Raw genomic sequence first — 284,397 nt, 5'->3', positions numbered from 1 at the left:
GAGCAGTTATCCACCCGGAAGCTGTTGTGACGTCACACTGATTTAATCTATACGGACTGTGTCACGACAAATTCTATCCTCCTTACAAAATCTATCCCCTCCGGGGTCACGTTTCGGTTTCCGGTTACGTTCCCCTCGTGCGTAAATTAACGTCATGAGTTAGCGTCAAGTCAACAGCGTGGTTGCCAAGCTTTATCTGTTGGTTGCTATGATGCGATCTATAATATACGTTCCCCTGATGCGTACGGTAGCGTCAACTGGCTAGCGTGTCTTTTTATGAACGGCATAAGCTTAGTCATTACTCTGTCAAAAAGCGTTTATTTAGTCCGGTGTATGTAAATTACATATAAATTGCCAATTTCTCCACAGATTAAGATAGCGATAGAGATAGTTAGTGCTCATCTCTCGGTGGACGATTCAGTACCGCTAACTAATTAGTGAAACGGACAGCAAACCATTCGGCAATAAATATATGTAGAGAAGTAGATTAGCATGACAAAGGTAGATATATTTAAGTTAGCTCCCTAGCTAGCAAAATAAGAAATATCTAGCTAGCGAGACAGCCAGACGGATAGATTGCTCACTAACTAGGAAGATAAGCCATAGCTGTTTTTTATTCCTGGCTAGCTGGGGATCTTTCTATCTAGCTAGCGAGATGTAGCCTATATCGTGGTTCAATGTATATAAATAATCGATAGATTACATATGAAGCACTACATATTCACAAAAGCATCGCTAGCTTGCCGATGCAGAGCCTATTACATACAGCAGTAAACAAATATGATTGACGTCATTGCAGAGACGGAACCGGAAACGTGACCCCGGAGGGGATAAGTTTTGTAAGGGGGATAGAATTTGTTGCGATAACTGCAGGCAGCCGTTGAGATTACTTGACGCATGACGCTAGAAGGGCACGAGGCGTGAATTGTTTTGTAAAAGTGCGTGATTGGTCTGAACATAGAAACGTCACTGTATGTGTTGCTTTACGGTCAACTTTGCTTGCATAAGGGGGGCGACATGGCTCAGGCAGTAAGAGCAGTCGGAGGGCTGCCGGCTCGATCCCCTGCCCGGGCTGCGTCGAAGCGTCCCTGAGCAAGACACCCAACCCCCAAATGCTCCTGACGAGCTGGTCGGCGCCCTGCGTGGCGGCCAGTCGCCGTCGGTGTGTGAGTCTGTGTATGCATGGGTGAATTAATCGCCATCGGTGTGTGTATGAATGGAGAAAAATGAAAAAACCGCATAAGTATCAGTGGAGCAACCGAATAAGCATAGCATAAGTATGAGTTGTGCAACCGAACAAAGACACAACTCTAGTTTGAAACTAACTTGTTACAACGTAACATTTATTGTGGACTTTACACCCTATCTTGCAATCAAACTTACGTTATACTGGTGCAACAGGCTGCTGGTGTATAGGTGTACCTAATAAAGTGCTCACTGAGTGTATAATGTGCATCTCATTCATTAGAATCCAAGTACATAAGATTCCAATGCAGGTCCCCAAGAATTCCATGAAAATTCTGAAGCCTCAATTTACAATTTCCCTCGTTTATTTTTGTTGATATACATATGACACATCATTATAAAACTTATTTTGTGTTCTTTCGACTTACACTACTGTTGGTAGTGTAGCTGTAAACAGTTATTATGCCTTATCTATTGGCATTCCAAAATTGCCTTATTATATCCTAAAGTGTAGGTCCTATTAACTTTGGGGTACAGCACTGTTGGTTAGATGAGATTGTAAGCTTTTCATGCATGTACGACTTCATCATATTCTGCTTAGTTTAACTGTTTTCATTGAAAACTGAGGGGGAAAAAACACGAAAAACTAATAATGATGGTGGGATGAAAAAAGAGTGATAGTACATAGGCAGCTACCATTGCTGCAATTACATCATACTAACTAAAAGCAGGATTATGGAGTTAGCCAGTAAAACCTGCACTGAGTAAAACCTGGACCACACCCATATCTGGAACATGTACTGAAGTAAAAAGAGCTGTTCTGGGTTTTACTTTGTGCGGGTATCCAGTTAACTCAGCAATCCCGCTTTGTGGAACGGGCCCCCTGGTTGTATGCAGCGATGAAGCAAATTTTGTCCATCTGTTATTTCCATCACACTGCTGCCCTCTGGTGGATCATCAGAGTATTACTCTCACTTTGTGATTTTTATTAACAGTGAACATGCTACAGTAAACATGAAAACAATGGAGGGATGAAAAAAACAGTGATAAGCACATAAAAAGCTACCATTGCCGTGATGCTATCAACCCTTTTCTAATACTAGGGACATAGACCATCCAAAAAGTCCCTCCAAGTGGACCTGATGGCCAAAATGTGAGGCTCTGGCTCATGGACTATTTGTGGAACAGGCCCCCTGGAGTTATCAGAGTTCCTAGTTAGTTTATCAATGTTTAGTTTATCAATTATTAGGTATTCCACAGGACAAGGGTTTTTAGCCAGCCATGCCTCTCATTCCACCGGTCTGGTAATAGCTCTGAACATCTATTGACAGCAAGTATATTGCTTGCTCAAAATTTTAAAATACCAAAACTGCTTCAAAGTTATTTGGAGAGTTCCATATATCCTGTTATATACGTAGATGTTAACTTAATCATTTAACAAACAATGTACCGATAAATTAATGTTTCTGGAATGCCTGCAAAGATAATATACACACTGTATCATCGTGATATTTTAGAGTATCTATGGCAAAAAATCAGATGCTTACACAGAAAATCTGAGAATATCAAAAGTCCAAAAAATCCAGCATGAGAGATTATCACTCTCAATGACACACTATACCATTATTCCATAATTACAGCAAACAAATCCATAATAATTTAATTATGTCTTCACGGGCACATGTCAAGCTAACAAATCAATACCTGGTATTGTAAGGGTGGCCTGTAGCGTAGTGGTTAAGGTACATGACTGGGAGGTCGGTGGTTCGATCCTCTGTGTTGCCACAATAACAACCATCGGGCCCTTGAGCAAGGCCCTTAACCCTGCATTACAACCCAGCAGATTGTCTCCTGCTTAGTCTAATCAACTGTAAATCGCTCTGGATAAGATGCCATTAATGTAATAATATGTAATGTATTGTAATGAGGTCCACAGCAGAATTATATCTGTCCCACTGTCCACTATGGAGACCTGTGTAGCAATGTAAAATCAAAGTTGTATATGTTGTAATGAAGCTTAGAACACATATCTTAAACCTGTTTACGAACCATGGGTTCCGATGTTTGTGCACAGAATTGGATATAAAGTCCATGGCAGTGTTGTGTCTTGGGCCAGGAAAAGATGCAGTAACAGAGTCAGTAGCACACTATTGCAGGGCCCGAAATGGGTGGTGTGATGGAATGATGGCATCAGAGGAATCGCTGATACCACTGAACTGTTCAGTGGCTGATACTCATCGGTTCTAGTCAGCAGGAACCAACAGACAGATGTCTCCTCATTCAGTACCACTGAAGTGTCTGTATTCTTCTTCTTTTTTTTGTCCTTTGATTATTACTAATTTTCCAGGTATAAGCACTCTATACACAATGGAATTTAAATAAAAGCAAATCATCCCATTTGCTTGAAGAGGTGCTTCTTCAGTTTGCGCTTGAAGGTGGGGAGAGATTCTACAGTTCTGACATCAATGGGGAGTTCGTTCCACCACCATGGAGCCAGAACAGACAGTAGTCGTGAGTGTGAGGTGAAGGTTCGGAGAGGGGGAGGTGCCAAGCGGCCAGTGGAGGCTGAACGAAGAGGTCTGGCAGGGGTGTAGGGTTTAATGATTTTTTGTAGGTAAGCTAGGGAAGACCCCTTAACTGCTTGGAAGGCTAGCACCAATGTTTTGAATTTGATGGGAGCCATGACAGGCAGCCAGTGGAGGGAAGTAAGCAGGGGGGTGACGTGTGAGTATTTGGGAAGGTTGAAGACCAGACGAGCTGCTGCATTCTGGATCAGTTGGAGGGGTCTGATAGCGGACGCTGGGAGGCCAGCCAAGAGGGAATTGCAGTAGTCCAGGTGGGACAGAACCATCGCTTGGACCAGGAGCTGGGTCGAGTAGGGGGTGAGAAAGGGGCGGATTCTCCGTATGTTGTATAGGAAGAACCTGCATGACTGGGTCACCGCCGCAATGTTCTCGGAGAGGGACAGTCTGCTGTCCATCACCACGCCGAGGTTCCTTGCACTGGGTGATGGTGTAAGTGTGGTATCCCCAAGGGAAATGGAGAGATCCAGATGGGGAGGGGTATTAGCAGGGATGAATATCATGTATTGTGAACTTGAAGAGCCACTGCTTTCAACCAAAAGTTTCTTATTACCTACTGTCTTGTTTACGAGTGTTGTTTTTGTGCTAGATTTCCTGTCACAGGTTGTGGTCTCTCTTGAACTGAATGTTTGAGAGAGACCACAGCTCTTTTTGTCACAGTCAGCTTACATAGGTAAACAGTCAATGACAGCCGATGACAGTCAATGAAGCCACTTTGACGCTGAGAAATAAACAAGCACAAATACGTTGAGACCCACAACACACTGGTTTGAATCAGACAACAGAAAAGCACCAGCTTGTTCATAAGGTGAATTAGGCTACATAGCAAGCGAATTTCAATCGAATAGATTCTGAACCTATTTGAACTGCGATATTCTTGTTGCATTCTGCAATTTTACTTTCACTTCCTGAAACATCATCTCTGTTAATAGAATGAAATATGGCCTGATGTAACTTTCCTGATGATAACGTTTCTTATAGGCATGTTTGTGAAGAATTACACTCCAGTGGGGCGTGTTCTCACTGCTCTTTCTGGATTTTCAGATGTTCGGCTAACTACCAAAAAGTAGCAAAATGTATGCATGGTTTTCAAGAATTGCAATTTTCAAGCTCTCTTTGAGAGTCGCAAGAAAAAATAAAACAAACCTGAAATAAGATATGATATGTCACTGGTTTTCAAGTGGTGCGCAGTCTGGCAAGGTCAAGGACCTAATACACTGAGCACTTTATTAGGTATTTATTTGACTTATTTTTTTAGACTTATTAAGTCTTCTGCTGCTGTTCACTTAGAGGGTTCACGTGTTGTGTTTGAGATGCTCTTCTGCATACCACCAATGCGTGGTTATTTGTGTTACTGTCACCTTTGACCATTCTGGCTCTTCTCCTTTGACCTCTCTCATTAACAATGAGTTTCTGACCACAGAACTTCTTGCCCACTGTATATTTTTAGTTTTTTTGCATCATTCTCTGCAAACTCTGTTGTCCGTGAAAATCCCAGGAGATACTCAAACAACCTAGTCTGACACCAACAATTATTCCATTGTCAAAGTAACTTAGATCACGTTTCTTGCCCATTTTGGTCTGAAAAACAGCTAAACTTCTTGACCACGTCTGCATGCGTTTATGCATTTAGTTGCAGCCACATGATTAGCTGATAAAAAAGTTGCATCTACCTAACAAAGTGGTCACTGAGTGTATAATAATAAACATTGTATATGCACTGGCTATTATGACTTATTTATCTACAAAGGATTCATATTCATTCAGTTTGGCTGTGGAAACAAATGTAGGCCTAGTTCTGGGGGAGAATTTGGAGGGGGTACTTTGCTGTATGTCAACAACGCAATAGCATTGTAGCCAAGAAATATCGTTCACAGCGTTAACATTCAGGATAGTTTTACATAGATTTTAATTTTGTACAATGGAAAAGCTGCATATATGTTAACACGGACGCTGATTCCATTTCTGTAGGGGGAATTCAGATCATTTTGTACATTAGGTAATTTGGGACATCTTAAGTATTTTGAGTTTTCTCCTTAACTATTAACTATTAATCAGCATTTTCCCCTCAAAGATCTTGCATTTAATCTAAGTGATCATGATTAGTCAGTAGACACAGGAAAATGAAACAATTAGGGAAGCGTGAGCAACAGAAAGGTAAATGGCAGGCATTTATATAGCGCGGTACAATTGATGCTTCTCCATTCACCCATTCATACACACACTCCACCTCCACGGTGGACGGCAATTGGCTGCCATGCAAGGCCCTGACCAGGTTGTTACATTATTGGCATTTGGCAGATGCTCTTATCCAGAGCGACGTACAACAAAGTTTGTCAGGAGCATTTGGGGGTTAGGTGTCTTGCTCAGGGACACTTCGACACAGGCCGGGTGGGGGATCAAACCGGCAACCCTCCAACTGCCAGACGGCGACTGCCTGAGCCATGTCGCCCCGGGGAGGGAGAAAGAGAGAGAAAGCATGAACGCAAGGTTTGCGGAAAGACACGAAAAAGTGTATGCTAAACAATAAACGTGAAAACATAACATGAATCAAACTTAAACTATGACGAAACAAGAAAAGAACTGTGACATGAATAAACTATATAACGTGACAAGGCTAGAAAATACATCGTAACAAGAACTAACATAATACGTGACATGACAGTAAAATAACTAAGACAATAACTAAACATGAAACATGACATGACAAGCATGAAACATGACATGCCTGAGTGTATGTGTATGAATGGGCGAATGAGAAGCATCAATTGTACAGCGCTTTGGATACATGGATAAAGGTGCTATATAAATGCCAGCCATTTACCATCTAGTCTTGCTTCTAGGCTTTTCATTGCTTTTGGAAACTGTTATTTAATTTGTAACATTAACATTATGTTAATGGTAGAATATGTTTGTCGGATATGAGCCACAAAAACACAAAACAAAGGGTGGAGTCGAAGCTGTTTTGTTCGTACACTTCGAAAATGGAACAGTGAAGGGAGGAGGCCACAAAGAACGGTTTCCGGGGCACGGAGTGGAGAAGGGTGGTAGTGGAATAAAGGAGTTGTTCACTTTTCGGCTATTGGGACGCACCAATACAATAGCTCATGCTTTTATGCACCGAGTTCCTGTCACATTGTTGGCTAATTATATAGCGCCAACACAGAGACGCCCGAAATACGTTTCAAAGTGCCAGAAACGTGGGAGGATAAACAAAACCATAACTTTGTATTGCTCATGTCCTTCACAAACGTTGTTGGCAGCTAACGTTAGCTAATAAACACCAGGCGCTCATCGGCAGCCATATAGAGAAACACTAGAAACATTAGAAACACGAAATGTTAAATCCGACCTTGCCTGTTGTAAAACTAGTTATATAGCTAACGGTACGGTAATACGGGTTTCAATAACACTAGCTAGTCAGTTTGCACTGATTATTCATGTAAATGATGGTGGCTAGCTAATGTTAGCTAGCTAGACCACATCGTATAAATCATATAAATTAAACTGCCTCCAATTCATAATTTTCAATGGCAGTAGGTAGCAGAGCCAGAGCAGTTATCCACCCGGAAGCTGTTGTGACGTCACACTGATTTAATCTATACGGACTGTGTCACGACAAATTCTATCCTCCTTACAAAATCTATCCCCTCCGGGGTCACGTTTCGGTTTCCGGTTACGTTCCCCTCGTGCGTAAATTAACGTCATGAGTTAGCGTCAAGTCAACAGCGTGGTTGCCAAGCTTTATCTGTTGGTTGCTATGATGCGATCTATAATATACGTTCCCCTGATGCGTACGGTAGCGTCAACTGGCTAGCGTGTCTTTTTATGAACGGCATAAGCTTAGTCATTACTCTGTCAAAAAGCGTTTATTTAGTCCGGTGTATGTAAATTACATATAAATTGCCAATTTCTCCACAGATTAAGATAGCGATAGAGATAGTTAGTGCTCATCTCTCGGTGGACGATTCAGTACCGCTAACTAATTAGTGAAACGGACAGCAAACCATTCGGCAATAAATATATGTAGAGAAGTAGATTAGCATGACAAAGGTAGATATATTTAAGTTAGCTCCCTAGCTAGCAAAATAAGAAATATCTAGCTAGCGAGACAGCCAGACGGATAGATTGCTCACTAACTAGGAAGATAAGCCATAGCTGTTTTTTATTCCTGGCTAGCTGGGGATCTTTCTATCTAGCTAGCGAGATGTAGCCTATATCGTGGTTCAATGTATATAAATAATCGATAGATTACATATGAAGCACTACATATTCACAAAAGCATCGCTAGCTTGCCGATGCAGAGCCTATTACATACAGCAGTAAACAAATATGATTGACGTCATTGCAGAGACGGAACCGGAAACGTGACCCCGGAGGGGATAAGTTTTGTAAGGGGGATAGAATTTGTTGCGATAACTGCAGGCAGCCGTTGAGATTACTTGACGCATGACGCTAGAAGGGCACGAGGCGTGAATTGTTTTGTAAAAGTGCGTGATTGGTCTGAACATAGAAACGTCACTGTATGTGTTGCTTTACGGTCAACTTTGCTTGCATAAGGGGGGCGACATGGCTCAGGCAGTAAGAGCAGTCGGGGGGCTGCCGGCTCGATCCCCTGCCCGGGCTGCGTCGAAGCGTCCCTGAGCAAGACACCCAACCCCCAAATGCTCCTGACGAGCTGGTCGGCGCCCTGCGTGGCGGCCAGTCGCCGTCGGTGTGTGAGTCTGTGTATGCATGGGTGAATTAATCGCCATCGGTGTGTGTATGAATGGAGAAAAATGAAAAAACCGCATAAGTATCAGTGGAGCAACCGAATAAGCATAGCATAAGTATGAGTTGTTCAACCGAACAAAGACACAACTCTAGTTTGAAACTAACTTGTTACAACGTAACATTTATTGTGGACTTTACACCCTATCTTGCAATCAAACTTACGTTATACTGGTGCAACAGGCTGCTGGTGTATAGGTGTACCTAATAAAGTGCTCACTGAGTGTATAATGTGCATCTCATTCATTAGAATCCAAGTACATAAGATTCCAATGCAGGTCCCCAAGAATTCCATGAAAATTCTGAAGCCTCAATTTACAATTTCCCTCGTTTATTTTTGTTGATATACATATGACACATCATTATAAAACTTATTTTGTGTTCTTTCGACTTACACTACTGTTGGTACTGTAGCTGTAAACAGTTATTATGCCTTATCTATTGGCATTCCAAAATTGCCTTATTATATCCTAAAGTGTAGGTCCTATTAACTTTGGGGTACAGCACTGTTGGTTAGATGAGATTGTTAGCTTTTCATGCATGTACGACTTCATCATATTCTGCTTAGTTTAACTGTTTTCATTGAAAACTGAGGGGGAAAAAACACGAAAAACATAATGATGGTGGGATGAAAAAAGAGTGATAGTACATAGGCAGCTACCATTGCTGCAATTACATCATACTAACTAAAAGCAGGATTATGGAGTTAGCCAGTAAAACCTGCACTGAGTAAAACCTGGACCACACCCATATCTGGAACATGTACTGAAGTAAAAAGAGCTGTTCTGGGTTTTACTTTGTGCGGGTATCCAGTTAACTCAGCAATCCCGCTTTGTGGAACGGGCCCCCTGGTTGTATGCAGCGATGAAGCAAATTTTGTCCATCTGTTATTTCCATCACACTGCTGCCCTCTGGTGGATCATCAGAGTATTACTCTCACTTTGTGATTTTTATTAACAGTGAACATGCTACAGTAAACATGAAAACAATGGAGGGATGAAAAAAACAGTGATAAGCACATAAAAAGCTACCATTGCCGTGATGCTATGAACCCTTTTCTAATACTAGGGACATAGACCATCCAAAAAGTCCCTCCAAGTGGACCTGATGGCCAAAATGTGAGGCTCTGGCTCATGGACTATTTGTGGAACAGGCCCCCTGGAGCTATCAGAGTTCCTGCTGTCCATCACCACGCCGACGTTCCTTGCACTGGGTGATGGTGTAAGTGTGGTATCCCCAAGGGAAATGGAGAGATCCAGATGGGGAGGGGTATTAGCAGGGATGAATATCATGTATTGTGAACTTGAAGAGCCACTGCTTTCAACCAAAAGTTTCTTATTACCTACTGTCTTGTTTACGAGTGTTGTTTTTGTGCTAGATTTCCTGTCACAGGTTGTGGTCTCTCTTGAACTGAATGTTTGAGAGAGACCACAGTTCTTTTTGTCACAGTCAGCTTACATAGGTAAATCACAGGGCTCTGAGATGGCACAAAGTGTTATTTCCTGTCATTGAAGAAAGCCAAGGCATACAGTGCCATCCATAAGTATATGGACAGTGGTACAATTTCTGTTCTTTTGGCTCTCTACTGCAACACACTTGATTTGAAATTAAGCCTTTACTTCCAATTTAAGAACTAGAACCACACCCCAGAGACTTGGATGATGGCAGTATTTACATAAACATTAAAAACATTAAAAAACGTTTGCTGGCAACAGGCCAACTTGGATTATCATTTAAAAAAAGTGTGCACCTGACTAATCATAACAGCTAAAAAGTCAACTGTCATATAGCTTTTGTTCCCCTAAAATGAGAATGTCATTCCTGCACACATTATAGATGTAAATATCCACAAATAAAAAGGGATAGTCTGCACTTTAACCTCATATTCATTGTTTAATTTCATATCCAGTGTGCTGGAGTAGAAAGCCAGAGGAACATACATTTTACCACTGTACCACACTGTATATTGAACTGATTAAGGTTAATTATGGATACTAATTTCCCAGACACCATGCACAATATATGTATTTTTTTATTGTTCAATTGTATTCCACCATGTTTGTCATTCTTGGCATTTGTTAAGAGCATTTGTTAAATACTAAAACTAGAGCACTAGTTTTGGTTGTTTCAGGGTTTTCTAGCTCAGTCTTTGTAAGATGAACTTAGTCAATAGGAAAAAGGGGCCTTGCTTCATGTGCTTATATCCACGAGGTTAGCATACATAGATAACCTTTCAGAGGTACAATGAATACCAGCCAATGATCTTCTTAGTTGCAGGTCTATGACAGGTGGCAGTGCTGGGATTCAGTTTCAAAACGGGGATGAAGTTGCTTACCAGAAAATCAGATTTCACACGAGGCATTCAGAAAACCAGCTCCAAACGGACATAGATGAGGCAGCCCCGGGTGGTACTTTTTAGGAAGCCTAGAATGTGGTTTAGTGAAATAATTTTGCCACAAATTCAGCACCCTAAAACAATGAACATGTCAGTCAGTGAATGAGGGGGGTCAATGAGCAATTTCAATCTTAATTTGATGATAATAATTATCATAAGCCATTTCAGGAACAAAATGAGGTGAGGTGGTAAACAGCCATGCCCACACAGCTTGGGCAGTTAGAGATCATGAGTCCGAGCAGATCACAAGAATATTTTGCAAGCATGACAGTCAGGCCATGCCAGTATTTCATTCTGTTACAATGTGCGTCACCCTGAAAAAAAACAAAAAAACAGGCAGCAATATCCTGGACTTCCAAAAGGAGAGTCAGATGCAGGGAATTCAGGAACCTATGATTGATTGATTGCAAGGCAGATCCCAGCACACCCCCTTCCACTCCATGTATGGATTGGCTAGAATGAATGGTGTTAGCTACAGCTCAAACATTACGCAACTTTGTCTGCACTTTCCATTCTGAAAAAATCTAACTCACAAAACAAAACATGGTTTAAAAGACCATTTGACATGGCATGACAAACACTGCAGTACCACCAGTAGGGAAAAGTAAACTGTAGTCAGTACTGAATTTGATTTCTTGTGTTATGGTCTGAGTGGGACTGAATTGTGATAGAAATTAAAAAGAGGTCTCTCCCAACAATACCTCTGTGATCATTGTCTATACGGTATATTTCAATATTTTTACTTTTAACAGGCAGCCGGTAGAGGTTGCTGAGCAGGGCGGTGACATGTGAATGTCTGGGGACATTGAATACCAGATGAGCAGTGGTGTTCTGGATCTGTTATATGAAACACTTATATAACAGTTACACAGTTCATTGCACAAAATTCATTCACAAGAAACCTCCTTGCCTTCACAAGAGAGAATACAAATAATATTTCCATAATTATATCCTTTTCTTGTGCTGAACCATAGAAACTGAAAGTTTAGGGCAAGCCCCGATGCTGGTATGGATGAACATTCTGTCCTGTGGTGGTCATTGGATGCCTCCTGGTACTTCAGACATGATACGGTGTTTATGCAGTGTATCCTGATACTAATTCTGCATTGCGCTGTTATTATTTTTAGCTGTATCGTTCACACATATGCTGCTTAGCTTGCTGCCACAAGTACAAATATAATTACAGTTGTATGTTAACCCTCGCTAAACCCTTCATACAGGACAATGGAATCCACTGTACACACACATGGACTCCGATCAAAATAAATTAGGTTTATAATTTGCCGTTATATCTCAAATGTTTGGCTAATAATCATAATAACAATAATAATCTGTTCAAATGTGTGGCATGGCAGTTGTTTCCTCATTTGGCTTGCATTATGCACATACTATATCAATAAACAGCTATGCATATACAAACACCACCCTTCAGTAAACAAGAGAAAAACATTACACACATCTTGGCATGCCCTCTGCAGCACGTCAGATGTGGTGTCTATAAATTGCAAGGGGGTCAATGTTTTGCACGGAGTAAAACACACCTTGAAACTAACACAGGACAGAACTGGATTCTTTTTCGGCTTTGCTTTTTGAATTAAAAAAAAATGGATTACCAAACATACTTTTATCAGGTAAATTAACAAAGCTGTCAGTTTTATTTAACAACCATTTTAACAGATGTGTTCATATTTATGAAATAACTTTTTTCAAATAATAATACTTTTTTGCATATTCAATAGCATGGCTTCATTCCTAGAAATTGCCTCTGGAAATTAAACATTTGATTGTGAATATGTACGCATGAGAAATGTATAAATTCATAAAAATCTATGCATTACTATATTCACAGTGATAGAGTTTAAAGGGACAATAGGTGATATTTGTGTGATAAAACATTGTTACAAGACCTTTGTAAATCCCTTCCTATCGTTGAAAAGGGCTCACAGTTCATGGCCGTCACTCTGTACCAAAACATTGCACAGCTCTAGAATAATTCAAGCTCATTGGTTATTAGTTGGTAAAATAGTTGCCACAGCTAATGGCGTGGGGGCTTATTCTGATTGTTTGTGTGTAGCTGCCCAAATTGCACTCCAGACAAGCTATCACTGAAACTCTATACTATTGCTTATTATCCAAGAGAAGACTACATATCAGACAACAAGCAAATTAGCCATAGTTAGCTCGACGAATTTACGAATATCCGGCAAAACGAACATAGTAGGGAGTGTTGCCAGCATTGTTGCACACACTGTCTCAGGTGGATATTTGTAAATTCGGCAAGCTAATTAATAGCTAATTTGCTTGTTGCTACCGATAACGAGCTGGTATCGTTTTATAACTAGAGGTGTATTATTTGCTTGGATAATAAGCAATAGTATATAGTTTCAGTGATCTGCAATTTGGGCAGCTACATGTTCCTTTTATCTCTTTACGAGTTGAATCATGTGCATCAGTTGCATCGTTTGTGGTACACCATCATATCTTTATATAGCCAGCTAGTTCCATAGCTAAATAGGTTGCTTGCTCATAATATAGTTGGTTAGCTAAAGTAAAATCTTCAAAAAGACAAAACATATAAATAGTGTAGTGCAGCACACTAAAGTCACCTGTTCGGCGAACATTTTCTAACTAAAACACTGAAAAGACGGCAGGCTCTGTCGCGTTTGTCACTGTAAACCGTGCATGTTGTGGTTTGAGGGTGTTTGTTGCTGAAATTCCTCTCTTGACCGTTAGTCCGAAATTACCTATTGTACCCTTAATGGTGTTCAAGAGCAGGATTTTAGGCAAATACCTTCCACTGAGTCCTACTGGCTAATTATAAATATTATATTGTAATTACATTTTTAATATACATGATTTGTATTATTATTTTTACTTTTAAAGTATTGCTGTGTGAGACATATAATGGTATATTCAATTCCACCTACTACAGTGCAGAAATAGGCCTGAACAAAGCTAATCTTATCCTGGACTAAACTGTATGGAGAAATAGTCATGGACTAGGATTAATCTGTGTCTGCAAAACAGGCCCACTATGTCTTATAATATTGAAGAGACTTATACTTATCCCTGATTTTATCAACAGAAATAAAGTGCTCAGAGAGAAACTGTAGAACTTAAATGCAAATGTACAATAACACATTTGTGGGTATACTGTATGCTCTGATTGAGTGTGATTTACAGTACACGGTCTCTGTCTCTTCTCTTCAGATCTTGACGGAACTACACTGTAGTTGTCTTTTTTAATTTGAGAAGATCAAACCAGGACCACTACAATCAAAGCTCTTCAGATGCTAGCATGGTTGGAATCAAGCCCACAGAACTGGCACCAACTGTCACCATAAAGTTCTTTGGAGCTGGAACTGCAGCATGTATTGCTGACCTTGTAACATTTCCATTAGACACTGCCAAAGTCAGGCTGCAGGTGAGGTTGAATGCCTGCCAATAGCTCCACCTTCTCATTGCCACTCTATCATGCATCTCCACCATAATTACGGACCTCTTCCTCTATGTCTTATTTGTTTCAAATGAATTAATTGACTTTAAGCATTTAAAAACAATATTTTTCTGAAAAGATAGATGACACTGTCTTTTCTTTTGCCGGAGAGACAGTGAATATCAATGGTTTATACTCAAAGCTGATATTTCATCTCTGCCTTTCACAGATACAAGGTGAGTCAAAGGCAGTGGACAGGGCCAAAGGAGTGAGGTACCGTGGTGTCTTTGGCACCATCACCACCATGGTGCGTACCGAGGGGCCCAGGAGTCCGTACAATGGGCTGGTGGCAGGGCTTCAGAGACAGATGAGCTTCGCTTCCGTCCGTATTGGGCTCTACGACTCCATGAAGCAATTCTACACCCGAGGATCAGAGAGTGAGTCTGCCCTTCTGTGCTCTATATACAATATACACTCACTGAGCACTTCATTAGGAACATTTTTACTTTATTACACCTACTTATTCATGTGATTATCTAATCAGCTAATTGTATGGCAGCAGTTTAATGTATACAATCTTGTAGATATGCGTCAGGAGCTTCAGTTCATGTTCACATCAACCATCAGAATAGGGAAGAAAACTTGATCTAAGTGACTTTGACCGTGGAATGATTGTTGGTGGTATGAGTATCTCAGAAACTGCTGATCTACTGGGATTTTCACGCACACCAGTCTCTAGAGTTTGCAAAGAATGGTGCCAAAAAACCAAAAACAATCCAGGGAGCAGCAGTTCTGCAGACAGAAACGCCTTGTTAATGAGAGACGTCAGAGGTGAAAGGCCAGACTGGTCAAAGCTGACAGGAAAATTACAGTAACGCAAATAACCACACATTACCACTGTGGTATGCATCTCTGAACACACAACGCATCATAACTCTAAGTGCATAGGCTTAAAAATAAGTTCAATACATAACTAATAAAGTGCTCACTGAATGTAAATTTCTATAGTGATCCTGACTATGGATAAATGAGTATTAAGGGTTTAAGTGCTGTTGAATTATATCTTTAAATGTTTAGCGGCAGAATGTCTCAGTTTAGTTCTTTCCTTAGTACAGTGGTTAGCAGAATCAAGAGTAGTAAGTGTAACCACTCAAATAAAAGATTTCCCCCCCCAGATGTCAGTATTGTCAGTCGGCTGATGGCGGGCTGCACAACAGGGGCGATGGCTGTGGCATTCGCTCAGCCAACAGATGTGGTCAAAGTACGTTTCCAGGCCCAGGTGCGACTGGCAGATGGGACAAAGAGGTACAATGGCACCATGGATGCCTACAGGACAATCGCCAGGGAGGAGGGCATCAGAGGACTTTGGAAAGGTAGGAAACCCCTCAGAAACAGTAAAGTACTTAATCACATAAATATGCCACATAAATATTTGCATTAATATGCTGGTTTATAGGTCTACCTAATAAAGTGAGTGTATACTTTATATAATTTTCTTTCTGGGTACACAAGACAAATGAGTTACTTTAATGTTTATCTCACTTTATAGGTTGTATGCCTAATATAACACGCAATGCAATTGTGAACTGCGCAGAGTTGGTGACCTACGACATCATCAAGGAACTAATTCTGAAATATGACCTCATGACAGGTGAGACGCATACTGGAAATATATAGGCCGGCCACTGAAATATATCATCATCGGGAACAGGAGTTTGGACGTGCACTTATGCTATTGTATGAATGCATGTTTTACAGACAACCTGCCCTGCCACTTTACTGCCGCTTTTGGTGCTGGTTTCTGCACCACCGTTGTGGCGTCACCAGTTGATGTGGTAAAGACTCGTTTCATGAACTCTGCTCCCGGCCAGTACAGCAATGCTGTGAACTGTACAATCACCATGCTAACCCAGGAGGGACCCACTGCCTTCTACAAAGGGTATGTGTACCAGTGTCCAAAGGTGCCAGAGAAGGGCTTTCAGAATAAACCAACATCAAAGTCCATACCTGTGTGTGTCCTTACTGGAATTTCCCATTTCAATAATTTCTCTCTATCTTGTTTTAATTTTCATTCCCACAATACTTTTCAACATTGTTTGCTATGATTCCATAAAGTTTTCTTTCTCTGCTCCAGGTTCATGCCATCCTTCCTAAGACTAGGCTCCTGGAACATTGTGATGTTTGTCTCCTACGAGCAACTCAAGAGAGCTATGGCTAAGGCACAACAGTCGTGGCAATCCCCCTTCTGAACTGTGATTCCTTGGGAGTTAATTTCCTTAACCATAATGGTGGAGATCTTGGGAACTGTTTCTGGGCCTTCTGTGTTTTTTTTATGCTGCATATCTCCAAAAGAAAAACTCTATAGTATATGAAAGGAAATGTTTACAAATTATGATGTTTATTTAATGACTTTTTCCATTTGTAGCCTACATGGCATCATGTTTAGTTATAAATGTTTGGTGTATCGCTGGATGATATTACCTGGGTATAAAACTATGTGAGTACCTATTGCACAGTTATATGTTTACAGTTGGTTCGATGTAAAATGCTTATGCACTGAGAGTAATGTTTATGTTCATATTTCTACAAATCTCTCTGGGTAAGAGCATCTGCTGAGTTAATGTAATTTATGATAAGTGAAAAATAAAATGGCTGATAAAAAAAAATTAAATAGTAATATTCAATCAGAGAACCTTACAGTCTGGTTTAAGGATCATGTTTTATTATAATAATGTACAATTGTTTATCTTTTTTGTTTAACAAAACAACACAGGAGTGACTTGAACAATTTTAATGTTTCCTTGCTCTTACCCTTACTATATGCTGCTACATATGGCAAAGTGGTGAGACCAGTTATTTCCAGTGGGATGCAGATGTGGGGTGAACATTTATAGTGGGACAATGTTGTACACTTCTGCTGGCCTTGGCATTTTTCAGATGTTTGGTTTTTTTAAGGAAATTATGTTATTATTGCACAATTAAATGTGTTGGAACATATTCACAGCTCGCACTACTTTATTTTAAATTCATGTTTATATTATTTGTAAAATGCATGTAATAGACCATGTAGGCTACACATATTATCAATGTTATACCACAGCACTGAAAACTAACCAACCACCTTGGGCAAATACGGCATTCTGATTGGCCGAGACGTGTCACGTGGAAGTGCATTCTTTTCGTGTCACCTTGCTAATGAGAACAGATCTAACAGGTGTGTAGAATATAGTGTAGCTAAAAATATGCATCATGCAACAACCCCATTATTCTTTCCCTTTGCTATGTGTTCTCTGTATTCTGCCTGGTATTCGTGCCTGTTGTCCCAGTTCTCTGCCATCCATTCCTTTCCCTTGTTAAAGGAGCACTGTCACGCTTTTTTCACACTAGCATAGATCATGCTACTCCGCCTAACAACTCTTGTAACAGAAGACATCCTGCCACAGTCCCAGTGTAGCTTTAGGCGTGATCGCAGCACCACAGGACAGTCTTTGTTGCTAGACAGGTACAGGAAAAATGCAGAGAACACTGCAAAGACCTGTACCTAGCGTTCATTGATCTGTCTAAGGCCTTTGACACAGTAAACTGGGAACAGCTGTGGGAAGTACTCAGGAAGCTGGGGATTCCAGCAAAGTTCAGGGACATCCTGTGATCCTGTGTCAGCTCCATGACCCACGTGATGGGGCGGCCTGTAGCGTAGTGGTTAAGCTAAATGACTGGGACACGCAAGGTCGGTGGTTCGAATCCTGGTGTAGCCACAATAAGATCCGCACAGCCGTTGGGCCCTTGAACAAGGCCCTTAACCCTGCATTGCTCCAGGGGAGGATTGTCTCCTGCTTAGTCTAATCAACTGTACGTCGCTCTGGATAAGAGCGTCTGCCAAATGCCAATAATGTAATGTAATGACGGGATGCAGGCCTGTGTGAGCACCGGTGGCCAACAATCCCCATTTTTCAGTGTGGCTGAGGGGGCTCAAGCAAGGGTGCGTTTTAGCCCCAACTATTTTTATGTTCCTCTTCACTGTCACCCTTCTCTCTCACAAATTCCTGGGTCCCACAGATGGGGTACAGATACAGTACAGACTGGAGGGTCTGTACTTTAATGTTCGGCACCTTCAAGCCACCACCAAAACTACTACCCAACACATCCCGGAGCTCTCCTCGTCCCCCCCTCACCAGAATCCCTACAGCGTGCGCTAATTGTGTGCTAAGTGTGCACTGGAGTCCCTGGATGCTGATCGCCATACGTGGAGTTCCGCCTGCCACCAGGAAATCACTCACCTTCAGGAGTGGGCCACAGGGAGAAACTTTCCACAGAGAAGGGGGTAGGGCTCCCACATTCCCTGTGCTGTATACCCCTGCCCCTTAAGCCGTGTGGATCATGCATTGGCCTGGACAGCCACATGGCCATGGCCAAATTAGTTTGGAGTCATCGTCGACATTGATGGAAATTGAATAATGACAAATTACAGTCGACATTGGGGTGACATTGGCTCAGGTGGTGAGAGCAGTTTTCTGGCAGTCGGAGGGTTGCTGGTTCGATTTTTGCCCTGGGTGTGTCGAAGTATCCTCAAGCAAGACACCTAAACCCTCAATGCTCCTGACATGCTGGTTGGTGCCTTGCATGAATTAATTGGTGAATGAGAAGCATCAATTGTACAGTGGTTTGGATTAAAGGCGCTATATATAAATGCCAGCCATTTACCATTCACAGTCCCCTCCAAAAGTATTTACAGCTAGATGTGTTAAACCACTTCAGACATAGCACTTTTGTTATCAGACCACCCAATTCTTAGGTGAGCAAAAGTATTGGGACAGATAGTATTTAAGTAAATGACACTTAATATTTGGTAGCAATTACTGCATCAAGCCTGTGTCCCATTGACATCACCAAACTGTTGCATTCTTCTGTTGCATTGTGATGCTTTTTCAGGCTTTTGCATCTTGTTGTTTAGCCTCTGTATTGCTGCTCTCGAAGTCTTCTTCGAACGGTTGATAGAGATAATCTCCATAGGGCAGCGGTGAAGGTGTCTGTGATGTCATTGACTGTTTTTTTGGGGGTTCCTTGGTTGACCCATTCGATGTCTGTTGCTCAGTACACCAGTGGTTTCTTTCTTTTTCTTTTTCAAAGTTGTTGTACAAGCTATCTCCCAATGCTTGTGCAATGGCTTAATTTCCCATCTTTTCTAAGCTTCAAAATGGCTTGCTGTTCTCCCAAAGACAGCTCTCTGGTCTTTATGTTGGTTTATCTTTTCTAACACAAATTCAGTATTCACAAGGAAACCCCAAGGCTAAAACCAAGAGTAGACATTCCAAACTATTTATTGTTTAATCAATCAAACTAACAGTCTAAAATAAACACCTGTCAGTCACATGTTCCAATACTTTTGCCTAAAAATTGGGTGGTCTGATACAAAAGGTGATATGTTCTAAGTTGTTAAACAAATCTAGATAAAAATACCAGGAAATAAAAGCTGAAATTCAGATCTGTCATCTCATGTACATCTTTCGATGTCAAACTCAATTGTCTTCAGTGTATAGCACAATTTGTTCCAAGCACAATTGCAATCACAGAACTTTAACAAACTGTAATTTTTTCTTATTTGCCTTCCATGTTATTTGCCTAATCCATGTTCCAGGGATTATTTACCCTCTTAAGCATGGAGAATAAAACTACCATGTTTTTATAGTACTATATGCAATTACATAAAAAGAGGTCACATTCTTTGATCAAATGTTAGATATTAAACAATGTGCTCCTAATTAGTTTGCTGTTTAACCACTGGCCTAATAAATAGACAGCGACGCTAATAGAAAAAAATTTCGTCACACAGGGAAGCGGTTTCGCTCATTCGCGCATGCTCATTTGAGTCCTTGCCCAACAAACAAAAGGATAAATGAGCCTACGTGCGATGAACCAATGAAAAACGCCTGGGGATTTTACGTCAGAGCAAATTTTGGGAAATAAAAATATCTGTATCTTTGTCTGTGTGCTAGAGAGAGAAAAATCGTTTTAAAAAATCAATAAATAAAAATATGGAGTATAGGTTGCACATCAGTATACGAAGGGGAATATTTACATGTAATTTATTTGCTCTCAAAAATCCAATGGGAAAATAGTATTTTTGAGCAAAAATATACATATCGCCAGGGGGCGACCTCATATCAATTGGCGAAACTAATAGCTCGAATGCTGGCCCGTTACATAACCGACGCATCACCCACTGGAACAAAAGCAACCACCCACTGGAACGTGACGTAACATTCTTTTCAAAGGACTATAAATTAGCTTCGGTGAGGTTTTTTTTTTTTCCCCACAGAAAACCTCTCTGACGGTCTTTGGCACGCGAGCGTTTGGTGCTGTTACGGAAGATATTCGTTTTTGTCTTATTCAGCGTTTAAACTTTTTATACGGTGAGTTTATGTTTGTAAACGTTTTAGTTACGTTTTTTTTCATTTAAAAAACATTAGTTGTAGCCTCATTTTTCCATGCTAACGGAAGCAAATTAGCCTGAGGGTTAGAAAATACAAAAGGTTTCCTTGTTATCAGTCTTTCATTGCATGCACTCTAACTTTTTTTTTCTCTCTCTCTCCAGAATTTTTAGAGTATGTGTTTGAAGTGTTTAGTTTTTGAACGCATTTCTATGGAAGAACAAGGCAATCAAATCATAGTTGAAAGTAATTTCAACGAGAGGGACGCCTTCAGAGAATCCTGATCTCTCGCCTTTCAGGTCTCAGTTGCTACTGAAAAAGGTAATGTTCATGCTAATGTTCATCACTTGCCTAAACTCTACTCGTTACTTAATTCAGATCGCAAAGCGTTCTGATAAGAGGAAATGGTAGGCTATTCCCTGTAGCCAGCACCTCATTGAATTTTCTATTTTGTTTTAGAAATTACATTTTCACACGATGCTTAGCATGTATGGCATTTGAAATGTCAGGGGGCTGATATGTTTGTGTAGGTACAAGCTGCTATTGTCTTTTGGAAAACAACACCCTCTGAGTAAACATGGGACATCAGTACTGCAGTACACTGTTGGATGAACAGCCGCAAGCCAATGAATGCTCAGTTCCGCAAAGTAGCTAGCGGCTATGGCCGAACGGAAGACTTTGTTCCGTGTTTACTTTTAACCGTCCCCCACAACCCATCCCCCCACTGACTGAGAACAATTTGTTCTGAGGCCTCGCACGTCACAGCTCTGTGTTTGTCGGATGTTTTACAGCATAAAGGGTTACTGTTGAATGGCCCATTTTGTATAATGGAGTACATTTTACAATGTTATGTTCGATGTTTTTATATTATGCAACTGATTTGTGTTCTAGTAAAATTATTTACTGTTATCACCAACGTTATTTTCAACAAAGCAGTGTTTGTCACTGCTGTCAGACAAAGGACCTGGGTCGATCTGTACACCCAGGGAATATTCTATTCCGAAAGCTTCCCTTTTCTTACTGTAGGAATTTGGTCGCTTAAAATTAAACTTGTAGTTCCAAAATTTAGGTCAATAACAAATTTGTGCCAAAATTGTAATTTACAGTATGGAACGTACCAGGTCAATGAAGCAAGGCAGGGCAATTATAATGTTGTATTATACATTAGGGAGGATTGTCTCCTGCGTAGTCTAATCAACTGTACATCGCTCTGGATAAGAGCGTCTGCCAAATGCCATTAATGTAATATAACCATAGCCTCATTCTATTTTTCTCCACTTTTTTTTTTTTTTTTCTGTTTTAGAATTGGGTAGCCTTCATCTGTCTTGTATTCACCACAAAACACCAGCCATTCGTTTGATCTCTGCACTCCTGTAATTTTTGCTGAAATGGTTGGATTTGGACCAGTCGATATGCCCCCCACCGCCACTGTGAAGTTTCTTGGGGCGGGTACAGCAGCCTGCATCGCCGACCTCTTCACCTTTCCACTGGATACAGCCAAAGTCAGGCTGCAGGTGAGAGTGCCTCCAAACCTATGAGCTGTATGGAATTATTTATTTGTATTTTTTTGTATTATAATAATAATAATTATTATTATTATTATTATTATTATCATTATTACTTTTGAATATTCAAAATATTTACTCAAATTACTATATTTACATGACTTGGCCTCAAACTCTTTCAGTCAGCTGGGTTGCATTCTGATAAAATGGGTTTCCGCAATAGCGTGTGGTCATTGTGACATCGGCATGATTGGAAAATTTAAAATTGAATCGCATTCTTTAATGCATACAGAATTGTTCATTTTTGATCCAATAAGCTTCCAAACAAAACCATTATAACCAAGTGCACTTGTACTGATGAAGTCTTCTGTGTATCTCTCCTTCAACTCTCCACTTTCCTCCCTCGCTAGCAGTGTGTGACTCTGCAGAAGGTGGTTATGCCATAGGAGTCCCAGGACCTTGGGCCATGGATACTGTTGCTGCAGTGGGCTGGGCGGGCCCGTCTTCCAGTCCTACCCATGGCCCTTTTTTGTTCTGTACAGATCCAGGGTGAAGTCAAGGCTGCGGCCGGTGACGTCAAGGTGACCAGGTACCACGGTGTCTTCGGCACCATCACCACCATGGTGCGTACCGAGGGGCCCAGGAGTCTGTACAAAGGGCTGGTGGCAGGGCTCCAGAGACAGATGAGCTTCGCTTCCGTCCGTATTGGGCTCTACGACTCCGTCAAACAGTTCTACACCAAGGGTTCTGAGCGTAAGTTCACACGATTTCAGTTCACAGCTGCTTAGGCGATGGCAAATGCATTGGCGTGTCATTCGTTTGTGCGATCACTTCAACAGGGCTGTTTTTTTTTTTGTTTTTTTATATGACTACAGATCATTAGTGACGTTCCAGTTGCTCGATCGGGTTGGGAATGTGCGTGCAATCTCTTTTCCAGATGTGGGGATTGGCAGTCGCCTTCTGGCCGGCTGCACCACTGGAGCCATGGCAGTTGCCGTGGCTCAGCCCACAGATGTGGTGAAGGTCCGATTCCAGGCCCAGGCCAGCAACACCGGACGGTACCAGAGCACCATGCATGCCTATCGGACTATTGCCAGGGAGGAAGGCATCCGTGGACTGTGGAAAGGTGAGTTTCTGGGAGGCTGCGGTTTATACTGTAAAATCTATGGGCAAGTTTTCTGAAGTACTACTGAGCAGTGGGCAAGAACTATTTGATTTACTTCTCTCCTATCTCCTAGGAACTGGGCCCAACATTGCCCGCAATGCTATTGTGAACTGCACAGAGCTGGTGACTTACGATCTCATCAAAGATGCCCTCCTGAAAGCCACCCCACTGACTGGTATGCCTTTCCCCTCCAACCATGCAGCATTTTTGAAATCCTCAGGGAAAACAAACCTTCATTTTGTTAGATTGTCACATCCTGTGATAAGTGGCTTGTTTTCCTCTATCAACAGATTGGGAACACGATGTATACTTGCTTGCACCCAGATGCAGTTGAAGTGTATTTATAGTGAATCTTTTTTTTTTTTTTTTTTTTGCATTTTTACAGATGACCTCCCCTGCCACTTTACATCTGCATTTGGAGCAGGCTTTTGCACCACCATTATTGCCTCCCCTGTGGATGTGGTGAAGACAAGATACATGAACTCTGCCCATGGCCAGTACCGCAGTGCCTTAAACTGTGCCCTCACAATGCTCACAAAGGAGGGGCCCACTGCCTTCTACAAGGGGTAATGTACAACCGTTTAGTATGACCGTTTACTTGGGACGACCTTGGTGTGAAGTCGCCGTATTGATTGTTCTTTAACTCGGCAGGTTCATGCCCTCTTTCCTGAGGCTGGGCTCCTGGAACGTGGTGATGTTCGTCACCTATGAGCAGCTGAAGCGCGCCATGATGATGGCTCGCCACAACTGGGCCGCTCCTCTGTGAACATTGCTAAGCGTTATCCTCGCTACCCTTTCTCTACCTCTTCTGTAGCTTGTTTTTAATGCTCTCGTTTCCTCCAGCTGCTTCATAAAAGTGTGGGCCAAGGTCAAATACAAGTTTTTATTATTATTTAAAGAAGCCTTTAGCAATAAAACCATTGTGAAAACATTCTTTGTCTTGGGAGTTTCTGCAGTGTTGCAAAGGGGACTGACTACTGAACTCCCAGAGAAGACCTGCTACTGTAAACAAAATCCATAAAGTTAAAAGATAAAATAGTGATTTTTGGCACCCACAAAAATAAGTTTTAAAAGAAAATGGAACTTGGGTAAATATAACAATGGTTTAATAGTTTAAAACATTGTTTGTGAAAGTTCAAATGGCAAGGGCTTGCTTGATCAGCCTCTTCTTTTCCGAAGACAGTTTTTCTGGGAAGTGGATGTCGAACTGGATAATGAGGTCCCCTCTCTGACTGGGGTCATCGGATAAGGGCATTCCTTCACCTGGCACCACCTTGCTGTATTTAGGGCTGATCGAGGGAAAAGATTAGATCTGAAGCCCCAACCAAAGCCACACTTGCAATACATTCCTGCCATCTCTACAAACTGTGTTATGTTTAAAGTCCCATCTTCCCACACAATTTCTTCTGGTAAAGGCATGTGCTTAAGAATATTAATTGGTGGAGATAAGTTTTGCCCTGGGGAAGGCTCCTATGACAAACCACTTGAGTTCAAAAGTTAAAAGCTGGCGCACACAAGAATACATATATTGAATACATTGTTTTGGTGCCTCATCCAGCAAATGCACAAATGCAGTCCTGTAACTTCATTCCACGATCTATATCCATCCTATCCCTGAAAAATTTATTAAATTAGGCTGTTACACCAAAAAAGGAAAAGCCACGGCACGACAAACCCTAAAAGCACAAGAAGGCTTACTGCACAATGTCGTTGATGGGAATGTTGAGAAGTCTGGAGTCCAGGGTCTCCACCTCCACAGAGAACCCGGTCAGAGCCTGTACAGCGAACAAAGATTTTTTACTCGACCACTCAGAAAACCCACAGCATTTACATTTACATTTACATTTTAGTCATTTGGCAGACGCTTTTAATCCAAAGCGATTTACAAGTGCATAGGTTCTACCACAAGTCAAAGCATCACAACCAGAACTAGGAAAATACACCTGGACTGCTGTTCTAAACATATAGTCGTCATCATTTTTTTTTGGGGGGGGGGGGGGTTAGACAGGGATAGGGGTATCAGAAGGGGGGGGCGGGGTAAGTCAGGAGGGAGGACTAAGGTAGAGTTTGAAGAGGTGTGTTTTGAGTCTGCAGAGTCCATAGGTTAGGCGGGCCATTTATCATCACACAAGCGCAGTGCATCATGTCATCCACTTACAACTCCTCTGCTCTCAATAATTCTTCTCCCAGACAGTAATTCAGCCCATTTCTCCACATGAACTCACACGGATGATCTTGTAAGTATATCCACTACACGTTACATAATGAGAGCCCTGAGGACAACTGAGGTAATTTGATGAAAGTGGACATTAGGGAAAGTCACAAAACTGGCAGACCCGTACAGATATACAAGGTAGCAATTAATCCAAAATACCTTACAACAAACAGTGCAGTGTATCTGACTGAACAAGCACTAGTTTAAATGTAGGTAATGAAACGAAAAATGAAACTTTACATTAATTGCTCTATACAATTAATAAATGATAATCTAGAGCATGAGATATACTGTTAGTGTTTAAAACAATGACGTGATCATGTTCATTTGATGAATCACATTCAAACAGCTCTACACAGAACGGGTATTATTGGGTTTGTGAAAGAGGTTGGCTATTGTGTGACATTAATTCCCAGTAACCTGGGATTCATTCCACATTGGTGAATTACTCATTTTCAGGGATGTCCGGACGCCACCATATTTTAAGGATTGGGTATCGGCAAGGACACGCCTGATCTGAATCCATTAATATGCATATTAATTCCGACCTGTAGCAAAGGTCTGTCTGTCTTTCTGTCTGTGAGTAATCCATTTATGCCAATTGTGTGAATGCATGTCACATATCTACTACGATGTCTGTTGTGTGGAATGTTTTAAAAATGGAATCCGAAAGCCCCTATACGGGCACTTGCAATATTTGCAATACCAGTGTTTCAAGGGGGTGCATTAGTACAGCTTCTTACAATACAATGATGGTTTTTTATGATGCTTGGAAACCGAAAATCATATATGAGGTCTTATATCTCCGTTTCACCGAGATTAGGCCTATATTTTTCCTATTAAATTACAAACCTACAAGCTTGGATTTTTTAAAAGTTTTGCTTGAATATTTTGTGTATTAGCCTAAGTTTTTCAGGCAGCAAATATAGGGGTTTTGTTTACTATCTAAAATTTCACACCATTCAGTGTTCAGGCATAAAAAAAAACTGAAATTGATGATTATTTTGATTAATCCTTATTTTTTATACAGTTACATTAGGAGTTCAGTCCACATGTAATTTGCATTAGAGAATCAAATCATACTGTCAAATAATATGAAATATATCATGATATGATATTTTGGCCATATCACCCAGCTCCACTTCAAAGGCTGTACCAACTGATAATGGTGCACTTGGAGACTATTAAAGCCAGCCATATACCTTATTTAGGCCTACGTATGCTCTTATTATCAGAAGACAAAAATAAATGAGATAAAAAATAAAGAAGAATTGTCCCTCCATATATTAATCAGTCACAGGAAACTGACCTTCTCCAGGAAGATGTGGGATGTGTAGATTAGATCATCCTGTTGCCGGGAAAACCGGACGTGCCTCTTCTCCCGTACGATGAAAACGATGTCTGCTGGGATACTGTTGGGTCCCTTACAGCCAGGTAAACAAAGCACCAACAGTAAAAAAAATACTGACCCAAGCTATATTCAATGTTCATTGTTCCTGCACTTCCTATGAGTTTGTCAAAGTGCAATGGGGCAATATCCAGGCACTATGGAACAGCAGTTAAAGAACGATGACAATAATAGGGCAGTGTGATACAATACACACTTTATTAGGAACACTTACTTATTAATCTAATCAGCCAATCTGGCAGTAGTGCAATGCATAAAATCATGCAGATACACACCAGGATGGAGTATGAAGTAAAAAAATGTGATCTCACTGATTTCGACCGTGGCATGATTGTTGGTGCCAGACAGGCTGGTTTGAGTATTTCTGTAACTGCTGATCTCGTGGGATTTTCACACACAACAGTTACTAGAGTTTACTCAAAACAAAACACATCCAATCAGCGGCAGTTCTGTGGACGGAAACACCTTGTTAATGAGAGAGGTCAACGGAGAATGGCCAGACTTGTTTGAGCTGACAGAAAGGCTACGGGAACTTAGATAACCACTCTGTGCAATTGTGGTCAGCAGAAAAGCATCTCAGAATGCAAAACATGTCAAAACATGAGGCAGATGGGATACAATAGCAGAAGACCATGTTGGGTTCTACTTCTGTTAGCCAAGAACAGAAAGCTGAGGCTGCAGTGGGCACAGGCTCAGCAAAACTGCACAGTTGAAGACCGGAAAAACGTAGCCTGGTCTGATGAAATTTCTGCTGAAGCAAACAGATCGTACGATCAGAATTTGGCGCCACCAGCATGAATCCATGGACCCAGCCTGCCTTATGTCAACAGTCCAGGTTGGTGGCAGTGGTGTAATGGTGTGGGGAATATCCTCTTGGCACACTTTGGGCTCGTTAATACCAATAAATCATTGCTTGAATGCCACAGCCTATTTGAGTATTGCTGCTGACCGTGTGTATCCCTTCATGGCCACAATGTGCACATTTAATGGCTACTTCCACATGACAATGCACCATGTCACACAGCAAAAGTCATCAAACTGCTTTTTCAGTGGCCTTCCCAGTCACCGGATCTGAATCCAATAGAACACCTTTGGGATGTGGTGGAATGAGAGATTCGCAGTATGAACGTGCAGCTGACAAATCTGCAGAAATTGCATGATGCAATCAAATCAACACGGAACAGAATCTCAAAGGAATGTTTTCAACATCTTGTGGAATCCATGTCATGAAGAATAGAGGCTGTTTGTGAGCAAAGGGAGGCCCTACCCAGTATTAGTATAGTGTTCCTGATATAGTGCTCAGGGATTGTCGATCAGGTGCAATAGTTGTTGTATAGTGGTTGCAAAACTAGACTGCACTTGACATTGCAACTTTGAGTCCCAAAATAAGGGGGTCTGCTTTGCAATTTTATAATGTCACCTATTTTTCCAGGGTTTCTCAATTTTGATTGTGCAAGATTATTAATAATGGTACCACCTATTAATTGGTCTTATTGTACTGTATTATTATGGATGTACTACATTACTCAGGCTATATAGTTTGTTTATTATGCTTAATATTTCCTTGCAGTTACCTGGTCACCCTCTTTTTCAAAAGTTATTCTTGTCCCTTGCTTCCAGCCTGGTTTTACATGGATGGTTAGAATCTTGTCCTTGATACTGGATGTATGTCCATCTTCATTCATAACCTGGTTCAGAAACAGGGACAAAACTTTAACCAGTCATACCACAACCTGCACTCATGAAGTCCACAAAGCTGCAGATCCAGCCATAAGGTCATGTTGTCAGGCCTCCCACACTAATCCAGTAAAGTTTCTCGTTTAAAGTTTATTGATTAAAGGAGCACACCACCAGAAAGGCAAATAATAAGCCATAGGTCTTTCTCTTACCCGGCGAGATATTTTGATCTTCTTAGTACATCCAAAGAACAGGTCCTCCAGAGCCAGGTGCAGATCTCTCTCAATTGGGGTATCTTGCTTTTTCACCCCCCGACCATGCAGGCCCCCAAACCTTATGTTAACTTCACTTGTGTCCTCAACGTTAAAATCTGGCAAGGGGAGTGGACATACCCCATACACACTGATCAATTAAATCTCAGGGCTACTGTTAATGAGAATGAACAAAAGATAACATTGTGGGGCTTCAATCATGTGGGTCATCCTGCTTGTATGCTTTCATTTGGCATATGCTTTGTTTTGTTATGGATTACTTCTCATATAATTGGGCCATGCACAATCATGGAATCTAGAGAATACATTTTTTATTTAATTTTTTTTCATTATGTATCTTACCTGAAAAGGGGTTGTCCCCACCAAAGAAATCTCTGAAGACCTTTTCTGGATTTTCATGATAGGTATACCCAGTGGTCCAAGCTCCATTCCCTCCACAATCAGGTGGAATGCCACCTTTCAGACCTTCTTCCCCAAACTTATCATATGTAGCTTTCTTCCTCGCTGAAATAGGAAAAAAATAAAAGATCCGAATTTCTCTCAACTGCAGATTGGGATATGCATCTGCCATACAAAATAAGCAAAGACACAGGCTTATACAGGTAAATATTAATAATTAATATTCTGTCATATTATATCCCCTGTGGAGATATAGCACATTGCAATTTAATCTTAGGCCGACAATTTGTTTAATTATATGCAGTTAAAATGAAGAAAAACCTACGGTCACTCAAAACATCGTATGCCTCAGCAATCTGACTGAACTTTTCATAGGCACCCATTTGACAGTTTGTGTGAGGGTGGTATTTCAATGCAAGTCGTCGGTAACTGAAAAGAAATGCCAAAATTAATGCCGTTTCAGAATAAATTTCATTTGAACATATTTATCTAGATGATTTATCTCATGTAACATTGCATAGCATAACTACCGGTGGCTAGCCAAATAACCATGCTTACGCTTTTTTGATGTCTGCGTCACTGGCACTTCTATTTATATCCAAAGCAGCATAATAATCTTGACCCATTCTGAAACCAAAAAAATGTTTGATGTTCTGTGAAACTGTCAAAACACCAAGCACTTCGTATCTACTAGATTTATACGTTCTCTCACTTCTCTGTTGTTAGAAATAACGTTAGCACACTGCGGATACACTATGCTACTAAGTAACAATGAACTTGCAAACAGTTAACCACGTTTGGTTGCTATGGTCAACTAGCCGCAAGGATTGCTGGGAGATCACTCGGAAAGCTCTAGTGATGGGAATTCCGGCTCTTTTTAGAGAGCCGGTTCTTTTGGCTCGGCTACCTAAAAAGAGCCGGCTCTTTCGGCTCCCAAGTGGCTCTTCAGATTTTTTGGTGTTTAAATTAATTCATTACCAAAAATAACGTAAAATTATATGTAAAATGAATTACTAATGTAAAAACCATACATTATATCAAATGTTTATTATTTATATGGCTTATTATACTCAATAAGGAGCAGAGTGCTACAAAAAATAAATTATAAAGTACAAAAACAAAGACCCAACTCAATTAGACAAAAGGTCCAATCTCTGATTGTATTATTTATTAACTTTTAACTATTTACAGTGAAACAACATAGAGAAGCTTAGAGAATCACACTTTACAAAATAATAACAGAATAAGGTTTTTGAAATAAATAATAATAATAATAATAATAATAATAATAATAATAATAATAATGACTCAGTGGGTAAAGGCAAGCACTTAAGATCTTAAGTAGAACAGCCTGGCACATAAATAAATTTACATGCATCCATATTTTACTACGTTTCCTGCTGTCGCTCATTTTCCCACCTTTCCAGCGTGTTGTCTCTGTAGCAGCGCCTGTTCTCGCGGGTATTTTGAACGCGTTCATTTTTTACGTGGTCTATTTTGCACGCGTTCATTTTTTACGTGGTCTATTTTGCCTTGTTAGGGCGTATTTTCTCAGAAAAAATATGGCGTTCCATATTTCTCAGACGGTTTTGGCCCCAATGGCGTTCCATAGTTCTCTCTAGTCTCACTCTGACTGTGTGCTGCGCTGTGTCTGTAACCCCGCCCCTCCCCCTCCTGCTCAGTGCAGAGACACACACACGTCACACATCGTGTAGTTGACCAATCACGTGCGGCTTGAACAGAAACAAAGCGGCTCCCAGGCAGGAGCCGGCTCCCGTCGTTCACTTCAAACAGCCGGCTCTAAGACCCGTTTCGTTCGCGACCGACACATCACTACTTGTTAGGGCGTCTTTTCTCAGACGGTTTTGGCCCCAATGGCGTTCCATATTTCTCAGACGGTTTTTTGCGCCTAAGAGTCGGCGTTCTTCTCTGTTCCAATGTTCCAATATGTTCCAATATCGGAGCCAATCATGGGCCGTCCCTTTTTCCAATTTCCAACTTTGACCAACTTTGACAAAGCTGCTCGGCCAATCGGACGGCCGGATTTGTTCCAAATTCGTCACGTGTTTGTTCCAATTTCATCACCTGTTTAGCCGGCCAATTGTAGCTCTTCCTCCGTTTTGACTCAAATCGGCGCGCCGGCCATTGCTCTCGCATCGGCGAAAGGTAAGCTTTCAATGCGTTTTCTAATGAAATTTATATTAAAATCGGAAGAATCATTTATATTTTCGTGTTCGCGATGGTCAGAGCGGGCTAGCCGGTTGGCTTTCGAGCCGTTTTCGGGCTGTTTAATACGTTTGTATGACTTAAACGGCACCGAACTCGTTAACGTTAATACACAGAATGAATGAACTTTCCGGGCGTATAAACACATTATGTATGTATTTTTACATTAGAAATATATCGCTGGCATGTCGCACGTTTCGTTTTAATTATAAAACGTAATATTAGTTTGCTTGCAAGGTGGATAGCTGCTTTGGCAAGCTAGCTACAGACCGAACCGGAACCATACAGTAGAATCGGTGTGTACAGTAGGAGTAATGTTTTGACTCCCCAATGTAATAATTTCTTTCGAAATGTTTAAGCATAAACGACTGTCAGTCAGTAATGGCATCTCAGTCGCTCATTTAAAATATATCACAATTTAAAGCATACTTTATGTAACTTCCCATATTCTCAAACCTTGTGATTTGTTTGCATCTTTATTTTGACTGTGTTTTATAAAGTATTGTCAGTTTGGTATAATACAATTTGAATTAACTGTTGTTTCATTGTAATATTTATCAGGGAAAGAAGGATCTCCTTGAAATAGGAATGGTAGGTTTGGGTAAGAGATTGAATGTGTTTATGCATGCTTTGTACCTTTGTCCTGTCATCCATCCATCGCTGCCTAGCTGTGGCTTTCACCCTGCGCGTAACTGCAACTTTTGCATTTCCCTGTCTTAGAGGCTCATCTTTCTTTTTGATCACACCCATCTTCTCCTGCACCCCCTGGTATACTGGCACTGGGCAAATTTATGGCATTACTGTAGATGCACTTTCTAATGTACATCACTGACAACCATAATAACTATGGCGCTTATTTGGGCTGAGCTGCTTGTAATCATAGTTAAAAAGCATCTCATTTCAATGCTTGATTGACACAAACACATAGGTTTTTGTTTTAAAATTATTTTTATTTTTTAGGTATGTCTCTGCAAAGGCGATCCTGCTGTCGTAGAGGTCCCACACCCGCTCCCCCCGCCCGCACCTCCCACCACCGCCGCCGGAGGAGAAGAGGAGGGACGGGCCGAAGCCACAGCCTCTTTGAGCTGAACCAGCGCACTCTCTCCCAGTGGTAAGTGGTGGCACGATGCAGAAATTGTATGCCGTAATCCTGTGATGTGTAACTTTCTGCTGACTGACATGCTAACATGTGGTGTTTATTGCTCTCAGGTTCTCCCGGAGGCAGAAGGCGTGGGAGAGAGCTGTGCTTCAGCGGGACGTGGTGGGTACCCGCATCCCTGACAGCGTGAGGAGAAGTACATCTGCCTAAAGTGCGGACAGCCGAAACAGCGGCAATTTGGCCATAGCCATTTGGGCAACATTGCGTTCTGATCCACTGCTGCCGGCAAATCGGTGCAGGAGTGGTTGGCAGAGATGAAGGACACTCATGGACGCTGATCCACTGGCTGGGTGGAGGACGCTTTTATTGTATATAGTTCTGTGATCTGCCCTCTTCTTGGACCGGTACCATGGCGAGGTGTAGAGGCTTGCGTGTGCTGAAGACCCTCAGAGCTACATTGCCTGCAGTCCTTGGACTGAGGTGAAGCACCAGACAAAAGCCGGTCCTGCAATGGGAACATTGAAATGTCAAAAGTGTGCCCTCGGCTGCATTTGTAATGGACACTTTTTTTATATGGACACAGTAAAGCTCCCAGTGGTGTGCATCAATGTTTCCCATTTTATATAGTGCTGTTACTTTATGTCTAAAGTTCAGCATAATTAAGTATGTATGTTTTTTAAACACAATTGTATTACAGTGAAGCAGCTTGTGCGTCAATGTTTGGATCATTGCATATTGCAATCATTTAAGGAAATGCTTGTGAAAGGAAATGCTTGTCTTTTGTTTCTGAATTTAACAATACATGATTTGAGTCTTTGAAAGTGAGAACGATTTCCTTCCTTCTCATGCATACAAGTCAAAGCTTTTAATGTCCTTCCTTCTCCTGCATCACTGACTGTCTAGACTAGCAGGCAGTCAGTCAGTCCCAAGCCAATTATCCCTGCCAAATGTGTTTTGGATTGTGTACTGCAATCGCTGTTTTATCTAACAAAAGTAACTAAAAAAGTCATCAATAGAGTCAGTGAAAAGCAAACTCTTTTCTCTGTCTTTTTTAATTTTGTCTTTTTATTTCAGTTAGTTAATACATTGCATTGATGTTCACAATTACAACATCGCTGTATAATTCATTTCTGCTGCAGAAATCAACGTGTTGTATAAGAATAAAACATGCACAGAAAGCCAATAGTCTCTCTGCATTATTCTGACAAGTTACATTTTCTGACATTCTGCATTTGAAGTGACCGTTCATTTAAAATTCTACACATTACAATTCCTGACATTCAAATTATGTGCATTTACAATTAAAATTTCTGACAATCTGCATATTCATAGTTCCAATGCAGTTAATGCCAATACGTGTACATATGGAAATTGGAACAAGGGACGGCCTGTGATTGGCTCCGATATTGGAACATATTGGAACATTGGAACAGAGAAGAACGCCGAGCCTTGGCCCCAATGGCGTTCCATAGTTCTCTCTAGTCTCACTCTGACTGTGTGCTGCGCTGTGTCTGTAACCCCGCCCCTCCCCCTCCTGCTCAGTGCAGAGACACACACACGTCACACATCGTGTAGTTGACCAATCACGTGCGGCTTGAACAAAAAAAAAAAAACAAAGCGGCTCCCAGGCAGGAGCCTGCTCCCGTCGTTCACTTCAAAGAGCCGGCTCTAAAGCCCAATTTATACCTCCTCGGCTCACGGCTCACAGCCATGAGCTCCGGGCATTTATACTCAATACACCAGCTCACTGACGCATGTTGTATATCAGAAGCAAACAAAAGTGTTACATTTTAGTTCATTTAGTTAATTCATCAAATTTTCATTTGTTAATTTAAAAAGGCATTGCTGCATGTTATTCAGAAGAGTTTCTTAGATGTGTTAGACGTGTTTTCTGAAAATAAAACCGTTATTTTACTTGTCAAGAGAATGTTATCAAAAAAACATGCAATTTTAATGCATATTTTAAATATATTGTATATTTTATACGTTTTATAAATGCCTGTGCTTGATCGAAATACCCCGATCAATCCACAAGATTTCTGTTCAAATTAATGTACATTGTACAGGGTTAAAAATAAAGAGGTCAATAGATTGGATGGGTCACGTGACTGTAATTGTAACATTGTTATGTATGCTTGGAGTCCTGCTGGCCAATCTACCTACCAGATTTTCTGCCAAAATGTCCCGGTAATTTGTTGAAATAATTCTGGCAAAGGTCTGGCAAACTCAAGATGCTCTTGTCTTATGTTCATCTTTTTATCTCCAAACTCCAAATGTGTTCAGCGTATTGCAAAAACAAAGGAATTGGCCTTGCTGATCCAATACTTTTGGAGGGGACTGTAGTTCCTTAAGACTGAGATTAACTAAATAAAACCTGTGGTTTTCAGAAAAAAATGAGATTACAAAATAAAAAAACATTGAAACATGAGAGTAAATGTATTCAAATAAAATTATATAGTTTCACTGTATGTTTGAACCTAAAATATTGATCGTGTTATTATATGCAGTTTTTTTTCTGCATTTATATAAACATTTTGGAGCATTGTACATCTTAAGACAAGGAAAGCAAACACCAAACCAAAATAATATGATAATGTCAAACAGAAGTTATTCATTCACAGTGAATGTCCTCATTTCAGTATACGGCGCCTTTTTAGTTTTAGCTAAAGTTTTTTATTTTTATTATTCAGCTCTAAAAGTAAACAAAAATGTGTGAATCCCTTGAACATCACTATTCAATAATTTGGAAATGAGCAGGTATATCATGGCACCCAGAACACTAACAAGATTATGGGTGTAAGAACTCAGTCCCAATCATTTCACTTAATTTCAGCAGCAGCGATTCAATCAAGTTGTTGATTGTCCAAATCTACAAACGTCTCAATGCCATAATTAGCTGCAGACTGAATGGAAAAAAAACACAAAAACCTGCAGATACTGCCCCTACAGACTGTTCCTGTCCAAGAGAGGCCTGTAGCGTAGTGGCTAAGGTAAATGACCGGGACACGCAAGGTCGGTGGCTTGATCCCTGGCCTAGCCACAATAAGATCCGCACAGCCGTTGGGCCCTTGAGCAAGGCCCTCAACCCTGCATTACTCCAGGGGAGGATTGCCTCCTGCTTAGTCTAATGAACTGTACGTCGCTCTGGATAAGAGCGTCTGAAACTGGGAAGGTGAACCACTACCATATTTCCATAACCATAGCAGGTTTAAAAGGGCTATAAAATTCAGTGGCTTACACTGGGAAAAACAATTAACCCCCTTTCCCGCTGGATGTCAATGAATAAACGCACATGTGGTAGAACATCTGTAATATCATGCCAATATACTAAAGAACCTTCAAACGTCCCCCTGGGGACTGTACTGGCAGCTGCACAAGGAAACAAATGAGAAGAATTGGAGCTGTGACCTGGAACTAAGGATATTAGCTGTGATACATTTACCACCACTCTCACACCATGGACAACAAGACCTTTAATATGATTAATATCACCGATGCATTTTTACTTGCAACCTAATGGATATATAATGGTTAATAATATTCTGCCCAGCCATTACTGTGGAAAAGATTAACTTTTAATTAAGTCTTTATCATCATTCGCATTAACCAATTTTAATTTAACCATGGATCAGAAGATGCACACTGATGTATGATTACAACAGGAAAGAAAAAAAAAAACATAACAGCCAATTACATATTAATAAAACATTAACATCTCTCAGTTCACAGGAAGGAACTAGGAATTCATTTTTGCCATCAGCTCTTCTAGTTCCGGTCGTGTTTTCATTCGGCTTGAGAAATCTTCCTCCGTGTGCTTGGAGAAAAAAAAAGAATAAAGTCCATTAACTAGTTCAAGAAAGAAACCACAAAAAATAAAGGTACTCCCACTTAGTCTGAAGAGCTGAGCAAATTCATTCTAAAGCAAGAATGTATTATACCAGGATAAAAACATTTTAATGGGATTTTTATTTTGTATTTTTTAATCTTGCACTTCATTATATATAGTTATATATAGTTAAAGTAAATGGTGTCTTCTATGCCACTTCACCATGGGATTTACAGTTTCTGCAAAGCAGCCCAGGTCATTATTCAGTTCCTGTAAAATTGCTTTGGATTTCTACCCACTAAGAATAGGAATACACCGCTAACCAATGGACCTACCCAAAAACAATATATCCTTTGTAATTCTGGTATGGAACATGACGCAACAAATAGGACAATCCTACATCAACATGTAAAAGGCACACTTTGTCTTGGTATGAAGATAAAAAGTAATCTCTTCTATAAATACTTAAGACTCCTCATCTTGACCAAATGTAAACACAAAAGACCTTTCAGCCAGGCCTCACCTCTGATATAGTGAGATCGACCCCCTCTGGCAGGTTTTTGAGCAAGACTTCAATGAACACAGGGCAAACTGTGGCATTCAAACCGGACAGCTGAAACAGAAGGCATGCGAGACTATATAAACCAATATATTTGGGGTGGTGTGTTGGTCTACTTAATTGGATTTAACAAATTCACTCTTCACCTTTGCTATTTTGAGATCAGAATAATATAAAGGATACAAGCACTTTTTCCCCAATCTTGTTTCACTCCCAGACAAGATGTTCAGAATTGAGCCTGTGTCCCGATATGCCCCCATAGATCCCAAACAAACGAAATACAGACATGCTTCCTGCATCGTCAAGTTATGTTTTACCAGAGCCAATGGGAATGATGGAAAATACTATGAAAATAAACAGAATTATCCTGTAATTAACTATTTTTTAAATCACCTGGACGACACGCCGATGAGTCTTCAGCACAGCATCCACACTCATTTTGGCACCTATATCCTGCATGGAAAATATTTCTGTGCTCTTTGTCGGTAGAGCATAGCTGAAAATGATCAGGATACTTGTTAATAATCTTGACAATTACAACTCATATGGTATACAGCAACACCTGGTGATCTAAAATTGACACCATAATAAATTGGACAGTGGCACATTTTTTGTTACTTTGATTCTGTACACTAGCACTTCGAGCTTGATGTCAATGATGATATGAGGTTAAAGTGCAGACTGACAGCTTTAATTTAAGTGTACATTCATCCATATTAGATGAACGGTTTAGAAATGACAGCACCTTTAGTACATGGACCCCCAAATTTTATTTGTTGAATTGGTTTCACAGATGTGTTTCATGAGGCAGGTGTATTTATTTGTGTCGTAAGTGAATGCAAAAGAGAGCTGTTAATGTCTCGTCTTGATTCTAGACTTTGCAAATGCCTTTGGAGATTGTTGTTGGGGTGAGAACATGAGGAAGACAGCAGCGTCAATGCAAATTAAGCTGGCCTTCATAATGCTCATTTATGAAAATCAACCAATCATGAACATTGCAAAAACCCTGGGCACACCCAAATCAACAGTTCGGTCCATTATTAACAAGAAAGAAATTCAATTATGTCAAGACCCGGCAGACAGAGGAAGACCCCTGTAGTGGATAACCGGAGAATACTTTCTAGCAGTTTGTACAACATGGATGAAAAATACCCTCAAATTAAAGCTGACAGAACAGAACCAAAATGACAAAAAATGTGTCGCTGTCCAATGAATTATGGTGCTCACCTGGCGATCTAAAAACTCACTGCGTAAAAATTCCAGTTAGGAATGATGAGCCTGAGTCAGGGCAAGGTCATCTTTGACATGCTACAGAAACAACCATTTAAAATTTTAACAAATCCATAACGGCTTGAATGAAACGCCACGTCACCTTTCGCCCACTTTGATCTTTAGCCGGTTGCAAAGGTTGTGGATATATTGAGAGTAGTGCTCCACGAGAGTCATGTCATAGCCAAAAACTGCCACGTTCAAATCTCCGTACTCAAACTCTGTCGCGGCTTTGATCGGTTTCATTTGTATCCTCTCCTTTCTCTTTTTCGCCTGAAGGCAGACAGACCAGAGATGCATCACCGTGACCTCACAGGACACAATGTTACAATTACAGTCACGTGACCCATCCAATCTATTGACCTGTTTATTTTTAACCCTGTACAATGTACATTAATTTGAACAGAAATCTTGTGGATTGATCGGGGTATTTCGATCAAGCACAGGCATTTATAAAACGTATAAAATATACAATATATTTAAAATATGCATTAAAATTGCATGTTTTTTTTGATAACATTCTCTTGACAAGTAAAATAACGGTTTTATTTTCAGAAAACACGTCAAACACATCTAAGAAACTCTTCTGAATAACATGCAGCAATGCCTTTTTAAATTAACAAATGAAAATTTGATGAATTAACTAAATGAACTAAAATGTAACACTTTTGTTTGCTTCTGATATACAACATTCTTTCAATAAAAATGTTGGTAAACAGAGTGATATGCTATGAAAAACGTTGATCACTGCAATAAAGGTTCCTCTGGTTGAAAGAAATTGAGTCTTACCACTTCTGGAGGTAAAAGGTTCTTATATCGACCAATTCCATGGGTTGGCATAGACCGGTATGGTCTTGCATTGGCTGATAATGTCCCTGTTAAAGACAAGTTAACTTTCATAACCATATTCAAATACATGAGTCCAAAATTAACACAACAACTGACAGTCATAAATAGAGGTACAGTACAATGTTCTAGAACGTATGAGTTTAAGATTACAGCTCAGCTGTTTAGTATCCATGGCCAAAATGAAATGCTTGACTAATACAAATGCCACAAAGGTCTTACCAAGAAGTGAGTCTTGTTTCAAAACTGATGGCCTACAGAATAGAAGGAAAAATTAAGACCACACACCATGTAATTGACTTTAGTGCAATTGTCATCACTATAAATGAAGTCAGTTTCAATGAAAACTCATCAGTAAAAATCTGTATTAAGAATGTCTGAATATAAATGTAAACGCAGCTGCTGTAGGACAATAAAAGCATTGGATTATAGAAAATGCGAACTGGAACAGGAACTCGCCTCAGGCACAGTGAGCTCCAGAATGATTAATTAATAAATATGTGCAAAAATACTGTAAACTAAAAAAAGTATTTGACATAATTATTGACATAAGCTTTATTTTAAAGCACATGTAGTGTGCTTTATTAATGATGCAATAGAATCAACCAAAGTCCATTTTTCAAATCAAAAAAAATATTTCCCCTGGCATGGATGACAGCCACGAGTCTTTTCCTATAATTCCTGAAAAGGTTAGAGAAAAACATTTGGAGGGATTTTTGACCACTACACGAGATTGCAAAGGTTTTTTTTTGCATATTTATAGTGCCAAAATTGGGGGGTTAAGTATTTTAGGAATTGCATAGAGTGTTTTGAACAATTGTAAACACGAAGATGTACAAATAACAGGGTTTATAGACTTGAAGGTACATTTGTGAAATGCTGAAGTCAGTACCAGCCACAAACAGACACAACTTCAGCTGCCTGGATGGCCCTGTGGGATAAGTAGCAGCAAGCTGCAAGTTATACATTTTATAAAGATATATTTGGACTGTCTCTGGTTGTAAAACGCATTTTGCTGCTAAAATGTTTTCTGTCTTAAAGGACAGCTTGAAAATCTTCAAACTCAGAAACTAAAATACACAGAAAAAAATAAATAACTTCACAGAAACAGTCTTTCATAATTAATTCGAAGCAACACAATTAGACAATTACAATAAAATCTGAGACTGAAGTGGGAGTTTTTTTAAAGGACATTGTTCAATAACATTTCTAATACACAAGCTTACCGAAATATAGACGCTGCCAGATCCAGCACAAGTGCACGCTGAGCGAAAGCAAACTGGAACAATTAAAAGGTGCATAACGACGTTAGACATACAGTCACAGATTTGTCTGGGAAACACAATAAGATAGGTTACTTACAACCTGTTTTTAGTTTTGGAAGCGTATATTCTTAACACCGGCAGAACACACTTTGCATAAACCAGATAACCTTAAATGAACACTTATGTGCATAACATTAACGTTAGATAGTTGTATGTTGTTAGCTAGCTATACCTAAGTTGGTGTATGAACTAGCTAAGAATTGGTGTTAATAGCGGAATCGTATGACCTTTAATAGGATAGAATCGAACAAGATATTATAAATTTAATACGCGACGTTAGGCGTGATCTGACTTTACCTTTGTCGGTAGACTCATTGTCCCGTGGATCCCCTTAGATCTAATTCGCAGTCAAATTGCACAAATTAAATACATTAGTTATATTTATTGCAGCAACAGTCCAACATCAGCCTCGCGTGCTATGGAATTACTCTGGTCCGTCGGCATAGAACGTTCGACCACTTGATCACTCTGGCATTGGTTCCGCCTACTTCTCGTAGTAGAGTGCTTTCTTTATTTAACGTTATTCATCCATCCATCCATTATCTTAACCCGCTTATCCTGAACAGGGTCGCAGGGGGGCTGGAGCCTATCCCAGCATACATTTGGCGAAAGGCAGGAATATACCCTGGACAGGTCGCCAGTCCATCGCAGGACACACACACACACACACACACACACACCTATGTCTCGTCTTGATTCTAGACTTTGCAAATGCCTTTGGAGATTGTTGTTGGGGTGAGAACATGAGGAAGACAGCAGCGTCGATGCAAATTAAGCTGGCCTTCATAATGCTCATTTATGAAAATCAACCAATCATGAACATTGCAAAAACCCTGGGCACACCCAAATCAACAGTTCGGTCCATTATTAACAAGAAAGAAATTCAATTATGTCAAGACCCGGCAGACAGAGGAAGACCACTGTAGTGGATAACCGGAGAATACTTTCTAGCAGTTTGTACAACATGGATGAAAAATACGCTCAAATTAAAGCTGACAGAACAGAACCAAAATGACAAAAAATGTGTCGCTGTCCAATGAATTATGGTGCTCACCTGGTGATCTAAAAACTGACTGCGTAAAAATTCCAGTTAGGAATGATGAGCCTGAGTCAGGGCAAGGTCATCTTTGACATGCTACAGAAACAACCATTTAAAATTTTAACAAATCCATAACGGCTTGAATGAAACGCCACGTCACCTTTCGCCCACTTTGATCTTTAGGCGGTTGCAAAGGTTGTGGATATATTGAGAGTAGTGCTCCACGAGAGTCATGTCATAGCCAATAACTGCCACGTTCAAATCTCCGTACTCAAACTCTGTCGCGGCTTTGATCGGTTTCATTTGTATCCTCTCCTTTCTCTTTTTCGCCTGAAGGCAGACAGACCAGAGATGCATCACCGTGACCTCAAACGTATAAAATATACAATATATTTAAAATATGCATTAAAATTGCATGTTTTGTTTGATAACATTCTCTTGACAAGTAAAATAACTAAGTTTTATTTTCAGAAAACACGTCAAACACATCTAAGAAACTCTTCTGAATAACATGCAGCAATGCCTTTTTAAATTAACAAATGAAAATTTGATGAATTAACTATCCATCCATCCATCCATTATCTGAACCCACTTATCCTGAACAGGGTCGCAGGGGGGCTGGAGCCTATCCCAGCATACATTGGGCGAAAGGCAGGAATACACCCTGGATGGGTCGCCAGTCCATCACAGGGCACACACACCATTCACTCACACACTCATACCTATGGGCAATTTAGACTCTCCAATCAGCCTAACATGCATGTCTTTGGACTGTGGGAGGAAACCGGAGTACCCGGAGGAAACCCACGCAGACACGGGGAGAACATGCAAACTCCGCACAGAGAGGCCCCGGCCGACGGGGATTCGAACCCAGGACCTCCTTGCTGTGAGGCGATGAATTAACTAAATGAACTAAAATGTAACACTTTTGTTTGCTTCTGATATACAATATTCTTGAACACACACACACACACACACACACACACACACACACACACACACACACACACACACACACACACACACACACACACACACACACACACACACACACACACACACACACACACACACACACACACACACACACACACACACACACCTATGGGCAATTTAGACTCTCCAATCAGCCTAACCTGCATGTCTTTGGACTGTGGGAGGAAACCGGAGGAAACCCACGCAGATGGGGAGAACATGCAAATTCCGCACAGAGGACCTCCAAATACACCGAAGGTCAGTACGCTTCTGTATAAGTATTATACAGAAGCTAACACTGTATAAGTGTTAGTATTATAACGAAGTGAGGTTATGGGGTTAGCGAGGTAATTTAAACGTAATACGGCGTTTCCCGTACTCCTCTTGTCTAACCAAAATAATAAAATAATACTAATAATAATAATAATTGAATTGCATGAATGTATGTTTAGAACAGCACTTCATGTATATTTTACTAGTTATGGATGTGTTGCTTTAACTCAGTGCTTCTCAATTATTTTGTTACGCCCCCCCTAGCAAGAACAAAACAATTCGCGCCCCCCACTCTCCGCCGCGACTATAAATAATATCATTTGTCTAGAAAATTGTTATAAGTACACCTCTGCATAACATTGTATCCTTATTAACATTAATGAAAAGAAAAAAGAAAGAAATATAGTTCAACTTACAACAAAGAATAACTTTATTAACATTGTTCTTTAGTCTGTAACAGAAAAGATTTTAAGTGCATCAATTTGCCTGAAATAAAAAAATAAAAAAATAAATCCTAGTTTAAACTGTAAACATTTTTGACCGACTTATTGCACCATTTGATACTGCTGATCGCTACATACGCTTCGTCATATTTCGTCGTCTTAGCTTTCGGGTGACTTTCTTTTGTCTCATTATCTTCGTCTCTCTCCGCCTTTCTTTTCATCCCTGTTAAAAATTTTTTCATGTTGTCTCTTGAGGGTTTTGTTATGTTGAATAACGGAGACTGTAGACGGAACGCAGTTGGAGCTTACTCCGTTTATTCAACACAGTTAAGCAAGTAACGTAAACCATAAAAACCTGTATTCTTGTAAGTCGTAAAACGTTGCACTGTTGCGAACATGACAGACGTAACAGGTTTGTTTACTGCACTTCATATCGCCTGCTCGGTGCAAAAAAAAACCCTACACCATAGAGCTAATACTCCCTACGCACACTCTGACAATGAGAGCGCCACTGTTAACGACTGTAGTGGACGTGCAATTACACTTTATTCTAGTACGGCAAAAAAAAAGCATGTTCCCCACGGTCACACGCGCGCCCCCTAGCAAGAAGAAAATAATTCGCGCCCCCCACTCTCCGCCGCGACTATAAATAATATAATTTGTCTATAAAATTGTTGTAAGTACACCTCTGCATAACATTGTATCCTTATTAACATTAAAGAAAAGAAAAAAGAAAGAAATATAGTTCAACTTACAACAAAGAATAACTTTATTAACATTGTTCTTTAGTCTGTAACAGAAAAGATTTTAAGTGCATCAATTTGCCTGAAATAAAAAAAATAAAAAAATAAATCCTTGTTTAAACTGTAAACATTTTTGACCCACTTATTGCATCATTTGATACTGAAAAATGAAATTAAATAAAATCAATAAATAATAACAAATTTAAATTCAGTTCAGCAACATTAACTCAGGAGCACAATATATAAAACACTTTAACCTCCATCCATCCATCCATCCATTATCTGAACCCGCTTATCCCGATCAGGGTCGCAGGGGGGCTGGAGCCTATCCCAGCATACATTGGGCGAAAGGCAGGAATACACCCTGGACAGGTCGCCAGTCCATCACAGGGCACACACACCATTCACTCACACACTCATACCTATGGGCAATTTAGACTCTCCAATCAGCCTAACATGCATGTCTTTGGACTGTGGGAGGAAACCGGAGTACCCGGAGGAAACCCACGCAGACACGGGGAGAACATGCAAACTCCGCACAGAGAGGCCCCGGCCGACGGGGATTCGAACCCAGGACCTCCTTGCTGTGAGGCGATGAATTAACTAAATGAACTAAAATGTAACACTTTTGTTTGCTTCTGATATACAATATTCTTGAACACACACACACACACACACACACACACACACACACACACACACACACACACACACACACACACACACACACACACACACACACACACACACACACACACACACACCTATGGGCAATTTAGACTCTCCAATCAGCCTAACCTGCATGTCTTTGGACTGTGGGAGGAAACCGGAGGAAACCCACGCAGATGGGGAGAACATGCAAATTCCGCACAGAGGACCTCCAAATACACCGAAGGTCAGTACGCTTCTGTATAAGTATTATACAGAAGCTAACACTGTATAAGTGTTAGTATTATAACGAAGTGAGGTTATGGGGTTAGCGAGGTAATTTAAACGTAATACGGCGTTTCCCGTACTCCTCTTGTCTAACCAAAATAATAAAATAATACTAATAATAATAATAATTGAATTGCATGAATGTATGTTTAGAACAGCACTTCATGTATATTTTACTAGTTATGGATGTGTTGCTTTAACTCAGTGCTTCTCAATTATTTTGTTACGCCCCCCCTAGCAAGAACAAAACAATTCGCGCCCCCCACTCTCCGCCGCGACTATAAATAATATCATTTGTCTAGAAAATTGTTATAAGTACACCTCTGCATAACATTGTATCCTTATTAACATTAATGAAAAGAAAAAAGAAAGAAATATAGTTCAACTTACAACAAAGAATAACTTTATTAACATTGTTCTTTAGTCTGTAACAGAAAAGATTTTAAGTGCATCAATTTGCCTGAAATAAAAAAATAAAAAAATAAATCCTAGTTTAAACTGTAAACATTTTTGACCGACTTATTGCACCATTTGATACTGCTGATCGCTACATACGCTTCGTCATATTTCGTCGTCTTAGCTTTCGGGTGACTTTCTTTTGTCTCATTATCTTCGTCTCTCTCCGCCTTTCTTTTCATCCCTGTTAAAAATTTTTTCATGTTGTCTCTTGAGGGTTTTGTTATGTTGAATAACGGAGACTGTAGACGGAACGCAGTTGGAGCTTACTCCGTTTATTCAACACAGTTAAGCAAGTAACGTAAACCATAAAAACCTGTATTCTTGTAAGTCGTAAAACGTTGCACTGTTGCGAACATGACAGACGTAACAGGTTTGTTTACTGCACTTCATATCGCCTGCTCGGTGCAAAAAAAAACCCTACACCATAGAGCTAATACTCCCTACGCACACTCTGACAATGAGAGCGCCACTGTTAACGACTGTAGTGGACGTGCAATTACACTTTATTCTAGTACGGCAAAAAAAAAGCATGTTCCCCACGGTCACACGCGCGCCCCCTAGCAAGAAGAAAATAATTCGCGCCCCCCACTCTCCGCCGCGACTATAAATAATATAATTTGTCTATAAAATTGTTGTAAGTACACCTCTGCATAACATTGTATCCTTATTAACATTAAAGAAAAGAAAAAAGAAAGAAATATAGTTCAACTTACAACAAAGAATAACTTTATTAACATTGTTCTTTAGTCTGTAACAGAAAAGATTTTAAGTGCATCAATTTGCCTGAAATAAAAAAAATAAAAAAATAAATCCTTGTTTAAACTGTAAACATTTTTGACCCACTTATTGCATCATTTGATACTGAAAAATGAAATTAAATAAAATCAATAAATAATAACAAATTTAAATTCAGTTCAGCAACATTAACTCAGGAGCACAATATATAAAACACTTTAACCTACAAAACAAAATTTTTTTGCACTGAGCAATTCGGCACGCCACCTTATATGATGCTCGATGGTTTACTGAAGTAGCATTCACAAAGCGGGATGATTGTTGGCAATATTCGGCACGTTTTCTCTGAAAAAACTCCAGCGGCTTATCAGCGTGATTGGGGTGTAATGTCTTTAAGTGGCGCCTCAATTTATTTGGCTTCATGCTGTCCACTGCCAGCATTTTTAGACACAGTAAACACACCGGTCTTTCCCCTTCTCCCACTGTAGCCACAGTGAAACCAAGTCTTAAAAAGTTATTTATAAGCATGTTCCCCACGGTCACACGCGCCCCCCCTGGCATCGCACCACGCCCCCCCAGGGGGGCGCGCCCCACTATTTGAGAAGGACTGCTTTAACTTGTGGAAGAACCTATGCACTTTGGCGCTTGGATTTGGATTAAAAAGCGTCTGCCAAATGACTAAAATGTAAAATGTAAATGTAAGGAGAGGGGTGGGAATTCTGAGTCGGCTGACCAACGTGGGGCACATAAAGTTGGCACCAGCCCCTGAATTGATCAGGACCCTTTACCGACGGGCGTTTTCTTTTACAGGGCAGTAGGAAACCGTATGTCCAGTACCGGCGCAGTACAAACACAGCTGTTTGGTGAATCAGCTTTGTCTTTGCCTCATAGAGAGCCCAGTACAATTCACTAGCATGGGTTCGGGTGCGGGTGAGGTCCCCGGCATAGGCAAATCAGTGGGTCAAGGAGAGGGAGGTTGCCAGATGTGGCTTGGCCGGTGTGACGCCTGTCTTTCAGTCCGTCTCCCGAAGTCGAGAGTCTACCCTGATGGTAAGGTCAATAACTCCGTCCAGGTCCACGGGCAGATCACAAGTGGTGAGTTTGTCCTTTATTGCATCTGAAAATCTGTTCAGGAACACATCATATTGATACAAGGCGATTCCGGAGGCTGCCAGGGTATGAAACATCGTATAGTCTGACTCCGAGCCATGAAGCGTCCCAAACAGCTGCGATGCGCCCCTCAGCACCACTCCGCGCTATCGAAAGACCCTCCTTATCTTCACGGAGAACTGTTCAAGGTCATTGCGCTCCCGGGCAATCACATATGCGACCTTGGAGCGTTTTCGGTGGGGAAGGTGGAGGGCTGGAGATCAGAGAGCATGTCTACAGGAAGGACTGACAGGAGCCAGGTTCACCAGCATTCAGCGTTCAGGGAGACGGGGGCTGGGCTCCAGAGAGGCCGGACAGCTGGGCCTGTAGGGTCAGATTTCTGACTCATGCTGCCCTGCTGTCGGATAGCCTGTACTGCCTCTGGGGTGCCGGGTGGGGTTGCTGGTTCCATCACTGGCCACATTGTTCTGTCAGGGACCAGGACCGAAGAACCAATGGCAACCAGAGGATAAACCAAACAGATTTTTATTCAGCTGCACGGGTAAACAGGCAAGAGTCAATCAACAGTGGTTTCAGAGATTCAGAGTCTGGTTAAGAGGCAAGGTTTGGTAACAGAGGGGCAGTCCAATCAAGGCAAAGGTACAGAGGGATATCCAGGAATGGCAAGAACAAAGTTCGGTCCGAAGTCAAAAACAGCAAAAATTCAAGCAGGGAGAAAACAAAGAATCAAGAAACAAAAACCAGGGTACAGAGAGCGGGTCTAAACACGAGTCAGGTTCTATGATACTGCTGGAGAATTAGAGGTGATTACACGTAACAATCTGGCAACAAACTGAACAAAAGGGCAGACATATATACGCAGACAATGAAGTGACAATGATTAGCTGGTGTGCAAATGGGGAATCAGGAAACAAGTGTCAGGTGAAATGAATGACTCATGAATGAGTGAGAAAACAACTACGGAAAGCAATAGGGGACAAAACATGTGGAACGTTAAGAAAACAGAGACAGGGAAAACACGGATCCTGACCACAATTAAATGGATAAAAGCGTGCAGACGTGGTCAAGAAATCTAAGTTACCGTGGAATGATTGTTGGTGCCAGACAGCATGGTTTGAGTATCTCAGAAACTGCTGATCTCCTGTGGTTTTCATGCACAAGAGTCTCCAGTGCTTGTAGAGAATGGTGCGAAATACAAAAAACATCCAGTGAGCAGCAGTTCTGTGGGCAGAAACATTGTTAATGATAATGAGAGAGGTCAGGGAGAAGGGCCAGACTGGTCGAAGCTGGCAGGAAGGTGACAGTAATGCAAATAACCACACATTACAGTGGTTTGCAGAAGAGCATTTCTGAACGTACAACATGCCAAAACAAGTGGATAAGCTACAGCTGCAGAAGATTGAATAGGTCTAAAAAATAAGTCTAATAAATACTTAATAAAGTGCTCACTGAGTGTAAATTGATGTGCGTATGTTCAGAGATGCTCTTCTGCATATCACTGTTGTAATGTGTGGTTACGGTGCATTACTGTCACCTTCCTGTCATCTGCATTTATTTGCTGCCACGTGATTGGCTGATTAAATATTTGCATTAATAAGATGGTGTACAGGTCTACCTAATAAAGTGGTCACTGAGTGTAGGGCTTGCTCATATATAGGGTTACAGTCATAAAATTAAAACTGAATAACATTTAAATGAACTAGTTATCTTAGTTATAATTCATCAGAGGATGAATTCTTGTATGTTACAGTAGGGTGAAAAAGTGTTTGCCCCCTTCCTGATTTCTTATTTTTTTGCATGTTTGTCACACTTAAATGTTTCAGATCATCAAACAAATTTAAATATTAGTCAAAGACAACACAAGTAAACACAAAATGCAGTTTTTAAATGAAGGTTTTTATTATTAAGGGAGAAATAAAATCCAAACCTACATGGCCCTGTGTGAAAAAGTGATTGCCCCCTAAACCTAATAACTGGTTGGGCCACCCTTAGCAGCAACAACTGCAATCAAGCGTTTGCAATAACTTGCAATGAGTCTCTTACAGCGCTGTGGAGGAATTTTGGCCCACTCTTCTTTGCAGAATTGTTGTAATTCAGCCACATTGGAGGGTTTTCGAGCATGAACCGCCTTTTTAAGGTGGTCAGATACACCACTGTATCTGCTTTGGACTTTTATGGTCCTTTAGTATTTTAATTAACATAAGTTGCTTATCTAATTCAATCAAGAAAAGTTGCAAGGCATGGCGAAAGTTGGAGAATTTCTGTTTATGAATGAAACATTTTGCAAAAAAAGGACAAAAATAACTTTATTCTAATGTTTTATTTGTGTTACTATAACAGATGATATATTTCAGCTTGAAGAAATATGTATTGTTAATCGACCCAAGAACTTCCCAAAAGGTATTAGTTTCACAACTGTAAAACAAGTGAACAGAAGGTACAAGAGCTATCAATATCTCTCCATTTAGCAATAAATGCCTTGGTTGGATAGGCTGGTGCGTACAGTTTCGCACAACAATGACGTCTCGGTGCGGTGACGTTGTGTCACAAGGAAACGTGGCGTCTGTAACGATCAACCGAACATATTACTGACGCGCATCCCCGCCTCTGAAGAAACTGTGTGAATGTTTTAAAAAGTAAAAAAAAAGAAAAAAAAGAAAGATGTTACGTTCAAATAAAAACGATTTTGTTGTAATGTTCACATTACACATTAAAGCTGACACTAAGGAAGGAAGGAAAAAAAAATATTGCGTATGGATAGTAGTATTTCAGAACAGTTTTTGAGCTCTTTCAAACTCCCTAGTGTGCATAAATATTCTGGCCTGAAATGAACCACACAGTGTGAGCGCGAGTTTCTGTAGGCCTGATATAATATTTCAGACTGAATGCTGGCTTGTTTAAGGATTTTCATGTTTGCAACATAAATTGCTTTATACATTTATTTATTTATAAGGAGGGGCGATCCTATTCTTTATAGCCACCTTGACAAATCTGGAAGAGGTCGGGAATTCAGAAATTGCAAAAACATAATCTGTGCTTCCACACTCCGTATGGCAGACTGAACTGCAGTTCTCGGTTTGGATTGGTCAGTGCAACACATCAGTCATGTTAGCACGAATGAGCAAGCTAGATTGTAACCAGCTCTTTTCAGAAATAGCACAGTCAGTGAAGTGTTTCAGGGTGATAGCTTGCTATAGATAAATCTAGGCACTCAAAGTGATATTATCGAAGAGGTTTTTAGTCAAACAACGGGATTTGGTTTTCTAAGTGGCTTTCGAATTGATCAGTTACAACCTAAGAACTAGATAGTTAGCTAGCAAGCTAACCTAATATTGCAGAAGTCTGTTTTTGGTAGGGGGCTAGCTCGCTAGCTACTTTCATCCCAACTTCAGATAAAGTGACGTTAGCTTTCATCCCAGTTCCTGGGTCTTCAATTACTGGAGTCATGTCCACGGCAGGAGACTTTGGAAACCCGCTGAGGAAATTTAAATTGGTGTTTTTGGGCGAACAGAGTGGTAAGTAAACAGATACACTCAACCATGTTTTAGCTACCTATGTTTAGATTTCTGTTAGCTAAGGTTAGCTTGCTTGCTAGTAGTATTGTTTTGGGGCGAGTCCCTTTAATCGGTATTCACCGACGTAGCTAGAGCTAAGACCAGTGCCGTGGTTCAATTTTGTCGCAGTATAATGAACCTAAATGCTACTGCATGGCTATGCTACCATACCCCAGACTACCCAGCTAACCTGTCAAAAAGCATCTGTTGTTTTCCATCCGACTGCTAACCCTAATTGTACGACTGAAAACTAACGTAAGTGATGCATTGCCTTGATGCGAAGAAATTTAACATTAGCTATATGATTATCTAGCGCTAGCTAGCTATGGTGAGAGATATGGCTAGCTACGCACTCCATAGTCTAACAAATGAGCAAATGTTGGGCTTTTACTCAGATAGCTAACCACCTGACTTTAGCTAACGTAGCTAGGTAGCCAGCCAACTAGAATTTTTTTAGCTAGGCAGTTTGTAGTTGGGCGAGCTTGTAGGTGGCCAGTTTACAGAAATGCATCCTCTACCAAGTGTGACCTGTCATTTAAATAGTCAAAGTATCATTTCCTTGCCTACTAGATACTGCTACTGCCTTTAGTAACTAAAACTCACATCTAGATAGTTCAGATGGCTAACAAATATTTGTGCGAATTTGTAAGCATGATTCTAGTTAACTAGTTAATTAGCTAGTTACTGTCATCGGTATGAGCCAAGCAGCTAACTTAGTTATAATGCTAAATTATATCTAACGTTAGACTAGTGTCATAGGCAATCGGGCGAAATGGTCCAACCGGTGCTGCCACGAGTGTTCTAATTCGTGCGGTTGTAATCCCTGACTACCCTATGCTGATCAATGTGTGTTGTGAATATTTGTATGTCCCTCAGGTCACCATCTCCATGTATTTAGGATTGTTAGGTCTGTCAGTCTAATACCAAATTCCTCGACTCTGTCCTGTTCCTTCTTGTTGTTGCTGATGTGTTTTGGCCATGGGTTTCTGTTCTACCCACACTCTGTACTTAACAATATTCATGCACAGACAAGCATGAACTGTATAATTCATGGTTGCCATAAATCTGCACACCAATATAATTTATAATCAAAACTAAACAATGAGCTTTTTAAATTGAATAGTGTAGGACAGAACTTCACTGTATTGTCTTGAGCCATTCCTCTTCTGACTTGATAAAATATTGCTTGTTGACATTCATTATTGCACTTTTCTGTTAGTCTTGGCCTTTACATGGAATGGTTTACTGGGGGTGAATGTGAAAGTCACAGGCTACAGGGGCACATTTTCAGCCAATGTGCCCCTGAAGAAAGCAAACATAAAACCCGGTCCTCGTATGCGTGATTCACGTTCATGTGGTCACTATTGAAACTGGAAATATTTTGCCTTTTGCTCTGTAGTCTTTCTCGCTACTTGTCGGAACCCGTTTGCCTGAAGTTTAAGGTTTAAGTTTGCATGATGTGTCTGCAAAAATACCTAGCCCTAGACCACACCGCTCAACACCTGTTTGAAAATGTCATGCTGTGATGTTGGAATAAATTCTTCAGTCAGATGCCTACCCTCCCCCCTGAGCATCAAACATAATTGTGTTCAGAGACGGGGGCACATTTATCTGCAACAGCTGTGCAGTTCTAGACATTTTCCCAAAGTGATCACCACTATGAATTTATAAACCATCACTTCATCACCCATGTCAAAATGTGAATTTATTTTTGTCATTGATTAGTTGTATAAATTGTTGCACCTTATTGTGGCCTCGGTGTAGCCACAATAAGATCCGTACAGCCGTTGGGCCCTTGAGCAAGGCCCTTAACCCTGCATTGCTCCAGGGGAGGATTGTCTCCTGCTTAGTCTAATCAGTTGTAAGTCGCTTTGGATAAGAGCGTCAGCCAAATGACATGTAATGTAATGCATCAATGGAAAGATGGGGGGAGGGGGGTAGGCAGGCCCCTCCCAGCCCACACGCCAGCTTGACCACTCCGCTCTGCTGCCACAGGCCGACCGGCTCATCCTGCCCGCCGTGTGAACGGCTCTCACTTGTCCTAACTGCAGAGCTTCTTGGCCCTAGCTCCCCAGTGGTGGAGCAACCTCCCCATCCCCATAACAACTGCTTACTTGCAGGAGTCCCCTGATCTATTGTCACTTGTTTTTTCACCTGTCTATCTTTAACCCCTCGTATTTAATCAAGGTTTAATCAAGGACTTTGTGGGAATTCGTATTTGTCTCTGTACTGTAGTTCCTGAAGTTGTAGATGTCTTGGTATGGTAGTTAGATGTTGCCTATCTGCCTTGTGTACTGGACTTATGTTCATGGCCTTACAATCAATCTTGTATGATTTGTGCCTTATCTGACATTTATTTGTTTGTGATATCCACTGTTTTGTTGCTTTGGATAAAACCGTCTGCTAAATGTATTATAATGTGTGTGTGTGTGTGTGTGTGTGTGTGTGTGAACGTACACTGCAGGTGTGGGTCAGCTCTTTGTTTGCCTCCCTCAGTCTAAAGGAACTAGAGTTTCACTAGAGTATAAAAGTGTATAAATGAGGTAACAAGCATGCAAAATCCATTTGTCAACCACCAGCAAGGGAAAAGCCAAAGAACTGTCAATTCAGAAGACAAAGATGTTAAGTGACGGTACATACCACTTTGTACTGTAACAAAAAGTGTAAAAATATGTAAAACATATGGTTGCAAACTTGCCAGGAAGAGGATGGAAGTGCATATTATCCCCATGGATCGTAAGGGGCGGCCTGTAGGCATTTTGGCCATACACACCAACAACTGGTGTGAAACTGGAATGCACACAATGAGAAGCACCTCATACCTACTGTCAAATATGGCAGTGGGTCTTTGATGTTTTGGAGATGTTTTGCTGCCAGTGGCCCAGGGGCACCATTTAAGATTACTGGCACAATGAATTCAACAAAGTACCAGGACATTTCGGCTGAGAATCTGGTTGCCTCTGCTAGGAAGCTGAGTCTTGGTCATATGTAGATTGTCCTGCAGTTCAATGACTCCAAGCATACATCAAAATGCACACCGAAATGGTTAAGTTAAAAACAAAAACCACGTTCTGCAATGACCATCTCAGTCCCCAGACGTAAATGCCATGAAAAACATGTGGTCTGAACTGAAGAGGGGGGTATCCCAAGGTTATCAATGATTCTGAAATGTTCTGCATGGAGGAATGGTCAAAAATCCATCCAAATGTGTACCTTCCCACTGTTAGCCGTTTGCCCTCATCTTTGAAATTGCAAAATGGGATGCATGGGTGCACTGATGCAATCTTCCTGTTTTAACTTAACCGTTTTGAAAGACCATTTAAGCGGCCATTTCTGTTTCCTCACCTCAGTATCCCATTCATTGCAGAGTCTTTTTCCACGAGGATTAGCTATACGATGTGAAATGTTTATACGAAATGCTGATACAATGTTGAATTGTATAAGCATTTACAATCCAACCTGATTAATTGTAAGTATTAATTTAGCAAAATTAGATGAGTTTGGAAAAGTGGAATCGATGGAGACAGCAGCCTGGTCGCCCAGCAACCATAATATGCTTTATTGATAAATTTCTGCAGTCTTGTGGTATTACAATTCAAGTCATAATCAAACCCCTATGGTGCAGACAGACCAATGATGTTCTGAAATTCAGAACAGGTGTTCCGGGAATAAATGCCTTTTTAAGCATAGCAGTGCACATAAAAAGATGATTGATTTCAATCTGTTCGGCAGCAGGCTGCTGAGATTAAATATGCAATTATGAAATTGCTGTTAAAGATGTCACTTGTTAAATTTGAATGGCAAAAGTTGGATTTGGGGCAAAGTGTGGGCTGATTCCGTCTCTGTGCTTAATCGGTTACGGTTTAGTTGAAGTATGCTGGCCTGTACAGTTTGATCATTCATAAAGATACTGAAATACAGGCCAATGGGTGTGGTTCCTGGTCAGGCACTTTTTTTTTTTAATCCTCCTCTCACTGTCACGTTATCTTATCACACTGATCTAAAATAAGGATGGACAGTATCCTGTACATAAGTTGGCCTTTTTCAAACGGCGTTGTTGTTTTTGGAACCTGACAGGATAGCAGAATGCAGGTTTTATTATTTTAAAATTATTATTTTTATTTTATTTATTTATTTCCTTTCTTTCTTCCCCCTGCAAGATTTGGAATAGCAAAGGCCAGAGATCTATGCCAGATTCTTTATTGTGTGATTGTGTGAATATCAGTAATCATGTTCAGGGGGACCTGCCTTAAAGGCAAGTTCCATCACAAAACATGCCTTGATCTGTTACATTAGGTTAATATCTGATTAAATCTCTCGTATTGGCTGGCTAAAGCAATCTCTGCGCAGAAATTGTGAATTTGAGGTATGCAGTACATAATAATCATGTGCAACTCTACCCTTGTTTATTCTTGAAGAACTGCCGTGGGCAGGTGATTAGAATTTCCCCGACCTCCCATACTAGGCGAAGGAGGCGCTGACCAAACTAACAGACGGTCGCTCTATTTTCTGTTTTCTCGCCCAAATATTCAGTGAGACCGTATTCAGTTTGGCCTTTGGCTCATAACTGGCGATAGGGTTAGGATATGAACAAGGGACGCCCAATCCTAGACCAGCTCTCGTGCTGAGATGCCTTATGAATACAGTTTTAATGCACCTGTGTGTCAAAAGGAGGGTGTGATGAATGTGATGAATGAGTTAACCAATTCTTTAGCAAACCCATTCTAAACCATATTCATATTCCTCAGCAGCCATAGTATAAATCTTCTGAAGACTGACCTATAGCACCATTTCCTGACCGGCATTTATGTCATCGCCTTTGTATCTTAATCTTGCTTTTATTTCCGTTTTAAAAGAATGCTGCCTAATTTAAACTTTAACACTGAGCAGGCTTTTTATTGGTTGAGTGATATGCAAGTGCCTGCTGGTCTGGCAGGACTCAGGGTGCTATTTTGGTGCTGCTGTTATCTCTGCTTGTGTGACTCTGGCCCACATCCTCACTGACAGGAAGACCTGAGCAACCTGCCTCTACAGCCACAGGGGCTGCAGAATAGAACGGGGCTGTAGGAGCGGTTAGGTCTGCTTTAGCACTGGACCCGACCTGCGGCCATGTCATGTCTCAGGCCTGCTTAATAAGACCCATTCTGCTGCTCTGAGCGGAAATGACATTACATTACATTAATGGCAGACAGTGTTATCCAGAGCGACATACAGTTGATTAGACTAAGCAGGAGACACTCCTCCCCAACGGCTGTGTGGTAATAAGATTATTGTGGCTACACCCGGGATTGAACCACCAATCTTGCGGGTCCCAGTCATGTACCCAAACCACTACGCTACAGGCCGCCCAAGATTAGCCCTGCACTGTACTACCTCAGTGGGTGAATGTGATGGATCCAGCACTGCAACATAATGACATTCTCACAATGCAAAATCTGTAGCAAACTTAGTTTGCGTGTTGTTCTTTTTTTTGTAGCAGCTACATACGCGTAGCGTGTAGCGATATTAACCACAGTGATGGAAAAACAAAGCTAGAGCGTATTGGCATCTTGTGGAGGGGAGGGACCTGGTACTACATTAGCAATGTAGATACGAATAGTGGTGTGAGACACGGGTGAAGTTGCTGTCAGCAGACACTTTAGTTGATAATGGGCCAGTCTGAGGAGAGTGGGCTGAGTGCAAATACGCACCCTCCAACTCTTATCGCAGTTAAGAGTTTTATTTTGGGGCTCGAAAAGGCCCAGGAATCAAAATGCATTTCAACGGTCATGAGTCTTGATAAAAACGGTCATGTGATCAAATACAACGCTGGTGTCACATCCGTCGGTTAAGGGAGATGTAACGTGCAGGCGGTAAATCAAATTGGCTTGCTTGAGTGCTTGCTGACCACCAGTAAAATGTGGTAACCAGTTACATAATTAGGATGTCCTGTATGCGAAATGCATTTTGAGCGCGTTTACTGCATTTGGATTTATCAGGAAGTATATCTTTTTTTTTTGGTTAGTTAATGTTAGTTGTTCCGAGGTGATACAAGCCTCTGCTCATAGCTGTGTGCACACACAGGGGTCCTCACATAACCCAGCTGAGGGAATCGCCCTGTCTCTTGCTCACATTAAGTCTTGGCATCGTTGGGGCCATAAAAAAAGTGATGCGCCAACTACTCACGTGTAGCTGGCCGGCTACTGTATGCTACAAGGCCTACTATCCTATATCGTGATCCATTTCATAGCCTAATGGCTTTACAATTGGCTACTCTGACACTTTCTTGAACAGTCTTGAACTGACTTCGGGTAATGTGATCTTAATCCACATTCATATCAATAAGAATATAGCCTACCATTTGCAACAAAACGTTGATTTCGCAATTTCCCTCGCAGGCTTTCAGTGGACAGCTGTACTGTTGGAATGGTTTTTGGTTTTGTAGAGGGGGATCAGTCGTCCAGCCTCCATGCAATGCAGAGATAGAGGAGGAAGAAGCCCGTGCCCTAATTAACAAATCGTTGCTGGTATCTACGCCTCTGCCGGTCTCTTAACGCTTCAGAATAAATGCATTTATTAGGGATTAATTTACCATATAAAAATACACCAGAAGCTTGCAAATTGCATCAGAAAAAAAGGCATCATCTGAACCCCCCTGGCCAGCTAGTCTACTTTTTACATTTTTGGGGAACACTCCCATCATTGAATTTGACAAACCGTTTAACCCTTTTTCTCCTGTTTCATGCTGTCTGGTTTAACCGTGAACCCCGCAGAGTCAGAGATGGTCAAACGTTTCATTTTCTTGGTAATTATTAATACATAATTAATATATAAACATGTTGCAGCCTGGGACAGAAGCAGGTTGTGAACCGGTCCGTGTAAGAGGATCTTCGGTGGCTCTCCTGTGTGTGAGAGAAGGCAGCGCCAGGCTGCCAGCGAAGCCCAGCAATGAGGTGGACAGGGAGCACTCTGTGTGTGTGTTGGTGTGTTTGAGGGGGTGGAACGTGCGCCGCTTGGACACACCATTCTCCTTTCCCTCTGTGAGGTGGGGCCTCTGTGCTTTGGCATGCTCCGCTGGGGTGGGTTTGTCTTGTGTTCCCTGCTTCTGTGGGAGGAGGCTTGCAGATGACATTCCCAGCATTCTTTCGGCAGCTGGGTGCGTGGCTCACACGGACACTTTGAGACCTGGAGTTGTGTCATTTCGCTTCGCTTACTCCGCCAAGCCCTGCCTACAGCAGTAGGAGGGGAAAATGTGCTTGACTCGCCCAACCGCTTGGTATGAAAAATGTTTTAATCTGTCTGGCCATTTTTTTAATTTATTCTCCACTTCAGGTTTTTGTGAAATATTACAACAGAACTTTACATCGGAACGTCGCCTCCAGAATGTATTTGATTGAGATTCAATTGTTTTTTATACATATATTATTTCACACATATTAATTATTGTCTGTACGCCTTGGTAGTCATGGTATTGCAATATGCTGATGTTCTGACTTTCCCAGAACTAGATTAATCATACTGGTCAACAGACTTCTATAGGAGCATGCTGCTTGGCAATTTATCCGTTAATATAGGAATCTCATGAGCCTGGAGTTGGGAAATGCAGTGCATTCATTCATGGGCCTCCGTCCAGTTCCTTGTGTACGCTGTGTGTTTCTGCACTCGCAGGCTTCTCAGTGGCTATCACATGAGCACATCTGCACTGTTTCTCTTCCTGCAAATGGGAAATCATTAAACATGCATTGACTGCAATATGAGGAGGGCAGTTTCTTCTTGACATTGTCTGGTTTTGATGCTGGCTAGAGTGGCAGGGTTTGTTCATCAGTTGATGATGAAACCCTGCCACTCCAGCCAGCATGTTCATCAATACTGCGTTTTTTGTCGTTGTTTGTCGTATCCTCAAACTCTTCTGAGCTATGAGCTCTGGTGCAGACAAAATTATCCCGACGTGATTACGGGACTTGAGACTTCCTCTTGGTTCTGTGTTTCCAGCATTGTTGTTCTCTTGTTTAGGACAGCTGGGTCAATCTCCTCACAAGGGTGTTCCTTGATCAAAGCCTAGTTGCCATTGTTATAATGTTCTATGACTGTCTGGGCAATTTAGGCGAGGTGAATCTGCTAAATAAAGTTAAGTGCTGCAGTGCTGCAGTGGATCGATCTCTTCTGGGTGCCCACGTGCCTCTCATCTTCAATAACAGGGCTTTAAAGTTTCATTGAGGTCAAAGGTAAACCTTATCCACATAACAGATTTATTGGTGGAGGTATAGTTTTTCATCAGCGTTATGTTATTATTGGTTGAACTTAAAACATGGGCTTGAATGACAGTAGGCCTACTGTAAATATTTGATAAACCATTTCTCTTCATTTCCAGTTGGGAAGACATCGTTGATCACCAGGTTCATGTATGACAGCTTCGACAACACCTATCAGGTTCGTAAGGCTTTCTCGTAAGTGTTTTTGCTGGGTTTAAAGTGATTGTGCGTGTACATTCCTTTCCGGTTTGTGGTGTTTTCCCACACCTCCTGACTATTGCTTCACTCATTTGTCCTGATATATGATCCTTACACATGGTTTGGAGATCATGTATCAGGCAGTGAGGCCTGGAACCTTCTGTCCTACAAGGAGAGAAACCAATCTGCGGTTATGGACCTGCTCCAGATTCTCTTGTGTTTCTGCGTTAAGCCTTGGATGCAGAAAAACAACATTACTGTTGTAAAGAGTGTTTGCAAACTTTGGCTGTAGAACAGTGTGAGGTATGGCCCGTCCAATGGCCTGTTCCTGGGGGCCCATGCATTTATGTCAGGAGAATGAATAACTGAGCTCGGCCAGAGGACCCCTCTCCTCTGGAGAACATTGTTTCTTTGTAATGTACTCTTTTTAGCCTTAACATGGTCTTAAGAGAGAGCCGGTTATGCCCTAGTTGTCAGGCGGTGGAGACCGAGAAAGTCCTCTGGGGTTGAGCATGCCTTATGTTTTCTTCTGTTCCGTTGGGTTTGCACTAAGTGTAGCACTCATTGTTGCTCTCAACTAACTTAAAACATCTAAAGTCATTTAAAAAAGATTAATTCCAGTTTGTATCCCAGCCTCCTTGCTTCTTACTTTAAAAACTATTGTCCTTGCTTCAGGACTAAAAATGAAACCTCTAAAGCAATTTACAGTGCCCTCCATAATGTTTGGAACAAAGACCCATTATGTCTTGTTTTACCACAGTTTTAGATTTGGAATCACAATTAACATGTGGTTAAAGTGCACATTCTCAGATTTTATTAAAGGATATTTTTATACATGTAGAAATTGTCCTTTAAAGTAGGCTTGAAAATTAACAAAGTTATTTTTTGTTTAGTGTCTTCACTCAGAGATGTTTCTCTACTCCATCTAATTGTGCTGATGTCCTGTACGATGAGAGTGGTGTGATGTTTTTTATTTTCTGTTTTATTTCTATTTTCTGACTTCCTCCCCCCATCTCTCCATTTGTCTTTCTCCTCAGGCTACAATAGGAATAGACTTCTTGTCAAAAACAATGTATCTTGAAGACAGAACAGTAAGTGCCCCCCCCCCCCTTGTCTGTCTGGTTTTCTTTGTTCATATGCATTACATCCTCTTAATGTACAGTGCAGTCCATAAGTATTTGGACAGTGGTACAATTTCTGTTCTTCTGGCGATGTACTGCAGTTCATTGGATTGGATTTGAAATTAAATTACATTAAACTAAAATGCTTACAGACTGCACTGTATATGATTGTTCTGGAAAGGTAGTGTGCAGGGAGCAGGATGGGGTATAAGCTTCAAAATCTTTCAAATTTTTATTTTCTAGATTAACTTGGAAACCACAAACAAAATTAAGAGAATTAAATTATACAATCACTTTTACTGTTAGCCTTACATTGACCAGTTTAACACTGTGCTCTATGAACACTCATGGCCAAATTACTTATGTCAGCAACCTTTAGGCTCAGGCTTCAGTAGTTGGGATTTAACCAATCAATTTGTGATCAACACCAGTATCTTTCAACTCATTTTCTATTATTATGTAACACTTTCCAATCCATTGTAAGTCTTCACTTTAAAGTGATAGTTTACTTTCTGTGGCTTTGTGGTAGTACAGGTATTTCTGTTTTGGTTTGGGTGAATATTTTGCACCCTGAAGGCCCCCATCCCAGACATTGCATTCATAAGAAACATCTGGCAATATCTGAAATATCCTTCATAGTGCACAAAAACTGTCTGGGCCAATCACAAATATACATGATAAATGGAAATAATGTTTTTTGGGGGGTTTTTTGTGTGGTTTTTTTTACCCAGAAAGAAAACTATTACTAGCACAAATGTGTATTGCTTTCAGGAAATTAAGTTTCACAAATTCAGGCCATTTGATTGACAGTCCCTGTACTGGGTTTTGCTGTCAAATGAGCTGTAATGAATGTGCTTCTCCTTTTAAAAATAACTCAGTCTGTGCTTTCCTCTGTACTCACCTTCCTAGTGCTGTGCTGGAATACACGCCTTCTCAATTTCTGATTGTCAACTGCCTTTAATATGACATGACCATGCTGAAAATGTGTCTCCCAGAGCCACAGTAAACATTAATGATTTACTTCTGTTGTGTGTGTGTGTGTGTTTGTAAATGTGTGGGGATGTCATGACACCTGAATACGGTGCATGTGTTGTATTGAATGAAATTTTATTTGTGTTAGGATTTTTACAGAAGACCCAAATAGATCCCTTTATAGACTAACAGAATGGGGGGGGGGGGAGAGAGGAAATGCCAGCCCTAAGCCCCCAAATAGTGCCTGAGGTAAACAGCTCTCCATTGGAGGGACTCTGCTATAGGGGGATTGTCCGCTGGCCTGTAGGTTGAGATGGTAGCAGTTGAGGTATTAAACTAGCCGGTAAACTCGAAAGTCCACATTGAGAGAAGAGATGTAAAGTATGCAGTTCAGCAGGCTGGAGGGATGAACCTGTAGCACCAGGATGTGTGGAAGCTTGGGCATGAACCAGGGGCGGAGCAGGGCTGCAGCCATCCACAGCCTCAGAGTGGGGGAGATGGGGTCCGGATGGGGTCCGGATGGGGTCCGGATGGGGTCCGTGTAAATGGACAGGGGTGACAGAATGATCAGGAAGCAGCATTCCCATGATGGTGGAAAAAGTTTTTTTTAAGCTATATGTAAATTTGATTAATTTAGCCGACACTCTTATCCAGAGTAGCTAATGTTGGAGAATGTAAGTTTGTTCACTAATTAATGTGAGCCGTGGTGGCAGACCTGGTTTACAACATTCCCCAGTACCACATCACCAAAGTGCTAATGCAGATGAACTGAATTTTAGCTGTTCATAGTTTGTTTGTACATTTCTTAAATTTCTTCTTGCTACTTTTTCTGTAGCACTTTGTAAACTTAAAATATATATATTTTTTAATCTTATTTTTTTAAACAAAAGTATTTTATTAGTTGGTTTTTAAAAATATATATATTTTTCATTAAAGAATAATTGAACGTAATGCAGTGTGTAGGTTCAATTTTCGCATCTGTAGATGAGAATAAAATGCTTTGATTCCCCTGTGTTAAGTGGCATCAAAATGATTTTGTCTCAACAAAAAAAAAAAAAAGGAGGAAAACTGAAACCAATTGTGTTATTGTGGCATTCCCTGAAGGGATTGTGTGTGGTTTTCTGTGTACGAAATCAAAGTTCAAAGGCTCTGTTCCACCATCTTTCTCTTTCATTGTAAAAACATTGATCTCTGTGTGCGCTGGCTCTCTGGGGCTCACTTCTGAGTGATGGGGGTGTGGGGGACTCTGTTTTGGGGGACTCTGTTTTGGGGCAGCTGCTCATGTCTCATTGTCACTAACTTCTTCTAACTTTTCTTGTCCTGAGACAAAAGCTCTCCCCCCTACAGACTGTTGGTCATCCTTTCTTCTTATTTTGTCTACCTGTTCCTTTTGTTCTCTCTCTCTCTCTCTCTCTCTCTCGCGCTCTCTCTGTCTCTCTCTCTCTCTCTCTCTCGCTCTCTCTCTCTGTCTCTCTCTCTCTCTCTCTCTCTCTCTCTCTCTCTGACACGCACGCACGCACGCGAAAATTCACTTTGCATGCGTTTTCACGTTTCTGTTAATTTTTTCCCCCCATTATCAGTTTTCATTTCAGCATTTCCTTATGCTGTTTTGACTTTTCATTGTATTGTTTTGTTTCTGTGTTCACTTCCTTTTTTTTCCTTTCTTTTTTTTTTCCTTCTCCTTTTTTTTTTTGTTTTTTTTTTTTGTTTTGTTTTGTTTTGTTTTGTCTGTCCACCCCCCCATCCCGCACAGATCAGGCTGCAGCTGTGGGACACAGCGGGCCAGGAACGCTTCCGCAGCCTCATCCCCAGCTACATCCGCGACTCCGCGGCCGCCGTCGTAGTTTACGACATCACAAGTAGGTATCTTCCTCTTCCTCGCTCTCTGCCCTGGGGTCTCACCACTGCCTCTTCCTCTCCCACCCTCCCCCCCCCCCTCCCCCCCCTCTTCCTGCTCTGTTCCTCTGGTGTTACCTGATGGGCCAGGTGCGACTGCAACTGTGGGACACAGCAGGACAGGAGCGCTTCAGGAGTCTGATTCCTAGCTACATACGTGACTCCACTGTGGCAGTGGTAGTCTTTGACATCACAAGTGAGTGGGGCTCCCATTGATGTTAGCGTCCATTCCTGCTGAGAAAAAATACATCTGTCTTCTTGCCCCTGGCTTTGAATTCTACTTTTCTTTCTCTTGGTTTTTTGTAGCCGTTTTGTTTTTATTGTGTTTTTTTTTGTATCTGTTGCTTATTTTGCCACCCGCACTCACGTGGTTTGATTTTCAGGGGGGCTGAAATGCAGGCATTGCACGTTTCTTTCTTTATTTCAGCAAACATTTTCTGGCAAATGGCTTGTTAACCCTCTCGATTTTTCTGAATTTCCTGGATCCAAAAGGAACAAATTTCATTTTGTATTCTTTTATGTATTTTTGTGCACGTCTCATTCTATCACACAGGATTTCTTCTTTTAAATTTTTATACATACGCATTATTTTGTCTCATTCTACCACAAAGGAATTCTTCATATAAATTTTTATACACGCATTATTTTGTATGCACTGTACAAATACTATTCTATATAGTATTTGCATTCTATCGTATGTATTCTAGTCAATGAGGAAATCCTGATTTGTATGTTGTAAATTTTGCTTTGTCACAGAGTAATGCCGAAACTCTGATACAAAAGTGTCATTTAGATTAAGAGTTTAAGATGCTTCAGAACCTTGTTTGTTTATGAAAACTAAATCAACAAGGGTGTGTGGGAAGTGCCAAAAAAAAAGGCATTTTAAAATGATGAGAAAGTCCAATTAACTTATAGAGAGAACGTTTGTTCTTTGAGACTGTGCCAGGTAAGCACTGTACAGTGTGATATTCACGGCTTCTTCAGGGAAGGAGCTTTTTCTCGATGTGCATGTTTGCAGTTTATGGGCCATTCTCCACAGTGATACTTCCCAGAAGCCTTGTAAATGGAGCAGTTATTTACTGGGTTATCTTAATATGGAGTCTGAAGAGAATACAATCATGAGGCTTCAGTGCATCTGCGTTTGAAATAAAACTATGGATTCACTTCAAATGGGCACATTCCTCAACATCCACATTGCTGTGGACTGGTGGGTTTAGAAGTGTAACCTTTCCCCAACGTGTGTGACTCAGTTTGGGTAACAAAACCCAATGCCACTACAGCACCTCTTCCCATACGACCAGTAGACATACCTACCAGACCGATTCTCCGTACAGATTTTGGTGCCGCACGCATTCTCTAACAACCGATACACTCGCGACATCGACTCAGACCGTTGGTTCTGTGAGCAAGCTAGCTAAAGTTAAACTCGGTCAGAATGCCAAAAGGGAAATGGTATAAATTGTACCGTAATGTATACGATAAAATTGTTAAGTTATTGAAATTATTATTTGAAATTATTTGCCTTTGTAATAAGAAAGATGTTCTTACAGTCATTCTTAATTTTCTTTCTGAAGCGAAAAGAGCAATGAAGAGCAATTTGTTTCAGGCTCCAGTTTGGACTCCATTTAAAAATTACCCATGCAGGACGGTTGCCTCATATTTTAAATGTAACATGTTGGGATCGTAGGTTTATATCACGAGGGTTAAATCATTCCTTCTCTTGTTAATTTCCAGGTGGTCTTTTATAACGTCTGACCGTCCTGTGCTGCTTCGGAGCAGCCATTTGTGGGAAAGTGCTCCTTTCCTAGTTCCTTTCCAGCTCCTGGCAATCTGTCACTATGGCTCTACAGTCTACAGGCCAGAGCCTGTTCTCCCACTGCAGTCTCCCATGTTATCTGCTCTCCACCTTTTTCACAATTTCCTCCAGTGCAACAGCAGCTCTGCGTATTGTTTTATGTTTATTTTTATTTTATGTCTCGTTGACATCATTGACTGCATCATCGTTGGGGTCCGGAGGTGTTTCGGTAAATTAAGTCACTGTATGGACCTGCAGTCCTTCATTGTCACAGCCGTGTGTTTTTATCAGGATGACCTGTCCTTTACTCTGCTGCTCATTTCTCTCCCCCCCCCCCCATTTTATTTTGTTATCAGATGTAAACTCTTTCCAGCAAACCACAAAGTGGATTGATGATGTCAGAACAGAGAGAGGAAGTGATGTCATCATCATGCTGGTGGGAAACAAGACTGATCTTGCGGACAAAAGGTGGGTCAAGCCAAAAAATGTCAAGCCATGTAGTGAAGTAGGCAATTTGTGCCTGTCAGACCTTTGCCTTGTGTCCAGCACAGCCTATGCTTTATTCCTCCTGAGTGTATTTATTGTCCTTATTTGCATTTTAACAAAGTATTCTCCTGGCTTGGTACAGCATAATGCTGGCCAGAGAGTCTGCTGGTGCTCTCCAAGCCTGTGACTTTGCTGTGAAGTGCAGCAGCATTGACATGTCTGTAACACCCACTTCTCTGTCAAAGCCTTTATTTGACAGCAGTGTGTCTGCCTTTCAAATTGTTCTCATTAAGAGCCTGATTCAGTCCGCCCACTAAACAGTTGTCAATTCAGTAAAACATTTTTTTTTTTTTTGCAAATGTTACTTTAATTTTAGAATGAAATGAAACTGAAATGAAATGGAAAAAGTCCAGGAAATAATAGTGCTAAAGGATGTTTCCTTAATGTTTTTTTCTTTTTACAGCAATAACAGGAATTATTCATATTCTGTGGATAATAATAATAATAATAATAATAATAATAATGATAATAATAATAAGAATGAATAACAATGGTAGTTGGTGGTAGCAGTAGTACAAGTAAAACATCAACTAGAATTTTGTTAATCAGTTTTGGAAATAAAATTATTTTTGAGGTTTTGTGCAGACCAGTTAACAGGCTGATTTACTTGCTTCAGAAAAGGAATATGAAAAGGTTATGGTCAGTGTGGGTAATCCTAAAACTTAGTATCATGTTTAGTACACACATTGATATGCCCTGTTAGAGACAGGGACTGCACTGTTCCACTGTGGTCTTACTTTAGGGAAATATTTTCCAGGAAAATGAATTGTTCTTCAAGCATGCATTGTTTTATTACACCACTGACCTTTTCACACACACAAATACCTGATGTATACTATATACGAACTAGATTTTGTTGTAGGATACCGTTGGAGTAGAATATTACTAATCAACAAAGTGCTTTTCCCCATTCGCAGAAGTAGTGTGTATCTGTTAAATGCATAGGCATGTGCCTACGGCAGATGCCATGTGTGTCGCCCCCCCTTAACGCTCTTCTGTGCTACAGGCAAGTATCAATCGAGGAGGGAGAGAGGAAAGCCAAAGAGCTGAATGTAATGTTTATTGAGACTAGTGCTAAAGCAGGATACAATGTGAAACAGGTGAGTGTGCGTTGACAGAGCACGCCCCCGGATTCTGTTCCCTGCTGCTGCCGCTCTCTTCTAAAGGGCAACTTTTTAGAGTCAGTCCAGCGAAGGAGAGAGTGCTGCCGTACCGCCCACGATTCCCTCGTCCCGGAGGCACCGCGTGCGATCGCTCGCATTTCACTACCTTTGTGCTGTGGTAGTTTACATTCATTGGAATATCTGGATAGGGACCATCTAAATTTTCTGTTAAATGACAGACTTTATATCATAGGTGCAGTGCCTGACAGCCGCAATAGGCAAATGAGCAGCTCAAAATACATTAAAATATACCCATTTGCTCCTGAACTCAAATGCGCTCGCGTTGGTCTCTGCTAGCCATCATTAACTACATTTTTCTAAAATCATTTGGCATGTTCGATATAATAAATCCCGCAGTAATGCTCTTTAACTCTTGAGAACTCCCAAGAATCTTAATTTCTGCTAATTTGTGCAGAGAATAAATTCTCTCAGCTCTGCAATTGTGCTTTAGATAATGGCAGAGGCAGCAGCGGGCAGATGACATGGTGCGCGTGTATTTTCAGTGTTTTATGTTTACCGGTTCTTTTTCTTTTTGCTTTCTTTCCGTGTTTTTGCTGCGTGTCGTCGTTGTACGTGTGGGTGTGTGTGGGTGTGTGTGCGTGTGTGTGCGCGTGTGTGTGTGGGTGTGCGTACGTGCGTGTGCGTGTGTCTGCGTGTGGTCTGTCCTGCCTCCCATCACAGGCAGATTACCACTGAGGAAGGAGAGCAGAGAGCGAAAGAGCTGAGTGTTCTGTTTATCGAAACGAGCGCAAAGACAGGCTACAATGTGAAACAGGTAGAGCGCATGGCTGCTGCAGGTCCGTGTGGACGGCAGGAGGCGGGCTTTCGCTCTGTCGCCCCTCACACCCGCGTCGGCTTGTCTGATGGCTTCTCGGGCACGCGCGCGCGCGCGTGTGTGCGTCTGTGAATGGCCAGTGTGTTCACGAGGGGTCGCTTTTGTAGCAGAACTTTGGCCCACCTTCAATTAATCCTACGTGAACCCTTTAATGCACAACACAACATGGGTCAAAAGTGATCCGACTGATTTATTTTCTATATCTCTGCATCTATGCATCAAAGGGCTAAAGGTTTCTTAAAGGTTGGAGATTCTCGTTTCTAACTGATGCTGAAACTGCCATTTCACAGGTTTGCTTCATGATTTAAAAAAAGAAAGGGAAAAAAAGAAGTGTGGGTCAAAGTTTTGATTTAATACAACTCTTGGTCTTACTTTTAATTGATTTTATTGCAGTGTTTTCTTTCTAATGATTATAATTTGCATGCTTTTGCATTTTTAGACTAAGATTCAATGTAGCTGCAAAGCATATCTTCCTTATTTGCAATTACCAATATTTCCACATACTTATGAATCTATTTTTAACAGCTTGCACACATTTATGAAATTGGAATATTTAAGTAAGAATAATAAGTAATGTTGCTTAGATCTCAATGCTTTACAGTTAAATTGCATCTAACATTGTTTTCTGATAACTACGTTTATGATATTGGTTTGTCTTTGTGAAATTGCAGGACCTATTGTTTTGTGTGTGTGTGTGTGTGTGTGTGTGTGTGTGTGTGTGTGTGTGTGTGTGTGTGTGTGTGTGTGTGTGTGTGTGTGTGTGTGTGCGCGTGCTGTACCAAGTGCAGTTTGATGTACCATGAACTGCTTTTTAAATACCCGTCCCTTCTAATAACTTAATATTTGTGGAATCTTTGAAATATTACTTATTTTTAAATGATCAGTGTTGCGCTGAATTCATTAGACCAGGGCTGCACAGCGAGGGCCGATCAGTTTCAGTATTCTGTGTCAACTTCTCCTTATTAGATTAGCCTAGTCATATCTTCATCCGACACCAGCCACAGCCGCAGACTGCAAGTGTATCCCAAACATTTCACTGTGCCGAAGTGCAGGAGTGAACCAACATGTTTTATAGACACGTAAATCTCAGGTACTTGTTTGGAACAAAAGGCAGCACAGCAGGACCGGAGATGTGCACCCCTGCACGTTTTGCCCCTGCCCTGTGTGCGGCCATCGGTGTGATTAACACTGCGTTTCTGTGGGCTCGGTGCTTGGTGCTGTGGTGGTGTCACAGAAGGGAGGCTCGTCGGCCTGAAATGCTCGTAGAGCTGAATGTCCCCCCCCCCCCCCAGCCCATCCCGATTAAGAGTAGGAGTGGCTGTGTTGATGGACAGGTCTGACCGCCCCCCCCCCCCCCCCCTCCCCCGCAGCTGTTCCGACGTGTCGCAGCTGCTCTGCCTGGGATGGAGAGCACACAGGACAAGACCAGGGAAGACAGTATCCTTTAACAGCATCAGCTCTGCCTCTGACCCTTCTCTGCCTGCGGCGGAGGGTGGCTGAATACAAGGCTGGGCCAGTCTTTGCTTGGACAAAACCATGCCACGGAAAACCTTGGGTGCTGTATGGGGTGGCCCCGTAGTGTAGTGGTTAAGGTGCATGACTGGGACCCACGAGGTCGGTGGTTCGATCCTCGGTGTAGCCACTATAAGTTCCGTTGGGCCCTTGAGCAAGGCTCTTAACCCTGCATTGCTCCAGGGGGGATTGTCTCCTGCTTAGTCTAATCAACTGTATGTCGCTCTGGATAAGAATGATTAGAAAAAATACCATTAATAATGATAACGATGAATTATTTGTTTGGTTGTCGAACCCTGCCGATCCAATTGTGTTTTATTTATTTATTTATGAACCTTTATTTATACTGCGTAAGTTGCAACGCCCTGTTAATGCCCCAAGTAGCGTAAGGTGCAACGTCTTTGTACTCATTTGTGGAAGTGCACTTCTGATTTTCGGTTCTTCTAGCTCGCCTTTCCGTGTTCAGGACTCATTTTACGTGCCTTTCCGTTTTTTGTCTCTTGTTGGCCCTTAACCCAGCGCCCCGCAGTGATCGACATAAAGCTGGAGAAGCCTCCGGAACAGCCAGTCAGCGAGGGAGGCTGCTCCTGTTAATGCCGGAGCCATCGCTCCATCTTTCGCTCCCCCTCCCCCCCCACTCCCGCTCTCTCTCTCTTTCATCCAGCGCCTCTGCTTCTCTTCCGCCCCGTCAGCTGCCGGGGAAAAGAAGAACACTAGCATTACACGTGTCCGTTGTCTTCGAGTCATCCATTCACTAAGAAGACCTTAAAAAGATTTACAAGCACAATGTGGATGTGAAATTTGTTTGTTTGTTTTGTTTTGTTTGTTTGTTTGTTTTTCTTATTGTTTTTTGAGAAACGTCAGCCTTTTAGATTGGTTACACTGATTCAGCAGATTTCAAACTGGAAAGATTGTTTTCTAAACGCACTGTAATTCCTTGTTTTGTTAACCATTTGTAAAATTGCTCTAAATAAGCAATTAATCGAACAAGCTATCCCAAAGTTGCATTGGAAAACTTATCGATATGATAATTTTTTTTATTTTTATTATTGATATTGTTAGATTTGAACAAACATCATTGGTTGAGGGGGTCAATGAAGGTGTGCTGGTATCAGGCAGTGATTTGTGGTGATGGTGAACTAACTTAAGCAGAGGATTCCAGTTTTGTTTTTGGATTTCTTCTATCCCAATATGTATGAGATCAATAATCAAATTAAAACCTGTAGTAGCAGCACCTGTCAACCTCCACTCAAAAAATTGTAGAAATGTGTTTATGCAGTGTGGGAATAATTTAAAAGGCTGTGTTTATATATAAATACATTAATCAGACCACCACCTTTTCCCCTTCAGGGTGTAGTCAAAGAATCCCTTGCCTTGGCTGCCATGTTCGATTGTATCTTATGTAAACTATTTAGTCTTTTTTAAAGAAATGCACATGAGTAGATACAATATATGGGTATTAGTACTCTAGTTAACATGAGAAAATTGTAAATCTAGGAAAGTGTAATTAAATAAGTAACTAGACCTACATAAAATATATGCAGACATAGCCTACTTTTTTTAATGCATTAATTACTATAGGGCTTCCACTGTTTTTTTGTTAGCTTTGTAAAATTTGATTTAACATTGTCATACTAGCAGTAGCAAGGTCTTTTGTTATCAAGAAATATTTAACATATTCATTTGATCAAGCATTTTCTGTTATTTATTTCTACAGGATCTTTTTTTTTTATTGTTCTTCTAAAACCGTGAATAAACACTCAGTGAGAACTTTATTAGGTATTTATTAGACTTATTTGTTTAACTTATTGGTATTTTTCTGCTGTAGCCTATCCACTTAGAGGTTTGACGGGTTGTGTGTTGAGATGCTCTTCTGCATACCACCGGTCTGGCCCTTCTCTACTGACTTCTCTCATTAACAAGGTATTTTTGCCTTTCGCACCATTCTCTGCACACTCTAGAGGCTGCTGTGCATGAAAATCCCAGGAGATCAGCAGTTTCTGAGATGCTCAATCCACGCTGTCTGGTGCCCACAATCATCCCACCATCAAAGTCGCTTGGATCACATTCCTTCCCCATTATGACATTTGGTGTGAAAAACAGCTGTACCTCTCGACCATGTCTGCATGTTTTCATGCTTTTAGTTGCTGCCGGATGATGTGGATGTGGCTGATTTAAATATTTGCATTAACAAGCTGGTGTATGTGTCTGCGTAATAAAGTGCTCACTGAGTGTATGTTTCCTAATAATGAGCGTTTTGCACCGATTCTATTAGCATATCTTTGCGCACAGAGAAAGGCTAAAAAATCCGTTTATCATTGCCCCTCTCCCAGTGACAGATGTATCAATAATTGATTTATTACGGTGTTTTCCATGAAAAGTCTAGTTGTTTTAATTACTGTACCTTTAGGTTATTTTATTTTAATTTTAAATGAAAAGTAAAATGTCACTGCTATATGTGCTGTAAAGCACACAGGCTCTGCACTGCTAAACTCCATTGTGGCACAACTGTGTGTCTTGTCAGCTACTATAAAGATCTGTATTTAGTAACTATGGAAAATGGCTTTTTTTTTGTTAAATAAAAATAAATTAAAATCCTATTTTGAGTGGTTGCCAGGGTAACCAGTTTCCTGGCATTTCTGATGTTCTTCTGTTGACGTAGGCTAGAGTACACTGCTACTGAATCGGGGATCGCCAAATCCAGTCCTGGAGGGCCGGTATAGATGCAGGATTCTTCTGCCACCAGTTACCCTGGCTCAATCTGTTAATTAGTCATATGAACCATGACTGATTCACTTGTAAATTAGACAACCATAAAATGCTACAAGACAAGAACACTTATCAGCGGTTGTTTATATCACAGAATGTGGCTATAAATGGCAGATCATGATTGTGCTAATTAAATCATTATGAGCAGAAATTGGTCTGAAATCCAGAGACCCATACGGCCCGCCTCGCCCATCCCCGTTCGAAACAGTTTCGCGATTGAACAAGGAAGATGGGAGTCCGCGCCTTGTGCATCGGCTGCAGGGGACTCACTCTGTCGTCGTGTCTGAAGTTCTTAGTTTCGATTCAGAACTTGAAGTTCCACCCACAGGCTGTTAGTTTCGTGCGCCATCTGTTAGGAATTCCTGCAATCCTGCTATTTTGGGTCCATGAGTTGCACGGTGATTGAACAGTGCGTCTCATCTTCCCCCTATATGCTCAACATTTTTATGAAGGAATGCTATTCTTAACATTACCTTTTCTTAGCATCTGTTTTTTAGCTACTTAGTTTTTTTTATTAGCATTACTTTTGGCGAATCCAAACGAAAACTCATGTGTAGACCAAAATTTAGTGCTGATGGTATTTTGGGAGAATTAAGGTAGAATTAAAGGTAAAATTACCTTAATCGTTCCTGAAATAATGTGGGAAATGAACACTTTGCACATAAGTACATCTTCATATCGTATTTCAGTACAGAGTTAATTACAGAGTGTACACTTTTTCAACAAATAAGATCATCATTGTCATTTTTTTGACATTTAAAAAATTAAAAACCAAATATATCCAAAGGATTGGCGGGGAAGATGTGCTTCATTTTGAGCAAGTTTTATGTGTCAATGTATAGTGGGGAAAAGTTGTCGTGAAAACTTGCTGTTTCTCAAGGTTAACATAGGACTGCAGCTAAAGTATCAAAAGACACTTTATTCCTCTACTAAGTACAGAAATATCATTTTGAACATTCCATACCCAAAAACGTTTTCAATTTGAAGTGACCCATAAAGACAAGATTGGCTACTTATGTGACAACTGCGTTGTGTCACTAAGATGAAAGAGCATGTACTGTGCTTAATTCACCTGACGTGAACAGACAGAATATACTGTCCTATAATAATGCATGTATTCTGCCCAATTAAGAACTTCATCATCTACACCTATAACCATTTATCATTCTTCAAATAGATAAGACCACATATACATTAAGTAAATTACATTACTTGTTGCATGGGTGGTGTGTGCTGACTGAGGGAGAGTGGGAATGGTGTTTGACTGCCTTTCAGTTCTATTGAAATCGCTTTATATTCATACAAAAGCTACGTTCAACTTTCCCACTTTGATTATAAAAACTTTAAGATTGTTCTGAATCGCAATGGTGTTTGTGACGCGTGTTCAGTTACCCCTTGAATTGATAACATTTGTAATAATGAAAGGGCAACAGTGATACTGAACCAATGCGATAGGTTGTATCTACCACACTGCCACCACCCACTGGTTCCTGTGTTTGCGCACCAAATATGAACTGAATGATTTAAGTCAGGGGCTCACGGAAATATCAGTCCTCTGTCTCCCTCTGGTGTTGAGCTCATCTCTGGTTGATGATCCATCAGGAATAATCACATGAACTAATTCAAGGACATTAACGAAGTGTTTTACAGGTCCTGGCTTTTGATTGTATGTTTTTAACATAGCTGTGTTTGTGTAAGAATATAACTGCTCTTACCAGTAACTTTTATCATAAGAATATACTGCTCTTACATGTAGAGCTTTTGTGTCTGTACTATTACTTGCACTGCTGTGGATGTTCACTTGAAGACTTGTACCAACATACATATCGAATAAATATTCAAGGATGTATGTATGCAAACTAGTCCAGGGGATTTAAAACCCAGTCCTGAGGACCATTGTGTATGCTGATTTTTGTTACAACCAATCTCTTAATCAACTACTGTCTTTAAAATCAACATGCAAACAAAACTTTCACTACAGCTTACACAAGAATCCCCCAGGACTGTGAATGAGAATCCCTGTTCTATTATAAATAATCTAATAGGTTCATATAAACGTTCCTTAATCCCCCAAACAAGGCTTCTTTTTTTTTTTCTTTTTTTTTGAAACAATTGTAGGATAGCAACATAATATTTAATTCAACACATTCACTAAAATTAAGAAAATAAATGCAAAATTGCTAAATTATTTCTCACTCATTTCTGAAGAGCCTCATTATATTGTACAGTACAGAATGACACTGAAAAGAAAATGGAAATAAAGATGTAAAGATACTTAATAGGGTGTTCAGTCACCATCATTTCTGATCACTACTGGCTGCTCCTACCACAGGTTCAGATTTTGCAATCAATTGATCTGTGGATGGGGTGGCACGGATGGTGCAGTGGGTAGCACTGCTGCCTCACAGCAAGGAGGTCCTGGGTTTGAATACCCGTCGGCCGGGGGCCTCTCTGTGTGGAGTTTGCATGTTCTCCCCGTGTCTGCGTGGGTTTCCTCCGGGTACTCCGGTTTCCTCCCATAGTCCAAAGACATGCAGGTTAGGCTGATTGGAGAGTCTAAATTGCCCGTAGGTATGAGTGTGTGAGTGAATGGTGTGTGTGCCCTGCGATGAACTGGCGACCTGTCCAGGGTGTATTCCTGCCTTTCGCCCAATGTATGCTGGGATAGGTTCCAGCCCCCCCGGGACCCTGTTCAGGATAAGCGGGTTAGGATAATGAATGAATGAATGAATGAATGAATGATCTGTGGATGCTTGTCTGTTGTGCTGTGCAATTGCCTGGATATGACAATCCTGGAATCTGTGGTTTCATCCGCTGTAATTATGACTTTACTTTCTCCTTAGTTCCATGCCTAACGCTGACTGAATCATCAACAAAAATGTCCATCTTGTTGACTGAATCTCCAGCCAAACACACCCAAAAAATCAAGCCCCATACAGGGGTCCAGAGTCAGTGAGGTCTTCCTTTGCTGTGCTGGGCATAATTCCAGGCAGCTCGGCCTGGCCATGGTTTCTTTCATTAAAAGATGAGCCACACCTGTGTGGTAGCCTTTGCTCTGCATGGACTTATTGTTTCTCATTCATCCAGTAGAAATAATATAATAGTATAAGATGTTCCATTTACATTACTCACATTATGGTTGCGATCAAAATAGTTTTTTTGCAATCAAACAATTTTGCAAAGATTTTTCTTGTTATACACACTTTTCTATTTGTTTATATTATCCCCATTCATCAAATCAAAAGCTTCAGACATCTTCCAACATTCTTTGTATATTAATTGGTGACCACCAACGTTTGGAAATTCTTGAAAAAATCCAGACAAAATCATCAGCTTTTTCTTTTTTCTTTTATAATTTTATATCCATTAGCTGTGGCACTGTGTAACAATTTACCGAGAATGACAAAATGCTACAAATTCTGACAGGAAGCACTTTCTGATGGACATTGTAGTTACTACTTTTTCTATTTTCTATTTTCTACTTTTACTAATTGTTGAATGAGTAGTCATTGTTATGCACAGGGAGAAACTGCTATGCACAGGTAGTGAATGTCAGGTCTCCTGAAGTACCTGTTGTTAACAATGATTTACATTCTTCTGCTTTATAGTAGTTACATATTTGGCCTTTCTTGTACAAAAGAGATACCCTTCCAGAATAAAAAAACTATAAATTATCAAATTAGTCAGGCATTTTACCCCATGCAGACTAATGACATGTTCAGTGCCTATAGTATGCTGAGCTTTTGGTAAGGAGCTACACTCAGTGAGCACTTTATTATGTATTTATTGGACTTATTTCTTAGACTTATTGGTCTTCTGCTGCTGTAGCCTATCCACTTAAGTGGTTTGACATGCTGTGTTTTCCAGAGATGCTCTTCTGCATACTTTGTAATGTGTGGTTATTTGCGTTACTGTCAGCTTTGACCAGTCTGGCCATTCTCCACTGACCTCTTTTATTAACAAGGAAATTTTGCCTGCAGCTCATTGGATGTTTTTTGTTTTTCGTACCATTCTCTGCAAACACTATAGACTGTGTGTGAAAATCCCAGGAGATCAGCAGTTTCTGAGATATTCAAACCACCAACAATTATTCCACGGTCAAAGTCACTAAAATCACATTTGTTCCTCATTCTGACATTTGGCGTGAAAAACCTTTTGACCATGTCTGCCTTTATGCATTTAGTTGCTGCCACATGATTGGCTGATTAAATATTTGCACTAACAAGCTGGTGTACATGTCTACCTAATAAAGTGCTTAGTGAGTGTATATAGCCTTTAATCCAAGAGCAAACATCTGCACCATAGTAACCCTGAGCAACCAATCTGGGTAATCTCTTTGCAGTGGGTAAGCTTGCTTTCTGTTTTCACCATATTTCCCTCAACAATAAAATCAAGCATAATACAAAAGAGATGAAGATGGCTATGATTTGGCCAGTGCCTTCAGTAGCAGTCAAAGGAAGGGCTGGATGTTTCTGAGATGTGTGTTCCAGACTGTAGTTGTATCTGGCCGGATGACAGTTGGTGAAACTGCAGCTTGTTCTGGTGGGGCATTGTCAGCAGAACCAGAAGGGCATCCACAGAAGGGACCGCAGCGCCGCCCCTGTGGCCATGCCTGCCAGCATTCCCAGGGCCACCTGCTGCCCTATCCCGTCACACGGGTCTCGATGGATTAAAATATGGTGGGTACCTGCATGAGGGAGGGAGAAAAGAGACTCCTTTTCTTATTTTCTTAAACACAGAATATTGAACTTGAAAAAAAAAAAATGGAATTTCTGGTGCGGACAGGTCCGATTGCCCACTAAGTTCCACTAAGACTGTGCTATTTATTTGTTACAAGTCTGTTATTTGTGACAGCTTATGCCATCTAGCACTTTTTGTCTCTTGTCTTGTGTTTGCACTTCTATTTTATATATATATATATATAGTATTTTTGCATTATTTATTAAGTACATTTTGGAATTAGCTGGGAGCATTTCACTGGACATTGTATCTGTATGATGGAGTATATGACACATAAACTTTGTGAAAGAGTTGAATATGTGAATATATTATGTAAAAATGGTAGGTGTAGTAAGCTAAAGCTTCAGCCTACACCTTTTCAGTCAACATGGTTATTCATTATTTGTATGTGCATTCATTCTGTAAGAATGGTTGATAAGGACCGAAATAAATAACTACTATTACTACTACTACTACTACTACTACTATTTGATTTGATTTGATTTACTAATAGTTGATTGAAATGGTCTATGAATGTATTCAAATTTCAAATCTATATGAAGGACTGGATAGTGTGCAGGTAATGGGTGTTTGTCACCCATTTAGTATCAGAGGTGTCAGGTTCAGGTGTTACCTCCTCCACTGCCATGGGAGCCCGGGCTGATGTATATGGTATTGTGGCTGTTCAGGGGAACATGCTGATAACTGTCATCATATGGATCATAAGTGTACACCTGAGTGATAGAGAAAAGACAGAAAACATTGGTGCAAATTTTTAAACAATATTATTACAATACAAATTCATGGTCTTATAATATAGTCAATACAGTTGTAATGTGGTTTGTTGGATTTCTGTGTCCTTTGTGGTGTTGATAAATATGTGAATATTTCTGTTAATATACACCATCGTACTATTTCTAGATGTTTTTCTCCATATGTATACAGAATATTGTTAGTATCATGAGTATTACCCGTCTGAAAAATAATAGCCCTCTTAAACTGTTTACACCACTTTTAGCAGCAATAATTGCAACCAAACACTTTCACACCTCCGCCCTCTCTTCTTTTGAAGAACTTTTGAGCATGTTTGGGCTCATTTCTGGTTTTTCCACAGTATTTATATTGGGTTCAAGTCAGGACTTCTCCAAAACTTCAATTTTGTTTCTTTTGAGCCATTCAAAGGTGTGGACTTGATTTTGTGTTTTTGGATCGTTGTTTTGCTGCATAACTCAATTACACTTTGGCCACAGCTCACAGTCGGATGACTGGATATTGTCCTTTAGAACTTTCTGGTGCTGAGCAGAGTTCATGGTTCCTTTAATAATGGCATGTTGTCCAGGTCGCAAAGCATCCCGACTGTTGGTATCAGGTTCTTACTGTGAAATCGTGTATTTCCTTTATGCCAGAATGAAACCTGTGTCATCAAAAAGTTCCACTTTTGACTGATCTGTCGATAGGATATTATCCAAGAAGGCTTGAGGATCATCTAGGGTTCCATCTCGTTACTCTCCCATGAATCCAGTTTTTGGCCCATTTCTTTCTTAGTGTGGAGTCATGGACACTGGCCTTAGTTGAGTCTAGAGAGGCCTGCAGTTTTTTTTTGTGTTCTTCTGGGGTCTTTTGATACCTCTTGGATGAGTTTTTGCTGAACCCTTCAAGAAGAATCCAGGAGGGGGGGCAAATACCTTTTCACAGCACTGTATATAACCAGAGAAAACTTACTGGGTTTCTTTTTGCTTCCAATATTGTCAGTTCCCATGCCCTGTAGATAAGATAAAGCAAATTAGGCTATGCCAGTATAATCCAGCCAGATAGTTAAAAAGCCTTAGAGTAAGACTTTACTCACAATGCCTCATCATCACTGTTGGCGCACATGACAACGGTGGATCCATCTCTCAAATACAACACCAAAAGATTTTCCCGAGGACGGCCCTCTGGAGGATTTGCACCTACACAAAGGACATACATCACACTGCATTACATCTCCACCTACACAAAGCATATAAATATTACAATACATCTACACCTACACAAAGCATATACATCATATTACATTACATCTCCACCTACACAAAGCATATACATCATATTACATTACATCTCCACCTACACAAAGCATATACATCACACTGCATTACATCTCCGCCTGCACATAGCACATAAATTACAAGGCATTACACATCAGAGAATCTACCTTCTACATTTTCTACTTCTTACAACTGACAGGAACAAGTTTGACAAGTTTGATGTTGCTCTAAGAAAATACTTACCTTTTTTGTGCATTCTGTGCCTACTGTATTACAGTACATTATTGAAATATAGTTTGACTGGTATATAAGGCCATCTTACCTGTGCACGCCAACCCAGACTTAACAGCAACACATTTGCTCTTGAGGCTCACCCTGGTTTCATACTCCCGACGGTTTTCGTTTTTGTAGCAGACGAGGTTTCCATCAATCCAGAGGTCACACCAGTTCAGCTTCCAGCGTTTGAAGACGGAGCCTGGGGAGAAGATGAAATAATGTATCAAGCAAAAGTTATGCATTTAGCTTTTTACAATTGCTAACAAGCATTTTTCAATACTCAGTTGACGTTTTCAAAGCTCTTCATACAACTATCAGCACCAACACACAGCTTGGCGCAACAGTTCATTTCATGTTCAAAATGCATCAATACTACCAAAACATTTCTCAAAATAAATTAATTCACCAGAACTCCATACACACACCTGTGTATATAAGGTCCCATATTTCACACTGCATGTCAGGATAAAACCCAAGCCATGAAGTCCAAGAAACTCTCTGTAGACCTCCGGGGTAAGGCCTCAATAATCGCAAAATGGAAGAAGTTTGGAAGCGTGCGGCCAAACTGAGTAACTTGGCAAGACGGAAGCCACTCTTGAGTAAAAGGCATATGACAGCCCACTCTCTGAGGAGAGCATGAAGAAAAAGATTCTCTGGTGTCTGGGACTCCAGCCACTACATTACATTACATTACATTAATGGCATTTGGCAGACACTTTTATCCAGAGCGATGTACAGTTGATTAGACTAAGCAGGCGACAATCCTCCCCTGGAGCAATGCAGGGTTAAGGGCCTTGCTCAAGGGCCCAGTGGCTATGGAGATCTTATCGTGGCTACACCGGGGATTGAACCACCGACCTTGCGGGTCCCAGTCATGTTACATTACATTACATTATTGGCATTTGGCAGACGCTCTTATCCAGAGCGACGTACAACAAAGTGCATACCCATAACCAGGGATAAGTTCGCTGAAAGACCCTAGAGGGAAGTACAATTTCAACTGCTACCTGTACAACAAAGATAAATTTGTTGCAATTTCTTTTTTTTCTTCTTTTTTTTTTTGAACAAAGAAACAAAGAAACAGAGCAAAAGTGACCAAAGTTAACTATCCAAACACTGCTTACCTTGCCAACTAAAAATACCGATACACAAAGCAAGTCACAGAGACAACAATTAAGGTTCACAGGGAGGTAGGGAGGGATGGGGAGAGGTGCTGCTTGAAGAGGTGTGTCTTCAGCTTGCGCTTGAAGGTGGGGAGAGATTCTACAGTACCTTACCCACTACACTACAGGCCGCCCTGGCAAAAACCAGTCACTGTTCATCACCTGGTGACAACAACATGGTGTAGGGCTGCTTCTCAATGGCAGGGACGAGGAGACTGGTCAGAATTGAGGCTGAATGCAGCCAAATACAGAGAGGTCCTTGAAGAAAACCTGCTCCAGAATGCACACAACCTTCCAGCACAACAAGGACCTGAAGCATACAGCCAGGACAACGCTGGAGTGGCTTCGGGGCTGTCCTTGAGTGACCCAGCCAAAGCCTAGACCTGAAGATGGCAGTTCACAGATGCTTCCCATCCAACCTGACGGAGCTTATGAGGATCTGCCAGGAATAATTAGAAAAACTGCCCAAATCCAGGCGTGCAAAGCTTATAGAGACTTACCTAAAATGATTCGAAGATGTAATTGCTGCCACAGGGGCTTCTACAAAGTACTGAATTAAGGGTCTGAATACTTGTGTAAACAAGAGATTTCAATTTTTGATTAGTACAGGTATAGGAGAGCTTTCTGTATGTAGTCTTGATTCTAGGCTTTTTCATTGCCGTTGGAGTCTGTTATTTGCATTTGTTAACATGAGGACTATACTGTATTTGTGCCAATGAAAGTCAAGGAAGCCATTATGAAGCGGAGAAATAATTTTTACAAAAAGAATAGTATGAGTCAAAGGCCAAATAATTGGCTCACCAAAATAAACTGTTTGAACATCAATCAGAAGGGGGCACTGGTCAGCTCAATAATTACAGTTGATGAACCCCCGAAAAACCTGTTTGACCAATCAGAAGCACTCATTAGGAGGCTCGTCAGGAGGTCAGTTACTACAGTCCTCAGGAAATTTCACCAACAGATTTCTGCAATAAGCAAACCACTAGTTAGCTGCAAAAACAGGATTGCCATGTTACACCTGGCTAAGAAGTACTTTAAGGAGCCTGCAGAGTTCTGGGAAAAAGGTCTTGTGGACAAATGAGAGCGAGATTGACTTCAGAGTGCTGGAAAGAGCAAAGTGTGGAGGCTAGAACATTCTGCCCATGATCCAAAGTAGCCCCCGCTCATCTGTGAACCATGGTGGTGGTGTGGGTGTTATAGCTTAGGTATGTACGGCTTCCACAAGCGCTGGCTCACTTGTCATCATTGATAATGTAACTGCAGATAGCAGCAGGAGAATCAATTCTTAAGTGTACAGAAGCTACTTATCTGCCCCAAGTTCCACCAAATGCTTCTAAATTCATTGGATGGTGCTTCATCCCCCAGCAGGGCAATGATCTCAAACATACACCAGTGCACTCTTTCGTCTTAATGATGTTCCAGACCACATATTTGCTGTTATTGTTTGCCTTTGTCTCCGACTGTTTTTTTTATTTTTATTTCTCAGCCTCTAATTGGCTTCCTTGACTTTCATTGGCACAACTCTGGTCCTCATGATGACAAACACCAATAACAGACACCAAAGGCAATCAAAAGTCTAGAAACAAAGCTACATACTGAAAGCTATCTTATACCTGCACTAAGGTAGTCTTCGTTGTACGTCGCTTTGGATAAGAGCGTCTGCTAAATGCCATGTAATGTAATGTAACACCCAACTAATTAGAAATATTATGTCAAATATTATGGTGGCCTGAATTTAGGGGGGTTATGTACAATCCCCTCCAAAAGTATTGGATCAGCAAGGCCAATTCCTTTGTTTTTGCAATACACTTTAATACATTTTGGGTTGGGTTGATGAAAAGATGAACACAAAATAAAACCAAGAGTAGACAGAACTATTTATTGTTCAACCAATCAATCTAATAGGACACATCTTTGGAAACAAGAAACACCCGTCAGTCACATGTTGCAATTCTTTTGCACATTTTCCACAAAATGTTATGTTTGACTGATTCACACGTCCTTGTTTCTGATTGCTTAGCAGTGGCCATGTCGTGAGTCATGTCTCATTCAGTGCAGAAATAATGTGAATGGCTCTCTCTTTCCCACGACTGCGCTGAGCTTCTCCACCCTAGTTCCCTAGAACTGCTCAGTCACTGCCAATTTTCCACTGCAGAATAAAGATTCATCTCTTCACGCCTTACCGTAACTGGCTACACCTTTACTCCTCTGTGGGAGTGCCCCAATCCGCTGTCACCTGTGTGCCACCTGTGTATCACCTGCCTCAGCCTTTTTAGCCATCTTGTTGAACTTTCTACTTATTTTTTTCTTTCTTACTCACTGTATTTTATATGTGCACTCACTGAGCACTTTATTAGGAACACCTGGACACCTACTTATTCATGCGATTATCTAATCAACCAATCATGTGGCAGCAGTGCAATGCATAAAACCATGCAGATATGGGCTAGGAGCTTCTTCTTTTTTACTTTGTATTATAATCTAGGACTGTTGCATTTGTATTGAGCTTGATACTGTAGTTGTTTACCTTATTGTTTACTGACTTGCCCTATTTACTATGTGTACTCGACTTGATAGTGATGGCTGTAGGCAACTGATTCTTTGTGAATTGTTCCTTATCCAACCTGTTCTGTAGTTTGCTATTCACTTGCATGTCGTTCTGGATAAAAGCACCTGCTAAATAAAATGTTATAACATAAAAGCAGCCATTGACACCTTTGTTGGGCTAATTATTATCCATATTTAGTACACATATTATATTTTAAATGTCTTGATTTTTTTGCCTTGTGCTATAAGACTGTATCAGTTAAGCCTGATGTCATATTAAACTGGGCATAATGAAAATAAAATTATGAAATCTCACTTTTTTTTTTTTTTTAGCCTGACAATCAGTAACAAATGTTCAAATACATCATCTCTCGTTAAAACACACTGAATCACCTTCAGAGGGAAATTCACATGCTTGTTGTAGTAGTCTACACTGTTACTTACTTTGCAAAACCTTTGCAAACATCTAGACATTTAAAATTTGTGATTCGCTGTTCAGTGTGTTCTAGTTCAATCTAATCTGGGTGTGTGTCGTATGTAGGAAGCCGTAATCTTTAAATCCTGTACGACATTTACCGGAGAACGTGGTGAGACTAACACTTACTTTGTCTCCAGAGCCAGCCCGATTTCATCAGAGCCATGGTGTTGTTCAGGACCGTCAGGACCTCACTGTGCTCCCACTTCAGAGGAAATAGGCAATGAGCTCCCAGGAAGTATATGGGGAATTTGTTAGTTTGTATGCCACTAGTGACAGTCTTCCACTGGGCTCAGTGGGGTGGGACTTGGCGTCTTTGTTGTGGACTGGCCTACCCTGAGGCAAAGTCCTTTTAATCTGGGAGAGAGAGAGAGCATTGACTCGTCAGTTAATTTTGGATTAGCGATTAGCCACACCCCCACTCATCAATCCCTCCACCTCCGTTGAGGAAGGAGAAGTCCTAATTGCAACCCTGCTGACTCCGGTCCCACTCTGTTCTCCCCAGACAGAATAAAACCCACAGCCCTGCTGTGCATGATCATGACTCCTGGTTCTCCTGCGATGTTTTAAATTATATAAAAGCAAACTATCTTTCATTTGAGAGTGGTCAGATCGGCAGTGTGGTCTATATCTAGGTAACAATGTCCAGTTCTGTTCTCTCACGTTTTTGAGATATCTGAGATAGATTTTCTAGAATCAATACATCTCATATTCCAGCAAAATGCTTTTGAGAGTGAATCAGCTCTGCACAATAGCAATTGAATTCTAAGATCATTAATCGTATTGATTTTTTTAAAAATTACCTCACATATTTGTATTGGGACCTGTTTTAGGTTAATCAAAAATAGCAATTTCATGATATTAATCAATGAACATCACTCCTAGTTCTCCTGGTATATTATAAATTATATAAAAGCAACCTATCTTTCTTTCTGGATAACAACTGAGAATGTAAACAGAACCGCTAGCCTTACATTAGCAGTGTATTGTTACTGCTTTATTGTATCCTACAATGAAGAAACAATATGGACTGGCAAGGGTTAATGCCCAGCGAAGCTGATTGTCAACAAATGGTAGACAATCACATGACCAGGAAGCTAAATCCTGGATTACCTCATCTTTATTTTACTACTTATCCCACGACAGTTTAAATTGTCTTTGGAATATCTGATAGATGTTCTAGAATACAGCTCATATTCCAGCAAAATGTTTTAGTGCTCTGCACAATAGCAATCGAATGCTAGGTAATCATTCATTGTATAGATTTTTTATTTTTTTATATATGACCTCCAATATTTGGGACATATTTTTAGATGAATCGAGAATTGCACTTTTGTTATATTAATCACCTTCATGAGGCAATGGGGCACTTTATTGATAAGAAATAAATTGCTGAATAAATAGAATTTGGAACGTGGCTTGATGTGTCGCTTATGACCTTCATTCTAAGGACTTCTTTAATTTCATCAGTATGCTTTCCAACCACGAGGGGGCGACCTAATGCCTTTGCATACAGTTTATGGCGCCTGTTCGCTTTTTGAGGAACAAGCTATATTAACACAGTTGTAATACATATTTTTAAGTTCAGATATGACATAAACTACACTAAACTATGCTTCAACACATCCTGAAGCTACAGATGCACGAACCCGCCCATCTGGACTGCATGTTCTGCATCCCTTCCTGTGGACTCTACTTTACCTGCTAGTTTTATACCGCAACACCCACTCAACCTACTGGATTTGAGACGCCTAGTGAAAACACTTTACAAATAAAACTGAATTGAATACTCAGGAGCAACACTATTTTTTTTATTTGATTTTACAAAGATGCATTTTGACATTTTTGTTATTCTCAATATATGTGTAGGAATAAAACCTAGGTGTTAAGCAAAGGTACTAGGAGGGGATGAACAGGTAGTGTGATAGCTCCCACACACCAAGTATTTTATGTATCAAAGTTGAATTCCCTAAATTGAAAAAATGTTAACATTACCTTTGCAAAGCACTGTCCGGTGTTGTCCATACATAGGGATCTCGGGTTTTGGTATCTCTTATTTTAATAGAATAAAATCACATCATGTGGCAGTCTTTTGCCAGTCTTATAATAATGTATTTTGAGTCCACTTATGACATTGTCACAGGAACATTAACAACAATCTGCAAGGACAGCACAGAACATGTAAACAAGAAAAAATAAAAAAAGTTTTATTTTGGTAAATTAACAGTAGGGTTGTTCAGACAATACAAAAAAAAAAAACGATGGTCATGAGGGTGATTACTGAAGAGAACACTGTCTAAGGGAGGAAATAAAATGTCCATAAAATTTAGAGACGCAAAAGAATGGGATGCATCGCATCGTTCATTTTTCCAATTAGTAGTTAAAGAGGCCTACGGTCTTCAAGGCTTACGGTGCAGCCAGTCAATCGTGCTAGTAACATAGTTATTAAGTCTTGAAAAACTAGATATACCCCTGCGTTTATATACCCTAAGGAAATAAGTGAGAGGCATGGAATTTATTTTTGTCAAGTGGAATAGTCCAAGAGCATCAAAATATAGAAACGCTCCAAAATAGGCTACGCAAGACTCATTATGAATTCATGCGCTGTGTGTTCAATGAGAAAGTGAACTTAACGACTTAACCAGTGCAAAACGATAGGATTTGTGGGCGGTCTATTCCGTTCCCCAGCGCATCACAAACTGAATGCCCCCCTCCCTCTCTGCCCGTATCACCATCCCCCACTCTGTGTGTATGTCGATGTTACCAACGCCGTTGCAAGCTTGAGATCGCAGGAACGAAGCAAACCACAGCAGGAACCCACCAGCGTTAAGGGAAAACTGAGAATATTAAACGCAGAAGAAATTAAAGAAAGGTTTAGAGTACAAATACTACTGGATTAACTACGTTGGTAAGGTCAAATTCCTTATGTCTTCGTGTGTGCTAGAATTCCTGTTACATTCCTTTTTCAACTGTCCAGTCCCAAAATGGAATGGGCATAGTGAAAGCAGGAAAATATTACAAATGGTGAAGCTTGCGGTGCGTTGATCAGTAAAGTGAGGAGAAAGGGTAGAAATGCAAGAAAAGGATTAACATGGTCACAATGCCCACATAATATTTTAAAAGCAAGATACGTGGTGAACAGACAACACAGGATACAAAATGGAAAACGTGGCCGGGCAGTGAACACGATTGTGGTGGGTTGTATTGCCTACTTTTGCCCGGCTATACATTTTTTTTTTTTTTTCATTCTGCAGCCCTTTAAGGAGATGGCTTCTCAAAATGGTGTCTGTAGTTTGTTCTGTGACCATTTTAAAAGCAATTTTGAGTGCAGTGGCTAGCTAGCCAGCATATTAAGAAGGTAGGGTATTTAGACGCGAGTTGCATGGAGAGCCAAAATAAAAAAAATAAATAAATATGCAAACAATTGTGAAGAACGTACCATTGTGAAGGCAAGCTGTAGAACAAGGGAACTGGCTTGCGATGTGGTGTCGATTAGCTAACTTAGCTAGCTAGCTGTTTATGACTGTTCTTTGGTGTTAGTACCTTGTTTATACGGCCTGTTAGCCACATATTTATTTATTAAATGACTTTTGAAGATTTTGTCATTTCAAGAAGGGGACGGTCGGGATATAAGTAGCTAGATTAAGTTAGCTGATTGATCATAACGACTCGTTATCAAACTAAGGTAAAATGGATAGTCTGGCTAGATAGTTTGATTTGGATGCAGGTTAGCTAGATATGTAGCTCACCGAATTATTTTATTGTGTGATTGTTAGCAGGCGCGTTATATGAAACTTAAACCCATTTATGAACACGATCCATCGGTATGATTAAAATAATATTCAAATGGAAAGTATGGGACCTCATTTTACTAAGTTAGTTGGCTAGATGGAATACATAGAATAACTAATGTAACCGTTGAAGCGGTTGACAAATTAAAAATAACATTTTTACATAATTTGAACATAATCAAGAAACAATGTAGCCAGTTAGCTAATGGACTGCTAATGTGCATTAACATTGCATTTTAAGCTTGTTTAGCGTCAGGGAACGTTAGATCATGCGACGCAGAAAAATCCGTTGCCTGGCTTTGTCATTTGTAAAGACTAACTTAATGTTATTGGGTGCAGCATTCATTAAAAAAATAAAATAAATACCCTACTCGCACGACTACAGATCTTTCGAACAGTTTTAGGACACTGTAAAGCAACAATGAATGAACGTGTCTGCTCCCAGCCACGTGCCCCTTTATTGCAGTTTATTTTGTCTTCCGCAGCGGAATGACTGGATAAACAATGCATCTATAAAACTGTCAGCAAGGAGCCGATGCTAAAGAACGTAGTCTACCTGCCCTATGGACGCAGCGGAACGATTTCTGATTAATTTGAAGAATGAGTGCAGACGCCAGCATTAATGTGATTTTTAAAAATAGTTTGGAGCTTACTAGTCCGTTCAGAAATCAAGTGAGCGAAGCCTAAATATAGCAGATCCGGCGACTGTCTGAAAATTAAGTGGCCTAAATTCGTGCGGACAATTGTTTTGTTGAAAGCGAATCTCGTTTGTCATCTCATTTTCTCATACATTAATGGTAAAAGGTAAATATTTATGTGACCTGGAAATAGTACTTAATTTGCATAGTAGCATATGTGTAATGTGCAAATTATAATTATTTTATGCAGGGGCCCCTCCAGGGATTTTGATCCCTACGAACAGATCTCACATTGGGGCCCACCATCCCAGGCCCCATCCCAGGCCCCGCACATTACATTACATTACATTATTGGCATTTGGCAGATGCTCTTATCCAGAGCGACGTACAGTTGCTTAGACTAAGCAGGAGACAATCCTCCCCTGGAGCAATGCAGGGTTAAGGGCCTTGCTTAAGGGCCCAATGGCTGTGCGGATCTTATTGTGGCTACACCGGGATTAGAACCACCAACCTTGGGTGTCCCAGTCCTTTACCTTAACCACTATGCTACAGGCCGCACAATTACTGTGACCGCACCATATTTTTTGTGGGCCCCTGTGAGTCAGGGCCCTGTGTTGGAATCACTCTTAGCTGCCCCCATACTTTGCCGCTGCTGGATAGTAGAAGAATAACCATTTCTTTAAATTAAGTTACCAACAACTACGTTCGTCCAACAATGTTACAGCGCGTTGGTGATTTCACAGGACCTAGAAAAGCCTCGGATGAATTAAACGCCTGAAATAAAGACACTTATCATTGGATTTGAATACATTAGGCTATTAGTTTTCATAATGATTAATGTAATGCATTTAGCACTGTTTAACTGTTATTTTTTATTATCCTCACGTTTATTATCAGAAATGTGCTAATGCTTTATGCTTTAAACATTTTTCTACTTTCATTTACTGAGGGGCATCCTATTTCAGTTCAGTCTGCCATCGTAAAAGGTGCGCACACACCGACTTGTAGCCCGAGTGTCATTATTTTTGCTTGTTGATTTTGTTCGGAATGGTTGAATTGTCTAGTTTACATGTTGGACCGATGTTCATGTGAATGTTAGACTGCACGTATGTTGTCACAAGGTCAAGGGGACAGAAAGAAGCACTGAAATGTACTGATGCAAATCCCAGAGCATGGATATTCAGCTGTGTAGAGTATAGTGACCTAATACGACTGTGACAAGGCAGTGTGCGTGAAGAATGGATGTGATTACGGTGACAGGCCAATGGTTTTACGCACTGGGGGGAAAAAATATCCTCAGTGGAGATTTTCTAGTGACCGGGGTGGAAGGCTGATGTGAGCCTTTGATAAGGGAACATATTAACTTGGATGGATTACACAATTTAATAGTTAATGAATTGGGGAATTTTTTTATACATAAAACTCTTAATCTTGAAAATGTCATGAGATGAGAATTATTGCACATTTCAGCCTGTGTGATGCACTGAGAAATATGTATTTTGGAAGATGGATCTGCCAGCTCCTATTCTTGCATACAACACCAAGGGTTTCTTGAACAACCACTTCTGCTCAGTTGCACAAGTAAACATGTTTCATTACCTTTTTTCAAAAATGTATTTCAATTGTGCATTGTTGTGGGCTGTAATGGGTCCCTGCCCTTTTGAGTTTTGTTATGTGTCAATACACCTGCCTAATTTCTCTCTAATTGGGCTGGTGGGCTTATTTTTGTGGACCTTCTGAATATACCTGTAGAAATGTATATTTCGCCCTTGGCAATTTGTAATGTACAAGTATATAGGTCCCCAGTCCTGGGCGTGTAGACTAAGTGGCAAGCCTGTAAAGTCCCTACAAACCTTCAATCTACAGGAAAGCTTGTTCGCTAGATATCAAAGAGCCGTTCTGAATATACAAGAGCCACGCAGGGGCCTAATGTCAGCTGTGCCTCGGGGTCAGTGTGCTACTACGCCAGTTTCGTCGATCACGGGATTGGGGGTGCTGCTTTTGCAGGCATCTTTTCAAACACGAGGTTCTCAGTTTGCCGTTTACAGCTCTCTTGCTTCCCAATCGCCTAAGTTCTAGCCTGTCAAGTGAGCAGTACAGAGAAGTACGCCCTCTGCTTCCTCAGGGGTAGGGATGCGCTGTCGCAGCAGAGAGTTCGGCTTTCAGGTCTTAAAATAGCACGTTTGGAGGGGGGAAAAAAAGCAAATTTCAAATACTTAACAAGATTGTACATTGCTGCAATTTTCTAAATGTAATTGAATGTTCCAAAACGAATGAAAGTAGAAAAATATTTAGTATTTGGTTCAAATCATATATACAGATCAATGTAATTTTACGAATTACACCTATATGCAAATGTTTTTTTTTTTTTTTTTTTTTTTTTTTTAATGACCACAAACCGAAAAAAGATGTTTCTTACCCATTAACTCCTCTCCATATCCCTGAGATTGATGTGACTGAGTGATATATTGTGCGGCTCAGGTTGGTCGGGCGATCATTTCAAATGTTTTATTGTCACAACTGCCGACACGAGGGCTCTCGGCAGCTGCAGTTTTTCCAGCACATCTGCTCTCCATAATGCATATCATGCGAGTTTCTATGATCCTTGCATGTGCATCTTTGCATGCAAATATTTGGGATTTCCATAACCGATCACGGTGTGTGAAGAGTATCATTGTATGATATACTGATGATAGTTGATAGACTCCAGCAAAGGCATTAAGCTTGTTTTAGGGGATGTTCACTTGGTCGCGCCACTGTTTTTTCTCTAAATTAACAAGTTGCAATACTGTATATTCACCTGCAAGTGGTCATTTTCTGGCATGCCAGAATTATGTTCAATATCAGGTTTCACGAGGCCTGCTGGCTCATAGTACCGCCAGAACTAACGGAAAATTACCACTCAACATATACTTGTTAAATGTTTCCTTGGACTGGTGTTGGACGTTATTAGTGGATATTAGTGGGTTTTGGTAGCATTTCGGTTGGCTGATATCACAGGCTCAGTGGATGGAATGAGCGGAGTCATGATTAAAATACTCCGTATTGTGTGCAACAAGCCCTGGCCTGCGCCCACTTCAACAAGACGTGAATGCCAAGAAGGCCAAACATGTTGGCGGAAGCCAGCAAGGGCTTTTTTCCTATTGGGGAGAAAATGACTAACGTTGGGAGCTAAACCAAAATGGAAACAACTGTAGTCCCTGAGTTCTGTACTTTAAAATCACTCAAATCACTCAAGGCCTGCAAACAATAGCAAACCTGCACAACTAGCTACATAGTAGCAGCATCCTGAGCTGGTGAAACAAGCCATTTAAAATTTGGTGCCTTGCCTCATCTTCAATTCTCAATGTTCCACTACAGCCAGTTTGTAGGCTATAGTGCTGTGGTCCCCAGTCCTGGTCCTGGAGAGCTACTGGGTCTGCTGGTTTTTGTTGTTACCTCAAAATGATGACTGTTGAGACCCAGGTAACCAGGTGTGAGCAGTTGACTGTGTAATCAACTGCTCTAGGTGATTAATTAAGTCCAGAGTAATAATGAAAACCAGCAGACCATTTAGCCAGGGCCAGGGTTGGATACCACTGCTATAGTGTGTCAGGTTCTTGTACCTTCGCCTGCTGCTTTTTAGAATTGCAATGTGTGCATCCGTCTTATGAGGATGTGCTTGTAACCTTTTAGCGATGTTGTCCTTGCTGAGAAGACCTAGGGCGCGGTTGTAGATAAAAGCTCTGGCAGGTGTTTTGGGCTAGTGAAGCGGCTCCTGTTGTGATGACCTGCTGGGTTTGCGGTGTCATGTGCCCCTGAATGCGGCAGATCCTATCGAAAGGCCCCTTTGATTTGGGGGCTCCCGCTGTGCTTGTTTCTCACACACCACAGCCTTGCAGGACCTGAGGTCCCCCCCCCCGCCTTTATTTCTTTTCTTTTTTTCTTTTTTGCTTGAATTATTGAACTTGTATAGTTTGGAAGGGAGTCGTGCAGTTGACCTATTTGAATCTCTTCTCTGTTTTTCCTTTTGTTTGTTACCCTATCCTTGTGCGGATACGCATTCCTCCTTCCTCATCTACGAGGGTCATAGTCCATTTCGTGTTATATTTGACAATTGTCATATTTCTGTTTGAGCCGTGTTAGTTTTTCTTTAATAACTCAGGCTCTGCTCTACTCTACTCGATGCCATGCAGATTGAGCTTGATGCCTCTATCGATCAAACGAAAAGATACCAAAAAGCAAAAACATAAACCTCAGAAGCAATGCGTGTCATGTGCTTCTCAACCTGGAGCTGCCTGTGGGCACGCTAACGTGTTAGCAGCAGCACGAACGTCACTCATTCTGTCTCCATGGACACCGTACTGACCTGCAACTGCGGTGCAGGCCACGTGGCCATTAGTTCTATTATTCCTGATGGACAATGTGCGGGGGTGGCGGTTTGCTGGAATCTCTGGATCCAGAGATCCCTCGGGCCTCGTCCGGGACAGGGGCCCCCGTTCCTTCCTGGGGCATCACCCACCCGGGACCCCGTTCCCAGACCGCACCTCTCCATCCCTGTCCAGGGATCGAGGACAAAATGTACAGGTTTTCTGTATTGTTCGATGACGTGGTACCTTGTTTGCGAGCAAAACGGAGCAAACTATGACTGTGGCTTCTCCTCCCTGACTGCTTGGTCAAGGACATATTCCCCCCCCACTGAGGACTTGGTTTAGACCCTTTCTCCAGAGCCCTTTCAGGTAATTGGGTGGTCATGATGGTTACAGAAATGTCGCCATTCCGTGTGATTGATAGCGGTCGTCTGTGACGCAGTGAAGGGCTGAGCTTGCTGGAGGTTATCCACACTCGCATACTCTCCCGTTCTGCCGCGGCAGGAATTTTCATATCGGCGTGCACGCCAGTTGATTAAAAGAGGAGACAAAAATCACCTGGCAACTGCGCAACAGATCGCCCCTGCGTTGCCGTTCCTCTTCCTTAACGAGAGCCGTCGTAGCCCTGTGTGGCAGGACACGCTCAGGTAGCCGCGTGGGAGGGAAGGCGCTGCCACTTCCTTTTCGGAGGTTAGGAGAGACGTGCTGGAGCGATCTACTGAGCGAGAGACGTAGCCGCCGCTTCTGCTCACTCCTGATTTAATTTACCCGAGACCGATCGGCTCGTCGGTTTACATCGGGGAAGGTGAGCGCGGGAGGGAAGTGATTGATGGGTTGGGTGCAGCAGGAGACATTTATCGTGTCCAAACCCGATAGTCTGCCGTGTAGCAGCAGTAGTGGCATGCGTCCGAAATTGGGACTGGGGTTAGCGGCGCTGAAATGGAGCCCCGCTAGAATGAATTTACTGTGCTGGTGGAAGAGCTCTTTTCCAAGTGTTGTATTTTCTAGGCAATCTGCATCTTTAAACTGTGATCGTTGTTCTTTTTTTTTAATGCCACGGGCTTCTGTGAAACTTGACTACAAGATCAGGCTTAATCGATTGAAATGTACATTTAAATCTCCGCTTTGACATTGCAGCTGTTCTGTTCCGCTGCCGAGCATGGATTAGCGTGGCAGTTGCTTAATATCGGCAAGCATGCTTGTCGTGGTGTAAAAACATGAGTTTATTTTTCAGGGGATAATTATACGATTGCGATAGTGGTCTTGTGTTTTAGTTCCAGGCAGCACTAGGAGGTGTTATTGTGTGAATCTGCCTTCATGGTTCACGGAGAGGGCAAGGCTGTGCAGACATTCACGCTGTGTGCAATGTACATTGGACCGCTGTGCTCTTCTGTGCAGTGTTCTGGCGCACGGTGGGCCCCTATTGATATCTTGGCTTGACACCAGCCCTCTGACTCACAAACTTGAACCAGACCCAACCTGGCAGGGATTAGTTTGGTGCTTACATTAGAGGGGTACCTGCCGTCAAGCCCCTGGGTATGAGCTGGGAGTCCTCTTTGATTTGCGCTCGTGTGGGGGAGGGAGGTTGGTGCGTCGGGCTCAGAGTGATGGAATGTTGGCTTGGATTCACTGCTTTTTTCCGTGGTCTTTCTGCATTCTGAATTCTGTTGCCGTTCCGATCAAGATTCTGGGACGGACATTCCTGTGGGGGACTGTTCAACCGCAGAAGAAACCATTCATATGGGCAGGGTGACTTGAACGGCATTTGAAAGTGGCACTCACTGTATTTGCATGAATTGTTAGCCATGTTGATGATATTTTTATTTTATTTTTTTGTTTGCAATCTGTTGCCTTTTGTGCCTGAATGCAGCCACATTTAAAAAGGGGATTGTTGTGAACTTGATATTTTATGTTGGTAATCCTGCCGTTCTAACTAAATAGGTGCTAAGGGAGTTGCTGGGAGCGAAGGAGTGCATGTTCATGCGTGTGTGGGTAGGAAAGCCTACCGCCTGCACAGTGAGCATGGACGTGCACGCACACACTCATTATCCTTCAGAAAAACCACTGGGGTATCACTCTCGTACCTCAGAATTAAATAAGCATGTCCCTGCATATTGATGGGTACATTGTGGCCATGAAGGGATGCACACGATCAGCAACAATATGTAAATATGCTGTGGCATTCAAGCAATGATTTATTGGTATTAACAAGCCCAGAGTGTGCCAAGAGGACATTCCCCACACCATTACACCACTGCCACCAGCCTGCCTGGACTGTTGACACAAGGCAGGTTGGGTCCATGGATTCATGCTGTTGGCACCAAATTCTGACCCTACCATCTGTTTGCCTCAGCAGAAATGTTCTTGGCTGACAGAAGTGACACCCGACGTGGTCTTCTGCTGTTGTAGCCCATCCGCCTCAAGTTATGATGTGTTGTGCATTCTGAGATGCTTTTCTGCTCACAACAATTGTACAGAGTGGTTATCTGAGTTACCGTAGCCTTTCTGTCAGCGCCAATCAGTCTGGCCATTCTCTGTTGACCTCTCTCATCAACAAGGTGTTTCCATCCGCAGAACTGCCGCGCACTGGATTTTATTTTTGTTTTTCGCACCATTCTGAGTAAACTGTAGAGACTTTGTGTGAAAATACCAGGAGATCAGCAGTTACAGAAATACTCAAACTCAACTTATAATTGTCTGGCACCAACAATCATGCCATGGTCAAAATCACTGAGATCACATTTTTTCCCCATTCTAATAGCTGATGTGAACATTAACTGAAGCGCCTGACCCATATCTGCATAATTCTATGCATTGCATTTCTGCCACAGTGCATTCTGCCTTTCTGTTCTGTCATTACACATTTTCAGGGTTTTCCCTGCTTTAATACCAAAGATATGATGCTCAAATCGAATCAAATTTTGGGTAACATCCCCCCTTTTTTAATGCAGATCCAATGAGGCTAATGCTTTGGATGTTCTTTATTGAATATATAATGAACATTCACGCAAAGTTTGAGCAAAATTGGAGTGGTCCCATATCTCTGGTTGATTTTTCCCTGGCTGGACCCAAATTAGGCACCCATAATTTTAAAATAAATTATCTATTTGACTTTTTATTGTCCTTGTGGCAGTTTTTAGCCGAAATATCTACTAGTGTGAGAAGTTTGCAACGTGCACACACAGATCATAGCAGTTACACAGGCTGCGTAACCGCTATGATCTACTCGCATGGGAACAGAAAAGAAGCTAGCCCTGCGCCACAAACACTGCACTTCTGGTGTACAGTGCTGTGCAAAAGTCTTAGGCACCTGTATGACATTCTGTACAGATAAGACTCCTTCAAAAATAATTAAATCCGAGGTCCTAAATAAACGTACTATACAATTTACATTGTAATTTGGCAGAATAGTTAAAAACTGAATCAAATCAATATTTTTTTCTGACCACCTTTCTGGCAATCACTTCTCTGAGAGAGCCAACGCTGTCCTGCAGTTCTATAAGACAATCAGCGGGGAAGTTGTTCCAAGCATGTTGGAGAACTTGCCGCAGTTCTTCTGCAGACTTTGGTTGGCTCCTTGCTTCTGATCTCAGAAAGCCTTGATCAAGTTTTTATGTAAAAAGTAGTCAGTAGCTTACAGTAATATGTTACTTTTCTTAAATTAAATTAAAAAATTAAATCATTTGGAAAATGAATATTTGGAAATCTGAAATGTGTTTTATACTGACACACACAAACAAATAAGCGTATATATAATAAAGTATAGGGTGCCAAGACTTCTACACAGTACTGTAACTCTAGCCCATGAGTGCACATTCCAGGTCTTATGGTCAAAGACAGACGTGCTGCATGCCTTTGATGGTTGACATTTTTGTTCATGTGCAAATGTATTTGTATTTTAAGTATGTGTCTACTGGGAAAGATGGCTTATCTTTTTCCATGCAATGCATTTGGCCTGGTTTACAGAAGGCCTAATTATGGGGCTCAATTTCTTTAGTTATTGTTTACATAAAATAAATGTAATTTATTATCGCTTTGGAAAGAGGATGATGAAAATTTCTATAGTTTTTCATATGCTAGAACAATATTCTGCATTTTGTTGAAACCCGGGGGTAAGCATTGATGTATTAGAATGATGTTAAAATCAGCTGATTATGCAGGGTGAGGTGAGTGGGTGAGTCAGAGCATCTGAATGTGAATTATTAAAGTCTTATGCAGTAGTTTCCTACACAGCATGTAATCTGGAATTATTTAACAAACCACAAAGGTAACTTCAGAGTTTATTTTGGAATTGTATTGTATTGTTGGGATCTGTGTCCAGTCTGTCTGCCTTGAAAAAAGAAAATGACACCTCAGAAACGCTGTGTTGCACTGTAAGATCTATTTTGGGTGCTTACTCTCTCCACCAGCTTGGCCTATAGTGGGAGGCCCAGTCAATCAATCATCAGCCTTTCCTCTCAGTTCTGCCCCTCAATGGGTGGAGCCTATCTGTTTTGCCCCTCAATGGGAGGTGATTTCCTGTGTTCTTCCCCTCTGTTATGTGGTCTGACCCAGTGGATGTGTGGACACAGACTTTTTATTACAAATCCGTCAATGACCTTTGGCCACACATTTAAAAGCATCAGCCCCATTCCTCATCTAAGAACTATGCATTATTTATACAGTTGTGAAAAAGGACGAGACAATGTAATGGAAAAAACCGAATTTGTTTATTTTCAAAAATTATTGTAAAATGTGCTATTATTAAACATTAAGTCATACTCATAGTATTAAAATACATTGATGCAGTCTTTCAAACTCAGCTGTGTTTTTTGCTTTTGTTAATTTTTTTTGTTTGCTTTGTTTTTTTGTCTGCTGTTTATTTGCTTCCTGCTTTGTCCCATTTTAATTGTGACCTCTTGCTGTATTATTTTTCAGATTGCATTTCCATTCCCTACATTAGCTTTTCCAAGAATGGCCACCGGGCACCCCACTGACAAATTCAGTTTCTTGTACCAACCTGAAAGCTGTCAAAACTTGAAGAGGTCAGTGTAGAACCACTTGAATATTTTTGATGTGCGACCGTGTGTCTGCAGTGGCTCGGTCCACAGCCCCAGTGTTTACAGAGTGACTGTTAACATTCAAAATTAAACGAGACAGATTTGTTTTGTGTCTTCAACTGAATCCTGTTAATACAATGTTTTAATGTATGAGCTAATATTTAAAAAAACTATGTTTTGATTAGCTCATGAATTTGTATCGTATTTTATTTTTTATTAATTTGTGATGCGTTAACTTGCTCAGTATTCACAAATAATTTGTTGGTACTGCATAAAGTACCAACAAAGTGAAATACATTTGGAGTCATTTGCCAGGTAATGTACGATTGGGTTTTTTTGGAATCAGATTAAATGTAGATCCTGAGAATGTGGGGAAAAATAACAAACTGCTTTCCTTTAATTGCCTGTGAACGTAATTTCATTGCCTTCTCTTGTTTTTGTCTTTTTCTAAGTGTGCGCGCGCATTTGTTTTGTGTGCACCTGTTGTTTTTTTTGGCTATTGTCCCATCCATCCATCTATCCATCCATCCATCTATCCATCTAACCTGCTTATTTCTGATCCGGCGGGCAGGGGGCAGGGGGTAGTGGGGCTGGAGTCTATCCCAGCATGCATTGGACAAGAAGCAGAAATACTCCCCGGTCAGGTTGCCAGTCCACTGCAGAGTGCTTATTACGTTCTCATTTCAGTCCCGTGCATATCCGTTTACAGTATGTTCAGTCTGTTCCTGTGGTCTCTGTCGATCTATCATTCTTTTGCTCTGTAACTGGCCTTTAAGTAGTTTGTTGGTAGTAATTGTAAGTCGGCTACTGAGGATAGTGTTTTAACCTATAGTTAATTTGTAAGTTATTTGTTTTTCTTGTTGTAGGTGAGCTAGCTAGCATGCGTTATCACTTCAGTGCCAGTTACCTACAGAATATTAAGATTGTGTCTGTACCCAATTTTTATGTTCCAAGCGAAAAAAAAAAGTGAAGAGTTCATTTATAGTCACTATACAAAATGCTAAGAACACAGCGTGCCAGTTTTGTATTAAGATTGTATTAAGATTTTTGTGAAACTAATTTTAAGAATAAAAAGTCATATGTGGGTATAATCGTACACATGACATTCACAAAGGAAGCAGTCAAATAATGTTGATATGTTCACCATATGAATAATATGAATAATCCGTATGGAATTCCTTCAGGCAAATCCATCAAAAGATGGACATGGACCAAAATAAAAAGTATTTTAGAAAATATTTAACTGGTGTACTAACATTTTTAGACTTAAAAGTTACTGGAAATTATAGATACGATCCAAGAAACCTAGATGAAATGGAAATAGTTTTTCAATAGTCACATGCCAAAATTTGTTTTGATAACTTGAATACATTTCCGTAAGATGTTTAAATGTTCTGTCATGTTAATACTGCTTATTGCTATTGATAATCATGTGTTCTACTCCCAACATACATGTACTGGAAGTATTTTGTCATTAAAGGCACTTCTCCACTGCAGCCATCAACGTCAGGTAGTTTGTCAATGTACAGACAATCGGTCGGGTCATACAGAAAATAATTTTTCTACTTCAATAATAAGGCGGTCGTCATCCATTTGTGCTTGAAGTTTTGGAAGGGAGCAAATGTGTTCGATAACTGCAAGTTCACGACGCCTGTAGTACATGAATGATCATGCTAGCTGACGTGAATAGCCACCCACTTTATAATTTGTATGGAGTTAAATGAGAAAAAAAACAAGCGGAACAACAACAACATTTCTCATTGAAATGAATTCGGTATATGGGAATGAACCTCAGCGATTCTCTAACGTTGACGCTGCCGTCGAACGTGACGCGATGGCTACGGTGGAGCCGCTGTCATGAATTGCAATGAGTTCGTTCCATCAGATGTCTGATGGCGATTGCTGCAGTGGAGCCATGCCGTAAGATGAAAATTAGTGTTTGGAAAAATAGAATTGTTTGCAATTTAAGCAATATTAGTGGTTCCATGCCATTTGGAACTCTTATACTTAACTCTGCCAGCCCAAGCTGCAAACAAGAGATATGCAAAGTGTTGGCTTGTGGACTGCTTATTTCAAGTGAGTTTTAAGTGAGTTGTAACGTCAGTCATGGTAACGCCAGTCATGGTATATTTATGTGATTACTGGGGGAAAAACTAAAACATTTTATTTGATTATTATTCTGTGTTTATAACCGATATATAGTCTTTACATTGTGTTAAATGCAATTTTCTACTTCCAGTAGTTTGAAGACAATTTTGAATCACAGCTGACTAGATTTTTTCCATTTGCATTTTTTTTTAAAGTCAGTCACACGGCAAACTTTCACTGCAGCACGAAGATGCGCATAGCTAAAGATTAATTGACAACACGGGCCTAGTATAGTTAGCCGAAAACCTTGAAACTTAACAAATACAATGGCAGCGGTAAAATAGTACTTGTCACACTCTAATTTGTAATGTCAGTCACGACGGATTTGCCCCTTCAATTTAACACCTGAGTTTGTGGATGGTGCAGTGGTTAGCACTGCCGCCTCGCAGCAAGGAGGTCCTGGGTTCGGCCAGGCCCGGTGCCTCTGTGTGGAGTTTGCATGTTCTCCCCGTGTTTGCGTGGGTTTCCTTCGGGTACTCAGGTTTCCTCTCACAGTCCAAAGACATGCAGGTTAGGCTGATTGGAGAGTCTAAATTGCCCTTAGGTATGAGTGTGTGCGTGAATGGTGTGTGTGCCCTGCGATGGATTGGCGACCTGTCCGGGGTGTATTCCTACCTTTCGCCCAATGTATGCTGGCATAGGCTCCAGCAACCCTGTTCAGGATCAGCGGGTTAGGATAATGAATGAATGAATGAATGAATTAATTAATTAATTAATTAATTAATTAATTAATTAAATCATAATCCTGATTATGGACAGTATATTGACGCAATACATTCTTTGGGCACAGGCAAGGGGCAACTGCTCTAAGCTATAGGGAATATAAAATAGAATGTAATCTTGCACACTGAGGTTCTGTTCTGTCCCTAAACAATGATGTATTTTAAAAAGCTTTGTTTTTATTTTTTATTACTGGGTTTACTACAGGGCAGTAGTTTGCAGTACAGTGGTTGTTCTGAACCAGAACAGTACATTTTGGCCAAGGACTATTACCTTCATGTAGGCATTATAATTTATAAATGTATCGTTTTAGCATGGAGTTATGCAAGGGTGATAATTTCCACAAATTTGCTGTGTTCATACATTATACAGTATGCACAGTGATGAAAAACTGAAAAATATGCCCCCATGTGATTTTATTCTGTTGAAGATGTATCACCATGGTACATTTATCACAAATATTTTGTGTAGATGACATTTTGAGATATGAATAACTTATTTCGGTTGCCCTTGTAATCTGAATGAGGTTCTTATCCGTTTCCCAGATTGCAGATGTCTGAAAATGATGCCTCTGTAAATGGCAGTCATTTTGGATGATTGTGGCATTGATAATTTATTTCTCGAAACATTCGGTCTCTGGAGCTCGTGCTTCAGTTTTAGCCTTTGCAGCTTGGTAAGATTAAATGTATGTTAGAAATGAAGGGATTCAGAGGAACAGGCCTGACCGTCTCGTCCATTTCCCCTGGGATGACTTTGCCGTACCGTGTTGAATCACATGCAGCACTTGCTCCACTGCTGAAATGTTATATAAAGACAACAAAGCCTGTCTGTAGAGGAGCTGTTTGTTTCCTCTCATAACGTCCAAGCTGTTAGCCCCGAGAGCAGGCCTGGCACAAATAGGTCCGGCTACTATATATGCAGCAGTAGCCATGGCTGACTGTGGCATGGGAGGCGATTGCAGCCACACTCCCAATCGCTACGATAATCGTCCTGCAACGTTACATTACATGTCATTTGGCTGACGCTTTTATCCAGAGCGACTTACAGTTAATTTAGACTAAGCGGGAGACGATCCTTCCCTGGAATGCAGGGTTGAGGGCCTTGCTCGAGGGGCCAACGGCTGTGCGGATCTTATTGCGGCTGCACCGGGGATCGAACCGCCGACCTTTGCGGCTCCCGGTCATGTCCCTTAACCACTACGCCGCGACAGGCAAACCCGGTGCATGCCGCCCGCACTCAGGTAGCCGGGCTGGAGTGTGATGCAGCGGGGCGGCCTGTAGCGTAGTGGTTAAAGTAAATGACTGGGACACGCAAGGTCGGTGGTTCTAATCCCGGTGTAGCCACAATGAGATCAAGATCCGTTCAGCCGTTGGGCCCTTGAGCAAGGCCTGCACTGCTCCAGGGCAGGATTGTCTCCTGCTTAGTCTAATCAACTGTACGTCGCTCTGGATAAGAGCGTCTGCCAAATGCCAACAATGTAATGTAATGTAATGGTGTGGTTTGCCGCTGCAGACTGCCGCCGTCCTTCCTGAAATCAGGTGCAGTTTGTTTCTATTCAGCCGATCGCCTTGAACATCTAGACTCGTCTTCTTAGGCGAACTATCCATCTCTCAGTATCCTTTCATCTCGGGAGATTTATCTGTCCTCTGCTTTCATATGCCAGTAAAATAAGCATGAGCCATCCACCCAGCCTATGCATCTGCCTCTGCCTGCCCTCTCCGTGCCTGTCTCGTTACATAAGCTAAGATATATCTGTCCCATGTGTTTTCACATTTTTATATATTTCTCTGCGTCTCCTTGGTCCCATGCGGCACTTGCGCCTCTCGAGTGTTGATGCCTCGACAAGTAAATCTTTTGTTGCATTGCTGCCTTCACTGTAGAGTGCTTCCAGCGAGTTTAAATGTAACTGTTTGAAGTGCACATGGGAAGCACTATCTGTAATTCTGTTTTCACTGTGGTCTCGATGCATTCCCTGCACATATTCCCGGGGCAGTGGGACCTATGTAACAGTGTTTGGTTGTTTCCCAAAATTTGATGTGCCTGGGTCTACAAAGTCTTAAGCTGCTTAGCATTGTTAACGATATACTATTTGTTTTTGTGTGTTTTTATTGATTTATTTGAATGACAGAACTACATTGAAATCAGGCAAACAAGCCATGTTGCTGACAACTACTGCCCTACGGGATTGAGCCTGACATTCAGCAGCCGGGCCTGAAGGCATTGCATTTAGAGAGTACTTCTCCCAGGATTCCCCAATTTTTTCTCCCTTAGCTGTATCCCTCCTCCCACATTCATGTTTTTAATACTTTTTTTAGCTCAGGGAAGTGGAGAGGTGGTGGGAAGTAACTCCCAGTGTTGTCACTGTTTTTAATGTCATACTACAAAATCCTTGAAGTATTTACTAGTATACTTTTATGTACATACGTTCATATTTTACATATGTATGTTTATGTAAAAGGTTGGTTAAGAAGCACAAGGTTCTCAACTGGTGTGTGTGTGTTGCAGTTGATATTCTTTGTGTTTGTGAGAAATGTATTTAACTAACATTTTGTCAGTCTTTCAAAAACCATGTCTCCATTTTTTTATTTGTTTTTGCGTTATTCTGTTTATTGCATTGAAAATGCTCTTGTCACTATTGTCATAATTTTGTTTCATAACTCAAACAATATAAAGTTGGTTCAAAACCACAAATGATAAAACCTTTGTTATTACAGTGCCCTCCATGTTTGGGACAAAGACCCATTATGTCTTGATTTGCCTCTGATTTGCCACTATTTTAGATTTGGAATCACACAGTGAACATGTGGTTAAAGTGCACATTCTTAGATTTTATTAAAGGGTATTTTTATACATTTGGTTTTCTCCATGTAGAAATTACAGTAGTTGTGCCAATGAAAGTCCAAGAAGCCATTATGAGATTGAGAAACAATAATAAAACTGTCGGAGACATCGGCCAAACTTTAGACTTACCAAAATCAACTGTTTGGACCATAAGAAGAGAGCACTGGTGAGCTTACTAATCGTGAAGGCACTGGCAGGCCAAGGAAGACCACCCCACAGCTGATGATCAAAGAATTCTCTCCATAATAAAGAAAAATTCCCAAACACCTGTCTGACAGATCAGAGAAACCGGTGTCAGGTGTGTATTTCTCAATGACCACTGTCCGCAGAGGACTTCATGAATAGAAGTACAGAGGCTACACTCCAAGAAGCAAATCACTGGATGGCCAGGTTATAGGCCTGGCAGAGCACCACCAAAGAAGACACCCAGCCATTGGTGATGACCATGAATCGCAGACTAATAGCAGTCATTGCATGCAAAGGATATGCAAGAAAATACTAAACCTGACTACTTTCATTTAGATAACTTTGCTGTGTCGCAAACATTATGGTGCCTTCAAATGGGGGGGGGGGGGGGGGAGACTATGTATAAACACTGCTGTTATTTCTACATGGTGAAACCAAAATGTATGAAAAGGCCCGTTATTAACATCTGACAGTGTGCAATTTAACCATGTGAAATAGACATATAATAGGTCCCCAACATCATGGAGGGCACTAATTTATTTATTGTTTGGTCTTGAACTCGATTTTTTGTAGATGCACAAAATATTGCACATTTTGCTTTCTTTGTTGTTCTTTTGGTAGAAAGGGGTGTTATCTGGGAACATAAAGTTTTTATGTTCCCCATGACTGGTGATTCATTAATTATTAGTCCTGTTCCCGGAAGGCTCCATTGTTTTAAAGGTGATTTCTCTTTTTTTTTTAAATGTCTTCTTTCTGTCTCTCTCAGCAAGGGGCGACTGTCTTCCACCATGAACCCTGTTTACAGTCCCGTTCAGCCAGGGACCCCATACGGCAACCCCAAGAACATGGCCTTCACGGGTGAGTGGACCTTGGGTGCCAAACCATTGGCTTCTGTATTAAATAAATAAATAAATAAATAAATAATAAATAGAATCTTGGACCCAATCGAAATGCTGTGGCAGGAGCTAAAATGAGCAGTTCATGTTCAAAAACCTACCGATTTGTCTGGATTAAATCATTTCTGTGAAGAGTGGGCTAAAATGACATCGCAGCGATGTGAAAGGCTGATATAAATTTATTGGAAGGGTTTGATTGCAATCATTGAGGCTAAAGGTGGTGCAACATGTTAAGTTAAAATTACTTTTTTCAGGTGGGTGATTTTGGTGTTTGATAACTTACTTAATTAAATGAATGAAATAGTCATTTTAAAAAAATGTTTCTGTTTACTCCGGTTTCATTTGTCTAATATTACATTTTGTCTAAAGATCTGAAACCATTCAGTGTGCAATAGTATGTGCAATAATAACATGCAATAATAGAGCATTGTCTTGTCCTGCTGCTATAATAGTTTTAACGCTTAAACTGCAAGCGTCTTGCCTTGTAGTTCAAAATCCCCAGGCAACAATTTCACATCTGATTGGTCTGAACTGCGGTTGAAGATTGGCGATAATTGGTGGTGGCTTATTTGCCAAGAAAATTATAAGCAACAAAATAATGCACCGCTTTTACCAGATGATTACATAAAACAAAAAAAGAAAATGAAGAAATATTTAGTTTGAGGAGGAAAATTTGTACATTTATGAAGTCATGAATTATTCAGTCTCACCTTTCTTTTGATATCACGGATACTGGTTTGTGGAGACGCTCGTAATGGTGCCTCTCATAATGCCCTTCTTGCCCACGATGAACTGGCAGTTGCCTATGTTGCAAACACACCATTTTAAAATGGAAAGAAAATGGGGCAACAATGAAACCTTAACCCTACCATAGCCACCTCTTTTACCACTGCATCACAATTGCACCAAGTCGAGAAATGACAGAGATTGGGACCGGCCCCAATTCGCCCGTTACAATTGGCGCTGCTTAACTGTGTAAATGGGGCCTTTATTGTGCATTTATTTGTTTGCTGCTCTCAGTTTGAAGATTGTTCTCCTTTACTGGGGCTGTAATCATGATTAATTCACTGGTCCTGTGGAACGGTGTGGCAGTGGGGTTTTCCCAGCACAAGACGGTATTTAAAGTGCTCCCCCACTGACAGACCCATTCCACTCCCTGCACTTCATGTTCTCCAGTAGGGATGGGATGCTTTATTGTGTGTGGCGGTTCTGTGTCTCTGTGGACCAGTGCTTCATCTGGAGCACAGCATCTGTAATTCAGAACGGTAGAAAGACCAACAGTTTAGCACAAGAATGGTTCTCATTATACCATTTATAGACAGTGCTGCATTGATATCTTGTATAGCAGTTAATAAAATTAATCCAGTCCGAGTAATTTTGCAATGGTAGCTTTGGATGTCTATATATATGTATTCAGGACACCCTATCAAATAAAATAAGTAAAGTAATGTATTACTCTTACTAGGCTAAACAACAATGTATAGTGTATGCTTTTATTTCAAGGCAGCAGTCCCAACTTTTCTGTGATCTTTATGTTGCTGGGTGAAGTGATGATGGGGGAATAGTAGTCACCATTTTTTTTTACTTTTTGGGAAGCCCATTTGCCTGTGTTTTTGGGCTCTTTAATGGCCACAGTGAATCAGGGTCTACTTTAATGTCTCATCCGAAGCATGCTTGTGTTGACTTCAGCAGGTGATGTGTAGTGCGCACACACTGAGGCAAGACGGACAATGAAATGAGAAGCACTTGACTGACTTGCATTACATTAATGGCATTTCTCAGATTCTCTTATCCAGAGCGACATACAGTTGATTCGACTAAGCAGGAGACAATCCTCCCCTGGAGCAATGCAGGGTTAAGGGCCTTGCTCAAGGGCCCAACGGCTATGCGGATATTATTGTGGCTACACCGGGGATCGGACCACCGACCTTGCGAGCCCCAGTCATGTACCTTAACCACTACTGTACAGATTTACTTACCTGTAAAATCTCAATGCAAGAAGTCACTGCAGCTTTTACTTGCATGTCTTAAAGACTTAAAAAACTGGATGGATGCTAACTTCCTGCATATAAATGAAAATAAGACAGAGGTCATTATGTTTGGACATCCAGCTCAATTGAAGGACATTGTTGGTGCTTTGGGCCCCCTGGCCCCCAAAAATGTTCCTGCTGCAAAAAGCCTTGGTTTCACCTTTGACAGTGCCTTTAAACTTGAGAAGCAAATTAGTGCTGTTGTCAAAGCTGCCTTTTTTCAGTTAAGACAAATAGCCAAGGTCAAGGCCTATCTTACTCAAAAAGATTTGGAAAGAGTGGTCCATGCTTTTATAACATCTCGGCTGGACAACTGCAATTCTCTATATATAGGCTTAGACCAGTCCTCTCTGCCGTCTGCAGCTAGTGCAGAATGCTGCTGCCCGCCTTCTGACTGGCAAAAAGAAACGGGAGCATATTACACCAGTACTGTCATCCCTACATTGGCTTCCTGTCCGTTACAGAATACATTTTAAAATTTTATTATTTGTTTTTAAGGCAATGAATGGTCTAGCACCTACGTACTTGTCTGAACTCCTCAATATGTATACCCCAGCTAGATCACTTAGATCATGCAATCAGCAACTTTTGGATGTCCCTATGTCGAGGAGAGCTAGGAGGGGTGACCGGGCCTTTGTGGTAGCTGGCTCCAAGTTGTGGAACAGCCTACCGCCACATATTAAATCTGCCCAAAACATAGATGTTTTTAAATCCTTGTTAAAAACCCACCTTTTTAGTGAGGCCTTTATGTCAGATATAAATGGGAAATCCAGATAATGTACATGCATTTCATTTCATTTCATTTAATTTCATTTCTTTTTATTTCTTTTTATCTCATTTTATTTCATTTTATCTTTAATTTTATTGCCTGGTTTTGTACAGCACTTTGGTCAACCATGGTTGTTTTAAATGTGCTTTATAAATAAAATGTATTATTATTATTATTACGCTACAGGCCGCCCAGACTTCAGACTACTGGAGTGGTTTATTCTCCGATAGAACCTGCAGCCTCAGGGTGTCCTACCCTGCTGTGCTTTAAGCATGTTTTATTAAAATATGTCTGTTTTTGTCCAATTTCCTTGTTCCCCGTATGGTAGGACTAATACAGCATGTGTTTGATAACCCCCCGTGAACCATGCATGTGCTGGGACTGCAGTTCCTGTGGGACTGAAGTGATCGGAATTGTATCTGAAGCCCGTCATATTTGCTTTGAAAAATGCATTTTGCAAAATGCATCTTGGACGGTTATAGAAAGAAGGATTTGCATGTTTTTTTAATGTGCCTGCAGGGTTTTGGGAGGGAACATTTGGCCTATTAACAATACCATTATGTTCCTAAACTGCTTCCCCCTTTTTTTTCACAATATATATGGACCAATTTTCCATAACATTTACCTGTACCCAAGTCAACTTAAAGAGCTTATATTTAGCATATTATGGCTATATGTTAGTCTAATTGAAGCAATTAAGAGTATGTTCCGTGCTCAAGGGTGTAACACTAGTCCTCCGACACAAGCCCACACCTGCTGCCTGCTATATCAGGACTGCTTTTATAGCCACTGATCCCACAGCTGGCTCAACGATGATTGTAAACTACTGATGCATAGTACAGCCCCCGTGTCCTTTATGGCTCTTGCCTTGATTTCCAGCTTTGACCTTCACCGTGCTGGCCGCGTTCCAGAGGGATGAGAGAATGCAAACGGCAAACGTGCGTGTGCAGCCGACACAGAGCTATCGCTCCGCATTTTAAAAAATGTATATATATTTTGCGATATTGTGGGAGGCTCTGATCAAAGACTACTACCGAGGTTGAGCGGGACACCATTTTGTTAGCGGATTGAGCGCTTCCACCACCCCACCTTTTGTACCAGGAAACACGAAAAAGAGAACATGGGACCCCGGGCGTTTGTTCGGCGTCTGCCCTCTGGTCGTGTGGAGTTCGGTCTGTGGGAGGGAAGCGCGCTGATACTGCCTCGGAAACGCTGCCGAACAGGAAAGGCAGACATTGAGTAGAAGGGGGCCGGGCCTCTGTCGATCTTCCCGTCTTGTTGCCTGGTAATTAGCATTCCGGCAGGGAGCTGGAGGAGAGGCCGTTGCCATGGCGCTGGATATTGATGAGGGGCAGTGGATGCAAGCAAATTCATTTAAAGATGCCTCAGGCAATATGTTTTTCCTCAATTTCCCCCCCCCCCCCCCCCCTGCCTAGGCATTTTGTGGGCCGAAAAAAAACCAAAGCAGGCAAACTGAGTGGGTAGAATGCCAGTGGTGGCAAAACTATGCTCGTTAAATTCAGAATCTTGTTTATCTTTGAACCGTCCTCCTACAAAAAGGACATTTGGATGCACTGGAGCACAGATTAGTGGATGCAGAGATTTTCAGGGGAATAGTGTCATATGTGTGTTTTTTTTTTTTTATGTGATTCTTTTTCAAGAAATGTAGAATTTTACTTTCGTCCTGGTGTGTGAGTGCAACCTAGGACTGCTGTGGGGAGGGGGGGAAAAAAAAGAAGAAAAAAAAAAGACACAATATGAAAACTATCCATTGGTCTGGCTGTCTTAAGTGATTCATGAAGTGATTCATGGGCGGCTCTCCTCGTGGATTTGCGTTCATGCGCGGAGCATTTTGGAGTATTTGGGAGTGTGTAGACGTCCGCCGCTCTGCTCTGAAACGCGGGTGGCACCGGCCGGCTTCACGCCGCAGACTTCAGCTGGGCTTACAGAGAGTGCCACCAGCGGACCGCCTTTCATATGCAGATTTTACATAACATCACATAATGGCGAGGACAGGCCATTCAACCCGGTTATGCTTGCGTTTTCCTCCCTCTAAGGCAGGGACGGGCAACTCCAGTCCTGGAGGGCCGGTGTGTATGCAGGATTTTGCTGCCACCAGTTACCCTGGCTCAATCGGCTAATTAGCCTGATGCTCCGTGACCGATTCACTCACAGATTGGACCACAATAGAATGCTAGAAGACAAGAACATTTGTCCGCTGCTGTTCATATCATAGAATGTGGCTCAAAATGACAGGTAATGTAAATGATTGGCCTAATTAAATAATTAGGAGCGAAAGATGGTTTGAAATCCAGAAACGGGTTCGGTCCCGCCTCGGCCATCCCTGCTCTGAAGTGTACCTTCTGCTCAGTTTGCCGTATCAAGCCTGGTCTTAAAAGAACCTCCAGTGTTTCTGCCTCCACTACATGTCCTGGCAAGCTATTCCGCACAGTGACCACTTTCTGTGTGGAAAAAATAGTTCCTCGTGCCTGTGCGGAATTTATCCTTTTCCATTTATGCCCCCTCGTTTTGCTAACCAAACTCACCCTGAAGAATCGCCTGCCCTGTGAGGCTTTTAAATTAATTAAAGTAACCCCTAAATCTCCTTTAATTAAACTTAAAGAGATTAAGCAGCATAAGTCTTTCCTCATAACTTTTATGTTTTATACATGGAATCAATCTGGTTGTCCTTCTTTGAACCTTTTCTAGTATCTTTCTTTTACTGCGGCCCCCAGAACTGCACACAGTACTCTAAGTATGGTCTGACAAGGGTATTGTCTAGGTATAGTAGAAGGTAAAAGGTGTAAATTGCTTAGATTTATACTCAATACACTTGGCTATTTATCCGAGCATCCTGTTGGACTTCTTTCTTTTTTACTGCTTCAGCACATTGACTAGAACCTGAAAGGCTTTGATCAACGATTATCCCCAAGTCTTTTTCAACTTCAGCACTTTCCAATTTTGTACCACCCATAAAGTAATCCTGCCTTTTGTTATTTCCCACATGTTGAACTTTAATCCACTTCTGGATTCTGTTAAAATTTTCCTGGATTACTTTAATAGATTCCAAACTGTTGGCTAAACCTCCCAGTTTTGTATCCTCTGAATATTTGCAATACATAAAGTACTTTCAGTGTCTCTGTCAAGGTTATTTTGGTAAACGAGGAAGATCAGTGATCCCAGCACCTATCTCTGTGGGACTCCACTTCCCACAATACCCTTCTCAGATAAAGTCCCTTCTACTACTACTACTACGCTTGTTTTGGGGTCAATACGACTGATTTTGATAGAGCAGGTCACATATGTGGTGGATTTTTTCATTTATGAGATTTGCCATGGGTGATTCATTGTAATTCCAAATGTTTGGTAAGATGTTTGTGTATGAGTGATAAGAGACTATAGAAGACCAAAAGTGGTATGTGTTAACACTACTGTTTGTGTGGCAACCGGTTTGTTTCTTGACTACAGTTTGAAGATCACTTCTCTCTTCTCCACGGTATGAATTTCCTTTGAGTGCTACTGGTTTTACAGATTGTATTGTGGATTCAGGAGAACAGGATGGCAGTGTTGAGCTGAATTCATTTTCCAGAGGTCACGTCATATGGTATCTGGGACTCTTGCACAGGGTGCCGTACAGTTGAGTGGGAAATCGGAATTAATAGCACTTGCTCTCATTTGTATAATTGTCTCTCTTTTTTTTTTTTTTTTGTACACACTCAGCTGCAGATCGTAGTCACAAACTGTTCCATAAATATAGAGGCTAATTAGCACAGTGTGGGAGGCCGGTTTTCACTTGTGTGGGCGTCGTGGTCCATGTTACCGGAGAAATTGGCGAATGCCTCAGACTCGGGTATAGAATGTTCTTTCAGACGGCCGTGAATTCACCTCGGTGTCGTTTCAGCATTTATTTTGTGAGGAAGGTGCCTGTGCATGCGTTGAACACAACGTGATGGAGAGGCAGCTGTGCAGTAGCAGCCTAGACTGTAGGCAGTTTGTAGTCTGTGGCCCAGAACGTCTATGCATAGCGAGTGTGCTACAAGGCCTTGAAGTGATTCTACTCGTTATTGTAAATTTTGTATAAATTGGATGCGTACATATGAATATAGATATTTAGAATCCACCCAAGTATTGCCTAACTCTCAAGATGTTGGATAGTGTCACTGAAACATAACTTTTTCTCTTGAGTCTGTACATTTATTTTGATGGAAGAACTGGTAATCGCACATGTTTTTCGTTAACATAAAGAAATGATTTCAAGCTTCAGTTGTCTGACGCTGTGATTTTGGCATACCTCCCTCTCTGTCTGGGGCCGCCTCAGGTGAACCGTGCCTGAGCCGGGTCAGGTTTCCTCCCAGGTAGGGTGGAGTCACGGCGGAGGTGACCCAGTTTTAATTCCTGCATGGCTTCCTGTGCAGTCACCCTCCAGCCAGTGCTGCTGTACCTGCCGTTCCCTGAAGGGCCGGCTGACTGTCCGCAGCAGAAAGGAAGGTAAAGCAAGGCTGGGGCCCCCGGTGTTGCCACAATAAGATTCGCACAGTCGTTGGGCCCTTCAGCAAGGCCCTTAACCCTGCGTTGCTCCAGGGGGGGGATTGTCTCCTGCTTAGTCTAATCAACGGAGCTGTACGTCGCTCTGGATAAGAGTGTGTGCCAAATGCCATCAATGTAATGGTGGATTGCAGTTGACATTTGAATCGACCACAAACTAGATTTGTTTGGATTTTAAAAAATAAAATAAAATAAGGTGGAAAAAAAAACTTGAGCGTGAGGGATCGTTCATTCCTTATGTGGTTTACAAAATTCGTTTTGGAAAGAATGCCAGTGGCTGAGTTTGTGTTTAGCTTTTTTGGCAGGGGTGTTTGTGATGAAAGTTGGCTTTTAGCAGTGGATTTTTATTCATATTGGGGTAACAAAAGGCTTGCTTCAGCACATTTTTTCCCTCATTCTTTGCATTTGGCTTTCTTTTACCCCTCGGTCTATTGCTGTAGGTTAAACTGTGGAATTCATTCTGCCATTACTGACCTGAATTGCTCCCAATATTTTAAGGCTATGTACCCTAGCTGTAGACATCAGTATCGGCAAGTATTCTTTCTGATTACATCACATTACATGTGATTTGGTTGACGCTTTTTTCCAAAGCGACTTACAGTTGATTAGACTAATCAATGTAGGGTTAAGGGCCTTGCTCAAGGGCCCAACAGCTGTCTGATAATTTAGCCAGATAATGGACTGATCCTTTTAGCATGCTCTGTATATTGTCACCCCAATTTGAATGCCCGTGTGTGATATTTAGCCTGTGGTATGCCCTCACCCCATTGGAGGTGCTGCAGCTGGCCGGCGCTTCTGTTCACTCGGCACTTTCACGAGCTGACCTGTTTCTGCGCTGGGGGAATGTGAAACCGGCACGCAGTGGATCAGATGCGCTCCTTTAGCACGGTGAGGCGGCCCAAAGTCCTCCCTTCCAGGGTCATGTGACGGGCGCCTGCGCCTCATTCCGCACGACTCCTGGCCGCCGCCAGCGCTGGTGCGTTCCGGACCCAGGTGTGCACCGCTGCACCGCTGCAATAAGAACAGGATATAGTTATGCCACCAGAGAGAGAGAGAGAGAGAGAGAGAGACACACACACACACAAACAGGCCATTTTGTAAGCCAGTCTAAGCTCCAGTCCTGGTTGCTGCCTGGGGAGAAAGAGCTGGAACAACCTTTGTGTTTGTGCCCCTCTCTCGCCCCCGGAATGAAGAGCCGTCCTGTGGATTCCTGCCGGAGCTCTGACAGTGGCAGTTTGAGAGCACCGTTCCTCTAAGTGGAAGCGATTAACGCTTGCGACAGTGACAGGTTTCCAGTGCTTTTAATTTACACAGTAATTTGCTTTTCTTTGGTGTTGGGCACTAATATGATTCCGCGGTAATTGCTGTGTTAAAAGCGAGGGAAGCAATTTGGAAGGTAATTTGTGGTAAATGTTTTTAAGTTAAAATTTTTCTCTTTAATTAAGCATTTTGGAAGATGTATTGTACCCTTAAGTGGAAAGGTAGAGTTGTGCGATGTGGCACTCAAATCTTTTCTTAAGACTTCCAGAACGGCAGACATAAAAAAATAAAAATAAAAAAATAAAGAAATTTAAATTTATTTTTTATCAGAGATTTAGACATCACTGACCAGGTTCGCATAACATGTATAATCCCTACTTTTGGTCATATGTTCAGTTACATTTTTTTCGCCAGGAAGGAGAGCCGAGCAACTTAGTTCCTCGGTGAACCCGTTTTGCTGCTGAGCCTCACTGCTGTTCTGTTTGACCGGGATGAAGGATCATCTTTTCCTTTCCCTAAAGAGGAGCACCCGTCCCGAAAGCCCTGCCCCGATTCCGTCACCCGCTCGTCGCATTTACACTTTCCTCGCTCTGCCCCGCAGGGTGCCAACAATCACACTTCTCAGGGAGCATCTAAAATCACAAGTTGATAATAATTGTGCCTATCCACCGTCTGCAGTAGCGATTAATACGTTAGCGATTAAAATGTATGACCGTAAACTCAATTCAGTTTCGCTGTTGGGTGACTTGGGTCTATTAAAAGCCTAACTTCACGGACAAACAAGAATCCTAAGAAGCACCTCTAGGATGGGCCCAGTGTACGTGTGAAATATTTTTCCTTTGAAATGTTTCTCCCTGGAGAAACCAGTGGCACACATATTTTACCTGATGTCTGTCTGCCCGTCCCAGTGTTTTGTCCCATCTTTTTGGTTGTGGTGGTGGATGGGGGAAGAGACAGAGACTGAAAATGATAATTGGCTGTTTTGATTTTATTCACATTGAATGCTGCTAAATTACCTTAGTTACATTATTGGCATTTGGCAGACTCTCTTATGCAGAGCGTCATACAGTTGATTAGACTAAGCAGGAGACAATCCTCCCCTGGAGCAATGCAGGGTTAAGGGCCTTGCTCAAGGGCCCAACGGCTGTGCGGATCTTATTGTGGCTACACTGGGATTAGAACCACCGACCTTGCGGGTCCCAGTCATTCACCTTAACCACCTTCATTTACCTTCATTCTCCCAGTCATTTACCTTAACCACTACGCTGCAGGCCGCCCATGTCATGAGTTCTGTCCCTGATGTCATGAGGCTGATGAAAATTGTAGCTGGTATGACATCATGAACACGCATGTTGTACCTTACCTCAGAAAGTTTTGGGAATTGTGGAATTGTCGCTCTCTGGGTCTGTTGCGCAGACGCATGTAGTGGGCATACTTTTGTAGGGTAAGCAGTTTTCGATGAAAACGCAAAATTAAAGTCTATGAATGTTCATGAGTAACCATGGCATTGTATTTGGAAAGAGACGTCGCTGTTCAGCTTTTAGAATGTTATATTTTGCCACTTTGAGGCCACAAAAGCTTGGACCTGTTGAGGTATCAGGGTGTGCTGCAGCAGGTGTCTCGAAAAATCGTCAAATCTCAGCAGAACTATCTGTATTGAAAGGCAGTACTGAGGGTTAGTGGAAACTAATATGTTAATTTAATGTTTGGGGTATACAGCCCGATTATTTATACAGTATTTGAGGATGGCCCTACTGTTCAGTTTATGGCTTGATCAGAACTTGTTATTCAACTATGTAGGCATTAAGTGCATACAGACCAAATCAATGTAGATGACCTTGTGTTCGAAAGATTGAGTGTGGCTATTGAGTGGAATGGCTATTCTGTGTTCACTGCTTGATTTATGCTGAAGCTTAGGGTTAATCAAGTTCATTGTTAATTAAACTATGGGACTGCCATTTAGTCTAGTACTCTAACCGTGTAATCACACACTGTCCTGGAACATTGGAGTCCGTTCTTTTGAATATGCGATCATGAGCTGATGTTTCGGAACCGCTCTTCACAGAGGTGCTCCTGTTACTACTCTGAATACAGGCAGCGGTATAAACATAGCGGCATATTCGATTTTGTTTCCGTGTAACTAGGCAGAGATGTTTTACCCCCTTCTCTCCGTTCTGCTCTTAGCCCATCACTGAAAATCTATAGTTCTATTTTCTGCATGGGTGGTTTCCGTGGTGGGGGTCTCTGGTCCCACTCGCTGGCTGCATTTCAGCGTGGTTCACATGTTCAGTGTGTCCTCCCTTGCTGCATGCCTTCTCCCAGCCCTGGTCAGACATCGGCGGCGACTACAGATGAAAATGTGTCTCTGAAGTAGTGAGCTCTGGCATAAGATATTTGAGGCATTAACATCCCACGTTGACAATGATGCACTGTCTCTGGCAAATGCACATGTGAGAGAATAAGTCAATCAGAGAAAACCATCCATTTATCCCCAAATTTCTCCATCCTCTACATCGGTTAGAATTATGAGGAATTAGCAAAATGTATCTCATTGAGCAGATGGTTTGCAAACTGTGCCATCTGTCTAAATATTTTGATGCTGTTTGTTTATTTTTTACTTTTTTTTTTTTTTTTTAAGGAAACATTGTTTCCATCCTCCCCCACCCTTTTCTGTCCATAAAATGTACTGATGGCTGTCAGACTAGCCATCTGTGGATGACCAGATAAAGCAAGGGACTACACTGAGAGAAAGTCAACCACCACTGCTCTGCATTGGTGAAGCCGTGAAATACTGCAGGATGACTGGCAGCTTTGGGAATATTGTGGCTTCCTGAAACACTTAGCCAGTAAGCGTTCATGGGTTTCAGCATTTTCACCAATAGGTTAGGAGTAAGGCTGAACTGATCCGGAAAGATCCGGAAATTGCCGATTTGGAAATGGAACTACTGAGACCAAGATCACATCTATTCCAATTTAGTGCCTTCTTAAACACAAAATTAAAATGACAAAATTGATTTATTCACAACATTAAGAAATGCGTAGTGTGGCATTTATTTATATACAGACAACAGTTCTGTATCCTTTGCTGCAGTTATCTGCTGCTGGTTCTAGTTGTTTAAAATGACACATTCAGAATCTTGATTTTTATATTTTTATTGTATCTATGCATGCAATCTGCACAGTTGTATTTATTTTATGTGAGAATTTGGTGTGTGCGTCACTTGCAGCCAGAAATGCCGCAGTATTGTAGCTTCCTGAATCTCCCTTGGATATTGACAATCAAGTATTATTTTTGTTTTCCAGGCAAATATAAGGATTTAGACGTCAGCACTCATCAACGTACAGTGGCAGTAAATTAATCACCTATGCAAAACCTCAAAATAACTTTAAATGACTTAAACTGTTCCCCTGTTAGGCCATAACTTTGGGGGGGAAGGGCTTTTCTTCACAAAGGAAGTTGTTTCTGTAACCAGACCTGGAGTCAACATAGATACCGTACTTCTGATATGTTATATAATCTCCTCTTTACACATTCTCTGCATTCTCTCTCTCTCTCTCTCTCTCTCTCTCTTTCTCTCTCTCTCAGAAACTTGTTTCTTGTTCTTCAGTCTCACAGACCCTTTCTCACCTCCCAAGGTCTCCCTGCATTGGATTTGATTTCTGACTGCCTAAAAATCCAAGGTCTTGACGCTAGCTTTCTGAGAAAGTTAGGGTCAGGGCACCTGCATTCTGCCATCACTCTAGACCACCCATTTCATTAGTCACTCAGCAGATGCTCTTATCCAGAGCGACGTACAATAAAGTGCAAATCCAGCCATGGGGCAGGTGCGTTGAGGACCCAAGAGGAATGTACAGTTCCAAGTCCTAGAGTGACTATCCTGCCCCAGATCACCCCCCCTCCCTCCCCCCCCAACCCCCCTGCCACTTAGTAGCCTCTGACCGTCTGGCAGTTCCTCCTCTCTCCACGGCTGCCCTGCACCCCTCCCCGGCCCCCCAGCAGTGGAATGTGCTCCAATAGCATTTTGTGTTTTCTATAGGACAATAATCTACTGTTATTCCTCCGCGCTCACTCCGGTGAGAGCGCCGTTCTGCGGCCCTGTGGTAAAGAAAGCGGGTGAGCGTGTGCCGCAGACCGGCTGGGGTTCGGTGCGTTACATCAGGGTGCTCGTGGCGGCCATTACTGCCCTCTCCCCCCCCCCCCCCCCGCTAAGACCACGCACCGCCTCCGCAGGGGCTTCCGGCAGGAGACGAGGAGTTGGCTCTGATTGCTTTGGGAGTTGGAGAATTGGTTGCCGTCTCGTGTCAAAATGGAGGAGGCGGGAAGTGGGAGAGCGAAACGGGCCAGAGCCCCGCTCTCCGCAGAAATCTGAAATGAAATGAGAAATCAATCATTTTCGCACATCTGTCTTTTACCCAGGGGGCACGGTGCGCGCGCTCCTTCATCCAGTGAAGCCGTGGTTACTGGCAGGACAGAACTGTGATTATGTCACTGACGGTTGCAGGCAGCTGTCCTGCAGTTTCCGCCATCGTTCACTTTTAAGATGGAATCGGTGTTCTTTTAAACCTTCCTTTAAACGGTTCTGGAAAATGGTCGAGGTCAAGAGTGTAGAGAGAAGCTGGACATCATGGCAGACCAGGCCCTTGAACATAGTTGCAGGCAGGTGCCTTCAGTGAGTACTTTATTAGGTATTTATTAGACTTCTTGGTCTTGGTCTGCTGCTGTGTACCCTATCCTCTTGGAGGTTTGACATGTTATGTGTTCAGAGACGCTATTCTGCATACCACCGTTATAATGTGTGGTTATTTGCGTTACGGTCACCTTCCTGTCAGCTTTGACCGGTCTGGCCCTGCTCCTCTGACGTCTCATTAACAAGGCCCTTTTGCCCACAGAACAGCGGCTGGTGTATATCTGCATTGTATTATATATATATGTGTGTGTGTGTGTGTGTGTGTGTGTGTGTGTGTGTGTGTGTGTGTGTGTGTATATATGTGTATATATATATATATCTCATGCTATTGTGAATCTGTGCAGCTAATTGTTTTTTACTTTCTCTAAGGCAATTTGTATATAATATGAAGAACAGAACAGAGTCTGATTCTACTGGTTTAATGCTCTAAATTGACACACGCGCAGGCAACCCTGTTGCTGCCCTGAGGTTATGTTCTAAAAGCCTTTCTCCTCTCTTCTCTCCTCAGGCTACCCTGGAGGTTATCCCACCACTGCTCCTACCTACACTCCCAACCTTTACCAGACCGGCAGCCATGGATACCCTCCAGGTGAGTCCCCCTCTGTCACGGCGAGGCCTCAGGCCCAAGCCTGTGAACCTTCCCCTGGGACACGACTCCCCCTGGGGTAACCTGCGGGGCCCACCCCCGGTACCAAGACCAGAGAGTAGCGGAGAGGATCTCACAAAGTGTGAGCAGAGAATGGCATTGTTGTGTGGGGTTGCCTCATTTCTGTCTATATCCACATCACCGTGTCGTAAATGCCAGAGTAGAAAAGAGAATCAAAAGGTTTGGTAACCCATTCTCAAATGAGTTTTGTATTTTAATGCAAAGCTTTCAGGGGATTTGTTGCAAAAGGTGGGACAAACAAAGAGGCTTCCATTTAATATGCTTGTGTTCAGTGAACAAGACCTGCACTAGTGCCTGTGAGTCATGGGTGATAGCTCACCATTTCATATCATTTCAGGATTTCACTGTTCCACAGAATCCAAGTAAAAGGAATTGCTGTTTGCTCCACTAAATAACGAGACTTGCCGCCCACAGGGAACAGAGGGAAACGCACTTGAAATCATGCGTTAGTTTTTCCATTTTGTCCATGATCGAGGAACCTGTGAAATTAGTCTGTTCATCTTGCATCAGTTGAACGTTGTTTAAAGAAGGCTTGCTTCAGTCCCTGAGAAGAGTGTTGCTGCCCCCCTATGGTTACAGATATGAGAGGTACTGATGTGGGGCTCGACATACTCTTGGGGAAAATAAGTCCTAGAAGTTCATAGTCATGCACTTTCCATAGACATTTACGTTTGCGTTATTGTCACCTTCCTGTCAGCTTCGACCAGTCTGGCCCTTCTCCTCTGACCTCGCATTTCTGCCCACAGACCTGCTGCTCACTGGATGTTCTTTGTTTTTTCACACCATTCTCTGCAAACTCTACAGCAGCCCTGCTCTAGAGACTGTTGTGTGTGAAAATCACAGGAGATCAGCAAGTATAGTGAGATACTTAAACCTCTCGGTCTGGCCCCAACAATCATTCCACGGTCAAAGTCACTTCTTCCCCATTCTGACATTTGGTCTGAACAGCAGTTGAACCTCTTGACCATGCCTGGATGCTTTTATGCATTTAGTTGCTGCCACATGATTGGTTGATTTAAATATTTGCATTAACAAGCTGGTGTACAGGTATGTCTAATAAATCGCTCACTGAGTATATGTAGTATGTGTGTTGTATAATGAAAGCTATTTGAACAGTCATATTTAATAACAAATTCCTTTTTTTTAATGCTCCTTTAAGGGAAGGAGCGTGGTAGTTTTCATGGTACAATCTTTTAATCGTATCACAGGGAAACCTGTTGGCCAATTACTTATTTTCTTTGTTGTTAAAATGGTGTTGAAAATGAATGTTTCTGGCTAGTTTTAAAAGGAATTAGACTGCAGGCAGTGTTTTTTTTGTAAGTCTGCAGAGCATCTTATCCTTGGCTGGTTGTATTTCTTGGTATTGCATCATTATTGTGTTTGAGCCCCTTTTTAAAGTAAAGTCTGGCCAAACAAGCTGTTACATATTTAGGAGTGGTGGTTGCGATTTGAATAATTCACGATTAAGACCTCTTGATGAACGCTGTTCCTTGCCCGGTTGATGGCTTTATTCAGCTACCCTTCAAACAAGATTTGATGAATTGTGTCACCAGTGGAATTCTAACTGTACTGGGCTGTAGTTTAAGAAACTGTGGTGATGAAATAATGATATTTGAAGCTTGATTATTTGTTGTGAGATGGCTCCTAAACTAGAATTTGTCTCCCCATATTTTTTGCATTGTATGTGTAGATGAGCATGTTACTTTGGGGCAGGTCTGTGGTCTATGAATGTGTTCATTAGGCTGGCGGGTGTGTGTGTTTCCACTTCAGATCTTACAGGTCTTCATTTGTTGTTCCCCCATTTATTGAAACACTGTGTGCTACGGCTCACAACAGCTGCGTATTTTTAGTACCAATTGTTACGCAAACGCTGATATCTGAATGAACGAGGTTTGAGAACTGCATTATGCACCCATATGTGTCAACCTTTTTCCTATTGCCTCCCACTCAAATTCCATTTTGCTTTCTTGTTGGCATTTTGCTCTGGGACCAGTCAGCGTTATTGTCCTTTTGTTAACATCACACAATACTGCAGTTCTGTCTTTTCGGCGAAATAGTTTGGGTTTAGACTCCTGGAAGTCAAATATCACCTTCAGATGCAAGCTTCCCAATGTCTTTTGACCTTCCTGTGGAATAAGGTTTTCCCAGTCTTTTCACATCTCTTAAATGTTGTTTTTAGGGAACCTCGGCTGGGTTGAATAAGATCTTTTTAGCTACTTGTCAAAACTATTGTTGTTGCATTGTCAGAGCTTGTGTTGTGACTGTTGGCATACTGGCTTTGCTCTCCCTTTTCCTTTGGTAAAATGAGGTGCAGGCCCCCTTGTGAATGGGGCAGGAGGTGTAATGTGATGGCTTGTGTTGTGCAGTGTTGTGGATGCTGCAGAGAGTGAACTAGCAGTCAGCTAAGGACACTGGAAGAGTAATCAAGGCGAGCTGCAGTTGTATGAGCTTTACTGCTCTGTATGGAGGAGAGAGGTTGTGGGGCACTGTGTAGGAATGATTCATGGTTTTTGGATGGGGCGGGGCAGGGGAGGGGGTGCTGCTGCTGCTGCTGCTGCTGCTGCTTGGCATGTTGTACTGTCCCCAAAATCATTTGTGCTGTGTGCTGTGTGCTGTGTGCTGTGTGCTGTGTGCTGTGTGCTGTGTGCTGTGTGCTGTGTGCTGTGTGCTGTGTGCTGTGTGCTGTGTGGTTAACACCCCTCCACCCCCCCCCTTCTTCTGTTGTATGTGCTGGGACAGTGCTGCTGATGAAGCAGGGCTGGGCACAGACCTCTACAGCAGGGCCCACTGAGGGTTCCTATGACCTGGCCGTGGACACGGGCTCAGAGAGCAGATCTTACCAGGCCTCGTCTGCAGCATTCAGTAAATATCCCTCCTTTTCTCCCCATCGCTGATGGAGCTGCACTGCAGGGGCTTGGTGGGGTGGGGGGGGGTGCTCGAGGGGGCGCAGGACAGGACGACGGAGAAGGGCAAAGGACGCAGGGGGGCTAGGATAGCGCGGCGCGGTGTCGTTGGGCAGCACTGGGAGGACGAGGAGGCTTGGGGGGCCAGCTTGGCTTGCGCTTTTCGAGCATCAGATGTTACACATAGATGTACGATGCCGTTAATATTGTCCGAAATATTGTCACCGAATAAGGGTCGTTGGAATCAATCGTGCTGTTGGCATGGTCATTTTTTTGTCGCGTTGTGTAAGAAATCACCTGGACTTTGGAATGATGCATTGATTAAAAAAAATATATATATATTTTACCATTGAGAATTTGTGTCAAGTAGCATAGCTTTACTTTTTCAGATTTTTTCATGTGGCGATAGAGCAGATGAGACGCACACTGATTGTAAAAGTCACTACCTCACTGGGTGGAATGCCCTCTTGAGGACTGTGTTCGTTGACCTCTGTATCTGTGAGCAGCTGATGGTTCCGGAAGCTTACGAGTGAGCTTGTTCGCCATCCGCCCTCCGATCTTTGCCAACGTTTTGTTGTTGAAGATTAACATAATGCGTAGCTTAATGTAATGCACATTGATTTTCCAGTTTTTTCCAGTGTGAACCTGTCCTTTTATTTAAATATGTTTACCGCTTTAGTATATCTGCTGTGTTTATTTATTCCACAGCCTCCGGGTATACACTCCGGGTACTGGTAGTAAACATGGTGAAGGTCACGCTTGTTGACTAAAATATCTATTCATACTTGCAAATTGAAAATATTCAAAAAGCTCTGTTCAAATAGATCTCTTATGGAGCCATTTTATATATATATCTAGTGAACCAAAAATGTGCAATATGTATATTTTACACAAAGGTTTAGTTGTAGCTTATATTCTTGCGCTACTTACAGGTCTTGGGTTTCCAAGGCTATTGACAAACGGTATGCTTGGGCAGTAATGTGCAGTTAATTTATTAGAGCAGCAGCAGCAGCTAGGCAGGCCTCTTGAAATGGAGTTTGACACCCTTGCCTTAGACACTAATAGCATTTTCACACTTGAGCGCACAGTGTAGATGGGCTTGCGGTGTTGACAGGCCAGTGTCTGAACATCAAGAGGCCTTCTTTTTCAGGTATTATTATGGCACTGCAGTTAAAAATCATACTTTGCACAATCAATTATTTACCGTCTGATTGTGGTTTGTATTATATAAGCTCGCTCTGTGATCTCGTTGCGAATGTCAGTTGCATTTATGAATGCGTTTTGATGTGAAATCATTTTCATCCTCTGAATGTTTCAACTGCGCAATATGTCCCTGTTGTAGAACTAATCTGATGTCTGGTGTTGTAGAATTCAGTGCAGTTAGCATGATACCACCTCTGCCCTGCTGCCCTGCATCGACCGACTAGCTTGGAGATACTTTAAATATTCTCCGTGCTACCTCTAGAAGTGGTTTTGACACCAGTTGTGGAATCGGGCTGTTGATGTTCCGTTTTCACTGCAAACTAGTGTGAAGCAAGCTGTAATGGGAGTAAACCTCAAACCTGCATTTCAAGTGATTGTGTGTCCTCTAGTGGTGAGAGAAGGACCTTTATGGGGTAGCCGTCTTAATATTTATGACCGAGAAGTCCTGGACTCGCAGTAACTCACGCACCGCAACAACACAATAAATGTGAAAATCAATAAGATGATAACTCGCGCGGCAAACCCCACCGCGGTGATAATGCCCATGTTGTAGTATGATTCACAACGGTAGCGGAGCAGTATAAAAAGCCTAAATCAGTGCTGGAAAACATCAGGTGCCTTGTGGGACTGAAAGTGCTCGTGATGGCAGATCAGTGCTTGCGTGAACGTACCTTGCAGCCACTAGCTTCACCTCAGTTTCACCTCCCGCGTGCACTTTCACAAAAACTTGTGTCTGATGTATCGCCGGGGGAGCAAACGTCTGAGCAGACTTGAGTTGCTGAGGAAGCCCCCTGTATGGCTGTTCAGACGTTGATGTACATTTCTTCAGAGCTGAATATTATTTGCTTATTGAAAAGGTGATCCATCGGCACTTGTCAAGCCTTGCATGCCTTTGTTTGTTGTGGGCCCTGTCCTTGCTAATGGCATTCTGTCTTAACAAGATGGAAGGCTACGAGCAATACAGAACCTTGCCAGGCATGTGGCATCTTAATTTTCCTTTGTTCCTGAGCTTGAGGAGAAGAACTTTTGGTCGTGTAACACTGTTTTTATTTTTATTTTTTTATTTTTTTTTATTTTTTTTGGGACCTTACAGTTTGCAAGACTGAAAACCCACTTAGGTTGACTGTGTCCAGCTTGAGGACATACAGCCAAGTGTTTGATGTTCGTGCAACTAATGTTACACTGGTGCACACACCGAGAGCTACTGTATCACTGCGATAGTCTACTGTTTCTCAAATGCGTGATAATGTTACAAAACTTCAAAATGCTCAGCAAGATGCGATTATTTTTTCAGTAATACAAACATAGCTATTTATACAAGATATATTTTAACACCTGTAATAATGCAGCAATTATATTTTTGCTGCATGAATTAACTCCTGCCGTTCAATGCAATTTGTGCTGTGACAATCTTCTAACTGCTGATTTTGCCGATGAAGGATTATAGAAAGAGAGGAGCCACTGAAATAGTGTCTTCCAACCCCCTTGCAGCCTTCAACACTGTGCACCAAGCATGCCTGTGAAAGATATTTCCCATCTGAAACTGTAACCTCTCTTTTCTCTCTTCCCATCTTCTTCCTCCCCCACTCTCTCTCTCCGTTATCCCTTTCTCTTCGCCCCCGTCTCTCCTGCAGGATACACTACGGGGACCCCGTACAAGGTGCCCCCCACTCAAACCACTGGAGCTCCCCCGCCCTACTCTCCGTCCCCTAACCCCTACCAGACGGCCATGTACCCAATCAGAAGTGCCTACCCCCAGCAGAACCTCTATGCCCAGGTAAGTGTATGATTGTTGAAGTGTTTTGGAAGCCTTTTTTTGGGGGGGGCCTGTAGCGTAGCGGTTAGGGTAAATGACTGGGACACACAAGGTCGGTGGTTCTAACCCCGGTGTAGCCACAATAAGATCCTCACAGCCGTTGGGCCCTTGAGCAAGGCCCTTAACCCTGCATTGCTCCAGGGGAGGATTGTCTCCTGCTTAGTCTAATCAACGGTACGTCGCTCTGGATAAGAGCGTCTGCCAAATGCCAATAATGTAATGTAATGTTTTTGATCTCAGGTTGGTTCTGTTCAGGTGGTGGCACAGGAACATAACCAATGGCAGCCTTGGGGTGGTCATGTGACAATCTCTCTCCCTCTCATAGGGTGCTTACTACACACAGCCTGTGTATGCTGCCCAGCCTCATGTCATCCACCACACCACGGTGGTGCAACCCAACAGCATTCCCTCCGCCATCTACCCGGCCCCCGTGCCCGCACCCCGCTCCAACGGCGTGGCCATGGGCATGGTGGCTGGAACCACCATGGCCATGTCAGCAGGTGAGCGCCCCAAAACGGCAAACCTTTCCGCTCTGGTCTTCTGTTTCTACCTACCTTTCTGCAACTTGTGTTGCCACCGTGATCTACAGAGGTGTCAAACTGAATTCCCTGGGGAGCCACGGTGTCTGCAGGTTTTTTGGGGTTTACTTCCAGTCAGCTGTCCGTGAAGGCCTTGAGAACAAGGTGTGTGGGTTCTTTAGCCAATCGATGACTTGAATGAACCGCAGTTGCTGACAACATCCGAAAAAACCAGCAGACACTGTGGCCCTCCAGGACTGGAGTTTGACACCTTTGTTCTAAGACAAGCTGAGACAGAAGATAGAGCAACACGCATCACTAGCTGCCACGATATGGCGTAAACATGAGTGTTCGGGGGTTACATTTTAAAGGGCGGGGAGTCGATTTAACTGGTGTCAAATGAGGAGTGGGACGTCAAATTAGGAATACACGCTGCTGTCTGAAAATGTTATTGATTGGAGGGGAACAGAAAATTGACAGATATTTGATCGACGCTGACTGGCTAGTTTTCCAGGAAGTCGATGGAAAAGGACTTTGGCGTGAAAGTACACAAGCATTTCAATTTTATTTCAAAAAAATTTCAAAGACGTCTTCGTATGGTTATGAAGAATTCACTAAATTGGGGGAAAGTGAATTTTGAGTTCAGCTTGTCTTTAAGTGATAATGTACCATCCTTATTTATTTTTTCCATTCTATTCAGATGGAGAAAGCATACACTGTAGGGTGGTAGGTAGAGGTGATCACAATCCAGAAATTGACATGGAGCGGAATCAAACTCTAGGCAGCAGGGAGGTTTACGTTGAGAGTTGAGGCGTTGAGAGTTGGCTGTTGGTCAGCCTATGGACTACACCACGCCATCTTCCTATAAATGATCCGTTGAATCAGTTTGAGAAGCAACATCGCTTCTGTAGCTGTGCCTCTGGGATATAAGCGTCTCTGATGCTGCCCTGTGGTCTGTTATGGTACTGCATGCCATTCTGAATCTGCTCCGTTTTTGTTTTGTTTGTTTGTTTTGAATGTAAGTTTATGAATTTGTATATATGGCAAGAAAGGGGTGGGGGGGGGGGGAGGAGTGCTAAGCTAAAAATGAAAATTTGCGGGGTTTTCCGTTTTTCTGCGACCCGTTTGGTCCGGTGTTGTGGCTGTGTCCTGACGTGATCCTGTCTCACTCTGTGTACAGGGACTCTGCTGACCACACCTCAGCACACACAGCACATTGGCACGCATCCCGTCACCGTGCCGACGTACCGGCCCCAAGGAACGCCTGGGTACAGCTATGTGCCTCCTCACTGGTAAACCCACCTGCCAATTCATGTAAGTGTTACGCTTCCACCCCACACGCAGCTGCGTTCTTCAGGCCTCACCAATGCCTCATGAATTTTACTGTTATTGTTGGTAACGCTGGTAGCATACTGGATGATCCAAACCAACTCAAGTCTCAAACTACTTAAAAGGCTAAAACAGGTCTCTTTTTGTTTCTATGCCATGTTACCTAGGTAGCAAAAATGTAATGAGTGTGCACTTACTATTATGGACGTGCGTGTGCTCCTTGCCTCATGGAAAATAAGAAATATACATTGCACAAATAATACCAATTATCACAGCTATTTTCCATTCAGTTAACCCCCCCCCCCCCCCCCTCCCATCTCGTTGTTTTTCAGATCTGGAGTCAAACATTGTATGCAACTTCTCAAGTCTTACATTGGTGCTGGGTCGTCAACTTTGGGGCACCAAGCCTGTTTGCAAGAACAAAAAAAAAAAAAACAAAAACAAAAAAAAAAAAATACTGCAAGAGTCACTTTTGCATTCTGTAGTGTTTCTGTAAATGCTGCTTTTTATTTGATTCGTTTGCCTCTGTTTGTTGGGTTGCTTTTGTTTTGACTCTCAGATTCTCCATACTGACTCTGACCTGCAGCTGCAGTATGGATCCCTTACATTAACACTGGTGTATTCACAAGGCCAGTCTCAGCGCTGGATGTCACACTTCATCTTCTTATGCTGCCAAATTTTCTAACAATTAGATTTTAGTACAGGTTTTTTTTTTTTTTTATCATCTTTTAAGATTATTATTGTTATTATTTCCCAGTTGGCTCCCGGGAAAGGGCTTTTGGATTACATTGTATATTTTTTCCTTTCTTATTTTATTTGCCTTCCAATTTGGTTTAAAACGATTATCTTCTAATACTGATAAAAGGGTTGTCTTCCAGCTTGTAGCAGTTCGTTGAGTAGACATGTTATTAATATATCCACTGTATGAGAGTATAAATGTGGTAATCCCTTCTCTAGGAAAAGAGTAATGCAGTAATCTTAGTTATACACTCTGTAGAGGATATTTAAGTCGGTGGACATAATTAGCTTGTACATCAAAAATATGGTAAGCAATGTTAAAACATTCAATATTCTGAAGTGTGTGCATGTGTATATGCATTCATATACACACGCATCCGCATGCACACATAGACAACATGGGGTTTCTTGTTTTGGATGTTAACAAGACTTTAGATGCACTTAGCTGGAACAGCAGGCACTATTGTGAGCCCAGTGTTAGCCATGTGCCAACAGAGCAGGGGTGGATGGGGGTGACCATGGCATCATTGGAATTGTTCAGGATCTATCATGTCAAGGATTCAAAGGGACTGCGTGTAACTGGGGAAGTGGAGACAAAATGAATAGTTAGATCCTCAGTATGGGTTTGGGAGTTAGTGGAAGGGACTGAGAGAGCAGTGATGTCACCCCGTTCTGAGACCCTGTCTCACCAACCGCCTGCCCCTCCTTCTCTGTGCAGGTGTCACAGACACAGGGGGTGCAGTCCAAAACCCCTCCTCCCCTACGCTGCCAACTCCCATGACCCCTACTGATCCCTGATCAGCGCCCAGCACGTCACACAAAGTGCTTTCTACCTGGTCAGCAGGGAACATGGGTTAGGATTTGAACGCAGCCAAGATTACCACACTAATTTTAAGTGAATGGATATTTTTAATGGATGACATTCATGACAACAGGTGTGCACAGTGCTACAGTTAATAATGACAATAATAATATGTGTGTTGTACAGAATATTTCCATGTGTATAGTTAAATATACAATGTGAAAGACAGAGTTGTCATTTGCAATAAGGATTGAACTTAATGTTTACTTGCAGGCCCTTTGTTGTCGTTTGTGATGTGGTTGAAATTATACACATTTTTTTTTTAACTGAATAAATAGTTACAGCTACTCCATGGAGGGCCTGGTGGGGGCGGTAATGAGCCATAATCCGCTCATGGGAGAGGGGCAGGGTGGAAGTGGTGAAGGGGTAATTGAAAGTACCAGGACCGGGGACACACGGACAGGCGGTTCCTTTAAGCGCTGCTGTCAGACATATCCAGTTTCATTCTCCTGGGGGAGGGTCTCTCGTCTGGACTCCTGTGGTTGAGTTAGTGGTAGTAGGTTGGGGTTTCGGATTAATTTTTTGTGAGGAGCCGTTCTAGTAATATTTCTCTGCATGGAGTTAGCGTTTACTGCCCCGTGAGTACCGGGTAAGTGGGGGGGCCCGTGTCTCCTCAGCCACTGTAATCCCTGCTCCATTCTCTCTTCCTCTTCAGACCAGTCTTTTTTCTTTTCCTTCTTTTTTTTCTGGCCAGAGAAACCGCTGCGTTTGCACATTGGGGAGAGAGAGGAGGGGCCAGAGGAGGCCTGAGGAGTAATGTATGGGAAAGGAAAAATGTAATAGAAAAACTTAAGACTTCATCTGGTGTGCAAAAATACAAGATTTCAGCAGGAGGAGGGTTTGGTTCATGCATTTTAGTCATTTCAGTTTGAAACCAAAATGACTGATTCGAGGTGCAGGATGACCTGGAGTCAGCCATGATGGATATTTGCACAGCCTTTCTAATATTAATTACATGTATAGTTAGAGATAATGTGATCACATATCAGAATTATTATATTAAACAAGACATTGAGGAGCAGTGCACAAATGTGTATAAATAATACTCTAATTCACAGGTACTGAAATGATTAAGAAATTAGGAAAAGAGCTCAGAATCCCAAAATGGTACCCTTTGGTCTTGAGATGAGGAAAAAGAACAAAAAAACATGAATCCATATGAACACCCATCCTTTTATTCTATAAGAATATTTAACCACTAATTTAAACCGTAAATGGAATTTTATTTAGCACAATATTACAGTAATTATAGCACATAAAACACACGTTCCCATATGCAATACAGTAGCACGTGTAATCCAACTGTGTTATAGATGCACCCGGTGGGATAATGTCCTTGCAAAGCGTGGAAGGTGCAATGGTTATTGCTGCACTGGTTGGTGCATTTCTAAACTGTGACTAGACCATCGTACTCCTCGTTTTTTCAGTTTTTGTGAAAACAGTCATTCTTGGGTAGAAGTTTGATGTAGTTCCAAAATGCAGTCTCTTGCACGTTGCAAAAATTAGAGCGGACCCTCTAGCAAACAAGGGTCATATTACGAATGATTTAAAATTCTAAGCAGCAATTGTGAACAGATCTATACAACAATGCGTCAGGCCTTCCCTTTAATTTTGAACGGAGTATGACCGTGACCCTAACCCCCCCCCCCCCCCCCCGGCACGTTGCAACCATGGACCAAAAATCAGCAGTATCTTCACTTGTTTTTGTTCATCTGAGTTGAATCCATGTCTCTGACTCATAGATATAGATCTTGAACAGCTCTACAGTGCTCTGGCGGTATACACACAGTGATACTCAGTAGTTGGGGCTTATTTTCAACTTATTTTTGTTCCATCTTTTCACATTCCTGACTCCTGTGTCGTACACCCACAAACATTCTGTTTTCAGATGTCCAGGATTCTGGACTTTTTAAGCAGTGAGGGTGTCATTTTTTTTTTTGTTCCTCTTTTGTTTGCTAAGGATGCAAGTAGTCTTATTCAGAAAATGCCAATCTATTCAGTCAGAGATTACCAAAAAAACTAAACATGGTTTAGCTGGTGTGATCTACCCAGGAACTTTTACTCGGGGGTTTGACTGTTGACCGATTGGGGAAAAATTAAAGGAGTGAAACAAATTGTTCACAATTTCACCCTGATGGAATTAAACCTCCAAAACACACCTATATTTTCATTTTAAACAAATATATCATTTCTATATAATTGCTTAAAAATGTCATGCAATACTTGGAATAATTCATAATAAATGTTGTATTAGTTTTAGTTTGGAATTTAGTCTGGAACCATATTTAGGGTGCTTTGAAGCTGGGAACAGGAGGGGAATTTTTTTTTCAAGAAATTACAAGAAATTCAAGTGTGTGACCGTTGCCTCTGGTATTCTGAATTTAAATAAGGTTTAAAACTTAAAAATAAAATCTAGGTTTAAGAACTTCAGTTCTGATATGTAATTTAAGCGCTTTTACCATTAAGTGTTATTTAAGTTTTATTTGATGATTGATGTTTATTATTCTGAAACAGAGAAACTATAGGGTTGAACTGAAGTGGGGTGCTTCTGAGAACTTCAGGGAGCATTTCAGAACACAAGTCTGGGGCGGGTTTCTTTTTATAACAGAAGAGAATATTTTTAAGTTGTTCTGTGTGAGAGGGGAAAAGAAAAAGGCTTTCTTCATGCTGGGATGTTATTACAAGACCAGTATACTACAATCTGTAAACCTTGATTAGTACATTTCAAACTCTTGTGCCAATCACATTTTGATAAGAATTCTGAAGGTGTATTCAAGCCAAGGTTGGGAAATTTCTGCAGTTTCCATCATGTGAATTCCTGCGCAACATCAGACTGAAATGATTTAGCATAAATCTGGACCAAAAATAAGAGGTAAACCATTAAAAACAAGAACTGTTGTGGCTTCTGCTTGCTACAATTTTCCTAGACCCTAACCCATTGAAATTCCAACTTGTTTTGTTGTTCATTGTAGGAAGAATTGACTCAGAATCAAGGGATGGCAATACCATCAAATTAAGTGCAAGTCAAACTTGTCCGTAAAGTTGATAATGAAAGAATCTTGAGCTGAAATAACATCTGTTGGACTGCATAAACTAAGTGGTAAAACAAAGATTTGAACTTATTATAAATGTGGTATCAAGGCACTGTTTAAATAGCCATAGGTTATCCTTAGTGGAAGACATAAAAACAAACTGAAATGTGATAATGTTGACAAATAAGATGTTTACACTTTGTCCATTGTCCTCTGTACAGGTACAGAGATCAATATTGATGCATATGGTTATGGTTGCTTGTGTTTTACAATCTCCAGGATTGAAAGCATATCTGCAAAAGTTAAACTGCTACATTAGGAATTCCTAACTCTTGTTTTTGTTTTCATTATTAATCGCAGCGTGGCATTTCATACATTTATACTGTTTTGAACACTAATTGTGAAGAAAAAAGTGTAAATTGTGTCTTCCAAATGCATTTTCCAGAGCACATTTAAAAACAGCACCTGGGGATTTGGTGTGCTCAGCTAAGGTGAAACATTTAGAAAACGTTTCTGTAACATCCTGATTGTTTCCGATTCCCTCTTATGTTACAGCAATGTTGTGAGGAAGTTGTCACAGCGTTAGCCGGCAGTCTTGTGAAGTGGAAAGACCCACGTCAGGCTTGTGGATATGAAGTGTGAATCTGCTTTATTATTTTAGTAATTGTTGGTTTTTTTTATTTTTATTTTTTTATTTTTTGGAAGATCAGTTAGTGACCTCTGTGACAGAATTAAGGCGAGTTTGTAATTGTATAATATTTACTGTAAGATGTAGAACATTCAATAACTATTAAAATCTTTCCCAAAAAAACCCCTACTTTTTTTCTGAAGCCTTATTTCATGCAGAAACCCATCATATTCGTCAATGGCCTTGACACAAAGGGTGGTGCTTAAATATTGGTTTCTTTGAAGCATTAAATGAGTAATGTCTACATTGCAATAGATGACACAACCCAACCCTTTTCTTACTAATTTCTGCTGTATAAGCTTTCCTTGAAGAGTCTCATGTTTAAATACAAAATAGTTTACGCACGTCTATAAATCCTGTTTGACTCATATTGACGACTCCAGACGGTGTACAGCAAACCTATACACTAAAGTGACAGTGAAGATACATTTTTGTTCTTCAGGGATCAAATTTCACAAATGTACCCTAAAAGTGCAGTAATGTTCTCTCTGGGTAAAATTCAGTATGTTTCCCAAGCAAAAAAAAGTAGAAATTCATTCTATATTGTTGGCTAGAGGTACAATGTTATACACATATAGGGTACTGCCCCAGCAACATTTTTTAGGTGCTTTGTTTATTTAATTTCTGAGGTAATTAATTTGATTTTCACTGTGTGCCTCATCTGAGAATTCAATTGCTTTGCAATTTTTAAAACTGAAGAATTTGTGTGGCCATTCATAGGGAAGTTATTTTCTTATTTACTTATTTTCATTTTTATTTTAGTTTTACATTTCTATGAAAACGAATTACTAAGAGCCATGTTAATTTCTTCAGGTAAGGACAACATAGACAATCAAATGTATAAGTCAATAACAAAATAAGCGTGTCCCTTGGTATGTCGTGAGAATGCATCCCTGCATCAGTGCTGACATGACAACATATGCCTATATGCATTTATTGAAATAAGCATTTATAAGTAGGCTATTTATGTTGTCCTTATGGAGAAATGTAGGCAGGACAAAGGAAAAGTTACCCTTTTTGTCCATATTACAATATGGTGGTGCGCAGTTGCGCAATATAGTTTGCCATTTTATTGCTCTCCGCAGTGCGTCCTCCATTCGCACTTAGTTTGTGGGGATTTACTTTTACTGAAAACCAAAAAAGATGAAACCCTGCACAATATCTTCCAGTACATGAGCGTAAACTATAGTTGTCGGGAGACACACCCATTGAAATGGCATCAATAATTGTATTGTAAATGTAATTATAAATGTTTTGAACACCAGTGAAAGTACTTTATGGGTTTGATACTATTACTTTTGTCTCGGTAATCTGTTAATACTATGCCGCGACATGATCCTGAAGAGAGACTCGCAGCGGAGTTACAAAATAAGTCAGGCGTAAAAATAAAATGATAATGAATTGCATGCGGGCTGTTTCCGTTACGGTAGGATGTATGCCACTGTATTGCTTTGGGGTCTTAATGTGTCATTTTACCCTGGATTCGAAAATAGGAAGTTACATTCGTGGATTGTGGAATGTTGGTTGGGCAAGCCTGTTCAAACAAAAAGAAACCGAAATACCCCAGGCTCCCTTCAAAAATAATTGCAGAATAATCTCCCTGGGATAACCTCAAAGTGTCGCTATTGAGCTTTGTTGTTTTGCTATCTCCGTCCTCCGTTGAATTTCCCGTTCCAATTCACGTTGTAGCGTTTTCCCCTAACGTTAGCTAGCTTCTGGTGTCAGCTCTGCAGAGTTTTGTCGGAGGATAGACTGGAGTGGAGTGCGGTGTATCATGGCCGCCTGACTGAGATACATTTACCCACACTTTTTTCCTCAAATTTTGGGGGAAACGCATTTGTATAATAAAAACTTGCACGTTTTCTTTGGGTTTAAAGCTAAATTATCAGAAACGGGATTTATCATTCATGTCAAAGCTTAAATATGCAGCCACCACCGAGGAAGGTAAGTTTTTCTTCTCTTTTCTAAGAAATTGTCAAAACTTTTACACATTTTCTTAGCTAACAAGTTAGCTCGAGCTAGCTAGCTAGCTAACTAGTGCATGTCCAGATTTTTCCGTATCTCGACTCAAAATGTTATTTTAAAATTGTACACAACAGTTAGCCTAGTAGCAATTCTGCAGAAAAGGCTAGGACAGTGCAGTAATTGCAAATATGCCACGGTGTTTTCAAATTGTTTGCACGATTAATAAACTAAGTGAACATTATTTGTAACGTTAGGTGTTTAAGAGGTAACAAACATTAGCAGTGGGTGATTTGTTGGCTAGTGCAAGCTAACTGGGTTGCTGTTGCAAAACTTAACGGTGAAGTTTAAAATGTCCATCGCGTGAAGTGTTATTCGACTTACAGCTAAGCTAACCCTGGCTACCGTTATATGCGACTGTAACTTCAGCACTTTTCAGGTGAAGTTTTAAGAGTTATTCATTTGGGTTGCGTAAGATTAAGTCATTTTATAGCTCTGCATTTGCTAGTTGTTAATGTTACCAGACGATGGCCATTGATATTTGGCGATTTAGCGTTTGCTAGCTAATTAATAAAAAAAATAAAATACGACATCAGCATGTTAGCCAGCTGAATAGTGCATATAAGTTAAACGGACAAGCCATCGTCGAAATAAAGAGATTAACGCGAGTTATTGGCTCATGTCGATTGCTAGTTCAAATCTCGTAACGGTCGAAAGGCTGCGAACGACTACCTTAGCTAGAGACGCTGGGAGTTCAAGACTCAAGATAGCAACTAACGTTACACTAAACCTGATTAGCTACCAAGCTAGCTGACGTTAGCTTGTTTATAATTTCTTCCAGAGGGAAAATGTCTGTGTTGTGTAGTTTACCGCAACTTATCTAGCTGGCTAACCTGAGTGTAACACAAACCACGTTTTGTGTTTTACGTCAAGTTACTTGAATGATTGTGGGTTTTCGTCTAACTTCAGTTGTATTGCACTCTTGAAATAAATTCTTAATCCCTTAATTCCTTATGGTTTGGATAAACGTTATTTATGTTATGATATTGTTGGAATCTAATTTACTAAATTAGCTATAATACAAAACAGTATTTCCCGACGTGATAACTTGATTTTGCTATAGTTTATTTATATCATGTTATTTGTCTTAAATATATGTAGCTAACGTTAAGTTACTTGCTTGCCAGCAAACCCTAGGTAGCTAGTAGTGCAAAATGTACGTTAGACCGTTTTGTACGTCGGTTTAACTTTAAATTAGGTACTCTCTTTGCTTGCCCTGACTAAAACCCGGGGCACTAATCTGTAGGGTAGTCATTTTAACGTTAGAAAAAAATGTAATTACCTGATACTGAGACTAAAAATTGCCAAATGCAGTGCATGAAAGTTAAGTGCTGACGTAACTCTACCAAATCTCTTTTTGGGTGTGAGAAGTTAGAGGCCTATGCATGTGATACAATGTTAAAACGAATCCAGAGTCGAGATTTTGAGAAGGAATCAATTTTCATGACGTGGAATTGAATCACACGGAATTTGCATGCATTTGCAAGCAGTCTGAAACGTAGGAGTGAATTGGTGAACTGAGATTCAAATGGGAATTAAAATAGAAGGTCAAAACAACCTTTTTTGGGTAGAGTGTGAGAAAGGCATGGTGTGGAACTTACTGTACAAGACATGCTCATGATTTCCTGTTGATACGCTTGTAGGTCAAAGTCACTCAAGAACTGAAGAACACTCATGCTGAGCAGATGGCCAAACTCAGTATGAAACATCAGACTGAGTGTGACCTACTGGAAGACCTGAGGTGAACATGATGGATTCTGAAATCATAAAAAATAATAGCGCAACTGCAGGCATGGAAGGGGGGAGATGGGGGTGTCATCACTTATTGAAAAAGAGGCCAGTTTATGCAACTAAGGCATTTTGTCTTTACCTCCTCTTATCCTGCCCTGAAAGTTGTGACTGGAAGGAACACAGTATAAATGTTGATCCTACCTCCCTTTCTCCCCCAGTCTCATGGTTTCTCTTTTGTATTCCTTCTTTTTCTTAATTTATTCCTCTGTCCTGAAAGTGCAAGGCTTGTTTGCTTTGAAGGGGTTGTCTTGGAAAAATGTTATGTCAGTATAATAATAATAATAATAATTATTATTATTATTGTGGGTGCGAAAATATTGACTTAATTGAATCATATGAAGAGTAACGATTTGTAAAGACCAGGTTGCACAGAGAGGCATTGGATCTCTCCATTATGTTTGACAAAAAGTATTTTTTTTTTTTTTTTGGTTGAGGGGAAGATGGGTCTTGAACTTCTTTCCAGAGATCATTGGACCCAGAGGCTGTCTCTGCAGGAGTTTGTTGTTTGATTCCGTTGCGAGGTGATCTCAGTGTCACTAATGAACATTTGGACTGTAGTGGGGACTAGTGCACCCGACACCAGCAACTGCTGGATGGAGGATGTGTTGTCCCTTGTGTGTCTACACGGAGCCAAATATTAGCATGTATGCTGTTTGGAATGTGCGTTTGGTTTTTGATTTTTTTTTTTTTTTTTTTTCTGTTCTGTGGTTAAAAATGTTTAACGTTTATTGAAACGATTTGCGCTCAGCGGCTATGTCCTTTGAAAAGTCAAACCCAATGAATGTTGGTTCATGTTGGGGAATTACACTGTGGTCTGATTTTAGATTTGATTTCATGATCTACAGCTGGTCAAAAAAAAAAATTCCCCTTTCTGCTGTCACAGTTGTATAGCTGTTAACTAATGAGGGCAGCCTTCGCTAGTTTGCCTGAATGGACCAAACCTTCGAAGGGAGGCTATCCTTTCAATGCTTGGATATTTCACACCAACGCATGTTAATCCTCAATGCAGAAATGTGTTTATAAGCGCTCATTAATCTTATTCTCTACCTTTGCTAAGATTTGGAGATGCCTGGGGTGAGCCAAGCATGAACCAGGATTTTGGCAGCAAGTGTCCCCTTCAGCCAACAGCTGTGCCATATCTATCAAAAATCAATCAATCAAAACTTTATTTATATAGTACTGTTCATACAATCGAATGCAGCGCAAAGGGCTTCACTTAATAGAACTTATAATCAAACAAATCATGAACAGTGAGATCAGGAACAAAAAGGAAATGCCAGAGACAGCTGAGAGACCAACGCCCAGCACAATCTATACAGCAAGAAACAGCACAGGCTCAAAGATGAAAGTCAAATAAAATAATATTGAATGTTTGAATAAAAAGATTTCAATTAAGAACAAAGAGATATAAAAAGGAATAAAATAGATAATAAATACAAGACCAAGAAAAATATTAACATCTAGGCCTAAAAGAGACTCTTGAATCACCCTAGTTAAAAGCCAGGCTAAAAAGGTGTTTAAAACTATCAACATATCAAAAATATCTAGCCTGCAGGAGTTTAGCTGCACAGGTTACTAACTATTGAGCTGCTGGAAGTGTTTATAAATAAAATACTTGCTGGGCCTTGGCTTTCTTTCAGTCAGTATTACTTTTTAATCATGTCCTTCCCTTGGCGCTGAGCTTTATACACAGCTACATCTTAAGCACAGGTGTGTTAGCCTTCCCCTGCAGCCCTGTCTGGTGCTGGGCTGGCCAGTCTGGGTGCTACGCTGCAGCTGGAGCCGGCTCTGGCTCTGCTTTCCTGCGTCCACAGCAGAGATCTGGGGAAAAGACCGAACAAAAGACAGGATGAAGGAAAAAACAACACAGTAGAGAGAAGGGGTGTTTCTGAATGCTGGGTATTTTCACTTTACCAGTGCAGACATGGCCCAGGCAATGTCCTGGTGTTTACGTGTACAAGAGAACATGCTGTTCTGTCTGGGCTCACCCCTGGGACCCAGAAAAATATTTCTCAGAAAGGGGGGGTGGGGGGGGGGGGGGATCGCTTTGACCAGAGAGATCCAAATGACCCGAAGCAGGGGCGAGGTTAGGAAACGTACGTCACTTAACAGGCCAGTGTAATACTCCAGTTCTGTGTGCTTTTACACTCTGAAAAAGGGGGGGACAGGGGCTCTATCCCTTGGCTGTTTTGAAAGTGGGACATTGACTCTCCTGTAGTTTTGGTGGAATAGTGCCAGTGGCTTGTGATACACGTACAGCAATGACTCTCTTGTGACGTTCCTGAAACATTGAGGTTACTCTTTGATTCTCTTGGATCCGGCATTCTGTCCTGCGATGACACATTCCATAGACTCACCAGATATTGCCCTCTCCATTCAACAACTGCTGAAACCAAAACAATCCAATGGATGCAGCACACCTTATAAATATTCTGTCCTTGGGCATGCCTTTTCATAAATATTCATGTGTTGCAATATAGCCCTCGGAGCTCCTGCACTAGGGAAGTAGACCGGATGGAATGAATAGCAATAGCTGAGTGCCAGGTTAGACTGGAGAGTCTGGGGTCATACTGTTCTGCGATTGCCGGAACACTGCTGCCCTTGTAATGTACAAGACGGCGTCATTAGGACTTGTGATGATGTTGGAACAGTGATGTTTTTTTGATCTTCCCGTCCCCAATGAGACCAAAGGGTAGGTGGGGAAATGGCTGCTTTTTCAAAAGAAAAAACTATGTTGCGGTATTAAGGCACTGGAATAGATTCCCGTTCAACATTTGTTTTCAACACCAGCTGACAGGGAAGGAATGCTGATGAAACGTACTTCCTCAGGGCTGACCAGATCCATCCAGATGGCAAAAGCATGGCCTTTAAACCTCTAAACTTTTTCAATATTTTTAATCTTGAAAAACCCTTGTTGCTCGGATGGCCCCTGAAGCCTGCTCAGAGCCTGCTGAGGTACTGCTGTGATGTAATTTGAGAGGGTGGAGGGAGGTTCAGATCCTCTCACAAGGTCAGTTATGAGTTGTCATGCCTCAGACATGCCACCCCAAACTCTCTGTCTGCTCTGTCACATAAAACCTCTCTTATTCGTGCAGTCCATTTAAAGGTACAGTAGCTAATTTCAGACTTCTAACGGTCAAGAGAGGAAGAGCAGCAACAAAAACACCTTCAGACCACAACACTGTTTATCCCTCCCCCTTCTCTGTAAACATGCTGACATTGAAACGCCATTGGCTGTGGCAGTTGAAGCCAATTTTCAACAAATGAGCTTGAATTATTGTACAGTTATACAATGTTGTGGTACAGAGTGTCGGGCCAACAACTGTATATTTTGACACCCAAATGTAAGGACTATAAACACAGGCAGAGGGTGGGTCAACATGTCAGTGAGTCTTTTTCAATGATAGGAAGGGATTTACAATGGTCTTGTAACATATTGTACCTTTAACTGACACCATGCCTCCTGTCAGTATTAGAATTAAGTCACCATTATTGATTTGTCTAGTTCCTGAGGAAACGCAATTTACAGGCGTAAACATGGTTCTATGAATTTTGGATGACTGCTACAGGCAGTCTAAACTACTGGATATTCCACCTCTTGCCCACATGCAGGTCGAGTGATGTATATAAGCGGTTCCCAAACTCAGTCCTGGAGTACTCCTGTATATGTTGATTTTTGTTCCAACCACAATTGCTTTCCAATAATTTTAACAAGCTGTACATTTTTCTTAATTGGGTGCTATTTGTGTTTCGAGGGATTACTTACCCTCTTAAATCACATTTTGCCAGATAGCTTTGTGTACCATAAAGAATAAAATTCCCATGGTCATATTGTTTATTGTGCCATATTTCATGTGGAGCAGCAGTGTTGACCTTTTATCATCTAGGGAACATGCATGGTGATGGCCAGATAGCTGCAGCCCATGCATTACCCAGTGGGGCCTCTTTGGAGATGATATATGAAATACTCCTATGGAGTGATCCTTCACACCCAAGGTAAGGGGAAACCCTTGCTCTTACACATTTGAGAGGTCACATCCACTATTCAGTCTGAGCATCTCTGTTTGGAGAGTGCCAGGCCCTCTCCGTATACACCAAGGAGGGTCAAGGAGGGGGTACCTTGCTGGGCACCTTTTAGAAATTGGCTTGTGGGGTCGAGCAGCCCAACTGCCTGGTTATCAACCTCAATGTGAATTCTATATGACTTGTAGGCCTGCCTTATCTGGCGTGTTCGATTGTTTGTTGTAATGACCTTGATGCGCACTCTTTTGTACGTAGCTTTGGATAAAAGCGTCTGCTAAATAAATGTCGAAATGGCAGTTGCGTGCCTTCGTGGAAGAAGATGGCAGACATGCCCCTTCCTGCAAGGTCTGGAGGAAGTTCAGCTACGCCAGGACTGAGCAGTGGAATGGGGTCTCGTTCCGATATAGAAACAATCTCCGTCAGCCATCTAGTTGAGGGAGCTCTAGTGTGAATATGGTTTGGGCAGCAGACCTGTCACAGACACTGAGGAGGGTGTCTGGCTCTGCAGCTGTAAAGAAATAAAGAAGGATAGAAGTTGGTTTAAAAATGTGCTCAGCTGGATTTCACCACCGTTGGTCCTCTTAACCTTCCTTTGTGGTCACACTGGAAAAAGCATCGCCTTGGCCTTGGACTTGGACCTAATTCCCCGAAGATGGATTCTGTGAAAAGAGAAGGGGATTGTTCCCGTCTTTTAGCAGCTTAGCGTCCTTTAGGGGAGAAGAGAGAGTTCTCCGGATGGAGGGATGAAAGCGAATTTTTGTTTTCTGCCCCTCGCCACAAGGAAAAAGCGGGAAATTAACAAACAAAGAAAAACAAACCGGAATGAGCGGACATCTGTGTTCCGTTTATTCCTGAATTGATTTTCTGAATTGTTATTCTAGTCAGACAAGCATCCTTTGGCTTCCTCTACTGCGAGTTTGACTGCAGCTGGGCAGGAGAGGAGCGCCAGCTGAAGACTAAACACTGGTCTCGTGTGTGTGCATGCAAACACACGTATGTATGCAGACTGGCCATTGCTGTTGATCCGTAATGTGTGGACACATTGCCTCCCTTACATTTGTATTATCCCCTCGATGAGTAATTGCTCTCGCTGTTTCAGCCTGGCTCCACCTTCTACACAGTTTTGAAAAAATGCGTTCTGGGGTGGGTGGAGTAGGTGTGTCCATCTCTTTTGAAGGAAGTATTTCTGTTTTGAAGAGTTCTGTTTTGTATTGATCCATAACAGCTGGCTTGTAAATTTTGAAAACGAGTCGTTAAATTAAACCGACGAATTTGTTGGTGCCAACCATTTTCCGACTGAAAATTTGATTGACATCTGATTGATGTCTGCATATGACATCACTGTACCCTGAAAAGGATGTTGACGCAAGATCACAGCCTCGATGAGAGGCACACGGCTGAAAACACCACAGCTGATCTTAGATTTGATTAGAATCAGAAACAGCATGAGATCGGGTTTTAAAGGGAAAAATGGCTATGAGAAATGACAAGGGTTCAAGTGTTTGACAAGCTCTGTTTGTGTTTCACGAGTTCAACAAGTGGTACTGGCAGCTTTTTTGAGAAAAAAAACTGTTTACCTCACTGGCAAAACAAGCCCAAACAACCGGATAGGATTTTGGCTTAAGTATATAAGTTTGGATCCTTAATTCCGTTCTTCGCCCTTTTGGCAGCAATTACAGCTTCGAGTCTTCTTGGGTTAGTCTCTGCAAGCGTTCCACACCTGGATTTGGGCAGCATATCCCATTTGTCCTGCCAGGTCATCTTAAGCTCTGTCAGACTGGATGGGAAGCTTCTGTGAACTGCCATCTTCAGGTCTCTCCGCCGGTGTTCTATGGGGTTTAAGTCTGAGCTTTGGTTGGGCCCCCGAGAGATTTTTTTAAATTTAAATACATTTGCTTAACTTTCTCCACATGTTTTCACTTTGTCATTATGGGGTTTTGAGGGTAGATTGATTGTCCATTTAAAATGAAATCTACAACACAATAAAGTGTGCTGAAAGTGAAGGGGGTTAAATACTTTCTGAAGCCACTGTATATCCTGTGACTGTATTGATTGGAAATTTAACCGCTGGAAAAAAAGCAATGAACGCAAATAAACCTTGGGGTCGGTGTGATTTATGAGGTTAAAACTTTTATTTATTTATTTATTTATTTATTTATTTTTGAGGTTTTCATTAACACTGCTTGACCCCATAGGGCTAGTGACCCCACTTGACCTTTGACCTGGGATGGTCACAGGGGACAAGGCATGGAAGCCTTGTATCCTTGGAAATCTCACTGGCTGTTTCCTTTAGTTACATTGCTGCAACCTGAGCATGGCTCTACATCTCAGATTATGTGTCTTCATGTTATTCCATCTGTCATATAGATTTCAAGACTTTTTGCAGATTTCGAGTTCTGCGGATTTGTGGCCATATCTGTAGTATTATTTTTTCTGTCCATTTGTCTCACGTGTTCTTTCTCTTCAACAGGACATACAGTCAGAAGAAGTCGGCCATAGAGAGAGACTATGCACAGGTACACAGTTTGCTTCATTTTTTGTTGCACAGGTGCATGGGCAGGTAGATGCTGTGGTGTGTTGGTGCACATTTGCGTACTGTGGTTTGTTGCCCATGTGCAGGTATGTAGAAACACATTTAAAAATCTGAATTTTTCATTAATTGACTTGTTTTCTGATAATAAAAACCCCCCCCAAAAACAATTGCCATAATTTGCAAAGTCACAATAGCAATTAATGTATGTCATCCATAATTTTCGTATTACTCTTGTAATGGAACTGGGATGAAATAACCTCCAAGTAATGTTTTGGCTTTTTGATTAAAACTAATTTCTGCACACAGGCTAATAATTTTAAAAACTCTGGAAGCGATTATGCTTGTACTCAGTTTAATTTCCTCATGTTGACTTCTCATTCAAATTATGCGCTTTATCTTTGAATCTTGCAGAGATGTAAATATTATGGTCAATAAACAACACAAACAGACACCAAAAGACTATTGGGTCAAAGAAACGTCAATAATTATTTTGTTGTGGTCTAGATCATCGCCCATTGTCATCTTAAAAAAAAAAAAAAGAAAATAGTCTCGTGTTGATAGAAAGTAGTGTTTTTGGCCTGTATTTAGCCTTTTTTTCTGCATAAAACCCCAGAATCCTGCATGTGGTGTGATCCTTGCATGTGGCTGCAGTCCCACATGTGCTGCGGGTTGTTTTCCTGTGGCAGGTTGCAATGTAGCTGTGCTGTACCGTTGTTATCTTTGCTATGAAGGGATTCAGCATTTCACTTTGGCCTTGCTATTAGGATTGACAGTATAGGAGAGTGCATTGGTCAGCTTTGCTACTGCAGGAGGACAGCCAGTTTCAAACTGGTGGGTCAAATGTTCTGGCAAAATCGGGTGCCAACAATCAGGTTGCTATCAGCAGGAATTTGGATGAAGTCATTCCTGTCTGAATAATGATGCAACTGCATGATTTCACAAAAATAATTTGTCAGTAGGTGTGGATTTTAGCTTTGGGCCAGTATTTCTTTAATATATTAATATATTATATATCAATGTATTACATTACATTATTGGTGTGAATTATCTGCATCACATCCTGCAGTTTATATAATGTAAACTTGCTGGGATTACCCTCTGCAGTAAAGGGTGTGAACATGCTGGTATTGCAGTGGTTTAAAGGGTGTAAACATGCTGGTATTTCAGTGGTTTAAAGGGTGTAAACGTGCTGGGATTGCAGTGGTTTAAAGGGTGTAAACATGCTGGTATTGCAGTGGTTTAAAAGGTGTAAACGTGCTGGTATTGCAGTGGTTTAAATGGTGTAAACGTGCTGGGATTGCTGCGGTTTTAAGGGTGTAAACGTGTTGGGATTACTACAGTTTAAAGGGTAACATGCTGGTATTGCTGCAGTTTAAAGGGTGTAACTTTGCTGGGATTACCCCTGCAGTTTATATGGTTTCACCATGTCATTTTTTTATTGAATGGAGATTATTCTTTGGGGAGGGGGAGGCAATGAAGTTTTTGTGGCCGTAGCCCCCCTACCCCCCATTACCACTGAAACGTGTTGCCTTGACAACTTTGAAGATGGGAGTAAGTAGCAGGAAGTAATGGGTGAGAAGATCAGTGGGGGGGGAAGCAAAAGGTTATGTTTATGACTTGTAGTATAAAATGGAAATTTAAATTAAATCCGTCTCTTTGAGCCGCTCCAGTTATTGTCTTAAGTTTTTTTGTCATCTTGCTTCAGTTTTCTTTTCTTTTTTTCCTCTGTGGAAAAGGGGCTAATTTGTCTGTCACTGGAGGAGTTCAGAAATAAATACCGTTGCGGACATTACTCAGGCGGCTTATTCTCTCTCACCTAAAAGCTGAGGGACTGTTGTCTCTTCTACACAGAACCGTTTTGGGAAGCTTTTCTGAGATTGCTGCCTGGCTACCACTTGAACGGAGCAAGCTTGGTGAAATGTACCATTGCTCTGTGCTCTCCTTTAGCTCCAGGACTGTACAGTATAATATGCATTAGCCTCCATTGCTCCAGTAGTGAGGGCGAACTCGGCATAATAGGATGCGCATGTAGCCACTGCCTGGGCGGGAGTCGTGCCGAGTGCCAGGGAGTCATGCCGCCATGCCACAGCAAACTGCACCAGCCTGGCGGCCTGTAGCGTAGTGGTACATGACCGGGACACGCAAGGTCGATGGTTCGATCCCTGGTGAAGCCACAATAAGATCCGCACAGCCGTCGGGCCCTTGAGCAAGGCCCTTAACCCTGCATTGCTTCAGGGGAGGATTGTCTCCTGCTTAGTCTAATCAACTGTATGTCGCTCTGGATAAGAGCGTCAGCCAAATGGCAATAATGTAATGTAATGTGATGTAATGTGATGGGGAGCGCTTACTGCCGCTTACTGTCCAGTGATTTAAGTGCGGGGAAGTCACTCCTCACTCTGGAATTAATCCCTTCTGAACAGCCAGAGCAGGAAAGACTGAGATCCTGTTGTTTTAATCTTCAGGGGCGGAATGCTGAGGCAGCAGGGGGAACGGGCCGCTTTTTGTTTTTTCCCCCCCTCGTCTCCTCGGATCGCTGACTAGGCACAGGAACGATGGCCCTCGTTCATCCCGACTGTCGTCACCCTGATTTAGAAGCCGCGCTTACCGTCATATTCAAAAGGTCAAAGAGCCTTTTACAATTACAACATCTTGGTGGACGGAAGTGAACCTGACCTCTAAATGGTGACACAGTTCTTCACATTTTAAAGCAAGATTACCTTTTATTTATCACAGTTTCAAAATTTTCTAAGAATTAAAAAAGGCCAGTTGCAAAAGTTTGGGAACCCTGTCAGTTAATGAGTTGTCAACCTCGGGCAACTATAAGAGGTTGAAAACGCTTCCTGTAGCTAGCTAAGGCTCTTTCAGTTCTTGCTTTTGGAATTGTTCCCCATTCTTCCTGGTAGAACACCTCTAGCTCAGAAATTGCATGTACGGCATGATTGAGATCTCTCCTTGGATTTCACAGCGCCATTCTATCAGAACGTTTTCTTGGTCTTCCAGACCTGGCCTTGACTTCCTGTTCCATTTATCTTCCAATTTCTAATAATCTTTCCTGACAGGGGAAATAGGTGGTTTGAAACATTGAGATTTTTGTAGCTTTCTCCTTCTTGGTGGACATCCTTGGACGAGTGTATAGTGCAACCCATGGCTGTTAACACCAGACAGAACAGCCACTGCACTTGGATACTTTAGAAGCCCTTGGGTTACTTCAGAATTAAAAGTTCAGACCTGGTATTATATTCACCTGACTCATTGAAGCCATAACCTGGTAAAATCACCTGGGTCTGGGCCTTATTAATCTTATTTTTAAAACGTAACAAAGAATAATCCAAAAGGGTTCCCAAACTTTTGCTCAGGGCCCTTTTCCTTTTTAGTCATTTATAAACAGTAAAAAATGAAAATGGAAAGCAATCTTGCTTTAAAATTACAGAAAGGTCTCATGTTTAACTGTAACATTTGCTGTTCAGGTTTGCTTTCCCTCACGTACAGATTCATTGTAACAGACATTTAAACCACTTTTTTTTGCACCTCACCATATTTAACACTTAATCATAATACATTATCTTGCATTACTATTTTAAGTCCTTTGTTGTAAGGAAGCACATTGCATTCTTACGTGCATGTGCACAGTTCTCTTTTCCAGCCATTGCTCTTGGGGTGAGCGGGATACCAGCTCTTGGTTTTTTTTGGGATGGGACCCATGAGTGAATGAGATTTCAGGCGGAGTGGGGACATGGTCTCATTCAGTGTGTTGTGGGGGAGTTTGTTTTTCTGGAGGATGTGGAAGCAGCTTGGTACCTCGAGGTTGTCGCCGTGGCTGATGTTGACAGGAATCGGCAGCTGGCTGGACCCAGCGCTGTCCTCACGCGCTGTCCCTTCCCTTTTCCAGACTTCCCCAGTCCATGAGCAGAACAACCGGACAGATGTTCTGCGCAGGAAACAAGAGGGGGGCTGTGCAGATAGTGAAGAGCGGCCTCTGTCCATTCACTGATGCTTTCAGAGATTTGTGAAAGTGTTTTTGCCCCCCCCCCCCCCCCCCCCCCCAAAAAAAAATTGTGCATGTTGCAGAGCTAAGAGCCCAAAAGGGAAGAGACTATATCGACACTTCTGCCACTTACCCATGATGTCTTGTGACGAAACAAGGCAAGATTCAGTTTGTGACTTCTTTGTGGCAATAGGGACTTGCCGACTTGGCACTGTCGTTGCACGCCGTGTGAAATTAGACGTGTCGGCTACCTTGCGGTCATCGGTAATTGCGGTTTCGGTTAAAGGGTACTGAAACGCCAGCTTATTGCTGGGTCTCTGCCCACTTCATAATTATAAAAGAGGAGACTGTGGTTTCAGTTGTGGGCAGCGTGGGTAGAGCCTTTCGGTGGCTCATCGAAGTCAGAATGCAATCAGGAATATGGCTCTGGGAAATACTATAACGGACATCACCAGTGGGTTTCGGTCTGCTCCTTTCTGCACGGCAAAATTAATGTATGCAGCACGTATGTTCACCTTTCATCTTCTGCAGATCAGGAATGTTTGAATTGCCCTGCCAGTCAACAGGAGGGGCAGAGTTGAGGCATTAGTCGCTTACATCAAAGTTGTTGTTTTTACTTGCTGCCAGGGTGAGTCACAGTGATGTCACATGGCTCTTTTTTTTTTTTTTTAGCACAAATTGGAGTTATATGGCTTAATTATTATTATTTTTCATTTTAATTAGTAATTTTAAAATACTCTGAAGTAATTTAGGGTGTATTACCCCTTGCAAACTGTGTGTAATTCAGTGAGGCGGTGTTTTTGCTTATTCAGCTGGCTAGCTAGCAAACACAGGGATGTAGCAAATAAGTCAATTAATGAATAACTAATTAGCTACTTAAGTTACAGACGGCATTTAACAGAGTTTGCTAAAATAATCGCACTAATGCTAAAGACAGTAACATAAGTGCAATATGCCTAGTCTCTCAAAGATGTGGATCTGCTGCAGGTACCATCAACTGTACAATTAGAATAAGAATAAAAGACCCAAGTCTTTTCTTTGAAATGTGACTTACGCTATTTGAGAAGTGATGTGAGGTCACTGGGATGAGTCGTTATGGTTCAAACTGTGTTGCTCACAGTTTGCAAGACAAGCCTTCTGCATTTACCTGATGGCCAGTACAGTTTTCTGACATGTACTTTATCCTCTTCACTTACTTACATCTTACATGTCATTTGGCTGACGCTCTGATCCAAAGCAACTTACAGTTGATTTAGACAAAGCAGGAGACAATCCTCCCCTGGAGCAATGCAGGGTTAAGGGCCTTGCTCAAGGGCCCGACGGCTGTGCGGATCTTATTGTGGCTACACCGGGGATCGAACCAGCGGCCTTGCGGGGTCAGGTACCTTAACCACTACGCTACAGGCCGCCCTAGTTCAGCTGCAGTAATGAGGGGCAGTGAGAGCTGGAGCTGAACTCCTCCACCGGCCCATTGGTATTGATAACACAAACTCGAAAGCCGCACAACACGCCAAGCTGAGGTGGCATCCTGGAGTCCTGTGGGCTTGTTTGCGGAGTCAGGTGACCCCGTCTGGGCTCTGCCCCAAGCCCCCCTCGAGTGCCACCCAGGTGCCCTGGCACCCGCCCCCAGAAAGGCACTCAAAGGCGCCACCTGGCCAATAAAAAGGGGTCTTCGTCTGAATGAACACAGGACCCTTTTCACCATCCGATTGGACCGTTCCCACAGAGGAAGGCTGCCACCCCCGGTGAAAGCCCCCCCATTGTGAGAGTGAGATATCCTCGGAGGCCTGTGGCCTGGAGGAGCGGCGCTTCCTGGCCAAGTCTCTGATCTTCATCTGCTGTCCCCTGCTGCTCTGGAGCCTCGGTCAGCGGAGTGCTTTTCTTCTCGCTCGCTTTTCTTTTTTTTTTGTGCTCCCATCACGTCTCGTCTTATCCTTCCTCTGGTTGGTCAGAGCGTTCCTCTGTTCCTCTGTGATTGGCGACGGGGGTTTCAGTTCTGCCAAAACCCACACACCCTGCTTTTTGCCCCCGGGAGAGTAGTCGTTTTGTGGGGTGGAGTTTATCCCCATATTCCCTTCTCCGTGTTTATCTCCCCTAAGGTCCGGCCGCAATGCTCGACAGTCCTTTGCTGCCAAACTATAAGGTTTTCAGTTTCCTTGACTGAATAAAACATATTTTTGTAATTGGATCAGGTCAGAATATCATAATGTGTACATTGGCACTTCTGACAAGTCTCTGAACTTGAAAACATAAGCTGTTGGAAAGTTAGGTTGCATGAGTTTTGGAAAAATAAGAAAACACGACTGCTACTTTGGTTCTGCTTTTTGACCATGTAACTGGTCTTGTTTCATTGGTGTGGGTGAAGCTATGTTCTGGTCAGTCTCTCAACCAATCGTGATCATCTCTGTCAGAGTGGACCAGTCGCAAAGCAGTATCAGTTCCCACTGTCTGTTTTGTTTCCTTTCTCCCACAGGGCTCCCTGAAGCTGCCCTTCAGGCCTGTGTGAAGTGTGCTCTTTGGTCTAGGCAAATGTAAATGATTGGCATGCAGTAGAAGTCCTGAGACTATTTTTCCACACTGACTTATTGTGCTGATCTGCTATAATCCGGATAATTAATTTATCTCTTGTTTTTCCTGTTTGATCTCAGGCTCTGCAGAAGTTGGCCAGCCATTACTTAAAGAGGGAATGGCCGGGCATGGCAGTGGAGGAACAAGGCCACTCTCAGTAAGACGGGGATGTGTTTCTGCAGATCTGGCACAGAATTCTCCCATTGTCTCATTTGGCGTGTACCGTGTTAATGGGGCCATGTTAAATGAGAAGCATGAAGTATTTCCTTTTTAGGATAAACCTTCATTTATTTTTTGTTATTCTTTGATAAGATAATATTGAATAAATGAAACTACGAAGCAGGGGGTTTATTCCTGTGCGTGCGTCATTCATTGTCCGCTCAGGACCACCCGCGCTGCGTGGAAATCCCCTTACAGAGTTGTTTTGCAGCAGTGGTTCTTCAGCTGTTTTTTATAGACCTCGGTGGACAGATAAATTTCAACTTTGCTGAGTGAAGTGATTCATCCTTTGTATACGTTGATATGTAGGCCGCGCAGTCTTCTCACAGCGTCATCTTTACAGTGGACCACCGTCTTTCCCCCGGTGGCTGTCTGTGTCCTCAGGAATGTCTATGCCGTGTGGAGGTCTTACCTGGAGAGCACCGTGCAGCTGGCCCAGGTGCGCATGAACAACTGCGAGAACTACAAGAACAAGATCTCGGACCCGGCCAAGTCTTCCCGGCTGTGCAAGGAGCAGCAGCTGAAGAAGGTAGAGCCCCGGGGGTTCCTCCGCTCCCTCGGTCCAGACACGCTCCTGCCGCGGGACGTCAGGGCGGAGCCGTAGTGTTGCGTAACTCGCACTTTCACGGCTGGCTTATGTAAGCTCAGCGGATAAATAACGCGGCTTCACTGCAGACGCCCTTTTCGCGTATCGGTTTCAGTTTAGGAATTTGTTTTTTTTTTTCTTGCTTTTTTTTTTTCCCTTTTTTTTTGTGATGTTTTCTCTCTCTCCCCCTCCCTCCTCAAATGACCCCGTGCTCTCTCTCTCTCTCTGCTGCAGTACATTGACCAGCTGAGCTGCGTCCAGGTGGAGCTGCAGGACACCGTCAAAGAGCTGACCAAGTCCCGGAAGAAGTACAGCGAGGCGGAGCAGGTGGCCCAGGCCGTCAGGGAGAAGGTCGAGCTGGAGGCCAAGTAGGTCCGCCATCGCGGCACGAGCCACGCCACGCCCACAGCCTGCAGGGGCGAGCACAGTGTCAGCGCCCTGTCCGGGGGCCCCTCTGCAGGCTGTTCATTTCATTCACCCGCACACACTGGGCTTGTGCCGACTGACTGAGCCCTGTCCCCATCCTTCACACAAGAACCTCCAGCTATTTACATGCCTAAGAAACCTGCCGCGTTTTAGATATTAAAGGTCAGCCAGAGTTGCGTTACCCCCTCCGTGACATCATTCTGACACTCCAGTACTTTTCCACTGTAAGCAGAGGTAAGGTACCTTGCTCGGGAGTATGGTAACCAGCCCTGTGCAACAGCTCATAGACAGATGAAATGGTTTTATAAAGACGCGTCTTTAGTTTTGAAGTACCAGCAATCCCCTGCCATTCTGTGCATACCCAATGCACATCTCCATCATGGAGTCCAAATAATAACAGTATATGCATTTATGCATAAATACATGCATACCTGCATAAGTAAAACTATCAGCCTTGCAATGGCATAGGCCTCCTCCCCAAGAACTATTATTCTACTATTCTATAACTAGTATTATCCAGCAAGAAATAAAGACAAAGTTAAGAACCTTATTGAACTGATCCTCTCTCTCTGGAGTTAAACAGCAGTGTTCAGAAGGTGTTAGGTGAAGCGTGCATACGAGCTCCTGACTTCAGTGTCTATCATCGGAAAAACAAAACCCGCAATCTGAGCGTTGGATTAATACCTGTCCCCTCCCCCGCCCTCTTTCAGGTCTAAGCTGAGTCTGTTTCAGTCCAGGATAAGCTTACAGAAAGCCAGTGTGAAGGTAAGCCCTGCCATGTTGTCACAAGGCGCCCTCGCTAGGAGAAAAGGCTTCTTGTGAACCACTGCGGTGTGGGGGAAAGAAAAAAAAAAAAAAGGGAAAAAGGATTTGAGAGGCATGTCAATTTCCACATCTTGAATAATGTATTTGTTCCCTTAAAAATGTTTCCACTGACGGAGGGAGTGATGTTTGCTTGTCTTGTGCGCCCGCTTGTCGTTTGCAGTTAAAAGCAAAGCGGAGCGACTGCAATGCGAAGGCCACACACGCCAGGAATGAATACCTTCTCACCCTGGCGGCCGCCAACGCTCACCACGACCGCTACTACGACACGGACCTGATCAGCTGCATCAAGGTAATGCTGATATGGCTGAATACCATACTAATACATCCTGTGCCTTAACCACTACGCTACAGGCCACCCCATCATATATCATATACATCATATTTACAGATCCTCTCATTTCACTGAAAGGGTGATGTGTGTGTGTGTGTGTGTGTGTGTGTGTGTGTGTGTGTGTGTGTGTATGTATGTGTGTGTGTGTGTGTTTGTGTGTGTGTTTGTGTGTGTGTTTGTGTGTGTGTGCGTGCGTGCGTGCGTGTGTTTCTGGCTGGCCACTTTGTCCCGCCCGTGTTTTAACGGTGTTGCGTTTGCAGGTCCTGGATGGCAGCGTTTATGATCACTTTAAAGATTATCTGACGACGTTCTGCCGGGCCGAGCTGGAAATGTTCCAGGCCATCCGAAGCACGTTCCAGGCTGTCCTGGAAAAGTCCAGCAGGGTGAGGCACGGGGCAGCGCCTCTCAGCTTCCTCTCCTCCTCCTCCTCCTCCTCTCTTCTCCTGCCCTCCACACAACCACACTGAGGCCAAGCTGTCCTGTGCCTGAACATATTCAATCTTAGTTTACCCCTTTTTAGCAGTGACCTCACTGTGACCTTTTATATTCTATTACAGCCTTAGGTCAAAATTCAGTGCCCTGGAACTTATCGTATTCAGTTGAAAATGTATCAAGTTTTTCCACAAGGTCATTTTTTTACATTACATTACATGGCATTTAGCAGACACTCTTATCCAGAGCGACATACAACGAAGTGCAGATCAAACACAAGTACAAGTGCGAAGAGGACCTGAGAGGACAGTACAGTTCCGAGTCCTAGTGGAAACCTACAGATAATCAGAACCCTTAAAGAATACAATCAACTTCCAAACTAGCATACCACAGTTGGCAGCTAGAAGACCCTGAGTACAACAATACAATAGCTAATACAAAAAAAGGTTGCTATTGCTGTCCATGTGGTCTTATCCTCTGCCTTTGAAAACCAGTTACGGTGCAGTTTGTTTGGTGTGTTTCCACTCAGAAAGGGCTGCTGTATTATCAGATGTCCTGTGCTGCTTTAACCAGTATCACGTTCGTTTGCATCCTCGAGTTTCACCTAGAGCCTGAACCTGCCATGCCATTAAAAAATAATGCGCTGTGGGCGAGCTAAGAGCCATGTGCTCTGTTCTATCAGCACGTCAGCCATGCAGGACTGCGCTATTAAAGATCCGTCACAGACACTGTTGGCTTTCTGTTTTTGTCCCTTGGAGAATAACAAAGAATAAAAAATAAAAAATTATAATAATAATTTTTTTTTTTTTTCTCTCCTTGTTCACCTTTTTTATCCCACAAATTTATTTTGACTCAGACTTTCGAATTGATTCAGAGACTCTACATATGCATGATTTGTTTTCACTTCATGCCGAAGTTCATGGCAAACTCGTTAACGTGCAGCATTTTTGGCCTTTCGTGCTTAATCTGCTCACCTTTTTAATGTATGAATGCAAGGGTGTCTTTCATTCCTGTCGGAGTGCATTCATGACTCTGTAAGTGTGTTGCATATTTATATAATTTCAGTACATAAATCACAGCAGTTAAATCACCGGGACCTGCGTGACTGTACGGTGCAGCATTTAGCGTGCGAGTACATTTGTGTCCAAGCATTCCGTGTCTCTCTCTCTCTCCTCTCAGGTGACACAAGAATTCAACCAGCAGGTGTTCCTGCAGGAGAATCCGGTGTTCTGCAATCCCCCAGCCTTCCAGTTCCAGCCCTGTGAAAGTGACACTGTGAGCGTCTGCACTAGCAACCTTACCTTCTCTGTGCGTTTTAGCCGACCGTAGCAGCAGCACATATCTATCGTCAGCGTGTGAGGAATGGGTCATAAATCAGATCAAATCATACTTTTTAACTGGGTCACAGTTCAGTAGCATGCATTCAAAGGTATGTATCCACGTTCCTTAATGCTAATGAATTATATTCTGAAGTTTATAGAATGTACATATTTTTGCATTCCATTCTCGGAAGGCGTTCCCTCTCGGTGTTCTTGAAGTCCTGTAGTGAAAAAGATCAGAGATACTCTGAAGTAAGCTGAGAAAACAATTATGTGCATTTACCAGCTGAAATGTCAACAGACACACAGTATTGCTCACCTGAGAGTAAATTGCATTATCCACAGTATAACTGAGTGCCCTGGGGGGCATGCAAGTACATCTTCAGTTTCGGTCAGGTTGGCGGGTGGGCGTGCCTTTTTCTCTTTTCCTTGTCATGTTCGCAGCTGCAGACATTGAGGCGCATGGTATCTGAAGACAGGTATGTTTTATGTAACGTTTCCCCTGACTGGCCCGAACAGGCTGGGCAGGGGAGCGCGACGGTGCCAGAACCCCGCCCTCCCGCCCTCCGCCCGCCCATCCCACGGACAGCCCTGCGCACAGCACTGTAGACAATTTGTCAACCCCAGGCCCCTGTTTTCATTGGAAACCAAACAAGCGGACGCCTGTTCCTAATGAAACATTAGCGATTTTGTTTTCTGCCCAGTACATTCAGTGTGTGGGGTGGGGTGGGGGGGGTGGGGGGGGGGGGGGGGGGGGGAGAAGGGCCAGAGAAGGGCCGCATTGACGGGCGAGGGAGAGCGCAGGGCTGGCGGAAGGCTGGGCGGCCCATGAAAAGGGGGCATTGTGAGGAGGCCTGGTCTGAGCGCGCTCGGTCCACTTCCTCTGCCGCCGCCACACAGCGCCTTCTACATATAGCCAGCAACCCCCCCCCCCCTATCTCCCACAGACACGGACATATATACACATAAACATACGCATATGCACACTAGCATACATATACACCAAACAAACAAAACACACCGACACACACTCTTGGCTTGTGCTTAGTAAAGTGAAAACAGGCTCCCATCTCCACCTGTGGTTTTTTTTTTTTTTTTATACCTGTGATCTGCTTAGGGGTTATTTTTAAATGTATTTACTTTTTCACTTATTTTTATACTTAACCCCTTTTTTTTACTTTTATATTTATATTTATAGCAGCAGTCTCAACGCCTAATTCCAAAGGCAATTTCCTATAGGCTGTCTTCTACGGTTATGCTTTGTACCTGTTAAGCCTGAACAAGTGATGGACACAGTTGGAGTCATTCAAAATGAGTGCTGCGGGAAGTTCCCAGTAACTGGTTGGACAGTTTTACTCCTATACTGTAGGTGGCGCTAGTCTACCACAATTGGTCACTGAATAGCTCAAAGGACTGTGGCACCTGGAAGGCAGTAGCTTTTTGAACTACTAGCTCGAACGGGAACATAGTTACAGATAGATTTGATAAAAAATACATTAAAGAAAAACTGCCTACCGAGAAGTGTACACACAATCTGTAGTTGTCCAACCTGCTATTCGCAGTCTTGGGCTCACTGAGTATAGGATACCATGGGCTCACTTGGAAGTGCACACATTCCTGCTGTTTTGGATGGTAAACTGTCAACATTAAACATAGCCTGCAGTGGGATTTGTCTAGCCTACTGTTAGGCGCATATTGTAAACTTTCTATGCACTTACGTTGTAATGTGTCTGTCCAGTGATCATTGTTTCCAGGAACTTTCGCTAAAAACCTGAGGGGTCTGTCTGTCTATTATTTCAGCATAGAGGGTTTCTGTGTTAGTCGGAGCTGAACGTATATGCATATGTGTCGGCAGACTGGCAGTATGTACAGCAACAAACTCTCACTGTGGTTTCCACAGCTGGGCTTCTTCTTAAAGGGTGTGGGATCAAAGTGGGGGAATGACGACTTTACACTGTAGCGGTCACATGGGAGGCATTATAGCAGTGACATCATCTCAGGGGCATGTGGAGCCCCAGTTTTAGTTCTGAACATAGACCCGACTAGGCGCTCTCTCTGGTAGACTGTGCCTGCAGAAATGACTCCATAACACAATTAGGCGCTATGGAATGAGAACCCCGTGGTATATCGTGCCTAACCACCCCGCTAGCTGTGCTAATATCCATGATATGCCAAAGGTAACAGGTTCCATAACGCTTTTATACGTTTATCGGGACACTGCCAGATAACGTGCAGGGATTTAAACTCTAGTGTTGCTTCGTCAGGGTTTGGTGTGGTATTTAGATCCGTGGACGTTGCCTAAAAGTTGTATTTTGTTCGTTCCTACTGCTTTCCAAATCAAAGGACACTTTAAACTCACTCATTTCATTCTACTTTACTTTGGTAGGCTACTAAAGGCGAGACGATGATAATGTAAACTTATGTTCATTTCGATAACAAAGTAGATAACGCTGATCTACAAACGCAGATTAATTTTAAAAGATGTGTGAAGATTCCAATTAGCCCTGAGTATGTCGTGGATATTGGCACGGCTGGAACGCAAACTGACCAATAGAGACAATGGACCGGACCTATCCGTTGTATAATAAGTATTGTCACCCTCTTAAGTATCATCGAGGGGTTTTTCAATCAGCTAAACTAATCGATTCTTTTAAATACTACAGCTGTCAAAGATTACAAATTATTTTGTATTCTTTTCCTCATATTTCCAATCAAACCGACACGGCCAATCGTATGTAGTAACATGCGTGTAGTTGATGCACGAACGTTTAGACGAGTATGCGGTCTCCTCCTTAGCGTGTGATGTTTCCAGCTGCTTCTTTTTACACCACAGCCCACAAACCAAGCTCGCACAGACGTGAGTTGAAGGAAGACACTTCCTGTGCAGCTTTAATAAGCAGACCAAGGGAGCCTGTTTGGCGAGCAGGTGACAGTAGAGAAAGATGAGATGAATCCCAGCCGAATGAAAATATATTTCTACCCACCAAACTATTTGTACATTTTAAATCAAATATTGATGATATTTCTCAATTCACTAAATTATTTGTAAACCTCATTCTTTGAACATGTTATATTTTATTCATGCTTTTTGTTGAATTATCTTTAATTAGGGCTTCATTTGAGCTAAAATAAATAACTAATTAACTAGTTAATTTTTCATGGTTTGATTGCCCAAAAAATACATTCAGTTTTGATCAATGACCTGTCCTCCAATAGACTTTGATTTCAATATTGCGATAAGAATGCTATAATATGCTGTTAAAATCCTTGCTTGTTAGTTGGAAAAAGAGGCTTCTGGGAGTGCATTTAATTTAATTAATGTAATTTAATCTGCAAGCAGCAGTTAAAATGACCATAGGAAATGGCAGGACAAAAATGACCCTTTTCCAAATATTTGCATTCCACGGTCATCTGTCCCCGGTCTCCTGAGGCTGTGGTGCACATTGTTCCTCCAGTGGTCAGCGCGATTGGCAGGAGAGCCACGACGGGTAGGGGGGGTCATGGGAAGCTCCTGCTCTGCGGGGAAGGGGGCCCGTCCCACGGCCCCTCGGTCCCTGGCTGAGGCCCCCGCTCCTCTGTGTGTTCCAGGGCCGGCAGCTGCAGACGGAGACGGGGAGCGCGGCGGAGCACAGCCTGAACAAGGAGGCTCGCAAGTGGGCCACGCGTGCGGCCCGGGAGCACAAGAGCATCATCCACGGCCGGAGGGTGAGAGAGCCGCCCTCACCGGAGTCACCCTCAGGCCCGTCTGTGCCCCCGTTAACCCCTTAGGCACGCCGCTGGGTGTCAAAACGCGAATGAACTCCTGCGTATGCTGCAGCCGAGAGTTTTACATGGGCTGGGCAAATTGGAATGTGGATGTGACAGGTTTTGTTTTGTGAAATGTAAGTGAAACCTCTCATCTCCCGGGTACTCGGAGCCACTCTGTGTCTGTGTCTGTGTCTGTGTCTGCGTGAGGTTCCAGTTCCCCAAACACATGCTCCACGCCGCCGCCTTGAACATCTCGAACAAGGGCCTCCTTGACTTTGAAATGCCTGAACCCCCCCCCCGTCGCAAGAGGTTATGCTTATCGTTAAAGTTTATTTTCCAGGCCAGTCTGTCTCCTGAGAGTTCTGCAGGTTTTATTGGGCTTTTTTTTTACTGCTCTGCTTGCTGTTTGCTAAACAGAATCATACGTCTCTAACATCACGCAGAACCGGAGTCAGTCCGAGGGCTAGTCTGAGACCTGTCCTCCGGGTGCTTTGATCGGCCCCGTGCTCCAGGTGACCGGCCAATGCGGCGGAGTTTGATGATTTATCCGCGCCTCCGAGAGCTGAGATAGTCTGAGCGCACGGTCATGTGCGCATTCCAAAGGAAACATCTGTAATCCCAGCAGGGCATGTGTCAGCCGCTGGCAGCTGAGTGTGCTTTAGCGCCGCTGGACGATTACTGCGGTATGTGCGTGCTTAAGCACTGTGCACGATTAGATGAAAGGGGTCAAGGAGGGCACCTGTGTAAAAAAATGTCAGACAAGATTTTCAGGAAAGCTGTAACATCACCTCCCCCCCCCCCCCCCCCCCGCCCCCTGCCGGTTTCAGTCCGTTCTCCGGCGCATATTTCTGAGTACACCGCAAACTTCTTCCCTGGCCGATTTGTGCCGAAATGAATGTTTTTAGTGTGGGGATGTGAATCTTGCTCACGTCCGTTGCTTGGTCTTTCCCGTTTTTGACGTCAGGCTCTGGAGGAGTGTGAGACGCAGGGGCTGCGCCCGTCCGAACGTGACCCGGGCGACATGGAGCAGAGGGTGGAGGAGGCCAGGAGAACCATCCGACGGGCTGAGGTCACCGCTCCGCCGCGCGCGCGTTTGTTTACTCCCGCGTTTTCCGTGTCTCTCCGGCCGAACGCGCTGCTGATCTCTTCCCAGCGGTGTCCGTAGGTTTTTGGCTCCCGCTCGGTAACCAGCTGCGCTCTTCATATTGAAACAATTTTTCAGTGGTCTGTAGCACCCCCTGCCAGACATCTGACCGGGAAGCCAAATACAACATCTGTGGTTTCATTAGTGCCGTGTCAATATTGGTGTTCTGTAGTCCATATGAATCATTCAAGCCAGTGTTGGTGGGACACACAGGGTGTGTATTGACTTAGGAAAAGACACAGAGGTACATGTGTTAAATAAGCGCACAGGTACGTGTGGTCAGAAATGTTTGATGAGCGCAGAGCTACATGTGTTTGATAAGCGCACAGGTTTGTGTGCCTGTAAGGTCAGACGGGTTTGCAGGTGTGTGTGCCTGTAAGGTCGGACAGGTGTGCAGGTGTGTGTGTCTGTAAGGTCAGACGGGTGTGCAGGTTTGTGTGCCTGTAAGGTGGGACAGGTGTGTGTATCTGTAAGGTCAGACGGGTGTGCAGGTGTGTGTGCCTGTAAGGTCGGACAGGTGTGCAGGTTTGTGTGTCTGTAAGGTCGGACAGGTGTGCAGGTTTGTGTGTCTGTAAGGTCAGACAGGTGTGCAGGTTTGTGTGTCTGTAAGGTCAGACAGGTACGCAGGTGTGTGTGTGTCTGTAAGGTCAGACAGGTGTGCAGGTTTGTGTGTCTGTAAGGTCAGACAGGTGTGCAGGTGTGTGTGCCTGTAAGGTGGGACAGGTGTGCAGGTTTGTGTGCCTGTAAGGTGGGACAGGTGTGCAGGTTTGTGTGCCTGCAAGGTGGGACAGGTGTGCAGGTTTGTGTGCCTGTAAGGTCAGACAGGTGTGCAGGTTTGTGTGCCTGTAAGGGGGGACAGGTGTGCAGGTGTGTGTGTCTGTAAGGTCAGACGGGTGTGCAGGTGTGTGTGTCTGTAAGGTGGGACAGGTGTGCAGGTGTGTGTGTCTGTAAGGTCAGACGGGTGTGCAGGTGTGTGTGTCTGTAAGGTGGGACAGGTGTGCAGGTGTGTGTGTCTGTAAGGTCAGACAGGTGTGCAGGTGTGTGTGTCTGTAAGGTCAGACAGGTGTGCAGGTTTGTGTGCCTGTAAGGGGGGACAGGTGTGCAGGTGTGTGTATCTGTAAGGTCAGACGGGTGTGCAGGTGTGTGTGTCTGTAAGGTCAGACAGGTGTGCAGGTGTGTGTGTCTGACGCCCTGGCCGCTGGTGTCACCTGCAGACGGTGAAGGTGAAGGCGGAGGCGCGGCTCAACCTGCTGCGGGACGCGGGCGTGTCGGTGGACACCTGGCTCAAGAGCGCCATGAACCAGGTGATGGAGGAGCTGGAGAACGAGCGCTGGGCCTCCCTGCCCACCCTGACCACACACGACCCCTCGCAGCCTGTGAGTACCACCGCATCGCGCGTCTGGGTTCATCTCTCTGTGTCGTGTTGGCGTGTCACACGGCCAACCAGTATCCGTTCTTCGCTTACAGTGAGAATAGACTTCTGTTGTACTGCTGTGCACTTCACTGACTCTATGACACTTAGTGCATGATGGGTTAGTGCACCGCAGCTGGTTATGACTTTGAGTTTGGGTGTGGCTCATTTTGTCGCCTCAGACCGTCTGTGACGACGAGAGGGAGGATGGCGAGGACCTGGAGGAGAGCATGGAGACCTGTGACGACAGCAGCTCCAGTCCTTCTGGCACTTTAGGGCGCAACTACCCCCTCACCTGCAGAGTGGTGTACTCATACAAGGTACCAATAACAGTCTCACCTGCAGTGTTGTACTCACACAAGGTACCAATAATACAGTCTCACATGGAAAGTGTTGTACTCATACAAGGTACCAATAACAGTCTCACCTGCAGTGCTGTACTCATACAAGGTACCAATAACAGTCTCACCTGCAGTGCTGTACTCACACAAGGTACCAATAATACAGTCTCACATGGAAAGTGTTGTACTCACACAAGGTACCAATAATACAGTCTCACATGGAAAGTGTTGTACTCACACAAGGTACCAATAATACAGTCTCACATGGAAAGTGTTGTACTCACACAAGGTACCAATAATACAGTCTCACATGGAAAGTGTTGTACTCACACAAGGTACCAATAATACAGTCTCACATGGAAAGTGTTGTACTCACACAAGGTACCAATAATACAGTCTCACATGGAAAGTGCTGTACTCAGACAAGGTACCAGCAGCACAGTCTCACTTGCAGAGTGCCCTCAAATGATATGAAACTTTTCTATTTTCCCTGAACTCTGCCTCCGTTCCCCTGCCTTCAGGCCTGCCAGGCAGACGAGCTGACCATAGAGGAGCAGGAGGTGCTGGATGTCATTGAGGATGGTGATATGGAGGACTGGGTGAAGGTATGGAGGGAGATGGGGGGTGGGAGGGGGGTGCATAGTGACATTCCTGCAGGGCTCACTGAAAGGTCTGTTTCCCATGGAGTCTGGGGCTGTAATGACCTTTACTAAGCTGCTCCGTCGTTTGATCGGATGAGACTCAATCCTTGATCTTTGACAAACGAGGAAGTTCATTGGGACTTATTTATGAAGCAGCGGGGAAAATGAAAAGGAAAAAAAAACAAAAAAAACTATAAAGTATACTGCCTTCTGTGTGCACCTTATCATCGGGATCTAAAGGGCTGAACATATCCAGGGTAACTGAGTGCAGGCTTTGAGAGCGTACTGTTCCTGCTCATTATCTGTGCAGAAAATAACATGCCGTCACTCTCCTGTTAGGGAATGTGCATACGCAAGATCAGGAGCGAGCGCAAGTATTTGATGTTCGGCTTGCTCAAATTGATCCTTTGTATGAAGGTGTGTGGGCGCTCTCACACTGTACTGTAGGAGTGGGTATGATCAGTCGATAGGCACCGTAGCTCTGGAGGACAAGCTGTGGCCCTCAGGCGGTGATGTCGTCCTCCGGGCAGGGACGCCCTCCGCTGGCTCCCTGCGGCTGAGATTACATCAGTCAGTCAGTTACAGTGGGGCACGCAGAACAATCTGAACGCAGGCCTTTTGATGTTCCCAATTAGCGACGTCCCGTGTGGGGAATGCGCGGGGATGAATAGGTCTGTCAGCCCTGCTGCTGCTCCGTCTGAGAACAGTCTCTGGCAGCCAAGTGGCACATCAAGAGAGCGAGCCTGCATCTGTGTGGGATTATAGGAATTAGACCTCCACCCATAGAGCTGTTCACTGGTTTTCCCATTTGGCAGAAACAAGAGCCGACCAATAAGTATTCCCCTGGCAATATAACACTGGGAACGTTGTGCGAGGGTTCTGAATCTGCACTCACTGGGTGTGTTGCAGAGGGTCAGAGTTGTGTGTTCGCACTCTCAGTTTGCGTGGGGTGGGCTCGTTTCAGGCGAGGAACCAGGCCGGCCAGGTGGGCTACGTCCCAGAGAAGTACCTGCAGTTCCCCACCTCCAGCAGCCTGCTGAACATGCTGCAGACCCTGGCCGCCCTGGACGCGCGATCGCACTCCTCCAGCAACTCCACCGAGCCTGAGCTGGCCTCAGGCAGCATGAACGGGGATGCCAACTGTGAGTCACGCCTGTGTCCGCACACAGCACACGCACGCACATTCCCACTCTCTCACACACGCAAACACACTCACACACGCACGCACACACTCTCTCTCTCTCTCTCTCTCTCTCTCACACACACACACACACACACACACACACACACACACACACACACACACACAAACACACACACACACACACACACTCACACAGAGCAGCTTACACACAGACCAACTTGCATACCTGCATCCTGTCGCATTCTAAGCCTAGCTCTTGGGGTTTGAGTGAAAGTGTGCTTAACAATGAGCATCACTGCCCCCTAGTGGATTTTTAAGAAATGCAGGCCACAAAGTTATGGATTGTTCATCTGAATATGGATGTTAATCATGAATGTTTTCACTGTGCGATTTCACTGTGTGATTGTGAATCAACTCTGCCGTGTAGAATCGTGCCGTTCGTGGTGCACTCCACCCGCCTCTCGTGCCTAATCCCGGCCCTGTTCTCCGAACCCTGGCAGTGAGCTTTGTGAAGGCCCTGTACGACTACGAGGGCCAGACGAACGACGAGCTGTCCTTTCCCGAGGGCGCCATCATCCACGTGCTCAACAAGGACAACCACGAGGACGACGGCTTCTGGGAGGGCGAGTTCAACGGGCGCGTGGGCGTCTTCCCCTCCGTGCTGGTGGAGGACCTGGCCGAGTCCGAGAACGGGGAGGAGAAGAGCGGCTCTGAAGCAGAGGTACGCAGAGGCACACCTGTACCTCCGCACACCTGTACCTCTGCACACCTGTACCTCCGCACACCTGTACCTGCACACCTGTACCTCGCACACCTGTACCTCCGCACACCTGTACCCCCGCACACCTGTACCTCCGCACACCTGTACCTCCGCACACCTGTACCTGCACACCTGTACCTCCGCACACCTGTACCTCCGCACACCTGTACCTCCGCACACCTGTACCTCCGCACACCTGTACCTCTGCACACCTGTACCTCTGCACACCTGTACCTCTGCACACCTGTACCTCCGCACACCTGTACCTGCACACCTGTACCTCTGCACACCTGTACCTCTGCACACCTGTACCTCCGCACACCTGTAGCTGCACACCTGTACCTCCGCACACCTGTAGCTGCACACCTGTACCTCCGCACACCTGTACCTGCACACCTGTACCTCCACACACCTGTACCTCCGCACAGCTGTACCTCCGCACACCTGTACCTGCACACCTGTACCTGCACACCTGTACCTCCGCACCTGCACCTCCGCACACCTGCACCTCCGCACAGCTGTACCTCCGCACACCTGTACCTCCGCACACCTGTACCTCCGCACATCTGTACCTCCGCACACCTGTACCTCCGCACACCTGTACCCCCGCACACCTGTACCTCCGCACACTTGTACCTCCGCACATCTGTACCTCCGCACACCTGTACCTCCGCACACCTGTACCTCCGCACATCTGTACCTCCGCACACCTGTACCTCCGCACATCTGTACCTCCGCACACCTGTACCTCCGCACAGCTGTACCTCCGCACACCTGTACCTCCGCACACCTGTACCTCCGCACACTTGTACCACCGCACACCTGTACCTCCGCACACCTGTACCACCGCACACCTGTACCTCTGCACACCTCCTCTGTGCTCCCATGTCCATCCATTCACACCTGATCGCTTCTCACAAAGACCCATTCATGATTCATTCATATCGTTCATTTTCTGTATGGTGAACATAATTATTTCATTATTCTAGTCTCATGGAAAATATGAATTTTAATGAATGTGTAATCATACTGAAATGTTTAATAAGTGGTCCTGCCTCTGAACTATTGTATCATTAATAGGCTATAAATCATCATGTGCCTAAGAAATTTCATTACAAAAACAAAAGAAACACGGAAATATGTGGTCAGCTTTTGTTGAAATTATGACTCCAAAAATAATATAAATAATAATTTAATGAAAAGCGATTCATTAAACTGGCTTGTTCTGAAAGATGACCCACAGTGCTGTAATCTATTACACCCTCCCTGTGGACCCTTGCACTCCCTCTGGATGACCTTCGCATATGTATGTGTTGGTGTTATTAATCAGGGTTGCCTTTCTCCTGCAGGTTTCCCCCTCCCAGTGCCCTCCCTGCCTCCTGCCCCCTCCGCCCCTGAGTGCCCAGTCTCCCTGCAGCCCAGACCGGAGCCCCCACCCCCCCCTCCAGCGGAGTGCCACCGTGTCTCTACCCGCCTCGCCCGTCAACGGGGAGAACCGCACCCCTCCCACGGCGGGGAAAGGCCCTGCCCTCCGTAAGAGCCTTCCCTCCTTCCCTCCTTCTCCCCATCCAAATTCAAATGCACAGCTAGGCTGTGTTTATTCGTATAGGTGAAATGCGTGTCTTAATGGGGGCGCAGTGGGTAGCACCGTTGGCTCATCCGGGTCCTGGGGCTTCCTGTGTGGAGTCTGCATTTTCTCCCAGTGTCTGTGCAGGTTTTTTTCTGGATACTCTGGTTTCCTACCACAGTCCAAAGACATGCAGGTTAGGTCAATTGGAGAGTCTAAAATTGCCCCTCGGAGTTTTTCATTGTGGCTGCCCACTATTGATGGATTAAATGCAGTGGATACTGAGGACGCATTGTTGCTTTAGAAAGCAATGACAATTATGGATGAATAAATAAATAAATATATAATATAATCATATTACGGACTATTATGGACGGGTATAAACGGGTTAAACCTCAAAGGAACGTTTGCAGCCCGTGTAAATCCCAGTGAAGGTATTCAACACTCCTTGAATATTGAGTGTGGGGAGGGGCTTTGGCGGGCCGGCTGATGTTTGCTTCTCTTGGCGTCTCACGCTGGACTCTCTGTTCTTCACCCAGGCCACAGCAGCAGCTTCTCCCGGCCCCCGCGGTCCATTTCAGATGGAAGTCTGGGGAAACTACGCCCTGTAAGTGCGCCTGTAAGGGCTCCCCCCCCCACTCCCACTCTTCCACCCCCCCAAATCTGTTCTCCATAAGCTTGTCTTGCCTTTGTTGCCTGCAGACACACATTCGTGCAATGTTTAACCTAGCTTCACCCTGAAACCACTTCCCCCCCAGGATATAACAGCGGTGTCTCTGTGAGCTTCACTGCATTCTCCATATGTTTAACTAACCAATTACAGAGTTAATGGATCCCAAAATATGAATATTCCCTGGATGGGGAACGTAAGCTGTGTTCTGTGTAGTCTGTGTTCTTCCTTTCTCATTTATTTATTCATTCATCTGTTCACCCTGAGTTAACGTGAGTTAACCCGTCTGTTCACCCTGAGTTAACGTGAGTTAACCCGTCTGTTCACCCTGAGTTAACGTCAGTTAACCCGTCTGTTCACCCTGAGTTAACCCGTCTGTTCACCCTGAGTTAACGTCAGTTAACCCGTCTGTTCACCCTGAGTTAACCCGTCTGTTCACCCTGAGTTAACGTGAGTTAACCCGTCTCTTCACCCTGAGTTAACGTGAGTTAACCCCGTCTGTTCACCCTGAGTTAACCCGTCTGTTCACCCTGAGTTAACGTCAGTTAACCCGTCTGTTCACCCTGAGTTAACGTCAGTTAACCCGTCTGTTCACCCTGAGTTAACGTCAGTTAACCCGTCTGTTCACCCTGAGTTAACCCGTCTGTTCACCCTGAGTTAACGTGAGTTAACCCGTCTGTTCACCCTGAGTTAACCCGTCTGTTCACCCTGAGTTAACCCGTCTGTTCACCCTGAGTTAACGTGAGTTAGCCTGTCTGTTCACCCTGAGTTAACCCGTCTGTTCACCCTGAGTTAACCCGTCTGTTCACCCTGAGTTAACGTCAGTTAACCCGTCTGTTCACCCTGAGTTAACCCGTCTGTTCACCCTGAGTTAACGTGAGTTAACCCGTCTGTTCACCCTGAGTTAACCCGTCTGTTCACCCTGAGTTAACCCGTCTGTTCACCCTGAGTTAACGTGAGTTAGCCTGTCTGTTCACCCTGAGTTAACCCGTCTGTTCACCCTGAGTTAACGTGAGTTGACCCGTCTGTTCACCCTGAGTTAACCCGTCTGTTCACCCTGAGTTAACGTGAGTTAGCCTGTCTGTTCACCCTGAGTTAACGTGAGTTAGCCTGCCTGTTCACCTCTCTCCTGTCTCCCTCCCCAGGTGCGTGCGGCCCCCCCTCCCCCAAAGCAGCAGGCGCGCAGGCGGGTGGAGAAGACTGAGGAGGTGGAGATCACGCTGGTGTGAAGCTGCAGCCCTGGTGACTCGCTGACTTAACTGGACCTGTCTCTTCATTCTCATGAGAATCAGCTGGAGAGCCTCCAGCCTTTCTTCCCTCGGAGTCAGAAGAAGGCAGGCAGAATCCGGAGTCACAAGTGTGTTTAGTGCCATTCCTGCACAGCTCTACCCTTGGGCATTTGTAGGTGGGCATTTGAATTGTAAAATTCAATCCCGAGAAAGAGGAACGAGTGTCATTGAAATGGAGCTGTATGGAGGGTGAAGGAGGGTGAGGGGGGGGGGGGGGGCGGGTTTACAAGCACCGCTGCTTGTAGTCTGTCATGTCGGTTGTATTTAACGTGCATAGTACAGTATATTACTGTTGTAGGAATGTTCAAAACTGGTGCAAGGAATTTCATGTCCACGATCATACAAAATACGTTCTTCAGGTGGTCCATGGTAGAAGGTAAAAGGGGATTAGGGGATTGTACCAGGCTGCTGTGGGAGGAGAGGAGGCTGGATCCTCATTACTGGATTTGATTTTTGTGCCCTTTTTATCACCCCCCCCCCCCCTCACATCCAGAATAAAAGGTTATATTGTCTCATCAAGGGAAAGTGGCAATCTGAAAATTATACCTATTATGCTTTTTTTGAACAAGGATCTGCATACTACTACTAATATTTAAACCTGCAGAAGAAAGGGAAAACTGCTTTTCAGATGGAGATACGCCGTTTTCTTGTCAATTCAAACCAGTCGATGATCATTTGAGCTTACATTGGAAGTGTATTTTATTGATCTCCTGTGTTTTCTGTGTACAACTTGCTGAGGATAAGCTCTTTAAGGTTTGTTGGATATGTTGAATATGATTTCATATTTAGTGTTATACAAAGTTTTAACAGCTTGTAGTAGTTTCAGGTATGACATCCGTGGAGTTCCTGTTAACACCAGCATTCTCGTCTTCACCATCGACAGAATGTCCTCCGTTACAGTGTTATCCCAACGATAGAAACCGGTCCGTACGCTTACACGAAACAGTCCATGTCACAAGATCCAGTCAGGAACTGGTCGAACATTGGTCTGGCAACTCGCAATAAGACAGTTGTGCTTCTAGGATGTTCACATGGAAGCATATCCTGCTTGAATCGACTCATTTAACTCAATGCACCCACCTGTACGATGATATTCTTTGTCAGCACTTTTTTGTTGTTGTACTGTTTGATGACCTCTGCAGTATTGTCTTGTGTGACTGATCCCCGGATGCGTCATCACATGATTTATGTGGACTTGTATGTATGTAAGTAAGTTTTAGTCGTTAAGAATGCAGAATGCATGTCTGATGCCTTTCTGTGATTGACCTGGCCAACTGCGCCAGTCTCTGTTTTTGATTTTTACACCCTTGAATAATAGGTTTCTTTGAGAGGGCCAATATTGTTTTGCATCATCTTTTCAGTAACGTTAATGGTTGTCCAGTTTTTTAAAAAGGAATTAAATGGGTAATGAGTGCACACCTAGTTACTTGGATAAAGGGATGAGTCTTGAATAAACCTGACTCCCGCACTTTGTATCTTGCAGTAATGAAGTGTTTAGTTTTGACATTTCAGTCAAAAGACCTTCATTAAGACATGCTTCGAAGATCGAAGCATCAGCACAAATGAACTCTGGAATACAGCAAGATTTGGTGTAGAGTCATTTGCATTTATTGAAAAAGAAAAGGGAATTTTAAAAAGCTATGTGGTTTTGAAAGAAATTATTCATTTGGATTAAAGTTAAATCTTCACTGTGGAAGAAACATTAATATCTCAGTGACCTTGCACGTCTTATCAAACTTGTTTTTAAAGTTTAAGGTTTACAGTGTGTCCGTCATTTCAAATAATGTCACCAGAAGTTTAAAGATAATTCTCCTTAAAGAAAAGTTGCATGCTTGTATTTTAATAGTTTTTTATTATTTGAATATGATTCAGAGCTGCTAGAAAGACCCATTATAACAGCCAGCCTCTTTTCAGACTTTCACGTCACTGTTTTGCCATGTCAGAGAACAGTGGTTCAGAATGTTTCCTGTATTTTCTTGGCTGTTAAGTTTGTACTTAGTGTGTACAAATGTTAAATAAACATCTCAGTTGTGGTTTCTCCCATTTGTGTCATGTTATTTTATTAAAAACTGACTGCTTTGTATTATACACAAACCCTTTGTCACTTTTCTGAAATGCAACCATTTTATTTGATTTAAAGAGAAAAATGCTTTGCATCTACATTTGGTATGTGTGACTGGCCACAGTGGGATCTATAAGTACATTTTCAATTTGGGGACATGCTGATTATTAGATGATTATGGTTTGATGTGTTCCAGCTTACTGAAGTTTAAAGTCTCAACTGAAGACAAAGAAATATTGAATATCAAATGCTTATAAAGTTTAGGTACTTAATTCACATGGAGACATAATTGTGCTCAGTTTTCAGCAGCATACGTGGAAAAAAATGTTTTTGTTTCAAAAATAAGTGTTAGCCCTCGAAGACAAGATGAGGTGAATATATATGATAAGCACAACTATTTAAAAATTAAAAAGCTATGCAGACGTTCATTAGCCCAGCCGATTTGCCTTTGTTTCAACTGCAGGTTGAACTCCTATGGTTCAGAGAAGTATCTCGAAACAAAATGTGTGTTTGTGTACTCGCGTTAACTCGAGGTGAACAGACCGGTTAACTCACGCTAATTCATTATGCTGCTAACTGTGGAAACGAGTGAGGGGCTTAGCATTTTGATATTTCAGCTTCAGCTTCAGCTTCGTCTACAATTTCTGCTACAGTGTGTTGACAGTTTGTAAAATTTAAAACTTAACCAGGAGGTACACTCCACTGGGACTCTTGGTGAAGTTGCACTGATTTGTCTGTAGGGGTCACTTGGACCATTCTGAAGAGTAAACAAGAAACATATTTCAACTTCCGGCGGATCCAGTCAATGGCCCTTTCCTTTCGGCTGCACGAATCTAATAATGGCGGCGCAGATATCTAAGAAGAGGAAGGTATAGCGTAATTATTTACTTGTAACTAATAAGATGAGGGTCATTAAAGTTCAATTTGCATCGGACGTTAAAAGAGACAGTCTGCAGAGTCTGTTAAAGAGTTTGTGCGTTTCTTCGCACATAGACGGTGAGAGGATTGCTGTAGATTTGTCAGCCCTAACCGGCGTCTAGTAGATATGCACAGGGTATTTTCATTGAACTAGCAGGGAAGACGTCAGAATTGACCCCAGCAGTACGTTCTTACATTTAGGGTGGTGGCGCGTGTTTTTTTTATGCTTAGCTTTTAAAGGGGTAGATTGTCAGTGCTCATTGCTAGCAATCTAGCTGTGTTGCAAACGTTACCTAGGCAAAAATTGGAATAACTAGGATCGATCACCGGGTAGCAATATTTCCTCGCTATCGTTGGTTAATTTAAAGTGTGAAATGGGCTTCGGTGTTTGGTTGTTTCACACTGAAGTTGCATGGGATGCTGTGTCGTACAATGGTCTAGCTTTTGATGAGTGTGTCGATTTGAGACGTAGGTCGCCACAGGGCAGGCTAAATGATTCTAACGTTATGTGTATTGGACATAAAGTGGCGGTGGTTCGTTTTTCCAAGTTTGTCTTTCTCTCTCTCTCTCTCTCTCTCTCTCTCGCAGTTCGTCTCAGACGGCATCTTCAAAGCAGAATTAAACGAGTTTCTCACTCGTGAGCTTGCCGAGGATGGCTACTCTGGTGTGGAGGTTAGAGTCACCCCGACTCGGACAGAAATCATCATCCTTGCCACAAGGTGAGATGGCAACGGTGCATAAACTTTCTCCTCTTCTATGCAAACTCCCGGTGACTGACAGTAAGTCTTGAGTTTATAGACCATGTATTTATGAGCATTGAAAAACAAGAAAGCTAGACCAAAGGTCTTTGTTTTGTACTCCATCAGCTGTCAGGCATGTTTGGAAAGCATCGTATTGCATGCAAGTAATTCCAGGTGAAAACAGCCAATGTAAAACCTCCCACCTCATAGTCTCAGATTTTCTTGTAGTTGTCTATATTTGTTGTGTTTTATGAATTACGAAAGACTGCAGAGTTATTTCTGTGAATTCTACTCAGAACAGCATATTTTTTTTTCATTTTGGGGCACTTTTTCTAGGTTTACAGCCAACAGAAATCAAGACATTTTCTGAATCTGGGTGGGGATGTACACCCGCACTAATTTTGGTGATGATGCCTATTAGAACAGGATTTACATGCTGCTGTAATGAAATGCTAATTTGCAAATGTAAATTTTGCTATTTATGTTTTTTAAAGAGGCATAACTCAATTAAAATTCAAGGGGAAAAACTTTGCAATCTTTCGTGACTCATGTAATACAATGTGTTCAGAGTTAAGTCTGAGATCATAAGTTGGAAGATATTGGTTCACTTGGTGTGGAATGACTCATGTCTTGGTGAATACTGGATGTATAAAGAACTGAATATTTTATTAAGGACTCTGCAGCTAGTTATTAGCCTAGTTAAAAGCTTCAATAATTTTTTGTATTATCAGCTGTATTATTTTTCCTCAACAGTAGAGCTTGTAGACCTCTTGTTACGATGTAGTTGATGCGTGTTGTGTGAAGAATGAGTTAACCCCTGCTGATTGAAATATCGATGGTGCTGAACCAGTCGTGATTGTTCATCTTCAGGACACAGAACGTCCTGGGTGAGAAGGGGCGTCGCATTCGTGAACTGACCGCTGTTGTCCAGAAGAGATTTGGGTTCCTTGAGGGCAGTGTTGAGGTGAGTGCAAAGGAAAAAGGTGGTTTGGGGGCAGATCTTGTAATGTAAGTGCTGCTTATCTGGTGTGCCAGAGCTTTGCCCCTTCGTGGCTGTGGTGAGAAACTATTGTCTGAGACATATCTGGGAGACACAAGGCAAGTATTGGACGTGTGGGTCTTTAATAGAATAGAATATTAACAATTTATATTTTCTATTATTTTATAAGTGCTGCTTTTTAAAACCACTTAACATTACACTGTTGTAACTACTTGCACTCAGAGTGGTATCCTGCTGTGCTTTTCACCCTGATTTGGGTGAATGTCAGACAGCAGTCAGAATAAATGGGGACATTTCTGTAATAGTATACTGGTATAATTAGAAGAGCTACATTTCTCTTAATTGTCGTGGCCGGGAACAGAGAGAGCAGTTGCAGTAAGGCAGTTGTTCAGACTTTGGAGGTGGACTGTCCTGAAATTAATTACTATTTTGGGGAGGGGGGGTGTGGTACTGAATGAATCCGTCACCTTTCCTTTCTCTTCTTCCACCTCCATGTCCAGCTGTATGCTGAAAAGGTGGCCACCAGGGGGCTATGTGCCATTGCTCAGGCTGAGTCTCTCCGCTACAAACTGCTGGGAGGCCTGGCTGTGCGGAGGTGAGTCTGTCTCCCGTTCGCCATAAAGCTCTAGACATTACCTGCCTCATGCCCTGATGTGCTGAACTAAACATCTGAATGTAGTCAGCTGATGCCGGTGTTTTGGGGTATGAGGAGCTCTAAAAATAAATGGTATTTTTAAAAGATCATTTTGTGCTTGAAAAACTGCTTTATTTATTTATTTATTTATTTATTTACCAGTTTCTATGAACCTTATAATCCTTGTCTAAAAGCAATTTTGAAATGGAAATGCTGTGCAATTGTGAATGGTCCCAAGTTTTCAAATATGCCTGAACACACAATTTAGAATACCCTGACTGAAGTTAATGCTACTATCTCATTGAACAGGATGCAGGAGAGGCAATTGAACTAAAAGTACAGAACGTCCGAAAATCTCGTTCAGTGAACCTTTTTTTAAATGAGTATAGGAAAAGTACCGAGATTTTGGTGTAATACTAGAGGGGACTTTGTAGACCTTAATAAGAAGAACATGAAAGGATGAGAACAGGCTCTTCAGCCCATCTGAGTTCATCCTCGCATTTAAAGGTGAAATGCTCATGTTGAGAGTGTGTAGTTGAGCTCCTCTCGTCTGGCTGTCGTTTCAGGGCGTGTTATGGAGTCCTCCGCTTCATCATGGAGAGCGGGGCCAAAGGCTGTGAGGTGGTGGTTTCTGGGAAGCTCAGGGGGCAGAGGGCCAAGTCCATGAAGTTTGTTGACGGCCTGATGATCCACAGCGGAGACCCTGTCAACTATTATGTGGACACCGCCGTCCGACACGTCCTGCTCAGACAGGGTGAGGTCATTTCCCGCCGTGAAACATCACGATCGTAACTTACCAGTATCAACCGCCACTTCCTGAATTCCACAGTTTCAGTTTTAACTGTATTCTTTCTACATCTGTTAATTATACTTCTTAACGTTACATTATGCCTACGTTACAACTACAGCATAGTTGTCATTAAAGTTTCAAAATTACAGGGTGCTTTTTAATGTTTACATACCTTTTTAAAAGCGAAGACGTACAGTGTTTTTGTACTGATGCTTCTAAAAGGTTACGCATGTTGTTGCACTATGGTATGTTCCCTGGAGGTACAGGGTCAGCCCAGCATTGGTCTAAGCTGCCTTTGTGTTTTTTCGAAACGTGAAGCTTGGGTCCAGGTCAGAGTTCAGGGCTCCAGCCAACATTGCACGTTTGTTCTGCTTTTTTTTTTTGGGGCCCCATACAGTGGTTTTTCATGCCGCTTCAGGTCGCTGTATTAATATACTCATTACTGATGAAGAGACTGTAGTGAATTTTCAGATTGGGGCCACTACGGGTATGGCACAGTTAACCCATTATGGACTAAGTCACCCAATAGAAAACCCATAGAAAGGCGTTAGAATCACAATGCATTTCAGTGGTCATGTGTCTTAAAATACATGCGTCATGTATTTTAATGTAAAGGAGATGTAAAGTGCAGGTCACATCGGTCTGTTAAGGGAGATGTAATGTGCAGGTTGCATCTGCCCATAAGGAGTCAAAGGTCCCATATTGTGTAAAATTACTTTTCCCTTGCTATGTGGATTATGAAGGAGTTGATGTATAGGAGAAGCTATAAAAACACAGCGCATCAAAATGCACAGTCCCCAAGTAAATCCACACGATCTGGATGAAAATCTTGCTTTTAAACAAGCTGTTTGGACTTCCATAAAGTTGACGTCACAACGATACGCTCTTTTGCTTCAGCACGGCCCAACTTGTAGCCGGAAACAAATCCAAGTGCTCGGCACAGACAGCGTTCAGTTCGTTCCGTTCTGATCGCCAGCCAATCAGAACAGAGGTTCATCGATCTCAATGGGCCTTAAAGACACAGTCACTAAAACCGCCTGTTCTTGGTAAAGCTCATGACGGGCACTGGGGACTGGAAATGAAAAAACTGGATATAGATGGTTTTTGAAACCACACAAACATTGTCTTACGGTGAACCTGTACATTTTTTCTTCCCCTGCCCGCAGGTGTGCTTGGGATCAAGGTGAAAATCATGCTCCCCTGGGACCCCAGCGGTAAGATCGGCCCCAAGAAGCCCCTCCCTGACCATGTGAGCATTGTGGAGCCCAAGGAGGAGGTCCTCCCTACGACCCCCGTGTCTGAGCAGAAAGGGGCCAAGCCTGAGGCCCCCGTCATGCCCCAGGGACCCCCCGTTGCCACTGCATAAGGGAGAGGAGGATTCAGAAGCCCTGGACCTCACACTTTTGGGCCACGTATGGAGGACTGAGAACCATCTTTTCTCCCGCACTTGTTTGAAATGTTAAATTCCCTTCACAGAATTGACATTTTATGCATCTCCTATGTATTTATTAACTCGAATAAATTGATACCTGATATTTTGTGTGGATTTGATCGCATTTGGGGGGGGGGGAAGTTCTCCCGTCAGGGATTATTCATCGACTAATCAGGACAATGTATTTCAAAGTCAAAGATCTGCTTTTTTTTTGGGCTGTGTGCCATTGAAGAACAATAAAATGGCAAAAGGAATCGGGTCACACGGACAAAAGGTTAGCAGGGCTGCCTCTGAGCTCACCATCACATGTTAGAAATCATGCTCGTCTTTTAAAGAGCTCATTTCCTGCCCCCTGCGGTCCACCGCTGCACGTCGGGAATGGTTGAGCAATGAAATGATTTCCAAAGATCTGTAAAGCTTGCCCAATGAGGATACTTAGTTTAACAGTGGGTGTGCTGTCAAAGGCACAGTTTCACTTTGAACCTTATCGTGCTCCATTTATATATGCAAGGAGCTTTTTTGCCTACAAAAGTATAGGCCTGCCACAGCATTATTAGTCATTTGTTTTTGGGCCTGCTTCAATTTTAGTTGCTCCTACCTCAGCTGCTATCCATCCCATGCATTGCACTAATGCTCTCTCAATTTATATCACATTAAAATTCATGTCAGAATGCACTTGTAATGTGCAGTTTTTCATTCACATTTTAGTCATTTTCCAGACACTTTTAATCCAAAGCGATTTACAAGTGCATAAACTTTCTTTAGAGATGGATCTGGAAATCCCTGGAGGTTTTCTGTAAAAATAAATGCATACAAGCTTGTCTATTAATGGTTTTTTGGAAGTATACCTTTATTTTCTCCAGATTTGAAATGCTTATATTTTGTTGCTTTTGTATTTGATCACAAAGCTTTTAGTTTGTTAACGCACATGTTAGCTATTGACACTGCACTGTTGCTGAGAGATCTCATTCTGCCTTTCAATCAATAGCGGATTGACACTTGAAAAAAGACTAGAATGTAGCCATGAAATTGAGTAATTATGAAACTGGAGGTTGAATGTAGGCCATAAATGTGTGGTTATAGCATGCCTCACTGTTTTTTTGTAAATAATACATTGCCATTAATCCCATGCAGGCCCAGGATTAGTACCCATCCCACACATGGTCATTGTGGGCTTCTTTTCCCATGCCCCTCAGTGTAAATGTATTTGTTTCTGCATCAACAGTTGATATTCATACAGTAGCACAGAACTGTTGATTACTTGGCTAGGTTTCTTCGCTGCAGTGAGTCCACTATAATGTGCAAAACATGAAAACCGCATGACAGCTCAGTGAAGTGTCACTTTGTCTTTGGAAATAAGCAAATAACATCAACAAGTTAATAGAAAACTGAAACCATGAAATGTACTGGGAGTGGTCTGAACTAATGATGCTATAAACTCGTACATGTCCAATCTTAATCATTCTGAGATTTATTTTTCATGTTTCCTATTAGGTTTTCACTACTTAGACTCTAAGAATGGCACCAATTGTGAAAAACGAGTTAAACACATAGGTATTCCAGCTTGGCCTTCGTTTGCCCTTGGTATCTATACTTTCAGTTTTTACTGTCTTGTAAAACAAACATAACTACATTAGTTGTGTTGACAGGATATGTTTATGTGATGGCCTCTGGTATATTCTGGTATAGTTGTGGTAGTTTTTAAAACTAAAAATCAGTGGGGAGAAAGGTTTTTAAATGTAGCATTGGGCCAAGGTTATCTGAAGAAAAGAGCAACCCTCACACTGAATGGATTTTTGTAGGATGGCCGGCCTGTCCTTGTGTATTTTTTTTCCTCACTTTCTTCAGATTTCAGTTTATGTGACTGAATTTGTATATATGCCAAACGGTATCCCCTGGATTGCACTCCCCTGGACATCACTCAGTGATATGTGTCTTCCCTGTTTTCTTTTAATGAAGTACAGTGGGGCCATACTGCTCATAATTACAGCAGTATACCTACTGTGTTGTATGGTGAGATCACAAGTGACAATTAATTTTTAAAAGCTAGATATGGAGAGTTAATGGTTGGCATTTATATCGTGCCTTTATCCAAAGCACTGTACAATTGATGCTTCTCATTCACCCATTCATACACACACTCACACGTCGACGGCAATTGGCTGCCATGCAAGGCACCGACCAGCTCGTCAGGAGCCTTTGGGGGTTAGGTGTCTTGCTCAGGGACACTTCGACACAGCCCTAGTGGGGGATCAAACCGGCAACCCTCCGACTGCCAGACGACTGCTCTTACTGCCTGAGCCATGCTGCCCAGAGTTACCAGAGTTACCAAAATTGAGAATATCATGTATTTTTAATTATTCAAATCCGTGATCAACTATAGTTGACAATGTTTATTCAACATCGACAATATGTAGCAAAATGCTCAAATCAAGTGGGCGTTTATGGTATACAGTATGAAATCATATTTACCATTTTTTATATATTTATTTATATATTATATATTTACAAAAATTAAAGTACTGTACGTTTTGGAATATACTTGAAATAATCTCAGGTACATTTCTGCTGAATTCATTCAGTCCCTTAGATTAGCAGTTCTGTCTTCAGCTGTACATAATGTGGGTAAGCAAGTTTTTTGTTTCCTTGTGAAAATACACAGTAAAAATGAATACGCCTGTCATTGAAGCTACTTCGCTTTATTTCTAAATACAAACGAATGCCATAGCGAATCGTGAATAAGACAACCACTGGGGAATTAAAGAATAATGTACCGTTGACAAGCCCAACTTGTGTGAAAAGACAACATCACAAGTAGGAGTAAATATGTCAAGTGTTATTTCTTCTGTTACTATACAAAATCTTCAAAACTAAACCGACTGTTCTGATGGGAGTAAATTGTGGAATTTATAAAACTACCATATAGGCTACGGACATGTTAAACTGTAGCTCAGAACGATTAATCTTATTTTCAACCGCGCTGTTGTGAATGAAATGACGCCGATCATTAAGCTACTACAAACACCACGTAAATATACTCGTTTGTTTACAGTGATTTCACATTCATCGCAAAGACTTCTGGGCCACGGGCTTCGTTGACGCGTTGAATTGTGGGCAGCCATTGGTCCTCCGAGCTCACAGACCCTGGTCCTGCTTGGAAAAAATGGCTGCTTCGGCGGCGGAGACGGGCTCCTGCCCCAGTTTGTTTCCGAGCTTCTCCGTAGTTTGCTCGTTCCTAGAACGTTATGGAGCTGCACTGAACTTACCGGAGCTTACGTTTCCACAGTTGGAAGGATACCTAACGGAGACCTCGACAGGTAGCTAAGAGTTGAATACAAGGGGCTACGATCTTGGGGGGGAGGGTCTTCAGCACAGTATGCGTGAGTGTATCACTCGACGTGCTATGGGTTTTGTGTTATTGTGTGGGGAGTGTATGTCTAACTTTGTTTTTGTGCGCGTTGCCTCTTCTGCATGAATTTCAATGCATTGGCTAGGGCAGCAGAATTGTTTGTGTTCCATTTGCACTTTAAATACTTTACACTTTTACATGTTTGTGACGCTTGTAGGGAAGATATTTTCCAGCCAGCCAAGATTGCCTTCAAGGGCTAAATTACTCATCGATCGCGTGCAGAAAGGATGGCCAGCTAGGTAGTTAAGTAAATAAAACTGAAGTGTCAATCACAGTTATGCTATTTTCCCGTATATATTAAGTAGATATATTAAGGGGTTATTGCATTCGCGGTTTATTGTATATTTGATGTGTTTCATTGCTCTTAAACTACGTCGGCCAGCAGGGGCTATATTTACAGTTGGATTTTTTTGGCACATTGTGGTTCTCTGGAAACAGCGCGCATGCGCACAACGCACTCTTCCTACTAAATTGAATGGTAGTACAGTAGTTCGCAGCCAGGTGTGCTGCTAACTGCAAACTGTCTACTGTTTCTTTCATTCATAGTATTTTTTGCTTTCGGATGATTTTAATCCCAAGAGTAATCTTTGCGAGAGAAGTAACTGTAATATAGACACATTTATTTTCAATTCCACTGTAGGTGGATCGCCAACATGTAATATTTAAAGCTAGACTAAAATCTTGAAGAATATACTAGACATAGGATTGAACGGTTAACAATTTAAATATGTTGAATTATATAATAATATAATAATATACGTACATGCATTTGGGAAATATCTCAGCTAATGTTATTATTAATGTGGTTATCTTTATATGCTACAATAAGAAGGTGCTCATTGATCACTCATTCAAATTACACTAAAAATATGATTACTTTTGGAGATATGACCCCCCCAAAAGTGCATTTTTTTGGGCCAAATATCTTGGAAACGAAAGTAGATTTTTTGTTTGTTTGTTTTTTGTTTGTTTACTGAAATGTACAAATTTACAAATAAGTTTTATACCTTTGGCAAACTTTGAATAGCTCTACCGGGAAAAGAACTATGAAGTTTTAAGGAATTTCAAATCTCATAATTGAGAAAAAGAGAAAAATGGTGTAAGGTTCTGTGGTGTAACATTCTGGTGTTGGCATGGAATGGCCCTTATTTAATGTATGGACTGTCATTAGGGGGAGAACATTATGTAATCCCTTCATGTCTGTGCTATTTCTGCTGGATAATAATGTTAAATTAGATTATTAAATTATTAGAATTTGCATATGTGTGTCTTGTTTGTTGTGTTATTGTGTGTAGCCTATGTCTTTTTTTTAGGGTGTGTTATATGGGTGGATTGTGGGAGGGGAAGGAGTTCACATGTAGCAGAGGGTTGCGTAATAGCTGCAAAAGAGACGGTGTATTACTATATTTGTAGACTTCCTTTTTTGTTTTCACAATGGCTCTACACTGATCGTTATTTGATGTTTTGTTTGAGAGCCACTTTGATGAATCAAATGTAAACACTGCAATAAAGATGAGTAATGCAAAATAGAAAGGCATCCTTGTTAATTATGTATGTGACTTTTTATTTCTTTTCATTTTAGTTCCAAATGTCCTGGTGGATCTTCATGTAAAGTTGTTGAGGAAAATAGGCAAGTTTGTGCCCGTGGACAAATGGGAGAAGTACCTCATCAAGGTGAGCAAAGGATTTGGGTTGATTTTGATTTCATAAGCAGTGAAAGTGTTTGTTCTCCGGTGGAAACTAGTCTTGTTCTGAATTGTATCGTACAGTTCTGTATTAGTGTGCTAATTTCAGTCAACCTAATTAGGAAGCAGGTCATTGCCTGCAATCTGTTCGTCTAGATAATTTACATATCGACCTTAAACTGAATCTGAATCTGAATCTGAAATTGACTGCTCGTGTTTCCATCTGTACAGTTATGTCAGGAGTTCAACAGTACGTGGGCCTGGGAACTCGAGCAGAAGGGCTACCTGGAGATGACGGCCGAATGCAAGATCGAAATCCTCAAAGTATGGCCTGCTGCTTTTCTTACAGTACATTCTCTTATGACATTTAGCCTCTACTGACTGCACACATCTGCTTCAAGATGCTAGTGTTGGCATTTCAGGCTGCTAAGGGGACTGCGCTGCTTTACAAACAATCTTTAATTGCTCCCTGCTCCCCAGCAAGACCACTCTGGTCTGCCAGCTCTGGTCACCTTGTTGGTTCCCTCACTACAAGCACCTGGCGGTCGAGCTGTACGTTCACGTCTGTTTTCCATTCTGGTTCCTCAGTGGTGGAGTGACTTGCCTCCCCATATTTCGACGTAGACTAACGACACACCTTTTCAAACTATACCTTAGTCCTCCCTCCTGATTTCCTCCCCCCCCCTTCCGATATCCCTGTTATCTAACCCTAACCCTTAGAAATAAAAAGAAATGTGCCCTTCATGCGTATTTTACTAGTTATGGATTTGATGCTTTAACCTGTGGAAGAACCTCTGCACTTGTACGTCACTTTGGATTTAGGACAATAAGCCATAAATGGGGGGGGACGTTGTCGTAAATATGTCCTTTGTTTTTACTTTTCTAGTACTTGTGCGAGTGCCAGTTTGACGACAACCTCAAGTTCAAGGCCGTGATCAATGAGGAGGACCCTGACAAAATGCGGCTGCAGCCGATTGGCCGAGACAAGGACGGGCTCATGTACTGGTTTCAGCTGGACGGGGACCATAACGTCCGCGTCTATGTGGAGGAGCAGGATGACCTGGATGGGTCCTCATGGAAATGCATCATCAGGTATGATTGGGCAAGACATGCAGGGACACAGAAATCATGTTTGTCAGCTTATGTGTTTTTAGGTTTGTTTTCTTCTGATTTGCACACTTTGAGTTTTTTTTATTTATTCAGGTAATGTACACAATTTGAAAAGGAATAGGTTTAGTAAAACGAATGATTATGGGCACTAAGCATTGCTGTGTTCCTCCCCAGAAAATATGGGGAGTTTTCCTCTGCTGGGCACGGTATTTTGGTGGTAATATTTTGGTACTTTGTTACTTCTTCGGGATGGTATTTTGATTGTAATATTTTGGTGGTACTTCAGGAAGGTTGTCATCTTTCACTTGATTCATTGGTTTCTCCATTTTTTTAGTATTAGATTTTACATAACAAGGTGCGCCTAACACCAGACTCATGAATGACGGGGTGTATAAATTCTGTGATACAAAATGTATTTTGTACAAGTGAATTGTAATGAATGTCCAGAACATCCTGTTTGTGTATCTGTAAATATAATTTACAGATTATGAGTTGCCTGTGACAACATTCCTACTGCACAGGGGTCCAAGTGCAACTGCTGTGTTAGCTTAGCTGGAAGCTTGCAGTGTTCAAATGAGCACTCAGCTGCTTGTGCTTCCGCTCGGTTTATCAAATTGAAGGGGAATGGTTCAGGCCCTCGCTCCATATTAGGATAAACATAGGAGAAATTTGTTAAAAATATAAATAATACAGCTGTGCTATGTCAGTTTGTGACTGGATGGGTAATGCTTTGTGCGGTGACGAATGCACCTTCAAAAAACAATGTAGGTAACACTGGTAACGTATTGTACATAATCTTGCATAATAATTGCTTGAGAAGGATAAAGATAATTTAAGGTATTTTCTTTTTTTCTATTTCTGCAGAACGCGAGATGATTTGGCAGGAACTTTGGCTCTACTGAAGACGCAGATTGACCCAGCACTGCTGACCAAGACGGACCAGGAGCAGGAGTCCACCAGCACTAGTCCAAGCCCCGAGGATGGGGAGAATAAGAAAGAGGAGCTTGAAGGTGGGGTACGATATTTGTGACTGATTCAGGTCACTTGTTTCTGTACAATTTTTCTATTGAAACCTACCCAAAAGTTAGTTACTGTTACATCCTGTTCACACCATCGGCTTATGACAACTGTTTGTTGTACTTGGTTACATGTAGCGACAAAGGGGCGCGTTTTGTGTTCATAGCCCAACACCAACAAAAAACTATTAGAACATAATTTTAATGACTTTAATGAATTTATAATTTAACTATGTATTGTCGATTTAAAGATAGCAAGAAGGCTGATGTGCAAGTTAAGCAGCTATGGTAACCAAGAACCAAAGTACAAATTCTAAATGCACGTATCCATTCTATTGATAACTAGCTAGTTTGCTTCGAAGGATCGGTACAGATGTAATTGTATGTGTTCCAAATCAATCAGGGAATGAAAAACCGGAGGAAATTAAACAAGAGCCGAAATGTGACAGCCTCGCCGAGGATGCATCAGGCTCAGCTTCCACAGAGTGTGAGAAGGACGAAAAGGACTTGAAGCACGAGATCACAGACAGTGAGATGACTGCAACCAGTGAAATCAAAGAGAACGGGGTGAAAACCGAGTCCCCAATCAAGAGCAAGAGCACGGATAAAACACCTGAGATCGATAACGGGGTCAAAACGGCCGCCGTTATCAAAGAGGAACCCAAAGCACAGCTAAGTCGTGACAGTGCCGTTGATCCTGCCCCGGCGACATCTGTGGTAAAAACAGAGGGTTCTGTGAAAGTGGAACCTCTCCAGGAGGTGAAGAGTAAGATGGTGGAGGACGTCCAGAGGGCAATGAAGAGTGACCAGCAGGCAAAAATCCCTCTGAAGAAGAGAGAGATGAAACTGAGTGATGACTTTAATGGCAGCAACGGGGGCAGCATCATTGTACGGAATCCATCCCTTACTTCCTCCAAAGAGCTGCTGAAGGACGAAGCAGTGAAGGGGGATGAGTTGGCGTCTCTGAAGGAAGCCAAAGGTAGCCATACAAACATGGAAGTCCAATCATCCACAGAAATCGGTGACCACAGTGGGAGTAATAAGAAGGTACTAGACAAGGGAAGGTTGTGCAGTCCACCTGACAGCGGGCAACTGAATAAGGAAACTGAGAAGGCTGAAGAGAGCACAGTGGCAGGAGGTAGTATACCATCAGCAGTAATGCATAAAGAGGAGCTAGGGAAAGAGGTGGAGAAAGATGAGACAAACAAAGAAGATCATAAAAATTCAGTAGTGGACAAGGAAGTGAAGAAAAAAGATCTGGATGAGGAACAAGAAAAGGAAAAACCCGCAGAGGACAAGAAAGAGAAGAAAAAGGTAGAAGAGGAAGAAGAGAAGCAAAAACCAGAGACAGACAGGTGTGAAAAGGAGAAAGCGGTGGAGGAAGATAAAGAGAAGAAAAAACCTGTTGAGAAGAAAGAGGACAAACAAGAGGATGGCAAGGAGAAGGAAGTTGACCCTGTTGAGCCCACAGTCCCTAATCAGACAGTGAAGACCACAATAACCGAGGACAAGGGATCCGATACTGTTGAGGATGATTCTGGTGCAGCTTTAGATGGGATGGACACAAAATCATCACCTAATGAGGCAGAGAAACGATCTGCACCTGAGGCATCACCCTCAGAAGGAGAATGCCAAGGCAAATCAGAGAAGGTACATGCTCAGACCAAAGAGGTAGTCAAAGAGGCTCAAAGGATAATGGGAGCTGTTTCCCCAGAGCAGGAAGAGAAGGATGGAGAGAAGGATGGAAAGAAAGGGCAGAAAGACCCAGAAACCCCTGCTGAAGTTTCTCCAATGGAATGCGATAGGCCTGCAAACACGGAAGATGCAGCTAATTCAACAACCAGTGTGCAGGACGCTCAACATCACAAGGAGGCGGAGGCCAGGGGGGACGTTACAGAAGATGGAGATGGCAAAACCACGGGGGAAGAATCCACAGCATCAAAGGAGAACGAGGAAGGGGCGAAAGGAAGAAGTAGCACCCGAAAGAAAGCGGCTAAACCTGAAGCAGAGATGGAGGATGACAGGGCGAGTAACAAGGCGATGGAGGATGTAAGTCCCAAGGAGAAGAAAGCTGAAAAAGAAACCGCAAGCAATGCGGTATTGGAAGATGAAGGCAAGCAGGAAGACGGAGACGCCATGTTGGATGAAAACAAGGATGCGGCAGCTGTGAAGGAAGGCCTGGAGACCGGCGAGGTGATGTCAAAGGCCCGGCAAGAAGGCTCCCAGACGAAGCCCAGAGTCCCCGCCAATCGAAGGAAGGCTGCTATCCTTAGGGAGGGCGTCCAGCGGAAGCGCCAGACCTCTGTCCGTCCCAAGGCAGTTGAGAACCAAAAGGAGAACAGCGTCTCTGACACCTCTGAGGGGATGTCTCTGAGGAGGTCCCCCAGGATCTGCCGTCCAAGCGCCAAGATGGCCGAAATCCAGGACATGAAACAGGAGAAGATGCAAATCACGTCCATAGCTGAAGAAGAAGAAGAAGAAGAAGAGGAGGAGGAAGAAAGCAACGACAAAGAGGAAGCCAAGCCTGTCCAAAAGAAACCGCAAGAGACGACTGCTGAACCGGACAGCAAGCCCAAGTCAACAAAGGTGTGTTGCCTTCATTTGTTTCCATTAATGAGAACAGTGTTTACATTAAAGAAACTGGGGGTAGTAAAGGAACGTTATATCTATATTATTTAGACCCCATTGTGATTTTTGTTGGGCTTAGGGTTCTTGTTATGCCTTCACATGACCTGAAGGTTGAGTTTTTTTTTTGTTTTTTTTTCCAGGGAAGGCGGCGGCGAAGGGCAAGGTGGTCAAACATCTCTCGGCGTAAAACGAAGGGTTCCAGTGAGGAGGAGGAGGAGGATGAGGATGAGGATTATGAAGATGAAGAAGAAGAGTTTGAGGATGACAATAGTGATGAAGATTACAAGGTGGAGAATGACAGGAAGAGGAAGAGGAACAGAAACAGGATAAGGAATGATTCTGACAGCTCCTCGTCCTCAGATGGGATTCCCAATGAGGACCCTTGCAAACACTGTGGCCTACCCAACCACCCTGAACTGGTGAGTCATGTTATGTCATGTCATGTCATTTGGCTGAAGCTTTTATCCAAAGCGATTTACAGTTAGACTAAACAGGACACGATCCTATTCTCGGTCCTGCCAAAAGCCAAGTTTGGCCGGCTCACGTGGGGCAGCAATAATTGGCTCGCTGCTCCAGAGGGAGGGACTTGGCAGGGTTATTAGATCGCCGCACAATAAGCACCTCGGGCGCCTCGGAATCACGGCAACGGGCAGGAGACGAGACGGCTTGAAGAAGGCGTGTCACTCTCATTCGGGCCGCCGAGGGACGGGGTACGGGCGGTACATCTAATACGACTACCTCCAATTGAATCAGACGAGGTACAATTGGCTACCAAATTGGGAGAAAAAGGGAAAAATCTGAAAAAAAAAGAAACAGGACACGATCCTCCCCTGGAGCAATGCAGGGTTAAGGGCCTTGCTCAAGGGCCCAACGGCTGTATGGATCTTATTGTGGCTACACCACCGACCTTGCGGGTCCCAGTCCACCTTAACCACGCTACAGGCTGCCCCTGTCACAAGGGTCATATCCCTGCGTAGTGTGGTTAACTGACTGATTTTTGGTACAACTAGCTGACTAGTTATTTGCTGTAATGCATGGTCATAGAGTGCTGCAGAGGAAACGAGTGGAAGAGAAAGGTTAAGGAATATATATAGACTCTCCCGCAATTATCCCTCCCCACAGATCCTGCTGTGTGACTCCTGTGACAGTGGCTACCACACCGCCTGTCTCCGCCCACCTCTCATGATCATCCCAGACGGGGAATGGTATTGCCCACCCTGTCAGCACGTGAGTATCAATCAGAGAATGAGACTTGACTGCTCACACAAAAAAATAAGAGGATCTCTTAAGAGTGTAAACTCTTGACTGTACATAGAATATGAGGTTGTTTCTGTGCCAAAGCTCCATCTTAGTTTCAGTTTATGTAGCCCTGAAGAGGCCAACTTTGGTGTCCTCCCGTTGTTTCGTCTGAACCGTTCATAGTCAACTTTTCTCATAACCCCTGCCACGTTTGCTCCTGTGCTTCAACAGTTATATTAGTCAGCCTTCCGTATTATAACCCCATCTCCCCAATCCTGCAGAAACTGCTTTGTGAGAAGCTGGAGGAAGAGCTGACAAAACTAGACGCAGCCCTGAAGAAAAAGGAACGTGCAGATCGCAGGTCAGGATTTTAATACATTTTAATTTATTAAAATGAATGAATAAAAATGGAAAACCTTTGATGAAGCCCTTCTTAAAATGTATCCCTTTCTTCTCCTTTGGTTTGCATCTATTTCTTCTGAACCTGAGAAAGCATGAACATACAGCACTGTATCTGTTGTGCACCAGATAAGTTCGGTATGTTTTGGAGATGTCTGTTTTTTATGTGCACAGTGGCTTAACTCTATTCACTTGTGTCTATAGGAAAGAACGCTTGGTGTATGTGGGGATCAGTGTGGAAAACATCATCCCTCACCCTGTGAGTATAACCACCTTCAAGTCTTTTGCCCATGAAGTTATTTGACTACACCACATAAATGGTAAATGGTCTGCTTTTATATAGCGCCCTTTATCCAAAGCGCTGTACAATTGATACTTCTCATTCACCAAGTCACACACCAACGGCGCCTGGCTGCTATGCAAGGCCACCAACCGGCTGAACAGGAGCAATTGGGAGTTAGGGGTCTTGCTCAGGGACATTTTGACTCTTACCTCCTGACCTCATCTTTCTCTTAGGAGGTGAAAGCTGAAGAGGAGAAGGTGGTGGAGGAGGAGGAGGACGAGGAGGAGCAGGAGGAAGAAGAAACATATGAGCACAGAAGTTGGAAATTTGGAAGGAGGTCAACAAGGAGAAGAAAAAATATCAGCTACAGGTTTGTGTTGCTGCACAACATGAAAATAGGCATTTGGTAGGTTAAGTCCAGGAGACCTTAAGTGCAAAAACTGCAGACTCAGTTGACAACTTGTGGATTGTAAAGATAAGCCTCTGTGTGTGTTTTTGTGCCACCAGGTTTGATGAGTTTGATGAAGCCATTGAAGAGGCCATTGAAGAAGACATCAAAGAGGCAGAAGGAGGTGGTAAGTAGCAGTGGAATCATGTGCCAGCCTAAAGGGGAAACACCAGTTCAAGACAGAAGATCAGAAAAGAGAATGTTCAGGAACCCTTCAAGAGGCTGACCACTGATTTGTATTGTGTGATTTTTAATGCTGTGACTGGATAACCAACGTTTCAGCATCGACACTCGTAGCTTCATCAGTGTAGGATTAACACCAGGGTATCAGTGTTGTACAGATAGCCTGAGCCCTCCTCAAATGTGGTCAGGCTTGGGGAGAGCCTAAGTATTGCGTAGCAGCACAGATGTTTACATTGTCCAGCCTTGTGATGCAAGCGTGCTCTACCATACCTCATAGGTGCAGGTAGAGGGAAGGACATGGCCAACATCACAGGACACAGGGGGAAGGACATCTCCACAATCTTGCAGGAGGAGGGCAAGGAGAACGGGCGGCCGGCCCGCGGCAAGCCCGCCACACGCAAACGGAAACGGAGGCGGCTGAACGACCTGGACAGCGACAGTGCACAGGACGAGGAGGAGAGTGAGGAAGAGTTTCGCCTAAGCGGCAGGTACCTGATCACAATCCAGCGTTCGTTTCTGTGTCCCCTTTTCTTCTCTTCGGTTTTCTTCAGTTTTGTCTCACTTCTTTTTTCATGTCTCTCTTGTATGTCTCTGTTTCTCCCCCCCCCCCCCCCCCCCACCCCCCATCTGTTAAATTTTGTCTGTTATCTGCAGTTCGGAAGAGGAGGAATTTGTAATGTCTGACAACAACGCAGAAAGCGATGTGGTGAACTCCTTCGACGACAGTGATTTCGGCAGCTCGGGTGAAGGTCCTATGACTACATCCAGGTTCAGAAAACGAGCAAAGAGGGTCAGACGCGCTCCACGTCGACGGAGAGGCTACTCCGATGATGAAATGGAGGAGGAAATTGAGGAGGAGGAGGAGGAAGAGGAAGAGGAGGAGATAGGTATGATGGAGTGCTAGTAAGCATATATGTTAACAGAGAGGTGCACATTAACAGTCTGTGTGTGTGTGTGTGTGCGCCTATGTCTGTGTGTTCAGGCAGAAATTTTGACTCTTGACACTTTTAAAGATCTGTAGGATAGCATAAACTTTCCATTAAGCGCCGTGTGCACGTGTGTTTGTGTAACTGTGGTCTACAGTGACGGAGCGCTCCAGTGAATTCAGTGATGATGACCTGGACATGAGGAGACGCAGGTCGTCACGGAGCCTGAAGAAGCAGGTGAATTACTGCGAGACCTCCGACACCGAGGGCTCGCAAGCAGCCTCCAACCGGGACAAGCACAAGCCATCGCACCACCGCCGCCTGTCCAGCTCGGACAGCGAAGGTGAGCTCACTCCACCGTTCACGTCTTCCCTTTCGCCTTATTCACAGCGTTTGTCCATTTCATGTAAACGGATGATGATGGCGACTGCTCAAAATACAGTTTAAGATTTTCAGGCGTACAATTCGATGCAGCTGCTAGTCTGCACAATCACAAACCTTTCTCGTTTCGTTTCTCGGGACGTTTCATGTACGGTAATGTGTTACGTAAGCAGAATTGTTCCTCGCTGGGCCTCTCAATCTCACTAATCACCTCGATGCCTCCTCAGGGAGTTTCCGCTCAGACCAAGAGGAGGAAGGGAAGATGGCGAAGAGGGGGCCGAGGAGGGGCGCGTTCCCCCTCAGGGACTACAGGCACGGACGCCGGCAGCTGACGCTGAAGCGGCGGAGGGCTTCGGAGGAGGACGACGACGACGACGACGATTCCGACGAGTCCGAGGAAGAGGAGCGGCCCGTCCGCAAGAGGCTGAACCGCATCGATTCAGACGACGAGGAGGAGGAAGAGGAGAAGACCCTTGTGGGCAGGGAGGACGAGGGCGTGAAGAAGACGCACAGGATGGCCAGCGAAGAGGAGGAGAGTCCGCTGGATTATAACCTGGTGGAGCTACCCTCTGCCAATGGACAGAGCCCCATGAAGGGCCTGGATGGCTTCATCACCAGCCGGCCTGGAGCTCTTCAGGGAGGGCCAAAGATTAGCGGGGCACCCGCCGCTGGTCTGGCCCCCAATGGCCTGGCCACGCAGGAGATTGTCCCTCAGGACGAGGATGAAGACGACCTCTTGGGGGTGACTGACCTCGTAGACTACGTCTGCAACAGCGAACAGTTGTAAATCCGTAGTTACAATTACTAGCCAACACCTCCACCACCACTTCCTCGTGCCAGCATGAACCTGTGTTTTGGACAAGGGCTGGCCTTGACTGTGGCCAAAGTCAAATTTTCAAGTGCACAGTGTCTGTGCAATCTTCCGCTTCTCGCAAAACACGCAGAAACACCCGGGTGAAGGACTTCCAGTGTCCAACTCTGAACTAACTCTCTTTACAGTACCAGTGGTCTTGAGAAAGGTACATTACTGGCCTTGTTTTTACAAAAATGGATATTGTATTGTAGACACTATGTTGTATATTCCCTGTTTGTTTTTCTTTGTATTTTTTTCTGTTCCTGTTGTAAGATTTTTATATTTTGTATGAAAACTTTGTCCGTAACAAATCATTTTGGGGTCTGGGTAGCAATGCATTCCATTCTCAACTTGGAGTTGAAGGGATCTCCAGGAGAAAAATCTTTATTTTTTCTTATATGACGTGTTGTGCTTTTTGTAATCCATTTTTCTGCCAATGAGTAGGAAATTATGTCATAGTATAATATCATTGGTATATTTGTCCAGTGAGGTCAAATTTTTATGGACCGTTGATACTGAACACTTCTTTTGCCTCCGTTATGACTAACTGCTAGGAAACAAATGTAATGTCACTTAGCTTACATTTCAAAGAAAAATGTGTTCCTTTAGTCTGATTCCTACACTAGCTTTGTACTTTTATAATATTTTAACGATTATTATTTCATTTATCATATAGATATACATTCAGAATTAAACCTTTGCCTGACTGACTTTGTTGTCAGGGTTGATATTTCTTCCATCGTTTATGCTGATCAAGTTATTGGTATTTAATAAGTTGCTGTTGGATTCCAAACCAAATCAGAAATCAGTGAGACATAAGCTAGTACCCGAAAAGCAGTAATGCTCTTTTTATCTATTCTATGAAAATGTGATAAATGTGGTATTTCAGTAATGGCAGTTTCAGAATTACAGTTCACTCATTAACCAGTGTTTTTACAACTTTTTTAAAAGGTACTTTTTAGAGTTTCTCTCTATCTTTAAAAATGTTTTTATCCCTTTGCTGGAAAGTCCATTGATCGGTTTTAGAACAAGTTTCTGGAGTCTGAAATAAACCGGTCTTTGCTAATCAAGGTAGCTTATTTGTACTCAAAAGTCAAAAAGTATGACATTATTCAAACCTTCTTGACAGTTGAGTGCCATTTGCGCCTGTTAAAGTGTGTCTATGTGTGTCTGTGTGTGTTAAGTTGACTGTCAATACACCAATACAAGTTCTCCCTGCTTGATTTCTTTACTTTCTCACACTACCAGATCAGCTTTATTAGTGTTTAAGAATATAATTACAGTATATAAACATTCTTTTTTTTATTAATGGAATAATTAATTTCTCTTCATTCTTCCCAGTTTCTGACTGTTATATTGTTATATCGGTGTAATGTTTAACTATTACATTTGTCTGGATTTGTGGTTGAACAGTGTCCAGTGTCTGCCAAAACCTTTTTAACACCAGTAAACCATCACACAGTGGCTGTCTTGCATGTTTGTGTGTCTTTTGTTTTGTTAAGTTACAGTGTAGATTAGAAAACTATAACTATACTGTATAAAGTCTCAACCAGGGATGCGGGACCCGCGATTTCTTATGCACCTGCTTTCATCCAAGCAATAATAACCCCCTCGATGTATCTGCCCCGCTGTGATTGAGCCAAAGCTAAAAACTGGTTGAGTACCCCTTCCCCCAGTAGAACAAAAATATATATTTTTTTCTTTTCTCAATATTATTGTTTGAGAGGTAGAATAATGATGGTTGTGGTTTATTTTGGTGGTGAGAAATGTGGCTTTGACCGTGGAATGATTGTTGGTGCCAGACCGGGTGGTTTGAGTATCTCAGAAACTGCTGATCTCCTCGGATTTTCATGCATAACAGTCTCTAGAGTTGGCAGGGAATGGTACGAAAAACATCCAGTGAGCAGCATTTCTGTGGGCAGAAACATGTTAATAAGGGAGGTCAGAACAGAAGGGGCAGACTGGTCGAAGCTGACATGAAGGTGACAGTAACGCAAATAACCACACATTACAACAGTGGTATGCAGAAGAGCATCTCTGAACACAATGTATCAAACCTCTTAAGTGGATAGGCTACAGCAGCAGAAGACTTAAGTCTAAAACAATAAGTGTAATAAATGCCTTGCATTTATTTTAAACACTCAGGGACCATTACATTACATTATTGGCATTTGGCAGATGCTCTTGTCCAGAGCGACGTACAGTTGATTAGACTAAGCAGGAGACAATCCTCCCCTGGAGCAATGCAGGGTTAAGGGCCTTGCTCAAGGGCCCAACGGCTGTGCGGATCTTATTGTGGCTACACCGGGATTGGAACCACCGACCGTGGGTGTCCCAGTCATTTACCTTAACCACTACACTACAGGCCGCCCCTGTACCTCCATGGACCACTTTATTAGGTACTTATTATAGACTTATTTATTTCACATTGTTCTTCTGCTGCTGTAGCCCACCCACTTTAAGTGTTGCCACGATTTTACTTTTCGTACCATTCTCTATAAACACTAGAGAATAAGTAGTTTCTGCGATACTCAAACCACCCCCCTCTAGCACCAATGATCATTCAATGATCAAAGTTGAATTTCTTCCCCATTCATGCTTTTATGCGTTGAGTTGCTGCCACATGATTGGCTGATGAGACATTTGCGTCAACAAACTGTTGTACAGGTGTATTGTATAGCGTAGCACGGATACGCTTCAACTTTAAAGGCTTATCTTTTCAAAATGCTAATACGTTGCACTTAACTAAACTATGCAACTGCCGACTCGCACTAATATCAGACCAATCGTAGCGAGGTAGATTCAGTGGTTGGTGCTTTTTGGACAAAAGCAGGTGCAAAAAAAACAGGCATCCAACAGCTAATCCATTTCAGGATTTTGTGCTGCGTTTTGCTCAATCATATCTTTATCTCGTGTTTATTTAATGTTTTTGAACATTCTGAAAAGCATCAATTCGGCATTTCTCGCATGAATGTCTCTGCTATGCTAGTTTGCAGTGAGTTGGAACAGTAAACATTGGCTGAAGCGAGCAAGTTTCTGCTAGTGCGTTGCGTGAAGCAGCCTTCAGAGTGCTGAGAACGACCCATTTCACGGTTCTGCACACGTGGAAAAGTGGATCCTGCTTGACGTAACCGCTTGTTCAACCATGCAGTTTCTTTGTTACCTAAATCTTGCTGGAACCGTTTTTGTGCGGCTAACTTAACCCTGAAAATACTGGTAGCAATTTGCCATTTGTGCATTCTTAGGTCTGTTTCCCCCACCTGAAGCTTAATTTTGCGAGTCTTTTGAAATGCGCATTCTGTTCTTACCTTCTGTGCTTTCACCTCTCCTATCTTGTTATCGCTGTTCACTATTAGCTTAATATTTCTAACACTCATGACTGTGTGTACATTTCTCACAAACTGCATGATCGTAGCCCATCTTTAACTGTTGTCACAATTCGTAGCTGAACGCAATATATTAATGCTTCATCTGTGACAGTTTTCCTTTACAGTCCCAAAAATGCTTTTAAATATTCCATTGCAATGGTGAAATGTTGTTTCGGGCATAGCAGCTTTTTTTTTCTTTGAAGACAATGGTTCTAAGTTTGTGTATGTGTAAAATTTATTTGTGTATGTATATTTGACAAATCCCACATACAGATCTTAGGGCAAGTCCCATTTTATGTCTTCTACGCGGAATAAAATGTAAAATATAACAGTCAGAATTGCTTTAGGCAAAAGATACGTTCATCAATTTAATCTGTTGCAGGTTTGAAATTCCAATACAGATGTATTGTATCCAAATTGTCCACAAAGTAGCCAGCATCAGTGGTTCCCAAACTTTGTCCTTTGGTCCCCCTGTGTATTCTGGTTTTCGTTCCAATCCCAGAACTCTCTTAAACCCTGTTTTGTCAGATATAGCTATGCATGCCATGAAGAATACAACTCTCATCTCGTTTGTATTATGCTTATTATTGAAAACAATTACATAAAGAGGTAAATTGATTTAATCATATGATAGACTGAGGTCAATCAGTAGGCTCCTAATCAATAGGTTGTTGAACTCATCTGTTTAATATTTTTTCCTTAGATTTATCAACACAATTCAGGTTTGGCTTGTTGTCATTTGCTTTGCTTTTGAATTCTGTCTTTTCTTCCAGGTGGTTCATTTTAGTGGCCAGGTGTCCACAATTTCACTAATTGAGAGCCGATTGATTCAACATACTCTTTAATTTGATCAGTTAAAAATAAGTTGCCTTTTTATACAATTGCTTGCTTTTATACATGGCATGCATAGCTTCTGTATGTCTGACAATGTGGTTTAAGAAGGCAAATACTTCCTCTTAACATGAAAAGCAAATAATTGAGAAAAATAGCAGCTTGTTAAAGTTCTGCGATTGCAATTGCGGTTGGAACAAAAACCAGCATACACAGAGGGCTCCCAGGACCAAGTTTGGGAACCACTGGCCTAAACAATTGCAAGTGACTCTGTTTGTTCTTTACCGAATAATAAGGAGCTATTTCAGATTCATGGATGATCAGTTTTTTGTGTTTTGAGATTGGGTGCGTTTCCACCATTAAGACGCCATCTCCAGTCCAGTAGATGGCGTTTGAAGCAGAGAAATATACGTTTAACAAGCCACCCAATCACGACTCTGCATGTAATTTCGTGTTTAGGAGGATGGACAGCTCGTATCTTAAACCAACGCTTAGTATCAGTTCTATGTGCAGTTCATACTTCCATGATGCTGACAAGAACAGATTCTCGTGAAATATTGGACGTGTTATAGCTTTCAAACTTTCACCTTTGTTTTATCACTGAAGGAAGACAGAATATTATTGGTTCATTTAAACTGATTAGTTTTCTTTACGACTTTGACAAACAGGCTGTTGCATAGCTCCGTTTCCCACCTGGATTAAACCGAAAGAGTTAAAATGGTGTTGCTGAACAACGTCTCTCCTCCAAGCGAAGGCGTTAGGTACGAGCAGTCTGAAACTACTGTGGTCTTGGACGGTAAAGGTCTTGGATCAGGGACCTTGTACGTAGCGGAGACGTAAGTGTTCGTGCGTATCTTGGTTAGCAAATTTATTTGGCTACAATAATCTTTTCTCGTATAGCCAATTACTGCAGTGACCTACACAGTATTTTTCTCTTATTAACTTAAGAGTGTCCAGATCCAACCGTCAACCGCAACAAAAACATGCAAACGCGGCAAGGTTAGAAAGTGTACAAGTAACATAACGTTTGCTTAACTTAGTCAGGATACTGATACCTGATATCGAGCCGTTTCTACTGTGTTCAGTAAAATATGGCTTTCTCGCCTGGACTGGCTGAAATCTAAAATGTCATTCGCTAAATCGGTGGTTCGCGTACATATCGTACATAAGTTATATACTGCATCCCACGCCTTACTTTTAAGTTTGTATTGTATTTGTATTCCTTTGGTTAAGGTTAACAAATTTGGTATCCTACTACATAAGTCTGAAACATGAAATTTTTGAATTGTATGCCATTATCAACTTAGCCTTTGCTACATTAGCCAATCTTTCATGCTAATAACGTAACATGCAATAAGTTTTGAACCTCTGTTTTTACACATTCATGTCCTTCACTCTATGATTTGACCTTCGTGCAGCCGCTTGTCGTGGTTTGATGAGTCTGGAAAGGGCTTCTTTGTGGAATACCCGTCAATCAGTCTCCATGCCATCTCACGTGACAAGAAGGCATACCCACAGGAGCACCTGTATGTGATGGTCAACGCCAAACTGAACGGTGAGGACACGAGTTCTCCATATCCACGGCACGGATATAAAACATAATATTTGTGGGAAGGTGGAATTGGAAATGTCAGTCTTGCGTGGGAGGGAGTGCTTCTTAGCCGAGGAGTTGCTCACAATCTCAGACTTTTAATCATTCCGAGCTCGTCAGTGAACCCCAGCTCACTGTTACCAGATAATTAATTCCTGGCTCTGGCTGGTTTTCCCAGCATGAAGAGAGCCAAAGAAACCATTGTTTGTGTTGAAGTGCCCGCTGCCTGTCCCAGGCTGGCTCCAAACTGCTCAATGCACTTTCGCAGGGTGTAAGAGAGGCACATTGTCACCCTTGAGCCTCTGCCAATACTCCTCCCTCAGATAAAGACATCTAAAGCAGGCAAGTAGAAATGCCAGCCCCTGGGTGAATTGTGCACACACTGAGTTCTTTTTCCCATCAATAAAGAACTCAGTGTGAATAAACAATGGACAGTTATGGGCATATATGTCAGGCTAAAGTTATACTGTTAAACAGTATATTAAATATGTTTGAATAGCCTATGGTCTAGAATGATTATTTTAATATTTTACTGCCCTTCATCATTCCCCTCTTTAAACCAACTTAATGATTTTCATTAAGTTGGTTTTGCTGCAGTTTGTATTAACTTGCTTGTGTGAGCTCAAGACACACGCACTATATCAGCCAGATTTGGTCATCTAACATCATTTTTTGTGTCCATATGGCCAGCTTAGTTGCACTCAGACTGACAAAATGATGTAAAGAATTCTGTCTGCTTTTTAAACCGTGAATGTTTGAAATGTACTGTGAAAGTTGTGTGGGGGTGATCCTGGGGAGAAAAAACCCCAAAACAGGGAGGAATTGAGTGCAACTTTTATTACCATTGGGTTTACGGAAAATGTAAGTATGGGAAGTTTTGTTATTATTAATTGGCTGTATAACACGGTATTTTCTTGTATTTAACGAACTACTAATGCAAACGAGCTGTTTTTCCAGAGGACTGCGACATGCCGGAGAAAGCTGAGGAAGCCCATAAGAAAGAAAATGCAGACGACAGCGAGGATGATGACGATGACGAAGATGACTCCTCGGCCCCAGTCACAGAGATCCGCTTTGTGCCCAGTAATAAAGCTGCCTGTGAGTGCTGAGGCAGTGCTGATATCGCATGTGGCTCTTCATTCAGTGTTCATTCAGTAGTGTTCGCTTGCTGCAATGACATTGAAAATATTGCCTGTGTGGTGGTCTCACAGTGTGCTATCAATCCAACTCCATTATTATCTAACATGCCGCTAAGATTAAAAAATGATAAATAATAAAAAATCAGTTGAAACGGTGCGATTGGTTTTGCCGTTGCGCCGTAGCGTAGCGTAGCATGCTTTAGCTTTACTCTGTGCCGTTTCTGTTGCTGTTTATTGGAGCTCACGCCTTGTTTTTATGTGTGCGATTCCTCAGTGGAGCCCATGTTTTCTGCCATGTGCGACTGCCAGGCCTTGCACCCCGACGCCGAGGACTCGGACTCAGACTTTGAGGGGGACGAATATGACGTGGAGGAGGCCGGTTAGTGTTCAGCGAGTTCCGTCTTGTCTCTTGGGAAGCCGAATGTTTACAGCTAAAGCCAGGCCAAGGGGTTGGGGATTGCGGTGGGTGTGTGTTTGATCGGTCAGGTCTGACAGGAAGTGACATCTCACAGACTTCCTGTCCCCCAACATTATTTGCAGAGCAAGGCCAGGGGGAACTGCCCACCTTCTGTACCTATGAGGAGGGCCTCTCCCATCTCACTCTGGAGGGCCAGGCCACACTGGAGAGGCTGGAGGGCATGCTAGCCGAATCGGTCGCCAGTCAGTCCCGCATGGCCGGCGTCAAAACTGAGGACAGCTCCGCAGCATGCGATGGTAAAAAAGATGATGGTTTTTATTCAGGGTGTTTCAAGTGGTTATAAACTTTGCCTCAGTATTTCGCCCATCTGTTTGTTTTAAACTAAACTATTACTTAACCAACTGCTGATCTCAGTTTATACTTTTTTTTTTCTTTGTCATTTGTAGTGCATTTAATCTTCATATTCCAGCTAACTGTGGTATGCTTTTAGTAGTGTAGTTTATTGGTCAAAACATAAGTGTGCAGTTATGTTGTCAGTTATAGCAATTAGCGTCTTTCTTTTTTTTTTTCTTAAAAGCATAACATTTTCAATGCAATTTTAGAGGTGTACATTTCACATGCAATGCAATAATGCTCTTTGCTATAGAACCGAATATAATGCCGTTATATAAAGTTATTTGATTGGCATATTTGTCGGTAACAGGAAGTGACCTCTTGATTTCAGAGGAGGGTGGGTTGTGGTGCCAGCTTTATGCCACAGTTTCCTGTTGTCAGACTGGTAGCATGCGCTCTGCCTCATTTGCATTTTCTTGTGGAAGTGACAAGCTTTGGGAGACATTGTTATTCTGTCTGTTCCTCCTTTCATCCATCAGCACAGTGCCCCACAGGCTGAACCTCACAGAAAGCTGGCGATGACCGTGATGTGAACAGACTCCGACAGCTTAACCCAGGGGTGTCAAACTGAATTCCCATGGGGCCACAGTGTCTGCAGGATTTTGTGGTTTTGTTTCGATAAGCTGTCAATTAAGGCCTTGAGAACAAGGTGTGTGGATTCTTTAGCCAATCGATGAACCGCTGGTTCCGAAACAACCTGAAAACCAGTAGACACTGCAGCCCTCCAGGACTGGAGTTTGACACCTGTGGCTTAAGGAGAACTGATAAACTGCCTCTCACTTTCAGGTTTCACAGGGGCGTCAGAATTTGAGTGTGACTGCGGTCAACTTCCATGAGAGATGACCTTCTGTCTCTGAACTGATCCTGGATCAGTATCCACCTGCCAGAATTTGGCATTCTGGGACAGTCTTGAACTTTGCAATCGCCCCCTCTCCTTCTGCAGCTCCCTCAGTGTAATGAAAGCCAAGTGAAATGTCTATACAATTATTAATTTTTTTTTTATTTTTTATTTTATTTTTTTAAAAGACGGAATAGCGGTGGACTCAGGCCTAGTGATGGATTCTGGGATCGCGGCTGAGGTTGGCCAGTTTGAGGACGCAGATGTGGATCACTGGTAAGAGCTTTGTTTGTTTCCCCCTTATTTTGTTCACCCCTGGACCTTGACAGCGCAGGTTTCTGCCCCACCCAGGCAGCTACCATCCAGATTCAACTGATCACTATTTTTGACTGGACTGAGATTTCACCACCCGTTTAATGAATTTCTCACAGAGCACCGAATGTCTTATCACAGGGCTGTGCAGACATCGTAGGGCTGTTGGGATTTTTATGTGGTAGCTAGGCCTTGTTTCAGCCATCTTCATTAATGGGATTTCAGGCCACATTGACACTGAGGTCATACTTGCAGCATTGAGCCAGGCTCCTTGCTTGTCAATGTGGTGATTATGGTACACATAAATTCTCAGATGTAATAAGGTTATGAGTAGTTCTATACTATCCTCATGAATACATTAATATGTAATCTATAAATGGTCCACATAATGTGCCTCTGGGGTTGTTTAGTCTGTGTGCTTGGAACAACGAAAACATAACTAGAATAACAATGAGAATGTATGCCTTGTTAAAATTGTGAAAAGGAGCAGATGCAAGCGTTTATATTCCTGTTGTTTCTGGCTGTGATGTTACAGATTGCAGAGTCTTCCTATTTGAAGCACTTGATGAGGGGAAGCTGAAGAATAGCTTTTTTTGGCCGTAAACCCTATCAAGACACTGAATCTGTTTGTGTAGCCAGTATCTGACATTGACCAGCTAATTATTTGTCTTTGGGCTAATGTGATCCATCGGCTCAGTTGCATTGTACTTTATATGTGTGTTTAATTTTGTTCACGAGCAGAGAATAATTCCATTAGTCTTCAAATCTGTTTTGTAATAAAAAAAATTATTGTAACAGCAGGATTGTTTGAAATAATGAGTTGTCCATATCAGCAACAGATGGTCTGGGTATAGCTAAATGCCATGTTCCGTTCCATAATGTGTTCAGTCATATTTCAGTCTTCCTCCTTATTACACGGGCATATCCTCTTCCACTGCCAGCCCCTGTATATCTATGATATTTTTATAGTCCTAAGGAAGTAAACTGCAGTCCAGAAGGAAGGGTGTTGGTCCAAGCTTCATTTTTACAGCTCAATTTAACAGATTACATCTCCATGACTGTCGGCTTTTGGAAGTGGCATCAGCAATTTTGAGAACTGATTGGGCTTTTCCCCTTTAAAAGTAATTACAGATTATGTAAAAAGCATCGGTTTGCTCAAAACATATACTGCTGGTTAACCAGTCCAAACTGTGTGTCTCAAAAGGACCTCCATGTTTTAAACAAATCTAAATTGTAACACTAATGGAAATGTGTGAAATCACAAAAATAAATGCATTAGAAGCAAGAACATGAACTACAGAGTAAGAAGGTATGCGAGTATTTCATTATTGCTTTGGTTGTGTGGATCTGAATGCAATGCACCATTTTGAATGTGGAATAAAATGGATATTTGAAGAGGTGATCGCAGTAAAATTTTAATATGGCATGAATGCATCTGGGCTCATTGTTAAAGTTGGCTGTATACAAAATATTTCATCTAATTGTCACGTTTTTGTAAGTTCTCCACATCTTTCAAAAAATGAAATTTAATTCCAATGACCTAGTTCTCCCCTTTGGAACAGGCCACATTAGCTACTTGGCACTCATTTCAGTGTTACTGTATGTGGTTTAACAGAATTTACATCTTACTACAGCACATGAGAACACTCCCCCTGTTAAGGCTGGTCACTAACAGGCCATTTAAAATTTGTTCAGTAGGACTGGACATAATGATAAAAATGCACCTGGGCTGGCCTGACATGTAGACCTACTGCTCATGTGATCTTGCCCTTCACCACACAACATTATTCTCAGGTGACAACATTTCAGCAATTTAATCGGCATACAGGGACAGTGTCATTGACGTGAAGCACCATTAGGGCTACGGGCTCCCCCTTGTGGAGAATCTTCAGCGTGCTAAATGTGAGTTAGATTACAAGCCTGCAGGTCATGAATGCCCCGGTTTCTTTCCTCTCCCGCACAAATCGTCTTGTCTCTTATGTATGATGTTGTCCTTTTTAAGTTCTTTTATGCTTTTTTAAATTTTTGGTGCAAATCAAATCAATGCACCAGCACCAAAGTCCTGCTTGAGTGCTGGATCTGGGAATGTACTGTAATGCAGCTTTCAAGCGGTCTTCTCCTTGATCTTCTCCGTGATGCCAGCGAAGTCTGCGCCCCTCTCGTACATAAACCGTGGGATGATTTTGTCAAAGAGCAGCACGGAGATGGCAACACCTGAGGGCAGAGGACAAAGTGGGACAACATACAGTACACTCACATTTCGGCGTTACGGGCATGGCCTATCGGGGAAAATCAGATGACCCCATATGCCGTACATTACATTACATGTCATTTAGCTGACACTTTTATCCAAAGCGACTTACAGTTGATTAGACTAAGCAGGAGACAATCCTCTCATCGAGCAATGCAGGGTTAAGGGCCTTGCTCAAGGGCCCAATGACTGCTGATCTTGCAGCCTTGAGAAATGGCACTGACCTTGTGGTTCCCTGTCATGAACCTTGATTATCAGTTTTTATTTAAGGATATTTTTTATACATTTTGGTTTTACCATGTACTGTAATTATCACAGCACTTGTTATGCATACAGAACCTAGAATATTTTTTCCATTGTGCTCAACAGAAAAATTAGGAGGAAATCCTTGTATTTTGTACATATCTGGCAGCAGCACAATGGTTTGAGGCAAATTTGATACCTTGGACCCTTGATGATTTAACCCCTTAAGTATTGCCCCCTTTCTTGACAAGCTTGAAAATGACATGCCTAAAATAAAATGGTTACTATTCTTGAAACCTTTAGACTACAGACATAATCCTGGTCTCTTCTGAACGGTAACCCTTTGGGGTTTGTTGTCAAAGAGTCAGAATTACTCCAAATATTACTAAAAGTTACAGATGCTCAAACACAGTGAAAGAGGAAGGTTGTTTTCTCTTAAACGATTTTCTGTTTTTGACCGGATACAGATTATCATAGCTGTGGCTGGTGCAGTTGGAAGCAATGGACTCACAGCCACAACGCTGGACAAACACCCTTTCAAATATGATGACAATACCATCAAAAATAAGCATTTTGCATTGTTTTTTCGAAGCTATGTCTAGGCAGTTTTCCAAAAAGGACATTTGGAGACTCCAAAAGGAAACATGGAAACTAAATTATATGGTGTAAAATATTTACTTAACCAAACAACACTTTTTATCCTGTGCTCTATTTAGGCTTAGGCATTGCAAAATATTTCTTGGTGTAAAATGCCAGTCATTTTTGGCAGAAAATCTCAAGAACTGTTTTTCCCAAAGCGCAACAGTCTATGCTTATTTCCAATATGCACACTTTTAGGCTTATGCAAGCCTAAAACTATACACAGTTGGAAACCTGATGTCATTAGCTAAAATGGTTTTTAGTCATCACATCAATAACATGCCCGAAGACGGGTCTCTGATGAGCTGAATTATACAGAATTTCCTTGCACAAGGATGGGGTAACGCATTTTCTCTGCAACTACATTACTGATCAGAGATGTTCGTGCATGGGATAATTGTGTTCCAGAGAGCCTATACAAAACGTAGATAATAACATTCCTATGTACAAGTACTTTTGTAGAAGTATACAATGGCAAAACGGACATCAATGAAAATTCCTCCAGAGAAATTCTAAGTAAACAATTGAAATTCTATCAATGTTTCCCAGAGTTAGCATGTTTTTAGAATGATGATCTATTATGCATTTGGTTCGCTCGACCCTTGTTGTGAAAAGGATACTGACATCACCTTATTTTCTTATAGTATGTGGATTTCCAAAATGCAGAGAAGATGAGGTCCCCCCACACTTGTTTTACCACCCACATGTTACAAAGGAACTGTTGTCGCCGAAGTATCTTACAATAGCTTATACAGATATAACTGCGAGTTTGAATGCTTTCAAATGGTTAATCCTGTTACCATAGTGATTGCACTGTGGAAAAAAAGGAATACAGATATGTAAGAAAAAGCATAAAAGGGCAAGGTGTGTCCAAACTTTCCATGGGTATTGTTCATACATTGCATTTACACCACAAGAAAAACTTGAAAATAAATGTATTCACAGATTTATCACGGATAACATACCCAAAATGGGTCCCACGAAGTATACAAGGGAATACTCCAGAAATGTGTTTCCGCTACAGGGGAACTGGGTGGAGAACGCCAGTACTGGGTTAAACACGGCTCCAGTAGCGTTGCCTCCTACAAGACAAGAAACACAACACATGCGCGTCAAGACAAGGTGTTATTCCAATAATGATTGACTGCTTCTTTCTGACTTTGCTCGTAATGCTTTCCAAAAGTCTTTGTAGGGCTTATTATGGAGCGCCGGGTACAAAAAGTTGTTAATGTTGATACAAGTCATATGGACTACCAGGCAAACGTACCCTCCCAAAAGATAGAACAAAATTGATATCTAGTTAATTTAGGCACATTGATCTAGAACCATGAAATATCGAAAGTTATGAAAAAACGTCGCACACAGACAGATTTTAGTAATTTATGCCAAACTGTTCTTGCTGACCTGTTGAGTTTTAAAGTAATAATTCACAAACCTGCGTAAACCAAGACTGTGATCACAGCGGCAATGAAATGAACTCTGTATTTTTCGTCCAGTCTGTTCACGTGAGTGACAGCTGTTTGCATGGCAAACGCGCACGCCAATTCCACAACAACTGCTTTAGGCAGGACGGTGTGAATTGGATTATTGCATTTGAATCCCAGTGATTTGTGCTTGAGGTGCAAGTCTGAGAGTTCCAGAGCCCAGACTTCTAGTGCCACCAAACGTGCAACTACTGCTACGATAAATTGCAATGCGATCCGTGCCAAAGCACCCTTGCCGGTGAGGTTTCCACGGTAAACGCGTTCAAGTGCACCGGATGGATTACAAATAGCTCCACGAAATGTTAGTCCGTGGACCACGCCAATTATGTACGTTAGGGTCAGTCCTATCTGCGGGTCTATTTGGCCCACCTCGCCGAGGAGTTTGAGTTCATGGGTGCAGGCACATAGCTGAAATGTTGAAATTATTTCAAACAGATATGCGGCAGAATCTTTTCTGGTGACGAATGTCGAGGTTATCGTCCTTGCCGCTTCGCTTAAGATCACAATGATCAGCAACAATAATACAGAAATGGCTAGATATTCCATTCCAGTGCAGTGGTTAAAACTCTTCTGCTCGAGCTCGTCGTCCCTCTATGCTGGCGCTCTTAAAACTCTGCGTCCGCAAACCCACTTTCAGGCGTTCTAAAGTCCAAGCGTTGCCGGTGAACAGTGACCAGAGGTCAAGGATCATTTCTGGTGCCAGAAGACTTCGCTGCGGGTGCACGAGTTGTTTCACACCTAACTCGTGAAGAGAGGGGAAAAAAAAGGTATCAGAGGAAGCAGTGACGGAAGCACCAAACAAACTCAAGATGATGCAGGCCATGCATTTCTGATTTTTACATACATAATTGATACGTCCCAACTGATGTTTCAAAATATAATTCTGTTTCAATTACAGAAACAACAAACAAAATAGCCTACAGTAGGCTAGTAATTTAACTTAATTCAACATAAAGGAAAAGTAGGCTATAGACTCGCAACTGTGCAACCTTTTATTTTTCCCACTAACTGTAAAAACAAAAGTGCGCTATTACGGTGAGCTTAGTCACACGAATGAGCTTGTTCACACGAATGAGCTTGTAATTAAATGATGGTAGCCTTCTTGATTAAATTCAAATTTTACAATTAATGTACAATTAATACATGTAGGCGTAGGCCTACTACAATTAAAATGGTAGCCTACATGTTTAAGTGAAACATGTAAACCCGAATCAAGCCTAGCCTACATGGCAGCATATTATGCGAATAGGCCAGCAGATGTCAGTGTAGCCTCAGCCCTAAACCCGAGAAAACTGGATTTACACACAAAGACGACGGAGGGAAATGTCAGTTTATTTCCAATAAACATGGGCGCGTTACCCGCTATTTGATATTCCATGCTGTACTAATGTTTCGAAATACATCAGTGTCTGCAATTAAGGACGCGCAGTCTTTGTGACATTTAAACCGCTGTAGCAGTGATGTAAGCTGGGATAACGTCACCATCGGTCTGTCATATGTCCACAACACACAGAGTGCACTTTCCAATGATTTATACGTAGCCTATTGGGTCTATCCTCCTCGTTAAGCAAACGGCAAGTAATTACTGATAGGTGTCTAGATAATTCGATTATTGAAGTGACTAATCCCAGAATGCGTATGTAGCCCATGAAGCTTTCAGATTTGTAGCCTGTGCTACTGTATTTCCCTCACAATAGCTCCTGGGAGTAGAGTCAAGTCTTGTGACGAGAGCAAATGAACAGAACGTGAGAGGGAAGAACAAGCAGGTCGAAGGAGCCGCTCTGCGCTTTGTCGGAATCTAGACGCTGGGAGGTGAGTGTTAGTACACGAGATTTCACAGGCTATTCATTTATTTTAAATCGACCGCGGTGTGTAAGCTAGCATTTTTGGGAGCTTTTCTGTGGTTGCGGCTATGCGACATGCACCTGAGACAATTTCATCATGATGCTACCTAGCAATATACGTGTGCCTGCAGACGATACTTGGTAGGGCTTATTTATAGTCATGTTTCGGTTATGTCGATTTACACATTCCCCCCGTGTTTATACAAGGAATTATTCATTGTTAATATTCTAGAAACGCCATTATAGCCGAAACATTAATTTAGCTAGTTCAGGTGTTTGTTATGATTGGATGATGGTCAGACTTTGCATTTTTAATAGAGGACGGGAGACCGATTTTGCCATGTGCAAAATTGCATCAATTAAAATTTCTCTCCCTTTCTCATACCCGCCCCTGACATTATTGGTCCCAAAAGTTTGGAATTACTGATATGAAGAAATTAATCTGAATTTGGTGATTGCCAGACTTTGCATTTTTTTTAAAATAGGGGAGTCAGATTTTTGCAGCTTCAAAATTGCGCCTACCAAAATTTGCCTCCCCTAACCCCACATAGCCTATCCTCCCCTGTCAATATTGGTAATAAACGTTAGTAAATCCTGACATCGTGTTAAGAGACGAATTTCAGGAAATCGCACCTTCCTTAATTTGATGATTCGACGTGTTTTAACACTGCAGAGTAATTTTGGCGAGTGTCAGAGCTTGTATTTGCTGTTTGACACTTGAGGGTCATGCTTATGACAACTTCACGCTGCTGCTTACTATCTCTATACAATGGAAAAGGCAGTGTTAAACATCTTGACTTTTTGCGATTATTTCATGGCTCACCACTCAATTCATGATTCATAGCGATGCTCCTACCAAAATTCACAGTATTATAATTCGTATTTTAATTCGAAATAATCAAAAGAATGTTGCCTGTAAAGGCCTAAAGGATCGGAAGCATCTAGGGAATTTTTGCAATATTCAAGAAATACGACACGTTCTGTGGAAATTAGAAGAATTTTTCTGATTTAACATTGAAAAACAATGGATGTCAACGGGAAACTATAAATATTAAAGTCACCGTGGTGCTTATTGAGAACAATAACCATAGGGTAAATAAATGCAAGTGTTGTGACAATTGGATGAATGGTCAGTTACTTGTAACCATTAATGTGACCGGCCACGCCCAAACTGAAATTAATTGGCTAATCACTCCCATAGTTACGGTCCACTATAGCTGGTTTATATAGTTACCAAGTATGGTTGCATACGCTAAAGCTATGTACAGTTTATCACACATATTATGCAAATTGCTTTGTCGCCCTTTCCATTTCAACAACCTTTTCTCATCTCTTCTGGAATTTCCTTTGATCGTGGCATATTGCAAATATGTAATAGTCGAGAAAATCAGAAAGGGGGCAAATACTTTCATGGCAATGTACTGTATGTCATGTTTTGTGAAAATTTGTCTATGAATTATGGCTATTTATGAGGCGATGCCAAATCTCAAATTCATTGGCTCGCAGTTTCCAAGGTAATTGTCCAATATGGTCGGTTTATGGTTAGCAAGTATTAGGTACACTAATTTTAGCATGTTTGGTTAAGAAACGAAAAAAACTTGTCTTTTTATATCACCTTGGTAACGTAGAAGGTAAAGACATAATACGTTTCACATATTATGCAAATTAGCATAAAATCCAATATGGAGGACTTTCATGATCTTGGCAAGCATGTGCAGGTGCTTCCAAGGAATTTTCACACCAAATGTGGTGTTAATTGGACAACGTGTGTGGGAGTTAAGACTTTTTTAAAAGGGGTATAATGTTGAGCTTTAATTTTGGGCTTAATCCCCTCAAGAACAGAGATTGTTCATAGCGTAGCGTGTAGCTTGACGTGTGTGTTCACGTGTAGGGGAGTTGAAACTTGCAGGGGTGTGGCAAAAGTGGCGCAACACCTAAACTATTTCAAGCTAATTCCTCAGGGTCAATCAGATAGAAAACATAAGTCGGAAAACCTGTGCGTATTTCTGGCTTCAGGCATCCGCAACCTCCTTCATAATTAATCCCCAAAGTAATTAAGCTTCCTCAGCATGGACATGTATGTGGGGTGTTTGGCCAAACCTGACAGTGATGCATTCACATGAGTTCTTGTACCCAGGTGTGTTATCATCATTGAGGCATGAGGCTTCAGATTGTACCATCTTCCTTGATTGAGTTGTTGTACGTCGCTCTGGATAAGAGCGTCTGCTAAATTCCACGTAATGTAATGATTCTGTTGCACACACTACACACAGTACCATACGTTTATTGACACCAGAAAGTGAGCAATGTTTTGAGCCGTATGGCTCTTCATCAGACTTGTATCTGATAATTTTACCATATTTTTGAAACCAGTAATATTAGAGGGAAATATCTGAATAGCCTGAAACAGTCTCTGAGGGAACTTTGAATTGAGGTGGACTGCAATAATAGGAAACATATAATGGGATCTGTGTCTAAAATATGCTAAAATATACATTTGAAGTTCTCATCCCTTCCCCAGGGAGATTTTCATTGAAGTACAAATACTGTTTTGTCTGGTTGTAATGTATTGTATGTTATTTCTGTTGAACACACTACGTACACTAAAAAGATAATTAAAAGAATGAATAGTGCTCTCAGGTATATAGTTTCCCTTACATCTACTTTTATTATGCTGTGCCCGGGTAGGTTATTTTCAATGCCTCCTAATCCAGTTGTCTGGGACCAAAAGTGCTACAGTAGGATATGATTTTAGTTTAAAATCTAAATCGGATCAAAACGTGGCCCAATTACGTATGTACCACTGCTGCTGTAGTTTTTTCCATCGATTCGTTTTCGATGGATAGTTCCTTTCATGCCATGGCTGCCGGGTTAGAATACAGTACACTACAAATTGGCAGTTTGTCCTGCTCTGTTGCTGGTTTACAAAACCCATCCTCACTCCCAGCAAAGAGTGCAGTGTGGGCCCTGAAGGGTTGCTTTTAGCCCTCTCCCAACAGAAGCCCTTCAAGCACTGCTTTGCAGAAATGGCTTTCACAAGGCAGGCATCCCTGGAGGAAGCACTGTTGACTGCAAACCGAGACCAGGAGAAGCGCTCGTCTCCCGCGGCAACAGCTGAATGAATGAGCAAATCGGCACAGCAAAACAATGCTCGACAACACTGACTTATATTTTTTGCACTGATGTTCCAGCAGGCACAGACCCCATGAGTATGGTGCATTGCATGAAAAAGAATACGCTTTTGGTTTGATTTCAACTGAGATATTTCAGTGTACAAATTGTATTGGGATTTAGTACGCATCAAAGCTTTGTGCCTGAAGTCCAGCTGCCTGAATTCTGCCCCAGATGGGTCCTGCTGACTGCTTTTCTGTGATTGTAAGGTCCCACAGCTTCCACTGCTGGCAGAGAGCTTCCTAAACCTTCAGTAAATTCAGTAGAGGCCAAAAATATTTTGCATGGGTGTGATTGCTGACTGTGACAGTCACGCATTTGTCCGATGTACCAGGCTTTATACACTTGACCCCTGGTGCCTGGACAGATGTGTGGGAATGTCTTTCATTGTGCCTCATCGCGGATAACCTAGATTGACCTTCTAATCTCTGCACTGAGTGTGATCAAAACTCACCTTCTAACTAAATTTCCTTCCCTTGCGAGATCAGACGGTGTTGCTGTAATTGGAAACAGGCCGGTCTCGTTAGCCGGTGTGGAGGCTGAAACGCTGTCTCCACAGCTGCAGACACTGACCCCGCGACTCTGCGATGCCGCGCCTGTTCTCTTAAAGCTGGAGGTGATCGGTAACGTGCGTTTTTTTTTCCCCCCGTGGGGCAGGGAGCTGACCCTGCGGTCTGTTATCTGTCCCCCCCCGCGCAGTCGTTCGGCTGAGGATGTCTGATAATGGGGAGGTGGAGGACAAGCCTCCCGCGCCACCCATGAGGAACACCAGCACCATGATCGGAGCCTGCAGCAAGGACCAGTCCAAGCCTCTGCCTCCCAACCCCGAGGACAAGAAGAGGAAGGACCGCTCCATCCGCTCCATCCTCACGGGCGGAGGGGACAAGAGTGAGTGGAGCTGATGGGCAATTTCCAGTGAAATATAGCAAAAAAAAACCTTTTAAAAACGCAACATGTCTCAGCTGTACCCGTGATGGGTGATGTGCCGGTAGCAAACGTGACGTCTGTGGCAGGCGACGTCCCCGCAGGTGGTGTAATTAAAAGCACTTCCCTTGGGAGTCCCACTGACACACACACTCGTCTGCTCACAGATAACAGGAAGAAGGAGCGGCCCGAGATTTCTCTGCCCTCAGACTTCGAGCACACCATTCACGTGGGTTTCGATGCCTTTACCGGGGAGTTCACCGTGAGTAACTGTGTGTGCTTTGAATGGCGCGTCTCTCTGAGTCTGTGTGTCTGTGTGTGAGTGGGTGAATGTGTGTGTGTGTGTGTGTCCTCATGTCTCTGTTGCTGTCTGTGAATGAGTTGGAGGGGGATTGTACCGTCTGTTTGTGTATGTCTGTGTGTGAGCGAGAGTGTGTGAATGGGTTAATATGTGCGTGTGTGTGTGTGTGTGTGTGTCCTCATGTCTCTGTTGCTGTCTGTGAATGAGGAGGTGTAATTGAAAGCACTTCCGGACGGCCTGTAGTGTAATGGTTAAGGTAAATGACTGGGACACGCAAGGTCAGTGGTTCTAATCCCGGTGTAGCCACAATAGGATATGCACAGCCGTTGGGCCCTTGAGCAAGGCCCTTAACCCTGCATTGCTCCAGGGGAGGATTGTCTCCTGCTTAGTCTAATCAACTGTACGTCACTCTGGATAAGAGCGTCTGCCAAATGCCAATAATGTCATGTAATGAATGAGTTGGAGGGGGACTGTACCGTCTGTTTGTATGCATGTGTGTGTGTGTCCTCATGTCTCTGTTGCTGTCTGTGAATGAGGAGGTGTAATTGAAAGCACTTCCGGACGGCCTGTAGTGTAATGGTTAAGGTAAATGACTGGGACACGCAAGGTCAGTGGTTCTAATCCCGGTGTAGCCACAATAGGATATGCACAGCCGTTGGGCCCTTGAGCAAGGCCCTTAACCCTGCATTGCTCCAGGGGAGGATTGTCTCCTGCTTAGTCTAATCAACTGTACGTCACTCTGGATAAGAGCGTCTGCCAAATGCCAATAATGTCATGTAATGAATGAGTTGGAGGGGGACTGTACCGTCTGTTTGTATGCATGTGTGTGTGTGTCCTCATGTCTCTGTTGCTGTCTGTGAATGAGTTAGAGGGGGATTGTACCGTCTGTTTGTGTGTGTCTGTGTGTGAGCGAGAGTGTGTGAATGGGTGAATGTGTGCGTGTGTGTGTCCTCATGTCTCTGTTGCTGTCTATGAATGAGTTAGAGGGGGATTGTACCGTCTGTTTGTGTGTGTCTTATGTGCAGGGCATGCCCCAGCAATGGGCCCGGCTTCTCCAGACCTCGAACATCACCAAGCTGGAGCAGAAGAAGAACCCGCAGGCCGTGCTGGACATTCTCAAGTTCTTTGACTCCACAGAGACATCCAACAGCCAGAAGTACATGAGCTTCACTGGTGAGAGTCCGGGGCAGCGGTGTACCATTACAGTGAGGTGACTCTGAGGTTCTAGGTTTCATTCCCAGGTGGGCACTGCTGTTTCACCCGTGAGCAAGGCACTTAACCTGAACTGCTTCAGTAAATATTCAACTGTATGAATGGATTGAATGTCTTTAAAAAATCTATCTTAAAAAAAATTAATAAAATTAACATTCGCTCTGAGTAAGGCTGTCTTAAGAATGCCTTAAATAAAGAAAATATTGCCCCTGAGTGGGTCTAAGCTTCACAGCAAACAGTGAGGGCTTTGATCATGTGAGCACAAGCCAGAGTCTAGATTGATATAACCAGATGAGGTTAACTCCGGCTTAACTCAGGCTTTACCTGCATATAGCCCTTTTCAACTAAATGTTGCCAGGTTTTCACCTTAACGCCAAGGCTTTTACATTATTGGCATTTGCTTTTAAGACACAAATGTTCACTGGGGAACTAATGACTTTGTTGAAGATGCTATTGTATTGCTTTTTGTACGTTTCTTTTGTCATTATTACAGCCAACATTAGTGATAAACCATTTCCGCCAATCCTAACCACTGAAGTCTGTGTGAATTGTAAATTAAGAGAAAAGTAACCATTTTGTTTTCATCCACAGAGAAGAGCTCGGACAACCATAGGTCTTCAAATGTTCTGGTGAGTGGCTGAGCCCCACGGCTGCGACATGCAGTTCTCCAGGGCTGCAGGGAAACGTACAGTACACGTGCCAGCGCCACATTGTGCGCATACCTGCATCGAGGTGTTCTCTAAACTCTACCCAACCCGCCCCTCCCTTCCACTGTAGAGAAAAAAGACCCTTTCTGAGATCCCTGCCATTGCCACCCTCTCTGAGGATGAAGATGACGATGAGGACGATGATGAAAGTGAGGCCACCACTCCGCCGGTGGTCGCCCCTCGACCAGAGCACACCAAATCTGTGAGTTCTGTTTACTTCAGGGACTGATTTTCCCTCTACCTGTAATCACTGTCTTTTTTCACATTCACTAATTCGGTTAATATTGCGGGCGATTGCTGTGGATATTTTTAGCCATGGTATCACAATGTAGGAGACCATGAATCATTCTTCTGTCACCTAACTCCATGTTGTAGGTTCTCTTGGCGGTTGTGATGGTGGCAGGTGATTAAGAGTTAAGAAATGAATTATTTGTGCGTTCAGACACGCCGCCTAAGAAAGGTGTCGGAGAAAGGGCCTGAGCGGAGGTTTGTGGTTTGCTGCCATGGCAACGTGACTGTGCTTTGACACTGGCAGGTGTGGTGATGACTGGGGCGAGTCGCAAGCCTCCTGGGATACCGCAGAACCGCTGCTAATCTCGTCAGAGCCTTCTGAACAACGCATGCAAGAGTCAGGCTCCTAAAGCATGCACATCCCCACCTCTTAGCAATTTAGTGCAGGGCTTATGCTTTCCCATCATCCCCATCTGCCGCTGGGTCTCCCTCAGGCAATGGCATGGAAATCTTTCCCACAGGAGACCGCCTACCTCAGCCAACCAGCATGTATGTGCGCACGTTCTTCTGTAGGATTACTAGCGAGCTTGTGTGCTTGTGGTATTGTGTCCGCAATTGCTTGTGTGTGTGCATGTGTGCGTATGAGTGCTATTGATCAGCACTTTCACTTGTAATGAAATGAGGTAAAGGGTATCTGCATCTCTTGTTTAATACAGGCTGACATGTTAGCATCATATTTTATACAATGGTAAGTTTACCAGTCTCTACTGGAAGTGATTTAAAAACTCCTTTCTGAAGTGTATATATATATATATATATATATATATATATATATATATATATATGTATATATATATCCCCTGCACTTAATTTAGACTCCTTGGACTGGGCGCCTTCTACTGTGGGTGTTGAAATACTTGCTTTCTGTCAGCACATAGGAGTTATATTTATTAGAATGTGTTCTGAGGGCAGTATTAGATGTGATTGGTTCAGGTACCCATTCAGAGATTACTTCAGTGATGTCTTTTTGTCCAACTCATTGCTTCAAACACTGCAAAACGTCTTAGTGTTGAAATAATAATCTCTTTTTTCAAGTTAATGTGTGCTTGTGAAATTGTCTTACTCCATTGGCAAATCTTGGTATGAGTCACTGTCTTACTTCACTGGCAGTACTTTTTGCAAAAAGGTAAAATAAATATGATTTTCTTTCTCAATATTAGACTAAGATACTTGTTATGTTTTGGTGTTTGCAGTGAATCACATCCAATGCTGCCCTCAGAACACATTACAATCAGTAAATGTGCATTTTGTAGCAGCAGTAACTTTGCCTGTCTGAAGTACTCCTCGTGACTCTGTTCTATGAAACCGATGGTCAGAGAAGATAAGATTTGCACGGTGCAACTGACAGACATAGAAACGCAGGACCCGTGTTACTGTGTGACTGTGTTCTTCCTGTCATTCTGAGTGGATGCATGCATCAGTGATTTCCAGAGACCTTTATCTGCAGTAACAGATTTGGCTGTTAGAGCTTTATATCGGAAGTTGGGATGATTGGCAGGGTAGGCGGTTATAGAGGCTTTCAGAAACCTGTGTCTGTAGTAACAGGATCTTTGAGTGTTTGTGCTTTGCCTTGACAGTTCAGTTCTCTACGTGCAGTCTGTTTTGTGTAAAGTGAGTCTCACACAGCTGTGCCCGGTGACCCTCAGAAGCTGAGCAAGCGGTTATTGAAATAACCTTCAGCTGTACTGGAGCTGAAATTCAAAAAAGCTTTTCCAGGTGCTGCTCAACTCAAGTTGTATCCCCCGTCGGGACATCTGATGCTGGGCATGGGGGTAGTCTAGTGCTGGTGAAACTGCTCTTGGTGAGATTGGTGGCATTCTGATCTAAGAGAATGGAGAATATGAATGGTAAATAAGCAGGTGTGGTACCACCAGTGGCATAATGCACAACCACATACTGCATGACTGTCTTAAGTAATTTCTGCTATGTATGAATACAGTGACATCACATTGTGAGGCTTGCCTGGTGTTCCTCCCCTGAGGAGGGGGGCGACATGGCTCAGGCAGTAAGAGCAGTTGTCTGGCAGTTGGAGGGTTGCTGGTTCGATCCCCCGCCCGGGCTGTGTCCCTGCGTCCCTGCGCAAGACACCTAACCCCTAAAATGCTCCTGACAAGCTGGTTGGTGCCTTGCATGGCAGCCAAACACTGTTGGTGTGTGAGTGTGTGTATGAATGGGTGAATGAGAAGCATAAATTGTACAGCGCTTTGGATAAAGGCGCTATATAAATGCCAACCATTTATATTTAAACTCCTCTCGCAGATATACACTCGCTCTGTGGTTGAGCCCCTCCCCGCACCTCCCTCTAAAGACGCCACCACCTCACCCCCGACTAAGGACGCCTCCACCTCACCCCACACCAGAGATGCGGCCACGTCACCCATCTTTCCCACTGCGGAGAGAGTCAGCCCCAGTCTGCCCTCTTGCTCCTCCCCGTCCTCCGCCCCCGCCCTCCCCAGCAACACAGACAAGACCAAGAAGAAGAAGATGTCAGATGAGGAGATTCTGGATAAACTGCGTGAGTGCCTTCAGATAGGACCACTAATGAAATTAGACTGTCTGCCGTGACGATAGTGTCTCTCTCCCTATCTGCTGTGCTACACTTTGAACTCATTCCGTAGTGTTACAAAATATTTCTGCAAGATTGTGCTTCTGTCTGTCATATGGCATTATATAACATTCAGTTTTCAAGTCTGTAAGGCACAGTGCTACTAGCCACTACTAATTCTGATGGAAGAACAACATTATCTTCACAGTAGCATTCTCGTGCAGAAATAGGAAGAGGTTTGTTGAACTGACTTGCCAACTAGCTCCAACATTTGCTTTCCATTGTGTTATCCAGCTGCTTGCTTAGCTAACCAGCAAGATATTGATGCAGCAGCTGTAGGGTACAGTGTCATAAACTCTGTAGCCAGCAAGCTGACCTACCCTGACATCCACAGGGAAGCCTGCATCACAGCATCACCTAACATACTCACAATCCTGGGCCACAGAGTCCAGTTGATCAGGGTTATGGGGGCCTATGGGTGACCCGAACATTCACAGTCCTGGTCAGTCTGGGGGGGTGTTTGGATAAAAAGAAGAGGACCGAGGTTGGGTGGGTGTTATGAACATAACGCTTGGCAATTTAATAATATATATTTATTGAACCCCGTAGGGTAATTTGTCCTCTGCATTTGACCCGTCCTAGTCATTTGGCCGTTTGCAGCCACGGTGCAGCACCCGGGGAGCAATGTGGGGTGAAGGGCCCTGCTCAAGGGCCCAATAGCTTTATGGATTATTTTTGATCTTGCTCGGGATTCGAACCACCGACCTTGCGGCTCCCAGTCATGTACCTTAACCACTACGCTACAGGCCGCCCCCTGCTTGTTTCTGTATGATCGATGGAAGTTGCAAAACCTAACCAGGCAATTTAGGAATTGAATCTCCTGGACGGCACAGTAGCTTACGAAGCTCAGGGCAGCTAAACAGAATAAACATTGCAGTATGAAACGCTTCAAGCTGTGTTGCTTGTGTGTCGCAAATCAAGTAACCCGAAAACGGCAAACTGTCCAAGGATGCATACCGAGCTAGCTGTGCTTCCAGTTGTTTGAACTGGGACAGCCACGTCAGGTTTTTGCGGTCTGTGTGTAGAAGGAAACTGTGGCCAAGGAGATGGCTGCCCATATTAGGTGCTAAACTTACTGTTTTAGACTTCCGCTGCTGTAGCCTATCGACTTAGAGTTATGATGTGTTGTGTGTTCAGAGATGCTCTTTTGCATACCACTGTTGTAATGTGTGGTTATTTGCATTACTGTCACCTTCCTGTCAGCTTCAACCAGTCTGGCCCTTCTCCTCTGACCTCTCTCATTAACAGCACATTTCTGCCTGCAGGAGTTCACATTGGATTTGAATGTAAGGTAAAAAAAACTGCACACTGTGCTTTAATTTGAGGGTTATTACATCCATATAGGAATTACAGACCTTCAATTCTTTATACTAGGAATGGTTTCATGGCATAAAATGTGTTGGTGTACATTTGAAAAGTTATTTTTTTCATGAACTGCTATCCCTACACTGCGTCTGTCTAAACTACATGGCTTGTTTCAATTTTAGATACACTGTACAATATGTCCAAAAGTGTGCTGATTTTGCCCTTTGTCAGCATGCACTGATGGTGTTGATGGATACAGTCCTTCCAGTTCTTTTTCTTTCTTTTCATCACCTCCTGATTGCTTGTCTTCTCTTCTCTGCTGCTGACTGCTCATAGTTCATCATAACAGCCACTAATAATATGCGAGTTCAGAGTCTCTCTCCAACTGTGTGAGATTACATGGGGGGGTTTGAGCAATAGTTCCTTATCCGTAATCTTACTCTGCAGGTCTGTCCTGCTCCTGGTCTATACTGAATGTAGTGCACATTCCACTGTACACCCAGTGACATTGACTGCAGAATTGCCTTTTAGTTTAGCTGGTCTCTGACCTCGTTTTTTGCTATAAATGAAATTAGTGAACCTGTCCAATCGCAGCGGCTAACTAATTTCTTTTCACTTTTTTTTCCCTCACCTGTGCCTTATTTAAACCAATTCCAAGGAATTACGGTTCACTCAACAGTTCCTTCAGTGATTTTTGAGTTTTAATGACCCACAACGATAATATAAGTTGTCATGCTCGATATTCTGTGGGACGCCTCAGCGTCATTAGTCACTGTGTTCCTGAGAGGCAGCTCCGATAATAGTGATGTGCATCCTTTTTCTTCCTCCCCAGGGAATGTTCTGTTTTCCTGTGTGACTCTGAACCTGGTTCCCTTCTCTAACTGTGTGTCTTACCTGTGTGCCCCCCCCCCCACCTGTCTCTCACACAGGAAGTATTGTGAGTGTGGGTGACCCCAAAAAGAAGTACACCCACTTCGAGAAGATTGGCCAGGGGTACGTGAGTGAATACTGCCCGCACACCTCACTGATTAACCCTGCGTCATAGTAAACTCTTTATCGTTAATGTCTTGGACAGGTTTAATCAAGGTCTTTTTAGATGTTTTTATCCAACTCAGGTAAATGGGGTGTCAAATATTAATAATTTTATGTAGCAGATTTGAGCTAATAAAAGCAAGTAATTGCTTGATATCAGCATTGTTTTTGAAAATATTTTCCCCATTGTTCTCCCAGTTTGGAATGTTCAGTACTGTATGTTGTTGGAGTAGTAGCAGTAGTAGTAGTAGTAATAGTTAATTTATTTTGGTCCTTATCAACAATTCTTACAGAATGAATGCACATAGAAATAATGAATAACAATGTTAACCGAAAAGGTGTAGGCTGAAGCTTTTGCTTATTGCACCTACCCTTTTTACACAATATATTTACATATTCAACCCTTTCACTGCTATGTTCACCAGATGTGCTCAGTGCTGCAACCTTCCTCAGTTCGGGAGAGAGAGTGCAGACAAGCACGTGCTGCCTTAACAGGATGAGCAGCAGCAGCACCAGCATAGTTTTATTTCTCTTTCGTTATGGCATGTGACTGGTGCACTTCATCTATGGTAGATGCCGAGGTTAAACTCTTCTTTTTCCAACAGGGCCTCAGGAACGGTGTATACAGCTATAGATGTTGCTACTGGGCAAGAGGTAAAGAGTTCACGTTCTCACTCAGCCTGTACTATTCAGTAATGTTCCTGACAGGACTGCAATCTACAAAACTCAACCGCTCAGCTCTAGAAGAGTTACACAACCGCTAAATCAATTTGAACTGAGGTTTCGTGAATTTTGGAAGAATCTTTTAGTTTCTACTTTTCGAGCCCAATTAATCCGATCCAAACTGCTCACCACAGGCGAAACGATGTGTAATTTGCTCATTGAATGCTCTGCATGTAGTTTCACTGAAGTGAGTCAACTTTTGAGAATCAATGAATTGGTTAAGAAGTCGGCTCTGTTTATGACTGGACACCTGAGGCGGTACATAGTACATAATCACGACAGACAGAGACTGGCAGAGACTGGGTACCTTCTGTCATTCTCGGAATAAAAATGTAGAAATTAGATTGAATGTGAAGCTAGTACACAATTGTGGAGAGAGGACTCTAGAATGTCTAAATATCTATTCTGTACTATGGCACTGTATAACTTTAATACATTATACTACCAAAATAGATGTAACACTCCACAATCAAGTGGATGTTACTGCACTGTACTAATAAAATCCCTACTAGTTTAGTTACGTAAACTACCACCATATGCCTTTCTACAACATCCACTGTTATTGCATTATAAAATATACCCAAAATTACTGTAATGCAGCTAAAACCAGAATGAATGCTATTGTACTACCAGTTCAAACATTACTGTACAGAACTGGGTATACTGTACTACTAGGATAAGTACGTGTATAACATGTAACGGTGTATAATCACTGTATAATCAAAATAAATAATATCTGTTTCTGTGTCTGCAGGTGGCCATCAAACAGATGAACCTGCAGCAGCAACCCAAGAAAGAACTCATCATTAATGAGATCCTTGTCATGAGGGAAAACAAGAACCCCAACATTGTCAATTACTTAGACAGGTGCATTCTCCAGACCGATGTGCATATCTCTGCTTGTCTCTCGGATGAGAGGCTTCTTATCACCAAAGTTTATTTTCATTGTTTGTATATCCCCCTGTGCTTATAGCTAGGAATAAACAGCTCCCTGTGGTCCTCCTGCAATCCCCGATCTGCCTCTCAATCTGTTTAACTAAAGGAGTAAATCTCTCCTCACTGTATCAGCTAATATATGATGAGAGCTCAGGTTCTGATTGGTTAAGCTGCATCACCCAGGTAATGATGCCCAATCCCACAGAAGTACCCAAAGATATATTTTTGTATATGGTACTACACATAAACATAAAACAACATCCATGTTCTGCAATGGCCATCTCAGTCCCCAGACTTCAGTCCCATCAAGAACCTGTGTTCTGAACTGAAGAGGGAGGTACATAAGTGCAAAACCAAGGATATGAATGATTCTGAATTGTTATGCATGGAGGAATGGTAAAAATATGTTCACAAATGATAGGAAAAGACTCATGAATGTCTTGTTTGCCTGGGGTGTTTGCATAAAGTATATATTTTAAATAAATATATATATATTTTTTTTTATTTATAAAAATGTAAGACTTACTCATGTTGGAAAATAAAGCTTGTATTTATTTGTACAGCACTTTTTGTGCATATTTATTAAGGGCGCCAATAATTCTGGAGCCCACTGTATATACCAAAGCAGGTGTTTGGGGGTCTTTCTTCATTATGGCGAGAATTATTTGGTTATCAAACATCTTCCTTGGCCTAGCAGCCATCTTCATGTTCCAAATGGATTATTTTGATGAACCCACTGTTTGGCCTATGTCAACAGCAGAGTACAGATGCATTTGCTCAAATATGCGCCAGAAATCCTCCACCTTGGATATGAGCTTATAACCATCTGATACTCCAGCACACAGATATGTTTACAGGCAGCCTGTAGTGTAGTGGTTAAGGTACATGATTGGCAACTGCTCCAGTCTCCTGCTTAGTCTAATCAACTGCACATTGCTCTGGATACGAGTGTCTTCCAAATGCCATTCATCTAACATAATGATACTCTAGCACGCAGATATTTTTACCAAGCTGTGACTTAATTCTTGTTTCGGTGTAACCGTATACCTTATTTGCTCCCTGTCTGCAGCTACTTGGTTGGAGATGAGCTGTGGGTGGTCATGGAGTACCTGGCTGGAGGCTCTCTGACAGACGTGGTGACAGAAACGTGTATGGATGAGGCACAGATTGCCGCAGTGTGTCGGGAAGTGAGTCTCGTTCTGCTGTTACCGTCGGCTGGTTACTGACCATCAGTGCCCACTGAAGAGCTCTTTGTCTGGCCCCATGGTGGAGCTCCTTATCAGGACCCGTGATGGAGCTCCATGTCAGGGCCCATGGCGGAGCTCTTTATCTGGGCCCATAGTGGAGCTCCATGTCAGGACATTTGATGGAGCTCTTTATCTGGGCCCATGGTGGAGCTCCATATCAGGACACATGATGGAGTTCCATGTCAGGGCCCATGGTGGAGCTCCATATCAGGACACATGATGGAGCTCCATGTCAGGACATTTGATGGAGCTATTCATCTGGGCCCATGGTGGAGCTCCATATCAGGACACATGATGGAGCTCCATGTCATGGCCCATGGTGGAGCTCTTTATCTGGGCCCATGGTGGAGCTCCATATCAGGACATGTGATGGAGCTCTTTATCTGGGCCCATGGTGGAGCTCCATATCAGGAGCCATAGTAGTACCCGCATGAGAGCTTTGTTTTCTTAACACAGTTCTCTTTCGCTCAGTGTTTACAAGCCCTGGAGTTCCTGCATTCAAGCCAGGTGATTCATCGAGACATCAAAAGTGACAATATCTTGCTTGGGATGGATGGCTCTGTGAAGCTCAGTAAGTGCACTCCTGTTCAGCAGAGAGGACAGCTGGTCGTCAGTACTAATAAAGTCTTCTAATTGCTCTGTGGTTAAAAGTTGTGTTGTTATTTAATTGGTTTCAATTTCTTATGTTTGACACAAGAGGGTGATATTGAGACATCAAGCTGTTCATTTGGAAGCTTTGCCATGTTTACCCAAGTAATGTTCTTGGGAAATTAATTTGACATCTCCCATTTTATTTCAGCTGATTTTGGCTTCTGCGCACAGATAACCCCGGAACAGAGCAAGCGCAGCACGATGGTCGGGACCCCTTATTGGATGGCCCCTGAGGTTGTCACCCGCAAGGCTTATGGCCCCAAAGTGGACATTTGGTCCCTGGGCATCATGGCCATCGAGATGATTGAAGGGGAGCCACCATACCTCAACGAGAACCCACTGAGGGTGAGAGGGTCCAGGGAACTGCTCTGACAACTTCACTATTATTGGTTAACTTTGCCGATTATAGCATGGGAACACAATTCATGGCCTCTGCATATTTGGCCAAATCGAACTTTTCATGCTGTACCAATAGAAATGTGAAACTATCAAGGGTACAGTGATGCACATTAGCAGAACATGATGAGGACAAATTAAATACACACAAATTAAATTGCACATATAGCAGGCTCCAGAATTATTGGCACCCTTTATATCTATATACATATATATGCACAAAAATAAAATAAATACATTTCAGTATAAAAAATAATACTGAAATAAACTGTATTTTCCAACACGTGTAAAGTAGTGTGCTTTATTAATGATTCAATGGATTAGTGCTCTTTGGCTGTGAATATTTTCCTATTGCACCATAGTACTTCCAGTTATCTTCCAGTCATAATTCCAGTGATGTTTGGCAAACTCGAGACGCTTCATTTTGTTTCTTGTGTTCAGAATGGACATTCTTTGTGCAACCCTTCCAAAGTGTTTGTCGATATGGAGGTGACCCAAAGATGTCTGAAATTCTTAAACTGCGATCCTTGGGTTCGTTATTGCCTCCCTCACCATCTTCCTCACCATCCTTGGGGAGCACTTGTGTCCTCTTCCTGACAAATGTTTTACAAATTTTTTATTATTGCCCTTACAGTGCCAAGTTGCTTGTTTTAACCATTTTGTACCCAATACCAGACGGTGGCAGTCAATTGCTAGTTCTTCGGGTTTTTCCATGATGATGGATGGCCAATCAAGTATTTTTATTTTTATTTGCAATAATTGTTTGGGTTGCCAATCATTTTGGTACCTATGGTTTTCAGAACAAAATGAGATTACTAAATGAAAAACATTGAAACATGAACAATGTATTGTAATAAAAGTGTATACTTTTCCCTCTATGTTTAAATATAACATACAGATTATTATGAATTGTTTACTAAATATGGCCTTTTTTCTTCATTTTTATCAAGGGTGCCAATAATTCTGGAGCACACTGTATATATGGGGAACCATGGAGCTAAAAAAACAGCTTTCTTGACAGATTGCTATATCATTCGTCGTTAGACATATTGAAAAATGTCACTCAACCAACTAATGTAAAATGTCCTACGGCCTATTAATTTAACACGCCTGTTTGTTCGCCTGTTCGGCATCAGGCTCTGTATCTCATAGCGACCAATGGAACTCCGGAACTACAAAACCCAGAGAGACTGTCCGTGATATTTCGAGACTTCCTGAAGTGCTGTCTGGAGATGGACGTGGAGAGAAGGGGGTCAGCCAAGGAGCTGCTTCAGGTGACTGCACCGATGTCCAGAGCTCTGGGGAGAGGGCTGTTCATGTTTGCTCTTGTTGACATGCACCTTCTTGAGCTGTAGTATGGTGCCGATCGCCAGAAATGAAGGCTAGTGTTTTGGAATGATTTCTTCCAGGTGCGAGTGTTATGGGTTATGTGAGTAGTTCAAGCAGACCTAACAATGCATATGGAGACAAAATCCTGTAACTTAAAATTTCAGAAAACAATTTTGAGAGAGGGAGATGTACAGCTGATGTCCGGAGCACAGTAGGCCTTTGTTTTTCTGTTAAGCCCCTCTCTGTCAATAGGCCTAAGTTTATGGCAGGACAAGGCTATTTGTTTCCATTATGAGCAGCTGTCTGGCCTGCACCCCTGGTGTGTTCATTGCCCCCCCCCCCAGCTCTTCAGGGTGTTCCTCCAGTAAGATCATAAGATTACTAAACTCATGGACCCACATGTGCAGGTGCACACACACACACATACACACACACACACACACACACACACACACACACACACGGCCTTGGATTATAAGCATGAAGCATGTGAGACATTCGCTACATTCTCAAACTCTGGCCCCATAGAATAACTGCCCCCTGATTTAAAGTCCCACAAGCAACACTACTTCTTCTGGCATGGAGTTGGCCCAGTTGTCCCAGTCTGTGGCCACTGTTCAAATGCAAAAACCCAACCGTGTTGCACAAGCTCTGCAGTGCAATGCCCAGTGCTCTCCAGCCATTAGGACCATAATTCTCTCTTTAAGGAGATTATATTTTGGTTACAAGAAAATTAGCTGTTTGCTGTAAACACGGCGAAGGCTTAGTATTGTTGTTGCAAAGTGCTATTGGAACAGAAACCTATTCCAGTGACCTTTGCAACATACAGTCCTGGGACATTAATATTTGTGGCAAAAACGTGCATTTGTACTGTAGGGAGTCTGTCGGACCTGTTCTGCCCCAGCGATTTTTGGAGCCATTGTTTTTGGTGATACGCTGTAAAGTCGGCAGGACTCTGACCTTTTAAGGAATACCATAACATTTTAATACAATTGAGTCATTCAGATTTTATCTCAAAGTTATGTTTATCTTAGAAGACTGTTTATCTTTGATATTGCATATTTATTTCATATTCCAGATTAATATGCCTCATGCAAAGTCAGATCAGAGATTTGGGCTTAATAACATCTGATTTAATGAAAACACTTGTGAATTATGATCAGCTTTTTGTGTCCAACTCTGGCTGAGTGCGTCTGCAACGTGCTCACTGTCCTGTGTTTCCTCCTCAGCACCAGTTCCTGAAGGCAGCCAAGCCCCTGTCTAGCCTCATCCCCCTTATTATAGCCACCAAAGAGGCAACCAAGAACAGCCACTAGCTGCAGGAGCCTGGTTCTCTCCCACCATCGCCCCACACCCACCTATGGAAGCCATGCCGCCAGCCACTAGACCCACCCCTAACTCATGTGTCTATTATCTCTGGACTTCTGGTGCCTGTGTCAGTGTCAACCGTGGCGGGGGCAGCTAAAGACGATAGGAAATGAGACTAAGCAAGTCGTTCCCTGTCTAGAACACTTCATCATGGATTTCAAGTGACTGTCATTTATCTCCTGAGCCCTACACTGTCCATGTCTGTTTATTTTCTCTTTGTTTATCAGAATGTAATATATTATCTTATTCTTATTCAAGTTTTTTTTTTTTGGTCTGAAAGAGAATAGTTTTGATAAATGCAATATTTTTCAGTCCAGGTTGTTGGGCTTAAATCAGGAAAATCTCGCTCTGTCTCTCCCTCTCATTCTCTCTCTTGTCCCCATTCCTCCCTCTCTCTTAGACATACACACACACACGCAAAACACTTTCTGCTTACAGTGGTCAAAATGCCCACCTCAGAAGAGTCTCACTCTCTTTCTCACTCTATTGAATGACAGTGGCCTGTATTCAATCAACAGAAACAAAAGCAGTGCACTTGTTCTTCACAGTCTCAGTTTGGCAAGTTACTTTTAGATTGCTAAACTGAGTTGGCAAAGAACACAAATACAGATTTGCATTTATTTATTAGGCAAAGGACTCATATCAATTGAATGCAGGTCTGTGTAATTGTAATCAGTGGGATTGATGAAGCATAACAAAACTGATTTGACTGTCCCGATTTTTTTAAAGTGCTTCTGTTATGTAGTGTAAACATACCTGCATAAACTTTATCACTAGACATCCAGTGGCAGTCAATGTTTAAAGTGTGTATGGATTGCCACACTGGACGGAAATAGTCTTCCACGTATATCATAAAAAACTTTGTTGTAATTATTTACAACAACATGGTTTGTGGCAACCCAATTTCTAAATGTACCACACAATAGAATACAATACAGTAATTTTGTATATATAGTCAAGCAGTGCTTCTGTGTGTTTCCCCAAGAAAAGTCTAAAGGAAACCAACATGAGCGCTTGGAATATGCCAGTCATTGTAATGAGCCCATTGAAGAGAAACACACTACAGTCCCAAGACCTAGATGAAAGAATTTGAGTTTTCTGTGGAAAATTGCAAAATTGCTCAAATGCTTATAATCGTAAAACAGAATCTGAAACACGATTGAACCTCACAGTATGGTGTAGCTCATGTAGATTAGATTGTTTGTTGAACATCACAGTATGTTGTAGCTCATGTAGAGTAGATTATTTGTTGAACATCACAGTGTGTTGTACTTCATGTAGAGTAGATTATTTGTCTTATTCATAATTTGTTTTAGCATGTGCTCCATCACTGTGGAATTTGAATCGTATTGTTTAATTTTTAATGAAAAAGTAGACAACTGTTTATAGCTTATGGCAAACTGTGCCATTCATTGAATGTGTGTGTGTGTCTGAATGCATGTGTGCATGCACGTACGTGTTTTCATGTCTGCGTGTGTGTATGAGAGAGGGAGAGAGAGAGAGAGATGTTTATGAATGTGCTGAAGAATATTAGCTGAACTTTGATTTTGGACTTGATGGGAAAACATTCACATAAAATTAGCTTTCCATTGCAACTGCTGTAGTGGAAAACAAAATAATTGTGATTTGTCAAAAACTGCTGTCATACTGCCATGGACATACAAATCAAATACAAATACACAGAAGAACAAGATTTATAGCATGCAGCTTTACGTTGCGGGTTGTGACTGTATCCCAACTTCTAGCACCCAGCAACTGTGCTCCAGTGCAGACAAAATGTCTCCTCTAAATTCTGCGGACTTTTCCAGTTTTCCTTCATTATAGACGTCCTGAAAGGATGAGGTCACTAGTGGTGGCCTTGGCAGATTGACTGTGAGCTGCGTGAATTAGTTCTTTACTTTGAAAGGTGATAGCATTACAGTACATCCCTGTGTGTTGCCAATGGCCTCTGGAATGCCACCGTCATTGGGGAGTGCCACCGTTGCTTCCGGGTTTTCTCATTTTTGTCCCAAGATCGATCGTCAGTTAGATTGATTGTTCATCTCAAATAAAGACACGCCCATGCTCAAGAGGTTCAGCAACGGATGCCCTGAGGTGGCGGTTGCACAGCGCTAGGACTGGTCAGGTGATAAAAATGAATTGTATTGAAAGGCTGCAAGGCCAACTGAGTCTGCATTAACTACTGTAATGCCATGTTACCGCTTGAATCCGATTTTTCTCGACTGGCTGTGTGGTTTACTGTGGCTGAACTAGCTGATTCACTGTCAGCCTGCTTTCAGTGTTCATTATTTATGGAGTCATTTAAAATAAAATAAAGAATCAACTGTTTACCTGCATTTAGTTTATTGATGAAGGAGTTACCACAAAATAAATAGTCATGCATACAATCTATCCCTCATTGAAAAAAAAGGGAAATTGGCTTATGTATTTGCATTTGTGATCCAGAAAGGATGTTTCTTTAACTAGCACTGCTACAGTCATTGCGAGCCTGTTGTCCAAGGGAGACAATTCCTGAAATGAGACTTTATTTGTGCTTAGTTCCAGCTATTCACTCAACATGTCATAATACTGGGATGTCTTATTTAGTAAAGCCTAATATGCTGTATCTCAAGATGTTTGGGTCAAATTGGCCTGATAGACTCAATTTTCCTCTATTAGCTACTCTGGAAAAGGCCTCCAGCAGGAAAAATGCCTAGATTCTGGGTCATTGTTTGAATGTGTCTCCAGTGCTTTTCCTCTATGACACTTGCCAGCTGCTTAACTATCCAAATACTGCTTACCTAGCCAACTAAAAATACCAAAACACAACGTAAATCACAAAGACAACAATTAAGGTTCACAGGGAGGTAGGGAGGGATGGGGAGAGGTGCTGCTTGAAGAGGTGCGTCTTCAGTATGCGCTTGAAGGTGGGGAGAGATTCTACAGTTTCTGAGATACTCAAACCACCAACAATCATCCCACGTCAAACTCACTTAGATCACATTTTTTTCACATTCCGATGGTTGATGTGATCATTAACTGAAGCTCCTGACCCTTATCCGCATGACTGTATGCATTGCACTGCTGCCATACAATTGACCGATTAGATAATCACATGAATAAGGTGTTCCTAATAAAGTGCTCAGTGAGTATTTCTGTTGCGTGTGCTGTATATGATGCCAGCCTCCACTTCTTTGCGCCCTAAAGCCTATCAACTGAGCTGTGCAGTTATTGTGTCAGAGGAGTACACTTCATGTGTAGCTAGCGTGGGCAGACCACTGGAGACCACTGGGGCAGCATGCAGGTAATCCCCACTGACTGAACCCCTCCCTGCCTGCTCTGTGCCCTATTATGATGCTGCCAAAGTTATAGCGCCCGGCAGAGTTACTGGGCACAGTACCCAGTGGAATGACCAGGATTCAATACCATTAGATCTATTAAATGGTAAATGGTCTGCATTTATATAGCGCCTTTATCCAAAGCATTGTACAATTGATGCTTCTCAATCACCCATCCACACCCATCCACAAGCACACAGTGATTGGCTGCCATTAAACAATTACATTATACATTTAGCCATTTATACAGTAGCCCTTACCCAGAATGAACTTTTCATTATAGGCAGACAGAAAGACTTGCTTTGCCAAACACACACACACACACTGTACTTTGCTTGCCCACTCACTCATGTAGATCTGCATGCCTCTGAGGAGTTTCCTTTAGATAAATCCAGACTCCCACATTCAAACACACATCCTCATGTACTCAAATGTTTCTGGGAGATGCTTTCACTGGTCTTCGCTGGTTCTTAAAACAAGATGTGGTTTCAATTACAGCTCATTTTACAGAGTTTTTATTTATATTTTTAGCATGAGGCCCCTTACTTGATTTGAAAACAATCCAAGTAAACAACAGCTGGGGTTCTTATAATCATTCTCACATTTTAATCAAACCACAGAGAACATATGACAGACAAGAATATCTGCCGTAACTGGGCAAGTGGGAAAAACTGAACTCATGTATGATATTAGAATGTGTTTCTTTGTAAAATTGTGAGCTGTGCTTGGGGTGAAACACTGGTTTTGTGGTGAAAGCTTTATGTGCGATTTTGGTTTGAGGGCATTGATTTATATGGAAAAACGACAATGGACAGAATACAGAATGGGTACACTAGAATTACATGTGCCAGGTTTCTTCAGTGTTCAAGTACCCAATATAACTGTATAATGTTTATGAAATAACTATCGTCATATTGGAAAGTACACCTTATGTAATTCTATTACAGTGTGTATTGGAATATAATTCAGTTTAATTCCTCAGGGGATAACGTATCATTATATCTGGTGCAAGGGTCGCGAATGTGAATTAAACCATACAAGCCTGGTTATGAAACCCGTAACTTAAGGGTTTTGGCGAACAGTAGCATATTACACGGGATATAAGCCTACGTGACGTGGAAGGACGTTTCTCAACACTAGTATAATCGCCGCCCCAACGCCATACAACAGTAACGGGTGTCTCGTTTGTTTTAAAACGGAACAGAATGTCACTAGCACAGCGACAGCGTTAGACTGAAGCGTGATAATTTACCAGATTCCATCGGCTTCGCGCAGATTGTTCGGGTAGAGCGAAACAGACAGGAGCACTGTGTTCATTGGCCATTCAGAAAATAAATTGGGAACGACATTGAAAAAGAACAGTTCTGTTTTCAACAGGTAGAAAGGTTGGCTTCCTTTTCAGCGCTTTACCTGCACAGCATTCATTATTCATCCTTCATCTAGATCAGTTCCTCGGCGACGAAGCTACAATTAGGCACTGCGCAACACTGCGGAGACACATTGACTATCGGTGGAACACCGCCAGGCTTCGGAGGAAACACCGTCAAGATCCATAAACGTAAGTGGTCTAACACAAATTTTGCGTATTGACAGACACAGATGCAAATTCACATATCACTGTCAATTGTATCCATCGTTTTGGCAGTGGTGCGAACGGTTAGGAATAGCGTCGTGGGCATAGCAGATGCAAGACATGCATAAATATGATTAGCTATTGGTTGAAGGTTCAGCTTGTTGTGACAGCTTTATAATGAATTGTGTTGGCTACTTGGTCGTGCCGTGCAATTGACTGGAATTTAAATTTATAGCATGCGTCGTATTTCACCCCAATTCTGGAAGTGTGGCGAAAACTGCAATAAGTGCAGTAGGTACGCAAGCAGACCTACAATACGTACAATAGTCTGATAACAGCAGAGTGGAAATATAGGGAACCTCGTTACTCTGCACTGGTAGGCTAGATTGTTTAGGTGTCTTTTCTGCAGGGTCCTTCCAGGAAAGATAATCAAGTAAAATACCAGATATAACACTACACACGACTGCATACTATAGCCTACTGCTATCTACTTGCTCTTCAGGTTATGCTGAAGGAATGTGGACGGTAAACGGTAAGAAAGGCTGGATTCACCAACCGTTGACTTTTCCAGTCCGTTCTCCGACATTTCGGACGCTATTTAATCTTGCCCCAGAGCTGTTTAAACTTGCCCTATAGACGGGGCATGTTGGAACAGTTTCACTCCCGCTACTTTCGGGTGAACTGTCGTGTTTGGTTGGTTGTTCCCCGGTGTCCCCTATATAAAATAGCAATACAATTAAATAAAAAAAATCTAATTAAAAGTTAAAATTAATAAAAAAGGAAAAGAAAGAAAAAGGACAGTTCTTGCAATTCTGCTGAAATTTGTTATTTTCTTCTTTTTATTAGATTTTGTATTTGTTCACTTGAAACATAGGAGCAAGTAAATGCTTTATTCCTGATGTTAGCCATGCAAAGAGCTCTGTTGTCCTCATCTCATACTTCATACCTGCCAAATTACACTGCCCACAGCTACAACATTATTCATTTTAAGGTGACTGATTTATACTGTAGGAGTTTTTAAATGGGTCAGATCTCAATTAAATTCTACAGTGATGACGAAAGTGGACTCCCACATGAGGTGATTGTTCATAATTACCATAGAAAGAGAAAGAGAAGAGAAATACACATTTGAGACATGCAGAAAATGTTCCTTTGAGGAAGGAACCGAGGCGTTGAAATGTTGAGTTCCCCTTTCCTTTCGCAACTTTTTGATTATTGGAGCAATGATATACATCATCCAAATATTAAAGGCAGGTGATAAAGTATGCGTTATTAGTTCAAAACTAACAAAAGCATTTTTACAATGCCTTTACAATGTAATGGGATATATAATTTTCTTGGTTCTGGTTAGGGCACCAAGACCAGATATTTACCGAAAGCAAAACAGATCCATCTCCTTATTTCAGTTTGACTTCACTTTGACTGAAACCAATTGTGGAACCACAACATGGTGTGCTTGGATGTGCATGCGTGTGTGTGTGTGTGTGTGTGTGTGTGTGTGTGTGCACACGTGCACATGTGTTGATTTGAATGAAACAATTAATATCAGATTAAAGTACAGACTGTCAGCTTTAATTTGAGGGTATTACCAGTATATCCATATCAGGTGACTGTAGAGCACCACAGAGGCATGTAATATATGAAGTATATGTGAATATACATGTCATACAATCTGCACTATGTGTGAAATTGTTCTGCCTGGTGTTTTTCAAGGGTTCAGATGAAAAGTTCATGTTTTTTTTTTCTGTTCACCACGAACGTTAGCGAACAATTTGATAAGGTAGTGTGCAGCGAAAAGAAATATACACACAATTTGGGTTACCTACCCAATGTGATGGTTCGAAACTAGATTAGTTCTCCTCCTTTTAGAAGGTATCAGTGTTGCTTTCAAAAAGCATGTATTAGTTATATGCAATCATAGATTTGAATCTTTTAAGTTTATGGTGCACTTTTCTGTTTAAGGTGAACTTCCTATACACATTTTCCTACATACATACTGAGAGTGCATGAGGCAAAATGGTAGCTTTCTTCTCACATGAATGATATTGAGATGCTGTGACTGTTGATCAGACTCAGTGGTTCTGCTGGTGGCGCAGAGTGACTCACCTCTGGAAGTGGGGAGCGTCTGAATGGGCAGTGAGCTCTGAATAGCAATGATTGCTGTGCGTCATCTGAACACGGGCCACAGATATAAGTCGCCATGACAACATATGACAAGTGGGCAATGATTTTTATACTCAAACATTGTGTTCATCCAGCCGGCTAATGCGAGAACATTCTGGAAACATTTCTAGCGATGGCGCAGCAGTGTAACCGCGAAAAGTGCAAAAGAGTAGTGCGGGTTAGCAGGAAGTTGAAAAAGTGAAAGAGCAGGGTTGGATACAAAGCAAAAATAACACTGTAGACTCAGTGAGGAATGGCCTGGGCTTGAAGTTATGTAAGAAATGTATTTGTGTGTTTTTCTTTTGATACAATAGATGGGCACTCCAGAGAGGGGTGGGTGTTTGGGGAGGCTTATGTAAGAGGAGCGGATGATTGAATTTTTGTTTATCCGGAGGCTGCGGGGACTGTCAGACATGTGCGAGAACTTTCCGGAGATTTATAACTTGGTCCTCTGTCAGGGTGCTGAAGCTTGTTGCTGCCCATTTACCCTGGAAGAGGTGAGTGCATACTGTAATGATAGCTGGAGACGTGGAGCTAATGACAGCAATGCGGCAACGTCCCCTCATACTAACGGTTTCCGTTCCTCTCTCGGCAGCTCTCCGTCGAGGCCCGACTGAAGCCGGAAACCTCCGCTCTCCCTCCTCCTCCTCCTCCTCCTCCTCCTCCTCTTCCTCCTCCCTGGCCTCCGGCGTCGCGATGGCGCGGCGCGTGTGACCCATGGGCTCGTCCCCCGCCGCGCTGTCCAAGCTGAAGCTGGGGAAGCTGAAGGTGGTGCGCAGGCAGCTCCTGCAGCGCTATGAGCACCAGCCCTTCGTGTCCTGCCTGGCGGGGCTCTACGGGTGCCAGTGGAGGCGCTACCAGAGGGCCCGCACCCCGCCAGGGGCGTGCTGCTGCACCAAGGTCCGAGGGCCGCGCCACACCTTAAAGCCCCGGACACACCAAACCGACGGTCGGCGTCGGAGCCCCCGGAGCCGTCGATGAGAGAGCTCTCGCCGACGTCCGATGGCTCCGATGCCGATTCAACATGTTGAGCATAGAGCCCTCCAAAACACGCCGACGGAGTGTCGGTGTGCGGGACACACCGGAAAGACTCGGCCGACAGGGCGCCACCGACGTCCGACGGCCGACTGTCGGTTTGGTGTGTCCGGGGCTTTAGACCACGGGTGTCAAACTCCGGTCCTGGAGGGCCGCAGTGTCTGCAGGTTTTTTTTTGGTGTGCATCAGCACGAGAGATGCATTTCAAAGTCTTTCATTGGCTATAAAGAGTCCACACACACCTTGTTCTCAAGGCCTTAATTGGCTGCCGATTGAAAGGAAACCGCAAATACCCGCAGACGCTGCTGCGGCCCTCCGGGACTGGAGTTTGACACCCCTGCCTGAGACACTTCTCTGAGGCAGACGTGTAGTGCCTCGCTCTCCCTGATGCGCCCACTCTGACCGCCCTCCCACTGTCCCCTACCCTCACGTCAGACCTGGGTCATCATCGACGCAATTGTTTTGGATCCAAATACTTTTCTGAGCTTGATTGATCTTGCCTGGGGCAATTTTGAGCCGACCAAAAGGACCAGAAGGCTCAGGTTCCAGTGCAGTCCATACACGCTCAGTAAAGCGAAGAAAAGTATTTAAATCCAAAACTATTCCGAATTTTGGTGGCAAATTGTACCGTTTATCATCAGTTCCCATGTGCAGCTGAGGATACCGCCTGAATGAGACAGCAACGCTTCTTCAAGGCGTCCCTGGACTGTGAATCCATGACGATCAGGGACGCCTGCATGTGGTGATCCTCAGTCAAGCTCCTCCCCCCACCCCCCAAACCAAAGTCTGATGCCATTACAAATTTGACCCAGGTCTGCTTCACAGCACCCGTTGATCCTTCACACCCGCCATCCTGTCTCTCACATGTAGCAGCCTGCCTCCACACAGTGCTTTAGTTCACCCTGTTAAGATCTGATACACAGAATCTCCTTTCTGTGGAATTACTGTGTAATTCATTCCTGGAACTGGATTTTCTGTTTTTGAAAAGTACTTTGTTCTTTTGTGGGTTTTTTCATAGGTGGAATGTGGAAGTTTTGGGCTCCTGATAGCAACATTTTGGCTCTCCCTGGTGTTCCTGTATTTCTGGAGTGAGGCACAGAATGACTACAATGACTTTGACTGGTAGGTCTCACGTGTGCCAAAGCGAGAAATTCAGTTCAAATTACAGGGTCGTACACAGCCTACAGTATGTCAGTGTCCTGCTGAGAACATTTTGCTGTTTTTGCAAAGCAATGTTGGTGGTCTACATGATGGCAAACATAGTTCCTTAGTACAAATATGTTATGTGGTCTCCACAGCCTTGTAAAGATGTTATGTGGTCTCCATTTCAGGTTCAACTTTGGAAACCTGGGCTTCTGGTTCCCATGGTCAGTGGTGCTGCTGGTTGTTGCTGCCACATTCTTCAGCTATGTGACTCTGCTGCTGGTGAGAACACCTCATGCTGAGACCAGTTCAGTGTTAACTCAGACAGAGGACTTCTTCTTCCTCTGGGGCTCATGCAAACTGGGCACTGGCTGCTGTTTGCTGTGAGAAGAACTAAGCATACTTCAGCAGTGTAAAATAAGTTTGTCCTTGCTCCCTGTGTATCATTACATTACATTACATTAAAGGCATTTGGCAGACACTACAGCGACGTACAGCTGATTAGATTACTAAGCAGGAGACAGCTCAAGGGCCCAACGGCTTTGCGGATCTTATTGTGGCTACACCAGGGATCAAACCATGACCTTGCGGGTCCCAGTCATTTACCTTAACCACTACGCTACAGGCCGCCCACTTCAGAGTATCAGAGGTAATCCACTGCTCCTTGTGTTCGCCATGTTTTTCTGCAGGTTCTTGCAGTGTGTTTGCTGTCTGAGGGGCAGCAACTGTATCTGCATTGGGGACACAAGGTACACACTTTCTATGCTTCCCAACCTGTCTATTGTCTTTCTCCACTAGCTTCCTGCCTTCTCTATGGCCACACCCTCAGTTTCCCATTTTTCCGTTCGACAGCCCTACTTCAAATGTTCTATGGTCCCGTCTCCTCCTCCCAATGTACGATTTTATAACTACTGAACAGTGAGAGTCCTTGTTCTCATTCTGGCCAGACCTGGGTCAGATGATTAGAAGGTGCTTTTTACAAGCATTTCATACGCATGACAAGCACAGTAAAGTATTCCGTTATTTACCCAGGTCTGACTATCTTATAATCAGCTCAGTCTTGCAGGCCAGTCTCTGTGGGCCTGTTTGCATTCTGATGTGCAGATATCTGCACATTCACACAGTTTGTAAACAATGTTCATACTGCATATTTTCTCCTGTTTCATGAACGTGTTGACTTCTAATCTGTGCACTATAAAGATACTAATGCTGAACATTGTGGTTTAAAATGTTGTGTATCCATGACTCAGCCTTGGTTGTACTGATGTTTGTGTCTGTGGTCAGTTGCTTCTGAAAAAAAAGTAATGAAATTAAACCGTTCCATTCAGTACTTTTCATTCATGTGTCTATAAACAGGATATTGTGGATATAAACAGTTAATGGCGTCTTGAACTGTCTCCTCGTGTCTGCGTTGGTCGTGTGGCTTGATAATTCGTTTTTAATGTGCTGTTGTATTTTATTTTTCTTCCGCGTAGATTGGGATCCTTGTGACTCTGGCTTTCTCCATTGTGGCCACAGCGGTGCTTTCTGACCTGTGGAGTAAAGAATGGTCTACTCTTCTCCTGTCCTTCCAGGTGTGTGAATATCATGTTTCAGTGAAGCCATTTTACTCCAAGGGGCTGGAGATGACAAGTACTCTATTTAATGACACACTCAGTCACTCATTTTCGGAAATCTAGTTTTTTTTTTACGATTGACAGATACAAGTTAACCATAGCCATAGTTTCTACTTGCGTACCACTCAACATTCAAGGGAACCTTACTATGTGTTTTCATAATCGTGTCATGGACAATTCTGTTTTCATATGTTGTCTATTACTATGTCTGACTAATTTATGAATGAGAAATAAATTATGTCATATGTAATCATATTTATTGCATGGAACACTTAAAGTGAATGAAGTTATTTTCCTGCCCAGCAAATAAAGTAATAATATGCCATGCCCTCCCATGCAGTCTGGTAAAGAGACGTACACAAGAGAAATGTATGTTCTCTTGATTATGCAAAGCAAAGTACATGGTTATTGTGATGACTAAACATCTGATTGTCTTTGCCCTCAGACATGATAACAGTCGTCATTTGTTGATTGGATAGGTTACAGCACCATATCTGCATGTGGGCGGAGTCTTGATGATGACAATCTTGTCCTGGCCAATAGCCTTGCATTACTTCCGCATGCGCAAGAAAGGTATGTATAAAAGAGGTGAACTGAAATTGTAAAAAAAAATTGAGGGTCACTTCAAATATTAGCCCAGTTTATATAACAATGGTAATTTATATCAATCATACTTAAAGGTCAAGGGAAAAAAAAAAATGTTTCTGGAAGGTTTCTAGAATTGCAGATATTATTTCATTAGCCCTCTTTCTCCCTAATCCCACCCCTAACATTACCCCCGATGTAACAATACAGCAAGACAGCACCGAGTGCTTGCCACAGTGCACTGTAATCATATTCAAATTGAGAAAAAAACACATTATAGACTACATCATAGATTTAAATATATTCATGGGGATTCTGGGCCCAGTACAGGGTGACCCATGTTTCTTAAGCGTAATGTCAGACACTTGTCAACCTGTGTTGATACATGCTGCGGTAGCTCTTTTCGTGTCGCGTCTCCATGGTCACCATGATTATAATGCAGAGAAGGATGTAAGTTCTTCATTTATAATGCAGTTCTCTGGCCCCTGTGTGAATTGATTAGGAGATGGGGTTTCATGTGATGTTGTAATGGGGTGTTTCGGCCTGCTTGTGTTTATCTGCTGTCTGACCTGTAGTAATTATTTAGGTAGAGTAGAGTAGTGTATGTGGTCATTGCTGCAGTAATAATGCTCTATTTATTTCCGAATAATGTGTTTTGTAACTGATTTATAATCCACATTCATGCTTATGTACAGTACTGTAGTGTAGTGTTGTAGCTTATATGGCTGAATATTGCTGTAGATACCTGTTTGCTGCTCACAGCTCAGTTATACTGAATGATCATATCGGGGGTTGTCTTATGAACTTTCAACTGCTCTGAGGGAAGGGGAGAAGGAAGTCTGAGAGAATAGCGCGCTGGTTTACCTTGCTCTGTGACTCTGTAGTGATCCTGTGGTGTGTCTTTGTTGCAGTCAAACGGGCGGTTACCATGGGACTGTACTTGGCAGTCCTCTTCTCCCTTTACCTGGTTCCCCTGGGTTTGTATTCGCCCTGCATCAAAGAAGAGGGCACCCTGGGACCTGCTCCTGTTCTCATTGGGCACAGAGGTGCCCCCATGGTGGGTGTCAACTCTGTAAAGCAATAATAATCCATAGCAGCCCCCCATAACAGGGTGACTCCGAGCCCCTGGTCAAAATGGCTGAATACCCATGCCGCATTTCCAAATGTAGGTGGTATAAATTAAACAGAAAACACAGAATCAGCAACTACTTTTGTTTTCCATTTAAGATTTTTGTGTTAAAATTGTAGCGTTGGAAGCTAAGCGGAGAGCCAGGGGCGACCAAAGGTAGAACCTTTTTTAACCGACACGCGAACGTGTCAGTCACTAAATCCCAGGGAGAACCGAAATAGGGATACCCAGCTAGGAACAGGACTTCTCCCGGAACAATGGGAGGAAAGGAAATTAAACAAACCAAACTTAGAAATCGTAAACAGAGAAGTAGCTCAAAAACGGCTAGAGAACGTAAAACAACCCTTGAATAACTAGGGCGATCCAATACTTTGGTACCGTGCCAAATAGCTGGGCACTGAGTGAAAACCAAAAGAAAATACAACCTAGCGAGAAAAGCTAGGCACGAAAATAAAAACCTCGAGGCGCAGCTCGGGACAAAAATGCAAACCAAAATACAACACCGGGGACAACGTCCCTCTACCATCGACTCACACGAGTCCAAAAGAAAAACAAAACCCTTGAGGAAGGCGCCAGCACACACAACACTTCCAGCTGTACGCCTTCCTTACCTTTTAGATATTTCTCCTTTTTAGCAATGAGAGAATTATCCACCAGCACCGTACCTGACTCGTATAGGGTTAGAGTCTACCGGGCGCTTTACCGGCTTTGTGCCAAGGGCGAACGGTTGAACACAAAAGCACAGAAACTAGTCCCTGCTGGTCTTAAATACTCTCCCGGGAGGTAATTCCCCTGGCGTAAACGAGGAACAGGTGGAAACAATAATCCTCGGCCAACTAGTGGCACCAGTGAGAATTACCTCCCACCATGACAAAAATATGGTTACAAGACCATTGTAAATCCCTTCCTATCATTAAAAAGGCTCACTAACACATTGACTCACCATCTGCCATCTGTGTTTATAGTCCTTAAATTCGGGTTTCAAAATATACAGTTGACGGCCCGACACTCTGTAATTGTCCCAGCCAATGGCGTTTCATCCTCAGCGCGTTTACAGAGAAGGGGGAGGGATAAACAGTGTTGTGGTTTGAATGTGTTTGTTGCTGCTATTCCTTTCTTGACTGTTAGAAGTCTGAAATGTCCTATTGTACCTTTAATTCACAAGTAAATAATAAATAATGGTTCCACATTCTGACCTATGTGCCAAGCTCTAAAGGTTATATCCTATGAAATTTAAAACCATGTACCCCTTTAAACATGACATGATGTTTCACCTCACCAGGTAGTAGCCTTTGATTCTTAGTTTCCATTGTTTCACACACAAATACCTCGCCGTAATGTGCATGTTACAGTACACCTTAAGGGAATTATGAGGCCTGTTCTTCAGTTCAGTTAGCACTCCTGTCAGTTTGAACACATCCTTTACTGATAACGAGGCCAAGACTGTGTGAACAGATGCTTCTCTCCGTGTGAAAGCTCGCACCTGAGAACACCCAGATGTCCTTCGAGAAGGTGGTGGAGGCAGGAGGAGACGGCCTAGAAACAGATGTCGCCATCAGGTCAGTCACAACTACACTTTCCATCTGCTGAAAGCTTGCCCACCTACGGAGAGACCTTTTTATTTTTCGTTATTATACCCTATACCAATAACGCTGAATAACAGTAACTTCAGAGAAACCTCTTCCAGGCATCAAATACACAAATAGTTTGAGGGAATAAGTCTTTGGCTCCTGAAAGAGGCAGATTCACACAAGGCAGATTGGAAAGCTACAGTATTTGCAGCAGTAATGTGCCAGCTTGCTTTGCTTGGTGCAGATCATACAGCATCAGGGCCAGTAGGCCAGGTAAATCACATGGCAGTATTTGCACATGCAAAACATTCTGTTTTTTCCGGCTTAGCAGAAAAAAAAGCAGAATAACAACACGTGCCTGTACAGAGAGATTAACGATGGAATGAAATTATACAGCTACTGTAGAAGCATTTACTGTAAATCCAGGGTCGGATAACGATGTTCAAAGGCCCTGGGGCCTCAAAAAAATAATTCTAAACAGCCAACATAATCCCTGTGGTTTGATGAAAACAGCTATTTGTTTCTCAGCAAAAAGGAATAAAGAGCCTAAAAACTGGGCAATGCTGACAACGCTCTGAAGAATATTAATCCAATACTCTCTGATTCTGCTCTGCTAATAAGACGACAATCAGTTCTAGCATTTCAATCTGTCCATGCAACCACACAAAGCATTGCTTTGAGATGATCAGGGGAAATGTCATGTTCACAAGACAAGTAGCATTTTTCCAGTTGTTGTATCCCAATGTGAAACTACTAGTTCTACTACCAGTGAAACTAGCTTGCAAAGGAATAGAAGCGGGTCTGTTTCTCTATGATGTTCTGTTGTCACTTTCATGATGTTCTGACTACCAACTGTTTTTTTTTTGTCACAGCTATGACGGGGTTCCATTTCTGATGCACGACAGAACTTTGCGAAGGACCACGAATGTGCAGGAGGTGTTCCCGGACCGCACAGACTCCCTGGCCGCCATGTTCAATTGGACTGAGCTTCAGAGACTAAACGCCGGCACCTGGTTCCTCTCTGTGAGCACCCACCTCTGTGTGCTCTCATGCTGACCTTATGTGAACTTCTGCCCACTGGATAAGAACTTCCTGTAGTTTAGCTACTTTGTGTGTGGTCTATACAGGATACAAGTGTCTAGCATTGCACAAAACCCGCTCAGCGTTATAGTTGACCTCGAATCCTCAACCAGACCAAAAAGCTGCATTTTGTCTTGGCACTTTGTTATGATTTAGTGTTTAGTGTAGTCAATGCTGCAATAATAATGCTATCAATTTATTTCTTAATAATGTGTTTTGTAACTGATTTATAATCCATGAAGTAGTTAATGACTGGGACCCGCAAGGTCGGCGGTTCGATCTCCGGCGTAGCCACAATAAGATCCGCACAGCTGTTGGGCCCTTGAGCAAGGCCCTTAACCCTGCATTGCTCCAGGGATGGCTTGTCTCCGGCTTAGTCTTATCAACTGTACATCGCTCTGGATAAGAGCGTCTGCCAAACGACATGTAATAATGTAATAATAATGGTCTGAGGGAAGGGGAGAAGGACGTCTGAGAGAATAGCGCACTGGATTACCTCGCTCTATGACTGTTATCTTTCTTATTCCTCTTGTTGTTCTTGTCCTGCAGCGTGACCCCTTCGGAACCGCCTCCTCTCTGGTCCCAGCAGATCGGGCCCGAGCACAGAACCAGTCTGTCTTCACGCTGCGCAACTTCCTGGACCTGGCCGCCCTGCACGGGAAAATGGTGATCTTTGACCTTTACCGCCCACCTAGGGGACACCCCTACAGAGACACCTGGATCACCCGCACTCTGGAGGTCATCCACAATGAGTCCTCCATCCGATCCAGCCAGGTGAGCCTCCGTAGTTCCCCAATGTCCTCCACTTCTTCTCTCTTTCACTTTCCTTGCTCCAGCATTATATGAAGGAAAATATATCCTATGCAGGTATACACTGTAACACATGTTAGAGTATAACAGAGATAGACAAGGCGGACATTTACTAGACATTTACTAACTTTGGCCATTAAGTTGAATCACTGGTTAACTAGAAACTCAACACTCCTTCTTTCTGTTGGTCTTTCTTATTCCTTAGATAAGGGCTACTGTGGAATAAGTATGACCTACTGTCTGTATAGTTATAAATGGCCTTTCATATAGCGCCTTTATCCAAAGCGCTTCTCAACAAACCACACTCACAAACCAGCGGTGATTAGCTGCCATGCAAGGCACCAACCAGCTCGTCAGGAGCAATTGGGGGTTAGATGTCTTGCTCAGGGACACTTCAACACACCCAAGGTGGGATCGAGCCGGCAACCCCTCCGACTGCCAGACTACTACTCTTGCCAATGTCACCCATATGAGTGAAAAGTGGTGGGATATTCTGTTATATCTGTGCAGAGAATATGCTCTTGTTAAGGTACTTTGCTGTGTGGCTGTTCCGCGCAGGTGCTCTGGCTGCCCTGGGAACTGAGGAACCTGGTCCAGGAGCTAGACCCAGCCCTGCAGCAGACCTCTGGGAGGAAGGCCGCCATTGAGGAGCTGCAGGAGAACAAGATCGTCAAGCTTAACCTCCATTACAGCTCCATGTCCGAGGAGCAGATCAGGTAGCACCGACCATACAGCGACTTTACATCCCATTTTTTTATATTACATTTTGTCATTTGCCTGACGCTTTTATCCAAATGATATGATTAGACTAAGCAGGAGACAATCCACCCCTGGAGCAATGCAGGGTTAATTAAGGGCCTTGCTCAAGGGCCCAATGGCTGTGTGGATCTTATTGTGGCTACACCGGCGATCGAACCAGCGACCTTGCGGGTCCCAGTCATTTACCTTAACCACTAGTGCACTGCTACACCAGTGCATCTCCACTACAGATGCTGTCCTCACCGAGAAGCCCAGTCTCCACAAAATAGCTGAGACGAGACAAGACAAGAGAAATCTTGGAAACGTCCGTGTTTGAATCTCAAAATGTCCGCGACTATGGACTAGGCAGTCCACACCAAAGCTGCGAGTGAACAAATAAACGGCTGTTTCCATGACAATCCAAGTTAACTGTAACGTTGAATTGCTAATTGTACTAAAACCCCAGGCTTAAACTCAACACGCTCAGTTTTCAAAATGCTAACCGCTGAGAGCCGATGGTCTAAAACTGGCCAGTTCACACCAATAAAACTTTCATCTAAAGACGTTCCAAAACCGTCTCTTCTTGCCTTGGCATTTTGGTGGAGACTGGCCTGAAGGGTACTAGAATCTGTTCATCCCAATTCTGCTTCTACTGTAGGTATACATTTATTTTACCACCACCAGTCTATGGCTAGAGAGTAGCCAGAATCATACCCTCTTCTTGATTTTCATTTTATACTTCTCTGCCTTATTCCTACATCCAACAAAACACCTCCACATATTTATTTTTATCTTCTGTGTTCTGTGTGTGTGTGTGTGTGTGTGTGTTTTTGCAGCAAGTATGCATCAGTGAACATCAGCACTAACCTGTATGTGATCAGCCAGCCCTGGCTGTACTCTTTGGCCTGGTGTGCCGGGGCCCAGTCTGTCACTACCAACGCCCTGCAAGTCCTCAAGAATCTGCGTAGGCCGCTCTTCCTCATGGTGAGAGACTGACTGGGATCAGGGACTGACTGATGCGCTCCTGGACACACTTAGCAGTGTGGACCTGACCTGTTCTCCATCCTGTCTTTTCCCCGTTGTCCTCTCCGTCACACAGACTCCGCAGGAGTACAAACGGATGTGGATCCCCACGGATGTCGTGTCTGCCGTCCTCATCCTCATCATCTTCGTCTTTCACTGGTGAGTGCGTCAGTGCTGGACCTGTGCGCCCACAAGTTCACATTCTGTATTTAAGTGCTGTCTTTCGTGGCATAACAACCAAGTATGCTCATCAACTCAGAAACATTTTGCTTAGTGCATGAAAGATGCAACAATGTATTAATTCATCTTTAAATATGCTGTATTTGTACTGTGCTACAACCTCTGTCGGAAAGCTTTTGCGGTTACATTTCTGTTTCTTTGCTGTTCATGTGATTGTCTTTGATTTCCTTCACTAGCTCTTTGAACCTTTGCTTGTGGATTGTGGATTTCTGATTACTTTGCTGACTTTGCATGTTTGACTGTATTTTGTGTGACTTTTGATTCCCGCTTGGCCCCTTTTGATTTGGTTGCTGATTGGATTTTGTGTTTGATAATTGCCTCATTCCATTCGACTCATTCCATTAAATTATTGTCTTATCCCTTTTTGTCTGACTGCCCCAGTGTAATTCTCGTGTTTGACCCTGATTCGCTCACCACAACTTCAAACCTTTCATTTTCGTTTCGTCTCTACTGCTTTCCGTATAGTTACTCCGGTTAGTTTCCAGCTGGATTACACATTCATCCATAGTGACACTATTTTGTTATTTTGCTTTATTACTTTTCCTTTATTATCTTTTCCTTTATAATCTCCATTGGGGGCCCAGTATTTCAAAACCTTTTTGGATAGGATTTCAGTAATCGCATAGGATTAAATCTCAAAATTGGGTATTTCAAAACTGGAAGCATGATCCTGATCCTAAAAATTGGGAAAAGGATTTTGTCGTCCAATCCTGTGTAGAATCTTGATAAGGTGGAGATTAGGATAGTTTTTAATACTGAAAATCAGGATAACCTTGATCCCACTGAAAGGGTGGATTCAGGATGGCTTCATGGTTGATGTCGGCACATATTTTATGAATTGTTTTATCCAGTGATTGCACATTAATAGGTACACAAACCCTTCCAAAATAATATCAATTCTAAATAAAATATTTTCAAGAAAAACCCCACAAACTAAAAGTGGTCTACCTAAAGAAAAGTGCAAGCCTTAAAATGTGTAGACACTTTAGGATATTATTTTTTTAATATTCTGTCACCTATTCTAAAATAATTGGCTAATGGGAAGCTGCAAAAACAAGAACTTCACAGTTCTTCCTCAGAAAATGCTGGGCCAGCATCCAGAGGGACCGGTTGGACGGTCACGGCAGTGAACCATTATTTTAATTAGGGTCTTTTGATCACCAACACCATTATGCTGACAAAACAGTTGTGTCTGGAATTATTTTTATTATCCAGTGAGACATTCCCTGACAGCACAGCCACATAGGGCCAGCGTAGGCGATGTCTGCAGGAGGTAGTCGTGACATAACATGGAGGAAGTCTGCCCATTACTCAGATTTAGCAGAAATCATACTTTTGATGCAGATTTGGTGAATAATGATCAAGCAAGGGCAGCGGTAAGCTAAGTACAGGCTACATGTTAGTAAGGGATTAACTAGCTGCACTCTACGTCGCTACTGCCTGCCTCCCTATGGAAAGCGACCAAGCGCCTACCTACGTTGCTTTTCTCAGTGTGCAGTCTGGGTTGAATTCTGAAGTTAGACTGACTTTGGCCTATGTATTGTGCACTAAGACAGAGGAATATGGCTAATATGCAAACTGATTTACACTGTTTACAACATGTTCACTCACGTCTGTTTGTCTTAATGACATCTTGCATTGTTTTGACAAGCAGAGCGAAATACGCAGAGACTGCAAATCTAGATTCTGTGATCTTATCTTGAAAAACCAGGACAAAACCTAGACAAGATCAAATTGAGCTGGGATTGTGGCATCAGGAAGGATGTCTTTTTTTGTCTCTTAAGAGCTAATAACAAAGCGTCTTTTAGAAGGGTCACTTTGTCCGTGTGTGTTCCAGGTGGAGGGAACGGGGTTTGGCTTTCTACTCGGGCGGTCGAGAAACAAATGACGATGGAAGCTACAGCAAGTTCAGAACAGGTGAGCAACACGTCTGCTGGGAACACTAATGTAGGTGAAGCCCTGCACTACATTCAGGATATACATTTTTGGAGCTACAGGGCCAATAATAGGGTACATATTCCTGATTGGAATTTTACCTTTCGTAAAACTTTATTGGCATTTGGCATTTTATTGGCATCCAGAGCGACATACAGTTGATTAGACTAAGCAGGAGACAATCCTCCCCTGGAGCGATGCAGGGTTAAGGGCCTTGCTCAAGGGCCCAACGGCTGTGCGGATCTTATTGTGGCTACACCAGGGATCGAACCACCAACCGTGCGGGTCCCAGTCACGTACCTTAACCACTACGCTACAGGCCGCCCCGTCTCCATACCATGTCTCCTGTGTGCTAATATACTTACTTATATACAATGTGCAGTTTTGTGCCCAAACAAACTGCCTTAACCACAAAATGTTGAATCTATCTACAGTGGAATACTTGTACACCTAAGCCCGCTCTACCTCTTGACCCTCGACCTCATGACGCTATGCTTTTTGTTTTTCCGACAGAGCTAAGTGACGTGTGGTCGGTCTCTGGCGTCGGTACATTCGGACAGGCCGTGAATGCAGCCGTCGCCCCAAAGCTGAGCTCCGTTTCCGAAATGCAGGAGGCCTCTGGGACTGCCCATCTGCCTTGATGTTATCGCAGCCCTCCACATTTCACTGCCCTCCATGATCGGTGTTCACTGGATGTACTGCAAATCCACGGAGAAATTAATCTGCCTTTTCTTAAAATAATGTCACAGAATGCTTAGATAGCCTCCAGAAAAAGATGTTTAACAATATTGGCAGGCTCATCCAGGTGCTTACCATCCATTGAATTATCTACCTCGCCCCAGCCCTTGTCTCAGTGAAGGTTCATGCCTTGTGGGGGAATAGAGTCCTTGTTGTACTGTTTGTTATACAGTATATGACCTGTGATATTCCTGTATCGACTGTCAAATACCATTATATGTGAAAAATGGATTTCTGGATCAATACCATTAATTTCGGTTCACATGTATAAATACAAAAGGCAGCAGTATGAATCATTGAGGAAAAAAGTGTGAATTCACATGTGGTGTGAAACTGTTTCAACAATGTTTTACAATGAATTTTCAGTGATTATATTTAATCATATTCAATGTAATATGAAGCACAGGTGGTGCTGATAAACTTGGCCTAGCCCATTCATTTCTTTAATCAAATGCCCCTGTCAAACAGGATTCTAGTTAAGTGTTTTTGTAAATGGCTTCCTGTGTAATATTAATAAGTAGTCTTCATTTAAATTACAAGCAGCATTTTGGACATTCCTGACTGCTTGTATCATTCGTGTTAAAGCTTTAAGCTTTTACTATATGGACCCATTCAGAACTGATACTAAATTACAAGCACTTTCTGGACATATGGTTGCAATTTGAATGGTTTTTTACATTTATAGCCATGTATGGACAGTCTTGGAAATGGAAAAGGGCACATAAAACAGTAGTAAAAAATAAGTCCTTCTGGCAAGGAATAAAAATGTGAGTTAGAAAGTTTCTACACAGTCTCTGGCTGGTCCAATAAAAACTCCAGCTCAGACAGCTGGTGTTTGTTTCTGTTTGATCATAGATAAAACTTATGAAACAAACATTCTTGTTTCCCCTCTGCAGGACCGGTGAGTTCTTGTGAATGTGCTGATATAGTTTGCGGAGGTGGCCCATGGTACGGTATCAGCCCAGCACTGGCTGTAGCTGTTAGCCCCCACGATGGCTGTAGCGTCATCCAGGGAGTAAGGGATATCACTCAATCTCAACATATCAGCTATCCCCTCTGGTCAACTGGGTGACCACACCACTGGGCTCCAGTGACTCAGTGTTTGTGCCATCATGTGAGGAATATAAGCAGTGGCTTGACATTGGACAAGAGTGCCTGTTCATCAGTGCTCTGCAGTGTTTACAGAGAAATAACAAATTCCAAATTGGGTAAAAGAAATAGGGGAAAATAAACGTATTTACCACAAAAGAGTGAATATTTGATGTTCAAAATTAGTGCAAAGGTATGAGTGAAAGCCACTTTCATTCTGAAGCACTTCTTATGTGTGGCCAAAGCAGTGACTATTCATCACTTTGAATATGGATACATCACAACAATTACGAAAGGTTACGATATAGGTGTGTCATACACTGCAGGACAGCTTACTTTCCTCTGTCTTTGTTAATTAAGAGTTGTTGTGACATTTTAAATTGACCTCTGTGTCTCTTTGCTATATGCTATGACTGTATGTTACATAAAATACATATTTTGAAATACGTCGTTTCTATTTTTTCTTCATGGGTTGTTGCCTTGTTCGAGTGTCTGCGCTGACACCAGAAACTACAGATTTAAAATACAGGGACACTAATCACAATTATAATGATGCAGATGGCACCACTGCTTCGCCATCAAAACTGATGAAAAATGATGGTTTTGGTTAATGCTCCGGATTTGGGGTGGGAAAGGATATTCTGTATGCGGATGTTCTTTTGCTTTGTGCCACAGAAAATGGGGTGAGCTCTGATCCCACAAATACATCAGCATTAGTGCCTCCATGTAGCATTATATCTGCACAGCAAAACAATAAATAGTGCTTCTGATATTAATATGTACTGTAGGCAGTGAACTGTGTAGCAGTTTTGTAGTTTCAAAATGTGCTGCAAAACATAAATAGAATGGTTCTATTTGTCAATATTTATGAGAGCAAAAATGAGTATGGCCCAGAGGATAAGGGAAGTACATGATACAGTATGAAATATGTGCCAACGTGAACATTATGTTCAAATGTTTATTAACATTTGTCATCTGAAAGCAAAATGCACAGCCCACAGTGTTGCTATGAAGTGGTAGTTTATCACATTCCTCACAGTTTGAATAGGATTGTATATGCACCAATAGGTGTATATTAATGTACTGTTATTTTCATTGACATATCAGTGACTTCAGGAACACTTTATTTTGTACCTCTTGACTGGTTTCCAATACGACTGTTATCCAGTGTTTAATATGATAGTCTCTAACACTGATTTTTTTTTTTTTAAGTCAAATATTCTCCAAATAAAATACTGAAGATTAAAATTAATTGTATCAATCAATTGACAGAGTTATTATTATCACATTCAACATCTTTCTCCATCAGACCTCCATCAGACCTGACCAGACAATGCTTACAATTTTACATTCAGTTTGCACATTCAGTAACCCATTTACACATTATTTTACCTCAACACTTGAAGTGTAGGCCACCAGTGGACTGAAGTTCTTAGTCTCAGTGCTCTATGCTCTACATCAAGGACAGCCCTGGTTAGAATGCCATGTCATGTCCAGTGAAACATAGACTAAAGTTTTTTAATGTGCTGCTGTTCAGTAAAATCTATCACTGAATAGATGGCAGGAGCAATAACCAACTTTCCTCACAAAATACTCTGCGTGTGACTCAAGAATACCTGATTATTTCAACTACTTTCATGATTATGATAACATTTGTTATAATAATTTACAGGGCATAACTTCCCTTAATATTTCACAGGACTACACTACCAATAAACTACCAATTCTTTAGCTTCCATAAAAAGGCCAAAAGTCAATTTAAGACCAGACCAAAGCAGACTGTATTAGCCTGTTGGTCCTTAAGTGCTTTGTATGGCCTACTATGGTATCTACTTGTGGTCTTGTAGCGCATCATTCATTTTGAGCCAGCAGCTGAATTACATCCCAAACAAAAGGTGATGAGCAAATTAAGGGCAATGAAGTTATTTTAGACTAAAACCCAGATTTACATGTGCAAGTTCAGAAAGCCACCAGGTGCAGTGGTTTGAGAAATCGGGATCTCTGTTTTAAGCCTAATTTATTCTTCGCTCTTGAAAAGCAGTCTAATGTAGCACCCCAACAAAAGTCATATTTAGATTCTGAAAGGATGTGAAAATGTTTTTTCATACATTTATCATCACACATTTTACTGAGGAATGGGGTGATCTGGATGTATTGGCAGAATCGGTGGGAAATTGTGACTTGGGGGTTGTAAAAACTAAAAAACTTGGGGGTTGTAAAAAAATAAATTTGTGACATTGTCATTCATCATAACTTTACTGCAACACTGTAAAAAGTTACAATAATGTTTTGTGCTTGTTTGCATGCTCTCAATGGCATCTGAATTATGAACAATACATTTGTAAATGCATCACTACTTTGTGATTATCTTTGACACGCTGTAGACATTAAATCGGTTAATAAAGAATACACAGACTATAATGTTAGCATATTTAGGTAATCAATGTTATGTTTTTTTTTTCAACTTCCAAGAAAAGCGTTACCTTAAGGCGTTAAAAATAAAGGAATTAAAATGGCTAAATCACATTATGAAACTCAATTGAATGATTGCTTTTAAAGTGAGTAAGTTGTCGTTTCCAAGGGTAATAAATCACATATAAAAATAGAAGGGCGTTATTTATACAGGGTATACAATCTAATTCCTGGCCTTACCAAGAACATGCATGTCCTTCCTGGAACAAGGATTCTGACCATTGTTGATGACATCATTCCTTGTGTTATCCATTCATAGGTCCAGAAAAGAGCAAAGATATACTCAAGCTATCACATGCCATTATCCAAATGTCAACACAAACAATGTTAATTATTGCTTTAGCCTGGAGAGTGGCTTTGGAACAGTCTGAGCCACTGTTTAGTCCAACCGATGAAGGTTCAAATACTTCAGAACTAGACCAATGACTCCTGTGTGGGTGAATGCAAGGTCAACAACCTTTTCTCAAAATACTTCCCCAACAGGATGTTGATCTGAACACTGCTGCAACAGCACTAAGTGTGCTTTGACACGTGCCCATGGCATTAACACGGAAATACTGAATATGACCTCAGTTCTAACGCTCATTGGCAGAGTGAGTGAGGAGGGGCAGATCCTACAGGTCTAGGCTGAGCGGGTGTGGTCCCAGCGGCCGGGCGTGGCAGGGACAGGTTCGCTGGCAGGTACAGGTTCCCCACCCTTCCACAGTGTGCTCAGTCGCTGTTGCCACGCGCACTGCGCTGCTTGCTCATGGTACTCAGCATCTGGCTGATGTAGGACGTCAGGAGGTCATCCATTTTGTAGCCCTGCCGGTGGTAAAGCCACATTGGTCTGCATTAATATCACCGGGCATGACAATATTTGCATATCTAACTGACATTTGTTTCATTTACCGATTTCGTTGCTCTAATTAATTTCATATTCAGCATATGTTCTTGTATTCTGCCGCATCTACCTTATTGCTGTTTCAGTTGTGTGCTCTAGCATGTTCTTCAGCACAATAGCTGTATCCTACACTGGATTTTAACACACAGCCGCCTAACCCTTACACATAGGAACAATGAGCGATTTACTGCTGACTAAGAAATATTTAGCAAATATTTTGTTTATAGATAAAAGTGCTCTCACTTTAAATCACACTGTCACTTTTGCTTTGTTTCATGAACTGTGGTTGTTGCTGCCCTCTCTGCTACTGGCTGAGGGATATCAGCCGGGCAGTGTTACAGAAAGAGCTGGTCTCTCTTACCAGTGCGGTCTCGCATAGAAGCTTGCTGCCTCGCACCAGGTTGCCGATGGTGATGTGGAAGTATGTGTTGCCGCTGCTCCAGTTGGAGATCTTCGAGAAGGGATGCGTAATTAAGATGTCCTGCAAGGAATCAGATTATGAGCACACCCGGCATGTGGATACACACACACAAAGTACATACACGCACACACAAGCACACACACACACACACACACACACACACACACACACAAATGCCCACACACAAACGCACACACATAAAATTTCACCCACCTTGGTTTTCGGGTCTATTAGGCTGACACCATGCTTGCTTATTGCTATCAACAGGATCTCAGGGAAATTCGGCTCAGTGGTTTGCTGTGGAATAGATTTTTGAAAGCAAAAAAAAAGATAGATTCAATAGAATTTTTATTTTTTAAAATTCAGTATATTAGTTTTAGGTTTATTCATTAACAGAAGGAGATGTAAATTATGCACTCAGTGAGCACTTTATCAGGTAGACCTGTGCACCAGCGTGTTAATGCAAGTACTTAAGCAGCCAATCATGTGGCAGCAACTAAATGCTGAAAAGCATGTAGACATGGTCAAGAGGTTCAGCTGTTTTTCAGACCAAATGAGAAAGAATGAGAAAGAAGTGACTTTGACTGTGTATGGTTGTTGGTGCCAGACAGGGTGGTTTGAGTATCTCAGAAACTGCTGATCTCCTGCTGATTTTCATGCACAACAGACTCTAGAGTTTGCTCTGAATGGTGCGAAAAACAAAAAACATTTAGTGAGCTGAAGTTCTGCAGGCAAAAATGCGTTGTTAATGATGAGAAGGGCCAGACTGGTCAATGCTGACAGGAAGGTGACAGTAACATAAATAACCACACACTACAACAGTGGTATGCAGAAGAGCATCTCTGAACACACAATGCGTCAAACCTCTAAATAGATAGGCTACAGCAGCAGAAGTAAAATAAATATGTCTAATAAATACCTGATAAAGCGCTCAGTGAGTGTAGAATCTATGCTAAAATATATTAATATAGATTACCTTTACTTCAAAGAAGGCAGATCCAAATGTGGGCCACTTAAAAATGATTTTTAGGAACAAGAGCTTGGCTTCCTGTCTGGATTTTCCAGCCTGTTTGTTGAAGCATCCCACAATACACTGTGCAGAGACACAAGAGCCAATCAATACACAGTAGAAGAGACTTCACAGAGACATAACAACAGGTCACGCCACTGAAAGCAGACTTAATTCGGCACCAGGTTCAGGATGAACTGGCCCATTGGAAGTTGAAGTGACCAAACCTTCCCAAACCTTGTATGCACATGGTAAAATAATATTGCATGGCACTGACATTTCAATTGTTCTCTACTTATAAAACTTTAGTTTACAATGATACTGCATTTACAAATGTTATTTTCCACACAGTGTTGGGTTTATGCAGTGCTGTTATGGTAATTAGGCTGCATCAGATGATACATTACATTACATTAATGGCATTTGGCAGACGCTCTTATCCAGAGCGACGTACAGTTCATTAGACTAAGCAGGAGACAATCCTCCCCTGGAGCAATGCAGGGTTAAGGGCCTTGCTCAAGGGCCCAACGGCTGTGCGGATCATATTGTGGCTACACCGGGGATCGAACCACCGACCTTGCGGGTCACAGTCATGTACCTTAACCACTACGCTACAGGCCGCCTCTACAGGCCGATACTGAACTCAAAGGAGAGGGCCCGTTTCATGTTCGCAAGGTAAGCTTTCACAGAAGCCCGGCTGGTGTGGCTTTCCCTCACCCGCTTCCAGTCATCAGGAGAGAGCTGCCGGATCAGGTCCTGGGGCACCAGGTCTTTCAGCATCTTGGGAATGTTGGGAAAATGGGACTTGTCTTCCTCGAATTTCACACGGTAGATGAGGGCGCCCAGCTGGGCCACCTCCTCACGGGAGCACTTGTGGTAACCTCTCAGGTATTTCGGGAGCTCCTGGAGAACAACCACGAGTGTAAGTTTGTCTTGTACGGAGAAACGCACATGCGTGCATTAACACTCGTGGATATTGGGCCATTAATCTGCTGCTCACCTGGAAGTAATGGAATGTACAGTCAGCCATGGAGTCTTTCCCCGGGACAGTGTTGGTCCATAGTTTCTTCATGAAGAATACCTGGTAGGTCAGTGAAGGCACTGCGCCTAGATGAAGAAGAGTAGGAAGACAGGATTGACGTCAGATTAACCAGAATGAGCCCTTGGGATGTCCTGTGGTTTCACACTCAGAGCCTCCATTGACACTGACACTGAGCCTCCACTGACATTGATTCATCATCAACACTCAGATAGCCGATAGCATAATGTAGATTAAGAAACAGAAAGATACAGTAGATATACTCTACCATCCTTTGCGGGTCTGGCTTTTTTGATCCAATCCGTGAGGTGTCTAACAAAGTCAAAGAAGAAATCACCGTCTGGTACACTGATGACCTGAAACACCAAAAGAATGACACAATAAACAGTCTACGTCTACAGGAACACATGGACCACGTATCCATACATTTTAATACTGTACATGTGATGATCACGCATAAGTCTCACAGCAAAAATGACAATGATTGATAGATTAATTAATTAGCTACACCATGGAATGGTGAGATGTAAGGACAAGATAGAGTTGTCGACAGTCATAATATTTACATTCATCACAATTTCATATGATTGGATCACATTGGCAGGCGGAAGTGTTGCCTGTGGCCTGAGCAGTACCTTATCGGCAATCTTCACAAACAGACTGAAGCCCTCTGAGGACTGGAGAATTAATCTGCTAGAGATGCGAAAACAGAAATCCTTGGCCTTTGTGCTGGACTCCACTTCAAAAACCTGAAATGAAATTTTTTTCCAATTTATAATACTCCTCATTACTCCTCAGAAGTTGGCCTGTACAGTCCAACTTCTGACTTCTACTGTTGCCGCAGTGTGTATGTGCAGCGCTGTACATGTTGTGCAATAGGTTACTGGGTTCACCATCACCTCCTGTTAGCGACAAAGCAGCAGTCATGTGACATCCTCACCTCATCCGTGTCATCGGGGAAGAAGACTTTGTGGAAGATCTGAGTAGTCTTGTGCTGGATGGCCTCCACCTCTACTAGGTGTGGGGGATACTTCCTGGACCCATTCCTGGTTCAAGGTAAATTAAGAAAAACAGACAGGGGATGACTAGTTAGAATATCATTTCTTGTGCGACAACAAAGAATCAGAATAAGAAAACTCTACCAGTATTTATCACCAAACGCTGAGAGGAAAAAAAGATGCACAAGTACATTTTCTGTGTGTAAGAATGTGATGCCCTTACCGCAGGGCTTTCTGCAACCGCTGCATACAGTCGGGGGCGAGGGGGTGGTGCTTCTTGGACTGCAGGAACCTCTGGACGTGGGGCAGAAGCACGTTGCTGGGGGGGAAGAGCCCTGTACACAACCACAGCAACTCCCAGCCCTTCTCCTCACTGTACCTGTGATGACAGCACACAGATGCTCCACAGTGATCGACGCACACACACACCTGCACCTCACAGAGACACCACTGTTTCCAACACAAAGCATAACTCACAGAAAGAACATAAAGTACACCGAAATACACCAAGGCTCCCCACTGGGGTCACACACATACAGACACACACACATCGACATATGCAGCACTCTGATTAGCACACAGAGACAATGAAGATTGAGGTAATCACTGCTGTGAACATCCACAGAACATGTGAATAAATGTGGACACACACTGAGTGTCCCACTCAATTGCATTTCTGGTATACTGCTAAATGCTATGCTAGCGCATTTCATGATAGACGTTTGCTTCATATAACTTGCAAGCGAAGCATTACATCGTTCTGCAACCACAAGGCTCTGTATCACCAGCAAATGATCTGCATGCTGCTTTTCATTACTTTACTAAACATTTTATAGGGAGCAGTATACCGGTAGTATTGTTCCCAAAACATCCGCTTTACCTCCCTTAAGAAGTGTCCTTGAACAAAAGTGAAGTCCCTAGTTTCACTTCAGGTGTACACATCTTACGCTTGCTCTCATAATTAAATGTCCCATTCAACAAACTATGAGATTCAGTAAATTTTTCATAAACAAAGCTTTAAGTTTTTACAAATCTATCTTTTTTCTGGATAGTCATTTTTCAGGACATGAAAATGCAATATAGTATATACCCTTGGGGAACACAAGCGAGATAAGACATCTGTGTGAACCGTGTTGTTTTTTCATGAGCTAAGTCACAGCTTACTTACTTGATGTGGTTTTCAGTGAGCTGTTTCATGATCTGGCAGAAGACCTCATCTTTCAGGGGCTCCGCCTTCAACGCACCTTCAAATATCAGGTCAGTGAGCTCATTCACAGAGCGCACTCTCTTGGATGGGTAATCACCCATGTACTTCAGGATGGGTGCAGCCACAGCCATCAAGGAAGATCACACTGGAGCGGGAACCATGTTTACTGAATATCAAATACCTGTACTAACACTTAAAATATAATCAAAATAAGAGTATAAATGAGTGTGAAACTACAGTGAGATCCCAGTGTAAATGAGTGTGAGATTACAGAGATCCCAGTGTAAATGAGTGTATGATTACAGAGAGATCCCAGTGTAAATTAGTGAGATTACAGAGAGATCCCAGTGTAAATGAGTGTGAGATTACAGAGAGATCCCAGTCTAAATTAGTGAGATTACAGAGAGATCCCAGTGTAAAGGAGTGTGAGACTGCAGGGAGATCCCAGTGTAAAGGATATAGATGAACACCATGCAGGCCTCCTGGGAGAGATCCTCATGGCTGAGGACCTTCTTGAGCAGTGGTTGCTTGATGGGCTCCCTGCTGCAGCTCCACAGCCGATCCTTGCCCCGACCCTTAGCGATCATCACCCGGCCCAGAGTGCTTTTGGGAGGGGGCCTATGGGAGAGCGAAGGGGTTAGAGTGCAGCATGGGTTTAGAGCAACACCTTGTGACTTTAGAGCAACACCTTTTGTGCATGAGCACGACCGGGTACCTGAAATAGTTGTACGAATACTCCTCCAGGGTATAGGGTTTCACCTTCTCCACCCCCTCAGCCAGCACGAGCTGTGACAGGCTGATAGAGGGTCTCCGCTGGTCTGGGGTCATCGTGACCAAAGCCTGTCTCACATAGATAGAAAAGGATCTCAGAGGCCTGTCACACAAATTGATATCTGGGTGGGGTTAAGTCAATGTGCCACAGATGGATATCTGGGTGGGGTTAAGTCAATGTGCCACAGATGGATATCTGGGTGGGGTTAAGTTAATGTGCCACAGACGGATATCTGGGTGGGGTTAAGTTAATGTGCCACAGTTGGATATCTGGGTGGGGTTAAGTTAATGCGCTCAAATTGTTTTACTTCTATACATTTTATTACTGCATGGACCATTGTGCTTCTTAGAGGTTTCTTGCTTTGAGGGGGTCAGGTGTGCCAAGGTATGAGACCCACTGCACTAAGGGTGGAAAATATTGACAAAATATCACAGACAGACAGACAGACAGATGGATATGCAAGATGTTACTGACCACAAGATCGTACGGGGGTCTGGTGACGCAGGGCAGCACATAAACGAGGTCGCTTGGGAAGTCCCCGCTCTCCTTGGACCTGTCGTTGACACCGTGCGCCCATCCCAAATTCATCACCTGCTCGCCGGTGAAGTCTTGGTCCAGCAGAATGAGGTCACCCTTAGTGAAGCTGAGGAACGTGGAATCATCCCCGGCTAAAACACAGAGTTCTGCGTTACCACTGCAGGCATTCCTCGCAGCATCACACATTTCTACAGAAGGCTATATTACTATGGGCGGCCTGTAGCGTAGTGGTTAAGGTGAATGACTGGGTCGGTGGTTCTAATCCCGGTGTAGCCACAATAAGATCCGCACAGCCGTTGGGCCCTTGAGCAAGGCCCTTAAACCCTGCATTGCTCCAGGGGAGGATTGTCTCCTGCTTAGTCCAATCAACTGTACATCACAAGAGTGTCTGCCAAATGCCAATAATGTAATGTAATGTAATGTAAATGTAATAACACATATGCAGGGACAATTACAGCTTTAAGCATGGTGTATATTGCTGATATGGGGTGAAGTTACAATATGTGGCACATGTGAACCAAACAACTTTCTTAATAATGGAGACGCTCACGTGCATACGGGCTATCCAGCAGAGTGACAACAAACTTTGACTTCCTCCTCAGGCCGTCCAGGAAAGTGACCGCGAGATCCCGTATGTCCTCGGCGTTGTTGGAGGTGAAGGTGTATTCGTCCCCTTTGATGGTGGCCAGCGTGAAGCTCTGTCCCTGGAGTTTCCCTCCTCTTTCATTAAAATATAAGTACGTTATGGTTCGGCTAGGTTTTTCCGAGCACCAATGACATCACTCTGACTAGCACAGATATCACTCTGTGCAGCAAGGCCGTCAATAAAGCACAATGATACCATTGTAAAAGTAGGACAATGATGAGAATGCTGTGCACTGTAGCGAGACGAGGTGTTCCTCAGCACCTCTCCCCATCCCTCCCTACCTCCCTGTGAACCTTAATTGTTGTCTCTGTGACTTGCTTTGTGTATCGGTATTCTTAGTTGGCTAGGTAAGCAGTGTTTGGATAGTTAACTTTGGTCACTTTTGCTCTGTTTGTTTGTTTCTTTGTTCTCAAAAAAAAAAAATAATAATAATAATAATAATAAAAAAAAAAAAAGGGCCCTCGTCCTTATCTTTGTTGTACAGGTAGCAATTAAAATTGTACTTCCCTCTAGGGTCTTTCAGCGAACTTATCCCTGGTTGTGGGTATGCACTTTGTTGTACGTCGCTCTGGATAAGAGCGTCTGCCAAATGCCAATAATGTAATGTAATGTAATGTTCCACACCTGCTGCTGGAGACTGCAGTGATCTCTGGGAAGGACAGCTCCAGCAGGACATGCTCTTGTTCGTCCACAAAGTAAACACCGGTCCAGTTCACAGCCACAATGACATCATTCTTTGGCAGGCTGGGACCTCGTGGAGAGGAAACAACGGAAAACTATTTCAATTGGTCCTGAAAACTGTCAAGGAACTTATGTGAAAATAACCGGAAAGCGAAGAAAATATTATCCCGACATTCCACTCTTTCTGCCCTAAAAAGCACTGAGGAATTAAATACTGTATATGTATAGCGTGCTGTCAAGTATGTTATGTACATATACATATGACTCGATGATCACTATTCACAAAGGCTTAATATTTACTTACCAGAAAATTTAAAGGCCTCATAGAATCGGGAAAAGAGCAAAGGCCACTTGAAACGAGTGAAATCCACAACTTCCTCCTTGACCCGCTGACGGTCCATCCTCTTCTGCGTGTAGATCGCCTGTGGTCATAAGGACATTACAGTGATTGTTTTAATGAAAGGAGTAACATTAAAATTCATGACCATGTAAATTGCGTCTATAAGGGAAGAAATGACTTAGTCCTTGATTACTTGAGGAAAATATTAAAATATATTAATAGTAATAGTAATGGGACTTATCTCTGAGATAAGGAATAAAATCAGATGCATGAACACACGCACACACACACACACACACACCATGACAAGGGCACCTTTGCTGCAGTTAGTTACTAGCCAGTTGACATCCATATGATTAATAACACTAAGGTGAAATGATAGGAGTTGCCCTTGGATTGATATTGATTGGATAAGGTCATTCGATGCTCTCCCATGTTTAAGGTGGGACAGAGCCATAGAGGTGTGCTGTGTGTCTGTTCCCCATGGTCATGATGTGCTTTTAGAGATGGGTTTCCTCTGCTGCATGGGCCTGCACAGATCACATGGTGACTGACACCACGACGACAATGAAAAGTGACGAAAAAAGAGATGAAAGAGATTGAAAAGTGGCGTGCAGTTATGGGAGAAGTTACTGGTCATGTCTGTTACTGGCGTTTGGTGTCGGTGGCACCTTTTTGTGAGCGGTCACGATGAGCTGAGCCCATTTCTCCAGGGTCTTGGCGGAGCTGATCTCACGGTCGGGGATGTAGGAGGGGACGAGGCTGAGCAGCCTCTCCTGGAGGATCTCGGGCCCGTAGCTCACGTAGTACTGCTGAGAGGCCAAGGCCACCAGGTCCTCCTCCTGAGAGCGATCACACAGAGAGACAGAGCAGCACACACAGAGACAGAGAGCACAGAGAAACAGCACACACACAGACAAGAGAACACAGAGAAACAGAGACAGAGCAACAACAGAGAGAATAGACACAGAGAGACAGAGCAACAACAAGAGAATAGACACAGAGAGACAGAGAAACAACAGAGAGAATAGACACAGACAGAGAAACAACAGAGAGAATAGACACAGAGAGACAGATAAACAACAGAGAGAATAGACACAGAGAGACAGAGAAACACACACAGAGACAGAGAGCACAGAGATACAGCACACAGAGACAGAGAGAACACAGAGAAACAGCACACACACAGACAGAGAGTAGAAGTGCAGAGACAACACACAAAGAGAGGGAACACATAGGCACACAGTGCACAGAGATAGAACATAGAGAGAGAAAATAACACATTATCAAATAACCATTACAATAACCCAGGTTCATGCCCAAATGATACATAATCAGCAGTGTTCTCTCAATATTACTGACACGACTACTTTCTGAATTTTCACCCAGGTAACATTTAACAAAATATAATGTCAACATATCAAACTGATTTAACTCAAACATTGCATTATACGGTACAGAGTACAGCCAACAGGTTCTCACAGCTTTATACCCGGTTAATGAAAAGCATTCTCTCAACGTGATTATCACAGATATAACTGCAGGTCTAGAAAGGAGCTGTGGAATGGTGCTGTTTCAGGACAGGGCTACTACCCCTCTCCCCCAGCGGGGCTGCCTAGCCGTCGCCTCCTCACCCGGTCACAGCGGTACTCCCCAAATTTCACCCCGCGGATGGTCTGCTGGTAGATCAGGTTGGTGGCCACACTGTCCTCAGCTGGGTTGTGCCACGGGGTGAAGATCTCCTTGCGGAAAAACAGTCTCCACGGGGCGTTGCGCTCCTGCGCGCCCTGCTCCTTGGCGTACTGCTCGCACTGCGACACCGCGTCCATCACATGGTCGTTCCCGCTGCCCAACGAGGACACCTGGAGCAGAAAGGACACAACAGAGTCCCTAAACAAAGTGGCGAGAACACTAAATCCTGGAAGAGCAACCCTCAAATTGTGGGCTAAAAGTACCCCCTGCTAACCCATTGGGAGAGTTATAATTTACAATTAAATGAAAAGTGCTTAAGTTACAGTTGAGGCCAAAATGATTAGCCCCCCTTGTGAAACCAGACAAAACCTTTGATTTCTCCATGGAAATGACCATTAACAACAAGTGTTTATAGTTTGTTTGTTTCCAAAATATCAAAGACAAAATGCCCACTAAGTTTGATTAGAATATTTTATTGATGCACTGAGTTGAAACAAGAAAAGGCAAAAATGACACAGGCAAAATTATTAGCCCCCGGGCCATTAATAGTCAATAGTGTACCCTTTCTGGGCCACAACTGACAACAACCGCTTAGAGTAGTTCTTCACAAGGTTGGCACATGTCTCTTGAGGGATTTTGGCCCATTCTTCCATTGCAAATTGTTCCAGCTGGTCCAAATTGCGTGGTTTCCGAGCATGGACATTCACTTTGAGCACCCGCCACAGATTCTCAATAGGATTGAGATCTGGGCTCTGTGCGGGCCACTCCAGGACCTTGGTTTTGGTGTCCTTTAAGAACTGTTGGACCAATTTTGAGGAATGCTTTGGACCGTTGTCTTGTTGGAAGGCCCAGTGACGACCTAAGCCTAGATTAAGAGCAGATTTCCTCATATTATCCCTCAAAATGTCAATATAATTTTCTTTTTCCATGATGCCATGCACCCAAACAAGGCTCCCTGTGCCAGAGGCTGCAAAACAGCCCCACAGCATGATGCTCCAACCACCATGTTTAACTGTGGGAACCGTGTTCTCAGGGTTGAAGGCCTCGCCCTTTCTTGTGATGTGGTTTGAAAGCTAATTGGTTGATTGTATGTGTTTTGAAAGCAAAAATGCACATGGGGGCTAATATTTTTGACCACCCGATTATTCACTATATTTGATATCAAGCAAGCAAAAAAATGTATTTTACATTCCAGAATTTACCAAAAGCTACTAAATAGCACTGGTGAATGTTTGATTATATCAAGTTTTAGCAATAATGTATGCATTGGGCAGAATTTTAGGAAAATGTTCATAATTCCTGGGGGGCTAATAATTTTGGCCTCAACTGTATATTGTCATTCACTGTTCATAAAACCAAAAAATAAGTCAGTTGTAACAAACATTTTTAGACTTAAAATGATATTCCTATTACTTTTTGGCAAAATTATGCAAAAAGTATCACTAATGAGGTAAGAAAATTTGACTAATTTTAAAATTTGCCAATGGCATGAGACTCACTTTTCAAGGAAAATCCAGTTAAACAAGCAAAAATGTGTACATGTTTCAATAAGATTATTACAAGACTAAAAGGACATTTTTTGCAGTGTAAGAATGAATTTTGGGAAAATGGCAAACAAGTAGGCCCACACTTCCCATTGATTCAAAGTTAATTTCATTACCCATTTCAATTTGTGACTTTGTTCAGGTAGCCCAGTGAGACCAATGAAAATGTTGGAGCCATGGGTAGCTTTACAAAGCATATGTCACATAAACCATACAAAAGTGCTAAGCAGCCTGTATAATGAGAAACATGCTGTCTGTTTATTATTAACCCTGTAAGTCTTCATTTTAAGTGCATTTTCAATACACACGCTGAGACTGTTGTGATAAAGCAAAAACTGTTCTTGGGATTTCATGCCAAAAAAGGTTGATGTTTTTCAACCAAAAAAATGGGGGTTGGGTATTTGACAAAAATGTAAATCAGTTGCCCTCAATGAATATATTAGTATACAAGATGGTATTATTGTACTTATTTTCTATGATCTTCTTGACCTGTTGCTGTCTGAAGAGAGCTGCAAGGAAAGGGATGTTGAGACAGAAAGGTAGGGGGAGGTTGACTGGTGAGGGGAAGGATAAAGTGTTGTATTGTTTAGTAAGCAAAATGTACAATTGTACACCTCATAATGCCCATAATATCATTTAGTTTCTATGCGTTCTTTTGGAGTCTCTGAAAACTGCATAGTTTAGAAAAACAATGTAACAGAATGCTCAAATTTGAAAGGGAATTTGCCCAGTGCTGTGGCTGTGGCTCCATTGTGTTTCTAACCGCACCAGGCTCAGCGAGAATAATCTGTATCCAGTCAAAAACAGAAAAACTTTTTGGTGAAGAAAGAAGCTTCTACCCGTTCACCACACCTTCACAAGGATTGATTATTTTCTCATTGACCTTAAATTTCCCTCTTAATGAGACATTGTGATTATGAAGCGATTGTGTTATCCGATCATAGCCCCCTTGTTTTTAAATTGACATTTCTTAACAAGCACATGCCCAAAACCTGGAGATTTGATAACTCGCTATTATCTAGCAAAGGTTTGGTTCAGGATATAAAATCCCAAATACAGTTCTATCTCTCGACAAATGATACACCAGATGTTTCTAAAAGCACACTCTGGGAAGCCCTAAAGGCTTATGTTCGCGGGCAGATTATTTCTCTAAAAGTATCGGCCATGCGAGTGAGAATTGAGCAGCGAAATACTAATAAAATTCTTAATCTTGATCGACAATACGCAGTCTCTCCCTCACCCGAACTGTACAAAGAAAGGGTCTCCCTCCAAACTGAGTTCAATCTTCTTTCTACTTCAGAGACAACTACTTTGATGACATGAGGCCGTCACAGATTCTATGAACATGGCGAAAAGGCAAGCAAAGTTCTAGCACTTCAAATCAGCTGCTTCTAGATTAATCACAAAGATTCGTACTAGTTCTGGACAAATAACGATAAACCAACAAGAAATGAATGATGAATTTAAATCGTTTTACTCCAATTTATATTCTACAGATTCGGCCGGCGATCCTAAATTAGATATACCTTCCATAAATCGGGAAGATAGGGGGCAACTCGAGGAAGCGATTACCCTGGAAGAAATACAACAAGCTATATGTAATTTGCAAAGCTCGAAAGCTCCGGGCCCAGACGGGTACACGGCAGAATTTTACAAAGCATCTACAGAACTTATTTCTCCTTTGTTACTTCAAGTATTTAATGAATCTCTCAGAACAGGTTCCCTGCCACCAACATTTTATCAAGCTAGCATTTCTTTACTTAGAAAAAGAAAAAGACCCGCTCAATCCAAGTTCATACAGACCGGTGAGCCTTCTGGATGTAGATGTAAAATTGTTAGCCAAGATTCTAATCTTTTACACGATTGGAGAAAGTGCTCCCAACAGTGATATCCTCTGACCAAACAGGTTTTTATTAAAGATAGACATTTATTTTTTAATCTTAGGCGTTTGTTTAACATTATTTATTCTTCCAGCTCAAACCCACATAGTCCTGAGGTGCTCATATCTCTCGATGCAGAGAAGGCTTTCGACAGGGTCGAGTGGGACTTCTCGACCCTGTCGAAATTTGGATTTGGAACAGAATTCATTTCCTGGATGAGATTACTTTATGCCTCGCCTTTGGCCTCTGTTCATACGAAGGAGTTTAGATCCGAATATTTCCCTTTAAGCCGCTCCACTAGACAAGGATGTCCTCTCTCCACTTCTTTTCGCTCTGGCTATTGAGCCACTCGCTATTTCTTTACGTACTTCAAATAGTTACACTGGTATCAACAGGGAGAAGGGGAACATAGGGTGTCGTTATACGCGGATGATTTATTGTTGTATATTTCCAACCCTTCATCATCCATTCCTAGTATCCTATCTATCTTAGAAGGTTTTGGCAAGGTTTCAGGGTACAAGCTTAACCTTTCCAAAAGTGTGCCCAGCGACAATCATTTAGCTCCTTCCCATTCTATGTAGTAAGTCAGTTTCGCTACCTAGGGGTGACTGTTACCAAAACCTTCTCTAATTTATTCAAACAAAACTTTGCAGGACTTCTTGATCGTACAGAACAAGATTTTGTTAAGTGGTCGAATCTTCCTATTTCACTGGCTGGCCGAATTAATATAATTAAAATGAACACCCTTCCGAAATTTTTGTTCCTCTTTCAAAGCATTCCAATTTTCATCAATAACACTTTTTTCAAGAATCTACTATTGGGCATGCAATTTACGGGCACTCTCCTTTTGGCCTCAAGACCAAATGCCTGCCTGGCTCCATATTGAGGGGAAATGTTGCTCCCCAACTTCCTTATCGGCTCTACTCTTCTCAGCATTGCCCTCCACTCGCTCATATCCTTTAAATAATCCAGTAGTCTCACACTCCCTCAGCATTTGGTCTTCAATAAGAAAGCACTTTGGGTGGCATTCCGGCTCCCTTCATGCTCCTATAATTGCGAATCATTCATTTACTCCCTCTCTCTCTGACGCAATATTTAATGAGTGGCACAGAAAAGGTATCCGCACCTTTCAAGATGTTTTTATTGAGGATATATTTCCATCATTCCAACAGCTGCAAACTGAACTTGATTTGCCCCACTCGGATCATTTTAGATTTCTGCAGCTGCGAGACTTTGTCAAACACAACACTCCGTCCTTCCCCAACATCCCAGACAGTTCACCAATGGATTCTATATTTTTGTCAAATCCGCTAACAAAAGGAGGCCTTTCCACTATTTATAATACACTTTCATGTCTAAATTGCACCACCTCTCTGGATTATCTAAAAACAGCCAGGATAAATGACCTAGGAGTGGCCATCACGGATGAACTTTGGTCGAAAGCTCTGACATTGGTACACTCCTCCTCGGTTTGTGCGAGACATGGGCTCTTGCAGTTTAAAGTGTTACATTGATTACACTTTTCAAAGGAAAAGCTCTGTAAAATGTATAAGAATATACACCCTGCATGTGATAGATGTGGACAGTCACCAGCATCACTAGACCATATGTTCTGGCACTGCCCAAGTTTAACAACATACTGGCAAAAACTTTTCCAATCTTTTTTGGACATCATAGGAAGAGTGATCGATCCTAATCCATTGATGGCAGTCTTTGGTGTTAAAGAACATGGTGTCGTGCTATCCAGCTCTCAATATAATATGATGACATTTATATGCCTTCTAGCACGCAGACTGATATTATTAAACTGGAAGCAAGCTCAACCTCCAACTTGCTCTAACCTTATGAGAGATGTTATGCAACACTTGCATTTGGAAAAAATAAAATTCTCATTGAGAGGATGTGAAGACAAATTTTACCGGATCTGGCAACCCTTTATCGATCACTTTAGCAAAGATTAGTCAACCCTTCCCCCAAACTAGCCTGTTTTAAATATGAAAGCACTACCGACTTACTTCACATCCACTTTCTTTTCCTCTTTCCTTTTTTTGTCTTTTTTTTTTTTGTATTTTTTTGTATTTTTATTTTTTTTATTATTATTTATTTATTTCTTTTTCTCTTCTTTTATCTCTGTTGTCTGTATTTGGGCTGAATTTGCTACAAATAAGTTACTCCTCTGTGAAACAGCCCACTTATTTGCAGGACATAGAATGCTACACTCTTGCATTTTAATGTTTATTTCAGCCCAGTCTTTGTTTTATGTCTTCTTAATACTTGAAATATTGCATGTATGTTTGTTTGTTTAACTCAGAAAAACCCCAATAAAGAGTTGTTAAAAAAAAAGGAAGAAGCTTCTACTTTCACTGTGTTTGAACATCTGTAACTTTGTTTTTGATTCTGACTCTTGGACAACAAACCCTAAAGGATTGCCTTTCAGAAGAGACCTTATGCCTTTTATCAAATGGGTTCAAGAATAGTAACCATTTTATTTTGAGTATGTCATTTTCAAGCTTGTATCAAGAAAAGGGGTGATACTTAAAATGTTATGCAGTGCTAGGCATGACAAACAATTGCAAGATTATAGTTCTATCCCAGCAGACAATGAGCAATCAACAAAGACTATGGCTACTTGTGGTCAAAGCAGTATGCAGAAATGTATTTACACCAATCTGCCCTTCTTCAGGCAGATTGTTCTAAACATCGTGCTGCATAACTGTTTTGTGCAGTTCACTAAAATCTTCATAATTGATCTGTAGAAATAAAGGTTAGGAACCTGTTAAGAACCACATGTCTGTAGGTACATGGAACAGTGGCCAGAACATTTCAGGTTATTGTGCCGTAGAATACTGTTGCTACCTTGTCAAACAGGGCGATGTAGATGGAGAAGCCAAATCGGTCTCTCAGGTTGATCTTGTCAGCAAGGGCATTGCACAACTCGTGAGCCGTGGTGGCTGAGTCCGTCAACAGGGTCTTGGTTGTGCCATCCATGAAGGTCACTGGTAACATGATGGCCTTTTTGGACTTTGTTGCCTGGGGAATGGATGATGACAGCATGCTTAAAACCCAGTTCCTCTATTCTGTCACTATACATACTGGTCCATTTGCTTTTCAAGTTCACAACCAGTTCCCTAACTGATGGAAATCACAGAATCAAATGGATGGAGAACTGTTGTGACGTTAGAGCAAGACATTACATTACATTAGATTACATTAATGGCATTTGGCAGACGTTCTTATCCAGAGCGACGTACAGTTGATTAGGCTAAGCAGGAGACAATCCTCCCCTGGAGCAATGCAGGGTTAAGGGCCTTGCTCAAGGGCCCAACGGGTTTTATTGTGGCTACACCGGGACTAGAACCACTGACCTTGCATGTCCCAGTCAATTACCTTAACCACTACGCTACAGGCCGCTCAAGACTGAGAGAGGACTGGGGGAAAAAAGACCAGCACAAAGTGGGGGGTGGAGGAAAGGGTGCACCTGCAGCTCTAGCCAGGAGGGAGGCTGTGTCCGCGTCCCATTCATGAAGGTCCTTATCAATCTCTCTTCACAGAAGGGGGCGTGGCCAGTGGGCCCGCCATTGATGAAGTTGCGCAAATACTGTCAGGTCAAGGAGAGAGAGAGGTCAAGAACAAAAAACATATTTGTGAAAGTTTATCAGTGGATATTCAATGGTTTCCAGCACAAAGAATATTCATTTGTAGACAAATTAAGTAGGAAAAATGATAAGCACTAAGACAAAGATCTTGCTTGGATATAAACCAGGTCAGATCTTACTCTGACAAATTTTTCAGTTGGAGCAAAGCAGCCCACGCAGAGGGAGATGAGGATCCATCCCCGGGAATTGCTGGTCCTTGATGGGTTCTGGGACAGCTGCTTACATATCTGACAGTAGATCTCATCTCTATGGAAGGAAGCAGAGCGTAACCAGCCAAGATACAGACAACACCACGGTGTACTGTAGAATCCCTGGTGCATTGGGTAGCCATGGTATTCAGAGAGAGAAATAGAATGTTTGCTTAGCCACGTTTACAAGAAGGACATTCAATACTTAGACATTTCAAATGCACATTTAAAGTATATTTTAAAAACATACAATAGAAATGAGTATTGTAAGGACATGTGTGATGTCTCAGGAGATCTATGGTTAGAGAATGAGCAGAAGAGACATACACTGCTAAGGAACAGCAGAATGAGGTCCTCCTCACAGAGGAAGAAGTTGACTGCTTTGCTTTGCGTATGGGATATCTGTGGTAGGTGATAAGTCATCAGGCTTTTGTGCCCTACCTGAGGGCTGGGCGTAGGATGCCGTTGCCTATGATGAAGTGCAGCTTCTCCAGGTTGGAGGTGGGGCGGTCCTCCAACATGCTGTCCACCTGCATGGTGTACTCGCCATCACTCAGCCGCTTGGCCACCTGGGGGCAACCAACATACCTCGCTTGGTCCATGTCCAGTATATGAAAATACCCGAACTGAACATGTAATGGCTAAAAAGTTATTTCGAAAAAGCACAGAAAAATATAGTATACACCAATGACCCAAAATATTATGAGCACTCAAAGATGAAGCGAATAAGGTTTTTGGATGTGGGAGAAATGGGCAGGCGTAAAAAAACCTGAGTGACTTTGACAAGGGCCAATTTGTTATGGCCAGATGAGAAGGGTGGAGCATCCCCGAAGCGGCAAAGCTTGTGGGGTGCTCCCGGTCAGCAGTGGTGATTCCCTACTGACAGTGGTCTGAGGAGGGACAAACCACAAACTGGCAAAAGGGTGTTGGCCAAGGCTCATTGATATGTGAGGCAACAAAGGCTATCCAATCTGGTCCAAACTGAGAGAAGGGCTACTGTGGCACAAGTGCCCAGACTAACCCCTGTCCCAGACAGAGCCTACAATGGGCATGCGAGGGTAGGAACTGGACCTTGGAGCAAAGAAATCAGGTTGCCTGGTTTGCTGAGTCCTGTTTTCTTTGTCAACATCTGGACGGCTGGGTACGTGTTAGTCATTTACCTAGGGAAGGGATGGCACTAGGATGCACTGTGGGAAGAAGACAAGCCGGTGGAAGGAGTGTGATGCTCTGGGCAATGTTGTACTGGGAAACTCTGAGTCCGGGCATTCATGTGGACATGAATTTGACATGCGCCACCTACTTAAACATTGTTGCAGACCAGGTACACCTCTTAATAGCAACGGTATCCCCTGATGGCAGTGGCCTCTTTCAGCGGGATAATGCACACTGCCTCACTGCACAAATTGTTTGGGAATGTTTGCTTGAGGAACTTCATGAAGAGTTCAAGGCCTCCAAATTCCCCAGATCTCAATCCGATCGTGGGATGTGCTGGAACAACAAGTCCGATCCACTGCAACTCCACCTGGCAACTTACAGGACTTACAGGATCTGCTGCTAACGTCTTGGTGCCAGATACCACAGGCCACCTTCAGAGGTGACCAAGCCTCTGCAGATCAAAGCTGTTTTGGCAGCACGCAGAGGACCGACAGCATCTTAAGCAGGCTGCCATAATGTTTTGGGTCATCAGTGCACATTAGCTGGTTCTGCACATCAATGTACTCTATCAGAGTAAAATCTATTCTTATGGAGCTGATTTAACCCTAAACAATTTAGTGGGCAATTAAACATGCCCCTAGATTTAATATTTAAGCCTTTATAATGTCTCTAAATTTCCAGCTCCTTTATCAAAGTTCTCCACAAGAGGGCCACTGTTGGAGTGGTGTTGCCCCAAGCAGTAGTTGTCAGCACCCCACACTTACCTCCTCTGTAATTTTAGACTTTTTCTTCAGTGTGAGGGACACTAGCTTGTGGCGAACACTGTTCCTCTTCTGACTTTCATTGTGAGTGCCCTGTGTGGGACACAACATAGACGCATTGTATATCACCCAGAGTACTGCATTACAGTGCTTTTGTTCTGTTACAGTTACAGTTCTGGCAAATGATCATCTTCATACTGGGGTTCAGGGGAAAACCATGCACCTTCCTATTCTCCCGTGCTGAGATATGCCTCCTAGTGCCTCTGGTTAATCGCATACCTAACCTGTCCTGTATCCCAAATGACAATTAAATGTCTCTTCAACCTTCTCTCTCTTTTTCACGTCCCCTCCCGGACCCCTCAACGTTCGTCTCCTCACCTCTTCCTCTAACAAGTCCCTTTTGTAGGTTCTCTTGCTCAGGGTCTCGTAGATCTTGGTCATGACCGGAATCTTCTCTCTGCCGTCACTGGTGACCGTCTGAAACTTGGGCTCTGGGAGATCTCCCATGAACCTCAGCACCGTGATCCACACTGCCAGGGCAGCCTAGGGAGGTGGGGTAATAGGCCAGAATGTGTGGAGCAGAGGTTAGGGATTCTGATGGGCAGTGCTTAGTGCGTTCACCCATGAGCTGGAATCCCATTGCTGTTTTACTTCATTCATTGCTTTACATAGTGCGCAGATGGAAACAGCCCAAAGACTACAGAATACATATTCATGGAAAATGATTTGGTATGTGTCTAAACAACAAGTTGGACCAAACAAGTAGGACAAAACATTCTGATGCACGCAATTTCTATTACACTTGGTTGGATGGAATCCCATCATTTATGGTTTGTCCATATCCGTGTGCTGCATTAAACAGGATAAGAAGCTTGTGTGCAGATAGATATGGAACTGATGTTGTAGACGGTAGCCCAGGTCACTGGAGAAACCCACCAGCTGATCTCCCTCATCCTCATGGAAGAGCAGTGGCTGCTTGAGAGCGCGGCGGATGTAGGTGTGTGTGGCGGTGCCCTGGAAGTAGGTAGCGGCAAACTTGGCAAACTTGTACTCTGTGATGTCCTCTTCCTCACCCTCTGGGAGAGGAAGGGTTTCATCCAGGTCTTCATCTTCCAGGGCCATTTTGGCTGGTTCCAAATCCTGTCACACAGACACACATGTACACAGACATGCCATGACATGTGACACACTAATGATAACGTCTCGTTATATTGGCTGTAAAGTCATGGGGCCTCATTTTATCAAACATGAGCCAAACAAAATCGCCGTCGCCCTCCTGGGTAATTCCAGACGGCAACATCTCTCGTATAATTGTATAACTTTGCCTCCAGTTTAATGTCAAACAATGTTTGTTTTATATGTTCCAAAATATGTGGAGTTTATATCTACCATTTATATTACCAGTGACTGTGGAACTGTGTCCAGTCCCTGCTTTTCCGGTCTCAGAGAGTGTTCTCACTCATCATGGACCAGAAATATCCACGCTCTAACAAATTCCAACTGGAGCCCAGATGTTAGCTACTGTAGGGCAAGCATTCCTCGCCTCCCCAGTCTGGATACAACAGCTATCTAGCTAGCTCTGGTGCCAGTGTTGTGGTCAGAGTGTTCCCTCCTCATGCTGCCTCTTAAATGCCATTTCACACGGTGCTAAGCATACATGCTTGTAGTTTGCACATGGCCACGATTATGCCTGAAGATGGAATATTAGTCAAACCCACAAGTGGATAGGCTACAGCAGCAGATGACTTCATTAGTCGAAAAAATAAGTCTAATAAATACCTAATAAAGTGCTCGCTGGGTGTATATAAGCATAACCTGAGATATAGATAGTCCCATTAACTGCATCCCAGTGACCCTCGGCCATATGTTACCTCAAAGCCATCCGGGGCCTGTCCCTCCTGGCCAGGGAAGGAGTTGGTGGAGCCCAGGAAGCCGAACATCTTGTCCACCATGTCGGAGTCATTGACAGGCTCCTGCTTGGCCTTCTCCATCTCCTCCATGATCTCCTGCTTCCTGAGCGCCTCCTCTTGCGTCCGCCTCTTGCGCTCCGCCTCCTCCCGGGCGAGCTCCGCCAGGCGCTCCTGGTGCTTCCTCTCGGCCTCCGCTTTGGCCCTCCTGGCGGTCATCAGGTTCAGGAGCTTCTCCTCCTCGGCCAGACGTAACTGCTCCGCTGCGAGGCGACGCTGGTACTGCGCAGATGCAGGGAGAGGGGGGTTCATCTTCACTCACCTTGAACACAGAGGCTTTCAGGTACGAGGAACCCTAAAAATAGCCTTTCAGTAGACAGCGGGGTGTAAACCCTGTATAGCTCAGCCTCCAAATTATTATCATTAACTTTAAAAAATGGATCAAACGCAATTCCCATCTCTCACCATGATGGAAGGCTGACATGGTAAGATGAACGGTGCTTTTTTCGAAATCATCTAATGACTGAGTACCCAGACGGGACAGCGGACAATAAATCTCATCGCGCTAATAGCTATTTTTATCAGTTAATCTTGGGTTTTGAAGTCTTCGGCAAGGACACGATGGTCCACTTTAATTCATAATGCTGTGTGCACTGTGTCACAGCACGAATGCTAGCCATTTTTCATCGGCCACACCATGTCACTTTATGGTTTATAATGACTTTATGTAGAGTTATGAATGTTCCAATACGTGCCTCAGCCTTCAGCTGCTTGCACAGCCTGCGTGTAATCATTCCACGGACGTACGCCTGAATGGTGACGACAGCCCACAGCTGGCGATGGAAGACCTGCCTCACCAGAAAACCTCGGCAGCACGCCTGAAGGTGGGTGATGTGGTTCCGAGCGGACCGGTAGGTTCTGTACAGCTTACGGGATCTGAAAAGGGCCTGCAGCCGCAAGAAGCCGATCTGCATCTGTACAAACACACACACACACACACACACACACACACACACACACAAAGACAAAGACAGTGATATGTGGTTAGAAAGCAGAGCTGAGACAGCACGTTTTGAGGGGGGGGGGGGGGGTAGTGGTAATTACTACATGATTTACTGCGCTGTTTTAACTTAAAGTACGTAAATAGTTTGTGAAAATCTGTTGTTCAACTCCACTCAATTATATGCCTCAAATTCTTCATTGATCTGCCTCAGAAAAGACATATGATGAGGTTAAATTGAACTGATTCTATTGGATTATTTGTGGGATTGACTGAAACACATAACTTGTCTACTGTCTACTGGATGTTTAGCTGCTTAGTTTATTTCAGTTCTTTTCGGATCTTTTTCCCATGTTTACAAAGCCAGTTCACCCTGGAAAGAATGACTGATTCTTGTGAATTAACAAACAAGCTGAAAGTATTTTCGGAGGATGATGTTACAGTAATGCTACTTCTATTTGTGGCTGTTCTGAACACCTGAGGGCACTTGGCAAACGGCATGCTACCACCACTTAAAAAACAAGAATAAAAATAAAAACAATTCTGGCAAAGTGTGGTCTATATTAGTGGGTGGACACCAGAATGCACTGTGTTATGCAATACAGACTGGTTGTGGGTAATCATGTAATGGAAATTGAATACCTGTGTGCAGTCATCATTAGAGTAGATGTAGGCTAGGCTAGGGTGTTCAACAGTGGAACAGATGAAAAGACAGTGGACAATTAATCAGTAGATGCAGATGGAGTTCACAGACTGTTGAGGAAAACCAAAAAGACAGTGAAACTCACAGAATACACAGTAACAAGCGAGAGCATGACTTACTGCACTGTAGTTTCGTCTGCAGGAGTACCCTCTCCAGATTTTCTGGATCAAAATCACAGATTTTTTCATCTTCAGAAAGTGAGTTCTGTGAGGAAAATGAAAATGAATATATTACATTAGCACTGAATTTATTAGGATCAGAGGTTGTGTTTGGGGTGATGGATGGGTTACGAGCGGAATCAGTCAACTTGAGCAATATTATGAATAGTTTTGCAAAAATGGAAAGGTTGTAATAGGGGGTGGCCTGTAGAGTAGTGGTGAAGGTACATGACTGGGACCCGCAAGGTCGGTGTTTCTAATCCTGGTGTAGCCACAATAACATCCACACAGCCATTGGGCCCTTCAGCAAGGCCCTGCAACGTTCCAGGAGAGGATTGTCTCCTGCTTAGTCTAATCAACTGTACGTCACTCTGGATAAGAGCGTCTGCCAAATCCCATTAATGTAATGTAATGTCCATAACTGTGTGCAGTATTACACAGGATAAGAAGCTTGTGTGCCGATAGATATGGAACTGATGCAGTGATGTGCAGGTGTAGATGGTAGCCCAGGTCATTGGAGAACCCACCAGCTGATCTCCCTCATCCTCATGGAAGAGCAGTGGCTGCTTGAGAGGATAAGAGCATCTGCCAAATCCCATTAATGTAATGTATCCCATGCACTCCCCGCCCTCTTGCTTCTCTCACCTTTGTCTGAAACACCGCACTGCCTTTTGAATGAGAACAACCTTGTCAGTGATAGTCCTGTCCCGCTCAATCTCCAGCAGCATGTCATGGTGATCCTGTGAAGATTTTAAAACAAGATATAAAAAAACAGGTTCCCTTCATACCATGATTCTTCTGAGCCATCCAATAATGCTTCACAGATATGCTTGACGTATTTTCTATTCACAGAAAACTGATCTTTGTCTTACCCTCCCATCATACCCTTAGTAGAATTTTGTAAAAAGTGTAATCTAATCCACAGTCAGCTCATATAATTAGGGTCATATTTGTGACAACCATGATACTCTTCCAGTACAGTCTGTGAGGCCATTTCCTGTTTGGAAGAGTGACTGTTGCTCTCTAGCCTTGTAGGAAGGCATTTCCTGTGCCAAGCATTATGAACAGTTAATCAGTCAGCAAGAAAGATGTTTTTATTGTTAAAAAGTGCAAGACAGATAAAGCCTCGTCCTAGATTACATAACATTTAGAATTTTGAAAAAACAAACAAAAAAAATCTACAGCTACCTACAATCAGTTTACAGCAATGCCTTTAGACCAATCAGTTTACAGCAATGCCTTTAGACCAATCAGTTTACAGCAATGCCTTTAGACCAATCAGGCCGACAGGTTAAGGAAACACACGTCATGGCTTGGCCTCAGATGCACATCTGCCCGTCGATATGGAAATCCAACAATTAAACATTACAGCAGACAAAATGTCACCTTGAGAAAGATCTTGGTCTTCCCAATCTGCCAGTCACCATCTTTCTCCAGGACACGTTCTGCAATGCGTTGACAAGTTCCACGGAGGTCCTCCTGCAAAACATCACAATTTTGAGAGTACATATCCAAGCTACATGATCTCCTGTTCATAACCACATAACTGAACTGTTGAGACTGACCATAACCCCGTAAGTGAACTGTTGAGACTGACCATAACCCTGTAACTGAACTGTTGAGACTGACCATAACCCCATAACTGAACTGTTGAGACTGACCATAACCCCATAATTGAACTGTTGAGACTGACCATAACCCCAGAACTGAACTGTGAGACTAACCATAACCCCATAACTGAACTGTTGAGACTGACCATAACCCCATAATTGAACTGTTGAGACTGACCATAACCCCAGAACTGAACTGTTGAGACTGACCATAACCCCATAACTGAACTGTGAGACTGACTATAACCCCATAAATGAACTGTTGAGACTGACCATAACTGTGCACATATAATGTGTACATGCAATCATTTTAACATTACATGTCATGACAAGATATATAAAACACAAAATATTTGACTTCTTATTTTTTTTGTTGTGTGTGGTTAAGTTGGCAAGTAAGCTTATGACGGAAGAGCGAATGTTGGGGAATGTATGTGGATTCTCACATGACAGCGGAGAGCACACTCACCTGTTTGTGGGCAGGGTTGACCCCGGGCACAAGGACACGGTAGCGCTCCACGAACTCCGCGAAGGTGTGGCGTATGGGGTACCCGGCTCGGCGGATCCGAATGGTCTCCATCATGCCAGAGTAGCGCAGCTGGCGGACGCACAGGTCGCGATCGAAGAGCTGCAGGGGCGGAAACGAAGGGGCACGGCGGCGTCCCGCGGCCTCAACACCGCGGCCTCAACACCGCGGCCTCAACACCGCGGCCACAACACCGCGGCCTCAACACCGCGGCCACAACACCGCGGGCGCAACACCGCAGCCTCAACACCGCGGCCTCAACACCGCGGCCACAACACCGCGGCCGCAACACCGCGGCCACAACACCGCGGCCTCAACACCGCGGCCGCAACACTGCGGGCGCAACACCGAGGCCTCAACACCACGGCAACTTCAGCAGCGTGCGACGTCTTCAACTCAAGCGCTCTGTGGCAGGCGTTCCCCCACCTGAGAACGGGGGTGGACCCCTACACGCCGTGTTTTAGCAGACAAACTTTCAGTTCCGTTACATTACATTACATGACATTACATTACATTAATGGCATTTTGGCAGACGCCCTTATGCAGAGCCACGTACAGTTGATTAGACTAAGCAGGAGACATGGTCTCCCCCCCCCCCCCCCCGTTCAACCACAAACCCGTGCTGCGATCCCGTCCGTAAAACGCATCGCCGTGACCGCAGACTGCCGGGGGGGGGGGGGGGAGGGGGGACTCACCATGGGCTTCTTGAACTCGTTGGGTTTGATGCAGCGCACGAAGAAGGGCTGGCACGCGCCAAGCGTCTTCATCAGCAGCTCCAGGGAGCGCTTGAACTGGCTGCTGAGCGTCGGCGAGCGCTTCCTCGTCTCTACGCCCTGCATTCGCACGACAGAGACGACCTCAGGAGAACGGGGGAGCCAGGAAGGGGAGGCACGGGGGTGGAGGGGGGGGGTTCCGCCCAGAATGACTACCGCTCTGAGTACTTTTTCCACCTCTGCTCTCTTTCCCATGACTCTCTTCCCTCTTTCATTGCCTATTCTTTTGCTCATTTCCATCTTTCCCCTTTATCTTCCTCCCAGCCCCTCCCTTTCTCCCTGTCATTCTGTCTTTATTATTGCTACGTACAAAGGGAACTTAATCATGGATGTTAAAATACAAGGGACATGAGTGCTATTTCTTTGAGCTTTCGAAGGGTACATTTTCTCCTATCCTGAATATGAAAACTCAATGGGAAAAGCTTAGAGCAGAGTTTCCGAAGGCAACTCTTCAGAGGCAGAAAGAGGCTCCCAGTCACTAAATTACTTCCACAAATCTGTGGTTTTCATGACTAGCATTTGCCCAGAAAATATTTCAGCTCCAATTACTGTTACGACCATAATATTTCAAAGACACCAGTGTAGTAGAATATCATGGAACAAAAGTCGTTTTTGTAAACTGGAGGAGAACAAATTACATTAGCAGAATCAGGACAGTAATGAACGCTGTCCAGACCCTAACAGTGTGGTTTCCACAGGGCGACCTTAACTGAAAACATGGGGGGGGGGGGGGGTCATGGTTGTAAGTACTAGAAGGAACAGAGCTCTTAATATAAACACACAAAACATGTGTCTCTTTGAGAGTCCCACATTCAAGTTCAGCAAAACATAAGCATCTAACCATTTTGTAAACAACAATCTTGTAGGGAGAATAAAAATATATATGACTTTAAATGGCCACTAACTTCTGCATTGTTTACCCAGGTTTTAATAGCAGAGGATTTGTGAATTCAACATTCAAATGAAATCAATAAAACCTCTGACTCATCTCCATGCTTTTATGTTGAACCATTCCTGTGTGCTAGTTAATAAAATTGCCAGCGTGTGTCCATGTTTTCATTAGGTCGGGCGTAGTCTACACCAAGAGAATATGCTTTGGCTGCTTACCTGAGGCACTTCCTCCTAATATTTTGTCTGGAGGAAACCCAGTTTTAGGATATTAAATCAGTACAGTAAGTCCAGTAAATATGCTATCTCCATCATTCATTCCTCAAGCAATGACAAGGTTTTATTGGGATTGAGCACTGCAGCAGGTGTGGTTGACCAACACCCAAGGTTCTATCCTCAACCAGTATCCAACTGTTATACACCGTGATAACTTATGAGATTTTAAATAGATATGCTGACCCTGAATCAGTTGGGGAAAAAACACTTGGGGCAAGGTGAGATCGGAGAGGTTGTGTTATACTGTAGTCGGCCATGGCCACAGGGGAAGGGAAGGTACATGATGCTAATGGGCTAATGGGGTAGTAGGAAAGAAAGCTAACTGGGATGTCTTTTACCTTTGGCAGAGGGGTGGAAGGCTGCAGACAGCCACACAGAAACTGATGTCAGATTTTACACAGAGAAACAGGAGAAAGAGCCAGTGTTAACAGATTTAAACATGAGATTGTTATGTGTGAGACAATGAAAGTATTATAAATGTATTATTGTTAACTGAGAGGCTTATTGTCAAGTCTAATTATTTAGGCATGTTTTGACCAGGTCACCCAATAGATCACTGAAAATATTTCCTGACACAATCACTATGGTAATGGTCGTTACCATGGCAACATCGGCCTGGAAAATCTGCTTGATGAACTTGTTCTTGGAGGAATGAACCAGTTGGATGATGTCACCATGGAGGCTGTCTCTGTTCTTCTCCAGAAAGCCTAAAAATAATGAATGGTGTATTCATTTACAAAAGTATAGGTGTGAGCCAATGTTTCAGTATTTTCTTCCAACAAAAATATTATGTTAAGTTTTTCTCCCCTAATTAATTTGTTCATTTGTATTTGTCGCCCTGACCCACTGTGGCCACATCTTCCCTTAACCTCAGCGGAGATAAGCATGCTGGTGTTCTGAGACTCATCCTGCAAGCTTATCTTCCCTCCTTCATTCCGAGCTGAGCCGTGCAAAAACTGTGCTGGACTGCTCAGAGCCGATGGCCCAGGTACACGGCATGCCTTCAATCTGCCAGACGTGATGAGGCAAGTATTCTTATACAACAAAGCAAGATGTCACCCAGTACCTCTGGTCTCATAGTGAACCACCCCGGCAAAGTGCTGGATGCCGAATTGAGTCTCATAGTTGTTTTTTGGGGGGATGTAGTTTGGGTTGAGTTTGTGCTGAGAGTTTAGCTTGTAGAGCATGGTGGTGTCTGAACCCTGCAAGCACACACAAGATATATGTTATGTATGTAACAGCATGTTAACATGAATTTGCTGCATATCAGTGGAGGAGACTATGATTCCTTCCTTGACTCAGAGGAACTGTTTCTCTCTCTATGAGGGCTATGCTTATCTCCCCTCCAACTGGAGCAAATACCTCTTGGTTGTAAATCAAGAACAATGCAGAACTCTGGATGAACCCTGAGCGGTACCTTGGGGAATTTGCTCTCTTCATCAATTAGGGAGATGATGTTCATCGGCTTGATGGCGATCATGTCGAGGGCATCCTGGTTGTCGGTGAACTCGATGTGCTGCCAGTTGATGTTCTCCAGATTGTACTCCTCCTGCTCCAGCTTGAACACGTGCCGCACGAAGAACTGCTGCAGATTCTCATTGGCAAAGTTGATGCACAGCTGCTCAAAACTGTACACGAGGAGGAAAAGCAAAATAGCAATATTTCATAATAAATGATGCTCGATGGGATTATCAGGTCAAATTGCACCGCAGCAAGCCTTGAGTTATTCACGTTAAGTTATAAAAGTTATAACTTTCGGAAGTGTTTGCTTGATTGGAAATGCAGTGCAATATTCAACTATCATGTCAAGCTGTTAAAACATGACATGAATACAGTAGATACACTGGATGAACACAGAGTTAAAATTAAATATCCAAACAAAAAGAAAAAACAATCCAAAAGAATTTACTACACTAGGTGGAGTGAGCAGAGGCCAGTCACCCTACAAAGCACAAAACACCTATTTACTTTAGACCCACCTATTGATGGTGAAGTTCTCAAACCCAAAGATGTCCAGGAGGCCAATGGATTTCCTCACCGATTGGGTCTCACTGGTGGGCGGCTTGTTGGTGGCAGCGTTGATCTTGTCCACAATCCACACAAACAATCTTCCATAAATTCCCTGGAAGGTAAGAGAACATAACTTTTTTCTGCTTTGTGCTTTTTTCATTTCGCTTATGAACAAACCCATGTGCTCTTGACCTACTGTAGGAACTATGGATGCAGTTCATGAAAACATCTGTAACTGATCATGTCCGATTTTTGATTTGTTGACTAAATTCAGGAACTGATATCCACCACACCTTTCCTCTGGTGGGGAAGAGGGCGGAGGGGCTGACCTTTACAAAGGCGTCCCGGACATCCAAGGCCTGGTCCATGCTGAGGGGGGTGGATACGGACTCTCCCCGGGTAAAGAGGGTGCGGGTAGTCAAACAGTTCATCACAGCCCTAGGTTCCACCTTCACGGAACACAGAAAAACATAATGAACATCAAGAATGTCCCGTCAAATAACAACTGAAATTAGTCACAACTTTCAGATTTCGCTTTTTATACTACCAGCAGGGCATAGCTCAATAACTCTGTTATATATATTTTAACTATATGAATATTTCAAATAATCATTGTTGTTGTTTGTATGAAAAGGCAGGTCTGACTTCATTATCCCACCGCAGATGGCTTCATTGTCATATTTTCATATATAAAGGCTATTTTTTAATTGGAAAACATGTTCCTACAACCCACAACCTGCTACTTTACTGTCCCTCGTCTTTTAGTTTAGTTTTTACACACCATGGTCTGGCAATCAGCTCTATAAAGATATTCAATTTGATCACTTCATTCCAGTGGGTGATTTTAAAAGTTGACTTCAGACGTTAAAAACTGAGGTCTGCAGCTGTTTTAGTTGAGACTGTATAAATGTGTAATTTGTGCTGCGCTTTTGTATTGTCATTTTAAGTTGTAATCTCCCGGCCAGGGCTCCCTTGTAAAAGACCATCTCACTGGGACTCACTTGGTTAAATAAAGGAGAAGTAAATAAAATGAAATATTTATTGTCCCAACACAAGATGGTTTAGCACTAACTCAATTGGCAAGGGCCAATTACCACCTCCTTTTTCAAGGTTACAAGGTTGCACTGAATGGAACAATAAATCTTATTTAATACCACGGATAATTACATTCAATCTGCCAAAAAAAAAAAGCAGGGATAGTGAAAATGAAAAGTGCAATCTCACGTCTGCCACAAGTGGGCTCTGTCCATCCATTATACATGCAGGGCTCTGTCTGACCTGGGCATCAGCCCGCTGAAGCTCCGTTCCCCTCATAATGGACTCCTCCCCCTGCTTCCCCCTTTCACAGTGTGCTGAACTCATGCTGCGACAATGGCTCTCTCTCACCCATGCTTATCACAGTTCTGACAATCTTGTGTCCCCGTAATGGTGCCTATTATCCATACCCTGCCCAGACACTCTGTGAAAACACACCTAGGAGCCACTGCTGGAATATGCACCATCACTTTTAATGAGAACACTGCCTAACACACAGAACAGCCATCAAACAGCCCTGGTCGGAGGTAGATGGCATTGAACAGCCAAGGACACTGGGGACAGGAGGGGACTGCATGGAATAGAGATGGACTGAAGGTTGTGATCCGTCGGTTTTGGGGGCAAAAAATGATTGCCAATTCATTACAAAGAGGTGATAATTGCCCTTGCATGTCATGTGAATAGCCCCTCTTCAAAAGCCAATCCCCTGGAGACACTTCACAATTGATCTTCAGCTGCTGTGCTGTTTGAAGTGAATGTGACTAAATTCAAAGTCACTTGCTTTTTTTACTTGCTAATTTACATGAAAATGACACGTTCATTAAGCCATAAGTGTACAACACACATTTGCATTTTGGCATTTAGAGCTTATCCAGAGCAGATTCTATACTGTAAATTATACATCCAGGATTAGGCAACAAGCAGAGCTGATGACAGTACGTCAGTATGGTCACAAGCAATAGTAGCAGATCAAACATATTCTAGCAACATAAAGTTAGATGTCAGGCGCAAGAGGGAAATAAATAATATATTATTCCTGGGAAGCAGATGGGTTAAGGTATATAGGAAATTCTTTAATTAATGGTAAATGGTTGGCATTTATATAGCGCCTTTATCCAAAGCGCTGTACAATTGATGCTTCTCATTCACCCATTCACACACACACTCACACACCGACACACTGACGGCAATTGGCTGCCATGCAAGGCGCCGACTAGCTCGTCAGGAGCATTTGGGGGTTAGGTGTCTTGCTCAGGGACACTTCAACACAGCCCGGGCGGGGGATCGAACTGGCAACCCTCCGACTGCCAGACAACTGCTCTTACTGCCTGAGCCATGTCGCCCATGTTAGTTTAATTAGTTTAAATAGTGACTAAATAGGTGTGTTTTGAGTCTGTGCCAGAAGATGGAGGGTGACCCCACTGTTCTGATTGGAGTGGGGAGCTCATCCCCCCACTTGGGGGCGAGGACAGACAATATAATTCAAACTACTGCAAAATCTGGGTGCTAATTTCATGCAACTACCTACTGCCAGGTAAAAAAAGAAGGCTTTTATAAGAATTAATAAAAACATGCAGGGTGTGGTGGGGATATGCCCAGAGTCACTTATTTATGTTTAGGTGCTACATATACAAAATCCTACCAGAGCTGGAGAAAATAGCTGTACAGATACCCTTGTTCTGGGGATGGTACACTTGCCATTAAGCTGGTTTGCAACCAGAAACATACTGTATTTTTCCATGCAATCATACTGCTTTGCTCTAGATAAGCAGCACAGTTATGATGAAAATCAAGAAAAAGGCCATTTTTATAAAGGCCTACTTTATGCTCTGAGAATTATTTTTGAACTATATATTTCTACATTTTGAATTGTACTCTCCAGTCATTTTTTACTGTTCTTACAAGGTCACCCGGCAATTTTCACTCAGATCAATCACAGTCGAGACGGGCTAAAGCTTCACATTTCTCAGCTACTTTCTTAGTCAGCACAGGTGCGTGGCAGATTAGGTCCCACCTCCAGAAGCATCGTTGCGGTGACAAAATCGGGAGAGTGCACCACCGCACAGGCATCCAGGTTGTCGTACGTCCGAGCTGGGCGGGCGAGAAGCCAAACCAGAGAGGGCCGAGTCAGAGGCAGTTATCACAGACAGGTCTGTCACGGCATTACAGACATCAACATCAGCCAATGCCTGAAGGGCAGGTGCAGGCAGCCCTGATTACATTACATTACATTACAAATCATTTAGCAGACACTCTTGTCCAGAGCGACGTACAACAAAGTGCAGTTCGAACACAGGAACAAGTGTGAAGAGGACCCTAGAGGACAGTATGGTTCTAGCGTGACCATACAGATAGAATCGAAACCCTTGAAGATTACATCAGCTTACAAACTAGCATACCACGGTAGGCAGCTAGAATACCCAGAGTACAACAATACAATATCTAATACAATACAACACAACAACATCTATATAAAACTATATATAAGTGCCCTTATAATCTTTGGCAGATACAAGGCTAATCATGGTGGTGAGGTAGGGAGGGAGGTCTGCATTTGAAAGTGGTCAGAGACTCTGCTGTTCTGACATCCACAGGAAGGTCGTTCCACCACGGTGGGGCCAGAGCAGACAGCAGTCGTGGTGGGCAGACATTTCCTTCAGTCATATAGCTTCATTGATTATAATGCAAAATGAATGCACTCACGGTACTCAGCATTGCATCATTCTGAATCACTTACAGTAACAGCCTATTGTAACTTAGTGCAGCATTAAATTCATCTCCTCGAAATTCCCCAGGGAGCAGTAGATATATTCGATGCTGAGTTTACAGTTTACTTACAGCTTGTTGAGTACTGACTGCGGTGTAATGGTTTTATTTTCTGCTGTATACTCATCAAAGGGTACATATGCCTGTCTGATAGCATACAGATGTGTGCATTATACATTTACATTTTTGTCATTTGGCAGACGCTTTTAATCCAAAGCGATTTACAAGTGCATAGGTTCTTCCACAAGTTAAAGCATCACATCCATAACTAGTAAAATACACATGAAGTGTTGTTCTAAACATATAGTCATCATAAGTGCAATTCTTTTAATTAAAATTTATTTTTATTTTTATTTTACATACGGTAGATCAGAGAGCAAAAAAGGTATCACCGGCCATGGTGTGGTGAGCACTATCAGTGGTGCGAATAGCTTACCTCTGTAGCGAATGTTGCCCATATGCAGTATAGAAGCCAGCAGTTTAGAGATCTCCCAGTTCTCGGTGTCAGTGAACATCAACACCTTCATGGCAGCCAGGATGCTGGAGTAGTCCTTAAGGTCATCACGTCCATCACACACGGTACACTTTCCCTGGAGACAGCCAACCATTTCACATGTATGCGCAGATTTCGCGTAAGACCCGCCTTACATATGGTTCTTATGGTTTGGCCAGTATAGCCATAATTCATCACTCACTGCCCCTTTAACATGATGTTGACATTTCTCTCAACGTGGCCCTCTCTTAACATGATGATGGTGGTTATACTGTAAGTGACTGTCTCACCATGGTGAGGCTGTGTAGCACTGTTATGAGCGGTGGTCTTACCATGGTGAGGCTGTGTAGCGCTGTTATGAGCGGTGGTCTTACCATGGTGAGGCTGTGTAGCACTGTTATGAGCGGTGGTCTTACCATGGTGAGGCTGTGTAGCACTGTTATGAGCGGTGGTCTTACCATGGTGAGGCTGTGTAGCGCTGTTATGAGCGGTGGTCTTACCATGGTGAGGTTGTGTAGCACTGTTATGAGCGGTTGGCCTTACCATGGTGAGGTAAGTGTAGTCTGTGGCCTGGCCAAGGTTCAGGTCGTTTTTCTGGGCGGGAGTCATTCCCTTCAGCATGCAGTAGAAGATGTGATAGTTCCTCTCATCTTGAGCCTAGTGGAAGATGCAATCACCACAAGAGATAATTTTTCTGATATAAAGTATTAAGGTATTGCATTGGCCATTCGACTGCCAGCTTACCTGTCTGCATACTCTGGACTTCTCCAGCAGGTACTGCTCAATTTTGGCTCCCTCGATTGCTCCTTTCGTGTTGAAGTGTATATCGATGTATTTTCCAAAACGGCTGGAGTTGTCATTACGAATGGTCTTTGCATTGCCAAAAGCTACAGAAAGTGGAGATTACAGTGATATTCATGAAGAGCACGACACTGGTTTAAAAAAATACATTTATATACAGTTATTATACCTTATTTCAGTTTCAGCTTCAGAAAAATATGATTGTATATTGGTTCAGATGGAATATTCTGGGTCATACAAACTATTCTGGAGAATGTGGAAAGGAACTGCCTCAGGATTCATCCCTCGTTCAGAGGGTCGGTCTTGAAACAGCTCGCAATGACCCCGAAGCTTGAGTCTGACCTAGAACTATTTGAGCAAAAAAAAAGAAATCATGCATAAAAGCTGTGAGTGGCCTGACCTTCTAGTATGGGGTTGGCCTCTAAGATCTGCTGTTCGATCCAGGAGTGCTGCCCGCTGATGGATGCAAGGAACTGCAGAATCAGCTTAGTGCTCTCTGTCTTTCCCGCTCCTGACTCACCACTGAAGGAAAGACACATCAGCACACTCATGAATACATGCATGCGCTATCACATACAAGTGCATGTGTGTGTGCGCAAACACACACACACACACACATACTCACTTCTTTTTTTTTTTTTAAGATATTTTTTAGGCCTTTCTCAGCTTTATTGGACAGTATATAGAGACAGGAAGAATGGGGGCGAGAGAGAGGGAAAGACATGCGACAAATTGTCAGACGGTCGGATTCAAACCGTCGACGTCGCGGCTCACAATGAGCATGCGGTCAGTGCTCTGCAGGCTGCGCCACCGAGACACCCCACACACTCACTTCTTAATAATTAATTGTGGGTTCCAGTTATAATACCGGTTGATAATTCCTCGGAGAGAATCCGATACACCGTTGAACGCACTGTACTTTCTCCAGCAACAGCGGCTGCCGACCGTGCAGCGGATTCTCTCCAATGAATAAAAGATAGAGCACCGTTATGAGATGGTCACTGTTTGCGCGGACCGTGTGCGGTACCTGATGATGCAGCACTGGTCCTTGCTGCTGCGCTGCATGTTGAAGTAGCAGTTGTCGGCGATGGCAAAAATGTGAGGAGGCATCTCGCCGATCTTCTTGTTGGTGTAGAGGCGGATCTGCTCGGCCGTGTAAATGGGCAGCAGCTGGTAGGGATTCACTGCCACCAGGATCGAGCCCGTGTAAGTCTACGGGGTCGGAGGTCAAATATCAAACTCGCACGGTAGATGAAGACCCGACCCGAGTTATTTTGCTTGAGAGACTTCAGCAACATAGGTATGTCTCATTTCATATAATTCTTTTTAGGAACTTGGAACTTTTCGGATTTTGGAACGTCCAACTGCATTGACAAGCCCACCCCATTGCTCATCCTCCACCGATTCAGGACAGCATGGACAGTGTATATCTGCTACCAATTATTTTCAGTAGATAATAGTAAGAACACACTCAATATTGCAGTAATTGTATCTAATTGGATTGAATGTAATAATTATGGGAATATTGTTAGTAATACAAATCCTATGTAATAATCAATCCACTACCAAAAGAAAATCAATTCCTTCCAATGCTGTTTACCTAATCCATATAATTGATGGTGAGAAACTAATATTTTCTTACAATACCACAATTAATTTACTCTGTGGCAGATCTTGTTTATCTATGATGATTGATCTAATGCCAAGAGAACGCTAATTAAAATGTGCTGATATTTCTGCCAGTTTGAAAATAAAAATACAGCACCCAGTAATGTAGCCTGACAAACACGATTCCCGGTTCAAATGGTTTCTACACAAACAACATTGGAACTACATTGATTGATTGACTGATGGTTATTGCCATCGATAATAACTTGCACATATTTATAAAATATTACCCATCAGTATTATGATTCATGGCTTCTATCACTATTGTTAAGTTGCAGTCACACATGAGCATTTAATGCACTGTATTTTCTTAAAATCATTTTGAAAGTGCACGCTCAAATAGGACTTCTTTCAGACATGGTTAGACAAGCACATAATAATTTCAGCGAAATCACCTGAACTCAGATTAGGCCATAGCACATTCATTTATGAACAGCTGAGGCCAGTGGAATGTTCAAGAATACGATACATTTCCAAATAAATTTTCATCGTGCACTATGGTCACAGGCAGAACACAATGCAAATACGGGGACAGTCGTATTTCATGAGAATAACCGATTATAAAACCAGGCCATACAGCCCATCTTAACTCGGATATTCAAGTCCAGCGTTGTGCTGCTACCGTCGGACTTGAACATGCCACAGGCCTTTTGCCTCATGACCTGGCAAGCTGTTCCAAATGCACATGCGTTCATGCGTTAAATAGCAGATGCTTGATCAGCAGCGCAGAACGGCTCCGTACTCACCCTCCCCCCACAGTTTGTCTTCACGGAGAAAGAGATAGAACACACAGGACGTCGATTAAGCACAGGGACATTCAGTAGCCTCTGACCACCTTCAAACGCGGACTGAAGACTCATCTCTTCAGGCTGCACCTTTCCCTCCCCACCTCACCACCACGATTAGCCTTGTGTGTAGGCCATAGATTACAATGGCACTTATATATAGTTATATGTAGATATTGTTGTATTGTATTGTTGTCCTCGGGGTATTCTAGCTGCCAACCGTGGTATGCTAGTTCGTGAGCTGATATATGTAAAGCCAGATACGTCTTATTGAAACTGAACAACTCATTTTAATGGGCAGGACAATAACCTGCATCCACTGAGCATAGGATACAAGTTTTACAAAGCAGGCTAAATTGGAACATGGTTCTTCGTGGTTTTGTGGCGTATCTGTGGCAATTGGTTACTTGGATGTTCTTCAGCCGCAGTGTCTGCTGGTTTCCGGGTTGTTCCCGGCACCTGTGGTTCATTTAAATCTTTGATTAGCTAAAGAATCCACACGCCCTGTTCTCGAGGCCTTAATTGACAGCTAATCGAAAGGCAACCACAGAAACCCGCAGACACTGCGGCCCCCTGGGGATTCAGTTTGACACCCCTGTCTTAAACGTGTATAAAGGCAGCCCCATTTATAGGCAGCTGTGTGTAGTAGCCAGTACATTACATTGCATTACATGTAATTTGGCTGATGCTTTTATCCAAAGCGACTTACAGTTGATTAGACTAATCAGGAGACAATCCTCCCCTGGAGCAATGCAGGGTTAAGGGCCTTGGTTAAGGGCCTTGCTCAAGGGCCCAACGGCTGTGCGGATCTTGTTGTGGCTACACCGGGGATCGAACCACCGACCTTGCGGGTCCCATTCACGTACCTTAACCACTACGCTACAGGCCCAGTATGCTGAAAGGAAGGACGTGTCGGGGTAACCATCCGTCCCTCTGACACTCACATAGATGACGTGCTCCGCGTAGCGAATGAGCAGGTTGCGCAGGATCCCAGCCTCGTTCAGGTCCCCCAGACGGATCATGTCCTCCACCCCCTGCACCGAAGTGGGGTGCATGGGCTTAATGTGGGTGGCATTTTGGGGTGAGATCCAGTGCTCCTAGGCGAGAGAAGGGCAGATTTTCAAGAGCATGGACATTATTACATTACATTGCATTACATTTACATGTCCATTTGGCTGACACTTTTATGCAAAGCGACTTACAGTTGATTTAGACTAAGCAGGAGACAATCCTCCCCTGGAGCAATGCAGGGTTAAGGGCCTTGCTCAAGGGCTCAAGGGCCCAACGGCTGTGCGGATCTTATTGATACTACATTGGGGATCGAACCACCAACCTTGCAGGTCCCAGTCATGGACCTTAACCTCTACGCTACCGGCCGACCCAGACTGGCTCCACTCCGTCCCTCACCTTTCCCTCATCGTCCACAACCTGGATCAGTCCGGATTCACATAACTTGACCACAGCGCCAACAGGGACGTCAAACTCGCGGCTGGTCTTCAGATCCAACCACACATAGTCCCCCTGGAATAAAACCCAATTAAGGCTTGGAAAAACGATCGATTATGCTCCACTCGGAGTGATTGAGTTACACATTATTCATTTTGCACCTGGGGGGGCCCACTAATCTCATTACAGGCCGACACTGAAAGCTCTATCTGTCTTCTGTTGTCACCAAGATATCTTCTGAAAATGTCAGGCAAGATATGTGGCCAATGGACATTCAGAGGCACCAGAAAGTCCTGTAACTGGAAGCATATACCAAACAATGAACTCCAGAGCTGTGCAGTTATCTATCCACGTCACATACAAGACAATAAACCCATTTGTCCCAAGATAACTTTTAAGGCTTTTCAACAGCTTCATGTTACGTAGCAGATTTCTGGGCGAGTTAACTTCCTTTCACGCTTAAGGGATTATCACAGATTCAAATTTAGCATGTTGGTAAATCATCAAGAATCTTGCTGCCTGGCTCTACAAAATAGTATTACAAAAGGGAAGTGTAAAACTGTGCATACCAGTCTCTTCTCACTCTTCTCTTCTTACAAGAGAGTAGTGTATAAAAATGTAAAGTAGAATTGAAAAGTAGCTCACGAAAAGTGCTCTTTATCTAGATTATCACATTTGATCAAATCTATAATATCTACAATTTATGTGATGAACAGATACGACAGACTTTAAATGACAAAAGGTTGGCTATGTACCTGTTGTAGAATGACCATAGCTCCTGTTTATTCCTGGACATCAGAAGACACCATGGGGAGACCCTGCAGGAGATGAGTCACAGGTCAGCCCCGCTGGGACACCAGGTCGGGCCCAAAGAATGCGGCAACATCACACCATCCCCTTTCACAGCGAGAAGAAACACGGACGGCGCCCCGTGCTGAACACAGTCAGGGTCTTACCCCCTGATCCAGTGTGTCATATGACCTGCTGCTTTCAACGGAGAAAGGGGAAAAAAACAGCCTTTTCACACGCACTTGTCCTGCTCACATGCAGACTGGAAGGCCCATGAGGTAATCTAGTACTCAACATAAACCCAGCACAGCAAATTCCGACCACCCACAAGTGCTACACTCGCACTGGTAACACATTCACATGGAATCAATGGCACAGGTTAATTATACAAACAGAAAGGAACAGAGAATGGAGTAAGTACTGGGTACAGAGAGTGAGAGAAACAGAGAGAGAGAGAGAACTTCTCACCATCTGAAGTCAATTGATTATGAAATCAAATATAGGAGACAGGAGGGAAAGTGGCAGCTGTTATAGCAGCCCTAAAATTCAGCCATTTGTAACAAATCCCAGGAGCAATCATGTCACATCCAAAATAGGCACATTATTTATTTAGATACTCCATTTTAAATGTGAAGACACAACTTTGTAAGGTATTCTCAGCTCTACCTACCACTGCCAGAACATAAAAACGTAAACCAGCAGTTTGCACACAAAAAAGTATTATTTGAAGGGCGTTATAGATGACATTACAGTGGCAAGAAAAGTAAGGGAAACCTTTAGAATGACCTGCATCTACAGTCCCCTCAAAAAGTATTGGAACAGCTATGCCAATTCTTTTGATTTTGCAATAAAGTGAATACATTTGGGGTTGAGATAAAAAGAT

General features: G+C 42.7%; 15 protein-coding genes across 29 annotated transcripts; 10 read left to right on the top strand and 5 right to left on the bottom strand.

Annotated features, from left to right (window-relative positions):
• The first annotated feature begins 12,462 nt into the window (after window positions 1-12,462).
• Window positions 12,463-17,297, top strand: LOC133132761 (mitochondrial uncoupling protein 2-like). 2 transcript variants are annotated; one of them, XM_061248459.1, is made up of 7 exons: window positions 12,463-12,563; window positions 14,143-14,356; window positions 14,598-14,805; window positions 15,544-15,741; window positions 15,963-16,019; window positions 16,127-16,307; window positions 16,503-17,297. In XM_061248459.1, exons 2-7 carry the CDS (start codon window positions 14,231-14,233, stop codon window positions 16,615-16,617), a joined length of 885 nt encoding a protein of 294 aa, XP_061104443.1. In that variant the 5' UTR covers window positions 12,463-12,563; window positions 14,143-14,230; the 3' UTR covers window positions 16,618-17,297. The 2 variants fall into 2 exon arrangements, with proteins under 2 accessions (XP_061104443.1, XP_061104442.1); XM_061248458.1 differs by having other exon boundaries at window positions 15,918-16,019.
• A 3,342-nt stretch (window positions 17,298-20,639) lies between these two features.
• On the top strand, window positions 20,640-24,397 carry ucp2 (uncoupling protein 2). 2 transcript variants are annotated; one of them, XM_061247999.1, is made up of 8 exons: window positions 20,640-20,778; window positions 20,961-21,117; window positions 22,100-22,310; window positions 22,844-23,054; window positions 23,239-23,427; window positions 23,540-23,641; window positions 23,852-24,032; window positions 24,118-24,397. In XM_061247999.1, the coding sequence occupies exons 3-8, from the start codon at window positions 22,185-22,187 to the stop codon at window positions 24,230-24,232; spliced, it is 924 nt and encodes a 307-aa protein (XP_061103983.1). In that variant the 5' UTR covers window positions 20,640-20,778; window positions 20,961-21,117; window positions 22,100-22,184; the 3' UTR covers window positions 24,233-24,397. The 2 variants fall into 2 exon arrangements, with proteins under 2 accessions (XP_061103983.1, XP_061103984.1); XM_061248000.1 differs by lacking the exons at window positions 20,640-20,778; window positions 20,961-21,117 and having other exon boundaries at window positions 22,171-22,310; window positions 22,715-23,054.
• A 158-nt stretch (window positions 24,398-24,555) lies between these two features.
• dnajb13 (DnaJ heat shock protein family (Hsp40) member B13) lies at window positions 24,556-31,077 on the bottom strand. Its single transcript, XM_061247998.1, has 9 exons — window positions 30,857-31,077; window positions 29,996-30,064; window positions 29,763-29,866; window positions 29,381-29,542; window positions 28,979-29,136; window positions 28,664-28,777; window positions 26,991-27,104; window positions 25,165-25,241; window positions 24,556-24,755 (listed from the first exon to the last, which is right to left on the bottom strand). Exons 1-9 carry the CDS (start codon window positions 30,946-30,948, stop codon window positions 24,602-24,604), a joined length of 1,044 nt encoding a protein of 347 aa, XP_061103982.1. The 5' UTR covers window positions 30,949-31,077; the 3' UTR covers window positions 24,556-24,601.
• Window positions 31,078-36,217: 5,140 nt separating this feature from the next.
• mrpl48 (mitochondrial ribosomal protein L48) lies at window positions 36,218-41,092 on the bottom strand. The gene is made up of 8 exons (XM_061248854.1): window positions 40,885-41,092; window positions 40,489-40,541; window positions 39,485-39,516; window positions 39,206-39,291; window positions 38,520-38,689; window positions 37,541-37,643; window positions 37,112-37,201; window positions 36,218-36,576 (listed from the first exon to the last, which is right to left on the bottom strand). Exons 1-8 carry the CDS (start codon window positions 40,900-40,902, stop codon window positions 36,499-36,501), a joined length of 630 nt encoding a protein of 209 aa, XP_061104838.1. The 5' UTR covers window positions 40,903-41,092; the 3' UTR covers window positions 36,218-36,498.
• Window positions 41,093-50,143: 9,051 nt separating this feature from the next.
• rab6a (RAB6A, member RAS oncogene family) lies at window positions 50,144-71,723 on the top strand. 4 transcript variants are annotated; one of them, XM_061247796.1, is made up of 8 exons: window positions 50,144-50,815; window positions 59,205-59,263; window positions 60,321-60,374; window positions 63,363-63,468; window positions 65,424-65,535; window positions 67,458-67,551; window positions 68,982-69,048; window positions 69,653-71,723. In XM_061247796.1, exons 1-8 carry the CDS (start codon window positions 50,746-50,748, stop codon window positions 69,715-69,717), a joined length of 627 nt encoding a protein of 208 aa, XP_061103780.1. In that variant the 5' UTR covers window positions 50,144-50,745; the 3' UTR covers window positions 69,718-71,723. The 4 variants fall into 4 exon arrangements, with proteins under 4 accessions (XP_061103780.1, XP_061103779.1, XP_061103781.1 ...); XM_061247795.1 differs by lacking the exon at window positions 67,458-67,551 and adding an exon at window positions 66,620-66,713; XM_061247797.1 differs by lacking the exon at window positions 63,363-63,468 and adding an exon at window positions 63,130-63,235.
• Window positions 71,724-76,445: 4,722 nt separating this feature from the next.
• Window positions 76,446-83,265, bottom strand: plekhb1 (pleckstrin homology domain containing B1). Its single transcript, XM_061247368.1, has 6 exons — window positions 83,229-83,265; window positions 78,961-79,113; window positions 78,458-78,560; window positions 78,334-78,373; window positions 77,246-77,345; window positions 76,446-76,579 (listed from the first exon to the last, which is right to left on the bottom strand). Exons 1-6 carry the CDS (start codon window positions 83,263-83,265, stop codon window positions 76,446-76,448), a joined length of 567 nt encoding a protein of 188 aa, XP_061103352.1.
• Window positions 83,266-85,757: 2,492 nt separating this feature from the next.
• Window positions 85,758-130,396, top strand: LOC133133035 (protein FAM168A-like). Of its 3 annotated transcripts, XM_061248984.1 has the most exons (9): window positions 85,758-86,007; window positions 96,795-96,901; window positions 103,578-103,669; window positions 117,508-117,588; window positions 120,406-120,528; window positions 123,407-123,549; window positions 123,914-124,088; window positions 125,287-125,420; window positions 125,768-130,396. In XM_061248984.1, the coding sequence occupies exons 2-8, from the start codon at window positions 96,831-96,833 to the stop codon at window positions 125,400-125,402; spliced, it is 801 nt and encodes a 266-aa protein (XP_061104968.1). In that variant the 5' UTR covers window positions 85,758-86,007; window positions 96,795-96,830; the 3' UTR covers window positions 125,403-125,420; window positions 125,768-130,396. The 3 variants fall into 3 exon arrangements, with proteins under 3 accessions (XP_061104968.1, XP_061104970.1, XP_061104969.1); XM_061248986.1 differs by lacking the exon at window positions 120,406-120,528 and having other exon boundaries at window positions 85,759-86,007; XM_061248985.1 differs by lacking the exon at window positions 96,795-96,901 and having other exon boundaries at window positions 85,760-86,007.
• A 2,063-nt stretch (window positions 130,397-132,459) lies between these two features.
• si:ch211-176g13.8 (F-BAR and double SH3 domains protein 2) lies at window positions 132,460-166,572 on the top strand. 3 transcript variants are annotated; one of them, XM_061248998.1, is made up of 20 exons: window positions 132,460-132,699; window positions 134,421-134,518; window positions 141,062-141,107; window positions 147,758-147,834; window positions 148,281-148,425; window positions 148,717-148,850; window positions 149,619-149,673; window positions 149,894-150,022; window positions 150,325-150,447; window positions 151,676-151,771; window positions 155,404-155,520; window positions 156,527-156,631; window positions 157,921-158,082; window positions 158,300-158,437; window positions 158,980-159,063; window positions 160,064-160,241; window positions 160,744-160,964; window positions 162,353-162,536; window positions 163,110-163,189; window positions 164,386-166,572. In XM_061248998.1, the coding sequence occupies exons 1-20, from the start codon at window positions 132,679-132,681 to the stop codon at window positions 164,467-164,469; spliced, it is 2,277 nt and encodes a 758-aa protein (XP_061104982.1). In that variant the 5' UTR covers window positions 132,460-132,678; the 3' UTR covers window positions 164,470-166,572. The 3 variants fall into 3 exon arrangements, with proteins under 3 accessions (XP_061104982.1, XP_061104983.1, XP_061104984.1); XM_061248999.1 differs by having other exon boundaries at window positions 132,461-132,699; window positions 163,110-163,177; XM_061249000.1 differs by lacking the exon at window positions 132,460-132,699 and adding an exon at window positions 133,044-133,156.
• A 765-nt stretch (window positions 166,573-167,337) lies between these two features.
• On the top strand, window positions 167,338-172,208 carry LOC133133883 (small ribosomal subunit protein uS3-like). Its single transcript, XM_061250160.1, has 6 exons — window positions 167,338-167,460; window positions 168,098-168,228; window positions 169,120-169,213; window positions 169,750-169,844; window positions 170,450-170,637; window positions 171,840-172,208. The coding sequence occupies exons 1-6, from the start codon at window positions 167,431-167,433 to the stop codon at window positions 172,037-172,039; spliced, it is 738 nt and encodes a 245-aa protein (XP_061106144.1). The 5' UTR covers window positions 167,338-167,430; the 3' UTR covers window positions 172,040-172,208.
• Window positions 172,209-175,247: 3,039 nt separating this feature from the next.
• Window positions 175,248-188,129, top strand: rsf1b.1 (remodeling and spacing factor 1b, tandem duplicate 1). The gene is made up of 16 exons (XM_061250080.1): window positions 175,248-175,422; window positions 177,097-177,188; window positions 177,431-177,523; window positions 178,086-178,291; window positions 179,174-179,319; window positions 179,729-181,911; window positions 182,094-182,372; window positions 183,076-183,180; window positions 183,474-183,553; window positions 183,796-183,850; window positions 184,108-184,244; window positions 184,382-184,449; window positions 184,783-184,993; window positions 185,160-185,392; window positions 185,589-185,774; window positions 186,040-188,129. The coding sequence occupies exons 1-16, from the start codon at window positions 175,269-175,271 to the stop codon at window positions 186,597-186,599; spliced, it is 4,788 nt and encodes a 1,595-aa protein (XP_061106064.1). The 5' UTR covers window positions 175,248-175,268; the 3' UTR covers window positions 186,600-188,129.
• A 2,796-nt stretch (window positions 188,130-190,925) lies between these two features.
• On the top strand, window positions 190,926-196,849 carry LOC133132971 (methylosome subunit pICln-like). Of its 3 annotated transcripts, none has more exons than XM_061248824.1 (7): window positions 190,926-191,124; window positions 191,533-191,700; window positions 192,283-192,419; window positions 193,413-193,553; window positions 193,869-193,973; window positions 194,135-194,308; window positions 195,432-195,523. In XM_061248824.1, exons 2-7 carry the CDS (start codon window positions 191,582-191,584, stop codon window positions 195,521-195,523), a joined length of 768 nt encoding a protein of 255 aa, XP_061104808.1. In that variant the 5' UTR covers window positions 190,926-191,124; window positions 191,533-191,581. The 3 variants fall into 3 exon arrangements, with proteins under 3 accessions (XP_061104808.1, XP_061104807.1, XP_061104809.1); XM_061248825.1 differs by lacking the exon at window positions 190,926-191,124 and adding an exon at window positions 196,091-196,849 and having other exon boundaries at window positions 191,182-191,700; window positions 195,432-195,519; XM_061248823.1 differs by lacking the exon at window positions 190,926-191,124 and having other exon boundaries at window positions 191,181-191,700.
• An 810-nt stretch (window positions 196,850-197,659) lies between these two features.
• On the bottom strand, window positions 197,660-200,718 carry LOC133132495 (aquaporin-11-like). Its single transcript, XM_061247951.1, has 3 exons — window positions 200,124-200,718; window positions 199,654-199,770; window positions 197,660-197,769 (listed from the first exon to the last, which is right to left on the bottom strand). The coding sequence occupies exons 1-3, from the start codon at window positions 200,716-200,718 to the stop codon at window positions 197,660-197,662; spliced, it is 822 nt and encodes a 273-aa protein (XP_061103935.1).
• Window positions 200,719-201,859: 1,141 nt separating this feature from the next.
• Window positions 201,860-222,542, top strand: LOC133133822 (serine/threonine-protein kinase PAK 1-like). Of its 3 annotated transcripts, none has more exons than XM_061250061.1 (15): window positions 201,860-201,984; window positions 205,887-206,075; window positions 206,279-206,373; window positions 207,438-207,585; window positions 208,216-208,253; window positions 208,402-208,533; window positions 210,882-211,137; window positions 213,462-213,525; window positions 214,170-214,218; window positions 215,042-215,154; window positions 216,293-216,410; window positions 216,942-217,041; window positions 217,270-217,466; window positions 218,654-218,791; window positions 220,076-222,542. In XM_061250061.1, the coding sequence occupies exons 2-15, from the start codon at window positions 205,901-205,903 to the stop codon at window positions 220,160-220,162; spliced, it is 1,710 nt and encodes a 569-aa protein (XP_061106045.1). In that variant the 5' UTR covers window positions 201,860-201,984; window positions 205,887-205,900; the 3' UTR covers window positions 220,163-222,542. The 3 variants fall into 3 exon arrangements, with proteins under 3 accessions (XP_061106045.1, XP_061106044.1, XP_061106046.1); XM_061250060.1 differs by having other exon boundaries at window positions 201,884-201,984; window positions 205,845-206,075; XM_061250062.1 differs by lacking the exon at window positions 201,860-201,984 and having other exon boundaries at window positions 205,250-206,075.
• Window positions 222,543-224,720: 2,178 nt separating this feature from the next.
• Window positions 224,721-242,443, top strand: LOC133132896 (glycerophosphodiester phosphodiesterase domain-containing protein 5-like). Its single transcript, XM_061248696.1, has 16 exons — window positions 224,721-225,089; window positions 227,863-228,167; window positions 229,321-229,424; window positions 229,634-229,727; window positions 230,135-230,194; window positions 230,921-231,019; window positions 231,541-231,634; window positions 232,558-232,703; window positions 234,252-234,334; window positions 235,219-235,369; window positions 235,976-236,200; window positions 236,795-236,952; window positions 237,811-237,958; window positions 238,074-238,156; window positions 240,075-240,154; window positions 240,686-242,443. The coding sequence occupies exons 2-16, from the start codon at window positions 227,985-227,987 to the stop codon at window positions 240,811-240,813; spliced, it is 1,836 nt and encodes a 611-aa protein (XP_061104680.1). The 5' UTR covers window positions 224,721-225,089; window positions 227,863-227,984; the 3' UTR covers window positions 240,814-242,443.
• A 2,710-nt stretch (window positions 242,444-245,153) lies between these two features.
• Window positions 245,154-283,498, bottom strand: LOC133132347 (unconventional myosin-VIIa-like). Of its 2 annotated transcripts, none has more exons than XM_061247723.1 (47): window positions 283,481-283,498; window positions 282,687-282,800; window positions 282,224-282,376; window positions 279,854-280,038; window positions 279,227-279,348; window positions 278,770-278,912; window positions 278,569-278,682; window positions 277,969-278,122; window positions 276,781-276,857; window positions 274,061-274,180; window positions 273,701-273,843; window positions 273,139-273,349; window positions 272,788-272,923; window positions 272,322-272,428; window positions 270,480-270,617; window positions 269,728-269,886; window positions 269,035-269,127; window positions 268,294-268,388; window positions 267,610-267,694; window positions 266,543-266,761; window positions 265,752-266,069; window positions 264,817-265,020; window positions 264,259-264,423; window positions 263,884-263,973; window positions 262,406-262,533; window positions 261,896-262,022; window positions 261,599-261,718; window positions 260,977-261,150; window positions 254,639-254,866; window positions 253,676-253,846; window positions 252,969-253,086; window positions 252,608-252,734; window positions 251,888-252,057; window positions 251,275-251,468; window positions 250,744-250,868; window positions 250,489-250,646; window positions 249,990-250,143; window positions 249,045-249,200; window positions 248,764-248,869; window positions 248,459-248,572; window positions 248,092-248,179; window positions 247,785-247,891; window positions 247,502-247,687; window positions 246,752-246,868; window positions 245,989-246,072; window positions 245,716-245,835; window positions 245,154-245,275 (listed from the first exon to the last, which is right to left on the bottom strand). In XM_061247723.1, the coding sequence occupies exons 1-47, from the start codon at window positions 283,496-283,498 to the stop codon at window positions 245,183-245,185; spliced, it is 6,528 nt and encodes a 2,175-aa protein (XP_061103707.1). In that variant the 3' UTR covers window positions 245,154-245,182. The 2 variants fall into 2 exon arrangements, with proteins under 2 accessions (XP_061103707.1, XP_061103708.1); XM_061247724.1 differs by having other exon boundaries at window positions 246,758-246,868.
• Window positions 283,499-284,397: the final 899 nt, after the last annotated feature.

Source organism: Conger conger, chromosome 7, assembly GCF_963514075.1.
Source record: "Conger conger chromosome 7, fConCon1.1, whole genome shotgun sequence".
Lineage (NCBI taxonomy): Eukaryota > Metazoa > Chordata > Actinopteri > Anguilliformes > Congridae > Conger > Conger conger.
The sequence above is the reverse complement of the archived record's forward strand: the minus strand, read 5'-3'. Positions and strand labels throughout refer to the sequence as shown.

Excerpts from the sequence above, each read along its gene's own strand:
- LOC133132347 (XM_061247723.1), bottom strand. Across the intron at positions 267,695-268,293 it reads GTGCGGTGTTTCAGACAAAG|AACTCACTTTCTGAAGATGA; the intron begins GTGAGAGAAGCA and ends TTTTCCTCACAG. Across the intron at positions 250,869-251,274 it reads GACCCCCGTACGATCTTGTG|GCTTTGGTCACGATGACCCC; the intron begins GTCAGTAACATC and ends TATGTGAGACAG.
- mrpl48 (XM_061248854.1), bottom strand. Across the intron at positions 37,202-37,540 it reads CTCATCGGCGTGTCGTCCAG|CTGTCCGGTTTGAATGCCAC; the intron begins GTGATTTAAAAA and ends CTTCTGTTTCAG. Across the intron at positions 36,577-37,111 it reads TCGATCTCACTATATCAGAG|CACACGGAGGAAGATTTCTC; the intron begins GTGAGGCCTGGC and ends TTTTTCTCCAAG.
- LOC133132495 (XM_061247951.1), bottom strand. The coding sequence starts at position 200,718 with ATGGAATATCTAGCCATTTCTGTATTATTGTTGCTGATCATTGTGATC. Across the intron at positions 199,771-200,123 it reads CACAGTCTTGGTTTACGCAG|GAGGCAACGCTACTGGAGCC; the intron begins GTTTGTGAATTA and ends CTTGTCTTGTAG. Across the intron at positions 197,770-199,653 it reads CTTCGTGGGACCCATTTTGG|GTGTTGCCATCTCCGTGCTG; the intron begins GTATGTTATCCG and ends CTCTGCCCTCAG.
- LOC133133035 (XM_061248984.1), top strand. The coding sequence starts at position 96,831 with ATGGCCACCGGGCACCCCACTGACAAATTCAGTTTCTTGTACCAACCT. Across the intron at positions 103,670-117,507 it reads CAAGAACATGGCCTTCACGG|GCTACCCTGGAGGTTATCCC; the intron begins GTGAGTGGACCT and ends TTCTCTCCTCAG. Across the intron at positions 117,589-120,405 it reads CAGCCATGGATACCCTCCAG|TGCTGCTGATGAAGCAGGGC; the intron begins GTGAGTCCCCCT and ends GTGCTGGGACAG.
- rsf1b.1 (XM_061250080.1), top strand. The coding sequence starts at position 175,269 with ATGGCTGCTTCGGCGGCGGAGACGGGCTCCTGCCCCAGTTTGTTTCCG. Across the intron at positions 182,373-183,075 it reads TACCCAACCACCCTGAACTG|ATCCTGCTGTGTGACTCCTG; the intron begins GTGAGTCATGTT and ends CCCTCCCCACAG. Across the intron at positions 183,851-184,107 it reads AAAACATCATCCCTCACCCT|GAGGTGAAAGCTGAAGAGGA; the intron begins GTGAGTATAACC and ends TCTTTCTCTTAG.
- LOC133132896 (XM_061248696.1), top strand. The coding sequence starts at position 227,985 with ATGGGCTCGTCCCCCGCCGCGCTGTCCAAGCTGAAGCTGGGGAAGCTG. Across the intron at positions 231,020-231,540 it reads CTCTTCTCCTGTCCTTCCAG|GTTACAGCACCATATCTGCA; the intron begins GTGTGTGAATAT and ends TTGATTGGATAG. Across the intron at positions 234,335-235,218 it reads GAAACAGATGTCGCCATCAG|CTATGACGGGGTTCCATTTC; the intron begins GTCAGTCACAAC and ends TTTTTGTCACAG.
- si:ch211-176g13.8 (XM_061248998.1), top strand. The coding sequence starts at position 132,679 with ATGCAGCCACCACCGAGGAAG. Across the intron at positions 147,835-148,280 it reads GAGGAACAAGGCCACTCTCA|GAATGTCTATGCCGTGTGGA; the intron begins GTAAGACGGGGA and ends CTGTGTCCTCAG. Across the intron at positions 158,438-158,979 it reads GAGTGGTGTACTCATACAAG|GCCTGCCAGGCAGACGAGCT; the intron begins GTACCAATAACA and ends CCCTGCCTTCAG.
- rab6a (XM_061247796.1), top strand. The coding sequence starts at position 50,746 with ATGTCCACGGCAGGAGACTTTGGAAACCCGCTGAGGAAATTTAAATTG. Across the intron at positions 63,469-65,423 it reads GGTAGTCTTTGACATCACAA|ATGTAAACTCTTTCCAGCAA; the intron begins GTGAGTGGGGCT and ends TTTTGTTATCAG. Across the intron at positions 65,536-67,457 it reads ACTGATCTTGCGGACAAAAG|GCAGATTACCACTGAGGAAG; the intron begins GTGGGTCAAGCC and ends CTCCCATCACAG.
- dnajb13 (XM_061247998.1), bottom strand. The coding sequence starts at position 30,948 with ATGAACGCGTGCAAAATAGACCACGTAAAAAATGAACGCGTTCAAAAT. Across the intron at positions 29,543-29,762 it reads ATACGATGTTTTGAGTGACC|CGAGGAAGAAAGCTACATAT; the intron begins GTAGGTTTTTCT and ends TTCCTATTTCAG. Across the intron at positions 25,242-26,990 it reads CCCACATCTTCCTGGAGAAG|GCTCTGACCGGGTTCTCTGT; the intron begins GTCAGTTTCCTG and ends TTCGCTGTACAG.
- LOC133133822 (XM_061250061.1), top strand. The coding sequence starts at position 205,901 with ATGTCTGATAATGGGGAGGTGGAGGACAAGCCTCCCGCGCCACCCATG. Across the intron at positions 206,076-206,278 it reads CACGGGCGGAGGGGACAAGA|ATAACAGGAAGAAGGAGCGG; the intron begins GTGAGTGGAGCT and ends GTCTGCTCACAG. Across the intron at positions 215,155-216,292 it reads ATTGTCAATTACTTAGACAG|CTACTTGGTTGGAGATGAGC; the intron begins GTGCATTCTCCA and ends CCCTGTCTGCAG.
- LOC133132971 (XM_061248824.1), top strand. The coding sequence starts at position 191,582 with ATGGTGTTGCTGAACAACGTCTCTCCTCCAAGCGAAGGCGTTAGGTAC. Across the intron at positions 191,701-192,282 it reads ACCTTGTACGTAGCGGAGAC|CCGCTTGTCGTGGTTTGATG; the intron begins GTAAGTGTTCGT and ends ACCTTCGTGCAG. Across the intron at positions 193,554-193,868 it reads GCCCAGTAATAAAGCTGCCT|TGGAGCCCATGTTTTCTGCC; the intron begins GTGAGTGCTGAG and ends GCGATTCCTCAG.
- LOC133133883 (XM_061250160.1), top strand. The coding sequence starts at position 167,431 with ATGGCGGCGCAGATATCTAAGAAGAGGAAG. Across the intron at positions 169,214-169,749 it reads TCCTTGAGGGCAGTGTTGAG|CTGTATGCTGAAAAGGTGGC; the intron begins GTGAGTGCAAAG and ends CTCCATGTCCAG. Across the intron at positions 170,638-171,839 it reads ACACGTCCTGCTCAGACAGG|GTGTGCTTGGGATCAAGGTG; the intron begins GTGAGGTCATTT and ends CCCTGCCCGCAG.
- LOC133132761 (XM_061248458.1), top strand. The coding sequence starts at position 14,231 with ATGGTTGGAATCAAGCCCACAGAACTGGCACCAACTGTCACCATAAAG. Across the intron at positions 14,806-15,543 it reads CTACACCCGAGGATCAGAGA|ATGTCAGTATTGTCAGTCGG; the intron begins GTGAGTCTGCCC and ends TTCCCCCCCCAG. Across the intron at positions 16,308-16,502 it reads CCCACTGCCTTCTACAAAGG|GTTCATGCCATCCTTCCTAA; the intron begins GTATGTGTACCA and ends TCTCTGCTCCAG.
- ucp2 (XM_061247999.1), top strand. The coding sequence starts at position 22,185 with ATGGTTGGATTTGGACCAGTCGATATGCCCCCCACCGCCACTGTGAAG. Across the intron at positions 23,642-23,851 it reads GAAAGCCACCCCACTGACTG|ATGACCTCCCCTGCCACTTT; the intron begins GTATGCCTTTCC and ends GCATTTTTACAG. Across the intron at positions 24,033-24,117 it reads CCCACTGCCTTCTACAAGGG|GTTCATGCCCTCTTTCCTGA; the intron begins GTAATGTACAAC and ends TTAACTCGGCAG.
- plekhb1 (XM_061247368.1), bottom strand. The coding sequence starts at position 83,265 with ATGGCTCTGATGAAATCGGGCTGGCTCTGGAGACAAA. Across the intron at positions 78,561-78,960 it reads GTCTGGGTTGGCGTGCACAG|GTGCAAATCCTCCAGAGGGC; the intron begins GTAAGATGGCCT and ends TCCTTTGTGTAG. Across the intron at positions 78,374-78,457 it reads AACAGTGATGATGAGGCATT|GGCATGGGAACTGACAATAT; the intron begins GTGAGTAAAGTC and ends TCTTATCTACAG.